General features: G+C 43.4%; 17 protein-coding genes and 1 non-coding gene across 32 annotated transcripts; 9 read left to right on the forward strand and 9 right to left on the reverse strand.

The window, feature by feature from the left end:
- Positions 1–46,632: 46,632 nt before the first annotated feature.
- On the forward strand, positions 46,633–52,031 carry LOC139653578 (BLOC-2 complex member HPS6). The gene has a single exon (XM_071530465.1). It carries the CDS (start codon positions 46,884–46,886, stop codon positions 49,710–49,712), a length of 2,829 nt encoding a protein of 942 aa, XP_071386566.1. The 5' UTR covers positions 46,633–46,883; the 3' UTR covers positions 49,713–52,031.
- A 2,886-nt stretch (positions 52,032–54,917) lies between these two features.
- On the reverse strand, positions 54,918–68,061 carry prom2 (prominin 2). Of its 2 annotated transcripts, none has more exons than XM_071530449.1 (24): positions 67,914–68,061; positions 66,420–66,775; positions 64,210–64,274; positions 63,622–63,827; positions 63,324–63,444; positions 62,720–62,783; positions 62,476–62,565; positions 61,689–61,885; positions 60,911–60,985; positions 60,496–60,559; positions 60,225–60,381; positions 59,908–60,060; positions 59,149–59,272; positions 58,945–59,033; positions 58,508–58,592; positions 58,154–58,297; positions 57,976–58,044; positions 57,683–57,775; positions 57,531–57,584; positions 57,332–57,412; positions 56,753–56,821; positions 56,524–56,613; positions 56,147–56,259; positions 54,918–56,010 (listed from the first exon to the last, which is right to left on the reverse strand). In XM_071530449.1, exons 2-24 carry the CDS (start codon positions 66,679–66,681, stop codon positions 55,959–55,961), a joined length of 2,517 nt encoding a protein of 838 aa, XP_071386550.1. In that variant the 5' UTR covers positions 66,682–66,775; positions 67,914–68,061; the 3' UTR covers positions 54,918–55,958. The 2 variants fall into 2 exon arrangements, with proteins under 2 accessions (XP_071386550.1, XP_071386551.1); XM_071530450.1 differs by lacking the exon at positions 67,914–68,061 and adding an exon at positions 67,553–67,678.
- A 2,452-nt stretch (positions 68,062–70,513) lies between these two features.
- ldb1a (LIM domain binding 1a) lies at positions 70,514–88,138 on the reverse strand. Of its 6 annotated transcripts, none has more exons than XM_071530444.1 (11): positions 88,038–88,138; positions 79,255–79,357; positions 78,472–78,516; positions 78,143–78,218; positions 76,746–76,848; positions 76,247–76,419; positions 76,027–76,149; positions 75,855–75,932; positions 75,613–75,736; positions 75,164–75,306; positions 70,514–72,992 (listed from the first exon to the last, which is right to left on the reverse strand). In XM_071530444.1, exons 1-11 carry the CDS (start codon positions 88,063–88,065, stop codon positions 72,939–72,941), a joined length of 1,050 nt encoding a protein of 349 aa, XP_071386545.1. In that variant the 5' UTR covers positions 88,066–88,138; the 3' UTR covers positions 70,514–72,938. The 6 variants fall into 6 exon arrangements, with proteins under 6 accessions (XP_071386545.1, XP_071386544.1, XP_071386539.1 ...); XM_071530443.1 differs by having other exon boundaries at positions 75,158–75,306; XM_071530438.1 differs by lacking the exon at positions 70,514–72,992 and adding an exon at positions 73,017–73,983.
- A 7,806-nt stretch (positions 88,139–95,944) lies between these two features.
- Positions 95,945–106,649, forward strand: pprc1 (PPARG related coactivator 1). Its single transcript, XM_071530448.1, is given in 16 exon segments — positions 95,945–95,977; positions 95,979–95,999; positions 96,001–96,027; positions 98,284–98,379; positions 98,512–98,661; positions 98,923–99,003; positions 99,095–101,255; positions 101,419–101,472; positions 102,748–102,808; positions 103,144–103,211; positions 103,825–104,539; positions 104,666–104,869; positions 105,069–105,147; positions 105,240–105,361; positions 105,734–105,885; positions 106,174–106,649. Coding segments are annotated over 16 exon segments (4,125 nt in total). The 3' UTR covers positions 106,275–106,649.
- On the forward strand, positions 105,489–105,628 carry LOC139653583 (small nucleolar RNA SNORA50). Its single transcript, XR_011695996.1, has one exon. It is a non-coding gene; the product is annotated as a small nucleolar RNA SNORA50 (small nucleolar RNA).
- An 874-nt stretch (positions 106,650–107,523) lies between the features above and the next one.
- Positions 107,524–119,431, forward strand: oga (O-GlcNAcase). 4 transcript variants are annotated; one of them, XM_071530432.1, is made up of 18 exons: positions 107,524–108,041; positions 108,554–108,605; positions 108,721–108,818; positions 109,033–109,163; positions 109,312–109,483; positions 109,604–109,702; positions 109,837–110,121; positions 110,309–110,467; positions 110,665–110,855; positions 111,357–111,617; positions 111,730–111,933; positions 112,239–112,413; positions 115,862–115,947; positions 117,088–117,192; positions 117,647–117,738; positions 117,869–118,061; positions 118,191–118,350; positions 119,289–119,431. In XM_071530432.1, the coding sequence occupies exons 1-18, from the start codon at positions 107,876–107,878 to the stop codon at positions 119,423–119,425; spliced, it is 2,766 nt and encodes a 921-aa protein (XP_071386533.1). In that variant the 5' UTR covers positions 107,524–107,875; the 3' UTR covers positions 119,426–119,431. The 4 variants fall into 4 exon arrangements, with proteins under 4 accessions (XP_071386533.1, XP_071386534.1, XP_071386535.1 ...); XM_071530433.1 differs by having other exon boundaries at positions 111,363–111,617; XM_071530434.1 differs by having other exon boundaries at positions 111,369–111,617.
- Positions 119,432–122,518: 3,087 nt separating this feature from the next.
- npm3 (nucleophosmin/nucleoplasmin, 3) lies at positions 122,519–125,212 on the forward strand. The gene is made up of 5 exons (XM_071530431.1): positions 122,519–122,657; positions 122,876–122,961; positions 123,300–123,419; positions 123,528–123,621; positions 124,413–125,212. Exons 1-5 carry the CDS (start codon positions 122,585–122,587, stop codon positions 124,517–124,519), a joined length of 480 nt encoding a protein of 159 aa, XP_071386532.1. The 5' UTR covers positions 122,519–122,584; the 3' UTR covers positions 124,520–125,212.
- A 400-nt stretch (positions 125,213–125,612) lies between these two features.
- LOC139653558 (sideroflexin-2-like) lies at positions 125,613–130,537 on the reverse strand. Its single transcript, XM_071530430.1, has 12 exons — positions 130,513–130,537; positions 129,126–129,290; positions 128,802–128,972; positions 128,572–128,670; positions 127,703–127,778; positions 127,145–127,230; positions 126,942–127,002; positions 126,734–126,800; positions 126,552–126,601; positions 126,404–126,453; positions 126,204–126,251; positions 125,613–126,054 (listed from the first exon to the last, which is right to left on the reverse strand). Exons 2-12 carry the CDS (start codon positions 129,278–129,280, stop codon positions 125,955–125,957), a joined length of 963 nt encoding a protein of 320 aa, XP_071386531.1. The 5' UTR covers positions 129,281–129,290; positions 130,513–130,537; the 3' UTR covers positions 125,613–125,954.
- Positions 130,538–134,976: 4,439 nt separating this feature from the next.
- On the reverse strand, positions 134,977–145,903 carry trim8a (tripartite motif containing 8a). The gene is made up of 7 exons (XM_071530453.1): positions 145,647–145,903; positions 144,296–144,899; positions 138,707–138,802; positions 137,170–137,403; positions 136,945–136,976; positions 136,723–136,838; positions 134,977–136,553 (listed from the first exon to the last, which is right to left on the reverse strand). The coding sequence occupies exons 2-7, from the start codon at positions 144,863–144,865 to the stop codon at positions 135,898–135,900; spliced, it is 1,704 nt and encodes a 567-aa protein (XP_071386554.1). The 5' UTR covers positions 144,866–144,899; positions 145,647–145,903; the 3' UTR covers positions 134,977–135,897.
- Positions 145,904–146,603: 700 nt separating this feature from the next.
- sufu (suppressor of fused homolog (Drosophila)) lies at positions 146,604–156,316 on the reverse strand. 3 transcript variants are annotated; one of them, XM_071530457.1, is made up of 13 exons: positions 155,977–156,316; positions 155,498–155,632; positions 154,959–155,095; positions 153,429–153,571; positions 152,621–152,706; positions 151,918–151,990; positions 151,016–151,172; positions 150,693–150,795; positions 150,427–150,465; positions 150,102–150,236; positions 148,552–148,690; positions 148,401–148,469; positions 146,604–148,312 (listed from the first exon to the last, which is right to left on the reverse strand). In XM_071530457.1, exons 1-13 carry the CDS (start codon positions 156,123–156,125, stop codon positions 148,223–148,225), a joined length of 1,455 nt encoding a protein of 484 aa, XP_071386558.1. In that variant the 5' UTR covers positions 156,126–156,316; the 3' UTR covers positions 146,604–148,222. The 3 variants fall into 3 exon arrangements, with proteins under 3 accessions (XP_071386558.1, XP_071386560.1, XP_071386559.1); XM_071530459.1 differs by lacking the exon at positions 150,427–150,465 and having other exon boundaries at positions 151,016–151,169; XM_071530458.1 differs by lacking the exon at positions 150,427–150,465.
- Positions 156,317–162,120: 5,804 nt separating this feature from the next.
- Positions 162,121–164,625, reverse strand: mettl18 (methyltransferase 18, RPL3 N3-histidine). Its single transcript, XM_071530467.1, has 2 exons — positions 164,264–164,625; positions 162,121–163,981 (listed from the first exon to the last, which is right to left on the reverse strand). Exons 1-2 carry the CDS (start codon positions 164,366–164,368, stop codon positions 163,010–163,012), a joined length of 1,077 nt encoding a protein of 358 aa, XP_071386568.1. The 5' UTR covers positions 164,369–164,625; the 3' UTR covers positions 162,121–163,009.
- A 100-nt stretch (positions 164,626–164,725) lies between these two features.
- zdhhc16a (zinc finger DHHC-type palmitoyltransferase 16a) lies at positions 164,726–168,696 on the forward strand. 2 transcript variants are annotated; one of them, XM_071530460.1, is made up of 11 exons: positions 164,726–164,863; positions 165,688–165,945; positions 166,064–166,258; positions 166,382–166,470; positions 166,590–166,618; positions 166,757–166,890; positions 167,077–167,160; positions 167,261–167,346; positions 167,485–167,608; positions 167,707–167,777; positions 167,926–168,696. In XM_071530460.1, exons 2-11 carry the CDS (start codon positions 165,712–165,714, stop codon positions 168,026–168,028), a joined length of 1,149 nt encoding a protein of 382 aa, XP_071386561.1. In that variant the 5' UTR covers positions 164,726–164,863; positions 165,688–165,711; the 3' UTR covers positions 168,029–168,696. The 2 variants fall into 2 exon arrangements, with proteins under 2 accessions (XP_071386561.1, XP_071386562.1); XM_071530461.1 differs by lacking the exon at positions 167,077–167,160.
- Positions 168,697–170,980: 2,284 nt separating this feature from the next.
- On the forward strand, positions 170,981–178,912 carry ubtd1a (ubiquitin domain containing 1a). Its single transcript, XM_071530456.1, has 5 exons — positions 170,981–171,253; positions 171,728–171,814; positions 176,500–176,727; positions 177,301–177,486; positions 178,041–178,912. The coding sequence occupies exons 1-5, from the start codon at positions 171,202–171,204 to the stop codon at positions 178,253–178,255; spliced, it is 768 nt and encodes a 255-aa protein (XP_071386557.1). The 5' UTR covers positions 170,981–171,201; the 3' UTR covers positions 178,256–178,912.
- A 307-nt stretch (positions 178,913–179,219) lies between these two features.
- rrp12 (ribosomal RNA processing 12 homolog) lies at positions 179,220–190,366 on the forward strand. Of its 2 annotated transcripts, none has more exons than XM_071530455.1 (34): positions 179,220–179,406; positions 180,178–180,407; positions 180,937–181,020; positions 181,150–181,226; positions 181,345–181,450; positions 181,548–181,664; positions 181,843–181,981; positions 182,127–182,254; positions 182,359–182,457; positions 182,546–182,637; positions 182,732–182,843; positions 183,292–183,392; positions 183,484–183,598; positions 183,715–183,857; positions 183,965–184,086; positions 184,196–184,260; positions 184,366–184,528; positions 184,644–184,798; positions 185,792–185,859; positions 185,995–186,088; positions 186,220–186,378; positions 186,496–186,576; positions 186,688–186,793; positions 186,914–187,021; positions 187,112–187,269; positions 187,367–187,458; positions 187,960–188,115; positions 188,217–188,389; positions 188,552–188,676; positions 188,761–188,802; positions 188,916–188,994; positions 189,271–189,326; positions 189,441–189,523; positions 189,650–190,366. In XM_071530455.1, exons 1-34 carry the CDS (start codon positions 179,268–179,270, stop codon positions 189,750–189,752), a joined length of 3,870 nt encoding a protein of 1,289 aa, XP_071386556.1. In that variant the 5' UTR covers positions 179,220–179,267; the 3' UTR covers positions 189,753–190,366. The 2 variants fall into 2 exon arrangements, with proteins under 2 accessions (XP_071386556.1, XP_071386555.1); XM_071530454.1 differs by having other exon boundaries at positions 188,552–188,662; positions 188,753–188,802.
- Positions 190,367–191,199: 833 nt separating this feature from the next.
- On the reverse strand, positions 191,200–213,978 carry antxr1d (ANTXR cell adhesion molecule 1d). Of its 2 annotated transcripts, none has more exons than XM_071530436.1 (18): positions 213,630–213,978; positions 209,305–209,376; positions 209,138–209,209; positions 208,337–208,418; positions 208,155–208,185; positions 207,994–208,067; positions 207,807–207,875; positions 207,641–207,721; positions 207,421–207,481; positions 202,068–202,166; positions 201,585–201,654; positions 198,003–198,081; positions 197,585–197,680; positions 197,463–197,501; positions 197,085–197,183; positions 196,808–196,972; positions 196,597–196,677; positions 191,200–192,550 (listed from the first exon to the last, which is right to left on the reverse strand). In XM_071530436.1, the coding sequence occupies exons 1-18, from the start codon at positions 213,779–213,781 to the stop codon at positions 192,257–192,259; spliced, it is 1,716 nt and encodes a 571-aa protein (XP_071386537.1). In that variant the 5' UTR covers positions 213,782–213,978; the 3' UTR covers positions 191,200–192,256. The 2 variants fall into 2 exon arrangements, with proteins under 2 accessions (XP_071386537.1, XP_071386538.1); XM_071530437.1 differs by lacking the exon at positions 191,200–192,550 and adding an exon at positions 194,118–194,894.
- A 1,876-nt stretch (positions 213,979–215,854) lies between these two features.
- Positions 215,855–219,751, forward strand: znf488 (zinc finger protein 488). Its single transcript, XM_071530469.1, has 4 exons — positions 215,855–215,975; positions 216,853–217,072; positions 217,666–217,897; positions 218,235–219,751. Exons 1-4 carry the CDS (start codon positions 215,965–215,967, stop codon positions 219,335–219,337), a joined length of 1,566 nt encoding a protein of 521 aa, XP_071386570.1. The 5' UTR covers positions 215,855–215,964; the 3' UTR covers positions 219,338–219,751.
- A 3,680-nt stretch (positions 219,752–223,431) lies between these two features.
- gdf10a (growth differentiation factor 10a) lies at positions 223,432–227,969 on the reverse strand. The gene is made up of 3 exons (XM_071530462.1): positions 227,502–227,969; positions 224,685–225,862; positions 223,432–224,504 (listed from the first exon to the last, which is right to left on the reverse strand). The coding sequence occupies exons 1-3, from the start codon at positions 227,749–227,751 to the stop codon at positions 224,313–224,315; spliced, it is 1,620 nt and encodes a 539-aa protein (XP_071386563.1). The 5' UTR covers positions 227,752–227,969; the 3' UTR covers positions 223,432–224,312.
- Positions 227,970–257,846: 29,877 nt separating this feature from the next.
- ptpn20 (protein tyrosine phosphatase non-receptor type 20) lies at positions 257,847–281,310 on the reverse strand. Its single transcript, XM_071530451.1, has 47 exons — positions 281,187–281,310; positions 280,779–280,942; positions 280,247–280,312; positions 279,941–280,147; positions 279,721–279,814; positions 278,506–278,595; positions 278,062–278,137; positions 277,598–277,751; positions 277,113–277,184; positions 276,732–276,906; positions 276,251–276,386; positions 275,985–276,123; positions 275,718–275,870; positions 275,151–275,336; positions 274,876–275,038; positions 274,337–274,592; positions 274,145–274,224; positions 273,878–273,955; positions 273,681–273,788; positions 273,399–273,515; positions 272,844–273,052; positions 272,431–272,532; positions 271,929–272,022; positions 271,210–271,295; positions 270,434–270,605; positions 269,382–269,593; positions 268,574–268,672; positions 266,923–267,443; positions 266,688–266,820; positions 266,151–266,618; positions 265,571–265,744; positions 265,259–265,433; positions 264,936–265,146; positions 264,772–264,809; positions 264,308–264,394; positions 263,408–263,469; positions 262,651–262,812; positions 262,317–262,566; positions 262,109–262,215; positions 261,825–261,907; positions 261,287–261,423; positions 261,025–261,173; positions 260,331–260,421; positions 258,600–258,934; positions 258,243–258,458; positions 258,053–258,115; positions 257,847–257,957 (listed from the first exon to the last, which is right to left on the reverse strand). Exons 1-47 carry the CDS (start codon positions 281,308–281,310, stop codon positions 257,847–257,849), a joined length of 7,185 nt encoding a protein of 2,394 aa, XP_071386552.1.
- Between the last annotated feature and the right edge of the window lie 3,064 nt (positions 281,311–284,374).

The raw sequence follows: 284,374 nt of genomic DNA on the forward strand, positions 1-284,374 counted from the left end.
GAGGAAAGATTGCCTATAACATTCTCCTCATTGCCTGCTGACTGTTTCGGTTATATCTGGTTAAATCTGCACCAAAGTAGTCAAGTTAGTCTTATTCTTGTCAACATCCATCATCAGATTGGACAATCATCTAAACATCCCTGACATTGTGGGCACACAGGCACCCAAATAAATGTCAGCAGCAAACATTCAGTCTGTACCCCTATTAAGTCCACTCGAGCTATTACAGCCAACCTCTCCTGTTCCTCTGGGCTGCCTGGCAATCGCCAAGGCAAGCCCGCTAAGCTGTCAATCATGCAGTCACCTGACCAATCAGCCAGCTCCCTCTGGCTGGGGGGAAATAAGGGCTCATTCCCCCCCCCCCCCCCCCCCCCCCCCAGAGCTAAAATGGCAAGGCAGAGGTACTGTGGTGTGTGGGGGAACCATTTACACATGGCATTTACTCACTAAATGTGCTCAGTGGCCTTTGGATAATGCACAGTGACTGACTTTCTCTGGCCTTTTTTCCTGGCAAAAAAAGGAACCAATTTATCAGAATGCTTTGGAGCGTCACAGTAGTGAACTTTTTTTCAATATATCATAATATTTTGCTGTTACGCGGGATAAAGCGGCGAAAAGGCCACTCAGATTGCTTCGTTCTCTCCCTCTCATTCCCTCTCTTTATTTCATCGCTTTCTGCCGGCCCCGTCGTGCCCCGAGCAGGTGTGTAAAGGGTGAACTACAGGTCTGTATTGATTGCTCACACAAGGATCTCCAACACGTTTCTAGGGATGTTGTAGGATCTTCTCTGTACACACCCTCCCTGTGATCGGGGATAACCATGCTCTGCGTGTGTGTGTGTGTGTGTGTGGGGCGAGAACAGCGTAAAGAGCAAAAAATTAGAGAAGAGGTGAGAAAGGTAATCTATATAGTTGCAGCCGTTCTCAGAGACTTTGTATGAAGGCATCCTAACCAAAGCCACGTTACTACACCACCACCCCTGGGGCACAACTACTGACTCTAATCAATAACCACTGCACAGCCACAGGACGAATACCTAAACCATTAACAATCAATTTCAATCTTCTCTCTAAGCCATCTAGAGGCCATCTATATACTCATCCAATATACAGTTTGCTATATCTCTGGTATTGATTTAGGGCCTGTCTCGTCTTGATTATTTCCCTGTGTTCAGCAGGAAAAAAAGGCAGAGAAGGAACTGGGAGTTGTTGGTATGTGCCTTTGAAATTTGATGTCTGCAGACAAGAGAGCATCCTGGATTTCCCACACCAGCAAGAGCTACCTAGAGAAAATGAGCAAGAGAATGAAAGAAAGCGTATTCTGATTAGATAAGAGAATGAAAACAGGGAGAGAAGAGAGAGGGAAGAGGACAATGGTCCGCAAAAGTTGTAAAGGAAAGGACACAAGAGGGAATGTGAAGGATGTTTTTGTCCCATCTTCTCTTGGTGCAAATGCAGCACTAAAACAAAGAGAACAAACAACGCGGTTCAAATGCTTTTTCAGCCAATGATCTTAGGGGAGAGAAAATTGGACATGAAAGTAATCTCAGTGAAGCTTAATCTTATTGTGTTAGAAGGAGGATTCAACAAAGGAGACGAGCTGTGGTCTCCTGACTCGAAGTAAAGGATGAGAGGATGTCGCCTGTGTGACTACACAGTAATCATCTCTAATTATTGTTGCCAAAGCTCAAATCCCTGCAATCACACTGGGGCTTAGCTACACTTATCGCACTCTGCACTAATGGGATCAGCCTGATTGAAAATGGAGGGTTATCTTTTGGATTTATATCAAGAGGGTGCATATCCACATACACATGGGAGTGTACTATGCACAATGAGTACACAGACATGCACATTCATATATGCAAAACACACTACACATACATATATAACACGGCAGCAGTAAACATTTCGTCCCCACGAATGATGCAGCCCCCTTACTTTTCCCCCATTGTTTTGACCTTGAATTTTTTTTACCAATCAGTGTAATTCGAAAATGCTGGGATACTTTGTTGAGGATGCATCATTTTCCAAAATTTTGTCAAAATCCAATGAGTGTTGTCCAAGATACTGTGCATGACGGACAAACAAATAAACAAACAAATATATGAATGAATGAATGAATGAATGGAGAGGGAGACCGATCCATAGGGGCAAATATGTACAGACAATATGTAGACTATTCACAGTGCACAGTATACAGCAGTGTGTACTGCGCACATACACTAATACACACATACACACACACACACTTTCAAATTTAGATCACTCGCACCACAGGAGCCATCATTAGATTACACAACCAGTCGCGTTAACACCAATAGCGAGTGTTACTCCACATGTCGTCTCCCTGGGAGAGCTGCTGTGCAGTGCTATTAACGCCACGACAGTAAAGCTCTAGGCTACTGAGTCACAGTGAAATTGAATCTGAGACTCTGCTGTTAATCGGCCGGTCAGTGAATTTCAGTCATCTGTGTGTGCAAGCCTGTATGTGTGTGTTAATGTTTTTTGTTCAACATCTGTGTCCTTGGGGATGGGTCATAGAGAGATATCAAGGGTCAGTTTCTTGTATAATAATGACCTGTGTCTGGCCTGGTACAGCAGCAGTATGTTGCTTTCACAGGAAAACATCATTGTCATAATAAACTCACATTTTGTTTTCCATTTCTTGACATTGTCCTCTATGTATTGGGTAGGTAACTTGAGGCTTAATCCAATTAAAGCCCATTCTAAACCCATACTATAATGTTAAAAATGTATGTGCATCAAAGGGAAAAATAATTCCCCATATTTTCTGCATTCCTAAAAAGATAAAAGGTTTTCACTTCTGACAGCTGTCAGCATTCTGGATGACAGACACTCTGGTACTTAATATTTATAGAATCAGTAGATCAAATTGGAGTAGGTATAATGGATTGACTTTACCGCAGTGTTTCAGGTCCATGTGCTTAAACTCTAGCCTTTTACATCACAAGAGAGCTTATCCGCTGGCAAGGTGTTGCAGCCACAGACTATAATGTGTGAACTGGTCAACTCCCACAGTAATGGAAAGAAATATCAATATTTCACTCCTCCTCATGCAGTACATGCAATGTGAATGAGTATGAAGCTGGGAAAAAGTATATATGCATCCACTGTTATTTGGATACTGTTCATACTGTAGGTTTCTAGCCCAGTTTTATCCACTGTCAGAGACGGATTGGTGAAAACAAAACTTGGCCTGGTGCGTAATGTAGAAGAACAACCTCTTCCCTTGCTTTCTCTTTCTACTCACACAACATTTCTACTTTGGAAATCCAGATGGTGTTGTCTCCTAAACTCCCAGCTTATCTCATAGGAATTTGTGCTGAATTTAAAAAATGTTCTTCTTCCTACGAAGCTAGAACACAACATTTAGAGGAGATGCTCCCAGAGTATAGTGTAAAATATGCAACTCATCATCTGAACTGAATGACTATGTTGCTCGCTTCTCTCTTTCCAGAGCTCTTATTTAACGCAGCCTGACAAGACCTCCTCCCACAACATTTACTCAGCTTTGGACTTACTCTGGAATCACATGAAAGTTTAATAGTGTGCTGTTAGTTATGGAAGAAAGGCAAGGAACCGCTGCTGCTTAGTTTTTCCAAGAGCAGAAATTATGTAGAGGTGTAGTTTTGCCTGCTAAGTGCTTTTGGTCAAAAGGTCGGACATCCACATTCCATTTTGTTAAAAAAAAACATTTTTTTTTTCTTTTTTTTCTTTTGCTTTGCTCACTTGTGATCTGACATGATATGGCCACAATCTGAGCTCAAAGATGTTCATGAACATTACAAATCTCCCAGTATCTCCTCGGCTTGTCTTCTAACAGGGTGAGCTAAGTCTCTATTGATTGCTTATCAACAATGGCTTAAGCCTCGTCTCAGGGGACCTATCTGTTACATATAGATCTCGGTACAAATGTAAGCCTTGCAGGCATGATCAGGTATGAATACAGATGTACTGGTCAATAACAAAGGTGCATCAAGTAGACATCTGTCAAAGTTTTACTTTCCTCTCAACATGCAAAGACAAAAGAGATTAGATCACCACGATCTAGGCTGAACAGAGCAGTGTAGGAAATTTGAGTTTGTCACTCTTCCCTGCCTCCAAAAATGTAAGATAGAGCAGAAACCTTTAGATTCGATGGACGACAAGACAAGAAGCAGATCAGTCAAGAGACAAAGAGAAGGGGAGAGACAGAGTGTGAGAGAGAGAGAGCGAGAGAGAAAGAGATAGATGACAAGGCAGACTGAGTGATGCCATGAGGCACCTACAGCAATCTCAGAGGTAGATGGCTAATAGTTCCCCTGCGACTGTTTCCAGATTTGTGTTGTGCTGATCACAATATCCAAAATAATAGAATAATCATTGCCCTCTGAAAATAAAACTTGAATTAATTTAGTCGTTTGGTTTTGTGTTTTTCCTTTGTTCTATATGCATTTAGATGTGTATGTTGAATAGCAGGTCAGTAGATGGCATCAGTAGTCATGGGAGATCAGCTACAGGCCTATATATATATATATATATATATATAAAGTACATAGGGATGTATATATGAATCATTTTCATTGTTTATTTTAAGCGGAAAGTCCTCCTCCCTGGCTCCCAGCTTGTTTGTTGGCAGAAGTGAGGCAGCGCCTCCTGTCATTGAGGCTGCAGATCGGCAGAACTCTCCCTCCTCCTTTCAGCCTAGAAGTGGTCGGGCCAAAACCAGATCTGAGGAGAGAAAGAGGAGGGCCAACCTCCTGAAGAGGAACTCAGAGCGGAAAGGTCTCAGCCGGCTCGCATGGTGGCAAGGTCTCCACCTAACAACAGCAGTAACAGGTAGGTACACTTTGGAATTTGAGGGAAATAACTGAATGGCATTTTCTCCCAAATTTGATGGAGCAGTAAATGTTACTTTAATTTGTCTTTGAATATTTTTCACTAAAAGTAATAAAGTGAAAGTAATCGATTTTGCTTCGATTCCTAAGGAAACTGACTTTGTGTTTATTGTCGTTCAGCAACATCACCTTGACTCCACCTCGCTGTACCAGCCAAACACACCATCACCATCATCACCATCATCATCACCACCATCATCCATCATCCCCAGACCGGCCTCAACTCCCCTCTGCCAGAACACCAGGACTGTTACCTTCATCACCATTATTACCATCATCATTACCATCATAACAACCAATCCATCCTCAACTCCCCTCTGCCACCAGCCAACAAGCACCAGGTGAGTGAGGACAGGCAGAACTGTCTCCACCATCATCATCACCACCATCATCACCTTCTCCCAAGTTCTCTGCTGGGAGGAGAAGGAAAAAGAAATGGAGCAGGTGAAGGAGGTGCAGGAGAAGAGGTAGGAGGAGGAGGAGGAAGAGAGGGTGGAGGAATGAGAGGTGAAGGAAGAGGAGAATGAGGAGGAGGATTGGGAGGAGGAGAAGGGGAGAACAAAATTAAAAGAAAAAGAAAGAAGACAAGGAAGGGGAGGAGGAAGAAAAGGATGAGCATGGAGGAGGATGAGGACGAAGGAGGAGAAAGAGGAAGAGTGTGTGTGTGTGTGTGTGTGTGTGTGTGTGTGTGTGTCTGTGTGTGTGTGTGTGCATGCTCTCTTTCAGAAACCTGTCCCACCTGCCTGTGTCTCTACCTGCCTCATCGTGGTTCTCGTCTTCTTTGTCTTGTTGTTCTCAGCCAGGCCCAACATGTCTTTACTATCCCCATCCATCACACCTCCATCACCCCGTCCCTCAACATCATCATAAAAATGATGATGATCAAAATAATAATCCTTTCTATTCATTTGTCTTAATCTAAAGTCAGTTTAGCCTTCATTTCTGTCTCTGGTTATATTCATCATACTCTTTGATGTAATTGTAGACTTCATTGCTATCAATTCAGTTTTAATTAATTTTGTGAGATGTAGTGATTTGTAATGTGAAAAAAACAACCACCAGAAAATAATTAGATTCAAATAACTTTTGGAGAATAATGTTTTGAACAGAATTGCAGGCGTTGTCTGGTAATGGGTCAAAATATTCTTTGCTTACTTTAAGTCTATGTTTATGAATCTATATATCCAACATACATCAAGCTATTCACACCTACTTTGTTTTGTCTGGGGAGATGCATCTTGACTACAAGTATGGCAAGTTTGAAAGCTCTCTGACCTTGATTCAAATCTACATGAGTTTATGTGCAGTCCCATATGGATTGGCTTTGTTTTGCACCTTTTTTTGTTGGTTGGGTGTATCAAAATGTGGACCAATTTAACCATCTTTGCAGTAAAATATTTTTATACAAGAGTTTCATTTATGGGAGACCCTAGGATGCTAAAAAACATTGTTGTGTTTTGTTCTCTAAATTTGAAGGTCCCTCCTGCTAGCCTGTAATTATTCTCTTGGCAGGAGTGAAGCAAAAAACAAGACTAGGTCAAAACCTGGTATATGGTTGGACCGTGTATGGGTGTGCCACGTGCCACGGCCGACCAATGGTGTAACTAACGTCGCTGTAGACTGTTAATATACAGAATAATACTCCATACATCCATACTGATCTCCGTTCCAGCGCGTCCCGTCTCCTCTCTCTGCCGCTGTCCTCTCCATCACACCCACGGCCCGCATCGAGCCTCCCGATCCAAGCGGCAGTCGCTCTGGTACCCATCGGTGCCGCAAACGCTGTTCGCCGGAGACCCGGTGACGCATCGGCGTGGAACAAATCGGCGCCCAGCTATCGGCACTGGCCGGAACTGTGGCCCGGGAAGGTCGGCAGCAAGCCCTAGGCGTGCTGAAAACCTCCATGCTTGTCTGTGTCTCTCTCTCCGCCAACAGAACAGAGGGCTGTCAGGTGGACTGAGCTCGCACATATGCATTGAAATAAATGGCGATATGATATAATTGTATAGATTCTACTTTAGCTTCAGTTAGCTTCAGCTTACATGCATGATATTGGTCAGCCTGCTTACTGTGTGGGAGAAACGGGCTCCCGATCTCAGCGGAGAAACAAGATGGCGGAAAAAACTAAACTTAACTTTGGCTCTGTGATCCTATGATGTGCCACGTGCCACGGCCGACCAATGGTGTAACTTGATCACTCACTCAGTCAGTCAGTCAGTCAGTCAGTCAGTGAGTGACAGACATTCGCGTTTGTTGGGCTGGTCCCACTGTTGCGGCCCAGCCAAAAAGAGAACCGCAGAGCTAAGAAGACAATGCAGGGGAATAAGGGAGCTGAAGAGTGAGGAGGAGGAGGAGGAGGAGGAGGAGGATGAAAACATGAGCAGGAATAGATGGAAACTACAGAATGCAATGACAGGAAGACAACTTAGAGGAATAACAGGTGCAGGGCAAATGATGGCAGAGATCACAGCTTTTGGGGTGTAGGAGTATTGTTACTGTTACTGAGATGATGGGATGAAGGCAAAACCTTGGTGTTCTTTCGACTCCAGTAACTTGTCAGGAGCGCAGATTGTTGATGATGGAGTGAGGGAACATGGGATGATTTATGACAGAGCATCTCTCCAAAGCATGCCTTGAGTGTTCTGTAGCTTAAAGGAGCATTATTAAACATCAATATATCACCGTCAAATTACTTAGGATAGCTTTGTATAATTATTATAAACAAATTAGACTATGGTCGATATCAGTGGTATTGTTAGTGCTAGTTTTTCTCAAAATTATGACCACTTTTCCCATAAACCCTGTTACCTTCTGTTGCAAAGAGAATGTTTATACTTGTCCCCCCTCCTCCTCTCTGGCATCGCTCTGTGCGCGTTCATTTCGAAGAGCAAGAAGAAGGATAAGAGCCAATAACAGCCATTGATAACAGCAAATATGTATTCACTTGTTCCACCATCTGCCATGGCAAGAAACTCTGAATAATTGGCACTGGAATAACTTTCTTCCTGTTTTGAGCCGTAGAGCAATATCCCTTTTTGTGCTATAAAGCAGTCTAGCAGACTGTGAAATCCGACCCGGTGGTAAAACGCTGCCAATCTTCTCGGTCAAGCTTTCCTTTGTTTATGGTGATTAGCCTATACTTATGTCTCAAAATTAATGCGGTAGGCTAATGATTGATAGATGTTAAAATGCTACACATAGCAACCTTTAGGAAGTTTATGATCACTTTTATGTGAGACAGCACACACGCACACACTTTATACTCTATTGACATGGCATGTGGGTCTATATTAGGAAGTGGCTTCTATGACTTCTTAGGACAAGTGACTCACTAATGCTACTAGTGAAATCTAGTCAACCCATAATAACCAGAAATACAGAGCAGGGAGCCTATAAATAGACCCAGAGAAACAGAGAGGAAGAAAAAGATGAGGAGGAGAGAGAGCACAAATCTTACATTCTCCCAGTACTTGTCTTGTCGGCTTATGAAGCATGTGAATGATTTCAGCTCCTTCTCCACCCCCTGTCTTGTTCTCTATGCCTCTTTCACTTGCTCTCTGTCCCTCTTTGTCACACACACACTCTCACGTTCATACACACACACACTCACACACATTGATGAGACTCTGAAGAGCCATCCATCTCCAGGGAGCGGGGAGAATGGTAGGTAAACAACAGAGGATATGACTTCTGTTTCCTTTAAGGACAAAATTGACAGACACACACACACACACACACACACAGTTGTGACATACCAGACAGACAGATACATCTAGCCTTCCTGCCACGGAAGAAAAAAGGAAGGAGCCAGGAGCATCTTTCACTGGGTCATTGAGTGGTCCCCAGATAGCCTAGTCTTTGTTGACACTGTACTCTGAGGAGAGTGTAGGTACACTTCACAAACATCGCACACTCAAACACACATACACAAATGCCTGCATGTGCACACCAACTGATTAGAGTCCCACTGAGACAACCAAACCAAACACTAAGATGGGGCCCTTGAGAGTGGGTAATAATAGAATACACACACATACACTCACACACACATACAGGCAGGCAAGTACACACAAATAAATCCTGTATGTTGGCACACACAAACCTACAGAAAACAGGCCTATTAATGTTAATTGCTTTACATTTATATGCAAAGAGATCTTGCTTTGATCACAGTGGAACAAAATTGACAACTAGCATTGTGTAGGCAAATCCTGTGATAACCTTTTTCTAATTACCCGAGGCTATCACTGTAGATTGTGCTACATGTACAATGCGCGCACACACACACACCTCAGAAGCTAAAGCTGTGAGCTGGCTATCACACGAGCCCATCAGCTGTAATAGGTTTTCACAAACGCCATCACGCTTACTGCACACACACACACACACACACACACACACACACACACACACAGTCACACCTGAGGGGGTTCATTCAGCTCTGTTGCTATTTTTGGCAGTGAATGAATCCCATCTTTCAAAACTTACATTATTCAAACAAAGCCAAAAACATAGGGATTGAGAGAACATTGGAAAATGCCAGTGGGTGCCTGGGTATGTAAATGCTCTCTCCAAAGCCGACCCTCCACACGCACACACGCACACACACACATACATATACACAGTACCAGAGCCATAGGCAGAGCTGTCCACATGACAAACGAGGCTCTGAACCCAAGTCTATTCAAAAGGTCTGCAGCCAGACTACAGAGAGGGAAACCCCATCTCTCGCCGTCCCTACTCCACCTGCGCCTTTCTCCTTCCTTCCTTCCCTCTCTCTCTCTCTCTCTCTCTCTCAGCCCAAGAGTTCTACCCTTATAGTAAGTTTCTGGCAGGAAAGCTCAAGAGGAAAATATGACTCTACTCCAAATCAAATGTGACACATCTAATTGAGCTCCCCATTATCAGTTTGGACTGACGTCGTCTTACATAACATGTAGTAGTTCTTCTCATTACAGTAATGAGGCCGTGGCTGTTCAGTCCAACCCTTTGACTACAGCAAGTGAGGGATTTAGTAAGGGAGTCTTCAGGATGTTAAGAATTAATGCAACCGACAAGACTAAGAGCAGTTCTCCCTCTTCACTGCCAAACCAAGGCTTAACATGATCAGACTCTGCGTCATGTTCCATTCTTCCTAACATCGGCCGGTTTCACTGAGGGCAGTGTTACAGGGGCCTGCAGTAAACGGGAGGCTTAAATGTCACGTTGCTAGATTGACTTCTGTAAAATTCATCACTGGATTGCTTGCACGGGAATGGCAATGGGTGTTAATGGCCTAGAAATGTCACTCATACATAGTCTACCCACGTACGGAGCATTCCAGAGGACCGAGGAAATATGGCTGGATGGAGACGGGGGACTGCTGGTTTGAATGGAGCCCATAAATACAACGCTTATCGCTTATCTACGTGCAGCGTGGAATAAAGACATTGATACTGTATATCTGTATGTGTGACAGTTTTGATTTGTGTGTGTGTGTGTGTGTGTGGCAGTAACTGCTCTTGGGTGCCTACCAACTGATTGTACTTGTTCTATTATTGCTGTATTTTGCCTTCAGTGAACATGCAAATGTGTAAATGGTTGAAATTCAATCCATGCTGTCTACTGGCACATCTGTCTACTGGTGTCTGCTTCACACTTCACTATAAGTCCAATTAAAACTAGAAACCTGTCACTGGAAAAACATTGCCAATGTAAGGGACTCGGTAAGAGCATTTGGTTTGTAAGCACATGCATATATAGACTTTTAGTTCCCTGAAAACAGCTATAGAAACAAAGCTATGTGGGTTCTTTTATGTTCGCTCAAGAGTGAACGGTAATGGCATAAAATTATTAGCACACTGAATAAGAAGTAAGGTATTTAAGCAATCTGACCTGTAGGGGTTTTGCATGAATGCACTGGAATCAAGAAAAACAATGAATTTCATAGAATGTAATTTCACTCCCAACGGAATAATCAATTGTAATGCTATCAGCTATTCAGTGGAGCATTGTTAACAGGCTACTATTCCAAATCTTTACTATTCAATCTCTACTATTCCAAATCTTTACTATTCAATCTCTACTATTCCAAATCTTTACTCAATTTCCTTATTACTTCTTCCAAGGAGCTTATGTTTTCACCCGTTAGTTTGTTTGTCTGTCTGTCAGCAGGATTTCTCAAAAACCTATGGACCAATTTCCATGAAATGTGGGGGACAGACCGGCCTTGGGCCAAAGACCAACTGATTAGATTTTGGTAGTTATGCAGATCTGGGATTTCTGCCATTACACATAATTTTTTAGCCATAACTTTGAAACTGATGGAGATCGAGACTTGATTCTAAATCCTAAAAGTATGCTTACAGGGTCAAGAGATTAATTTAATAGGGGCGCCCCGGTGGCTCACCGAGTAGAGTGCGTACCATGTAAGGCTCCGTCCTTCCCACAGCAACTCGGGTTTGAATCCGGCCTGCAGTCATTTGCTGCATGTCCTCCCCTCTCTCTCCCATACGTTCCTGTCGCTATCAATAACGCATCAAAATAAATCTTTAAGTTTTCATTATTTATGCCATACCAGACATTTAAATTAATTTCTATAAATTTCTGCCTAAATATAAAATGTACTCAGCATTAATTACTAAATAATTATTTGCTAACAAACCTATTTATCTCAGCCAGTTAGTCCTACTATTGGGGCTGTTGCTGGTGTTGCTGTCACTAAGACTCAGTGTCTCATTTACTCCTGACAGTGAAGCCTTTCTTTGTTATTCACGACAAACTCTTATGGCACAGCAGATCCAAAAGACGCTATGCTGTCTCTGCTGTGCTTAACTGTCCCCCTTGCACCAAATGGCCATATCGGCACATATCACATGGAATATCAAGCATTACCTTTAGGACTACTCCTATTAGATGAGCCAGAGCGATGTCACAGGTAGCAGTCTTTCCTGACCAAATTAATTCCAAATCAAGCCCAAGTGCTTTTAAAAAGCAATTTACAAACTGAATTGTGTGCCTGTTTTGTTTTTTTATGTGTGTGTGTGTGTGTGTGTGAGAGAGAGAGAGAGAGAGAGAGAGAAAGAGATCTATGTATATATATATAGATAGATATATACATAGATAATGCTTGTATGTTTGTATGTTTTTGAAGGTCTGTTTCTGAGCACCTTCTTTTTAATACTAACTTGTTCATGACTCAAGCAGACACTCAAATCTCCATCCCTCCCCCACCACACACACGCACACGCACACACACACACACACACACACACACACACAGAGTACCTTGCCTTATGAAATATCCATGATGGTTTAAAATTCAAAGTCAAATAAATACTTCTAAATGAAATAGGCCATGTTTTCTTTCTTCATCTTTTTTGATTGCCCATGACAATTTCAGGCAGAGGGCCTTCTGTGTGTGTGTATGTGTGTGTGTGCGCGCGCGCGTGAGAGTGAGACAGAGAGAGACAGAGAGAGAGAGACAGAGAGACAGGGAGACAGGGAAATGATTCTTTCATCAGTGAAAAGTTTCGGATCACAAAAAATTGGAGCCATGAGTTCCATTTCCTCTTTTTCAATTCACGTCTTTGACTCAGAGTGCAGGAGCACTTCCCAGAGGATTTCTCACTTTTGATATCATCGTTTAGTCACTTTTACAATTACAAACATTACAACATTACAAATCTCTGCTCTCATCACATCCTGGTCTCTCTGAACTCAGCTTCACATTCTCTCACTGTGATGCTTGTTGAAACAGTCAAGTTGCATGTTGTGAGCTGTCTGTGTGTGTGTGTGTGTGTATGTGACTGTATCTTTCTCTCTGTATCTATGTACAATATGTGTGTGTGTGTGTGTGTGTGTGTGTGTGTGTGTGTGTGTGTGTGTGTGTGACTGTATCTTTCTCTCTGTATCTATGTACAATATGTGTGTGTGTGTGTGTGACTGTATCTTTCTCTCTGTATCTATGTACAGTGTGTGTGTGTGTGTGTGTGTGTGTGTGTGTGTGTGTGTGTGTGTGTGTGTGTGTGTGTGTGTGTGTGTACGCGCGTGCGTTTGTGTGTGCTTACATGTGCACTAATGAGTGTGATCCTATGCACATAATGTGAGTGACTGATCACAGGCATTGTATCAGATACAGAATAACGGATACACACACGGATACCAGGGTTATGGAAACAGGGCGAAACAAAGGATGAAGAGAGCAGAAAGAGAGAATGAGGAATCACTGAGCTAGGACAGAGAGAAGGGCGTAAAGTCTAGATGACAATAGCAATTCAGAGCAGCGCACCATCTGTGACTCAGGGCCCTTTTTTCTGTAGAACTCAAAGCGATAGAGAGAGAGAGAGAGAGAGAGAGAGAAAGAGAGAGAGTTGAGGCTCGTGTTTATGGGAGCAGAAAGGTCAGGAGTTGGAAAGAGCAAAGGACAAGAATGATAGAGAATACAAGTCACGACATGTCACAAATGGAGAAGTATCAGAAAAGTATGGGTGACAGTTTTTCTCATATTGTTCCACTTCACTCTTCATGAAAACAAACATCTATCTCTCAACAGGGTGTTAGGACAAGCAGGGATACTGTCCAGATACAGGCAAGAAATGTTTAGCTTAAAGGAAAAACCCACCATAAAACACTTTAACACCTATCAAAACAGCTACTGGCGATGTACCTTGCATTTCTGGTCCCATTTTGCTGCAGCTACAATGGGGTTTCATAGCAGAAAAGTTAAAACATCAACGGTAAACATCAGGTTTTGGTGTCCCTTAGAATCAAATTGCAACGGTTTCTTTCCAGACTCACCATTTTGCACCAGTGTTCAACAATCATACAGGGAGAAATCCATCATAGATAGAAGAGGAAGAGAGACCAATTTCTCCACCAACAGTAGTCTCACTAGACCAGAATACAATGCAGCCACAAGACATGTTGTGTTTTGAGTAAGGGCCACGACTCTCACTTTTTCCTCGACTGGAAAAACTCTCACTCTGCTATCGCTAACGTTATTTCTTGTTGGATTTTTCCTTTAATATGGATACTTGCACGCATAGAGGCATTGTGTTTGAAATCCTTTCTTCATTCCCTACAGGATTTTGAGTCAAATCAAGGAGATTCCACTGAACAATGACCATGTCAGCATGATGGATTACATATAAGCAGCACTGCGCTTCTTACACATGCACACACATAAAAATTGAATAGATGAGTTTGGCAGAACTTTTCCTGCCTGCTTTTTTAAAGAGCAGTGAAAGAACTGAGCCAGGAAATGTGGTGGAGCTGAAAGCAAAGTGAAAAAAAAAGGAGGAGCACTGCTTATCCACTCATGCTCAGCAGTAACGCACCGACCAGCTATCTTTGATCACACATCCTCCATTAAGCCTCATTAATCTGCCATCCCATAAAATACACCTTGTCGTCTCCCCGTAAAACACGCCTCCTACGTTAGTCCCCGAGCGTCATACACTTTTGCTGTCTCACACACACACAGAAATACAAGCTAGTCCTTAACTCCTGAGCTGCGGCAGGTGTGTGGGGTGTTATATGGGCACCCGAGGCCCTCTTTCTGTCTGCTAAGCCTTAGATTTACACCTTCTTCTACACCCACTATCCTCCAGGCAGGCTGCTGTCCATCCTTCTCCTCTTCTCTCCCCCTCCATGTCTTTTCTCATTGATGCCCTGCTCCTTTCGTCTGCCCTCCTAATCTATTCCCTCATTTTTACTCTCTCCTGAAACTTTTTATGAGGCATTTTCTTTCAAAATCCCACTCGTATTACCTTCGCTGCCTGTGTGGTGCAGATATTCCACAACAATATTGTAAAAGAAATATGGTAAGCTAATCCTAACCCAAAACTTGCGAGCTCTGGGGGGAGAAATTTTATTAGCAATTTCTCCAATAAGCAGTTGAAAAGCATTTAATATCAGAATAACAAATCACTGGACTGCAACATTGCTCTTTGCAAAAAAACAATTATCTCCAAATGGAGTCGGATGATGCATCAAGTATCTAATAGGACAAATTGTGATCATGTGCTAAAGCTTAACAGCTCTTTCATCGTTCATCTGTATCCTCTCTCTCTCTCTCACACTTTCTCGCTCTCTCTCACTCCTCATGCATTAAACGCAGAATTTAACCTCCTCCTACAGAGAGTGATCTCTATCTCTACCTGGCAGGCTCTCACCCACATGCAGGGCCACCTATCTCCTCTCTGACATGGAGCTCGCTGCAGAAGGCAACAGCTTTTGTAAACTCCACCACGCAGAGGGCACCTTGAAAGCCCACTGTTCTTCAAACTTTACAAATCTGCATGAAATAAACCACTTCAAGAAGCTTGCTGTCTACCTTCTCAAGATTAGTTTCAGCGGTGTCTGTATCATTTGCGAATGACATTACTTTCATAAATAAAAGCTGTAGGTGTGTAGTCATAGCAACGTAACACTTCGATGAGAGAGGATACCTTTGTTTATCTGGCACCAATATTCCTCTCCCTGTTTGTTCTGGAAGTGTTATATGTGCATATGACTGGAGATTTGGAGCTCAGCAGGAACACATCACAATGTTCTACATTTACAGAAAACATGAACTGATATGCATCGTTAATCTCGATCAAACTCGATGCTTCAGGTTTTATTAAAGCTATGTCACATAAACCCTCATGTTCGTGAAGGCATTCTTGAGCCTATAGCCCCATAGATCCTTAATAACAAGCAAAGGTCAATCTTTCCTTGTATGTCTTCAAGATGTCACACCCTTCCATTGCAAGCGCTTGTGTGTGTGTGTGTGTGTGCGTGTAAATTATTAAATACCACAGCCAGAGCAATAAAAAGAGTGGCCACAATTGATGGCCCGCTTTAATACCACTGAGAACGGTGAGCTGTGTTGACACTGAAATTGATGACGACTTTAATCGGACTCAAGTCCCCATCTGCCTGCGACATTGAAGTCTTAATTTCCCTTTGAATTGCAATCAATAAAGCATCATATGTGCATATCCTCAAACCAGAGTGTCCATTATTATTCACCGGGTATACAGTTAATGGAGCTCATAATTCCCAGAGGCATACAGTCATAAAGTCAACATAAATGATGTATATTCCTATTTATAGTCATATTAAGTGTTTTGTAGTGGCATGCTAATTGGCAGTGTTTACAGTGTATATCCCTCACTGGATGCATAAATTGTTAAAAAATAGAGGGATCTGGGCTGTTTAAACACTTCAGGCCAAGCATACATAATGCATGTACAGTATGTTCAGAGCCTGAATCTGTCATACTGCAGTGTCTTCCCAATGACATATAAAGTCATATTTGTGGCATGTTGTGGTGATGTGTTATGTGTTGTTACTGTGTGTTTTATTTTATGTTTTTATTGTAAACCCTATGAACAAACCAAATTTCCCTCCCTGGGAAATTAAGGTTTTGAATTGAACTGAATTGAAATGAGTCATTGTCTCAAAGGCCAGTCAAGGTCTGATAACCGGATGCAAAATCTTTGCCATCTGAATGGGCACAGAAAAAGATTTCAACAGTGAGACCATGAGATGAGCAGATGCTGTTTTTCTTTTATCTTTTTTTTTTTCTCCTAGATGCTCATCCTTTGCCACAGAAACAATCATAGTCAGTCATTTGTGAATCACATTGTGTGACTCAGTGGCTTTGCAAACACAGGCACATGAGGCATTTTGCTCCATCAGCCATCTGCACCTCCACCAAGCTGGATAAGCCCCACTGACACCCCCTGGCAGAGAAGAGGCGGGCAGCAGGTGCAGTGTGACGTCCAACTTTGTGATCACTCCATCTAGATGGCAGGGTGGCCTGGGGGTTAAAGAGACCATTCTTCAACTGAGGAATTCGGGTTCAAGCCCCATGTAGGCGAGCTTCCGCCCTGCTGAAGCGCCCTTGAGCAAGACACTGAACTCCCACAGCTCCAGACAAGCTGTTCTGTAGCCGACTCTGACCTCCTTAGAGCGGCGCAAAGAAAAGGAGAATTTCCCCACAGCGAATACAGCATGACATTAGTATCTCGTCTCCAGCTCCACAATGTGCATTTGGCAACATTACAGTCCAAAGATCTTTAAATGCTTTGTGTCAGACAATGAAATACGTGATATCAAAACTGTGAATGAGTTACGTAACTTCAAAGGGAATCAAAATAACGTGGCACTGGACCATGCTAAGTGGACACATATGTTGGACACTGGAGATGGAGCTCAGTCTGGCTGGCAAGCATATGGGACAGATGCTACCGTACCTTACAACTTCGGATCAAAGTGTCTGTGTGTGTGTGTGTGTGTGCACCCCTGTGTAAATGAGTTCATCTACTTTGCTTGATTGAAAGGGGGGGGGGGTCCCAAGAGCACCTGTATGGACATGCTGGAAGGGTAATTGGGCATGAAACACACCTACACACACACACACACACACACACACTGTCTAGCAATGCTTTTCTCAATGGCAACAAGCCAATGGGTGTGGAGCTGACAGCTGATCTCCAAGCTATTTTACCAGAGTCCAGTCTTAGTTTCATGTCAGGTCTCAAGATCCCATTCCTTTGCACTCACAAACTTTGCAGATTCACCACTAAAATCTGTACACTAAAAGGTGGAAACCTTATTTGCAGATGTGTTCAGTAAAACACTTTGTACACCACCTGTATGCATGTTTCTGCTTAGAAATTATAAACAGTTGGTTGGTTAAACAAATGGTTGTTTAACACCCTTTGCTTGTTTAACATTCAATTGCTCATTCAATTCATTCATTTTTGTTTGGTTTTTTTTTTTTTAAAGATCTCTAAGAAGTAAAAATAAAAATAATAATCTCTCTTGCTCTTTCTAAATAATGTTCTGCTAAAATACATTGCTAACCATCAGTACCATTAGAATTTTGAAAGATTTGCAGACTTTGTTGGTATTGGTCTCAAATAAGATTTATGCATGCTGTGGTCTTAGTGTTGACCACATCAGATGAGAGAACTGAAATGTTTTATCAGGCAGAACATTTTGCCCAGGTGTGACTGTGTGTCAGAAATGGAAGAAGGCAACTGACCTGGATGCATTTCTAAATAGCTGAGCGGCGCATAAATAATCAGGTGTGAAGTGCAAATTATAGATAAGAGCAATGCATGCCGACTCTCCCCAAATTAGATGCAAAGAGTTTCATGTTGGTTCATCACTGTCATCTTCACACTCCAGTGGAAGAAGCCTTTCTCTCTCTGCATGTCTGTGGTTAGGTATTATCCACCATTACAAGCATCTACAGACCACCAGTTTCCCCTCAAATCTTTTGAGTTTGCAGTCTTTCCAGACTACGATTGCATCTCCTTCACTGCACAGCAACTGGACTAGTGTACCAGTCTCTGTCACATGTAAGGCTTGGTTCATGCTTTCTGTGTGGCTAGACGTGCAGGAGCTGCAAATGTGGCGTCTATGTACCTTAGCATTCATGCTTCTTGCACTTATCATGACGACCAGGTGCCTGAAATCTCTAGTAATTTAGTGGCGCTGTAAGTGAATTGGCTGGTAGTTCCGGTTTCTCTTTGCCAATCCTGGACGGAGGCACTGTGGCGCAGTCTGCATTGTTTCAAATTTTAGATTGTGCGCAATCTTGTGCGTGACTCCAAAGCACCCGGTCATTTTAGACACAATTTAGTCATTTTGACCACATGCACTCCATTTCGTCCATTTCTCCATGAACCATGAACCAGTCGTAATACTATAAACAGACAGCATTCGTCTCTCACTTAATTTTAGCCCTCCTCTCTCCACCCTCCCCTTTCCTATCCTCTCATCATATCTCTATCCTTCCACCCCTCCCTCTAACACACCCACACACTGACTTGGTGTGCCATCGTACCCAATGATAATCCAGCCATCAAGAGGAAAAACAATCTTATTCATCACTATTAAGATGTCTTACAAATGACCAGGCGCACTTAATTGGGCGATTAACTGTTAATTGAGTGTTAATTGTCATTAAAATCACTGGCCAAAATAAATGTCTAGACTGATGAGCCATGACTGCAGCTGAGCAGACCTTGCTGATCCTCCTCATCTATTCCATTTAATTCCAGTCTCCATAACCTTCCCTACCATCCCCACTTTACCAGTGGAGATGATTTCCTTGAGAGAGCTAATAGTGCTGGAGATCATTGCGGCATTATATTTTACCAAAGTGATTCAATCCCCTCACTTTGAAAAAAACAACCATATACACCTGTGTACCAGAAACCTGTCTATCAAAAATCCATCTGTGAGTTGCATTCACAGGACAGACAGACGGATAAACAAAGAGACAGTCAGACAGCAGCAGCAAATAGCCCAGCCCATCAATCGCCATTTGTGAGAGATTTGTGTTTCCTTCACCTCTCTAACCCTGGCCGAGACAAGCCTCACACCCTCTGCCACCCTGCTCTTGCCTTCCAAAAGGATTGAAGGAGATTAAGTGTCTCTGTGGAGCACCATGCCAAATTAAACATCCTCTCTATCTGTATCGCTGCCCTCTGCCTTTCTCCTGGACTCCTTGAGATCTTTTTTCTCACTCATTCTCCCTCCATGCTTCCCCCCTCTCTCTGTGTCTGACCGCTGATTGCTTTTTCCCTCCCACAAATCCTGTTTTAGTTGACTACACATTCTACATAAAACTGTGCTTGTTTTGTAGGATTTTGTTGAGGGTTCAGAAGAGTCAGGGTTTGATAGCCAGGGACATATATGTAGGATTTAGACTCTTAGATAAAGAACTTTACACTGATAACACAGCAGTAGTTGAGAAAGCAGCATTTAGTTAACTTGTAGGTTAGTTGCATTTTAGTTTAGTTTAGTTTTGTTTGCACAGTGATTACAAGACAGAGGTGAGGAGATAAAAACACAAGTGATCCAATACTAAAAGGATGAGGTGGATAAGTCTAATTAAACAACCAAGGCAATAGAAGCCAATTGCATTGGCTCTCTGTCAATGTCACCCAGCGCACAGTTTGACCAATATAATAGCCCAGCATCTCAAGGAGAGAATAAGCTCTGGTTTGGAGGAATAATTGGCCACCTCCTACTATGAGATATCATCAAATTTGTCCACAGACAAATCAATACAAACCCATTAATCAAACCGATCAAGTGTGTTGGGGTGTGTGTGTGTGTGTGTGTGTGTGTGTGTGTGTGTGTGTGTGTGTGTGTGTGTGTGTGAGTGTGTTGTGAGTGCATTTAATTGTGAACTTGCCCAATAACATAAACTCTAAATCACATCTGTCCAGTGGTCCTGTGGTCTTGTGTAAGATGATCGATCACTAGCAGAGCTCCAAGTAGGATTTTAATTTCAAGGGAGATCAGAAAGATCAATAAACATCCGGCCGAGGAAGAAAAGGAAGATGAAGACGGTCTTTATGAAGTGCAATGCCGTAAAAACCCCAGACCATCAGCCCATGCCATCACAACACAGACCAAGCTACATGTGCTGGCATAAAACTCAATGACAGTACTGCCAGGGTGATTCATTTGCATGTAATGCGATGTATTCAGTCTTCCTGGAAGACCCAAGGCTACAGTCTGTTTCGCTACAGCCAGTTCTCCATCCTGTCTATCCCAAAACCTATATTTATAAATGCTTTAACTCTGAGTTGTCCATTTTATGATTGCAGTAGTTACATTTTTACTCTCTGGAACTAAATTTTTATAGAGATATAAGACAGAACCTTCTATCAGGAGGTGAAGGAAAATACTGGGTTTTCACTTTTTTAACCAAGCTTTAAAGTAAAAAAATAATTCCATCTTCAAAATCAGTGATTACAAAATTATTATACATTACAATTTGCTGAACGAAGAGGAACTGGAACCACTGGCCAATTCTGGTGGATTTTTTTTGTTGTTGTTGGGAGATGTGGAGAGATGCATTTTCCTACAGCGGCACTGAAGTACTGGAGTTTTCAGGCACGCAATCGTCATGAGAAGCATGAATGCCACAGTACTCTGCACGTCTGCATTCACAGGGAGCTCATGCATGTCTGGTCACACATGAGGCAGCCATTAAGAACTGCAAGACTGACAGGAAACACTGCAGCTGAGAGAAGCTGCCTCATCAATGGGGGTTTCTAGCAGTTTAGTATCATAGAATAACCAGTACGCACTGAGACCAGAAGGTAATTCTTGGGAGATCAATGACAGTACTATCAGAGTGGAACAGCTTAAAGAGAGGAAGATAAAGTACTGGCGCAATTACATTATTCCACTTTCATTCCCTGTCACAACAACTGCAGCTTACCATCTACATAACACTGCCATCAGATGAAAACCTTGTATGTCCAAAAGGTCAGCTTTTCAAGATGTAAGAAAAACAGCTTCATGTTCAGATTGGTGACTGAGCACTTTTGCAATAATATAATGGATTTTGAAAGGGTTTTACAGGCCCAGGAAACTTGCTCAACCCATAAAGGACCATCAAAACCTTCAATTCAAGTGAAATTATGAAATCATCAAAACAGACTTACAAGCTATTCACACAACAGCAGCAATAAACAAGATGGAGTGCTCTGATTGAGGTTGTGCTGTAATAATGTAAACCTCAGTGTGCCTGGACAGACAACACAGAGGAAATGAATACAGCCAGGCGGGCTGTAGCCTTGGGTCTGCCAAGAAGACTGAATGCAAGCAAATAAACTGCCCTGGAAGTTCCCCTAATGTATGTGCATGCCATAATATGCTTTGCTAGCCCTAGGAAACATGGGTATTAACATGGATGTCATGTAGGATTTGACTGCATTTCACACACGCGCATACACACAAACACAGGCGCACACAGATATTCCTGGAGAGTGATGAGTCAATCTGAGCCTACGGTCTCTCCTCCCACAACTCTTGCATGCACTAATCCACAGACGAGAGAGAGAGTGAAGGAGAGAGAGGGAGAGAGAGAGAGAGAGAGAGAGATACAGACAGACAGACAGACTTTACCAACGACTGTCCAAACATAAATCAAGCTATTTGCTAAAACCATCTGGGGTGTTTTTGAGGGGAAATGCCACGTAATACCACTAGTTTTCACTGCTGACAACAACTGCTCAGTTACCTACTGTGGAGGGTTATTTGATTAACTCTAATGGGCGCTGTTCAGGGATATATAATGGTAAATAAATAGGTGGACAAACAATGCAGAAAAGCATTAATTTATACTTTTTTCCCTTAAAAACCTATTCTCATGTGACTTACATCAGTTTGATACTACTTACTGTGATGCATAATATCAATTTAGGTCATAGAGATTTATGTCAACCTAAAGGTGGATCAACTCTGTTCCAAAAAAGGTGAATAAACCGAGTTTAGGTGGGTTCACCCTCCACTACACCCCTGGTGCTGCTGTTTAAACTCCACAAAAACCAATTTTAGCAAGCAATGTCTTTGGATATTAAATATACTTGGGTGAGGTGAGATAGGTGAGATAGGTGAGCGTGTGTGTGTGTGTCTGTGTGTGTGTGTGCATGTGTGTGTGTGTGTGTGTTTGTGTGTGTGTCATCTGTCTGTCTCTCTTCATGCGTGTATACCACAGAATAGAGTCTGTGTTTGCGGCTGCTCTCTCTCTGGCAAGCCTGGCACAGTGCCTAATCTCTGAAACACAAAAGGAAGAAGAGGGGGGAGCTGTTACATTATTAAACACACACACGTCTGTAGCCTCCCCTGACACGTGCACGGCCTTTTGTGCATTTGTTTGTGTTTGCGACTAAGACACTTACCCGCGAGGCTTAGAGCTCTGCAGTATTAGCTATTGGTTTCCCCTCTCTTTCTCTTCAGCTCCGCATCTATAAGAACATTCCCTTCACTTCCCTTCGTTCCCTTCTTCCTCACTTATCTCTTTCACTCACTGAGTACAGGCGTATACTCATTTACACAAACTCACATGTAGCCACACACTCTCACACACACACACAAAGGTCCTTCACAGTGCCAAACTTTCAGACTTATCACATCTCTTGCATTATACATGAATCCAAATAAGAGTACATTAAATAATCATGAACTGGGGCCATATTCACAAAGCCATCTAAGGCTAAAAGGTGGTCCTAATTGGCCAATTTAGGAGTAAATTCTAAAAGTAATGTGCATTTCACCCATGATTTTAAAAGCCTCTCTAAAAGCAATTCTCAAGTCATTGAAGCAGAAAAAAAGACCTCCCAGAAGAGGTGGAGAGGAGGGTTAGCGAGGATAAAACAATTCTTTACTACGATGTATAAAGTGTTGGCTGCAGCTGCTCAGCAATAAACGTCTTAATCCTTCACAATTCCTGTTACTCCACAACCTTACAGCAATTATGATACTGAGAAATATCATACTTTTACTGTGCTTTTGGCATCAAACCAATATTTCCTTTAACTTTCAGTGTATTTGTGGATGTCATGTCATCATTTGAGGATTGATTGGCATTAGTAAATATTCTGAGGTTGGTAAAGTTGATCATTTACTTTTAATTTAATTTAACCATCATGACATTATATGAATCATTAGCTTCTTCACCAGCCAATACATGGACTTCTTAGCAGGTCAACAATGTCCCTCTTTTACCTTACTGTAAAAGTTGGCCTGAGCACCTTTGTGAATAGTTTCTTAGAGGAAACTCCTAGGAACTTTTTTGCTGCTGTTTATAAACAGGTGGGGAAAGTATTTTTAGCTGTAAGATAAAATGCTGTGTGCATAGGGACCTCGAGCACAATAAAAGAGGTTGTTGTTTAGCTGTGAATCCTAGCTGAAAACAGGCTTAATGTCACAGGGAGGGGCTTTACAAGCTGATGTCTGGATCAAACTCCGTGTTCAATAAATAGTAAGTAGGTATGCAAAAATGTTTTGTTTTGTGCTTTTTCCAAATAATTTTGACTTCCACTGAATGCTTTACACTGCAGCTTGGTGCAGAATGACACTGTTGGCACTCTATCTGGGATAGTCATCCAGGTGCATAGTGTGTGCTCATGTGGCTGTAAAAGAAAAGTGTTTTTAGAATTTGTTTGACATCCACATAGTCCAACACAAATATTGAGTTTGGAGGCTATCCCTTTTACACATTAGTGGACACAAGGGAGACCATAAACATTGACAATATCAGACATTTCTTCAAAATCTATGGTCTATAATTTCCACCCTTGAAAACACTAGGACTCGTGGGCTGAATTTTAACAGTGTTTATTTGCATATCATTTTCTAGTAATTGATTTTTATTGCTTCATCAAACTCATTAACACAGTGCCACATGCTGCCGCTCAGTATTGAGGTTCTCCAACTGTTCTCTTATTATTCTTTATATATCTGACTCCCTCTGTGTGTGTGTGTGTGTGTGTGTGTGTGTGTGTGTGTGTGTGATCTGATTGTCTCCTTCCCTGAGATCCTATTCACTGTGAATAAAAGTGCAATATCACAGATTCTTACCAATGGTGTTTACTGAGGAACATGAAACATCCACAGGGATTTGATTACAGCAAATTACATTCATAATTACCCTAAACATTTTAATAATGGAGTTGATTAACGAATATTAGCGAGTGCACGGGGGAATATTGTTGATCACACACTGAGCACAGGATGATATGAGCCAGGATGCAGTGCTGTACAGGATGAATATGGTAAGAACACCAGCAATACAAGCTGCATGCTGTGCAGATGTGTACTACTACAATCTACAAGGGACTAAACACCTGCTGATATTCATTTCTCCACAGCATTTTGTGAGTCTGTTTGTTCATTGGTGATTTGCTTCAAAATCTAATTCAAATCAATCAAAATCTAATTCAAATCAAATAAAAGCAGAATACTTAAGTGTTAGATCACCCACAGTAATGACCACTTATTTTGGAATTGGAGCACAGCTAATCTACAAGGTTCTCTGAAGTTCATGATGGAGAGCCCAATCTTCTTCTTTTTTTTTTTTATAAAAAATGCCTTTGCCATTTCAAATCCAGTCTGTGTGCATATATTATGCACACAAAAACCCACACACACATTCCCAAACACTCTCACTCTGCCACGTTCTGCAGCTCTCTAACCTCCGGCTGAGAAGCCCTTCATACATTATTCCGTGTCCATTCTCCATGTCTGCTCGCTGGAACACTGAACTCTAATAGCAGCCAGAGGCTCGGCCTGGGCTGCACAGTGGCAGCTCTAGATCCACCCCAACCAGTGCACTGCAGCCAACTGCAGGGCACAGGCTGCACCCAGAGAGACACAGGCACAAAATGGATTCCAGAGCAATAACCAAGCATGGGGCAACATGCTAAGCAACCTCCAGGACATGCACAGGTAGGGCTAAGCAGTGAACCAAGCCGAATTAAAGCACCAGTTTCATTTCCTCGCCTGAGTAAGGGAACTCTGAGTAATGGATTCATTCGAAAAATATTTTCCCTTTATGAAGATATAAATTGTTTCAGTCCTTAGGACAGTCTTCGAAAGCCCATTTTTTCTTTATTTCTCTCTTTGCTAATATTGCTACTGACAGAAGCATAGTCTTCTTTTCCCCATGCGCATGAGTAAGTGTGTGTGTGTGTGTGTGTGTGTGTGTGTGCGCGTGTGTGGTATTTTGATTAATCTGTGAAGTGAGCAAAAATAATGGAAGGAAATTGTAGAGTTGAGGTAGATTATTACAATTCACTTTCTTTGGCATACACTGAAAAATAACCCAATTATTTTCCAAGGTTACTACTGGCATTCACTCTCTTTTTAATCACAGCCCCATAGTGAAAAGAGCACAATTTCAGCACTGAGTAGCAATCCAAACTCCCTGTTAAAGCAGTACAGAGATGGGCTATCAGGAGGAGGGAGGCTTAAGTTCAATAATTCAAGACAGTTTCAAAGTTCTCTAATGAAAGGCAAATCTTGATTTAAAGTTGTGTGGAATATTCATACTTTGGATAGACTTCCCTGGCATATGGTAGTATTTAATATGCATGTTGTATTGTCCTTGATTGCTTCTGTAGACAAAGGTCTCAAAGGCCTGTGGATCCATGTGAAAGCACCTCTGTGGATAAGAGGGCAGTCTGGCTTCAGCACCAAGGACAGAGGCCAGCAGAGGCGAGGTAGAGCTCACCTGTCCAACACCGTGGTCAGCCGCACTCTGCTCCGCCCCATGAAACTACACCATATGTACCTGCTGGCAATCCCCTATCACAATATCTGAGCCGCATCAACTCATCAGCCCCAACCCGTGAAGTCAAGGGGGTTTGCCAGGGAGAAGGTGAGAGCTCACCAGTGTCCTGAGAGGAAGGTCTGCTAATGTGTTTTCTGTCTCCTCACTGAGACGTTTGGTTTGGCAGGCAAAGGGGACCAAGAGTGCCCAGAGGAAAGGAGGAGACGGCGCCTGGCAATCAATTTTGCCAGAAAGGAAGAGAAGCTTGAAAAAATTCTTGACTTCAGTTTATTATGTGGAAAGGTTTTAAAAAAAATGTTGGACTGCAAGAAGACATTTTGATTTGGTTGTTGCTTGTTAAGTGTGCCAGCGATAAAGCGCTTAAAAATTATTTGAGCTTGCATGGTGCTGTGTACCACACAACAGATTTTTTGTTGTTTTTTGGGAGACAAGCCAAGGACTCCCTGAGAAGTTCCTATGTTAACTCAGAATGACACTAATTAATGGCTGCTCTAATAGCTCCATATGCAAAAACACTTGGACAGCGGACAAGCTTTCAAGGTGAAACTATGTGAAACTAATGTAATTCTATCAGCACAATGCAAGCAGACAGCATCATGATGTCCGAACATCAAGACATGCTGTACCTGTCACACCAAACACTGTCCCCATCTGGTCGAGCATGTTCTCCGTTTTTATCGAAGACCCCTCAAGCATTATAAAATGAGGTTGGACTATAGTATGGCTAATGTCATGAGGAAGCAGATGGGGAGATACGCCAGGCCCTGTTCCCTCATTATGCAGAAACACTGGTTTCCTGTTGTATTAGATCTGACCCAAGTCACTGGTGTCAAGGAAAGCAGAAAAATAAACCTTAATAAGTCTTAACTGAACCTTGGGGATGCTTGTCTCCGTATGTGAGAAACAGAGTGAGACATAATGAGAAAGAAAAAGAGCGCATGCATGTGTGTGAGTTTGTGCGCTTGCACATGTGTGTCATTGTGCACGTGTGTGCATGCAGGCTATGTGCACATATTCTGTGTAAAGCAGGAAATAAGGATGCTCCAGTAATGAACATTACTTTATCATCCGAGTTGTGGCTCAACAGCTCTTCTGGGGCCAGTGAGAATGGGCCCAACTGCAAAGCGAAGCAAAGCAAACAAGGTTTCATGGAGGTACAAAAAGATCTACAGAGGACCAGCACTACTTTTACTAAGCCTCACGCCTCTCAGCAGTGGAGATGCGTGGTGTTCCTAGTACAAGACGTACAGGACTTATGAATACATCAGTCCACTCATTTTAAGCTTTTAGAGAGTCATTTGCCACCCACACACACACATAAACGCATGTTTTACATAAACCCACATCCAAATGTTAAAAAAGAAAGCACATTTGCACACTTCTGCCTACAGGCGAACAAAGACACACACACACAAACACACACACACACACACACACCTGTCAGTTATCAGTTAATGTGTGAAGTGAGAGAGGGACGCCTTGACACAAGCAGCTTCAATGTCTTTTTGTAAAACACTTTCTAAACTGCTTTAGATGAGTGCTATGCAAATGAAGGTTACTATTATTCATATTACTAAAATGTTAACTTTCAATGGATGGAGAGCATCACTCCCTTTTCTTGCCATTCCATACAATTAACTACATGGAGGGAGTGAGTGAGTGTCCATTTGTGGCTCCATGTGTGTAAGAATGTGCAGTGTGTGTGCAGATGTGAATGTCTGCCTGGCTGTGAGCACGTTGGTTATAGAGCATATGTTTTCATAGTGATGGTAGATACTCCTTTATAAACCGTTTCATTTTTGCAGCATCTGCCTCCTCCCATACAAAAACAACAGAGAAGCCATCGTTCACTGCACTGCTAATCAGAGGCAGTATTGATGTAGCATCTCCCTAGGCTCTCCCGAGTATCAGCCTCTTATCACAGCCCCACGACAGGCAGACACACACATGTACTGCTCTACTCAATGGCAGGATTACACTTCTGCTGTGTGGGGGAGTTAGAGATGGAGAGATATAAGAATGCCCCTGGTTTTCCCTTATAAATCTGGACAAACTGTCTATAGGTGGATAATAGACCAGAGCTGGACCATGTTGATCTCACAAGCAGATAGCACCTTGTTACCCAAACAGGCCAGAGCTTCTCATCTGGTTGATTGTCTGTCATTAAATCCAACTAAGTCATGGAGAGGCAAAACTCTGTTTTCTCCTTTTCCAGAAGAAAGGCTCATTCTCTCTCTAACTCTCACTCCTCTCTCTCTTCTCTCTCTGCCTCTCTCTCCACAGGGATCTGTTACAGCTGAGTGGTTCTCTAATGATCTCCAAGTGAGGAGCAGAAAGTCATCCACACACACGCACACGGTCACACACGGTCACACACACACACACACACACACATATTTTGGTATCCTTGGGGATAATTGGGAGAGAGTTCCCTAGCTCGCTGAATCCCAGCACCCAGCTACCAATACAGCATGGAGCTGTGTCTGTGCAGCTACATTTAGTGAACTGGTATGCTCACTCAGTGTGTGCGTGTGTGTGTGTGTTTGGGTAGACTTGACAGGTGTTTTTAAGGATGAAGTGCAGCAGACAGCTTGTCAGTTGGTTGGAAAGTCAGTATTGCGTGTACGCATGTGTGTGTGTGTGTGTGTGTGTGGCATGTAAAGTGAAGTGTGGATGCTTGGTTGAGCATGTGAAGGGCCTGAAGATGAAACTCCCCACAGCCCAGCAGAGAGAGAGAGAGAGAGGTTCAGATTTACAATGAACTAGTGGGCTTTCTAATGACATGTCATTTTTTGTGATTGCTATTTTAGTCTTAATAGGCCCAATCATTTGTATTCTTACTTTTTACTCTGTTGTTATTGCCCTTGGGAACATGCTTTAGCAATACTGTATTGTATATAGTCATGCCAATAAAGCCTCATTGAATTGAACTGAGAGTGAGTGAGTGAGAGAGAAAGGGGGGGGGAGGGGGGTGAAGCAGAACAGGCTCAAGAGAAGAAGGGGGTCATATTCCAGTGGGTCCAAATGGGTCATTCAAAGGGGTCGTAAGGCCACTGCACAAGACACCTTTGAACCTTAGAGGCCACCATTGATAATTTAACTTCTCCTGAAAAGAGCAAGAATAACAGTCATGTTGTTCTAATTGTTGCTACCATAAAACCATAAAATCGAAGTTCAAGCGAAGTTCAAGAAGTTGCTGAAGAACTCAAAAAGTTCCGTTTGCTCATACCTTCAGTCTAGGGCTGCACGATTCTGGATAAAATGAGAATCTCGATTTTCTTGCTTAGAATTGAGATCACGATTCTCTCTCATGATTTTTAAGCAAAACAATTTTTAATATATTTCTTTACTGCACTCTTTTGCCTGATACAGACAGAAACAACAAAAAATATGATAATGCCTGTAATGGGACTGTCACATCAACTTTGCGGGTCAAATGGGCTTCAGACTGTACACACACAATGTAATTATAGACTAAATTCCAATGAAATTTAAATTTAATTAACGGAATAAACTTCTCCAATCTCCAGCTGATTTATTCCGCCATACATTTCATTCTGCGCACACAGCAGCACAGTGCAGCAGCCTTAGTTACAGGAGTCTTTGGAAATTTACCTGGCTTCCTGAATCTTTTTTTTTTTTTTCGGGTTGCAGATCGGTTTCGGGTCGTTGTTTTATGTGTATGAAAATGGGTCGGGCGGGTTCGGATAAGTGTATGTGTCGGATTGGGTGGTCGCAGGTTGAAAAAAACGTGACCAGCGCATCACTAATGTAAACAGTAACCTGATAACTCATAATATGCTGCCCTACAAATGTTAATGTAGGTAGTATCATTACCTTGTGGTAGTTAAGTAACGTTAGTGGAATTAGTTTCATTGACAACCGTGTGGCAATGCATTGAATTGAGCTCAACATGCACTGTCGGCCTGTCAAAGATATGAGCTTGTTTTTTAAGACAGACAAAACAGCTTAATTCAAACGCTTGATGAATCCAACACTTATAAAAATCAACTTACATCTCTTTTCTTCCCTTATGTAGAACACAACCTTTGAACAAGTGTTCTCCCATGTGTGTCTACTGTTTTCCATTATGTCTCTCTCTGAAGTTGTTCTCCTTTCTGCCGCTCTGCATGTGCGCATTTCGTCACGTGGTGAAACGGTGTCGTCATTTGTTAGGAGGGCTTGTTTGACGCAACAGATGTCCCTGATGAACATGCGACAGAATCGTTGTCATTTAGAAATGAGATCGCATAGAGGTATGAATCGAGATCGCGATTTTAATACAATTAATTGTGCAGCCCTACTTCAGTCCCTAGAAGAAGTTTTTCAGTACTGTGTAATAGGCCGTGCACAATGACCTATTGCCTAATTGAAATGCACACAATGTTTGTTTCAGTCACAGGAGACGACCACACATGCCAACATATGCTGCTAACAAATACAAACCAGAAGCTAATTCAATATAGGCTAGATGACATCGCATTTGTATCTGCCAGGTGGTCATACTAGGAAAGTTTATCCTGTTTTTTAATTCAATATATTATAATATAATTATAATATTCGGTGAAATATATCTGTATAACTGAGTTGCTGAGCTCTAACCAAAGCAACAAAGCCACTGAACAGGGCTCTATATCAGGTCTTACCCTCCTTTTATTCAGTGTAGTTTTGAATACAGTTATTAAAAAAAAAAATCACATCCTCCTACTGTTCACTCATACCTAGCCAATGGATTCCACCTTGTCATCCTGAATGGTAAAACCTTTGCCTATTCTACGTCATATTTTAGTGTCCCAGTGTCCCATTGACATGACAGTCTCTTTCACTCCCACACAGATAATCAGCTTCGCTTTGCAATAAAAGCTGGTGAAATAACACCACAAAATAACCTTGATTCCTTGCTCCATTATTATCCACTGATTTACTTGCTTAAACCAACTCAAACTCTCTGTTCAAAAGACACATGGCTCTCATTTAGCCTACTCTGCATCTTTGAATGAAAATGGCACAGTGGCAAAACTTCAGTCTCAGTGTTGAAGTCTAGACTCAATAACCTGGTGTTGCCCTGGATACACACTCTCTCTCTCTCACACACACACACACACACACACACACACACACACACACAAACACACACACACACACTTTGATCCTCTGGCCTCATATCTTAAATTGCAATGTGTTTGATCTCTGTACAGCACTTTGTGGTGAACCTGTAAAGTTAAAAGTGCTTTATACATTAATTAGACTTAATTTGACTTATTTTCTCATCTTTATAATTTCTCTGCTACTTCAAAACACCCACACAGACACACACACACATCCAAACTCATCCTAATGACATCCCACCAGATTGCTTTTGCATTAAAGCTTGCAGAGAGACAGAGACAGGCCAACATGGCTGATTCAACCACTCAGCCCAGAGATAGTCCTAGAAAGAAACTGCTTGTCAATGTGTTATCAACATATATTGATGCATATATGTGATATTTGGTGTACGGACTACAACATAATATGGTGGAAACATTCAGTTGAGCTTTCATCTCTAGTAAGTTATCAATGTCAGCTATTTTCTATCATTTTCTTATTGAGATCTTTTGCATTCAATGTGCCACAATTAAGATAATGACAGTACAACCCTAATTTTCAGAGCTAAGTACTATAATGGACTGTCACTCATGTATGGCTGATTTCAAGTGAAATAAAAATGTATATCCAACCCAAAGCAATATCTTACTTTGAAAGGGGATGTTTCTACAATTCAGACATGAAACTTGACACTCGATTCGAACGTTATCACTCCATTGTACGGGCGTTATCAGGTGTCATCAGCCCTACAGATATGGATCCCCAAGTGCTCCAGTGGGGCAGCTTGGACAGATATTCAGCGCCATCAACTTGCAATTGCATTGTAATCATTAATGACGTTGAGCTGATCAAAACTGCTGCCCTCCCTCCTCCAATGTTAGACTACTGCATGTTAGAATAATGGGCAGGATTGATCAGAGGAAGCACTATTCTCTCATTTGAAATGTCCCTGTCTAGAAAACATTCAAGTATCTTAAGAGTGGTAACCAGGGCTCAAATTCTCATTAATGGGTATATTATTTGTTTACGACAACTTGGAACTAACTTAAACCCATATGAAAGTTGAAAATCACAAATTCCCAAAACTTACAGTGTTTATGATCTGCTGCTGGACTGGGACTGGTCTGGTCTAATGCTGGTCTGTACTGCCCTGATGCTGAAGTGTTGGGATGCACTGGGCTGACCTGAGGTGCTGCCGCTCAGCTGAACTCTACAACATGCAAATAAATATGCTCGAAAGAGTATCCTTCATAGCCTTATTTAAGCATAAACACAATTGTATGACACATGGATTTTTCAACGTGGTTGAACAAACAAGTTGACCATTTCTGGGGGGGAAATTATACCCTTCAAACAAATCTGTCTTGAGAAGCCTCATCTTCTCTCCTTTCCCTATCTTTCCCTACATTTCTGAAGGCAGTTGTGTTTTCTGGTCAGTATTCCACCAGCAACAGTGTTTTCCAAGACATACAGAGCCATAGGCTAGCTTGTGTTTATCCTTTCAAATAAGGTCTACGGTAGTTAGCTAGCTAGCTACAACTAGCAAACATTGGCTAATAGTTAACGTTAGTAACTTATAACCCAGCTAACAGTTAGGTTAGCTAGCTAGTAGCTATTGTTAAAAGTGTTCTAAAAAGTAAAAAATACAAATCATTGAAGAGACCAGTACAAAGTGGATTTTTTTTGTGATAAAAGTACTTACTGTGGTTATTCACGCACACCAAATGGGGAGTTTCACTCCAAAGAAGTAGCCAAAGAAGTGGCCTAGTCTGTCAGATAAAATTTGCGCGTTTGTGCGTCACGTTACCGTGTCAGAGATTTATGCTGCATTCAGTAAAACTCGGAAATTTTGCATACTTACGGAGATTTATATAGTATGCTACATACTCTTGTAAATTTGGGTTTATCTGATAACGTGACATGGGATCCCCCAAGCTTAGATTTCCCTTTCTTATGGGGGGCTCCCTTGTCTCAGATTTCCTAATTGCATGTAGTCAGAAACCCTGCCTGACAGCATTTGAAATCATTATGGCCACTAAACTAACCCTAACTTGTCTAGTCCCCATGTATTAGCTTAGTGGGCTATCATGTCCTTCAGCTCTGGTTTCAATAACTAAGGCCAAGGTACATACTAAGACTGCAGCCTATGTTTACCCTGCGCTGCCAAATGTGTTGTTGGCAACTCACAGTCAAACACAAACCCCACACGCAACGGGGAAAAGCTCTACTTGTGTCAGGGGAAAAAGCAACACCTGCTTATGTAAATCCCCTCAAAGGCACCACATTATCTGCTCAGTGCAGCAATAGACTGCTGAATCATGAAATGCTTTAAAAATAATGTGTAGGACACCATGATGTGTCTCCATCTTAGTCATATCAGCGGAAACCATGCTGTAACATGAGCCATGCATCGTGCTAACAAGGGCTGTCAGTCACTGTGAAACCTCTCCCCTTAATAAGCTCAAAGTGACAAAGAATTAAGTGCTGGAATATTTAGCGGTTTTGCATGTACAAAATAATCTAATTATTAACCGTACTGCGACTGTGAGAATGATTTAATTAGCTTGTTTACAGGTGTAGTGAAGAAGAATGTTCCATTAACTTTCTCGCACTCATGCAATCTTGCACACTTCTTAATGTCCCTCCTTCCCTATACGGGTGGCTACATTAATCATTCACATCCGGTCATGAAGTGCACTTTGTTTCTCCAAAGTAATTTCCCAGTAACTTATCCATCCATCCATCCAACACAGATGCTTGGAGGTTGGATATAAACGATAGGAGCTGTAAACATTAACAATTCAAAACGCTGAAGATACTGCAAGCTGGGTAAGTATTACAACTTCTGGAAACTCAAATAGATAGATAACACATGTCCAAACAAGCCAACACTGTGACTGATATTGCAACCTATAGTTTTTAATTCCCATCAAGTGTGTCTGTGATGGACTGGTGTCCTGTCCTGTATTGCCCCCAATGCATGCTGGGATAGGCTCCAGCCACCTGTGACCCCGATAAGGAATATAACAGGTAAAGAAAACAAATGAAACAGAACTAGAAAAAGTAAATATACACCAGTCAAAAGTTTGGACACAGCACATTTTTCTTTATTTTTGCTATTTTCCACATTTTAGAATAACAGTAAAGTATGAAATCTATGAAATAACACAAATGGAATTATGCAGAGACCAAAAAAGTCTTAATCAAAACTACTTAGATTCTTTAAACTAGCCACCCTTTTCAAGCATTTAAGCATAAGCCTTTAGATCAAAATGGCTTTAAGATAATGAAAAATATAGTAGGCCATCAGGTGTGTTCAAACTTTTGACGGGTAGTGTATGTAGCCCATGTTTTAATCAAATTATTCTCAATGTTGCATTAAGATATCAAAGTATTGGTGTTCACACAAGCATAGTCAGTGATTGTTCCATAAATTGAACATCAGCTGAGAGACTGCAGATACATATCATGATGTTGTAGGCTGCATATCTGTCACATATTTGTCACAATAGTCACTCTCACTGGCACAGTATGGAAAACCCTGCAAGTCAACTTCATTTTTAAAAGTTTTGAATCTTTGTGTGCAAGCAAGGGTGTGTGCCTGTGTGAGACAATGTGTCCTTAATCACAGCATCTGCTGCTGTCATCGCCCTTGGGTATAAATATCATTAATCACCAGAGGAAGTGACATTATTTATTACGGCCCCATTTGTTGGATTATTGAAAAGACTTTATCATCATACACTCAAATCAAGTGCGCTGTGGTGTGAGAGGAGGCTCCGTGGCTAATGACTGCATGCAGCCTGTGTTACAAGGATAAGAAAAATAATAATCTCACTAATTTCAATTAAGTGAAGCCCTTTATTATAACAGGTGTGTGTGGTTTACAGCAATATGATTAATGTGCCTGTGAGATTAAACTTATTAAAATGCTACTTTCTCCGTCGCTGATCTCCTGTTGATGTAATAACATGGCTGTTTTTGGTAGCCACAACCGCAAGTTGTCTTTCCAGCCATCTTTCTGTTATCTAGGATATTGGGTGAGTTACAGCTCAGTGGAGACACAAACAGGGATGGAGACCAAGGCCAGGGGAGGTAGAAGAAGTAATCCTCATCCCTTTCAAATATGTCCAACCCCCCACTCTCATCCACTCTCTCACTCCCCCCATCCTTCCTTACCCTCATTCCTCATTGTTTAGTGGAGGAAGACACTTCATCTTTCTTCTTTAGTCATGCAGTCACATGTCTGAGACTCTTGCCTTTCCTGCAGAAGGGAAATATTGACAAATGTATTAACACTCTTCAATATCGTTCCATTCTAATCAGCCAGTTGCTTAAAAGATTTGTCAATAATGGCGTTGACTGTTAAATATCTCTAACAAAGGTTAAATTCCTCAAGCACCAAAAATGACCCAAATCCCCCACCACCAACACCACCTACCCACACGCACACACACACACACACACACTCTCTCAAATGGATCAACACATCTTTAGATATAAGGACTGACAGTATGCGACATATGAGTTTTAAATACATTTTGAAGCCATTAAAGGTTTCCAGTCACCGGAATGAAATAGCTGTGTATTTTCAGATATGGTGGCATGGGAACATTGCAAAGGGCTTAATTCCCATCTGTATATAAACATTTTAATGAAAGTTCTAGGTTTGGGCTTTAAGAGATTTAAGATATTGCTCTGTTTTAGAGAACTTGAAAAAGTGACTAAACAAAAGTTTCTGGTCTCAACTCAAGATGTTTTGTATTCACTTTGAGTTGCTCCTGTCTGCAGGTTGTTGGCCTGGAACCGAGTGTATGTGTGTGTGTGTGTGTGTGTGTGTGTGTGTGTGTGTGTGTGTGTGTGTGTGTGTGTGTGTGTGTGTATGCACCTGTCTGTCTGCTTGCCTTCCACGTGTGTATGCCTGTTTGCTTGCCATATGCCAAGGGCTCTTTGGAACAGAGGCACCATTATCCATTCATCAGGCCGGCAGCATCAGTGTCTGCTGGTTTCCCTGATATACGGTCTAATTTACACCTTGGAAACCAGTCGCCCTCCCTCTCTAAACCCTTGTTGATATAAAAAACATAAAAAAGAATAAACAACTATAAATCCACAAATACTGCACTATCAACTGGTCCCACTGGCCAATAGGTTTTTGCCTTTGAAACAGCAGTTTAATATGTGAAAGGCAGCACCCACAGAGAGAAAGAGAGAGAGGGATGAAAGAGAGGTGTTAGAGGTGGGAAGGGAAGAGTCCCTGAGATCTGTCAAAAGGCAAAGCAAACTGACCAATAGCAGTAGTGCCAGTGATAGGCAGCTCAGGGAAAACAAGGTTCATAAACAACAGCTACATTAAGAGACACCACCACAAGCCCGGTCTTTCTCCCTATCTCACTCTTTAATTTTCTCCCTCTCCCCCTCGTTTCCTTCATCGCTTTTATGGTGGCAGAGCTGTAGGCCCCGGGTATCGATTGTGTGCCGAGGACTAATGGGCATGACAAAAGCAGCGCGGGGAGACCGAGGATGGAGTGGAGGAGGGAAGAAAGAGGAGGAGGAGAAACAAAGAGGCAAAGGAAGAAAGTGAAGGGGTAAATGAGAAAGACATAGGTGCAAGAGACGCGGCTCGGTCACGTTGGGCCGTAAACAACGAGTCACAAAGACAGAGTCCTGAGGAAGAGAATGAGCAAGGAGATGGGGTTTGGAATGAGGTCATGGAGGGAGGAAGAATAAAATCAGGGATGCAAGAAAGAGCACAGGAAAGAGACTGAAAAGCTGTAAAGAACCATTGGGATACTCCATATTAGAGAGGGCGGGATACCCTCTTCCCTACCAAAGCTCTTCAGACTGAGTTTGGACGAATGCTGTTAGAGACATACAAACACGTAGACAGACACGGAGTGAGGCAGGAGGAGTCGGACATTGATCCGGGTCCAAGGCTACCCTGAGAGTCGTTGGCGTCTGTTTGTCTCAGAGCCGCACTGCTACACAAATGAGTCTCAGGATAGCTGCCCTCCTCATCCTCTGATCCTCTGATCCCCCCTCCCTCCTCCCTCCGCCGACCCCCGGCCCGATCACGCCCGCTCTTGTTGCCCACAGGAAATCATTAGACCCCCAGCGAAACTCTCCACCAATCTCCTCTCTCCCCTGAGCCCCACCTCCCACCAATTATGAGGTCTGCTTGCTGATTGCTAGCTGCCGCATCTTTTAACTCCCTCCTCACTCTTCCAAGGTCTCATCTGGGGGCCGTAGATTTTGCAGTGGGGTACAATGTGTAATGATAAAAGCCAACAAGACAGCACGTCCCTCACATAGCCTGCGTACCTGTATATACTGTATCTCTCATGTGATTGGGCTGTGAATATGAATATGTGGCTCTGGGTTTGGTTCAGGTGGGACTGCAGGGGTCTCAGGTCACCTTGACAAGCTTCTTCCAAACGCTAGAGGGAAGTTCACAGCTCACAATGTTTCTGATAATGTCTAGCTAATGTGAGGTGATATAGCACTTTCCCTGCCATATGGCCCGTGGTTAGCTCATAATGAATGTGCAGTGTAATGTTGGATGCCTACCCAGGGACCTAATTTATCACACAAAGGCCAACAGTGTCAAAGCCATTTCCTCAAGAGATGCAGCCACACAGCAAACGAGTCAATGAGGCTGTAATGTGCAAGATAGTCTGTAACCATACGTATTCGTTCCTCCTTCCACTATCCACGCATGGGGAAGCTGGGGTCATATAAATGGGACAGGCATGCACAGGCCTACGGGGAGGATAATGCAAGATGGCAGGTCTCCTATCATTGGAAAACACTGATTTATCTTTATTTAATAGGGTGTGAATATTTCATGATTTCATACTGGAGTTATCTCAATCCTTGACTAAATGTGTGTGTGTGTGTGTGTGTGTGTGTGTGTGTGTGTGTGTGTGTGAGTGTGTGTTTGCGCACACACGTGTGTAACAGCAAATGTGCTCTTCTTGAAAACGACAGCAATTTCCTGATTTCCATTTTCAATTCCATTTTCAAGAGAAAAATGCATTTCGTTTTCAATTATGGTCATCCAAAATGCAAAGCTCATACAATGGGATTTTCGTATCCATTATAATTTGAAAACACTGAAGGACTCAAACGGCAAGGGCAAAACAGAGCATTTAATAAAAATAAAAAAATCTATACACATAAAGTAATAATCAAGAGGAGTCAATTTGCTAGCACAAATGATTGCCACTACTGCTTTGAGAGAAATTTGAGAGATTTCATCAGCATACCATTCCTGCTGTGAAATTTGAGCAAATCATCCTCTGAATGCAATGACAAAACTGCTGTATTGCTGAGGTTAAATTTTGGTTAGATATTAATGAGAAACCCCCACCATCCCACACACTCATTTTAAAAGCCTCACATGGAGATGTTGAACCTTTCAGCAGCACACGCATATCATGAAATATGCATGTCAAATTGCACATTTCCCACCAAAAAAAAAAAATACTTCAGGCAGCGTAGACAAAGTTAACTTTTTAAATTCTCTATTTGTCCTTCCTCTTCGGAGGTCTGAGGGATGAGTGTGAGCTCAGCACGAGCAGCCAGCGCCAGCTCTACCCTGAATATTCCCTAAGCCCACGATGGCCAAGCCAAATGCCATTCTCTGAGCCAAATTAAAAAAAAGCAGACACCAGATGTGGGGCGGTCAGATGAGGAGGCTGGAATGACAAATAATAACAATCCTTCCAGTGAGACGACAGAAAATTGTACTGGCAGCACTCCCTATCTCAACAGATTTTCACACGTGGGCTGGTCACAGGGATTATTGGGGTGTTGCCACTCACCCTGTCCACAGTCTCTCACGTCCCCAAAAAACACATAGTGGGGAGGGCATTTAAAAGAAATGCTTTGACGCTTTGAATAAAATGCGATTGCATTTTCAGGATCAAACTCATTATTTTCAGAGAGATCATTTTCTCGCTAACACTCAACTGCCCCTGAAGTTTCTGATTCCTCTGACTCTAATTTCAGGATTTGCAACAACTAATAAGAGAAAGCTAGGAGAGTATACCAGGAAACCACCTGCATTAGTGTCTGCTTCATTTACATGTTGTTTCTGATCTGCCACAGCTGATGGTAGCTGACTGTTGGCATTTATAATAAGCTGTCACCAAGCATATAACACCAACCGTCTAACGTTGTTTGTTTGCTTGCTGTATCAGGGGAAAAAAACAGTTTGTGCCATATGCAGGCATATCCATACAGCAGAAGACACTGTTCAATTAACAAGAGAGAGAGCACGAGGGAGGGAGGGAGTGTATGTCTGCATGAAACAGATGTTGCTGTTAATGCACCTCTATCTAAGCCATCATTACCGCCTATAAAAGATTACGGGCACATAAAGGCAATTGCTGGAACCACACGCAGACAATCACAAATGGCACTGAGTTCCAATGACGTGGCAAGACATAACAATTTTACAGCTCATCGTCTCAGGTCCTCATCACGCGGTGTGCAGATTGATGGCGAGCATCACAAGAGGCACTTTACACAGGTTAGTTGCATTCCACAGCGACTGATTTCACGCAAGCGGAATATGGGGCAAACTTAAATGGAAACCACCGGCAACATGCTCAGCACATGCACGCCTTTCACACACAAACACACACACCCGCACATACACAAACACATGCACACACACCACTTGTATTTAGAGCATCTGATCATGCTGAGCTCCTGTCAAATCCAACTCAGAATGCAACCAAGGAGGAGGCCTTTTAAGTGACAACATCAAGGTGCTGTGGATACAGAACCAGTTAAATTAGGCCAAGGCAGGGGAGAGGATGCACTCCATGATCAAAGGCTGCACTGATACCGGTTTGACTGTTCCATGTTATCGAGGCGAGGCGGATGTTTTCAGAGCCGAAAAGGAGAAATTGCAGTGGAGGGTTTATCTCAACTGCGATTATACGCGATACTGGGACAGAGACAGAGATACGGAAACAGAAGGAGAGACAAGCGCAGAGAGAGAGGCTGAAAGAGCGAGCGCATAAATAGTAGAGATGGAGGGAAAACCTTGATACAATTTCAGGCTGATTAATGAAAAGGCAGCGAGGTGAAATGAACAGGAAATCAGGGAGGAAGCTGAGGCTAAATCCTGTTCTTTGATCTCTTGCTCCAGCAAGACTAACGTATTTTGTTAACACCCGGAGGTACAGCAAGCACCGTGACTCACACCTGTTCCCATAGCTATAAAACACAAGGAGGAGATGAGGTTGTGTCATCGGCTGGCTGTCACAGTCACAGAGGGAGGGAGGATCTGATGGTAGACTACATATACTATAAACCCTGTGCTTACACTTTAATAGTTTAGTGGGTCAGAATTGTGTAAGGAGTCATGACATGGTCTTCCTTTGTCCTCACATCATCAACTTCAACTACAGTACCATCACTGCCAATGGACACACTGCCAATCTGTGGTTGTACGTGGAACTGCGGCTCAGTGGGCCAAGTATGTTTGTGTGTGTGTGTGTGTGTGTGTGTGTGTGTGTGTGTGTGTCATTTAGAGGGAGAGAGACAGGAGAATGAGAGAGAGGGAGGTAGAGAGAGAAAGAGAGAGATGGAGAGAGATAGGAGACACAAGCAAGAGAGGCTCCCACAACATGAGCGCATCCAGTGATGTGCCAAGGGCCATGAATCCGATTAATAGCGTGATGTGAGAGCTGATGCTATTTATGCTCCGAGTCGGGGTATGGATCATTGAGATAAGCGTTACTGCTAAATGTAGAGGGACAGCCAATGGTAAATGACCTGCTAACCTATTCAGCCAGTGAAGCAGGGTGTCCGTTACGAGCGCACCCATTAGAATGACAATGCCACAGACGTTTCACCACTGCTGCGACCTCTTGTTTGGGCGCGCTTCATTTGAGAAACAATAGAAATTCCCCAATTTCATTTCAAGGATTTCAGTACATCTCAGACATTCTCATTCCACAATGAGACAAGTCATTTTTCTAATCCCCCGGTGCATAAACATCTTGGGCTAGCTGGTAAGGGACTACAACAGACAACTTTCTTCATCATCCCAAAAAACATGGCCTTGAAAATCTCCCAAAGGGCTGTGAACATCTCAGATGGGAAAACCCTTGTTACTGCCCAGTCATCTCATGGTAGAAATGAAGATAGAGTCAGCTGTATTTCATTTGTCTCCAACTCTGTTTGTCTTTCTAATGAATTGCTAACCGCTCTGTGTCTGTATCATCTCTCCTCACTGTTCCCACTCTGGGACCAACAGTCTGTCATGAGTTACCACTCCATGTGCTAGTACAAATTCATTAAGCAGTCAATATTGCAGAGATGCTGCTGAAATCTGTACTTGGGTGTTCAAATCTAATCTCACTCAACAATATTTACTGTTCAAAATACTCAATCCGCCTCAGAAATGAAGTCCTAGAGGGGAAAAAGACTTCACTTCTAAGCAATTAGAACCATTACAACTATCCTGATCATGAACATCTCTCTCACTCACGCACAACCACACACACACAAACCGGCCTATATATGCACACACACACATATAAATCTCTGAAGTTTAGCATATTTATTACATTTCGAGATATTCCAATTTAATCAAGCGCTTTCAAATTTTATTAAAACTCTACCAATACCCTTTTGTTTGCTCTGTTTCTTGGCAAATGCTGTTTTATCTGTCTCTCTCCATTTCTCCGTCACATTCTCTCTTACACACACATACAGAAAATTGCATAATGTAAGTGTATTTTGTTAAAAAGCAATATACCACTCAGAGTGAAACAGATGAAAAAATTATATATCTCCCATCCCTGATGAGAGTCTTAATCATAAATAATGACTATAATGTCTGTAGTATTGAACATCCTCGTTATTCATGGGATTCTCTAGCCATCATTCCTCCTTTCCTCTCCTCAACTTTCCTCTAGGTCTGTTTGTTTTTATTCTAGTTTGCCCCTGCTCTGATATGACTGTACAAGATAGGCGTGAGACAAAATGATGGATGAGTCCAGCTCTCACAATCCCTTTACGTCAAGAAGGATGGAGGGGAAGACAACGAAAAGACCCTTGAAGCCCAATACAAAACGCTCCAGTGAAGTCGCTAGAGAAGCAGAGAGAGAGATACGGCAAGAGGGAGCGGCCGCACACATGACAGCTTTACAACAGCGAGAACAAACTGACAGTAATATCTGCCTACTCTCAAGAGGACTCAAGTAGGCTGACAGTCAGCCGCAAGACGACGCTTAACTTTCATTTGACACAGCGTGGATCAGGATACCAATACAACAGCATCTCACTCAAGCAGCATCTCACTTAAGCCCCAAACAGATGGTCTCTTGATCGATCTGTTTCACACACACACACACACACACACACACACACTTTCACACATGCACACACCGTTCTTTAACTGTGTCCAGATCAAGATAGGCGACCCGTCTTCTTCACCCTGTGCAGCAAAATTTTGTTGCCGTTGCTTGGTTTTCTTTCCTGCGCCATATAACTCAAAAAGGAAATCTCCCTCGCCTCCAACCCCTCCAGTCTCCAGACAAGCACTTTATCTTCCTGTCTAGAGGCCCAGCAGACTAAACACACTCTCTAATAGAGGGTGTTTTCGGTCCAAGACAAGCCTGTCTGGAGGCTGTGAGGCTTGGATCTGTTGTTTGAATAACGTACTGCATCCATATGCTTTATCAGCAGTGACATAGGGGTATGACAGGACATAAAACATGTGCACACACACCAATATGAATGAGTCCGGCTAGGGGTGAAGCCTCCCTGCCCAAAGCTCTTTATGGGACAAAGATGCAAGCAGCCCATGTGTGTATTGGTGTTGAGCTCACCAGTATTGATGCACAGGGCTCCAGCCTTGGCTCACCAGTAAGAGACTTGGGTTGGATCATCAAAAAAGAAAAGTAAAAAAAAAAAAAAAAACAGCAAGTAAAATATGTGGTCATGCCAATGTTCATCATTCACAGCCATCAATGCTTGAATCTTAAGGTGATCCAGTGTCCAGATCATCAGCATGTCCTAAACAACCAAATTTCCCTCCTTTTCTCTCCAAAGGTCACATGACTTTTTACCAACCCAGGGGCTGTGTCTCACACCAAGGTGAAGCAGTGAAGCCTACAGGTTAGGGAAGCAGGCTTGTGACCAGAAGATCACTCGATCAAATCCCCAGACAGGGAAAATGTGGGTGTGGAAAGTGAGTGTGGGTGCACTGGGCAGCTCCTGGGCGTGAATGTGAAGCGTGAGCATGTGTTCTCAATCCACTCTCCCATAAATAAAAGCTTTAACAAGATAAAAACCATTTAAGAAGAGCCATTATGAGATTTAATGGATGGACTGAGGCTGCTCTGAGTGAGACCAGCAGTGATGCTAGAGCTTTATGGCCAGTCGCTCTGCGTAAAGGTGGGCCAAGGTGGAGGAGAGGGAGGCCTAAAACTTCCAGTTACACATATCACTGAGACAATAACCGATTTCCAGTGTGATTTCCAGTGTATATGTCAAAATGCCCAAAACAATAGATCCCTGTATTTAGGAAATGTTTGATTATGATTAAAAAGAAATGTATAGTCATATGATCTTCATTGAAAAATATAGTCATCTGTGTTCATGAAATATGAATGTTGTGTAATGCTAGGGAGTAAGATTCATCTGATCCATGCTATCAGGATAACAGGGAAAGGAACAGAAGATAAGGGAGAACATGATCTATATTTCTCTCTATCCAAGCCAGCAATTTTCAGATGTTTTCATTGATCTTTTCATTTGTACATTGATATTTCAAATCTCCTACATCCATTGAGTGAGGAACTCAGATAAAGCTCAATACTGCCTCCTCCTGGATGTCAGTTGTCAGAACTTACAGACAGATCAAGATGCAAATCCAATGTGTTGAGGACTTGCTTTCACCCATCCAGTAATCAGATCAGAGCAGAAATGGAAAAGAGAGAAAAATGTGTAAGTGAATTGGTCCTGGGACCTAAAGAATTTTGTTTTCTATTGATCAAAAAGTAAAGGAGCACATGCAGCTACAACGTGTTGCCAGTTGTAAGGCTTGTGCCATGGATATCCACTGGAAATTGACTATAATGAGGTAGAGAGACACAGACAACGAGGCTTTATCCAACAGCTTCTCCATGATTTGATAATGTTATTGGTATCACAAGCTTGCATCCTGACTCATGTGGTTAAATGACGTGTCATAAAATATTTATAGACTATGTCTCTACATGTATATGTACCAGGCAGACCATACAGCCAGAGAAGATAATTATATTCTGACTAGACATTCCTGATAAACAGCGCTGTTTGAAAAAACTTGAATTACTTTTTAAAACATAATTCAATGACATCCACATGTCTAAACTATACAAGTGAACTTCAAAAGGAGACAGAAGAAGATTCAGTTCAAACTACTCAAACTACTACTACTTCTACTTGACAGAAAGGGATGACTACTTTCTCAGTCACTATATACAGTATATTATAACGATGACTAGTTGTTGGTTGTGTAACTTGTCAGTCCCGTGTTTTTCCTGCAGTCCAAACCAACAGAGAAGTCGGTATTCCCCGCAAGTCAATGTTACAAAAGGCATCAAACTTATCCTCAACAGTGTCCTCAGTGGTCTCATTCAATCAACTTCTGATACTTAAGTCACCAACATGAGTCTTTGATGCTCCTACATATGAGTTTACATCACAGGACAGAATGCCCAATGTGACTTTTGACACTTGATGATAAGCTGCTTCTATGGAGCACATTATCATAAAGATTACAACCAAGGACATTTCTGGAAATATCCTGGAGGAGCATCTTTACAGACAAAAAGACATGTGGACAAACCAAGGAAGATCCCACAAAGTCACTGGAGGAAAGGGAAAATCACACGCAGCAGCTGGCAGTGGTTCTGGTCTGAATGTGATTCTGCAGCTTTTCCCTGTGAAGGAAAGGAAATGTAATCTGCAGCCTCCCGAGCCGGTAGGAGTAAGCTAGCCTCACATGTTGCCAACAATAAATATACCTTAGTAAATCCTCTTTCAACCACATACGCACTTGCAAAGGCGAATCCAAGGCTGACGAGAGGGAGCAGGTTTCCACAACTACGTGGTGTTAGCTGGCCACAGAGGCTTTCACAGCAGACAGGAGTTCACTTACACAAGTCCTCACTGAGCCAATCACTCCTTTTGTAATAACTGTTCTGTTTACCTCTGAGAGAAAACATTTTATTTCTTTATTTTTTTACCTCTCACTGTTCTGTTAGTTGGTCTCTGAGACTCCCACCAAGCTTCCGCATCTGTGATATGAAGCAGGATGGCACATTTTTTCTAAAGTTGTTTAAGTGAGTTATTTTCTGAGGTTGGTACCAACCAGGCTGCACAGCCAGCCAAGGTTGTCATTGAGCAGCCTCTCTCCTCACATCCTCTTGGCACAAAGGAGAATGCCAAAATGAACAAGGATGTACTGGAACAGTTTCTCACCATTCTTGCCAGTTTCTATGGATTCTTGCCTCTAGATCTGCGAAGAAGTAAAGGTGGTTTCCATAGCTACATTGTATGAGTTAGCTTCAAGTAGGCTGTCAAAGCAGACTGGGAAATTAGCAGAGCTCCCCACCTCTGCTTGTCTAAATACTGCTGTCACCACATCTACTGCACTTCCAAAATGATTTCAGCTAAGTGGCATCAGAGGTTTCCACTAACATGTCTGCCACAGCAATCCAGAAAGTCTCTGCACATTTTCTTTGCTCTGCTCCTGTGGATCCATCACACATGGGACTGCAAATAAAACAATGTAAAAATGTATTGATTCTTACAGGAAAATACTCTTTAATCTCAATCCCCCTTTGCAGCTTGACTATCAAGAAGTGTCTGTGCCTCAAGGAGTGACATGAATTCACTTAAACTGCCACTAATCAACTGCAGAATAGTTACTTGAACAACATAGCCTACTCCCCACTACTGTAGCAACTTTAAGCGAACAGTAATGAAAAATCACTGTAATATTCCTATAATACTCTTAGAGAGATTTATGTATCTGTAGCTCTCATTAGTGAGTTGATCCTATGATATCTGCATGATATTTTTGCTGTGGTAGGGCTATTTTTAAATTGTCCCTCTAAAATGTATTATATCATCACTAACGTTATAGTTCTATTTTTGTGAGGGTTTCTGTTGGAGCAACAGTAGTTCAAGTTTGAAAAGTCCATTTAATTTGTTTTAGATTCAGTAGCCTACAAGACAAAAAAGCAGTTGGAGGTGGTTTATCCTATTGCCGGACATTTCCGCTGTTAAGTTGTTAAGTTGAAAATGACCATTTACTTTCTTTTAAATTTATCTTTGTTGGTCTACTAATGTTGTGTAGCCGAAGACGAACCGACAGCGGCAGTTACTTTTCTCTTTGCCTGTACAGAATCTTTGCTGTTCTTCTTCGCTCGTGCCCCTCCTCTTATGCAAAATACCCTCGGTATCCGGAAATTAGCAATCCCGTGATGTCAGGGGGGAGTGCTAGCACAGCATCGGAATGACCAAAGTGCCTTCCTAGATTTAGAATTAAAACTTATTTACGGTTGCTGTCAGCTAGCTGTTTAGCGACCTTGCCATCTACAGCCATGGGAGTATCGGAGTCGAAGGGTGTCGGAGGATGTATCCGCCAACATGGACGGTAAAGGGATGAAGTCTCTCCCAGGAACTAACGGGATGCCGTTCAGTTAGCCTCTCCGGAGTCCGAGTTCAGATTTGTGTGCCACAAGCTAGCGGGCTAGTTAATACACCGTATTAACTGTCTCCCAGACGACATACGGAGCCATGGCACGACTAGTGTTGGAGCAAGTGACGGATTTCGGAGACTACACTTGTGGTAAAGAACTGAGTGAGACCCTGAAACAAACTAGTCTGTCAGATGTGCGACTGAGTCCGGACGGACGTCACCTCCATGTCATTCTCCGCAAACCTAAAGTCAGTCTTGTGACTTTCGACAAATATGAAAGACCCCTGCTCGTCCAGAACCACAAGCGTCTGGATTTGGGCTTCACACGAACCGTGCCGATAGTGGATATTGTGTATTTGGACCATAACAACAACAACAACAACAGCAGAAACACGGCTGTTGCTACACTGGCAGTGGTATATGAGAATGGAAAAGCTGAGTTTTGGAAATTCCAGGAGTGCAAAGCGGGCTGGCATCTCCTGCAGACTTCAGATTTGTGCAATAGCCCCCGGGCCAGAGTGGTGTCTGTCTCTGCTTGCTCCAACCTTATCATCTGGTGTGAGGAGAGGCCACCCTCGGAAAGCTCCTCTGTCCTCAGCGCCACCAGGAATAACTTGAGATACTGTATTTGCAAACGTGACTTTGAGGTGGAGGAGGGGGCTGTCAGTTTGGGAGGGGTGAAGATCGCCCTCCACAACAACCCCCGCTACACTGTAATCAGCTCAGGTGAATACGTCTATCTGCTGCCTGACGCAAAGGACAAACCCCTGTTGAGTATCTCCAAATTCTTCCTGTCCTGGTCCCCGCAACACGACACCTTCAGGGTCAGCAGCACGTGTAAGAGCGCCCTCCTAAAAAAGGACTCTCCCTCCCCAGTTAAAGAATCTGACTTTAAGAGGTTGGTAACAGACTGTTTAGGATATTTATCAGCCCTTGAACCGCCTGAGATCCACGGCGTCTCTCCTGCAGCTGGTGGAGGCCTGCTGCTTCTGCTCAGCACAGGCTGGGTGAGTCTGCTGCAGCGGGACGGGACGCTGCAACAGGTGTACAAACTGGCAGACAACTGCTCAGTGAACTGTGGGGCACGCAATAGCCTCCACATATACCAGGACACTCTGGTGCTGACAGTAGGGCAGACCCTGTATCTGATTGACTTGAAGTGCGGCAGGGAGCTGGAGAAGATCTCTCTGAAGAGAAAGGGCTTGTTGTATGTGAACAGGGCCGAGAGACAGACTCCTCATCTGCTCTCAGAAGCGGGGCTGTTTGTGGTGGTACGCCAGGGGACGGACACCAAAGGCTGCGACCCCAACTCTAAGCTGAGGCCCTCTCTTCATGGCACAGTGGAGAGCATCCGCCCCGGAGCCTTCCTGGTGGAGGCGGTCTTTGAGGAAGCCTGCAAATACTACCAGCAGAGGAGCCTGAGCAGCACCCAGCTCACTGTGGATTTACTGAAAGAAGGAGGCAGGTTCCAGGCTCCCATCTCTCTATCCTCCATCCTCAGGAACTACCTCAGTGCAGGGGGTAGGCAGAAGGGAGCTGAGCTGTCCCAGGGAGGCGGAGGAGGCAGTGGATGTGTGGCAGGGCAGGACAAGCTGCTGGGGTCTCTAGAGGCTGAGCTGAAGGCTCTGGTCTCTCTGGAGGAGGTGAAGGGGAGTTTAGTGAGGGGAGGTGTTAAGGAGGTGGAGGTGTTGTGTGAGAGTCTAGTTCAGCAGGAAGTGGCTAGGCTACTGTCCTCTGAGCTGGACAAAGAGGCTCTGCTCTACCTCAACTCCATCTTCAGCATCTTCCCCTGCCAGGCGTGGAGGGCTGCACAGGCGGCCCTCCAGCTGCGCTGCAATGGGGAGGGCTCTCTGTCTAGCAGGGCTCCACCAGAGGTGTGGAAGACGGTCCTTAGTCCCGCTCAGACCCCCAGCACCCCGGCCAACCTCCCCTGTACCAATGGCGAGCCAAAACACAAGCTTAGCCTCAAAGCCAATCCCAAGGCCAACTTTAACCCCAAACCCGCCAGTTCTACATTCCCAGCTGCTAATCTAGCCCTGCCTGTGTTTGAGCTCCTCTGCCACTCTCTGTTTCATTTCCAGCCTGGCTGGTTGCCCAAGTTCCTAGAGCTCGCCCAGCAGCAGCAGGGCTCGGCCAGCCTGGGCCTGAGTCTGGCCTCCTCCTCCTGGAGCTACTCTGGCGGGAGAGGAGGGGAGAGCGGGGAGAGCAGCGTGCCCCTCTACAAACGAGCTCTGGCAGTCCTGTCCAGCCTGGAAGCAGACCGAGACCAGAACCAGGACCTGGAGGTGGAGCTGCTGCTGGTCAGCGGGCGGCCCAACGCCGTTCTCCAGGCCCTGAGGATCCTCATGGGCACGCGGCGGTGGGAGCGGGTCATCCAGGTGGCCCAGAGGTTCTGCAAGCAGAGTCCGCTGCTCAACAAGGAGATCTTCACCACTCTGCTGTGCGAGGTGGCCCAGCACCGAGACCTGGACTCCTACTTGGACCTGCTGTGGGCCCTGTGCCCCGAGGACCTCACCGTCACCGCCATCCTCAACCTGGTACTGAAAAACATCCCCTCCCCTAACCCCCCTCCCTCCTCCTCCCTCTCTGTGTCCGCCGCCACCTCCTCGTCCCCCACTCCCTTTGCGGAGCCCCAGAGCAGCCAGTTGACCATCGGCCTGTTGAAGCCGCTGCTGAGTAAGGTTCTTCAGAGGGAGACCAAGCCCAGCCAGCGCTATGCGGACATCCTCCAGTCCCCATCCTTCCCCCCTCCCGCACCCCCTCGCCAGCCTATGGAGCAGCCTCGGGCCGTCGCTGAGCCCGCCACGGACTCGGCTCTGGACAGTAACATCACCACGGCTGCTCTGACAGACACACCTGACCAGCAGCCCTGCACACACACAGCTGTCCGAGGGGCCAGGATGGCACTACCTGCTAACCCGGTCTGACTCACATGCACAAAAACACACACACATACAAACACACCTAAAATAGAATTAGTAACACATAACGCATTGATGTAGAGCAAAAACGGTCTCATAAAACATTCCACACATAATCCGACCTAGCTGTGCCGGTGAAGCAGTGTGTGTTTAGTTTGCGTAAACAAAGATGACAATCAAATCAAAACAGAACAATATCAGTATATTGCAGATAACAATATCAGTATAATGCAGTTATTTGTGATATTTGTGGTACCATTTCTGGAAATAATCTGTAATCTCAGATGAAGTATGACTACTAGAATTTAGGAAATGACTACTGAAGATCTTACCTTTGTAAATACTCCTCTTGATATTCATTTTAAGTCTTAATGTGTATATATTTGCGATGTTATTTAACTCTTATGCCTAAAATGGTGTCGCATGCACATGGATAAGAATGTTATTGCATTGACCTGCATTGAATAGACTCAGTCTTTATCCAAAGGCCATTGATAGATAGTAGTATATTGTATTGACACACAGTATAGTGTTAAACTGCTCTATACTTCAATACAAACCCACTAACTCCCATTTTTGGGGTTTTTAGTATCTGTGTGCAGAATATTCTTCATCATAGCCATAAAAGTAGTTGATGTCTGCTAACTGTAGCCAAACATTGCTGCCTTTCACTAGTTCTAGCCAGCTGATCATGTCAAAGTGCTTCAGATGTTCATGCAATGGGCAATCTATTGTATTGACTGTTATCAGGAACACTGGCCTTTCTGTAATGTTTGTTTTAAGTGAGGTATTTCTACAGCCACGCTTTGCCAAGGTTACTTTACTGACTTCTGGTTTTCTATTCTTCCTAATGTTAGTCAGCTCTTAAACTCAAACATTAACCTGGTCTCCGCGGACTCAACCATAACATAATAGGCCTAGTCTTTATAACGTCTGTAAACCAGACCCTAAATAGTCCGCCTGTCCAGCTTCTGCGTCTCACTTTTTATGTCTCTCCTGACTCCATCTTGTCCACTCTGCTCGTTCCTAGTCCAACCCACAGGACATTCCAACTAGAATACTCAGTAAAAGTGACTCACAGTTCTACTTTAAATTGAATTTTGAAGGTAATTCTGTTAGGCCCCTAGTGTGGGTGGGGCAAGGCGCGTCGTGACACCCACATGCGCACACACACACACACACACGCACCCAGCATAAGGTCATCTCTTCCTTCATGGATCCAGTGAGGGTAATGTTATTAGAGATGTTAGGCCCTCTGTCTTCCCCCTGCTAGCCTTTTCCATGCTCTGAAACTGCATTTGCACTTCTGCCCCACCCAGTCAGTATTGTTTGTACCGTACTTGTGACATATGTGTTGAAATGAATGTTAACTTGTTCTGATTAATTGCTATGTCCATTAAGAACTGTAATGTTTAAGTGCCTACTTGTAAATCTTACTCTTTGAAGCCTATGTTAATTGTTTCTGTTTCAGTAGTCTACACTGCAGATGTTAAACTAAAATGTTTGTGTTGTTTTTGTACTGAACTGTGGACCACCTTCAAAACAAAATGGTATTTATTTTGTAACAGAATTTTTTTTTTTGAAGATTACTTAAAAGTATAAAGAATAACCTAGACTATGCAGCTTTGGGTCACAGACTAAAAAAAAGCCCTGTGAAGTCTCTACAGTGTACAGTCACAATTAGACTCCAAAATGCCGCAGAACAATCAGAGTGCCTTTCACCGTGCTGCTCCTCATTTACAGAGCAGTGTCACATTTCTGCTGTGTCTCCTCAGCTTGACTCACCCATTACTCTGGAGAAGGAACTGGTGGCGGGGGCTAGAGAATCTATTCTCTTTGTTGTAGACTACAGTATTTTATTGTAACCAGTTTACTATGTGGGGAACAGCTCTAGTCCTCTACAGCCAGTGTTTTCTGATTTTTTTTACCATTGTAATTTCGATATGTAGCTTACTGCTTGGTGTTTACTCTGGTCCGATTGCCTCCATTGACTTATTAATAGTTGCCTTCCAAGTTGGTATACTTGAACAAGCATGACAGTGGCCTTGACAGTGGGACTGCAAGCAGTACAGAGCCACAAGTTGCAGTGGGCACTAGACATGTTTCAATCCAACTGACAATCACCGGGAACTCACTGACTTCCCCAAACAGGCCAGCAGGCCTGGGGGCAAGGCTGTTCAACTGTTAAATGTTAGTTTGCCTTAAACTTTGCTTGTGATTTTTGTCAACAAATGGAATTCTTCCTATATCTGCCTGACAAAGCGTCCCATCTAAGTGGCTTTGCAGAGTTTTTGGTGATGCTTTCCTTTTGCGGTATTTGAAAAACATATGTAAGTATTTATGAATGAACTCTGTATGTTATTAAACTGAAGGTAAAAACTTCTGCATGGTCTCTTGAGTTTTACACAGTGTTCACAGCTTGCAGCACACTGTCGGCCAACAGTATGATCATCAGATGCAGAAATTGTCAGCCAGCTCCCTATGGCACTATGAAATGTGTCATTTTCACATACCAACCAAGCCTCTCTTCCCAACAATTGCTGTAGTTCTGGTTTGTTCGGTTCTGTCAGCATACTCCATGGCTGCAACTGTAAAACAACAGATCTAGCTGACGCATCACACACTATTCAGTTGTACACAATTGAAATGTCACGGGCAGTATAGCTAAGTTTATTCAATTATTTCCAGTAAATCTGATTGCAAAATGAAGAGCACTCCACTGATCTATAGGCGCAAGTTGGCAGTCTTGTACACACACAAGTCTCCATTCATAACATATGATCCACTGCCCCCATTGCTGAGTTTTAACTTGGATCTCACCATATCCCTTCCACGGGCAAATCCACTTACAGCTGCAGTCTCGTGTGTATGTGTGTATGTGAACTAGTGAGAGGATTTGAGTGTGTAAATGCACAGGAGAATAGTGGCTGTTGTGCTGTGTTGCTGTGTGTTGGTTAGGGCTGTAAGAGGAATGTTCAGTCTTTACCCAAGCTTCTGAAGCAGAGGCCTCCTCTTAACTGACATGGCCACAGGCAATGGGATGCCAACTTTATTAACCGGACCAGAGGACCAGGACACTGTGTGTGTGTGTGTGTGTGTGTGTGTGTGTGTGTGTGTGTGTGTGAGTGTGTGTGTGTGTGCGCGTGCACCTGGTACTCACAGCAAACCGGCAGGTTCCCCATGAGGATGTGAGGGTATAATCACAGGGGTGGAACTGAGCTGTAATTAAATGTAGAAGTGGAAAGAGGGGGGCACTTATTCCTATATCATCAGTGTTGGAGGCAGAAGGTGATAGCAGAAGAGACACAGTCCTCCCAAAGGGCACAAAAACTGCAGTGGCATGCAGAAACTGTCATCAGGGTCAAATTCCATCCTGATACCTAACCTGACGTGACCACCCCCCATATTCTCAACCAATCTGAATCTCTCTCTCTCTCTCTCTCTCTCTCTTTCTCTCTCTCTCTCTCTCTCTCTCTCTCGCTCTTTCTTTCTTTCTCTCTCTCTCTCTCTCTCTCTCTCTCTCTCTGTCACTCCCACTCTCATTCTCTCTCACAGACGCACTCTTTGTTGCTGCTGAGTTGGTTGCTCTGTGTCCAGCCTCTCGTATTACAAGGTTCTGAGACAAACTGGTGTTGTAATGCCATTGATTCACCTGTTCTATTTCTAGACTGCATCCTGTAAACAATAATCAATCTAAAGGATGTTGGCCGGTCTTATCTGCTGCTCTGTCCCAACAAGCAAGGCTTGTGTCTGAACAGCTGACTGTGTCCTGCTGAGCTGTGTGATGACTGCATCTTTATCACACTTAACCCAGGGCTAACTGCATTATAGATCCTTTTTAACACTTAGCTAATGGGGCTCTTAGCCTGGGGTTAACTAATGTTTCACGTTCTAAAATGACCTAACCACAGCTGTCTTTAGCCCCAACTTTTTTGTGATACTCTGTTGATCCCCTGAGGGAGACATTTGTCATTTCACTTGTCCCCCACCATAGGGAGGTCAGAGCCAGAGAAGCTTGGGCCCAGGCCGTCCAGCTGATGGACAGTCTCTGTACTCAGTACCCCACCCTGCTGTTTTTGTCTCCCACGATTTCATCTATAGATGGGACTATGGATCGGTCTATGGATTTGCCTCCAGGACCATCAAAACCATATTGGTTTTTCCACCATTTGGAGTTTCATTTTTCATTTGTTTACTGATGAGTGCAAGGGGTGATTGCATTATGGATACAATTAACCAATTTGGGCCACAAATGCCAAAAGAAATATACTATGCCCTACAAAATGTATCTGTATTACTACAAAACAGACTTGAACTTTGACCTTTCGAATATTTGGAAAACATGTTAGACCAAAGGGTGACTGCGCCATTTGTGGGGAATGCAGCTTTTTCTGTTTACTGTTGCCTTGTTTCACCTCAGTGCCATCACCATGACACTGTGGGGTTTCCAAAGCCTAAGTCAGGACAGCTGTCCAGGATGAGACACTACACTTCTTGCATTATAAAACTTCATCAGTGTAGTAAAAAATAATTTACTACAAATGATGTCTGCTATTTATTAAACAGTATCTAATTAATAAAAGGAAGCAATGGTTATATTATTGTAGAAATTTAAACTATAAATCTTCACACCTTAGCTGCAAATTTTCAGCCAACTCCCATTATTACGCTCTTCATGTATGCAAATGAATTTACATGAAGTCACATGACTGGAAACTCATTTTTATAATAAATCACAGTGTTGTGTAAGCAGTACTCCTATGTGTAATATACAGCTATGCTTACGGTTCAGTTGCTTGTGTTAACTAGCAAGCCAAACAGCCTAACATTACTGTACTCCCAATAGAAGAGATTAAATAGCTGATTAACTAGGGAACCAGAGAGCTGAGATCACATTCAAATAAACTGCAACTTAATTAGGTCTATATGTCAGTACCACAGATGTACTATGGTGCTGTACATAGTCTGTATACTCATTAATTTTGCAGTTGTAAAACTTGGTCCTGGACCAATTGATGCAGTGTAAAAAGGTTCATTTAGCCCTGGGCCAAAGGACACACTTGGCTAAGAATGTGCACCGTGAAAAGCTATTTTATGGTATGTGTGGGAAATAGAAACAGACTGAGCTCTGAGGCTCAACTCATGCTATGGCTAAAAGGTAGAAAAATGCACAGTGAAGCCAGAGTTGATCAGTGACAAAATTTACTCACAGTAGTTTTCACAACAGCTGGCAGAAATGTTCACAACATTTAATCACAGTGGGCAAAAAGACCATATAAAGTGCTGTAACACAAACATAAACACAAACTACTCTTTATGTCAAGTACAAAATTGAATCATCACAGAATCATTAATCACTTCAGTCAAGATCACTAATTATTACAAAAATATCTTTGGAAACAAAATGTTGACAAAAAGAACATTTTATAGCTGCATTGTACATTATGCAAACAGTATGCAGTGATATAGCGACCCCAGCTATTCATTTCATGAATTGTTTGATTTATATAGAAATAGGGTGCATGAATTTCCAGTACAAGTGCCAAGTATAATTAAGAGAGTCGTTTAAATGTGTTTCCCATTGGCACAGCCCCGGGATTAAACCACAGTCATGAATGGACAGAGGCTGGCACATTGCAAATGCCTGTTGGCACAATTACGCGTTCCTACGTTTATGGAGTACTGAACACCAACAAGACTGTAGACTGTGAGGCTGTGGCAGTGTGTATCAGTGAGATCAGAACCATTCCACAAAAAGCATCTTAACAGTATGAAATATAAACTACACCTTGTTTTCAGAGCCCAATAATGGCTCAATTCATTACACAGATACAAAATATTTATGAAATACAATAAATGAAAAACATATATATCAAATGTTTATTTGAAATGATGAGACAAATCCCTGTAGATTCCCTTATGCCCTGCGACACCCCTGAGATAAATTCAGAGATTTTGTGTGTGTGTGTGTGTGTGTGTGTAATGCGTGTATAGTGCGGTAGTTGGCCTTGTTTCTTGTTTCTCCTTGTTGGTAATTTGCCTTGTTTCTCCACCTTCAGGTGAGAACTGGAATAGGCAGTGGGCTAGATGTGTGTCAACCTGGTAGCATTTTTTTTTTTGGGGGGGTTTGAGGTCCCCCAGTTTCAGTCTCACTCAGCAGTCATGGACCATTTGTTTTCATTTTGTTAAGTGATGACACCGTCATGTCTGTAGTCTTAAAGCTGTACCGCACATACTCAGTCTTCTCTCCTCTCAGTAGGCTCTCATCTGGGCCCGCGGGATGTGGTTCATCATGATGTGGTTCCTGGGAACAGAGACGTAACGAGCGGTCAGAGAGGGACACAGAGTCAAATGAATCAAACATGTGACTCTTCTTCACAACATGTGTGTAAATGGATATACATGCATGTCTGAACATTGTGTGTGTGTGCGCTACTCACTCAAAGACATCAGATTGCTCCATTCTCCTGTAATATTTGGCCAGTTTGATAGAAAAGATGATGCTGGGGATGAAGAAGATCATACACCAGCCCAGACTGAACCAGAAGGCATTCTAGAGAGACAGAAGATGGATGAATACAACGGCAAAATGATACTATGAACAAAAGGCAGTTAAACTGGCCATATTATAAGGTATTTGAACTGATAAGGAATACCAACAGTGAATGATTTGATCAAATTTGACAGACGAGATAGTGGGCAGGTTAGTTTGTTTTTTATATGATTAGTCTGTGGACTTCATTGATTTGCTAAAAACAAATCAATGAGGGATATAGATGTGTAGCAGGAGGTGGAGGTAACAATATCTGCTTCTCACCAGAGACTCCACCATGTGTGAGCAGATGATGATCTCTGCCGAGTCCACGGCTCCCGCCACGGGCCCACAGCGGCCGAGCTGCTGCGTGATCTACAGGAGAGAGCGTGTACACATCAACCACAGGGCAGTTAATTCATGTGCACACACACACACGCACACACACACACACTCATTGGACACATATTTTGACAATTGCATACACAATATGTCACAGCGCAATGAAGTTTACCGTGATGTTGGCCCAGTCAGCATATGCAATGAAGTACGCTATCTGACAGTCCAAAAACTCTCTGCTTTCCTATGATGGACAGAGCAAGAGAAAGAGAAAGAGAGGGGGAGAGAGAGAGAGAGAGAGAGAGAGAGAGAGTAAATTCCACACATTTTCTACCTACTTTACAGTGGGAAGTCATGAGGATCAGTGGAACTCCCAGCCATTTCATCAAGTGGAATTCTGGGTAAATCCCCTGGAGCTGACCCGTGAATAATTGCAATAGCGTTGTGATAAGCGCTGGAAAATAGACCTAAACAGTCATCTGGCGCAAAAATGGGACACTGCAATGTATCTGGAAACTTCAGTTCAAAGAGACTAGTAATTACTTACAATTCAAGAAACTATGTATAAATAACTCACGTGGATATTAAACAAACAAGCACGGTGTTCAAACCACCAATACACCCGTACTAACTGAACCACTTTACCCCCCCTCGCCCCCCTCGCCCCCTGGCTAAATGACTGACCGACCAGAGGCATGAAGGATCAACTGGAGCACAGTTTCGTGTAACTCATGTGACTCGTGGCTCTACTCACAGTCTTGACGATCTGTGTTGTGTTTGTGTTCAGGAAGTCTTGTGCTGCTCCCGCTTTGCTCAACACCTCCCCCACTGTTCCCTGGAATAGACGGAAAGGAGAGAAATGAGCCAGGGATGAGGGAGAGAAAGAAAAAAGAGAGAGAGGAGTGTGTGTGCTCTCTGTTCTTGCCGTTCCAGGTAGTAGTCGGTGTACTCACATTGATTTTTCCCGCAATGGATCGAAGACTCTCTATAGTTGAGTTGAGCTTCTCCTGGGAGGGAAAATTAGCACAGGAGTGTATGTTTAAATGTCTGTACATTCAGATGGATGGCCAGTGTAGGCAGGACAGACTATAGCAGCAGGACTCACCAGCTGTGGGATGATGGTTGTGTCTATGTTGATCTGAATCTGCCTCAGCTCCATGGCCTCACCTCTCAGCTCTGTCTGAATTTCACTGTTTGTCTAGAAGTGAGCAAGTAACTGGTTAGTCAATAGGACATGGGCATCAGAAGATATTTGTAATGACTTAGGAATCATGCGACAAAGTAAGTGCTTGTATGTTGTTTTTAGTACAGAAAAGCATGGCATTTTAAGGTTAAATGTATCCGAACAAACATAAAATATGTGCAGGAGATGTGTAATGTTAATTTCTCTTGACTCACTTGAACGTTGGCGAGCTCATCAAGTTTATCTGCCGTTGTATTGAGATTAATGCTGGAAATGTTGTTGATCTGAGGAAGACAAACAGGACACACTGGATCAAAACTATATGTTACATATATACACAAGTAATGATAATAGAATTACACATAGTAAGCCCATATACAGTGTAGTGGCTACCTGCTGTGTGACAGTAGTGAAGTCAACGTCTTTAGCTTCGGCAGAGAAGCTGCTGAGCAGCTGTTGAACTTCGGGGCTCAGAAAAGTGATGGTGGACAGGGTGATGTTTGTATTCTCAAAGTGCTGCTGGATCTCCTCTGTGTACTGTGTGTGTGTGTGTGTGTGTGTGTGTGTGTGTGTGAGAGAGAGAGAGACAGAGACAGAGAGACAGAGATTACAAATGATGCTTCGGCACAGGCAATGCATGACGTACACTAGAAAGTTAATCTTTCTTTTTAAATAAACGGAAAGTTATTGTGTGAAGTATGCCTCTAAGTAACGGCCGATGGAAAAAAACAGTACAAGGAAACTTACTTTAGACACATTGAGCAGGTCTTCAAGGTCTACGAGCTCGTACAGGTGGAGTGTCGACCACAGAGGCATGTTTTTCTCACAATCACTGTAGACAGACGGACAGACAGACAGGACATTCAATCAAGTCAAATTTATTTGTATATATCACAGTTACAAAGGGGTTCACACGGCCACATTTTACAATAAATGACAAACAAAAAGCAACAACCTTAGACCCTTAATGAGAACAGGGAAAAATTTCCACAAAAACCTCATTAGGAAAGAAAATGACAGAGGGACCCCCCTTCTAGGACAGTCAGGTCTGCATTAGGTGCCGGGAGTGGACAAAGATTAAACAGACTAAAGACTAATTGTAGACAGTTCTGTGTGTATATGCATGCATGTGTATGCATTTCTGTGTGTGACTGTGTAAGAGGTGGGGATTTGGGGTTACATACCTGTAAATATTAGTGAGAGTGAGGTTGGATTTCAGTCCCAGCATTGGGCCTAACTCAAACTGTGGAATTAGGCCTGGAGTATCAATGAACTGTGGAGAAAACACAGAATATTAACACAGCATTTGTAGAGTGTTTATGTACTTTATTTGTGTGTACGTGCCTGTGTGTGTGTGTGTGTGTGTGTGTGTGTGTGTGTGTGTCTACCTTTAGCAGCTCTCCGTTGTCCCAGGGCTGACAGACCAGTGTATAAACGTTCCCGCCCAGCAGGAACAGCAGCAGCACCACCAACATAAACAGCCAGGAGATCAGGAAGCTGAAGCCTGCACCCCTGCAACCACATCCAGGTCAGAGGTCAAACAAGAGCTCAAATTATGAAACAGATTGAAAATCACAGCTGAACTGGATTGGGTAAATCAAATGGGGTTTTATAATAATAATAATAATAACTTTATTTGTATAGCACTTTTCTAAAAACAATGTTTACAAAGTGCTTTACATACAATTAAACGCAAAAGCAGCAATAATAGAAAATAGGCATAAAAGGTAATATATGAGGTAGACAGGTACAACGAAAAACACACAAACAAACAGGGATACAATTAAAAACAGATCGAACTTTACATAAAAGTGTGTGCCGAATTTTTTTTAATAAAAAATAGGAATAAAAGGTAATACAAGAGATAAACAGGTACAACTAAAAATAAACAAACAAACAAACAAACAGAGATACAATTAAAAACAGATGGAACTTTAAATAAAAGTGTGTGCCAAAACACAAGAAAGCAATAAAATGGAGATACAGGTACAAGTAGGCTACACTACCGTTCAGGAGAAGTACTGAAAGTTAAGTAAATACATTTTAAAACCGTTCACATTGACGTTCAGATACATTTTTGGCTTCAGTGGATTGTTCCTGTAAACAACTGAGTGTATGTGTGTGTGTGTGTGTGTGTGAGTACTCACATTATGAGGAAGGTGCCTCCACAGTCTGCGGTGCAGGAGCGCTCTGTGGGGTCAGCTTTAGGCGTCAGTCCCAGAGGGCCCAGGAGGAGACCCAGGACGTTACACACCACCACCAGTAGGACCACGCAGCACAGGGTCACACACACCGCCCATCTGGAGAAGTGTGCACACATACACACTTTATACACACACTAATGATGTGGTGATCTCACTGCATCACTACAGCGTATGTGCCTTTTTCTCCCATCAGCCCTGTATGTGTGTGTATGTGTATGTGTGTGTGTGTGTGTGTGTGTGTGTGTGTCCAGGCTCGTTACCTTATATGTTCTGCTCTCTCCACCTCTGGAGTGACGCTGCTGATTTCTGCCTGCAGCTGACCCAGTGTGTCTGACACGTTGGTCAGAGCAGATAGAGGGATGTCTTTGGTCAACTGGGAGATCTGTGCTTGTATCTCCTCCAGCTGCTGCTTCGTACCTAAAACACAAACACACACACACACACACACACGTTTTTAATATGTGTGCACAGAAGCATAGACTTCTTCATCAAAATCTGTTTATCAAGAGACATATACAAAAGCTCACTCACTCTGAACTACATCCTTGGTGTCATTGGTGACCCTCTGGGGGATGCTGTTGAAATAATCCTCCACCTGAAATAAAGACAAGCAGATCGCATAATGCCATAGGCTTATAAACACATTTGTCTCCATTCATTCAAGTGTCCGTGTACACAGAGTTGAATTCTGTCTTTCTATGACGCTCCATACCACAGTCTGTCAAAAAGCAACCAGAAAATAATGTTTGTTTACACACATAACACAGCTTCAATTGATTGCGAATCCACTTCCAGAGTATATTACATTATCTTTGGTTACAAATCCTCCACGCTTCTTCCCCTCTGTCTATACATTTGTACCAATATGTTCCATAACAGGGCAGGCATTGTACGGTGAAGTTCGATCCTGTTACTTTCATCTTTTTGCTCAAGAGAAACCACTGACCTCCTTGATTTGGGATTTGAGATCAGCTTTGATGACTTCGTCCACTGCTGACTGGAACTCACCCAGACTGGGGATCTATGGAGAGACACCCACAGACAAGCCCGTCCAATCACACACACACACACACACACACACACAGAAACAGGCCTTGTGAGCAGTTATCAAATGTGAATGTTGTAATAGCAAACTAACAGAAGAGGGCAGCAGACATCAGCAAAGCGAGCACATTATACTTAGGTTTTCATTGTAAGATCCTTTATGAAAGAGCCAACAGGCCACAATAGAATGGGCTGACATTGAAACCAAAAACTACTATAAGAGGAGAGTAGAGGAGAATAGAGGAGTCAGTATCAGTATGTGTCACAGTGAGAGTGTAGGAAGAAGAGAGAAGCGGAGGAGGAGGAGGACGTATCAGCTGTTCTTGACAAAGCGAATTACTGGTGAGCTATTGCCACGTGTCTCAGTCTGCCCCAAATGCAACGTGATTGCTAAACTGATGTTTCCTGTTGCTTGTTGGTAATTTTTTTGTTCACACCCAGTGACAGACGGCTGATTCTCAGTCTGTAGGCCTGCAAGAGTGGGAGTTAAGCTACGCAATCAAACCTGACTCTTCTGCAAACATCACTGGAGTTTCACAAGAGTGGATGTTTAGAGCCAACTCCCTGCCTTTGTCATTCAACCATTCAATTGATCAACTAATCAGTTCAAGAAGCAAACAGGAATATTCCATCCTATATACACACAAAGACTCTATGTCACCTGACTAATCAGTACTTACAGTGACTGAGATATCCACTGTTAGTTTCTGTAGGTCTGGCTGGAGGGCCATACAGCCAGTGCAGCTGGGCTTGTGGATGGTTTGGTTGATGCGGTTTTTAACGGCGCTGACATTGGCCTGGAGGAGGTTCACGCTGGACTGCAGCCAGACCAGAGACGAGTTCAACTCTCTCAGGAGATCATTGGTGCTGGTGGTCTCTGCTCATACACACAAAAACACATAAACATCAGGCAGGGAATCTGCACGTTTCAGAGAGCAAAATGTAAGACTTTTAAGACCTTTTTAATGCTACCTGGAATTGAATTTAAGACCAATTTAAAAACTAAACTAAAGTTGGCAAAACCAACCTATTTCTGATTGAGCCTAGCTAATGAAAGTTGTGAAACTATAAATGGGCAGCATAAGAAAAAGGACAACAGGAAAATAATTGTTACAAGAAACATGAATTCATTAAGTAAAGCAGATGTGTGTTTTGCATATTATACCACTGTTTTATATTAATCTAAGATTGGACATGCAGTGCTAAGGAACCTGTCAATGCATGCTGAAAAAATTAAGACCTCTAATAACTGTGTTTAGGGCATTTTAATACTTTTCAAGGCCTTGTGAATTTTTATCATTTATTTCAAGACGTTATCAGATTTTTTTAAGGACCCATGTGTGAGAATTGAGATACATCGCACGCATACACTGCGCAGCACACACATGAACATGAATCTAGCCTGTGTGATTATTGATACTGATCTCCTTCCATATATGCACACATGCATTTCCATATGTACTGTACCTTGGTCCATAACTCTAACTGAGCTCAGGGCTGGATCCAGGGTTCCTTTAAAGCCTTTCTGGATCTCTGCACCCAGCTGAGGGCCAATGGCTGACACACACACACACACACACACACACACACACACACACACACAGACAGACAAAGAGATATGAGAGGGTTAAGTATGCCCAGAAAACAGGAAATACATTTAGAATGAAAAGCATTAGCGCAGGATGAACAACATTTAGTTACCAACACTCACCATTTAGGTTTTGGCTAACCTCATGTGTGGTCTTGTAGCTCTCATTCACCACACGGTCAAATTGCTGGAGATAGGCAGGGGAAAAAACACAATTTGAAAGCATGCACGTGAGATACGCTTTGAAATAAGATATACAACAAATGTCAAGGGCGAATTACTTAATCTAATCGTACATGGCAGCTTGGCAAATGAAAAAAACAAACAGAACACGACCCTCTCTGTTTTTCCCTCCAACCCTTTCTCACTCTCTTGTATTGTGAGATAAATGTATTGACACTGCAGGGAGCAGGGCTAGTGCTTAATCAGCGGGGTGAATGGAGAATTGTGGGAGAAGGGAGGGTCTGTTTGCAACACACACAAAAGCTGCCGACTCACAGTAGATTGATGGTAGATTGAGTGCTTTCTGTGACTAATCCTGAATGGACACTAACAAGGTTATTTATGTTAACAGTTTAAGCAGGTTAACAGTTTCAGAAAACAAAAAAAGTAGCAATCAGTCAACTGGTATCGATAAATGCTGCCACAATGAGGTCGCCGACCTGTGACCATGTAATCCCATCATCACTCAACTCACTTAAATTGGTTTTGAGGTGGCTTCTCTTACCTGAGGCACAGCAGCGAGGTAGGTTTGAAGATTGTCTAAAGTATTGTTGAGCTCCACTGCACTCTGGTCCACACTCACTCTGAGGGCCTCGTTACTTCTGAACATACAGATGTTTCCTGCACTGTAAACATGTACACACACGCACACTTAATTTTCTGTCAGAAAACATATCGTTGCATATCCAAAGGAGAGACTCACACGCAGTCAGGCACACATATTGTGCTTTTTTCTATGCTTATTTCAAGCAACACGTAATTATACACTGTTCCGGGAGACACATGAGCACACACAGACTCACAGTATTATGAGTGTGGTGATGAATGCGCTCCAGTAGAGAGCTCTTCTGCAGCAGTGGATGCCAGATGTCTGCTCCTGGTACATCTTCCCACCACAGTTGCCACAGCAGCGACAGCACGCCAAGAAGAAACCAACTATGGGCATCAGAACGATGTACAGGACGCCTATGGCTGCACACACCAAGAAACCGATCTGATAGTGCAGGACCTGAACACACACAGACAAATGACGCTTGTTATTTCAGAGTCACTAGTAAAATGGCACAAAAATATCAATTTCAAGGCCAAGATGCGTAACAGAGGCCGCTCTTTGTGGTCTTTTGTGACGTCAGACACAGTGAGCCATCGGTGCACTATAGTTTCACTTCACTCTGGTACACTGAATCCACAGTTGGAATGAATGAAAGAGCCTTAGTAACTTCAGTAGACTGGGAAACACACGCACACACAAGGAAGCTTTACATTAATGGTTCTCAGGTTACCAGCTATAGGGGTTCTCAGGAGGGCACGTCTGTGGCTTTCTAAAAGCAAAGTTCACACGTCTAGAAGTTGATCACATCCTAGCACATACCACACTCATTTGCACTCACTTCTTTGATGACGTCTGGATCCGACTGCACTTGGTCAAAATCCTTTGCGAATTTCAGGATCAGATCTAGAGGGAAGCGACAGAGAGAAAAGTTTGACACTTTGTTGTGGCTCAAGATGCGCTCATGCTTTTGTATGAAATCAGAAGACACAGAGACACACTTTTTAGGGTGAAGAGTCTCATATTTTGTCCATGCTGAATACTCTCCCAGCCTATTTCAGAGAGCTTTTTACAAAGAATATGATGCCTGTAGTTTATTGTCTCGCTGAAACCTTTTGTTACGGCCATTGTTCTCAAAACACAGCTGCTGAATGTGGAAGGAAACTGAGACGAGGTATTGTTCAGGTGTTTGTTAAGATGGAGAAGTGAAGGTTCTCGTTTTTTTTGTCTACTCCTCACCATCTGTCTGACTCACAGCAGATTGTAGCCTGGGAAAAATTTGGCAAACAGCTTTGCATTTGGCAAAATGCTTTGCATTTCATTTTCTTTGGTGCTGTGTGTTTGCCCTCTTTAAATTGCTCCAACACAAATTTGCTTTTAAATATGTTATAAATAAAATGCATTACTATTATTATTAAGCTCTGGGTTTGTGGTCTGTATAAATTACCACAAGGTGTGAACTAATGTTAGGTGAGTGAACATAAGCAATGAGCTGCTTGAGTGTGAGAACAAAACATAGAATCAAATTGTGTTTGAGTGTGTGTGTATGTGTGTGTTCACAGTTGTTAACAAATCCATTCATTGATTAAATTTATTTTTTCAAAGTTGTTTTAGATTTATGAACAAAATCATTAAAAAGTTCATAGCACTGGGAAACTGGTTCACCAGCTGGTAAGGTCCAACTGGCGAGCTCTCAGGCTGGTGAGCAGAATTGCAATCCTCCTCTTAGCCCAGACACTAGGGCATCAAGCCAGTGAGGGAGGGAGGGAATTAGAGAGAGAGAGAGAGAGAGAGAGAGAGAAAGGGAGTAAATGTCTGCTCTGTGTAGCCCTGGCTGACATGTTGTGAGCAAAGCTTATGATAATGTGGAGGACGCCTTAAAAGGATGAGTGTAGGCAGTGAAGTTCCCTGTTTGACACAGAATAGTTAATGAAGAAGGTGATGAACTGTATAAAAATTCCACTGATCAATAATTTATTGCCATAATAGCTCTTTATGAGAAACCACTTCACAATAGCCATCATTCAATTGACTGTAGCCAACAAATGATTATCAATGAATCTAAAATGAGTTTCAACTGGGCAAAGGTTGTTAGGCAGTGTGTGTGTGTATGTGTGTGTGTGTGTGTGCGTGTGCGTGTGTGTGTGTGATGTTTGCTGAATGAAATCAATACCAACCAGGAAGCACCTGGCAAAATACAGAAGCACTTTAGAGTCATTTACAAAACAAAATAAAAGCCAAGATTAAAGGGCAATTAGAACACGTCATAGGAACATCACAGTGCTGCTTTGTTCCCTTTTATATGAGGGACTATATGTGTAACATGAGCCTGACTCATTCCCTACTGAAGGAAACACTAGGCCAAAAACATCACCTGAGGGGTTAAAGATTGACTGAGCAAATGCAAGCATTCCCCTTCCCCCTTCCCACTTACTGATTAGCCAAACTGGTCATCGTTTTCTATGGGTATGATGTGTATAGAGAAGGAGTGTGTCACTAAGGTCTCACCTTTACCCTTGTATGGAGTTTTTTCCCAGCACAGGGCGTGAAAGCCACAGTATTTCTATGTGATTTACATTATGGTTGTACACCTGCCTGCCCAGCAGCAAAAAAGAGTGTACTGTCCATCTAAACCTGCCAGTAGGGACTCTAGATCTGTGATTCCCAACATTCTTCATATCAAGGACCAAATTTCTGTACACATTAGGGCTACAGACCCCCATTTGATGACATTTTGCCTCTTGGACTCAAATTGGAGAATATGTGATTGATTGTTTGAAATGATTTTGTCCAGAATTCACGACTATCTTTATTGTAGGTAGAAAGATAACAGTGAAACTATGATCAAAATAGTCATTCTTCTACATTCTCTACTTGTGTAAACTTCTTGTAAATGAAATAATGGTGAAGTTTAACAATTCATCAATTTACATGGACCCCCCTCAAGGACCCCTGGTGGTGCCCGGACTCCATGTTGAGAGCGGCTGCTCTAGATGGTTGATGAGTGAGAAAAAGTGTAACACAGAGTGGGAGACTCTCAGCGACACCGACCTTTAGGGAAGGGGTTAGGCTGGACCGTGTGGAGGAAGGACTGGACCAGGTCGGCCATGAAGCCCGTTCCAGCATCCACTCCTGTGTTGTCCTGGTACTGTGGCTGGGTGAGACTCTGCGGGGCCACACCTGCCGGACAGGGAGCCTGGGGAGGGGTGGACTGGGCCAGGCTGAGCCCCAGGAGCAGCACTCCTACCCCGACCCTGAACGCTCCAGCGCCATCTCGCCGCCTCCATCCCCTCATACCCTCACATGGCCCCATGCCTACAGGTGAGACTGGCTGGGGAAAGACTTGGCCGGAGAAAAGTAGGTTTATCAAGCGATCACCTCATGGCACGGCCTCTGTCTCGGTGCGTCTGGAGACAAAAGGAGGGAAACAGACTGGCTGAACACAGTGACACATATCCGCCACACTCATACCAGATACAGAAGTAGAATCTGTGATGCGAACACCACAAAAACCCACAGAGTGAGTCACAGAGAAAGAGGTCGTTGCACAGTTCGATACAGAATGGCAGAGGGAGAAAAAAAAAAAAACACTGACGCTGTTATGCAGAAGAAACACAACAGTGGCATTTTGTAAATGGGGATATCTAAATGTTAAAGCCTGTGTGTATTTAGTTTCTGAGAAAAACATTGCCCTTTAACGCTGTGTTTCATGCTCTGCTTATCCAGAAATATTGACACAGCAGTCCTGCCTACATCAGCCTGAGGCAGTCATGTAGTACAGTACATACTGGCATCTAGCATCTAAGTTACAGGCAAAGTCTTACAGCAGATGAGACATGAAATACTAATATAATACAATGCCAGCCTGCAATCTCTCCTTGTCTCCTTGTGGTATAAGAGCCATGTTCATAGTGTAAACACTGAAGCCTCATATATCTGCATCACCACTGTTTATCCAGACCCAGCCAACCTTGCTCGCCTCACAAGACAGCAGACAGTGAAAAGAGAAATTGCTTACTCTCAGACTAAAGAGACACCAGCATGAAACTGCCCCACACTATCAGAACAGCAAATTCAATCGTCTCTCATTACACTCTCACAAATTGTATGCCTTTTGTAAGAGCAGCTCTCATAAGCAGATAATTCTTCAAGGCTAAGCTGCCAAATAAACTGAATGCACCTACTTCCTCGCGCTGTTGAAAGCAAAGAGAGAACGGGCCGGCTGTTTTCTCTGAAGACACTGCTACTGGAGAACACGGTCAGCTCTTTAACCCAGCGCACAGCACAGCCGCCTGAGGGTATTTACTCACTGGAGCTCTGGAAACAAACTGTGACTGTCTGAGCAGCTCAGCTACTTTTCCTCTAGTCTCGGTATGGGTGTGGGTGGGACAGTAGAGGACAGGAAGACAGAGAAATAAGAGTCAGTTTACAGTGTAGAGAGGATAGGATAAGGAAAGACTCCCAAATAAAGAGGAAAAGAAGAGGGAGAAGGACATGGGAAAAAGGAGCTTTTACCTGTTCTCCAGCGGGACAGGGACAACTCACCTTGGTTGTCGGGACAGCGAAGGACAGTCTCTCCTGTCTGCTGGTCTCCTCAAGTATTAGAGTAGGTTACACAGGCCTGCAGGGGTGTGACTGTTTAGTCCCGTAGAAACCTGATAGGCTCTGCTACTGCTGTGAAGTTGAAGTTGACTGCCTCTGCGCCTGGAGAAATACTGGCACTAAGAATGAGGGGATCGGCGGAGGAGGAGGGAGGGAGGGAGAGAGGGAGGGTCTTGGAGAGAGAAGCAGGGAGAGAGGGAGGGAGTGACGTGGGAAAGAGTGGGAGGGTGGCAACAAAGCAAATAATTGAGAGGGTTTCCACCAAACAAAAAGTGATTTTTTTCCACTTTGTTTTCTGGATTCTTAAGTGTGTGTGTTTGTCAGGAGAGCGGGGGGTTGGGTGTAAAATTGCAACAACATTCAGCGTACAAATAGTGGCTGAATTGCAACATACTTTTACTTCATGGGATTAGGGGGAAGAGGGAAGTGAGAGAGGAGATTTTGTGAAAAAAAACTAGTTCAGTTTAGGAGACTGACAGTTTAGACAAAACATAGTGGTTGTAAACGTTGTCAAACTTCACTCAAGTCAATAAAAATCAATCAAACATGTTAATAATTGACAAGGACATTCAAGTAATTTTAATTTTAGTAAAAGGTTTCAACTGGCAATAGAGGTTGTTTACAGCTACAATACCCCGCCCTCCTGTAACTCCAATTTATCATTCCACATCTGCTATGGTAAGGTGTTCAAACAAGTAACGGCACAGCCCAAATATGCAGGAAAAGATAGGAGGGATGAACACACTAGAGAACAGGTTTATGAGAACAGATGAGACCAAATGATTGCCAAGAACACCTCAAAAACATCTTCTAACAGGCATTATTGGCTAAGAAGGCTAAGAAGTCACATTTTCCCTCCACACTATCAGTCCTCTCAGCCAGGAAGATTTAGAATTGCAGCCGAACAAGGTGAGACAGGAATATAACCGTGGGTTTATTGGTGGAGCCATAGCTGAGAGATTGAGCTGTGCCTAGCAACTAGATACTTTCAGGTGAACAAGAACCATGTTGGGACAAGATGGAGACTGTATAGTGTTATTACAGAAGGCTTACCCATACTTCTGCAGGAGCACCACTTTGTAGTGGGAATGAAGAGACTAAGACGATCGTTCTCATGAGATCTCTTCACCAATGTTTGTGAAGTCTAAATATACTTTGAATTTGGTACGTTGTGATACTGACTTCTCTGTGAAACTCGGCTCTGACACTGAATCCTCTGTTGTAGGGCTGCGAGATTACACATTTGCATGATATGAAAGATGATATTACATTCTGCATGGTTCTTATTTCCCATTCTAATCTCTACAGATGAAAATGAATGCGTGCCTACCTTTGGAAACAGAAGCCGATGTTGAATTCTCTCTTGTTGTTTGCCTTCTCAGGTACCAATCACTACTTGCTCATCCCTGGTTCACCTCAACAATCCAAGTCATCAATTACGGGCTGATCCTTTAATCTGCTGTGACCTGGTTTCCCAGCAGCCTCTGCACTGACCTCTGATCCAGTGGCCCGAGCATGCGAAGGCCATCAAACATCTTGTTGGCCAGGCCAGAAATGCTGCCAATACAGCTGAAATCCTTCCAAGGATTTTTCCTCACTGACTCAACATTCCTAGAACAATAGCTTGGAGAAATCACTTGAAACGCCTTTTTACGCCCCCATCTAAGGAGACAAGAAATGTTCATACAGATGCTCTAAGTAATTAAAATCATTTCTCAGAATCATTCTGTTTCAGACAGCTGTTGCTAGGAAGTTGGGTGTGATGTGTTGGTGCCTCCTGTACCTTGCACCGTAGAAACCCAGGCCTAAATATCTCATCCGAATCACTTATCTTCTCACTAAAGAGTCTGCACTCAGCGCTTTCTCCACCCACATTTTTGCCGTTTTCTGTCAAACAGTACATCTGTAGAGCCTGCATGATTCACAGGCTTGGCAGAGAAAACAGCCACCCCACTCTACCTAATCAGGTCCAAGCAGCCATCTATGGCTGTTATGAAATTATTGTTATCGTCACAATTCTGTCATCATTACAGTTCCTGTTTCCATTCCTCTTTTCTCACTACCCAAAATGGCCATCATCTCCTACATTACCTCAACCTTGGCAGACAAAAATAGGTGACATGCAGCTCTCAGAATGGGGACTCGCTCCCTTGACAAAGTGCTGTATTTCACCTCAAGAACAGGAATTGCAGTGTCTTGCTCACATTCCAGTCAGGTTCAGTTGGGATTTCAATACATCATAAGAAGATTCAGTAAATTGCATTGGGAATAGCTCTATCTCCATTGGGCATGACAGGGAGCACTATGTCTAAAGGGGGAATGTTTAAATTTAATAATAAAAAAGCGATTACACCAATCTACTGAGGTCAGACTTACCCAAACATCTTTGAACCAGATTGGATGGTTTTCCCATGTTTAGCTGAGAAGAGACCTGAGCCTCATGAGGTTAAAAATCAGTGATCTTTTATTTTCTCGTCTATGTGTAAGGACATGTCTATTAAAAATCATTACAGCTGACTGAAATAAAGAGCATAATTGGAGTATTTCAGTGAAAATTCATCTTTATTGATACCATACATGAATTATCAATGACAGAAACTAGGCAAAATATATATATCAAATCGCCCCTATGGTGAGGCGCTACAGGAGCCAGCTATGGGTGCATTGCCATTTCATCTCTGTCTCATGTGGTAAGACCTTATTCCCTAAATAGTGTCAAAGTTGTCTACAGGGAACATAAGGTGGTGTTGAAGTTGCCCCTAGATTCCATTCTGTGTCAGCCTGCTGAACTGATACACCACAAAAGTAGACTAGGGGAGCTAAAGACAACGATCAGAGGTTTAAAACACAACAGCCTGCAGCTCAATGTGGATTTACAGACAGCATTTCTGCTACAAATGAAGATGGAGGAATTTGCGACAGTCTGCTCAGTCTTATTGTTTTGCTCTGGGAGACACCTGGTGGTAAAGTCTGCAAATTACTACCCCAAAGCAGTGAGTTAAGATCTCGGCATGACGCTGAAGCCCATGGGTTAGAAAACAGTTTCCAACATACTATAATTTTATTTTATGTATCTGAATTAGGAAAGACTGATGCAACAGCTTAAAGGACAATGCCAGTGTTTTTGACACACATTTTCCCCCCAAGATATAGGATTTAATACCTCAGACAAATGGTCAGCATCTTCTGCCATTACTAAACTATTTACTTGCCATTTTGTATTCATTCACCAGTTATAGGTTTCGTGTGTATGTGGAAATGTACATCAAATACCTCATAAACCCATTGAAATCACATTTGATTAAAGGGTTAAGCAGACATAAAAATTGTATTAAAAGCTGCTCCAATGTGCAATATTCCAGCATCTGAGGAGAAACATGGAGGCTCTTCTTCAGAGGATGCATCACCACACAACAGAGCAACTTCACAGAATAACGGCCAACTTAGAGGTTAACATATTATTTTCTCCCTAAAGTGGTCATATATGGGTTTTCAGTGTGTGTACGGCACATTTTCAGATAGACTGGAATCGCACAACAGTGATAAATGAGCAGAAAATGGCTATTAAATATCCCTATACATTAACATATTGAATTGTAATAAGTATTAACTCTCATCAAGGCCAGGATAACCGAGGAGTCAAAAAACACTGGTATTGGAACGACCTCATCTGGCATTATCTGACAAAGCAGCTCCCCAAATTCCTCCACATATTATCATGAGTACTGTACACGTGAGCTGGGCCCAAACAGAATGTCAGTACATAGAAAAATAAATACAGTTTGCTGAAATGAAGCCAAAATTCTTTTTATCAGTGATTGTACCGTTAAAAATCATGTTAAAAAACTTTTAAGAGGCTTTTCATCTCTTTACATTAGATTGAGTTTCTCAGGGTTGTAGGGAGGAATACATAGAATAACTTTTACAGAAACTACTACCTAAAAATATACAAGCACAGACACATAAACATGAGGAGGGGGGGGGGGCAACAAAATGATTCTTAATAAAACAAACAGCATAGTGTAATCAATATCTAAAGAATTTTACATGTAGCTCCTTGGTCTGTAGCTTTCTTAATTGTGATTAAAAACATTCCTGGGAAACTTAAGTTAATACAAAAGTCTTTTTTTTCTTATTTTACAATCCTGTCAAAATTGTTTTTAAAATGTAGCAAATTTGAGAAGTTTCTGTAACATGTTTTCTAAAGAGAGGACCCCCAGATAGAGATTTCAAGACAAAGCAAACAGTTCTGCAATGACAAGACAACAGATCCAAACCAGACGCTTGATGACAATTTAGTGGGGAAACTGCTATCCAGTGTGCTGCTTTGGACTCAAATCAAACCAGATGTACTAAACACTGGCCTTGTTCTCCCCAACCTGTCTTTCTAGCATCAAAGCCAATGGATTTCATGATGTCAATGTGATGTCTGACACAGATTGATGACATTATATCAAGCAGAGACTTACATGAAAGTTATAACCATCACAATAAGAATGATCTAACAGCAATATACATTAATATACCGTAGGTTCTCTTGTCCCGCCACAGGTTTCAGATGTTTTACAGTTCTTACATTAGCAGTAATAGAAAGAACAAAAATACACCATCAATTCATAAGAAAAATAGATTGGAGTTACAGTGGAAAACAGTGCAAAGAATATTCTGGGGTGTTTTTGTTTGTTTGCTTGTCTGTTTTATTTTTTAGAAATTGTTTACAAAAATAAAAAATTCAAAACAAATCCAAAACATAGAAAATAAAAACACACTTCTGTAGCGTCTGGTGCTCTGGTCCAGACATGCTGCGTACCACCTCTCTCCAGTACCTCAATGTTTTATGCTGTGGGTGTTGGTGAGTGTGTGTGTGTGTGTGTGTGTGTCAGTGTGTTTATTTGTATAAGTGTGTGTCAATGTTTGTGTGTGTATGTGTGTGTGTTTGTGTGTGTTTAAGATTTAGCGTAGTGGTTCTCAACTCCGGTCCTCAAGCTCCGGCACTGTACAGGTTTTTGTTCCAACCAGGTCCTACAAAAACAAATAATTGAGTTTTTAAAAACCGAGCGTTGAATTTTTATACTAAGATTGCACACAGTTTCTACAGCCTGGAACAAAAAAAGTTAAATAAATGCTAAGCATTTCTTCCCTGTGACATGAGCACAACAGAAACAAAGTGGTGCGTCGTCAAGGAAACGCACGGCGAGACCCGAGGTTGGAACAAGAACCCGCTGACATGGTCGCCATGGCGAGCACTCGGACAACAGGACACACCAACTCTGGCTCAAACGCTGTGGTGAGCGATGATGGGGAAAACACACACACACACACACACATACGCGCGCGCACGCACACACACACACACACACACACACACAGCCACCTTCCGGTCTCACCACACCTCTAAGAGGACTGACTGACACGCCAGAGGAGATGGAGCCGAGCAAACGAGGGCCAAGGCTGAGCACCACTGAGCATCTGACACAATGTGAGGGAGCGAGAGTGGGATTCTGCGGGAGATGAGCAGGTTGACACCCTCCACCTGTCCTTCATGTGACAGCACACTGCTCTTTCAGTCAATCAACTTATTCCTTTCCCCTAACTGCTCTCCCTTCGGCTTAAAAAAAAGGCAAACAAAACAAAGCAAAGCAAAAAAAAAAAAAAAAACACAAAAAACTGTCCATAGTGAGCATACAAGTGCTCGAGACCACCCTCCCTGACTTCTCTCCCCTAGTGTGTTGGCTCAGGCGGATCCCAGTAGGCTTAAGTGTTGGGACAGGGTCGGGAGCTCAGCGCTCTACTGGGAAGACTGGGAGTTGTCATTCTTGCTCTCCTGGCTGGAGGGAGCCTTGTTGTTCCAGGGCGAGTGTGCCCCCAGCGCAGGTGAGCTGTTGAAACTGTCCTCATCTTCCAGGCCATTCGCCCCATCGAACTGCGTGTTCTCCAGCCGCGTGATCAGACGCTCGTCTTCGTCACCAAACTCCCCTCCCATCAGAGTGGGCTCTCCCACCATCATCACGTCCTAAAGGGGACAGCAAGGGCCGGTACACATTATCCCCATATTACAGGGGGCTGCGCGGAATGACTGACTGCACGGATGGGCTGAAATTGTAAATCTTTGACCTATGGTCTAGGTGCGTTCTAATTCGGTTCAATTCCAATTTTATAGATTACAATTAGAAAAAACTCAGATTCTAATCAATCGCCCCAGAATGTAACTCGTGATGAAATGCATTGTTATTGATACTCAAAGCGAACCTTTTAGGGATCTAGTGCCATCAATGACTGAGGTGACAAATGAAACTGAAACCCCATTTCTGAGGTATTAACGTCCTCTACTGCTGAACGCAATTACAACAAGACGTTGTGTCGTTCCTCTGGTATCAAACAGGTCCTCTAACCTGACCAAGACAGTTGAGTGGGCCATGTCGCCCTCACTCCCTGCCCCTGCTCCGAGAACTGGGGTCGAGGGGTCCTCCCTACTGGCCAGCAGTGGGCATCCCTGATCCTTGAGTGCTGCATCACGGGGGGTTTTCATTCCACCTCGGGTCTCGTTCACTCAATCAAGCAACCAAGTAAGCAACGACAGCAGTGCCGTGTGAATCATGTGCTCTGATAGGCTTAGTGGTTAATTCTGTACGTTGTAAATCAAGTTGATACAGCGGATTTAGAGAGAAAACCTAACTCAGGACATCAGAGCAAGGTGTTCCTGACCACAAATGCAGGAATAGGTAACCCTACCCCCATGGCCCCCAAACCCATTAAGCATTACTGAGATATGGAACTATCTTGTGCCTGTGTCTGTGGTTTAGAGGTCACTTACACCTCCACTATATAAACCCATAAGCCTGTGGCCCCAGAGGACCAGGGACTGCCCATCACTGGTTCACATCAGGGGGTCTATGGACACTAGAAAGTACTAACTAAATTTTCTCATCCTCAATTGGATTATATAAAATCAGCCACACCACCCCCTCCCGCCTGACTCTAAATCCCACCTCCAGAAGCCCTTCTAAGCTAGCTCTATCCTGGACCTCCTGCTACACCCGCTCCCAAACCCACTAACAACTGCCACTACCACCCCTCTATACCCACAAGTTTCAACCCCTCCACCCTCTGCCCTACCCTACCATGCCATGCCCTGCTCTGCTAAACTTGGAGGTGCAGATAGAGGGTCAAGTAGATGGTATGCTTACAGGTACCTGGCTGGACAGAGAAAAGCTGTTGGCTGGACTCTTCTTCTTGCTGTTGCTGTTGTTATTGCTGCCTCCGCCAGAGCTCATGGTGCTGCCACCGGACACCTTCCTTTTCCGCCGTTTGTTTGGCGCTTGTCTGGCTGGCTCAGCTATATGTAGAGAAACAGAGACGATGACTTGTTGTTATTAAGTAGTTTAATCTGTATAAATCAGTGCTTCTTGTAGATGTAGGGGAAGAGTATATTTTTGATTGTGAGATCCAGATTCGCTCCGGGATGAGTTCCAGGCAGTGTTGAAGTTTAAGAATGCCTCTTATTTATATCATGAACAATTGTGCTCTAATTGCAATTGGATTTTTTGTGGGGGCACCACAGCTAAATGAATGTGAGGTAACCACTTATGAATGTCATGGGGATTTTGAAGGGAATGCATGTTTGTGTATGTCTGTGTGTTACCTGGAGGTGCCACCATCCTCTGCCACTTTTGGAAGAGGCAGGTCTTGAGACAGTCTCTGGGGCTCAGGCTGTAGGTCTTATGCCTGGACATCAGCTCCTGCATGGGCTCCAGTATCACACATAGCTGAGGATGGATAAAGAGAAGAAATGAAAGGGATAAGATGAAGTACATGTGTAGTTGCAACTTAATCCAATGATTGATCCAAAAAAAGAAAAATGTGATTAAGGAGGAGTTCACTTACACGGAGGTAGTTGAGTGTGGAGTTGGACAGCCCACATCTCGTGATATTTTTAGCCAGCTGATCCAGCATCTGGGGATCCTGCATGTTGGGAGGAAAAAGAAGTGAGATGACAAAAATAACACAAATGAATTAGAATATGTATGTGAAGTGCGTGCGTCTGTCTGGGACTTACATGCATGGCCAAGATGCTCCTTGGTAGGACCTCTCTGTGTTGTCTGATGCTGAAGTGCCACGTCTTGATCCTCATCATGTCATCGAACATGAACTCTAGGTACAGACGGCCCTCCACACACACCTGGCCCAGAGGAGAGAAACAAGGTTAGAGGTCAGACTACTGATAGTCATCCAGAGAGAGAGTGTGTATTTCTAATGGAGTGTGATGGCAACTGTACCTGTGTGAACATAGGTTTGCCATTCTGGGTCACCATGGTGCACTGATCGCAGTCGAGAGACACAAAGTTGCTGTGGAAGGACTCCTTTGGATGCTTCAACACATAGAACAGCTCAGTGGCGCCCCCCTCAAAGATACTTCGGAAGTATCGCGGAATCAGTGTCCTGCCAATGGCTGCAGACAGACATTTATTGGTGTTTTATTGCTTTTGTCACCATGTAAGTGCGAACAACATGAGATTAGGAATAAAATGAAACTTTAATGATCCCCATAGGGAAATTAAAGCAAAGAATATGATATAGCCATGAATCGGATAAGAATAAGAAGGGGTATACAACATAATGCAACTAAAAATATGAATGAATTCACAGCATAAGAAAATTTGACATATGAATTTAGGGCATATACATTACTGAAGTGAATAGGTTCCTTCAGTTAATATTCATGACCAGAATTTCCATATACAAATAAACAATCAGCATCTTTTCTTTTGATCTTACTGTATCGTTTGGGTCCGTCTTCCAGACAGAAGGTGATGGTGAGCATGGCGTCATCCTCAAAGAACTCTGTGGTGAAGGCATCCCACCAGAGATTGTCACAATCCTACAGCAGAGGAAGAACAATCATTCAGGTTTAATTCAATTAAATCAATCATGGTACACATATTTTAAGATCAGATTTACTTATGCATATACAAGAAGTTATGTCAATTAATTCTAACGTAAGCAAAAAGCATGACTGTCACCATTACAAAGAGTAGACATGTTTTGTGTTTTAAGTGGAGTAAGTGCAGTTCCCACTTACTTGGTTTACCTGCTGCCACTAATATTTCATTGATAAAACTAATTTAACCTTATTCCAAAAGAAATCAGCATATAAGAAACGCTGAATGGAGTTAGAATAACTCATGTAATCCCAATTTGGTTGAATATTCAGCCCAGTTAAGAGAGCTAACGTAAAGCTTGATTAAGACATTCTCACCAAGTCATTGATCAGAAAAACAACAACAAAAAATACTGTTGACTTTCAAACCTGTGAAAGCCAAGTAGGAAGTGTCCAACTGCCAAAAACAATGGGTGTTATGATTGCTGGGGGAAGGCAAGGAAGTTATAAAACAAATTTATGGCCAGAAACACTACACTACAAACTGCCCCCAAAAAAGAAGAAATTCTATTTCCTTACAAAAACCACTTCTACAACTTTGCCTCCACCCCATGATCTGGTCAGTAGAATATTAGTTTACAAAAAACCTTGGTGGCCTTCAGATTTCATGAAGACTGAAGTGTAACACTCCAGATGGATGCATGCCAATGTCTATAAAGTTTGTTTGGTTACAGGTTAATATTGATGCAATGGAGAAGTACGAACAAAACTGACGTTTAGAGGTCAAACTTGTTAATTGAAACTCTCTGCTCGTTAGAAATTAAGTATTTTGCTGGACACAAAGCTTGCAATGGAGCTCTGGGTGCAGTCAGACGCCCTCCAATGCACAGAGGACAACATGCACCTATGTGTTGTAGTGTGCAGACCGACAGTCACAGAAAACGACAAACAGACCACAGCGAAAAACAGCTTCCTCTTGCATGCTCAGTTGGCACTCCAATTACTTTTTAGCCAGGTTGGTCAGATAATCCTATTAGAGCCTGAATGTAAATGAAGTCAGTGAGTTCTCAGGCTTCATTTCCCACAAAATCCCTAGCATGACAAACAGCAGCTGGGAGGGGAAATCTTCAAGTATGGCAACAGAAAGTAGTTCACAGGAGCTGCAGACTGTGTGACATTTATTTTATTGAACTTAAATATTGAGAAAACAAATCCTCCAGGGCTTTTTGGACAGAAACACAATTTGGAGTCGAGTTTTTATTACGCTCTATGCAGAATGTGGACCGCCTCTCACCTCTGTCCAGTTCTGTAGCCTTTTGTTCAGCTCAAATATCCGGTAGTCTGTCTGGTTCCCGTACGGTGTGGGTCTCCTGAAATAGAAAACAGAGGAATCAACACTCTGCACTTGGAGTTGGTTCAGTGGCTGATCCACACCCACAGTGCAAACAAATGGTATAAGCCAAAGGCAAACTCAAACTGCGGTTACTTACAGGCAAATTTAATGCCTAGATTTTCATACACAAATCGAGGTGGCCTGTGAATAAACGCTGTATAAACTACTACTGAGCTGCAACAATCACAAATGTGTGTTCAACATAAAAGTCTCAATGTCAGCGCACTCACCCCATTCCAGGCTCCATGTATGATGGGGGGTACATGGGTGTTGGCCTGGAAAAGAAAAATTGCAATAATCAGCAACCATTTCCCCAGGAAGTGTAGGCATGTGGCTGCATGACACTGCAGAATAATTTAGTGTCTGGTGCCAAATTTTGTATTTTAGGGCCCTAGGCTTGTGCTATGTGCTCAACAAATGCAAAAATATAAACTTGGGAAAAATGTGATTCGATTAAAAATCAACATTACCATGGAACAGAGAGGTACAGAACGAAAAACATTAAAATATTCACAATTTCAGTCATTTTAACAGGTATAAATTTAATCAGTACTGTAACATGTAATGAGAGCATGTGGGTATCAGTGCCTGAAAGTACTCATTTGACACTTTTAATTAAACTGAATGTTGCTTCTCTCTCTTCCCCTCTATTTTTGCCTTTATAGGTCACACATTTTAAATCAGTCTGCTTCTATCTAGTCTATTCCCATTTGGTTTGAGTCCAACATCAATATCACAGATGCAACATCTTTTGCAGCGATGAAACAGTAATATTTGATGTCCGCAGAAAATAATTGCACTATAAAACACACAAAAATAGGTGCTCATAAGACTTCAAAAGAGAAAAAAAGGACTGAAAAATCCCAAAACGGGGGAAAATAAAATGGCGTGGGGATAAAAGTTCATTGGAGCCCAAGTATTATACATATTTTTCTTCAGGCAGAACTTGCTCTCCCTATCCTGACAGTATAACAGCAGAATGAAGAGCCCTCTGGCTTGTGGTCCAGACCTACCCCACATCTCTGTCCAGCATAGCGCCTGGGTGGAAGGGGGGAAAGCTGCCGCCGTTGGGGGGCTCCTTAGGAGAGTACAGCTTGAATGACTTTGACGAACAGCCTGCACACAAGCACAGAGTAGGAAAAAAAGAGCAGAGATTTAGAAGAGATTTAGATTACTTAGATTTAGCTCATTCAAATCACAGCATCATCTAAGTAATCTAATGTCGGCTGATTTTAGTGAGATTTATTCAAATAAAAGCCACTGCCAAAACAATTTCCTGCTGCTTTCATTATCTAATGCATCTTTAATCTGGTAAATGGACAAAAAAAAAAAACAAATCAACCCGAGGGGGAAAAACGGCAATCTAATACTTATTAGCCTAGAAAAATCTGAGAACACAATCAGTGAAATGGGGAACACAAGCAGAGGAGATTGTGGAGAGTCAAGGTCTGGCATGTTCTTTGTGTTCTTGTACCATCCGCACCATTATAGGGAACCCTCCTCACTAGCATACAGCCCCATCTCATGTGATCCCAACCATGCTCCTCTGCACTGAGTGTGTGTGTGTGTGTGTGTGTGTGTGTGTGTGTGTGTGTGTGCCTCCCCCTCTAGTTGCCTCTTCCACCCATCCCCCACTCCCTGCCCCGGCTGTTGTTAACCCTTGTCTGCCCAGATAAGGCATTCATGCAGAAACACAGCGCTCTGAGAAAACATCTCTTCAACCACCAATATCTCTACTAATAGCAGGCCTCACACAGGCAGAAGCTGTATGCAATTAGGTCTAACCAGGGATATTTTATACACCAGCAGAACCTTTTATCTCTAACATCAAATTCATCGCACATAGGCTACATAGGTCTACTTCACACACTTATTATGGTGGTGGTCAAAGTAGAAGCAAATACTGAAAGGCAGAAAGAAAGTGGGCTTGATTGGGGTCGAATGTGTCTTGTCTGTCCTCCTTCACAGCCCAGTTTCTGCTCATCTAACAACTACAACCCCCCTCTCATTTACTCTCCCTCCCACCCCGTCGTCTTCTTCCTGGCTTCAGTATACCCAAGAGAGTCCCACCGGGTCAACTTCTCCTCCCCATTACTATGGGGGTGAACCTGCTCACAATGGTTCTCTATGCATTACCTCTGACCTACAGATCCACCCCCCCAACACCACCACCCATCAGCACCAGACAGCATTCAACCCAATCTAATAAGCCTTTGTTCAATCTGGTGCACATTATACAAAATACAATCTCCATTGCAAAAATGCCCCGCCACACACACACACCTTCATAATCTCATAATTTGTGATCAAATAAATCCAAAACAGCAATCTTATTTTATCTATTAAAAATGCACATACCTAACACACAGACGGTACAAATTCTGATACACAGCTTATTCTCAGCTCTAGTAAGTGCCAGCCCACACCCTAAATACAAGCCAAGTCATCAGCCTTACACCCAATCTATACACTATCTGTATATTTTGGGGTGCAATCTAACTGAGGCATCTATGTGATGGCAATTCCAGGGGCCAAACATTACGTCTTAATGAAAGACAGGATCAGGACAGCATCCAGAGGCAGGCTACACATGACAAATACAGATGATGACACCAGTCTCCAAGCATCCACTAGTCTGTAGAAAGAATCAGTCTAGATAGAGGACTCAGATGCAGTAGCTAACAACTTTAACTTTTAATATTATCTAGACTCTGGTGTGTGAGCTTAGTGCAAACTGTCCGCCCAAACAAAATCATGCAAACAATGGAACTGAATCCAGTGGCTGAACAGTATTTGTGGCTCTCGGCCAATACATCTGTATCTGAACTGCATATTGCTGTTCAGTTATTATGTCTGCGTAAAGCCAACATTTAACTGGGAAGCTAGCAAGCCGCTTTAGCTAAGAGGAAAGACACAGGACAAGCCGAGGACTGGACTGCAGGGCCGCATTCATTACCCATTTGCAGAGGACGGATGCCATTGCTAAGCTATCTTAGTTGCTGAACTATCGCCGACATCCACGCACCATCTCCCGTTATTGGATACGACTTGTTTCAACCGTTTTTTGCGAAACAGTGGCGCTACGAAAGTAGTCTGACTGTAAGGTTAAGTTACCTGCAGAGAAAGGTTCACCGAAACGCGGTGTTGCTCAACACCTCCGCTCGGTGTTTCTAGCCAGCTAGCCTCGCTGCTAGCCGGAGCTGCTGGATGGAGAAATCTCCAGCGCCGTCGGTTAATAATGCAGTCCTCCGGTCCGAAACAACACGAGAAGCGGTGGAAAGTAAAACGCGGATACTAGTTCCCCGGTTTCGTGTCAAGTTGCAATAGCGTTACATATATTTTAAACGGCATTTGTTTCGGGGACGGCGTTCCCTATCTACTACTACTACTAAACCGTCTACAGTACAGGACCCTTTGTTCCTGCCAGCCGAGACGAACAAAGGCCCCGCCTCCTGCCCCTCCGCCCATCCCATCCCTTCCCTTCCCATCCCATCACTAGCCGTCCACGGCTGCAGCAGGCAGGGGTTCCCTAACTTTTTCATGGCAAGGACCCCCAAATACAGCAAGGAGTCCCAAAGTGGTCCCAGGGTGTCCCCAGCAAAATGAGGAATTGTTAAATTAGACGTCAACATAATGAGAGAATATACAGGGATGGTTATTCTGATCTTAGGTTTCACTCCTCTTTTCCAAGAGAATGTGGAATAGGGATTTAGGACACAATCTAATGAAATGGTCTACTGTGTATCTATTTAAAAGATAGAGAATCCCGTGCATGAGACCACAGACCACCATTTGATAAGATTTTGTCCTAAATCCTCATTTCACATTCTCTTTTTGCCTCGATTATCATACCCTTCTTCAAATCCATGGATTCACATGGTCTCTTTGCACTGTTCAGCAAATCTGTGATGTTGACTTCTAGCCCAAATAGGCAGGTTTATTCAAGACATCCTTATAAAGGCTTATGAAAAATGATTGACCTGGTTGATAAGACTCAAATCCTTTCAACCACAATCCTGAGCCTTTCATAGCCTTAGATTATGCAAGGGTGTAATTTGCAGCCCTATTTTCACTCAGTGACTACTCTAATGTTTACAAGCAATACTTATGTACACAAACAAATAAAACGTTTGTGGTTTTAAAGTGCATTTAAAGCTCAATTGTTGTGGCTTTCACTTGAGCTGCCAGTCAGTTTACAGGCTTAGGAGTGCAGCTGGTGAATTTCATTGAAAGGCTGAGAGTTTACACTCTTTCTCTGTCTGAGCAAGAGGAGATACACCTGTCACTCCTGTAACCCCCAGTCCTCCACAGAGCATTTCAGCCACAGCTTGTGGCTGTACAACATGTCGCCCTATAAGGGGTCAGATGTGCCCAGTAATGTCGGTGAGGTGACAAAACTCAAACTAGTTAGTCGGTCATAAAACTCAAACTGAGAATATTTCATAAAACTGAGTTTGTTCCCTGTACCTTAAACATTAAGAAAACATTGCAACTCAACAATTCTGGCATGTAGGACCCATAATGTAAATGTACAGTATGTGTAAATGTAAAAGTCTTCCTAGTTCTGAGAGGAAGCATAAAGAAATGCAGGAGTAAGATACAAAGGAACAAAATAAGCTGTTTCTGACAACAGAGACCCAGAACTTGGATCTCCTTTTGATAGTAATAACAATTCCAAGATCTTCTGCGTGTCCCATGTGAGGAACATGTGATGGGCTGAGACAGAGGGATCTAGATAGAACAGTATCTCCCTCTACTGGCAAACATGACAAACACCCTCCTCAAGCTGCACTGCAGCTTCTATTGCTTTCCCAGGTGGGTCAACATGCAAACATAGAATAGAATAGAATAGAATAGAATAGTGGTTCTCAACCCATTTGGCTCATGACCCCTTAAAACAAAGTAATGCTTCTCACCACCCCCTGTCACAGGCTGCATATACGGCGTATGAATGATTTTCCCTTTTCAGATTGTTTCATTTGAGGCATAGAGGCTGAAAACTATTCAGTATTTCAGAAGAAAAAAAAAGCAAAAATTTGAGAAAAATCAGAAAAATTACACAGTAATAAGTGATAGTGATAGTAATAGTAGAAAATGTTTTTTCCTATCCCATAAATTATATTTGTACCCCCAAAAATTATCTTGCGACCCCCTAGGGGGTACCAACCCCCAGGTTGAAAATCAGTGGAATCGTATACAACTTTATTCTGGAGTATTCCCCTTGCAAAAAAAAACCCCAAAACCTAACACTAACCTTATAAATTCTATCATATTTACCATAAACACAGATCTTTAGATTTGTATGCTTTTTCAATGAATTTAATCAATATATTTTACAGGCACAATGTTGTTGATATTTTAAAGCAGTTAAAGGACACCTGCATTATTATTATAGTATAAACCTACTAATGATGGGTAAAATGGAAATATGGGACAGAATGGGATGTTGTTAAATATGGAAGGAAAATGGAACATTTCTTCACAGGTTGTAGAGCGAGAGTTGTTCAGCTGTGAATCAGAATTAAACCCTACTTCATCTGTAGTCAGTACGAGTCAAATTCAGCATGTACTCACACACACACACACACACACACACACACACACACACACACACACACACACACAGAGTTCCCGGCTGCTGGGCTGGCAGACAGTGATAAAATACAACCAGGAGTCAGAATATGCCAGTCATACCAACTACAACTAGTCCCATTTCTGTCTCTGAAATAATGGTCACATTATACTAACATGGATTGCATTGTATTCACCCTGAGAACTGCCAGCTATGTATTGACAGAGAAGGTAACATTGTGTGCGTGTGTATTCTGATCCAATACAAGTAAAATAAAATATAAATCTGATCTGATGATTTGATTCAGAAACAAACTTTATGCTCGAAGAAACTGACCTTGACAAAGAGACTGGAGTGAGCTGTAAAAATGTCAAACCGACCGCTTCACACTCAACAAACACTGGCCTTGTGTAAACACGCCTTGTAAACACTTTCCAAGAGCTTCACTCTGAGAGAGCGCACTTGTGGAAGAGAGAGAGAGAGTGTAGCAACAGAGGAAACCAGCGCTGGGAAAACTTTGTAGACATAGTTGCTTGTGAACATCATGCTCAGATTCCTGTTGCTGCCTCGCTAGAAATCATGGTGGAAACACGAGGCTGTCAGGAAAACCGTGGTGGCACTTCACTGGTAGTGATGGCAACAAGGCAGCAGACAGAACAAACACACTGCAGCCGCTCGCTCCAAGGAGGATGTTACTGTGGGTTGACAGGAGGAAGTTAAGCAGTGTGTGTTAAAGATAAAGCGAAGAATAACAAGAGGGAGGGTGTGTGTGTGTGTGTGTGTGTGTGTGTGTGTGTGTGTGTATGTGTGTGTGGTGGTTTCGGGAAGGGGTGGGGGGTGGGGGGTAAATGTCCATTCTATTCTTACACTCGCTGCTGGGACCAAAAAAAGATGCATTACTAGACATGGAGCCCACTAGACGCGTACTGTGGATGCAATGAGCGAGGTCACTGATCCGAATCCATAAAAGAGAGAGAATACAGCCTATAGACACTCGCACACTCGCACATAAGCAGGTGGCACAGAGACACAACACACAGCACACAGCGCTGCGGCCGTCTTCACACCTTTTGTCTTCAGCGCAGTCACTGTGTCTTTCTGAAAGCCGTCTCCCTCACTCTCGCTCTCTCTCTCTCTCTCTCTCTCTCAGTTCAAAACCTGCTCAAGACTCTCCAGCTTGCACATCTCACACGAATAAAGGTTTGTTTTGATGTAAAATCTTCTTCCTATCGTTCCCCCCCACCCCCCTCCTTTTCTTGGCTGTGTGGCACATGCCAGCTTTCCTCTGCCATCCTGTCAGCCTGCAGCAGATGTGACATCACCACGACAGCTCGTCTCCACTCTGCATCCTGCCCCCACCCTCTCTCTCTCTCTCTCTCTCTCTCTGCCTCCCCAACATCTCTGTCTCCCACGCATTCCTTCTTTCTTTCTCTCTGCCTCTGCACAGAGCCATTTTGATCTAGCACAGCACATCTGAGAGACTCACTGAGGGTGGAGAGAGGAGGAGAGGAAGAGGAGAGAAGGACGTGAAGAAGTCAGGAGGAGAAGAAAGAGAAGGAGGCGCACTGAGAGCATGAGGCTGTGACAGTCTTGTCGTTGTGTAACAGTAATCAAAACAGCACTGGCTGTTTGGCTGCCATCTTGGCTCTGCTCTAAGTCACTTTTCTCCAGTCAGGAGCCATGTGACTTTCTGCATGAGGTAACACCACTGTTACTGCAATAGGCACTGAAAGGGGGATGAGAGAGTGCTACAGAGAGAGAGAGAGAGGAAGCAGTGATAGGAGGGAGGGGTTAGAGTGAGATGGGTGAGAGACAGAGAGAGTGGTGAGCGGTGGGGAGAGCTTGCCTGAGCGGGTGCATGTGAGGAAGAGAGAGGGGGTGTCTTCTGCTCACAGGCAATCTATTTTTACCATTTAGTCTGAACAAAGGATGTGATTGGCTCCACTGTGTTAGGACAGATCTCCTCCATTCTATTACCAAAGCCTTTCAAAGGCTGATTCACAGCAAAGCCACAGTAACAGCGGGGTGTCACAGTGATGTCAATGAACTAGACAGACGAGAGGACAGACACACACACGCACACCACACACACACACAAAAACACACTCTCCTGTATTATTTACTCCTCCTGGCTTGCATACTCTCACATGCATGCACACATGCATATACACTCAGTGCAGATTCCTCTATTATATTCCCATATTCTGATCCCATATTCTGATTCCTCTATTATATTCCCATATTCTGATCCATCCAGAGGGAAAGAAGAGGCAGAGAGGACGTGATGTGGGGATAAGAGAGGTCATTTGTTTCTCCAATGCAGACATTCACACACAAAGGAAGGGGGGAGGATCCTCCATCCACCATCATGAAAGAATGTAAACAAACCAGCCTTCAAATGCAACCAGTGATTCTCACACACACACACACACACACAGAGAGAGAGAGAGAGAGTAACCATGAAAGCAATGTTGTACTGTGGGTATCTGAAAAATCCGCTGGCCTAAACTTGCCTCAGCAGGCTCCTCGTGAACTGTGTGTGTGTGTGTGTGTGTGTGTGCCTGCCTATGTGAGTGCGCCACATGTACATGACAAAGCTGTTGGTGGACCTCTCTCCCTGTGCATCCTTCAAAAACATGTGGATGTCATTAAAAGTTTCTGCTCCACAGTAAAGCCTGTCAACACAGCGCGCGAAGGAGGCACAGATAAAGGAGAACTACAGGAGAGAGAGAATGAGCGTGTGAAAGCCAGATAGTCGTGAAGAGGAAAGATATGAGAGCAGAACATCAAGCGGAGTCCTTTCTAATATTATTCCATCTGATACTGCCAATGAATCAGAGCAGGCCCATTAAAATGATACTGACACCCTAATTCAATCTACCCTCTCTGAGATCCCCCCCGAGCAGATGCTCCGATTCAATTTCTATCTGTTAGTCGCTCCCTCTGTGCTGCACAGTGCTCATCCCCTGGCGCTGCAAGCCTCCCACTGTTCACAAGACAATCGCTAACCCAGCGTCTCTGCAGACTGCCCGCTCTTCTCGGACTACCTCTGAGGAGAGATCACTCTAAAAGTCAAAAAAAGGATCCAAAACACTCTACAGGAGAAAACAGACGATGAGATCTTCTTGATAAAATTGTCAAAACATTTCACTTGCCAAGGACTGACATGTGCAGACAGACACACAGCGAGATTTCCTTCCTCTGGCTCTGTTGCTGTAGCACAAAAACAGAGTGCGGATATGAAATACCAATAATACACCACAGCAATGTGACTAAACTATATTTTATTTAACCTTTATTTAACTAGGTAGTCTGACTGAGACCAAGGTTAGACCTGGACAGGAGAGCAGCATCAAAACAACAACATAAAATAATTAGACAAATAACATAGCAAAATACAGTCAAACAAACAAAGAGCAGAGTAGAATTTCTCCAAGAGCTCCAACAGGCAGAGGTCCAATATCTAACCAGCAAGCTCCTTTCCCAAACCTACTTAAATCTTAACTAAAAACAAAGACAGATTCTTATTGAGTCTTCTTCAAGAATCCTCATTAACAGTTTAAACTCACCAAGGGAGACCAGCTTTTTTGGCTAAATCATGTTGCAGGGAGTAAGATACTTCTGCCTCATTCAGTTCAGACCCATTGGAACAGATAAGAAAAACAATTCCTGTGACAGTAAACAGTGATTTCTGCCAAGTGTTTTCGAGATATAAGAGCAGACATAATCAGGAAGCGGACCCAGAATGGCCTTATAAACCTCAGAACAGGAGTGAAAAGAGTGAGCGAATTGAAGGAGTTATTGATATCTCAATGCCTCTGCATGTGGCAACACTCAAAGAGCCATTGATCTGCTGCACAGCAAGCCAGCGTGACTGAGAGGCTCTGGTGAACAACTCAATCCTAAAGTGTGGTAGCTACAGTCTATAACCTCTTTTTAGGACATGTGTTTGGAGTATAGCAGGAGTAACACACACACACACACGCACAGACACACACACACACACACACACACACAGCTTGACACACACATACATACACACAGCTTGACACTGGCCCTAGGCCGCTTTGCAGCACTTTTACATAAGTCATCTTTCTGACAGCAGCACTGAGCACAGAGACAGAGGGAGGGAGAGAGAGAGAAGGAGAAGAAGAAGGAGAGAGACAGAGATAGAGATAGAGAGAAAGAGAGCTAGAGAGCAAGAGAGAGAGACTAGGCACTCACCGGGACAAGCACAACCTCCAACAGACATCTTCTCACATGTTGGGCTCTGCTCTGAACGAAACAGCTGCGCTCAGTCCACACGGCGCTCGCATGGGCTAACTCTGAGGAAAACAACACAGACAGAGGGGTGGAGAGAGTAAGAGGGAGTGGTAGAAAGCAGGGCATGTACACCAGAACTACATTTCTCTCTCGCTCTCTCTCTCTCTCTCTCTCTCTCTCGCTCTCTCTCTCTCTCTCTCTCTCGCTCTCTCGTCTCTGTCAGACGCAGGAAGTTGGCGCTGGTGCTCTAGCTGCATCATTAATAGGCATATTGCAATACAAGTGGGAGAGAAAATGAGAGAGGAGTGAAATAGGAAGAAAGAGCAGTAACGGTATGTGAGACAAGAGTAAGTAATACGCAAGGGAGTGTGTGTGGACATGAGTGTGTATGTGTGTGAAAGAGAGAGAGAGAGAGCGAGAGAGAGAGAGAGAGAGAGAGAGAGAGAGAAAAGGAGAAGGCAGGAGGGAGGCAATTAGAGCAAAGGAGAGGAAAAAGAGAAAATGCACAAGGTGTGTGTGTGTGTGTGTGTGTGTGTGTGGCAGTGATGCATCGTCTATTTTTGCCTGGTGCTGCTGTGGGAGATAAACATACTCAGTAGGAGCCCAGAGGCAGAGGGTCATTACTGCCAAACAAACACACACATGCACACACATGCACACACGCACACGACACACCCTGCCTCGTGTATGACAGATTTCTCTCGTCCTCCATCTCTCATATCTGCCATCCATCTCTTTCCGTCCCCCCCCCTCCTTCCTTCTGTTTTTCTGCTGCAGAGAGAACGCTGGTGTTAATCACTACAGACAGTATCGATTAAAAATGCAAAGCCCACCTGGAGCGCAGGGACACTGGAGACTCATGGGAGGGAGGAAGAGCGCGCACGTACAAATGTGCACGCGCGCACGCACACGCTCGCATAGCTCGCACGCACACAAACAACAGGAGCTGCATGTAAACAGTCTGGCTTGACTGCAGACTGTTTGCCCAACAGCCTTTCTCTCTCTCTCTCTCTCTCTCTCCCTCTACTTCCCTCTTCCTCTTTCTGCTCTTCCTTGCTTTTTAATTTTACGTCACTCTGTCAATTTAATCTTCTCGCCCTCTTGATGTTACCTTGACCTTTCCCCCTGTGTGATGTTACTTGATGTGACTTCACTTCATTTTCTTTCCCTCCACCCTCGCTCCCTCCGCCAACCTCTCTGGTTTCCCTATTCGTTCATCCCTTTAACTTCCCCCGGCTCGAGTGTGTCTGCTCTCAGAACCAACAATCTCATAATCTCACTCATAATATCACTTCGCCACACAAACATATGACCATATAACTTAGTCCCATGAGCAGTCTTTGTTGCTCAGTTACCTGATCCTCTCAGATGGAAAACAGATTGAGCAGAGTCTTTGCATCATTGCCACGAATTACAAGAAAAAGTAAAAATCTCTTACAGACATAGACATTACAGTATCTGGCAACTTCTGGCTAGATTGACAGCAAAAAAACACACACATGCAACATATACACACAGTACATTCCCAGTCTAGTATATCCACAGATCTTCATAGCCGTACACCAAACAAGCCCCCAAAGTGAGTTGAAGCATAGTCTAACAAACCTCAGATCTCTGTTGTCTGTCACTCACAGCCAATGCACTGACAAAGACAAACAACTGTCTCCGATAAAACGAAAGCTGACAGGCTCATTCCCCACACGCCAGCGCTCCGGCAGAGGCATCACAGCTAAATGTCATACATGGTGTCAGACACTGTTCTCAGGACCAAGACACAATGAACAACCCCGCGGGCCTGCTCCTCTCTTCTTTTCCCTGTACTTGTCTTGCCATCCCTCTCTCTCTCTCTCCATTTCTGAGTCCACCCCCACACACGCACACACACTTTCTCTCTTTCTCTCTCTATCTGTTTCAGCAAGGTCTGCCTCTTTCTGAGCAGCCTTCTCATCTCCGCTATTCTGTCACCATTCGGTTTATTGTGAGCCTTGTAAGTCGGGATCTGTGCGTCTGACATTTAACTGAAAATCTTGCTCCTGTAAAATGGCGAACTCTGAACAAAGGCAGATATGAGAGAGAGAGACATCTCAAACACTGCCGGTGAAGAGAGAGAAACGAGAGAGAGATGGAGGGAGAGAAAGAAAGAAGGGGGGGGGGGGGGGGGGGTTGCATGAATGTGATTTGGGAAATGGCTTCTGTTTCCAGAAGCAATTAGGCTTTGAAGCTGTGCACTTCACCACTGACTGCACAGTCAGGCATGCTCTCTCTCTTTCTCTCTCTCTGTTACTCTCTCACTCTCTCAGACACAGAGATTCGCAGTCTGTCAACACATCCACACATCACTCAAAAAGCTTTCTGAGTATAATGAAGGTCCTTCTCTGTGTCCCCCCCCCCTCTCCGCTGTGGGAACACGCAGCAGCAGCTCCATAACACTATCTGACAGACAGCAAAGTGCCTGCACGCAGACAGATTGACTGGCTGGCTGGCTGACTGACTGAGACACACACACGCACACACTTAACGCACTTCCACCCATTAGTATCGTGTCCTCTGATAGAGTCATTTTCTTGCTCACATGCTCATAACAAGCTTGCTTTAGCCTAAACCCACAGCAAAAGGTGAAAAGACGGCTTCAAGTGGCATACTTGTTGTCTCAGGTGAGTTCATGTCATCAATGCTTACCTCTCAGCCTTTTGTCTTGAAGCTGTTCTGCCCGCCCTCCTTTCTCTCTCTTTCTCTTTTTCTCTCCACACTCTCTCCTTGTCTCTCCCTCTCTCTCTCTCTCTCACACACACAGACACAGACAAACACTCAAACATCCTCCATCTCCACGCTTACCTTTGTCTTCTCTTTCTTTCTTCTGCACCCACGCTGTACGCACAGCAAAGCCTCGCTCGCAAAGTCCTCCTGGGTCAGCCGCACAGAGGAAAAACCCGCTGGACCGGCAGACAGAGGGAGAGTGAGATGAGGAGATGCAGATAGAGACACAAATGGAGGGGATGTAGCAGTGTGCAAATTGGATGATGAGGAGGAAGGAAGGAAGGAAGGACGGAAGGAGGAGGAGGAGGAGGGGAAAGGGGGGGCAGCTCTCAGCTGCACTGGTATGAATATGACGCAGAGGCAGCAGCCAGAGCCACTTCTCTCCTCTCTCCTCTCCAGCCCCATCCCTCCATACCCACGGAGAGAGAGAGAGGGAGAGAGAGAGGGCACTGTATCCATGGCAACGCCAGAGCAGCGGTAGGTAGCAGTTAGGGAGTGCGTTGGGGCACAGTGGTGTTCCTCTCTCTCTCTCTCACACACACGCGCACACACACACACACACACACACACACAAACACAAGCCCATAAGTCTTTCAGTTCCCACAGGTATACAGTATATACAGCCTGTGATGTATGGGAGAAAATCGCCACAGGAAATATGGGCAGCACTGAATCTAGTATGACATGACAGGTAGCAAGAGGCAGAGACAGGTAGGGCCTGTTGTGTGTCAGAGGAGATGCTTGGGGAAAACAGGCGCCGAGGCAGCACAGGTAAATCATAAAGGTAATGAGAACAAGAGGGAGACGACAGGGGATGGTCAAGTAATCGAACAAGTGACTTCAGTAAGCGATATTGTCTCTAATTATTAGGAGTACTTTTTCTGTCATGGTTGTGGTTCACTCACCATGTAGAGGGAAAGGACAGTGTGAAACATTGCTAACATGATGATTTTAAGAGATCAATCTGGGCCTTATATCTTTTCATGATGGCAATGACAAATGCTGTTCCAGACAGGGCTTCAGAATTTCCGATCAAATTGGGAGAAATCTATCACCAACGCGCAGAAACCATCTCCAAGACTTAGATGTGTGAAACAGATGAAAATCACAAAAGATAAAAAGAGAGAGGTCTGCACACAAAACAATGCATAAGCAAAAATGTCTTCTTGTGCTCTTGAGTTTAGGCACAGCCAAGGGAACAGTTACACAAACGTTTTGGCCAGAAGCCTTCTCTGCATATGCAGTGTGTTTCTCTCTTTTTACCTGAAATTGGGATCATGATCTAGAAGCTGAGAAGGCGTTGGCATGTAGCTAAAACTGTCATGCTCTTCAAATGAAATGCAGCATGGGACAAAAGCGATCAGTTAGACTCATTATGTTAATCATTGAAATTTGCCTAGCCCTGTTAGAGATGATTTGATTGATGCCAGGAAATGCACAGCACACAAAGACAGAAGAACTACTGTAACATTTCACTGCAGTGGGTCTGTAAGGTGGTGTGTCCTTTACTTTGACCTGTACAACAAAGTAAGGACACTTCCAAATTCACCATATTTACTCTTAAATATAATGAAGAACTGTGCCACAGTGAAGAAAAGATATTGGAGAAAGTAACATATCGTGACGAAGTTGGGAAACATTTCCCCAAACGGCTAGAGGAAAACATAATAGCTTTATGAGTCACACAGCTCATATGAGAATATGACACAATGTAAAATAGATGAACAGAGAAAGTTGTGAATCACACTGAAGGACACAATGTCTGTGTGCGTGTGTGTGTGTGTGTGTGTGTGTGTGTGTGTGTGTGTGTGTGTGTGTGTGTGGCTGTGGCAGGTCCCACCTCTGATCCATTTCTGCCTGTGGGACACCGGGAATTGCCTGTGGCCTTTCTGTGCCATGCAGTACCTGTCCTAATGAAGAATACAACACCACCACTTTTGTAGTTGACCCAATTTAATCCCCACCTCTCCGTTTCTCAACCTCTCTTCTTGTTCGCTCCTCACACCTTTCCTTCCTGTCTAAGCTACAGCAACACACAGGCTTCCACTGCTTCCAATTTACTGAGCATTGTGTTAAGCCTAAACTAGAGGAGACAGAGAATAACGTGATTCCACTGCAATAATGATAATAATAGAGCCACTTCAAGTCCAAATCTTTCCAAATAAAAGTGTGTGTTTATACATATAGACTACTTATATGATATGTAATTTTGGTGTTTGTAAGTACAAGAACAGAACAATTAGCCCCTGATAGTATATGTACTAAAATATGCAGAGAGCCACATTTTCAATAGAAGTCAGTTGTTACAACAACATCAAACAAGGACAGACAAAAACCATGCCTGTCATAGTGTTATTATTTCAAGAGTGGAGGTACAAATCATAAAACACTAACCTATCATCAACAAAACCATATCGGCCAATAGGTGAGTTCTAACTGTGGCACAAAATAAACAAGAGTCTAGGGAATAGTTTCTCCACACAAATACATGTTTTACTCATCCAAAGAATGCCTAAGGTTTTCCAGGAGTCGCCCACTCCTGGAAAACCTCCCTCCCTTGTTTCCTGGTCATTGAAAAATACAAGCAATTAATACCTTAAGGAGACGTGTATAGCAACATCAGATATCTAGTTCAAAGTAACTAATACTAATGCGTAACCTTCTTGAAACAACAGAACCCGTTGTTGCACCTAGTCCACCTAGCTTCATCTGGCTTGTGAGGCTGGGCAGACTCTATTCTGCAAAGAAAGGAAGGTAAACTGACTTTAGGCAGGTTTACCCTCCGCCACATCCCTGATTACCTCGCTGAGATGATTACTGTATTTGCATAACATAAATAGAATAGTGTCTACATTGAAGTAACTTCCATATGAATCCCAGAGAAACTGTACAGCAGCCTCATAATTTTTGAAAGGAATACAAAGCAATAGCACAACGATAAAGTCAATATTCTATTCAGAAGTAATTTTTAGTAAGTAGACAAAATTTCTTGCTGTGCATTGATTTCTAGATGTCTGAAGTCTGAACTCCCAAACCTCACCAGAATCTATCAGCATGATCTTTGTGTTTCACTGTTTTCAGGTTATCTTGCTTGTTTCTATTTCTATTATGAGTCGTTATCAGCTCACGGTTTCATGGTTCCTTGTTAATAAGCTACCAATGGTATTTTCCTGAAAAGGAAAGATGTAAGCGTTGTAATTGTAGTTGTAATTAGTTAATTTTCCACCTCTGATTTTAGGTGACAAGGAGCAATAGGCCCATCATCACATGGCAGACCCAGAAAGGAGAGAAATCACCCATAAAATTGAATGTGTACAGGTTGTGCTGTAGCCAGTGCTGCATGTTGTGTATATGTTACCTGACTGGTAGTGTTATTTGAATAAGCACCATTTCAGCAATTCATGGTAGCCTACATATAAATATAAATGTACCACAGACACACAGACTGACACTGATTTAAACATGGACTACATGGCCGTAAAATTAAGTTGAATTCAGTGAACCTTCTCTGTGTGTTAACTTAGTGACAGTAAAAGGCCATGCTCCCTGTAGAGTTTCTTTGTAATTGTGAGGGGCTGGAGCACCACAGTGGGGGAAATAGGGGTACTGACTATCCAGGGCCCCAAGCTGAGGGAGGGCCCTTACAGTGTCTGGACTAAAATGCTTTTTGTGTACCTCAAGTGTACATGTATAAATATTGTATGCTTTTATCACACACTACTCTGATTCTGAAACAGGGATGGGGTAGAGATCTACAAACTGTAAAGCAAATAGAACTTTCTCAAAGATATGACAGAGCAACTGACAAAGACAAACAAGCAGGAACAAGGAACTAGCAGGAATAACATGTGGCTAGGTTTTTCCCGTGCAGACTAAAACAAAGCTGTCCTCTTTAGAAAGATTTTGAATAGAGGACTACTGGTGAATGTATGGTTATGACAGCCGATTAGCACTATCAGGGTAGAGCCCAGAATTTCAATTAGGAATGTGTCCGATACTTTATCAGTAAATTAATGTGTGTTTGAGTTGTGGGTGGGTAGACATAGTTGTTTTCATAGTGTGGGGACAAGGGCAAAGTGGAGGGGGGCCCAGAGTCTCCTCCTGTGCACAGGGCCCAAAAGCTCCACCCCTGGTGAGGGGTGGAGCAACTTTCTGAGACCCACGTTTACTGCTGTATCCAAGGATCAGTTACAGTGGGTGTTCCAGTTTAAGAATGGCTCTTATTTGGATATTTATATCATGACAAATGGACAACTGTGCTATCCTTAGCAAAAACAACTATAGTAATCCTATAATAAACTTTAGAATGATACTATACAAATATTATAACATAAATATAAACTATACTTAATACCCTATGGGGAAATTATTGTATAATTATAAAGATGCCATAGGAGATCGAAAATAAAATAAAGTAAAAAAAAAAATGTGTGTGGGGTAGAGGTGACACCACAGACAATGAATGTAAAGAATACCATACCAAATTACCATACCTATTACTACATCTGATCATGAAATGATTGTATTATCATCTGATCCATACATTTGCTGCTGATGCAGCTCTTGCTGCCTTAGAGTGCCGTCAGAAATGTCGTCATTACTAATACGCACATGATCACCCAGTAAAGTGGTATATGACCGGGAAGGTCTGGATTTTATGTGATACAAAGTTGCCAAGATGTGACGTTAGGGGGCGGAGAGCGTAGAAACCATGTCAACAAATGGTAAAAAGGTAAAAGTGATGTACTGTATTTCATTATTATATGTTGCTGTTTGCAAACGATTGTGATTGGTTTGTTAGAGTATTATATTTTCACTGTTTGTTTAACTTTCAGTTGTATTTTTTATAATTGTATTAAATCATACATTACATGCCCGGTGCGCATTCTCTCCTCTTCATTCTGCAGCACAAATAAAACTGCCACCAAAAGGTAGGTAGAGATGGGTTCGCTTTACCTCTGACCCCTATGCGTCATTTTGCGTCATTTTGCCGGGAATGTCAGACCACGTGTCTCCCACCGGCGTGCTTGTTCCTCCAATGCGCGATTCATTACTTTCATACCGAGCTTACTTTAGCGACTAGTCGGGGCAGGACAGAGAGTACTTGCAAGATGGCGGCGCGGTGGGGAGCAGGCGAGGAGATTTTTAACTGCCTGCAATATGGATTTTTTTCTGTACGGATACACTAGACGAGGTAACGAACAACTACTAGACGCTACTGCATGATGTATGGTTTCATTGTTATTTGTTGCGCCTAATGTTTATCACCAGCGCAGACCGTGTTGTGTACAAGCTGTCCACTGCGCATGGAAAAGTGACACGTGGATACAACCATGGTGTCACTAGCAAACTTGTTAGAAAGTAGGCTATTCCTGGTTTGGGAATGATTATAACTCACCCCATGCCTTAATGTTATTGTAAAATCTATCAATTAAAGCCGAACACGTTATCGCAAATGTGTCTTTTTTAGTTTAACGTTAACGTAGATAGCTAGGGAGGGTCGCTTGACTGGCTAGGCAGCGAGGTAGCTTTTTCCTCCTTTTTAATAGCCAATCTCTTTAACAAGAGAAATGACAGCTGTGTTTTGTGATAGTAATTGGTTTGGCATATGTAGCAATTGTATAATTAATCGCTACAAGTAACATCCAAGCCCAATCAGCTGGGTAATGTGCAAAGCCTGCGTGCTGCCGGCCAGCCAACTGATTCATTCCCACGTGGTAACTTAATGCACAGCGCAGCAAACCAACCAAGTAGCTTTGTGTTCATTGTTCACACCAGTTCTGATTTATACTTTTACAATACTTCACCTGCCTACCGTTTGTTGCTTGTCAGTGGTTGCTAAGCTGTGATTTTGCCTAATGAAGTCAATAGGCGTAATGCCAGCACATTGCAGGAATTTGTCATCAGTCTTGATTATGATGCACTTAAAAATGATGGCGACCCCTGATATTACACACTGAATACCATCACCCGAGTCGGTGTGATAATTCGTGCTAGTGCTGCAGCCTAAAGAGTTTTCATTCCGTATCTGTGTGTATCCCACATGTGGTTTAGTCGTGGTGAATCACATGTGGGTGCCTTTACACATGCGCAACCGGCGGCATTTAGTAAATTGCTTCTCTCCCGTCTAGTTGTGATATATATCTTATATAATTTTTGAAATCAACAGCTGATTACAAATGGTGCCTGTTCGTTTGTAGTTTGTTACTATTGGTTTGTAAATTTCACGTGGAAGAGAAGATACGGGCACATCGTTGCGTTTGTTGTAGTGCTACACGTGGGTTGGGTATCCGCCTCGGACGGGGTGAGGCGAGGAACAAATATGTCTGCGCACTGTCTATGAATGTATGGACAGAAACACGTGGGTCACTGGATGAGTTTACTGCCTTATATTATACTGCATCATGCTATCAGTTGTAACAGTTGCCTACCTCACGTGATTGTCTTGAATGTAAACTCAAACTTTATTCCCACTTTTATTTCTGTCATAGACATGGTAGATTTCTTTATCATGTCGTGCCGATTTATTTTATCATGTGTATGGGGAACTGTGTGATTTAGGATATAATGGCTGTAAGGCGTTCACATTGGTATTTCAAACTTGCCAGTATTGTGAATTCAGTTTTGGTCACCAGAATATCTGTCCCCTCATCCTTTTTTAAGGGTTTTGTGTTTTGATTTAATTAGTTCATTTTTCATAGCCAAAACACTAACTCTTGTCGGTAATGTGTGCATATGGGAGTCTCGTATGTCCAATGCCTTCAGTGTTGTGTATTAAGGATAAAAGAAAATGCCTGTGCCGTGGTATTTTGTTTTTCTCCTCTTCCAAGCTGGGACTAGAAACATGTGCCTTGCCTTGCCCTCTAGGGTTTCCTTTTCAGAGTCTATTCTCAAATGCCAAACCTTGAGTTAAGGCTTATTCTCTGTTCCAACCACCAAATAAATAGCCTTCATTTACCACCTCTTGCACTCCAATTTTTGCTTTGACTTGACCTCAGATTTTATTTGCATAACGTCCTAAAAGGGTGTCAGTGGGTTTGTTATGAATCCTGCTCTGCTAGAACAGGTTTACCTCATACCTCGGGTCTTTGTACCTATTCCCCTCCAGTGATCAGAGTTGTTTGCTTTACATTCTTTTAAATGTGGGGCTCCCTACAGTTGGAAAAACGTAATGCAAATGCATGATCTGACTTTACTGGTCAGTCCACCCCACCCACCAAAAAACAATTACAATTTAAATTACATAATAATTGTCCAAATATCATGATGCCTAAAGACACAAATTAGAGACAGTGTTACACTGCAACACCTACTGGAACTAATCCTGGACTGCGTCTAGAAGTACAACTGATGGTCATTGCTGAATCGGATTGTTTATTGTCTGCTGCATTATTTGAATGCAGCCTTGATTTTTGTCCAGAAAATCAGAATTTATTTTCCCTCTCTGTAGACTGATGGGCTGAGCTCTGGAGAAACTCTGGAGGCCCTTCAAACCTGCTTAGACCCCTCCATCCTTTCCATCTTTGAGGACGCGCCAACAACAGAGGCAAGACTCATTTCACATAGTTGAACTTTAGGTTATGGTCACTCTATATGTAAGCATTGTACAGTTTGTTTATACACCCAATACTGGTGTGCACTGTGCATACTTGTAGCTAACTTTCATGTGTTTATTTAGGCTAAAGGATTGGATGAGGAGAGTGAGGCAACGCTGCTAACTGCCCTGACGGAGATCCTTGATAACGTAGATGATGAGAACCTGTCCCCGTTTGACACACTGCCTGACTCAGACCTCCTGTCGGGTCAGAAGGGCAGGGAGCCTTCTCCGGTTAGTGCCCAGCTGTCATACACACAACTCTCTAAGTGCCTTACAAATTCCTGCTCATCACAACCCCCACCTGGCCTACAGGGTCAGGGAGCCTCACAAGGGCTCTACAAGGGGGATGGAAGCCTAACCGGCTGCCCTCTGTGGTTGTAAAAGTACATCTTACCCATTGTGATAAATGTGAATTTACCCTTATGGTGGTTAAGTATTCATTTCATCCATTATGCGTAATTTGTAATGCTTTTTTCATCTTACACTCTCTAGCTCAGGAGATTGCTGTGTCTGTCCCGCTCCCCTCCAGAGAAAGACACTATCTGCAGCACAAGACCCTTATCAACTGGAAAGGTAGATCTCCCTGCACATAATCTGAAGAAAATCTAGTAGACTGTTAGATGTCAGAATGTGACTGGAAATTTGTCTCCCTCTCTGCACCCAGAGCCTCCCAAGGATACAGGCAGGCTCTATACAGCGGAGTGATGGAGAGGAGGAGGAGGATGGCTCCCTCACCCTGAGCCCAGAGAGACAACTTTCATCTCCAGACAAAGAGCTGCTAGACTGGGGAGGTCTGACCCTCCCTCTTCCTGTCACCCTTGAGCATGAGGGTGAAGTTGAAGACGGTCTTTCAGTTAGCTTGGGGGACTTGGTCAGGCATATGCACCCATACTGTATGGCTATTTGTATGGAGGATGGAGAGGGGGAACAGATGTTGCCTGAAGGAGGTATCTTGCTAGAGGTTGTGGACCAGGGGGAACATGGAGAGCCCATCTTGGCGATCCCAGACATGGGTCTCCCTGTCTCTCTGCCTCTACTAGAAGACTCCTCAGAAAATGAACAGAAAGTTCCTGATGAAACAGAAGAAGTGACATCTGACAGTTCAGAGCATATAGTTGTTGATGATGAAGATGCCACAGCCAATGAGTCTCCAGTGAAGGTTGTAAGCCTTGTGATCCCAGCCCTAAGTTCAGATGTGAAAGATGAGAGGGTCATTAAGAGACCCAAGGAAGAGATAAAGGAGAAAAGCCCTTCAAGGAGAAAAAAGAAAAAGAAAAGTAAGAAAGGGCACCAAGCTGAACCTGTGGAGGGAAGGGTCCTTCGGAGCAGCTCAGCACGGAGGTCAGTACAGGAATCACCTAGGAAGCCAGAAAAAAGACCAATCAAGGAAGAGAAGAAAAACAAAGTTTCACTGGTTCCTGTTGCTTCAACTCCGACTCCTTCCTCTTCAAAACATAAGAAACTAAATGCATGCCAAACTGAAACACACTCAGAAATCACCACCCTAACACTACCCTCTGACACGAGTGTTAAAGTCACAACATCTCTGTCATCTACTCAAGACCCATTGCTGTTAAATGTTAGCCCTGAGAGGAGTCAGCCTAATTGTCCACCCACAGCTGTGAGTTCCCCACAGGCTAATGAAACATCCAAACCGTTACCCCCAGCACCTGAGAAGCTCAAAGTCTTATCAACAGCTACCTCTGCAGTACTTCCTGCAGCCCAGGCAGTCCCTGTGTCTTCAGATAGCCACTCAGCTCCTCCTAGCCCTGTCACACCCCAGACGACACTGCCCCTTGGTGAAGTCCTCCCTCCTGTGGCCCCTCCAGTCCAAGAGCACAAGCCCAAACCCCTCAGTCTGGAGGAGTACCGGCGGCTCAGACAGCAGAAGAAGCCTGCTCCAGTGGAGAAACAAGAAGACCACAGCACCAAGTGGCCCAGCCTTCCAGAGCCTCCTAAAGAGCTGCCCCCCATCCCCTGCTTGCCTGACCCCAGCCCCAAGGACGCTCGCCGCCTCCACCCCCCGTTGGCGAAGAAGGAAATGGTAGAGGTCAAAGCTGCCTGGCAGCCCATGGGGCCTGGGGCACCACCTACCCCAGAGGCACTGTTAGTGCCACCGGCCTACATGGTTGCCTCCTCCACCAAGGTTGCCACTGCTATGCCAGTTCCCAAACCCCAACAAGTGTCTGTGCCACAACCAGTTTCTACTCCTAAACCCTCTAAACCCCAGAATCCTTCTGCTGCTGCACCTAGCATTAAGAAGAATTTACCCCCACATCTACATACCACCTCACTCCCTGCTACGCCTTGTGTGCCTCAGAGCTCTGGCTTTCTGTCTTCTTCTCAGCCAGCCACTCAGCTCATGCCTCAAGCAGACAGGCAGTGTTCCTCTGCACCCTCAGGAGACAAGGGTGGAGTTGTTGAAAGGCCCCACTCTCAGCCTGTATTCCCTCAGTCTGGGGTGCTCTGTGAAGTCTCCTCTAAAACCACTACAGAGGCACTCAAACCCAAGGCTGCTACTGTGTCTGCCCAGATGGTTACCAGTGCCCCCCAGAAACCCACTGCTATTGCCCAGAAGGTGCCTCAGCCCACTGCTGCTACCTCAGTGACTTCCCCAGTCATGTCTGCTAGCAAGCCCTCCAAACCGACAATCTCTGGTACCCAGCCCTGTGCTTCCCATGCTGCTCATCCCTCTAACCCCTCCCAGGGCCTAAAGGCTGACCCTGTTGTGCCTGGAGTTCAAGGGAGACCCACCACAGCACCAGAACCCCCAAAGGCAAAGAGTCCCACACAGGAACTGATCGAGGCCTTCACCAGTGAGATTGGTGAGCCTAAAGTTGATCATTTTTTTTTTTTCTTGCAAGGCTGACATCTTGTTTTCTTTTACTCTGACTGCAGAAAAATCCTTTTTAATGTGAAGAAATACATTCTCTTATGCCTTCTGTGTTTTTTGTTGTTTTAATCTTTGACTGATATGACCTTTCTTAGGTATTGAAGCTGCTGATCTGACCAGCCTGCTGGAGCAGTTTGAAGAGACCCAAGGTGAGCAATATAAAAGATGCAAATCAATATATTACTGTATCCATTCATCTATTTCTATATCTTCCTCGTTCTTGCTCGGCAATCTTTTTCATCTGAGGGAAATGCTCAGTCCATTCGATGTAGGAGATGAATGAAGAAAGAAAAGAAGCCTGATGCTCATGCTTTATTGCTGGTATAAGGGTGGTTGTACTGGCCAAGTGCTTAGTGGGTCACATAGTTCAATACTAGGCTAAATGTGGTCAGAGTATCACTTTCCCTGGTTTCGTAATGGCGGGAAGTGGTGTATAGGATTGCAGAGCTATCTCTGGATAGTAGTGGGTTAGAGGGTGGAATGACTGAGTAAAAGACTTCTGGGGTTACCAAGTGGCCACCTCAAGGACTCCATAGCTCCAGTGTCTGTTGTGCAGAATGTTGTATTTAGATTTAAGGCATATGCTCAGCAGTGGGCTATTAGTCAAGCCAGAAGGCCATTCCCTAATATTTTGGACCAGCAGAGACTTTATATACCTAGGACACCTCAGAGTTCATAGTCCAAAAAACTGGCCTACGATATAAAGATATTGTTGGGCTGCTCACATGAACTTCAAGCTTATCTAATCCTCTATTTTAAACAATTTCTTTTAGGTTCAAAGGTTGTAGGGAGTTGACCAGTTCTAAGAGCTTCTGACGATGCAACAACATGACAGTTTCTGTTTTTTATTCCACTGAAATGTTCCCCTTTAAGAGATGGGTGCTGTGGGGGGCAGAGAAGCTGCTTTGTGCTCTTGTCTGCTCAGCTGCTGGAATTCTGCCCTGTCTGCAAATCCATTTAACTCTCGCCCTGCTGTCTTTGTCTGGGCGGATGTATAGGCCCCAACCAGAACAAGTGGCTAGACTCTGTATGTGCCATTACACTCATGTCAGTGGGCTCGTGATCACACCACCGTTCCCATGTTATGCTATGGTTAATGTACAGCTGCTGACCATTTGCTACTTGTTTTATCACATCTTAACCATGAGAAATACCATGTCATGCTTCATATCCAAAGCGTAGTTTGTACTCTCAACCACTTGTCATGTGATATACGTACTGATGACGTGACCCAGCCAAAGACAGTGTGGCCATTGCATTTTATGTCTGCAATGCAGGTTGTACAATTTAGTCTACAGTATGTTACCTGGTGTAGCAAAAGTGTTATCCACACAATCTCCAATCATTCAGTTTTCTCTGTTCCTTTCCCAGTCCATTCTGTTCCTATGCTCATCCTCTCCCTTCCCTATTCCCTCTCTCTTCAGCCAAAGAGGAGCAGTGTGTGCCGGAGGTCTCTGGTAGAGCAGCTGCTGTAGGAAACTCTAGGTGAGTTACCCTACAGCTCCCATGCTGCTCTGTGTGAGTGTTGGAGGAACAGTTTCTCTGGGAATCTCTTTGCAAGTGACCCTACTTGCATTGTGTGTGGGTGTGTGTGGGTGTGTGTGTATGGGTGTGTGTGGAGGTGGCCAATATCCACCTTTCGCCAGGACCTACCGCAATCCTCAGACCCTGCTGTTTGTCTGGCCCTGGTAATGGCCTTGTCAGTTCTGATCTGTACACTCTGCTTATGTTCTTCATCTTGACTTTGCTGGATTCTCATCTTAAGACAAACTGAGGTGTGTGTATATATGTGCTAACAGACCCTTGTGCTTGCTTTGCAGTGTTGAGTTGGCTCCAGAGAAAACGTTTGTGGAGCGTGTGAGAGCCAATGACATCTCAAGCACTGCAGGTACATTTTCAGGGGAAACATCTTTAAAAAGCTTGGCAAGACTAATTCAAGTGATGTCCCAATACCAACAATTACGATGGTATCAATACGATTATAAGTGAAATAATTAAAATAACACAGAATACCTTAAAATTCTTTAAAATGCAATGATTATCCTAATTGACATTTGACTTTTTTTTTTATTTTTATTTTTTATAAAGGAGCAAATGAAAATACAAAGTCTTTCCCTCTAGGGCATATTTTTCCCTTGCACAGCTTTCATGCTCTCACATGCTACCAGCAAAACAAAACGGTCATTGTAACAGAGCATAATATCTTGTCTGGAGTTTTGGATCAACTGGAGCATGATTTTTGTCACTACTTATAAGAATTTACTTTTGTGAGTGCAAATTATCTGTAAGTTGATAATTGTAAATAAGATGTGAAACACTATAAAAGAATAAATGCTCTGGAGGAGTTCTAGTACAGTTTTCTTAAATCAGGCTCCAAGATACTTTTTCACTCCTGGTACACAACACTCAGTGGGTCCAACATCAGTGTGAAGCCAAATGCTTTTGATTGACACTCACCAGTCAAATGGGTTTAATTGTGGTACATTTTCTTTCCCCTTCAGCTCTGACTCCTCCTGCTACCCCTCCTCACCAGATGTGGAAGCCTCTGGCCCTGCTGGGGAAGAGCAAGGCCGCTGAAGCTTCCAAGCCAAGCCCCTCCAAAGTTATCCAGATAGAAGCCCGGCCTCTGCCTTTGATCAAGTTTCGCAGCAAACCTACTGCTGCTGCTGCCACCGTAGCCCCTGACCTGGCATTCATGGACCATGACTATTGCCTCCCCAACAAGGGGGCTTCTGGTGAACCAGGCAAGCGCTGGAATGTCAAACAGCAGCCTTTCATCACCATCAAAACCATTAAGCGGCCCACCACAACCACTACGCAGCCACCCCCAGGTGCCCCGGCATCCTCTCTCCAGACCACCACAACTGCTGTGGTTGTAAAAACACAGGAATCTCCACTAACCAAGACCCTGGATCACATGACGGACAGTGCTTTGGGAAGCTCTGTTCTGGAGACTCCTGACGCCTCTCCTGCTCGGCAGGAAACTGATGCCACCGTTAAGGAAAGAAGTCCCAGGCAAGGGGCTTCTGGGAGGTCCTACCGTCAGCAGACTGCCTCTCGCACCCCCAGCCCTATGTCTAGCCCCAGAGAAAGGAAGAGGGGCCGGCCTAGAAAGAGAGGATCCCATCATTCCCCCAGTCCTGCATCCAGTGGTTCAGAATCCCAGTCAGACTCCCACTCCTCTCGGTCTAGATCACGCTCTCCACCGAAGAAAAGGTGAGGCCCTCAGTCACATGTCACGTTCACATATTTGACATCTATGCAACATCCTGTACCCGTTTCTGGGGGTTATGATTTCCTCATGTTGATCACCGCACCGACCCTCCTCCTTTCCCTCTCTAGGTATCGTCCCCGTCACTCTGAGAGCAGTTCCAGCTCGTCCTCCCGTTCCTCCTCGTGTTCCTCTCCCTCCGTCTCCCGCTCGCCTCCCAGGAGGAGGAGGTACTCTTATTCCTCCTCTCGTTCTGGCTCTTGGAGTCGCTCCAGGTCGCGGTCTCATTCCCCTCAGGGACGAGCCAGTTGGAGTAGAGGCAGAAGGCTTTGCAGGTACAGCGCCATACACCATAATGTTCATCTGGTCGATAGTCATTACACAGATTGCTTAGTTTTGTCTCTGTAAGATGAGCTGGTGTTAAGTTTCTTGCACAGCTTCACTACTACTTTTGTGTACAGCACTTTTGTGTAACATAAATGTCTACCAATAATTCTGAAAATCATGAAATGCTAATTTAGTTTTGTCTTTCAGTCCCTCTTATAGGTCTGTCTATAGGCACACTTTAAGGGAAGATACTGAAGAAGTGAAGAGACGCAAGGAGAAAGCCATTGTAAGTCAATTTTGCTCATAGAGACCAATGTACTAATGATAACAAACCAATTTTTGTTTTCACTCATCTGACTGACTGCTTTTCTCTCTCAGGAGGAGCGCAGGGTTGTTTATGTTGGTCGAATCCGGGGCACAATGACCCGGAAGGAACTGAGAGAGCGCTTCTCTTTTTATGGAGAGATTGAGGACTGCACCCTGCACTTTAGAGATCATGGGTAAGAACAGGAACAACTCTTTCTATACATGCAGTGTTCCTCAATCTAATGGTCAGTTGTTGGTGTAATGAAAGGCCAAAGATCCACTTCTTAACTGAAGAGATTTAACCAAGCTAATAAGAGCTCTTTGCACTGTCTTTGAACCTTGCTGGCCCTATCCGTGACCTCCTAGGCCAAGCTACAGTGCTAAAGCAACACCAGGCTTGTTCATAACTGGAGCCTCCTGGCAACACCCCCAGGTCGCTCTTTTAAAAGCAATTCACAGCTCAACACCATGCAAAGATCTGTTGTAACCTTTGCTAGACTTCTGCTTGACTGAGAATGAATAAAGGCTGAGTCTTCAAATGCATGTTTTGACTTTTTCTATGGCAGGGACAACTATGGTTTTGTGACATACTATGACACAAAGGACGCTTTCACGGCCATCGAGAATGGAAGCAAGCTGCGCCAGCCTGATGAGCTGCCGTTTGATCTCTGTTTTGGTGGAAGGAGACAGTTCTGCCAGACCAGCTACTCTGACCTGGGTAGGCATGGCTTTAATGTGCTGTTTGCATGTTAAAAACAAACAATACATCAAAGATTGTCTGAATCATACATGTGCTGTGATTCAAAACAGAGTTAACAGTGTAAAAAGATGAATAGATTCAACTTTTTACTTTTTTTTGTTACCAAGTCTTATTCATGGCATTCAAGTTGCTAGATTCGTGTCAGTCTTTTGGAAATTGCTCAAACTAAACACAATATGTACAACACTGTCCTCTCTTGTCCTCTTACTTTGATGTGATGTTGACTTTGTCTCTCTTTCCTTGCAGATTCTAATAGAGAGTACGAACCATTGCCAACGAAGGGCAAGTTTCATGCACTAGACTTTGACACTTTATTGAAGCAGGCCCAGAAGAACCAGAAGAGGTAACAGGAGGCCTGCCACAGGAGGCAACAGACACTTACCTCAGAGCTGTTGGTTGGCTCCACACCTCCAACGCTGCCTTTACATGATTTACTTGTTGTATTAGGTTTTTTCTTTTTGTTTTGTTTCATTTTGTTTTGTTTCTGCAAGCTAACACCTTCTATTGAAGTGAAGATTTGTATGAAAAGAGTAAAAGAGTTTAAAAAAAAATGGAATAAATGAAATTAAATAATTTTTTTTAAAGTTTATTTAAATGTATAATCAGATTTGAATTGTATGGAGGAAAAAGTGCGTTTTAAAATGGAAAAATTAGTTGAATGGAATTCCCTAATCACTGGGAGAGGGTGTAATACATTTAAAATGTACTACAAACCTTAATAAAAACCAAAAACTATAATGAGTTGTTTGTTTTTCATTACACCTTGCCAGTCTGCATTGTCCTTATGCTTTATTGACATACTACAGCTAGTATAGTAGAGCATAATAGCGCTAAAGAGGTAATTATCAATATGAACTCTCCTCTGCCACATAGCATGCACTAGCTATCCAACATATGCAACTTATACATAGTTTGTTACAGTTTTGTTTGGAGTTATTTGCTGTATTTGAAGTACCTTGGTAATTATGCTAGTTAAATTTGATTTCCATCCTCGTGATTTGAAACAAAGGGTGCTAATTCTGCTGACACAGGACACACAGGCAGGTCATTTACAGATGAGCACCTCGCTTCTGTTTCCTTCTATTTGAAATGTGGCGTTGGAGCTCAGCTCAATTCCTAATATGGACAGAGCTTTCAAGATATTCGGGAGGTTTCGAGATGGTCAACATAACATGGCAAAAGCGGACTGAAGGAAATGTCAGAGTTTGGTACCGAAGTTTTACATGTCACATGTCACAGTTGTACAAGTTATTCTGATTCTACATCTTACATACTGAATAAGAGCATTGCCTGTCGTAACGTGAAACGTATCTGCCCACATTCTACATGTGAACATGCACCACTTTTGTTTCACCATTTTGTAAAAAATGTTTCATTTGACTTCGTAACGTATTTGTGGCCAAGCGTGAATCTGTATTGTTGTAAAAATATATAATTGTAATTTATGATAGTATTATTGTATAATATTGCTGGGGAAGTGTTGCTTATCTTTTATTCGCTGTAACATCTTTGCTGTGTTTTGTCACACAGATCTAGTTTTGACTGGTTTTATCTAGTCCTGTGAGCATGCGCAATCGGTGTAAACAGGAAGAACCGACAAAAACCAGGGCAAATTTACCAGAACGATAATGATCGGACAAAAACTACTGAATGTGTTGTTTCTGTTTACGTATTAACCAACAGAGACGATGTGCCAAATTAGCTGATGATAATCTAAATCACGTCTTGCAGGAGCCGTGAGAAAATTATCGACAAGGTTGGTATAGACGTGCTAACATCGTGAGCTACTCAGACATATTGACGCGATTTCATTCCTGTCGTTTTTGCTAGGCGAAATGGCCCACTAACCTCCTGGCTGGTTTGCGCGTGAGGTCTCAGTTTGTAAAACCCCTCGGTTTCAAGTTTCTTCTAACAGTGTGTCACTTTATACTGAAGAAAATCTTAAACAATGGTTCAAAAGGATAAGACGCTGGAGACGTCTCAAGTCGAGGGCGAGCCGAGCCCCAGCCCAGTCTCCGGAGAGGCTTGTGCCGAGGCCCCCGGCCCGGTGGAGGAACCCAGCATTGGAGTCGAACCGACGGGCCACAGAAAATTCATTAGTGGGGTCGTGGAAGGTAATATTGCACACAGAGTAACCGGTTGCAGTCAACATTTGGTCCAGTGGTGATTTGCATACATTCGACAAATAAGGGAATGAAATGCAGAGTAGTAACTGCAGCGGTCATATTTGGTGGGGAACGAAGGTTAATGTTGGCAGATGTCAAAAATTCAGTGAAACGTTAATGTCAGATTAGCTAACGTTAACATTTGAAGATGGTCAGTCAGAAGAAATTGAGTGTGAATCATTTATAAGGGGCAAGCGGTTGCCAAATTAATAAAACGGTTTGTTACAAGCTCATCAAGTGAATCATTCATGCAGATTGTAAATCACATTGCCAAATTTACATTCTTGGAGAGCCATATGTGTATAATGGTGGTGGGCATCCCAAACACGTCCCAGCCCCAGCTCACACCTGGGGGCAAATGGCCAGTTGAAGCAGTCAGGCAGCTGAACATACAGGAAATTTGGTTGACGATCTGTCAGCACTGCAGACTGTATTGAAACTGGTTGTGTTGTTTGTCCCAGGCTTTTATGGTCGACCATGGACAATGGAACAAAGGAAAGAGTTGTTCAGGAGGTAGGATAATATTTTTTGTTTTATTTTACCAATAACTTCAATCAAGTAACATTTGGTACATCACAGTTACGTGAAAGTTACATATATTTAGCTTTTACTACATTATCTTTCACAGGCAGCAGAAATGGGGACTGAATACATACCTTTATGCACCCAAAGATGACTACAAACACAGAATGTTCTGGAGGGAATTGTACTCGGTGGAAGAAGCAGGTGAGATGTTTTTTTGATGTCCACTAAATAAAGTTTGGGATTAGCTCTTTTATCTTGGGGTGAGGGAAATGATGATGTTTCCTAAATTAAAAGGCAGCTGGCACACTCAGTTTTAAACATGATTGAAATATTTAAAAAAAAACAACTTTAAAATAATTCATTATAGCTGCAAAACAATACATTCCAATGATTAATTTCTCCAACTCTTTCTTAGAGCAACTTATGACTCTGATCAGTGCTGCTAAGGAGCATGGGATAGAGTTCATCTATGCCATTTCCCCAGGACTGGACATCACCTTCTCTAATCAGAAAGAGGTTTCTACACTCAAGAGGAAACTTGATCAGGCATGGCAACATTTTGGACCACAATACTATACAAAATGTGTAATAACACAATCTACATCTAGAAGATTGCATGCCTCTTACACCCAGTGTCATTCTATATCCATTTTTCTTGATTTCATCCCCGTCCCTTACTCTCTCTCTCTCTCAGGTTTCTCACTTTGGCTGCAAGTCCTTTGCCTTATTATTTGACGATATTGACCACAACATGTGCCCTGCTGACAAAGAGGTGTTCAGCTCATTTGCACACGCTCAGGTGTCCATCACCAATGAGATCTTCCAGTACCTGGGAGAGCCAGAAACCTTCCTCTTCTGTCCCACAGGTAGCTCAATCCCTTGTCCGAATCCATCACACATTTTAATCGATTTCCCTAAAGGCAACTCAGATGCACATGGGGAACTTTGTTTTATTTATACATTTTCTTTCTTTCCCTGAAATCCAGAGTACTGTGGAACATTCTGCTATCCAAGTGTCTCTCAGTCTCCCTACCTCCACACAGTAGGAGAGAAGCTGCTGCCCGGCATTGAGGTGCTATGGACAGGTCAGTCTGACGCAGTCCACTGGCAATTGGCCAACACCATTATTATTACTAACCATACTAAGTCACATTAGTATTAATGACTCAAAGTCAAAGAGTCATGTGATAGATCCCACTGTGTGGTGTCCTTTCTCCAGGGCCCAAGGTGGTGTCCAAAGATATCACAGTGGAGTCTATTGAGGAGGTGTCTAAAATCCTGAGAAGAGCCCCTGTGATCTGGGACAACATTCATGCCAATGATTATGACCAGAAGAGGCTCTTCTTGGGTCCATACAAGGGCCGCTCCACAGAGCTCATCCCTAGGTTGAAGGGAGTCCTCACCAACCCCAACTGCGAGTTTGAGTCCAACTTTGTGGCCATCCACACCCTGGCCACCTGGTATAAGTCCAATATGAACGGGGTGCGCAAGGATGTGGTCATGAGTAAGTGTGATAGGAACATTTCCAAACCTGTGAATCGAATATTTTGTTGTGGACACAGTGTGATCTCTCTTTAAGTGGTTTGTTCAAACAGTATGAGGTTGTACTCCATCATCTGGTATAGTAATAGAACAGTATATTAGTATATTAGTCATTTTTCTGTCTCTCTCCCCCTCTGTCCCCTTCCCAGCGGATGGTGAGGACAGCACAGTGTCCATCCAGATCAAGTTGGAGAACGAGGGCAGTGACGAAGAACTTGAGACAGACATGCTGTACAGTCCTCAGCTTGCCCTTAAACTGGCCCTCACAGAGTGGCTAGGGGAGTTTGGCGTGCCTCACCAGTACAACAGTAAGAGTAGTCCCATTGTTGCCTCCCATACTGCCTGTTTATATGTGCGGTGCGGTCTGTGTTATAGCTCCATGCTCATGGCTTTTCTGGCATCATGTCTTGACAACAGGCTCAATGTTTCATGGATAGTCTTAAATGCTATTTTTACGTTAGGTGAGAGAACACAATGCGATGAGACTCTACCCTTTGTCTTTCAGGCCGACAGGTGCCACACAGCGGTGCCAAAAACTCAACCATAGACGTCTCCTCCCTGAGTGCCCCTTCTCTCTGCTCCTCTACTACAGTCACCACTGTGTTCCAGCAGCCCATCATGTCTCCAGCCGTGCCGTCACTCTGCCCCGATCCACACGCACACCCCATGGCCAAAAGACAGCAGCAGGAGGAGGAGGTGAGGTTCACTAGTTATGTTACAGACCTCACAGACAGAAATGTATGAAAATGAAATTATAGCCACGGCACTATGGTCATCAAGAGGCAACTTCTGGTCAATCAGACAGGTGTGACATACTTCACTCTGTACCTGTGTGATATTAAACTTGGTCACGGTGTACAGAGAAAACATTGTGCTACAAATAATGTCTGTTCTTTATTGAGTAGTATGTAATTAATATGAGGAAATAAATAAGAAAGAAAATGTAATTTTATGAATATTTACCCCTTGGCTGCAAATTTTCACACACCTCATATTCATGTGTCTCCTTATATGGTGTGTCTGCCTTCCCCTTCTTTCTGGTCACGTCCTTCCCCTCAATTTCTATCAAAGCGCTGTGGGACTCTACAGAATCTGTACTTGTTTCCAGATCTCCTAAGCATTTTATTTAAGAGGAAAGCATCTGTGAAAAAGGCTTTGAGAATATTTTTTACATTGTCCCTATCTGTGGGGGTGCAGGTGGAGGTGGAGAAGAAAGATTCAGATGAGGAACCCATGGAGATGGTGGTGGAGAAGCTGGATGAGCCAGAGCCGGAAGCCGAGGCTGACCCAGAGGACAAACATGTTGGCCCCATCCTGACTGACAAGATGGCTGAGGACCTAAAGCCCATGGATACAGACAAGGAGAGCCTGGCAGAGTCTAAGTCTCCTGAGGAGTCCATCCAGGAAGACTCTGGAAGTGATATCGCCCCCATGCAGACAGATGAGCAGCTCAAACAGGTGCCACATGTGTTTGTGTGTGTTTGCTTTCATGCATGTGTGCATCCACTGCAATTTAATACAAAAACCCCTTTCCCTAGAAAGTCACATTATTGCTTGTTTGTTTCCTCAGGATTTGTTTGTTCCTGGGCCCGATGAGAAGCCCCTGTTCACAGTAGAGCCCCTCACACTGGAGGACCTGAGTTTGCTGGCAGAACTGTTCTACCTTCCCTACGAACACGGACCCAAGGCCATGCAGATGTTAAAGGAGTTCAACTGGCTGAGGGCCAACAGCAGCACTGTCAGTGTCAACTGCAAGGGCAAGGAACCAGAGAAGGTGGGTTCGAGCATTATGCCTCACTGAGAAGACTATTGCATTATTGACAGAGAACCGGCCTGGTGATGATGCTAGGCACTGCAAAACAAAATGGTGGATGTGTACTACCTATACTGCCCATTGGGTGGTGTGCTTGTGACGGGAGATGAAGCATACTTGTACCATAGAGCTTCATATTGTAGTAAATGTGTATTTGGGTAAATAGATTACACAGTTGTCCCTCTGTAACCCTTTACAAAGAGTCAGCAATAGAGTTGTACTATGCTAACTTTTTTCTCATTTCCAACCACTGTTTTGTGCTGCAGGTAGCGGAGTGGCAATCTAGGGCAGAGAAGTTCGAGGAGATGTGCTGCTCAGTCATCCAGATGTTCACACGTCTGTCCAACTCAGTCAACCGAACCATCCTATATGACCTCTACCCTTACATCTGGGACATCAAGAGCATCATTTCTATGGTCAAGTCTTTTGTCCAGTGGCTAGGTATGTATGAATGGGAACACAAGGCCCTTACCCATACAGAGTAGAAGCATAGCAATAGTCTGATTGAATCTGGTAATACTGACCATAGTCAGTCTCAGAGAGACATTTACACGCAAACTCACCATATCACTATTTTTGTTATTGATATGAGATGATATTCAGAATATCTAAAGAACAAGCATTTTAATGCCTGATCATTGGGCTGCAGGGAACTTATCCTCTAGTCCAGTGCTTTCTAGTTTAATCATGCACATATATATTCATTCACACATGATGCACTGTCTGCTTAACAGATGGTAGTAGTATTATTTGTAAGACCCAATTAGTAAAATATGGTCCTAAACATCTTAGCCTCCAGCTGTACACATGGTGAGAATCTGAGCAGCTACTTACACCTCCAGTTCTAATGGATGGCATCCAGTGAAGATCAGCTTAGAACAGATCAGGCCAGATACATTGCCTCATACTAGTTTTGAGTCTATTAATTGCTCTTTTGTTTCCACATTTGTTTATTGCCTTTTTTTTTTTGTCTGACTGAATGCCGCTTGCACTGCTAGCATCCTCCATATGTAAGCCATAACAAGCCGCTCCATCTTGGTGATATCTAAACTGGGTCTCTGTGGCAGCTGTCCCAGCAGGGTTACTGCTGCTTGCTGTGTATCCAGTAACATCACTGCTGCATTCCTACACAGACACACTTGCTTCCATCTCTCTGTCTGTGGGGATGGGCACCAGGGGGAAGTCCCTGTCCCCCCCTCCATGCCCTAGCGCGCACGCAAGCTTGGAGAGCAAGTTGACTACCTGACTGTGGAAGGCCATTCTGGTGCATAAACCAAATCAGAACCATCTGAAATGGTTGCTGCTCGCTCAGCTGGTTTTCACATGAACAATATGGATGTATTACAGTGACAGTTTGGTGTCACAGCCTCACTGAGTAGCCTCTGTAATGAGGCTATTTATGTAAATATAAACCGTCTGAATGATTTGCTCAAACTGTATGATGGTGGGCTCTCTCACCTGATATAAGAAAGGATATTCTATCAACACTTCTCTCTCTTGCTCTCTCCCTCATTCCTATTCTCTCTCTCTCTCTCTCCCTGAAACACACACCACACACATTTATTCATACAAAATCTCATGCAAATGATGCAACATGATACAGTTTGAGTGACATTCAGTCTTGTGATGACATCTCCAGTTTTTTGGAGTGTTCCTTGATAGTCTAAAGCACCAGCATGGCCTGTAAGTTACTCCCTGTAACGCAGTTTCATTCGCAGGTTTCTGTCTTGTCGGGCTATATGGTAAAGCTGAGGACTCTAGCCTACAGTACACAGCAGGCAGCATACCCACACTGGCAAAGCCACATCAAAACTGCACACCACTGGTATAATGCATCAGAAATTGATTATAACCACTCTACCAACAGTGGGATTTTCCTTAAGCAGGAATCCCAGATTTTTGATGAATATCCCTACGAATATGATTATTTTTGATGAAAACCATTTATCACAATTGCAGTACCCAACAGTTTACCTTGCTGCAGGTTTTTACACCAGTCCCCCTCCATTCATCTCCTTCCTTTGTTTGAAGCTGTGCAGCCGGCACTTAGTCACAACCTCCCTGGTTTTTGTACTGCGAACACTTACTAATGACTATTTTCTACTGTTTTCTCCCTTCACTATGTACAGATGGAAGAATCCTCAGTACAAGTTTCTACTGCTATTGGATCGACAGTGGGCGATGTATGCACAGTGCAGACGTTGTCTCTTTCTTTTGTACATGTTTGGATTGGATTTATTTTATTTTTCTTATATCAGACCGATAAATGTAAAAGATTGATTTGGAGGAAAGGAAGCAGCCCTCCGGATGAAGTCACATTTTGCGCAGCGATATAGCTTTGAGTGATAAGTGTTAACTCCCAAATTTTTCTCTCTGACAGCTTCTCTCTAACTTGTTTTTTGTTTCTATCAGTAGGCTTATAGAGATGGCTCAGACCAGCCTGATGCACCTACTCAAGGGAATTCACACCTGGCTTTGAAATTTAACTGTGACACATGATCTTCATTCTTCTCACGGATAGCTTTGACTGTATAGTTATGGTCAGTGTGCTACCACAAATGTTTATGGCCATGTTGGTTGGACCATGCAAGACCAAGAGTTGCAGGTTTGCTGCCTAACAGTGACCGCATCAAGACTAAGCAGACTTGGTAGATAATTCAGGGGGAAGTATTCCACTAAGAGATCATTTCTTAGTCCCTTATTTCACTTGGGAACCCTGAGTGAAGCAAGTTCTGAGTTCCTCCCCGTGGGTGCATCTGTGTGCTGTGTTGTGCCAGCTCCTCAGAGGAATTGTCTAAGGTGTCAGGGTGAGGTTGATACTTAAAAGCAACAGTGCTAGGTGTCATACCCGCGCGCTGCATTTGTCTGGTCACATGACAGGGCTCCCCGTCACCACTGCGCATAGCCACTCAAGACTGAGACGTGATGCCACCTTGTAGCTGTAGAGAATTGTGACAAGCCGCTCTAACTTGCTAGCGGCAACACTACTGTATGTAGTCACTAAGAACCAAGTGTTTTAGATATACTCCCTTTATATGCTGGGTCCCTGCAGCGCACCCCATCTCTGGTCTGTCCTGATCATGGCTTTGAATAGGAAGTTGAGAGGCCCCCTGATACAGGGGGTGTTCATACTACCTCTCATTCTGTCTTCCTGGTTTGATGACTCATGCTCCCTAGTCATGTGACAAGGCAGATAAGATGAGAATGTGACTTCACAGGAGGGGCTGAGATCAGTGGGGTGATGGCAGCTGAAGCTTACAGCTTAGAGTTTGAGTTGTATGGTTTTGGCTTCTGATAGCCAGTATAATATTTGTGAGCTCAATCTGCTCTCTTAAAATTAAGCAACTTACCCTTACTGAAACACCAAGGCACACCAGTTCTTTCCTTATGGGTAGAATGGCATTAAAATGGCATCCTCTCTTTGGTCATTGTCCCTCTGCATGAAGGAGCTAGATTCTTGCAAGACCATCATAACATGTTATATAAAGCTTTTTGACAGTTTTTCATTGACATAGTAAACTTCAGGGTGTAAAGCACAGGGGAAAAAAAGTAGATTTGTTTTTAAGCGATTATTTAAGCATACGAAAAAGCATTTAAAAAAAGCATTAAGCATAATTTAGATCTTGCACCAGATTCCTCCTGAGTTGCACACACGTAAGCTTTAGTTGCTTGAGCCCCATTTCATCATAAAATATTTCCTTTGATAATTTAACTATTCCAAACTAAGTCCTTTTGCGTTTTTCTGAATTCAGAATTCGATTGATTCATTTATTTGGATTATGCTAATAGATACCTATCACCCCCTTCCTCCCCATCTCCCCACCCCATCATCTGTGTCAGAGAGCCCCATCTTGTGGTAACAATGTCCGCTTGGCTCTGCTCCTAACAGGGTGTCGTAGTCAGTCCTCAGCACAATTCCTTAGTGGAGACCAAGAGCCCTGGGCCTTTAGGGGAGGTCTAGCAGGAGAGTTCCAGGTATCCAATGCACTGAATTCACAGCAATCAAATGGAAAAAGAGTGTTATGAGTAAAGAATACAATGGTATTGCGTGCGCAGGTATGAAAGGGTTTGGTCTGTCTAAGGTGAGCTGATTGTGATGTTTCGGGCTCTAAAAAAAATGTGGTTTCATCCCCTTCCCTTGTACCCCAAATAAGTCCATGTCCTGAGCTATGAGAAAGTGCCTCAGTGTATTTATAGACATTTGTCATCAGTTTGGGATACATCAATCTGTCTTAGGGGAAAGGGTGACCTGACACCCATCCATGCAAAAGAGGTTACAGCCAATGTTTGGCGCGGCATTTTCTAATTGACTCTCTATTTTGATTTCTTTCAGCGACTGCCCAAAGGAGATGCTGCTTTTCCCTAGCGCACGCAGCGCAAGCAAGCATGGCTAGGTTTATTTTCATGACATCTCATTTCTTTGCAGGAAAGCACAGCGCAAAAATTACCCCCCCCTAACCCTTTGCACGCGCAAGCACAAGCATCGCAGCGCCAGCGAGAACGCAAGCGTGTTCGCAAATGGAAAACTCTATGAACAAACACACTTGTCCAGCCTAGAAATAATATCTCCAACTTTGGAGAGTAGCAAGACTCATAGTGGCAATCGATCCGCTATTGAATGAATTATCTCAGATAACGCTTATTTCATTTACCTCTTTGGTTTTGTTCCTGGAGTTCTCTCTGTCTCTCTGCGCAAGCATCATTACTTTTCTCAACAGGAGGGTCCTGCGCAGCGAAATATTGCGATGCCTAACAAAAGGGAAAGGAGCATCTCCTTCAGCCAGTAAAACCTTACTCAGACCAAAACGCTACCCTCATTTTGTTTCATTTTATTTGGAAAACAAATATGGATTGCCTGTTGTGCTATGTTCTTTTAGCAAAAGTCAGAAAGGTGTTGTGTGATGTTTGCTGCTGTTGTCCACTGTCAGATCAAAAAGGAACATGGGTCATTTTATGTTACATCTGTATATGATGTGGGGTTTTTTTACAATATTTGTCAGTCCTTTTGGTCTGATAGTAGCTCAACTGCAGCAAATAGGCTGTGAGGCAGTCAGCCAAGGCCAGCACAACACCTGGTCACCTGGAAACTGAACCTGTCTGTTTTGATACCCACAGCGATTGTTGCCAATAGATGGGGCAAACGATCTTTTCTACCAACCTCCACCCTCAATGCCAACCTCCAAAATCTATTCCATAAGGCCATACTTTCCCAAAGATGAGGTGAGATGTGTGTGTGTGTGTGTGTGTGTGTGGTGGGGGGTGGGGGGTGGGGTGGGGGGGGGGTGATGACTTGAAAGCAGACATCCCTTTGTTTTTGAGCATCACAAATGAAAAATATTTAGAACCATTGCATTACATGTATGACTGCTGAAATTATGTTGGCCAGTCACTAGTATTCCCAGCAGAGCCGGCCTAGTTTAAACAATGCATGCTTTGCGCTTAATGTGCCATGCTGCTACACTTAACCGTTCTGTACAGTCAGCAGACTTATGTGCCTGAATGTAAAGGCAGCTTTAGATAGCTTCTTTATATATACATGTGTGGCATTTTCTGGGCTTAGCTAATTTGACTTTAAAAATGCACTGTTGGAGGGTGTCATAATGGGTTAAGTTATTCTGTGTGTGTGTGTGTCATCTCATACCCTCCAATGCGAGTTGTGTCTGTCTTTTTGCAGGCTTCTGTCTATAAAATCTGCAAAGAGATGTACTCTGAAGGAATGGAAGAACTTCCTTTCCCTGACCAGGATCCCGACCTCATAGGAGACAGGTAAGACATGGAGTTGTATTCTAAAAATGTAAATGTTCACAGTCACCACTCACTAGAGCCTCGAATGCAGCTTTTCTCTGCAGTGCAAATTAATCATATGGCTCACTAAATTCTCACTATCTGTTCACAGGTTAGTAGGAGGTTTCCTGACTTTGAGTCCAGACTATGGCTTTGTGCTAGAAGACGAGGAAGGGATCTGCGGTTATGCTCTTGGTACTGTGGATGTCAAGCCCTTCATCAAGAAGTGCAAGTTGAACTGGATTCCCTTCATGCAAGAGAAATACCACAAACCTGACTGTGAGAAGGACCTCTCAGAGGCTGAGGTAGGATCAAAATGCACCTCTCTACCTGTCATAATCTTTATACCATGTGGCATGTGATTGTGTCACCACTTTTGAATTCATGCAATTCAGTTTTACATTACTATCTCTGTCTATCTGTCATCCTTGTAGAAGATGATGCTGAGTTTCCACGAAGAGGAGGAGGGTCTTCCAGAGTCGTTCCTCTCCAACTTCCCCTCTCTCATCAAGGTTGACATTCATGCCAGTGTCACTGACCCCAGTGTGGCTAAAAGCATGATGGGATGTCTGCTATCTTCCATCAAGGCCAACGGTAGGTGGCAGCCATCATCAACTATGAGGACTACTGCTGCTTTTACTACCATTGTTGCTACTACTATTACTATTACTACAACTACAGGAAGAGTGTATGAGCAAGACGAAGAGAGAGATCAACTATAGCCAATATGAACATATTTTTAGATTCTTTTTGAAAATGGCCACTGAGTCCGCCTCTCACGAACTGGGATAGAACATTCTGTAGCCTTGTTGAATAAAAGAAGAAACTCTCATCACTCATTAATTGAAAAGTTAGGCGTGTTTTAAAGTCCTGCAGTGGAAAAGCCAATCCAAAGTCTTCAACACAATTAAAAGAACCTAAGTCTAAACGACGCATGGTGTCTGTGCAGGACATTTTTAAAGAATTCTGTTTTGGGAAAATGCTGAGGATTTCGTATGAAATAGCCTAATTATTTGGCATATCTCCACATTGGCTATGGATAGGTCTGTATTCATTATTTATGCTCATGTGCCATTTGACAGTAATTGAATACAGGATTTTTATGTTTTTTAATAGGGAACAGGCCCATCTGTTTTGTTTTTTGTTCTGCTTAATTGGCCTTGCTGTTTTTAATTTCAGAGCCTTGGTCATTTAATTTTCTCTCCTTTGTGTATTTAGTGTATTTTAGGATCGTTTATATTAATTCACTATTTTCAACTGTTAATAAACACTGACAGCATATGTTCATTTCTGACATTTTTTCATGTGTTACCGGCGCCAAGCACACACTAACATATTTAACTGTTTGGATAAAAACTATACATGGTTAGACCAGCTGTGTTATGCAATCATAAGAACATTCTGTTAAACGCAATGCTTTAGTGAGCTTTTACTGTTTATGATGGCTGTCAGTAACTGGAATTTATGGTGTTAAAATCCCCCTCTTTTGCTGACTGCCTTTGTTTGCATCTGCTTTTGTCTTTCATTTCCAGGGTCCCACGGTGTATTCTGTGAGGTTCGTCAAAGTGATAAGAGGATGTTGGACTTCTATAGTAAGCTGGGCTGCTTTGAGGTAGCCAAGATGGAGGGGTTTCCCAAAGATGTCATCATTATGGGACGTAGCCTATGAGGAAGTGTACTGCTCCAACAACCGCTCCACACAGACAGGGAGAGCAAGCAGCAGTCAACAAGGCTCTTGAACATGTTTGCTACCTTCATGAGACAAACTTCCATGATGATTTTATACTACATTACGATCTGGGCTAGCCCGAGATAACCTGTTTTTAAGATTGTGTACAGAAGCACAGCAGTCGCACAGATTCCCGGTGCTGTTCCTAGATGTTATGGCTCTGTTGGATTCAAAGAATCCAAAGCTAAAGGGCCAAGAAGTGATCTGTAGTCTCAGTAAGTCAGTTGATTTGAGCCAACGTGGAAGAGTCGCCCTCCAGCATTGAATTCTGGGCTACCTCTACTCGTATACCTCCAGGAGGCAGGAGGTGACAACTCCATAAGCCTTTCTGATTTAGTCCAGTAGCCGGTACATGGATTATGGCCCGCATGCCATAACGCAAAGTGTCTGTATCTGAAATGGAGGGAGGCAGAGCTGTGAAATGAAGGCGGCCTGTGTCTCACGTAGTGCCTTACTACCCTTAGGTCCTGCTTTTACCAGCTTTGACAAAGAATGCAGCTGTAGACAAAAGTAGGACACCATTATACGGGTTGTAAGGTGTTATGTGAGATTTTGCCTTTCATCATTACACCATGGTATTTCCATTGGCTCTTCAACAGGTTTGGGGAAAGAGGCCTTAAGTATACCATTACCATTTTCTCCTGATTTAAGGGGCACGTCTGTTAACAAAAAATCTGGCATTTATATGCCATAAGATACCACGTGCATGCATATGGAGGGTGAACAATATGGCTTTTGTGGTTTGTTACAGCCCTAAATAGTTGGTAGTGACAGACCAGCAAAGTGAAGCATTTGTTGAGACTTTTGAAGACTCAACTAGAAAGTCCTCTGAATTTGAAAAGTGAGAGAAGCTTCTATTGGTTAATGAACATAGTTCTCAGCCAATCCCTTTCCAGCACTTTGCTTTTGGCCATACCTTGTTTTTTTTTTTGTTTTTTTTTTGTTTTTTGTTTTTTTTTTGTTTTTTTTTTTATAATTCAACAGTTTTTCATTTATATTTCCCCTTTTAACTATTGCCTTTTGGTTCATTGCCTTTGAATTTTAGGTTTATGTTGCAGAGCCCAGTGTCTCAGGGGCTTGTTTCTGCTTAAAGGCTTTCTTACCTGTGTCAGTCAGTTACAGCCAAAGATTTGTGACTCACACATCAGCGTTGTGGCTCAAATTCTGGTCGTGCAGCCTGCAACTCCCTGGCATTAACTGTCAAATGTCTTATCAATAGCCTACCTGATCTCACACTCCAGCATAGACCGCTTTCAGGAAGCATAAACTGATTGACACAGGGTTCCCACGGTCAGAGAAAAACTCGGATGGTGTGGAAAAGTTTATGGAAAATGATACATTTTCTAAAGGTTTTGGAAACGTTATGTTTTTGTTGTTTCACAAATGTGTTTTCAATTGGTTAAGTAGTTCATGTGAAACTTGCCCATTGGTATATCTCATTACCTTTTGAAGAAAACGAAAAAATTTCCTTATTACAAAAGCCCCAAGTGATAGCTGTGCCCAGTGAAAAATGCATTCACACATTCCGATCAGCTGTTCAGCAGAAAAATGTAACATTTGAAATTGGAGGCTGGCAAATATTCACATTGGAATTTGATGAGTAAAAATACATAGGAATCCTGTCGACAATTACAACTAAGCTTCAACCTTCCCACTGTAACGAGCTGCTCAGTTCCTCATGATAACCACTAAACCAAGGCCTGAACTGTAAAGCAGAAGGTAATCTGGGCTATATTCAAGAGATTGCAGTGTTAGCACATGTTCAGGTGTGCTGTGCTAAACTATATCTTTTGCTTGGCACGGTAGTAGTGAGCGATCATGTCACATCTCTCAGTTGCATTTGGTTGCATTCCTTCCTGCATTGTTTACAACATTGCACACTCTTGAATGTATGTTCTCTCAGTGAAGCCTTGGGCAGCGCACTTAGGACCGCTGAGGTTATTAAATCCTGTCACCAAAGTGGCACTGATTCCCACACCATTGTACTAATTGTGGGGGTCTGGAACTAATATTCCTAGGCCTTTTCGTATCTCTCTGTTGAATGTTTTATACTCTGACGCATTTCCCATTTCTTTTTGAGTTAAAAAAAAAAAAAGAAAAAAAAAAAAAAGCGCTTTGACCGTAAATGGAGTGTTGGTTACACGAGGATCATCTGTTGCTCATGCTCTTCAGTAGCTGCCTGCCAATGTGATGCTTTGATACTGTGTACATTCATGATGTGCATGAAGTGTATTGGATTTGCCGTGGCAGCCATTAGAATAACCTCATCTTATGCTACATAGGAGGAAGAAGCATGCCACGCACCTCTATGTGCATAATACTCTAGGACATAGACAGTCTGTAAACACTGTTAATCATAGTGTTATTATTTTGTATATCTGTTTATTGAAATTATGTCCAGCATTCTGTTTTTCTTAAAAGGATGCCCCACCGCCCTGTTCTGTCCAGCCGTCCCACCTGGCTGTGTCCCAGTGAGGCGTGAAACTCAACATCAGACTTGCTGTTCATCCTGGGATGACGGCAAAGTCCTCACGCTTGTTTTAAAAAGGTTCTTTTTGCAGTTTGTCTAGAGCTTTCTCCTCTGCCAACTTGATTTGATAGACATAGGCTGTAACTGAAAGAAAGGGCTTCGATTGTACATTTTGATTATACATTGTTGGAATTTGAGTTTAGGGTTGGGGGAAGGGGGGGTGGGGGGGGTCATAAAAGTAACAATTTATGTAACATTTGTATGTAAGATAAGATTCAAAACTAATAAACCATGATAAGTGTTACCCCTTCCTCTTCTTATTTGTTTTGCACAGAAATTTCTGTTTGGATTGAAGAGGTTAAGATATTTGTCCAGTTCACATAATCTATTTAAACCTTCTCTTTCCCTTTAGTGAACTTTCTGTTTTGTTTATCAGTCGTTTCTGTTTTTGCCGGATGAAAGAGGAAGGATGCAAGTTTGTACCCTCAAATGACACACCTCCCTCGCCGTCCCTGATAGCGCACAGTGATGACGCGTATGACACGCTCGTAATTTGCGACGCGCTTGTTATTTTTTGTGGAGGCTTCATTTAGCGTAAGTGTCCGTAGAAAATCCCAATTTTAGACAAAATGTCTTTCCACGATGATGACTCCTCGGATATCGGACGTGTTGGCCAGTCGAAGTTGGAGAGCTACCTTTTCAGTAAGAACATTTTAACACAGAACATTATAACACAGACCTAGCTATGATTTTGTTGTAGCCAGGTTGTCGCACACGTGGGTTTTCTCCGTGTGAATCAGACAGCGAAAAACGTGCTTGTTTTAAAAAAAAAAATCTAACATTTGCTGTAATATTAGCCAATGCTTTACATCAAATCAAACGTGAAACATTTGCAACAAAATGCAACATTGTCTCTTCAGGCTGCGAGCTGTCGTCTAAAGTTCCCTTCTACACTTTCCAAGGGGATGAAGAGGAGGACTTGGAGCACTTCCTTGAGCTAAGAACGGTATTGGCAGTGGCAACTAAATTACATGTTTTAGCCAGTAATTTTGTATCATCAGATCACCTGGGATGCAAAAGATGATATCCTTATTGTCCCTAAACAACCATCAAGCACACATTTTAATGCAGTGGTTACAAGGCAGTCTTCTGTTTATCTAATCATTCCCTCGATAAAAAGGACAAGTACCCAAGCTTGTTTAACATTTAGGTAGATGTTTCAGTTTCCTCTTTATTTCTGATATAGTTACAACATGAATCCAGCAATCAGATCATATGCTGAGCAGACTAAGCGTGAGTAAAGGCTGGCTGAATGTTAACTGAGTTAATCTGTGTTACCTGTAGGTTTGTCTGGGAGAGGGAGCCAAGGAGGAGAGTAATGTGGTGGAGGTGACAGCCATGAACCACCAAGGAAAGACGATCTCAGTGCCTATTGCTAACCTTCATATCAACTGTCTGCCTACGGTACAGTATGATGACTGGTCTCTCTAGGCACACTAATGTGCCACAAGTGAAAACAGTTTAAACAGAGGCTTTTGTTCTGCTGTCTCATCTTCTCTCTCCTCTCTCCAGGTGAGTCTGGGAGAGTTTGAGCTGAAGGCTCCAGTGACGATCCGGCTGAAGTCTGGGACAGGACCGGTCACTGTCAGCGGTTTACACCTCATTGGTAAGAGAGGGCTGGGGCCTAATTTCACTCATCCAAACACACATCCAACTTGCCTAGCATTCTGCAAGCCACACTTTAATTTGACCAAGTCAAAGTTGTGGATTGTTAAAGTGCAGCTACTGGTTAGGCTGTTGGTCATTCTTGTGTTATTTATTGGTACGGTATTGTTAATAAAGAAATCTAGCATCATCTTCACAGAGTGAACAATTTACGCAGTGCATTTTATGAAAAATCATCTTATTAGCCAAAGACAATAGGCTTATGTTAGGTGTTTGTCAATCACTGTATTTAACTCAAAGCACATGTATTACAAGCTTAGGTTTGAATCACCAGAGTGCTCCCAAAACAATATTAGAATAGCTGGACTATGATGCTAGAAAACTGGTCTTCTTAAGGTTCTGAGATACCTTGAGTGTTACAGTTTCGGAAAATATTGTGATTTTCTTTCATTTGACCCAACTGCAAGAAAAGCTGAAATATTCCTTGCAAGTGTTAAATCAATAACACTTGCAAATGAAAATCCTCAAATTCATTTCTAGGTGAAATCCTAGAATGGGTATAAATTTATAGATATTCCAAGGAAACCACGATCAGGATATTCAAATTTTTTTCTACCCCTACTACAATCCACTGACTGAGTGCATGCAGCTGCACACATTGTGCATGTGGTCATCGCTCTTGCAAAGGCAAAGGTTTAAAAAATGTCCTTACCAGCATTGTAGTTGCATATAAATATAATACCTGCATGCCATCTAAAGCAGCGATTAACGTCATCTTCTCTCCTCCCACAGCCTCGGAGGTTGCAGACTCCGACCTCTCTGACGAGGAGGATGAAGACGAGGATGAAGAGGAAGAGATCATCCCCATCAAACCAGCAAAGAAGAAGCAGAAGCTCTAGGCCCCAAGAGCCGTCGATGGGTTATAAGAAATACCACAATCCTCTTGTACCAGATGGACACACTTTACACAGTTACTACTTCCACAGCTCAGTGAATGCAGAGTGTGGTCAAAGCTGAACATGCTGCTGGAGGAAGGCGTATTGAACTGTGAGCTTTGTATCTCGTGGGGTGTCGATGTTCTCGCCTCACCGTTCTTCAGTCTCTCTTTGAGAGCCCTTGGTCTTTGCAGTGTATTAAACTGCAGGTAGAACAGCCATTGATAGAAGAACTTTGTTTTTGTTACTAAATGCTGTTCAGTCTTTTATACTGTATAATATACAATCACTGCTGAGACGGATTTATTGCAACAGTGGTGGAGAAACGTCTTTTACCACCGGTGGATCCTGGTATCGTGTCTGCAGCTATACTGTTGTCATAGTAAAACAAAACATTGTGTGTATACTTCGCATGGCAATTTTTAATTAGATAATTTTTGAAAATTGGGTTTCCAGACAAGTGTGATTTCAACTGGTCTCTGTCTACAGATAGGCCTGGGGGTCCGCAGTGTTCAGATGATTTAAACATGAATATTGAAATTGTATATTTGTCATACATTAAATGCTCTCAGTTCACCAGAGCACCTAATTGGTAGTTCCAAAATACTTTTTATTCTTTCTATGCGAGATGGCGATCTTGTAGTGTGACATATTTTGTACATTTGGAGATTGCATCAAAATAACAACTTTGGATTGTCTCTAGTTTCATTTATCTCTTATGAAGTCACACTAACTGCACTGATTTTTATCCTATCACAATCATGAAACATGTATCTACATGGTCACCTAAGTATAACACACACTCCCTTACCGCAGTCTCTGGAATTTAAATGAGGCACAGCACAGGTAGTTTGTAAATCAGATGTGTTCAAGAAACAGTCAGCTTAAGTGAGTTTGAATCAATACTGAATGACTATTTGCATAGCATTTTTCTAAAACACCAAGTGCTGAATCTGAGAGGATGAATCAATGGGATGAAGAAAGTGATGGGAAAACTAAAGAACCATGAGCTGAGAGCAAGATATGTCAATAGATATGGATCTATGCCTGGGAAGCACTTCTACTTCAAGTCAGTTGCAGTGTGAAGCCATTAGCCAAGCTGACAATAAACCGCAACAATAGATAACTCAGGACTGGCTGTACCGTGACATAGCAAAAGATTTGATATCATTTAAAGCTTTACAAAGACAGATATCAACTGTCAACTCTGCATCTGCGCATACACATTATGATCCCATCTGCACAGCACATCCTCACTGTAAACATGCTCTTTGTAAGACAGTTGTAAACTTTAAATCACTGAGAGAGAAAAGATCATCTCCAGGGAAATATTACAAAATACATTTTCAGGGTTGCTGGGGGGAGGGGGGGCTGTAACCGGTTCATCTGCAGAAGATTATCAGAGCCCCTTGTTGAAGTAGACATACTGCACTTTGTCTCCATATTGAGACACAATGGAGTTCCTTAGCTCTGGTTCCAGTTTGGACACGGCAATGGAACTAGAAAAACACACACACGCACACACACACACACACAGAGAGACCTTCCTGATCACCTATAAGCGTCTGACAGAAAAAAGCATTTAGCTCTACATTGATGATTTACAAGGGTTTTCCTTTCTTCATTTGTCAGCTGTTGTTTAACTCACCAGTTCTGTGGGAAGAGAGAGCAGGCTGCTGGCACCATGAAGATAAGGCTGGAAGAGACACAGGGCAAGACATGGGAGAGAGCAGGGGAAAAAAAGAAGGAGATGCAGTGTTTAAGCCCAACGCTTCCCACAGTCCTGTCCGGCAGATAAATGAGAATGTATTGTATGCAGAATTAACCAGCGCGGCTTTGTTCACTTACAACACTCCCACCATCATCACTTGCAGAGGCGCGTGGAGGAATGTGATCCTCTGGAAAAAGAAAAACGTAAAATCAGTTCTCTGTTTACTCTACAGAAGAATCTAGTAATACAAACCCACACTAAATTGTATGCACACACACAGCTCACCTGCATGAACTTATACTTCTCCAGTCTCTGCATGATGATGGGCAGTATGACTGTGGAAGAGTGGGATAGAAAAAAAAAAAAGGGGGGGTTAGTTGAAGGAGGGAATGCTAAACAAGATACCGCTGAGAGCCAGATGTCCACATGAAGGTAACACTAACACGACTTTTGTCCTGACAACTTACTCATGCCAGGGGCTGCCATGGTAACGCGAGAGATGACCACCTGTGTGATGCCCTTGATGGCAGCTTTCTGTTAGTTTATAGCGGAGGAGATGGAAATCAGGGGGGGATTGAAGGAGGGAGGGAGAGAGGGAGGGAGGGGGGTCTAATTAAAGGAAGCTTGAATAAATATGCGGGGTGAATTATTAGTGCCTGCTTCACAAGCCCTCACCCTCGAGTGTCCCAGCTTATTGCCGTTCTCGTCTGTGACAGCGATGCCAGTGAGAATCTCCCTACGGACGGAGACAAAGACACACCCATAATGAGTCCACATTCACTTGAGCTCACCAAAAAAAAAACATATGCACACACACACACACACACACATATATATACACGCACACACACACACACACACACAGCAGTGGTACTCACTGTTGTCTCATCATGGGGATGTTGACACAGTTAGCTGCCGCCACTGCTGCGAAGGGCACCCAGCGGGCCACCAGGGGGGGGGCTCTCTGGGAGGGGAGGGTGGAGGTAAGAGGAGGGGGAAAACCAGGGAGGGATGAGGAAGGACAGGGAGTGGGCAGTTAGTCTACAGACAGTGTCAGCGAGTGGTTTGGGGTTTTGATGTTAACTGTGTGCATTTACAGCGTAGGGTCATCAAAGAATCTGGCTTCTCATGTCTCAGCGCTTCCTTTAGGGGGTGTTAGAGGGAGCGGGGGTGAGTTTTGTCGGGGAATTACCTTGAAGTTTCATATGACAGCGTGACAATGTGTAACAATCTAATATCAACTAGTTAACGTCATCATGAAAATATGCTTCCTATTATTTTCCAGCACAATTAATTCATATCAAAGCATGATTCACAGATCAAAACACACCCAACCGGTGTACACTGAGAGGAGGTTTTGTGAAGCTTTACACTACTATTATGAGGAAGGACAGCTTTATGGGTCCAGCGTCAGTGTGCTGTTGTCAAGTCCTTACCTTGGTGTAGAGGTTGAGGCCTACAGCTGTGGCCAGAGCAGTGCTTGTAGCTGTGGCATAAGCCACTCCGATCTGCCTGTTAAAAAAAAAGTGCATTAAAAAAGTGCAGAAAAGTGCATTAAAACAAAGTAATTTCATTGAGAAAAGAGACAGACATCACTCACATCAATATGTGATACCCTGATACAACGTCTTAAAGGAACAGTTCACCTCAAAATCCAAATTATATCATTATCTACTTACCTCATCTCAGTCGAAAAGTTTGTAGAACCACCAAACACACAGCGAGTTAGCCCTGTAGTTCCTACTGAACTATTAACTATTGAAGTTAATGATCTTTTTACAGCTCCAAAAGAAACATAAAATCTCCATCCAGTGTTTTGTAGTCAAACAATTGCACAAGACCAGTATTTTCCCCATTATCTCCTGTATTTTCCTCACTGACCATGCTCTGGTCCCACGCTCCCTACAGTAGCAAGCAGAGTCTTTCACCAGAGTGCTGTATGGGTGTATGCAAAATCTGATGGACATTTTATGCTTGTTTGGAGCTGTGAAAGAGATATCCGCATTAACGTCAATAGTTTGGGACAAGGCTGAGATGGAACTACGGGGGCTAACTCGCCATGTGATTGGTGATGCTACAAACTTCAGTGGAGTTTTGAATGACATGGGGGTGAGTAGATAATGACTGAATTTTAATTTTAGGGAGAACTATTGTTAAGTACAGTGAGAATAATGAGAGTAGCTATGAAAGAATTGTACATCAGCTTTGACAAAGGTAACTGTGGTAATTTCTGTGTCCTTCATTTCTGGCTCATGTAATAACGGGAGATCTGCTGGCTGATGTTATGACCAGTGTCGTTACTTACGTGTTGGAGATAGGCGATGCAGCATTGCGGTTAGTATAGTTGACCAGGGCGTTGAAAGACTGGTTCACCCACTGCCAGAACACCACTGCCGGTACTGTCCTGCAGAACAGCACAAATAAACACACACACATACACACACATCCCTATCGTCATCCTACACACGGCACGCATGGTTACAGTAGTGTAGCTTGGATTGTGATTCTCCACCCTGCTGTGAACGTGGCTCTCACCTGTAGAACTGCAGCATGAAGCCAGTGATGGCCATACCACCAGGCACCTGGAAGGACATGCGTCCAATCAGGTTCATACGATCACCGGTGTCTGGGTGGAAGGCAGAGTCGTACAGTTTCTTAGCGTAGAACAACTGCTCCTCTGTGGTGCCGGGTGGTACACTGCCCGCTCTAACACACACACACACACACACACACACACACACACACACACACACACACACACACACACACACACACACACACACACACACACACACAAACAACATATTACAACTGATCCAGCAGACATATGCCATGGATAGGTGAGCGTCATCTCCCCACCTGCAGCTCTCCACCAGTTCTTTGGCCTGGTCCAGAGTGGCATCAGGCAGCAGTGCAGTTCGACAGTCTGTGATGTTGAAGAAGTGTTTCAGTCGGCCGGTAAATGTAGTCTGGTCCCACCGGGGAGCATCGATGTCAAAGCGGCTCAGGTCCATTCTTAATGCACTGGGGAGAAGAAGGTGAAAAAAAATGTACAGTCCTACGGCATACAGTATTTCTAACTCCTGTAGCCCATGTGGCCTACTTTGAGCCCTGAAACACTATAGGAAAATTATCAGAGAAAGGCCTGAAATTGCATTTTTTGATCTCTCAAAAGAGGAAGGGCGTTTCTGTCTTGTTGGAATGTTGTTGTCTGTTTGCCCTGCTGTTTCCTTTCAGCTGAAACGTCGAAACAAAATAAAAATGAAAATTAAATTAAATTAAATGAGATTTCTAATCATGGGTTTGACTCTCACCACTATTATCTCCCCACTTACAGTGTGGACAGTTATGCGATTCAACACTAAATCTTCCAGCCTGATGTTGCCTCAGACAAAATCTTATCAGAAGGGGGTCTGTGGCCTAATGTGTGTCTATTTGGGGGTCCCTATCACTATAAAACTCATTTATAGTGATAGTATAATTACCCGAGGGATGTATGGGTTTGCTGTGATTTGTATTTGTATAGTAAACCTCTAAAATGTCTTAGGAACTTAGGACTCCAGTTTTTCCTGAACCTTTTTGAAGTGATGAGCATTCTCAAATCTGTCACGTTGCATTTAACAGCATAAAAAACCTGACACGACACATCTCCATGCAGTGAAATATGCCTATTGACTCATCTGACCGCCCAGACTTTGAGCTCTGCATGTTTACCAGCAGCTTTGCCTGCCTGCCATATGCTGCTCATTTACACAATTCATTACCGAGCGCTGGAAATCTTTCCACGCAGTTCATTTGGCTCATCAGCGACTATCGTGTTTGAAAGTACACGGGGTTTTTACATACCGATAGAAAGGGGAATATTAGTGTATAACTCGGGGAAAGCACAACCTGGGGGTTTCTGGTCGCTGCTGTTGTCAGCTGGTGGAAAAAAGAAACTTCTGAGATGAGAGTTGTCTGTTGGTTGTAACTCTGTGTGTTTTTATGCCCCGACACATTGCCTCAGTGCGGCCATTCAACATTTCTAATTTAATCTAACTTCATCTGACCCAAAGCGATGCAGTAAAAAGGTGATGAACGTGGCAGGACAACTTCCACTCAGACGCAGAAGTAGCTTATTATTATTCTCTCATATACAACTTTCAGCAACAGTGATTTTAAATCAGGCATTCAGATATTTGCGACATGCATTGATATGAAATCGGTATTAAAAGCAAAAATAACAGAAGTTTGCTAATGCAAATACCTGGCTGAAACAACTTCCTGCTCGCTTTCTCGTCAGCGTGACGTCACCAGGGGGCGTATGTTTTCCATACCGGGATGAGCCTCTTTGGCTATTCAGATGCATCAAATCAGCAAAATCAATTCATAGCCTAGCAATTTGTACAGTTTAATGGTTACAACAAAGCTGCTGGTGAGTCCAAGCTGTCTGACTGTGGAAGCGAGATCTTTACTCAGATCACAGGATCCTTTGATATGGGCTCTATTCAAAATTCAAAATTAAAACAAAAAACATTAGGCTACACATATCATCTGATCATTACTTTGAAATGAAAAGTTATCAGCTGAAGCTTTTGGACACTGTACAGTGCACTATTCCTTTAAGGAAAGAAACATTGCAATTCATTACAATAATTCATTCTTTCATCAATAATTCATTCATTTCTATAACTCTAATTTCCATACCTTTTATGTTATTTTGGACGTTGGGGCCACAGAATATTTCCCACCACAGTATGGGGTCACCGGTTAAAAGAGGTTGGGAACCATTGGTATAATATATCAAACACTTTCCAAATGGAGCAAGCTCACAGGTGTGTGTGTGTGTGTGTGTGTGTGTGTGTGTGTGTGTGTGTCCCATACACATGTGAAGGAGAGGTCTCCACTTGTGTTTTGTGGCTCCACACACACACACATACTACACACACAGACACACACACACACACACACACACACACACACACACACACACACACACACACACTTACAGGGTGGAACCTGTGTCACAGCAATGTCAAAACCTGGAGTTACTATGGCAACTGCTCAAGCATGCCACTTTGTATTCTCACTCAAAGATTGATACAGCTGTTCTCCACAGAAGGACTCCAAAATGCCCTTTAATTTTGCTTTATGCCTCTCTGAAATGCATGTCACACTCACCTACACTCACACACTGTTGCAATTCAGCAGTCGCACACACGCGCGCACACACGCGCGCACACACACACACACACACACACACACACACACCCTTTCCGTCTGGTTGTTTTGGTTAGATACATTGTTGTAATATTGTTGCCTGTTTACCCTGTTGTTTCCCTCCAGCTGAAACTTGACAGAGGACTGCTTTATGCTCCACTGATTTACAGAGGAGCAAAAATAGACCTGCAGATCAATAAACATTGCCATGGATCTTTGTCTTTGATGTTTGTGCGCTGAGTGGGTGCGCGTGTTTGTACGCTACTATCCCGGATTTGAGTTTTGGCACAGATTTCAAAGGCCTTATCAGATGAAGGTAGTTATCAGCATTCTGCATGATTGATGAATAGTAACTCTCTGTGTGCATACATATGTGCATGTTCCTGTGAACATTGGTGGGAGGACTGCTAAGACTGTGTGTGACTGTCCAGAAGATCACACTAATACCCCTCCACTCACTCATTTATTCCATGTACTATCATGCATTATAATGCTGCCACTTCTCCCCTCCACAACTGACTTGATGGAACAGTTAGGCAAGCTATTAGCTTTGCAGTAGTATTGGAACTGTATCAATCATATTCATCTGAGTCCAGAGAGCAAACATCTATCTGTTATTTTGTGATGAAGTGATGTATTTTACCTTTTTGTTGTACCCACTTTCCCTCAACCTGACTTGTCTAGTTTTGCTTCAGTTAGTCATTCCCCAACATGACTTTCTCCTTAATCAAAACACAACATGTCTTGTGGCTGCATTGCATTCTGGTCTATTGAGGCTACTGCCTGTGGATTGCTCTCTCTGCCTCTTCTACGATGGATTTCTCCCTGTATGATTGTTGAACCTTGATGCAAAATGGCGAATCTAGAAAGAAGCCCTTGTTCTTTGATTGAGGCTGACACCAAAACCTGACGTTTACCGTTGATGTTTTATGCATTAATTCATTTTCCATAAGCGCTTATTCCTATTCAGGGTCCCGAGGGTGGGTAGGGGGGGTCTGGAGCATATCCCAGCATGAATTTTCTGCTATCAAGCTCCATTGTAGCTGCGCTGGAAATATCTCCACATGATGTCACATTGTCTACGCTTGGCCAAGAAAAATACACCAAACAACAAAATGGACCCAGAAATGCAAGATACATCGCCAACAGCTGTTTTGTTAACAGTGTGGTTTAGGGTGGATTTTTCCTTTAATATAATATAGTTCTCTAAAAACAACATGCTCTTCCAACCTGAGGAGAAGTAGCAGATCCATGGCTGCATTGCTAATATTGCAGAGATATTACTGATATTTAATGATACAAACACCTGTTCCTGTGTCTCCATTTCATCATATCGAAACAGACTTAGAGGAATACAAAAGACCTTCTGGGTAATACTGTAACAACCTAACTCTGTGTGTGTGTGTGTGTGTGTGTGTGTGTGAGGGGGAGAGAGAGAGTGAGAGAGCGAGAGAGAGAGAGAGAGAGAGGGAGAGCGAGAGAGAGAGAGAGAGAGAGATAGTGCCCACTGTAACTCCAACAGCACCCTCAGCCCCCGAGTAAAGCACACAAACAACAGCTGCACAACAGCTGAAAGTTCCCCATGCATCGAACATACACACGCACACACACAGACACACACACACACGCACACACACACACACGCACACAGTCTCAGGTCCTGCTGCAGGCAGGGGCGTGTTATACTCATACATACACAGCTCGAACACACCTGCCACAACAGAGCACAGCTGTCAAGTGCATCATCCTTTACCCTATACATAACCTCACCAAAAAGCATACACACACACACACACACACACACACACTAAGTCTACTTCTGCGCAAATGGGCAAACACACACTAACTGGGTGATTGTTCGCTGACACCTGAGCACACATTCGCTCCCACAACAGGATTTGACTCGTACCGAGCCCAAACCAAACACACATGCAGGCTACATGCTTTTCTTCAAGTCTAATATTTGTGCCAATACTGAAATCATTGCCGATGTTATGTCACTGATTGTGTAATGATGTGCAGTGACTGATACTGTGATGCAGAAAGAAAAGAAAAATGGAGGTGATTCAAAATATTGCTTCAGAAATCTTGCATCTCAAATACACTAATACCAAATGTGATTTTTTTTTCTGTTTTTACACTGAATTAAATTTCCCTTCCAGTCAAAGCTCAGCTTTCTTTGAAATGAGAATCTCCTAATCCTGATATGTCTTGCCTCCTTAAAATGGAAAAGTTGATATAAATATGCAGATATATGAATGAATTTATATGGATTAAATTAATGGTATGGCCTCCTTCAGAATATCTATGTTTTATTAATAACACACACAGAGAAGCGAGCAGTGCACAAGGGGAATGCTAATAGGCTGTCACATGCATGCCCCCCCCCCCCCCCCCCCCCCCACACACACACACACACACACACAGACACAATAAATGTCAGAATGATGCCACACTCTTCACACTGTAACTAAACCTCGGCTCCTCCCACTCCTCTGCCTCGTATTCAGTGCTAAAGGGGCCGGGGTCTTGGAAGGCATATCACAAATCTTCCTTATTCACTCTCTCCAATTTGAATAAGTCAAGAGGAGGGGAAAAAAGAGAGAGGAAGACTGGACTAGAGAGGAGGAGGAAACAGAGAGGAGGGCAGAACATTTTATAACCCATAAATAAGTGATGTGCCTCACATGCACAGTATCCCCCCCCCCCCCACACACACACACACCCATCTTCTCCCCTTTCTAACCATTCATCCCTCTCTTCTCTCCTCCTTCCCGGCCCTCCACTCCGCCCCTCAGCTCATTCCCCCTATCTCACCGTCTCGCTGGGGGGGAGGGGAAGGATGAAAGGAGTATGAGTGACAGATAAGTAGATGACTATACCGTCCCAGCCCTCATTAAAACTCTGCGCTTATATCATCCGCCATCCTGCCCCTCCTCCTCTGCGTTGAGACCCAGCAAATGATACCCCAGGAGAGGGAGGGAGGGAGAAAGCGAGGGAGGTGCTACTCATCAGTTATTCCTGTTCTGTGACCTAACTTGCCAACCAGCTCCAATAATGAGACAAAGAGGGATGAGACAGTGATTGTGCCAGAGACCAGGATGTTGACAAGGAAGTGAACTGTCCTAAATTGGCAAATAATGGGCCTGCCTCGCCGGGTCTGTAACAAATCATTGTCCAAACCTCCTCCATCATGCTCCCGGATTCCTCCGAATACAGTAGATCCCGTGTCTTTTCTGCTTTTATGAGCCACACAGTCTCGGCCTATGAATAGACTGTGGGCCGGTTACAGGGTGGGGTGCATTGCAATATGATGACGCTTTTTTGACAGGAAGCTTCAACATTTCAAATGTGACCTGGTGAGCCTGAGTCCAAACTGTGAAACCTCTTCACCTAAACAGATAACAAAACCTCTTGCTTCTCAGTACAAACAGACATCCAAATATAATCATCATGGCCAAATCATGTTTGAAATAATAAATATATGTCACTTGGTTTGAAATATACAGTATAACCACGGAAGATAGCCCATGAGATTCCACTCAAATTTTCAGACCAAGGCTTGAAATACAACGGAATGTAATATAATATGCTTGTTTATTCAATATTTTCACTGATTTTGGTCTATTCATAGTCCTGTATAAAAAGTCATGAAAAACCTGACAAGCATTTGTAGTCCAGTGTGTTTCTAAGCCACGTGGACTTTGGAGTGCATGGAGAGGCTCCCTGCATGCTTTCAGCCGCAAACAGGAAATCAAGAGCTAGGAACTTCCAAGTACAATAACAGCAAGTTAACAGTCTTTAGGCACTGAAGTCTCTGGAGTCCATATCAAGGCTCTTGGATGACGGATATGTTTTTCCTTTAAGGTGTACCTGCTTGAATGGATTTAAGACTACATATTCACATTAGCACTTCCAGTCAAACTGAAACAGAAAATAAGGAAGAACACAAATGATGACTGGTATATGGTTTTCAAATTAAACCATTACTTTTGTTGCTGTGGTAAGAGATTCTGTTTCACCCCAGATACAGACTCTGGTAATGTCAGTGGCTCAGATGCCTTGAAGCTACCAGACTACCAGAGCCTTGTTCCAACCAGACCACCAGTACAACTCTAGCCACCCAGCCCCAAAGCCTACACAGTGGCCTTTTATATTTAGAACAACCACACACTGATTTACCCTTATTGTCATAACATGGAAACGATGAGTGCTACCAAAGTAAATAGGGCACGTTTCCTAAAAATAGGGTCAAGTGAATGTTAAAATAAAGTCATCTTGGAGGAGAGTGCGAGAGTAAATTGGCATGAGAAAGGCAGAAATAGGAAGTGAGGAGGTGGCAGAGGCAACAAATCTTTCAGCGAACCAAAAAAGGGAAAGGAACAAAAAACAAAGATGGGACAAATTCTGATGCAAATGCTGTTCTGGTTTATTAACTGGTTACATAGTGCTTGGCTGAGGACTGGCCGTAGAGCCCATAGAAGCCGGGGGGTCTGGCTGTCTGTGAGGCGTCCATCAAGCCCCTCATGGAAAGACCCTGCAGCGGCTGGCCGGAGGGCAGCGGGGCATGAGGGTTAAACTCCTGAGAAGGTATCCAGGGGAAGGAGTTTGGCGCTGGGTAAGCGGAGCGGCCGCGCGGGGCGGCTCCGGGGCAGCAGCAGTTATCCAGAGTGCACATCAGTACTTTCCTCCCTTCGTACTGTGGCAGCATGGCTTGCTGAGAGGCGCCTCCGCCGGGGAAGTGCGAGGGGGAGAACATGGTCCCTGAGTGGTGGCTAGAGCTGGACCCCAGACCCCCGAAGTGATGGGCCGAGCTGCCAAGGCCCCGGCTAGGGTTGGGGCCAGTGTGAGGAGTCTGGGGGAGGCCCCCAGAGGAATACAAGGAGGAACCACGATGGCTCTGGTCTGCCATGAAGGCTTTTTTGCTACTGGAGGCCAGATCCTGGGAGGTGGAGGTTCCAGGCTTACTGTCCGGGAAAGCCATGCCGTATTTCCTCTTCTCTGTTCCTGGACCAGTCCCTACGCTGGAGCCACTGCAGCCGCTGTGAGACAGAACAGTCTGAAGAATGGGCGACTCACTGAATGGCTCTGAGAATGGAAAGTAGAGAGAGAGAGAGAGAGAGAGAGAGAGAGAGAGAGGGGAGAGAGTTAACACATAGTTATTTCTGACCATATTAAATCCCCAAAATTGTAGTTCAACATCCTAAAACCACACTTTCCCCTTTATCTTTATTTTCTCATCGCCGCTCTCTCTTACCCTCCAGCATTTTGCGCAGGTTCTGCTCTCTCGTTGACAGTTCGGAGAGGAAATGATGAGAGTTGAGCTGGCTCACTCTGTGTGGCGGGAGGGCATCGCCCAGGTGCGAGTTTGACCTGACAAAAAGACACACACACACAGTCATACACTGAGCTTCTTACATACAGTAGATACAACTATGTGACAGAGTCCTCATGCAGTAAGTGAAATAGAAATTCTTACCTGTCCATTAACAGCTGGTAGGGTTTTGTGTTCTGAAAAAGACAATCAGAAGACAGATGAGTCATTCAGGTCCTCCATCTGCTCTTAAACCTCCCACTAACAGAGCCGGTAATGTGAGGAATACTGAGGAATACATATGACTTCACAGCACAGGAGGGTTGAGTGTGTGTGTGTGTGTGTGGCATGCATGTGAGGAGAGGAGAGAGAAAACAGGAAGATTTCTACCTTCATGAAGTTAATGTTCTCTGCTCTTTGGAAGAACATCTGTGATGAGCTCAGGAGTTTGTCTGCTTCCTGACGCCTCTCCTTGAGCTGCAGAGCCTGATGGGAGTTCTTCTGCCGGTGCAAACTGTGAGCGCTGTCCAGCAGCTGCATGGTTTCATTCAGGTCCGCTTCTAGCAGCGCATGCATCCGCTGATACTGGGCTTTCACACGCTCCTTCAGTTCAGACACTGCATCCTATAGAGAGCAGACAGGTTAGAGACATGTCACCCACAAGTGCAAAATGCCTTTGTCTTTTTTGGCTGGACCGCAACAGAGGGGCCAGCCCTACAAACGCGAATGTCTGTCACTGACTGACTGACTGACTGACTGACTGACTGACTGACTGACTGACTGAGTGATCAAGTTACACCATTGGTCGGCCGTGGCACGTGGCACATCATAGGATCACAGAGCCAGAAATTTCAGTTTCGTTTTCTCCGCCGTCTAGTTTCTCCGCTGAGATCAGGAGCCCGTTTCTCCCACACAGTAAGCAGGCTGACCAATATCATGCATGTAAGCTGAAGCTAAAGTAGAATCTATACAATTATATCATATCACCGTTTATGACGATGCATATGCGCGAGCTCAGTCCACCTGAAGCCCCTCTGTTCTGAGAGAGACACAAGCAAGCATGGAGGTTTCATCACGCCGAGGGCTTATTTCCGACCTTCCCGAAGTTTCCCGGGCCGCGGTTCCAGCCAGTGCCACTAGCTGGCCGCCAATTTGTTCCCGATGATCCGGCCGAAATCGGCCGGGGTCCCGATGACGATGCACCCCCGGTGTCCGGCGAACAGCGTTTTCGGCACCGACAGGTAACAGAGTGCCTGGCGCTTGGAACGGCAGGATCAATGCGGGCCGTGGGCGTGGTGGAGATGACAGCGGTGGAGAGAGAGACGGGACGCGCTGGAACGATCAGTATGGATGTATGGACTATTATTCTGTATTAGCAGTCTACAGCGGAGTTAGTTACACCATTGGTCGGCCGTGGCACGTGGCACACCCATACACGGTCCAGCCATATACTAGGTTTTGACCTAGTCTTGTTGATGGTTTTTGCAATCTCTCAGCATAGCCTGCAAATTACATGAATTGTTATTAACACTATTGAACAGAAATCAAATAAAGACATGGGTTCAAAACAAAATAAATTATCCTATAAAGATTATAAAATCTTCAACTGAATTAATTGGGTTTGCTACTCTGCCTTTGAAGAATCAATGCTTTTGTAACAGCACTGTAAAGACTAAAATTGATGTGGAAAAGCTATTTTGTGAAATACATTTTCCACCTAATACACCAGCCACGTTCAAAGCCATTCAGAGATAAATCACAATTTCCTTTCATTTTTCAACAGTGAACAAAAGCAGAAACTCATTTGATTAAAGCAGAGACCCACGTAAAATGACTGGTTCAGAGGACAAAGACGATAGGGGGTGTGCAGTGCTGATATGTAGCATTGTGTCTCTGTAACAGAGTGTGTGAGTGTGTGTTACTGTACCTTCATCATTGTCTTATCTGACTCCAGCTTGCTGAGCTGCTCATCGATGTTCTGAACACGACCATCCAGTCTCTCCTGCTGCCTCATTAACATGGTCTGTGGATAGATGAGATAGATACGTGAGATAGATGAGACAGATAGATAGATATCCTCTGTCCATAACAGAATACATTGAAGGTAGAAAAATAGAAAGTCCATCCCTGAAACACACACACACACATTCTCACACAACCCTGGCCTGTGCTGTGACCTCAGCAGACCTGACTGGTATTCACAAGTCACTAAGACAACCTCCTCCAGAATCCTGATTAGACCAAGGGAACAACTGCCAGCAACAACCACATGCATTCATCCATTGGGGGAGCACCAGCAGAGGCAAACACAAACCACACCAACTGATTCCCATGTCTCTGATTCCCATTTCTAAGTTTATCAGGGATTCTGAAACGTCAAGCGCAGTCTAATGTTGGGACCAGCCAACTTCCCCTGTGAGCTGAATCAGAAGAGAGAGAGAGAGAGAGAGAGAGAGAGAGAGAGAGAGAGAGAGAGAGAGAGAGAGAGAGAGAGAGAGAGAGAGCCAAAGGCCAGTAAAAGACCCAGTAAACATAATCCTTCTCCATTTACTGCAGGAGATGGAAATCAATCTCCAGTCAGAGGCTGACAGCTAACTAGGAACAGGGGAGGGCAGGTAGGCTTTTTAATGAACTGTTTCTGCATGGGAAAGGCACTATGCCCAAATAAGAGAAAAGCGGCTGTCATGGCAACAAAGCGCTTGTGTATGTATTTATATGTGAAAGCTAATGTGTGTGTGTGAGAGAGGGAGAGAGCAAAAGCGGGGGAGTCTCACTACCCCTCTCTGCTTTCTCATTTTGCCACATGCATTGCTCCCATTGTTTGCATTGGCCTCTGTGTCAGTGACAGATTGTCATGTCTGTGTGCATAACGCTGGGGTCCGCTCTCTCCCTCCCCGTGAGTGTGTGAGGGAGAAAGGGAAAGAGAGCGGAGGCAAAGTGCTGTGGGGCTCTGCTTGCACATGCCAAGAACGAGGCAGAATGGAAGTGAGAAAGACATACAAAAAGAGAGTGGAGGCAACGGAGAGAAAGTTAGAAACAAAAAAGAGATAGGGAGAGAAGGACATTCCTGCGGTCTCTAGTGAGTGGGTCTCAGTGTAGCTACATTGTGGTATCACAGCAACAGGCCTCTTCAGCTGCTTACAACACTCATGGAGTCCTACAGACAACAACTGGCTGGTTCCTCCAGTAGCCACTATTCTAAACTCACACTGCAATATGCCATACCACAACAAGTCAACACTGCATCTCATCGCTACACAAAACACATCAAGATGTCAAGATTTCAAGAGATTTATTGTTATTTGCACAGGTACAGAACGGTACAGGTACATTGGAATTCTTGTGCGTAACTCACTGAGTCAGCTTTTAAAAACAGGCAAAGAAAGGCAATTAAAAGAGCAGCATAAATAATAATTAATAATAATACACACTATGAATTATTGCACTATGAATTTAGTTATTGCATAAAACAAAACAACTAATGGACCCATGGACTGGGGAAAAACTCTGTATGACAGAGACCTGGAGAGTGAGAGGGGGTGAGGTAGTTGAATACTAAATCCCAGTCCGTAAGGTGTGAGAGTGTGATATAAACACCAGCCAATGCATAATAATCCTTCCACTTTTGCTTGTTTATGCATTTCTTCATAGTCTTTGAAACTGTCAATCCGTTTCGGTGAAGATGGCTAGTCTTTGTCACCTGAAGACTGTAAAAACATTTCTGTTTCTCCCACTTAGCATGTTCTGTTTCAACAGTTTCAAATGAAATAGACTCCCACCAGCAGGGGACCTCATAATAACCAAAAGTGTTATTTGAGTTGAGTGCTTGGAAGAAAATATTGCATTTCAAATAATAATTGAGAGGATTATGCATCCGTTGCCACATGTGTTTAACGGGGTCCCACTAGAGCAATCAAGAATGCATATTACCGTATGCTTTGTGGTACTGAAATCTCTGCAGTGAGAGAACGGGGGATGGGGACCTTACCTTAGCGTTTCAGGCCCTGCAACATAAAATGCCTGTGTTTTAGAGCTTTCTAGCTGTTCTCACGTCTTTTCTACTGGGACAACAAACCTGCCTTTAATTAGCCTTTTTTGTTAGGCTATGTTGTTAAATTTGTACCTTGGTGGAATATAATGAATAGCTCGCACTTGCAGAGCATTCTTTGGTTTCCATGGACAGAAACTGAGTTGTCAAATGTGATTCAAAAATAAACGCTCAACTATTTTCCCTCTAGCCCTGTTTGTCAGAAGGCCCGGCAAGGACTGAGGACAAATCACATCCAAATCGAGGGGTGCAGACACCAGCCACAGTCCCAGGGAGGCTATTCCTCTACTGTTCTTCTCTTCTTATCCTCCCACTCACTCTCTCATAACCACTTCTAGTATTCACTCCCCATCTCTCTTTATGTCACTTGATATTTATCAATATCGATTTCCTGAACCCCTCTCCCAAACCTAGTCTGTCACCCTGTCTCTAAGTGAGGTCAGTGCATATCATACATCAATATTAATGTAATCCTATGTCACACACTCATGACACATGTCCTGCATCTCTACCACATCTACCACACTATATCTTTCTATACACACAAGCCAAGCAATCTCATTGGTCAAAGACATATTACAACTGTGCTGATAATTCCCATAAAGAATGAGCCATCCTTTATACAGTAGGCTTCCATGCTCTTGTGGTAACCAGGGAGTTAGCTGACTTTTTATTTGAATGTATGCATACGGCTTTGAAAAAACTTTTCAGACAGTACACATGCATTAGTAACCATTGTATAAAACATTGTATAAAAGCTTGGCTGTGCCTCATACCCATGGTATCATTGTTGTACCAACAAACAACATCTTCTTGGGTTATTGCTATAGTCATAAAATGCTGCTTTCCATGACCTGCTGTAAGCGAGTTGGCCTCACATCATGGCCACAGCTTGTCTGTGCCTAGATGCTTCCGCTCTACTATCTTCCTCATTTTGCCATGTTTCCTCCAATTCCCCCTTTGTCTTGTTGTGCGCCTGAAATAGCAAGAGGGGAACATTCGGAACTGTCTGGTTGCTGATCTTTCTGTAGCAGCGTGAAAGCCTACCTTTATCAAGATTAAACCCGCCAATGATCACTTTCCCCACTGTCCTATTTAGGCATCCAGACACCCGCGGGTTGCCAGGAAGCTCATGTTTAAATGAAGAGCCTCGGGCTCAATGAACAGAGAGCCTCTTTCACAATCAACTGACAACTATTCCCCACGTCTGATGTCATTGGACTGCCCTCAGCATTCTGGGTAACTGACTCACTCAAACCCAGATACCAAAAGCAGCAAATAGCAGAGCTTCCATGAGCGATGGTTTCCTGCTGGGGTTCCTGAGAAAACCAAGGTGAGGTTGTGTGGGTGGGCTCCTCCTCCGCCTGTCCCAGGGATGAAATTACTATTATATTACTCTTCCTTTTTCCTCCTGAAATTATGAGTATGCCTACTGAAGGTCACTGTGAAAGTCTTGCTTGAGAGCCAAAGAGCCAAAGATAACCAAAGATATGAACATAGCAACATTGGTTGTCCCTTCTTTGTTTATCACATAAGCAGCTAGAGTGCTGCCAGGGGAATTCAAATCCTTTCACCAAAATAGACCACAGCTCCTCCGAGGAGAACAACCTCACAGTAAGGAGCAATGAGAAGAAACTCTGGCCTCAAATTACTTGAACAAATGTCCCAGTGTACACTAAAGCCCAACTTCTTGGTTAATGCCATGTTGATCAATATTAGACTTCATTCTGTGTGTGCGGGTCCTCGCATGGACACCGTTAACTCAAAAGAGCCGACTGTATGTAAAGAAGTGAGCAACTGCCTGCTCAACACAGCTGGCCAGTGGCTAACAAGGGGTGGGTGGTTAAGGAGGGGGGGCAGGTAGGAGGCCCACAGGGGGACAGAAGAGGAACACCTCTGGACCCAACCCAACCCAGTCCACCCACCCTTCCCCTTGTGCTACAGGCAGGGGAGGAGGAGGAGCAGGGAGAGGCTGCTGCCAGGAACTCTGACTCCTGGATGACTCGATTTACCCTACGAACAGACAGTTGTGAAAGAACAGAAATATGTGTGTGTGTGTGTGTGTGTATGTGTGTGTGTGTGTGGAGAGCAGCTGTGGAAAGGGCTGAACAGACAGCTTTTGTCCCAATAATAGCTTTGAACCGGAGCAACAGTTGCAATAAAGACTTTAAGAGATTTAGAACTTTGTGATTCACACACTGGAAAGAAATGCTGCACGCGTCCATAACATTCTGAAGTAGAATAACACGACCATCACCATATCAACAAGACCGCAACATGACAGATGCTAAAAGTAATCTGATTCTCACTCCCGCCCCTCCACAGATCTGATAGGGAGGAACAGGGAAGAAACGTACATGAGGCAGCGTGGGCGGCTGTATCACACCTTGCCACTTATATTAGACTTGTGAAAAGAGAGCAAACTGAAATGAAACAGAATCTGAGGCATCTCTCTCTCTCCCTTTAGCCAAGCGTTGACTACAGTTAGAGCCATGACACGTCGGCCTTATGCAAGAAGCATTCCTCCATGCATCCTGAGGCCAGGCTGGCCAAGCCAGATCATTATTCACCTGTGGCCAGTTGGACTAACACACATACAGTAGAATCTCTCTTTCTCTCTTTTCTCCCTTCTTTTTTTTCCCTTTATCTCCCCCATCATTTCACTATCTCACACTCTGCCTCCCATGAATGGTTCAAGCTGAATTTTCAAGCAGAATTTGCTAAACTTCTTTGCCGATGAGATATACAGTATGTGTCAATTTCAAGATGCATATACTGTGTAATTCCATGCTACTTGTATGCTATTACTGTCTGATCAGCAGTAAGTTAATCCATTAAACAGGCTCTGAGCACTTGCCAGTATATATTTGCTTATTGATAAATCCTGAAACCATTACCAGAACTGATTAGAGACTTGCATGAACAAACCAGACTACATTCTGATGTGGAACCGCCCCCACAGCATGTAATCATCATTTCCGGTGGCTACAGATTGCATCACAGCACTTAGCCTACCCGAGGGCATAGGGCTGGTAATGTGAAGGCGTGGTATGGAGTGGGTGGTATGATCAAGGTCAGCAGCAATGTGTAATGTGTGCATGCATGTGTGTGTGGTATGTGTACGTGTGTGTGTATGCTCTATCCATGCACCCTGGAGGGTGGCTTTCACCTGTCCAGTCCTTTCACATCAGTTAAGATTAAAGGAGGAGGCAAGGAGAGGGAGCCTTTATAGACTGGTGAACTGCGAAAAGTGTTTGCTTCCCCCGACATTCAAACAAAATTCCACAGGAGAAAGGGAGGATTAACAAGAATGGTGGACAGATAGAGGGAGTGAAGTCTATTTGCTGAATCCTTTGACAGCCTCCTGCCTTTGAGTTGATAGTCAGTCGGTACGAGCGGGTGAGTGAGTGAGTGAGTGAGTGAGGGTGCAGGTTTCACTGCTCAGTGGGCAGGGTGCAGTTTACCTACCTGCATCTGTGTGCGCTGTGTATCCACGTCGCAGACTGTGTGTCTTTGGCTAGTGCAGCGGGAGATACAGCAAAACGGACATAGAGCCACCTGCTCCTCCTCACAGTGGAGCAGCCTGTACTCCTCATGCTTCGGGCAGGTCCAGGCCCTCAGCTCCTCCACATCGACTAACAGGTGTCCCGGGGCTGCGCATGGCTGCTGTAGGTGTGTCTGGATATGAGTTTGGCAGCAGGGCTCCTTGCAGCGCAGACAGACCTTCTGCACAGGCAGCGGGGGGCCCCGTCTGCAGAGGACACAGTGCAGTACAGCGGGGACCTTCTCAGTGTTCAGAGCGTTAAAATGTTCCACTATGTTGGCGAGCTTAATGTTCTTCTCGAGCATGGGTTTCTGCTCGTAGTCGTGGTTGCACTCGGGACAGCGGACTGCTGCGGCTTCTTTAGCCCAGGCCTCGGAGATGCAACCCCGGCAGAAGTTATGCTTGCATGGCAGCTGAATGGGTTCATCAAAAACATTCAGGCAAATAGGACACAGAAGTTCCTCTTCAAAGCAGTTTTTCCATCTCTCGTCCATGACTTCTAATTCAGTCCAAATGGATGTCCTGTGTCTGAAGGGAGAAAATTGACAATTAGTTTCAGAATATGAGTAACTGATTTCTGTAGTGAGCTCCTTTTGATATATAATCCTCCCCCTCCTCAAAAAAGAAGACATCACGAGAAAGAGAGAAAGAGAAAATTGCCCTAGTCTACTCTGGTTTCTACCTTACTTACATCTCGTCCGAGTTGGCACAGACAGCTTTGGGCCAAACAGCCCGCTCACAGGTGACGAAACTCAGTTGCAGTAAAGGCTTACTGGCAACTTACTGACAAAATTACAACAAATAGCAAATCTTGCGTTAGTAGGCGACGGCTCTAATCAAACAGGTAACATATTCAAAGCGGCAGCAAATTCCCAAACGAAACTACAAAGACAAACATTCTACCGCAGAATCCTATAGTGACTCAACAAGAGACAGAAATACCGCTGTAAACTCCCTATTGAATACAACAGACTCACTTTAATCCCTAATAGTAGGCTATATTATAGGAAAATGATATTGATTTCTCGTTAGGGCTGAATTCTTGTTAAAGTCACAACAGCGCGACACAGGCTTGCGTTGTGGCGTTTTAAAGCAAGTGACAACTTGCTTACAGAATAACACTGTGGAAACGGGACTAGTTTTGCCCAATAAAATGTCACACTACGCTACATTTTCTTTAACACGACCTCACTGCTGACTATACTGTTAATAATCAATTTGAGCACCCTAATCAGCCATTTTAGATTAATTCTATTAAATAAAAAGCAACGTTACCAACTATTTATTTTCCATGTCGTCGGCAGAGTCCGGTGCACCTATAATGCCGTAGCGCTTCGCATCAACCCCGCGATGAGATCCCAGGTCCTTTGGTTAGATTAGAGCCGGCTGTCCGACAGCTCAGCACCGGGATTATCAGAGTGTCCCTCGCTGTTATTCGGCTGGTTTTGTTTTCCCATGGACTCTTTGACTAATATTTAAAGGTTCGCCCAGGCAGAATGTAACTCGGGAGGGAGCCCATTGCTCTCGCACCGACTGCCCCCCTCTTATAACGTGACCCGTCAGAGAGTTGATACATAAACGGGGAGGAGCCGAAGGGAAAAGGGGAAGGGAAGGGAACGGGCACAGCAAACTCTACCGGAGAGATTGTAAATGACCAGGATACATTTGACTATATAGTCACCTTTTTGATCAGTGGTTCCTAAAGTGGGGTCCTGGCTGGGGTCCAGTCCCAGTTGGGGTCCGCAACACTTCGAGAAACAATGTTATTTCACCATTTCTTTTTAAATAATTGCATATGAAAATGTATGAATTTGGCAATATTTTGAATACCTGTCTACCTACAGCGTAGGCAAATATGCAGTTTCCACGGAATCATATATAACTCACAAAAAATCTTCTCAGATGGGGGTCTGAGATCAATTTTTATCAAATGGTGATCTGTGAGCTAATATGCAACTATATGGGGGCCCATGCATGAAAAGTTTAGGAACCCCTCCTTTGTTCCCATCCACACAGCGAGAGAATGTTCTGGTGGGTACATATGAAATTATTGCTGCCTTTATATCACCAAATAACAAATCTCATCCACACACTACTACCATAGTGGAATGCTCTAACTTACTATGCACAATATACAGTATAGTATAGAAAGAGGGTCCTTTGTATTCTTGCAATAGTGTGGTGTCAGTGTAATTAACAATAAGTCAGTCTTGTTCCAGCTTTACTGTGTAAATACCTATAACCTTTAATGCACTTGGGATTACAGACAAACAGGCAGATCAGTGAAATAAGACAGTAATTACAAAATATTGTATGAATGCCCTCAAAACTTCTTACATTGTCACTCTGAATAAAAAAGACAAACAAAAATAAGATGTGCCAACACATGTTGGATGATTATTTTTTTTTGTAAGAGGACACTGTAGTTGAAGTAGTCTTTGCTCTGTGGTTAACAAACATGGAATGCAATGGCAGTATCAGAAAAACACATTGAATACAGCAGCCTTGATTCAAAGTGATGTATCTTAATAATCCAGGAGCTGTAGGCAGCATGAACAGTCCACAGAATACATGGTCCTTTTCAACTCAAGGCACTGAGGAATTTTACTCTAACTCACTTCCAAGCAAGTCCTACTGATAGGGCAAAGCAATTCAGAAAATAAATTTCATATTTATGTGGCCACTGGAGACAACACTTGAGAGAGGATACTGAACATGGATTGCCATTAAGAAGTCTCTGAACATGTATAGTGGACCTTGACAATTGCTCTGTTCAGCCTGTACTAAAAAAAAAACCCTTCTGAAAGATCAACTTATGTCATTTCATGACATTAAAACAGACATCAAGCTCAACAAAATTGCAATAAAACACATTCAAAAATATTGCTCGTTCTTGGCACAGGGGAAAAAAGGTGGTTGTACCTGTAATATTTGACAGATATGAGAAAACAGTTCAAATGCGTGTTTATCCCAGACAAAAGCAGGTAAGGAACAAAAGTTCAGTTTGACACGTCAACATCACAGAATCATGACGCATATGACACACAGACAGCATTGGCAGCAGAGTGCCAACTGCTATAACTTTGGTATGATCATAAACAGATACAAGAGAAATGTCCAGCATTTGAAAATACTATACATAAAAACTAATTTGAAAAGAACACCATTAAAAAGGTTCAATGGGTGGCTTTTCTGCCCTTACTATGGCCGCTGGAATAAATATAACTTGACATTTTGAGGAGTGCAACCAAGTTATTGCTTAGGACTATTTTATTTTGCCTGTCTGGTGAACTTAACTCAAATTCCTAACTCCATTAGTGATGTCTTCTATAGTGTGTCTTAGACCTGAGACCATGGCAGGCTTTATTGGAGGAATGACAACCTGTTGCGCCCTACGGCTAGCATGTCACCAATAATGACTGCTCCACCAGATCAACCATCTGGAGAGGCAGGTTTGAGGTTGACTGAACATTTTCCAAAACATTCAAGCCTCAGAGCGACGTTGTAAACAGTGGGGCTAGGCTGAGAATGCAATAATAGTCAACAGTCTTCAGATCAACCCTCTATATTGGATCATCCAGAATCTTCCATAGGTGTCACCAGCGCAGTATAATCTGATAGTCTTTATGAGTGAGGCAGTCTCTGGCCGTCCAGTGGGGGAATGCAAGAGAGATCTGAGCCCCTTGACAGCCCAGGGTCCATGATTGTCCTGGGATGTCTCATGTTCATGATAGTCTCGTCTGGGAGTGTGTGTCTACGTGTGTTTTTGTTAGTGTGTTCTCAGTCAGGACAGAGATGTATGTAAGGACACAAGGATAAAGTAGTGTGTTTGTGTGTGTATAGTCCCTGTCTCACTGCAGTGGGTTGTCAAACACAGAGTCTGGTAGGACAGAGATCTTCAGCTTCTTCTCTGGCCAACTGTACTCCTTTGGTAACTTTGTCTATAAAAACAGAAAGGAAATACAAGGTACTTAAAATGTTAAGTTGAACAAAAACAAAACTTAACTTTGTGAAAATATAAAAACCCACCTCTTCGCGAGTGTTAAGCTCCTGTAAATCCCCAAGCATCTGCTCCACAAACTCTTCAGTCAACAATATCTTAAGGAGGAGGGAGAGCAGTCAGTCAAGTACATACATTAACTATGAAAGCACCGCATGGAGACCGTGTGTGTGTGTGTACCTGAAGCCAGGGGCCATGGGCTGCATATGGATGCTCTTCAGTAGCAAAGGCTCCTTCAACTCCTGTAGACACAAAGGTAATGGCCGTGTCTCCATTGATACTCTTGTAAGTGAAGTGTCTCCCGTGGAGCAGCCGGCCGCTGTAAAAGACAGTGGATAGGTGAGCGCTCCATGAGATTTGCAGTACATCATGCTCCTCCGTGTCAAATGTGCCATTCCTGTCCCTAGCTCACCTCCAGATTTGAGCACCCATATGATAGAGAGAACTGAAATCTGCTAAATTCTGTTTAGTGTGAAATTCTTTTCACTTTCACAGCCTGTTTGGATTTTAAAAGTCACACAGTCTGTAGGCGGCATTTGACGTAATCACACTCAGATCCTGTGCAGGTATCTCATACTTGGGCCCTTTATACTGTTCTCACTCTTAACTCCCTGCACATCTCTCCCTCTCTGTCTATCTTCCCTCTCGCACACAAAGGCCTCTCTGTGAGATGACTGTGGCCTTGTTCTTTCCCACAGAGACAGCGATTACATAAAGCAGGTTCATCCTCGTCTCCCGGCTGTAGAGAGAAGCGCCACCAGAGAAACGTTTTATCAAAATTCCATAGTTCATATTAGACAGTAACTGCTGTGTTTTGCATTGCAAAAATGATCCAAAGAAATAGCAGTGTGCCAGCACTCTTTAAAACAAAGTCCAGATAATCATCAGCCACAGGTGTGTAAATTCCACATGACATATAGCATATCAAGAAGCAAAGAGCAGAAATCCGATGATCTAATCTAAACTGCAACTGCACCTTTGTTCTCAGTTTTTTGTCACCATAGCACTTCATGTATTCAATTTTTCTTTCTTTTTGTGCCATAAGCCTCTGTATGTACACTGTTTTTGTTGTGACAGGGTGCAGGCTCCTTTCCGCTCTTTAAAATTAAAAGCCAAACACATGTTGTCTAGCAGAACATAAATCCCCATTCTTAGGCTTATTTAGCATAAACAGCAGGAGGCCACTTTACATCTCTTTCCTGCAAGCTATAGGTGATCAAAAATGAATGCATGGATGCATACATTATTCTGTGCCCCAGTTCATGTTACAATTTACGCTTATTTTCAGTCCAGGTGGTTTGCATTTTGAAAACATTGTTATTTTCTTCACTTAAAATAGCATTGGACACACTAACATGACACTTCATGACACTTAAGTGGAATGAAAGGGAGAGTTGAAAAAGGAAAAAAAAAATATTCTGCTTCGGTGTTTTTCCATTTGTCAAAATCAGGTGGTATGAATCATGTTTGTTTGATGTTTAGAATAATCCCAAATTTTGTTTTCAAATAGGTTCATATAAATAGTACAAAACCTTATTAGTAGTACAAAATATTATCAGGATAATGTTACATAAGCCTATAATTTAATACATCCATGCACATACTGGTGAAAGATTAAAAAAAGAAATCCTTGTATGCCAAATCATTTAGACTATTATTTATCTGTCTGTCTTTAGGGAAAATATGGTGAGTGTGTGTGTGTGTGGGGGAGAGAAATAATGGCGCCGTACCGCAGGCAGAGGGGCAGCAGTGTGCCTGACTCCTGGTTGAATTTCAGATGGACGCTCTCCAATTGTCGTGTTCGCACCAACTCATGAGGAACAATGGCTGCTGAGCTCTCACTCTCCAAACTGTCTTTCCGACTCCTGAGAAACAGACAAAGAAGAGAAAAGGAAGAGTGGGAGGAGACAGAGAGAAAATGATACAGTCAGAAAAGAGAGGATGGCTGTTTGGAAAACAACTACTCTGTGAAGGAAAATGGCAGGTCCTTGGCCTTTCTCTGCAAGTGGGCATGTACGGAAACAAATTTCACAACTCCTCGCAGAGTGCTCTTACCTTTGATACGGCTGGCTCTGCAAATGGCCCAATGATTGTCTATGGAAAAATCACAAAGGAATAGCTACAATCTGCCATATTGTGCTGGTAGCTAAGAAACAGGCGTGATAACAGTTCAGACGCCGGCTGGGCTCTGAGTCGCTGCACATGTTGGAGAGAATTATCCGTATGTAGCCCTTGCGCTGAGGTGAAGCGAGGTGAGTGTGACTGTATGTGTGTGTGTGTGTGTCTGTGTGTGTGTGTTGGTGTGTGGGAGGGACACTCACTGAGGTTTCTCATGGCTCTGTCTCTGGCTGTTGATGGGTGGTAGTGCTGCCTTGCTGTTGAACTCCAGTCCTTTTCTCAGGGCCTCCCTGATCTGCTCTGTGTCTGTTAAGCGCGCGCGCGCACACACACACACACACACACACACACACACCACAAGATCACCATGGAATTATCCCATCATGCACGGTTGGCAGCATGAGGCCAGAACCCCTGTGTACACATTATTTAAGCTTTCTTGAATCTGCTCAGTCTTCATTAGGGGATCTGCTGCCTTGGCTTTGGCTCGCCTGCCTCTGACCTGCTCCTTAGGGACTTAGCGTACCTTTGTCTGAGAGCCTCCGCGGCTGTGATCCTATGCAGATGGATCTGCTGTCCTCTTCATCCTCTGGCGGTCGACTCAGATCGTCCCACACACACTTGGCGCTGACCCCGCTCAGGTTGGAGCCTTCTGTCTCGATGCCCTGGTCCACTCTCTCCTGCTTGGATGAGCAACACACATACGCAATCATTAACACTAGCTCACACAAACATGAGAAGTGAGAAGACGTTCCATCAAGACTGCTGACGATAGGGGCTTCTAAATACTGCTGGAGTCAAATGCAACTTCTTGAAAAATAAACCGTCTATACAGTGTTCTCTTTAAAATATTTTATACATGTGAAGGGTAGGGGATATTTTGCTTGCGATACCCAGGTTTGCTCCTGGGTCCCTTACAGGATCAGTTTCAGTTGGTGCTGCAGTTTTTTTATTTGGCTATTTATACCATGATATATGGACAGTTTTGGTCATAGCACTTAAACTTCAAATCTTCACATTTAACCTCCAATTTTTCACCAAATTCCTGTAATCCTCCTCTAATGTAAGTGGATTTGATGATGTCACGCAATGTGATAATCTTTGATGTTCACAAGACAACACATACTCTAGTATTTTATAATATATGATCACATTAACTGATCATGATTTAGGTCTATATGTCATCACCGCATTATGCACTGTGAGACTCTACAGAATGTGTACTTGTTCTAGCTGTGGGGGCAATCTTCCAACTCTGGGGTAGTACCCAGCTAATTGAGTGCTATAACTGAATCTAGACTTTGTTCTTGACAAAGTATCATACACAAACAATTAACAGCTGTGGAACAGGGAATATAATTTATCTCCCCTTGTATAAATATGACAAACTGCCCTTAGCCAAGTCTGCAGAACTTAACAAAGCCTTACTTGTAGGTGTGGATCGATGTCAAAAATGGTTTCCCCTCTCCTCATGTCTGTGATCAACCACGGGCCACCAGCACTGCACAGGAAAATCATTCACACAAGTCTCAGATGGTGTTAACCTCAAGCCCCTCACACCAAGTTAATAAATGAACAAGTAAGAACTCGGTCTGTTTGTCGCACACAACAATGGATGTGTTATGTAGGGCACCAGACTTTTAGACTGGTGGCACCAACATTTTTAGTTGGTGACACCAGCCTAAAAGTCTGGAGGCATCAATATTTTGGTCCGATTGCTTCACAAACAGTAACAAGTACGTGGTCTACTGAACTAGTATGTTGCCTGTTGAAATTAATGTTGTTCCTAGAATGCATCATTGTGCAATATCACTTGGATGAAGAATAAAGATAAAGAATGTGCTACAATAGATAATAAAGTAGGTTATATTTGGCAACTCCATTCACATCCGCATTATAACCTGGTTTTGATTGGTTCAGTCACTATGTGCTGAAGAGTTAATACTATATCAAATCATGAAGTGAATTCTCATTTGTTTTAAAGAAAAAGGTCAATCCCAGACAACCAAAGCAGAGTTGGTCGCACGCAGGAGACATGGCTATGTCTGATGCAATTTCACAGTTGTTCCTCACAAATGCACTTAAAAAGCCTGATGATGCTTTGCAGTGCTTGATGTGCAGTTCTACTCACACATGGACTCCACGCAACAACTCCAAGATGCCCTGGCCGTTCCACTGCTGGGCTGCCTGTAGCTCCTCTGTACATACACCCACAATCTATAGGAGACAGAATGGAGACTGTGAGGGTGAGGGCTGGTTTACAAAATCTTCAACCAGTACTATTTTATTGATAAATCAATTGTTAAATCAATCTGAAATCATCACCATGATTGTGGAAGACACTTTGTCTGAACTAAGTAGATAATTTACTTATTTTTCCTCACAGCTTGTAGGTAAGAGGATCTTAGTTAGATTAGCTATGTCTGCTGTAGCCTTTCTATCAGTGTTAGCTACAACTCACATTATCTACCATGTTAACCGAATGCCACTCAACCTAACATAGATGGATGGCTACATATGAATAAGTTTAGTCAGCTATATAAATCAGGTTAGGTGGCATTCAGTTAGCATGAGAGCTAACGTGAGTTGTAGCTAATGTAGTTCCTCTTAACTGCAATCTGTAAGAAAAATTTGTACATTATCTACTGACTAGTGTCTTCCGCTAACATGGTGATGATTCGATGAATGCCAGTCTTTCCCAATTCCAACGTGAAAAGGGCCCTTTGGCAAGCTTATCAAGCAGCAGCACATCATTGCTGAAACTGAAAGAATCCCAGTCCATTTCCCCTTGAAAACCTCCTTTACACTGCCAAACACATTTTTCAGTCATTTTGCTCTAGTGTAGTCTTACACTGGTTTCAAGTTAGTAGTAAAGAAGAACCTGGAAGTGCCTGATTCATAGCTGTTTACACTACGTGAATATCAAATATTGTCCTCACCTGGAGAAAGCTGATTGAGCCAAATGGAGTTTGAACTGGTTGCATCTGTGGGTCCTCTGTTAGCAACATGTGCTGGATGCGAGATTCACTGTTGTCCAGTGGACTGTGCCACGATATGTGGTCCCCACTGCAAAATGTGTTTTCTGTAGAAGAGAGGAAAGAGCAGACATGAACTTCGAAAAAAAAAAAAAAAGAAGGCTTTTCAAGTTGTCTTGAATACTCTGTTCCGGGAGTGTTCCTTTGCAGAGTGCATTTGGGTCACTGGCTTGAGCCACCGCCTAGGAGTACTCTTTCTCTCCTAATTCACCTCATTTGCCAGTACAGAATTACTGCTGGAAAGTTAAGAGGAGGAGAGGGGACATAGATCAGCAAGAGAATGAGCGTGAGTAAGAGAGAGAGAGAAATAGAGACCCAAATGGAGAGAGAAAGTAGAAAACTAAGTTTCTGTCTGAGGAATCCATCTGCTTGGGAGGTAACATGCACCCAGTCCAAATTTGCTGCAGGAGAAAAGAGAGGGGAGAGATGGCCAGGAATCAGCATTCATTTAGCTCAGGGGCCCAGCCCACCCACGCGCAAATTGACCCCAGCTGGAGAGTAGAGAAGGGGTGGGGGGTGAGGAGAGGAGAGGAGAGGGGAGCCGAGCCTGGAGAGAATGGCCTTCTTCTCTCCCTGGATGGCTTTTAAATACACCCTTCCCTCCTCGACCACCCTTTAATGTATACATTATATACACGACTGGAGGGTTTGAGCAACTTAACAGCACAGTGTATACCCATTTCTCTCACACACATACAGAGTACACATTCACATACGACAAACACTACAACAGTGCTCTTGTTTTGCACTGGTAAAAACAATCCTATTAAGAGGGTAAAGGGAAAGACAGGGGAAATTAGACTTCCTGGCAATGCCCAGAGCTCTGACAAACACAAGGGCGACGTATTAAGCCTATTCCTATAGCCTGCAGCACACTCTTCTGTTCATGTATGTCTCTGTGTACCAATGGCTTTACAAAGAACACATTCTTCTGTAAAGCAAAGACATGAATAGGTGGCAGGGCAGCAGTGGCCACAAGGAAATTGTTGTATCATGACCAGTGCAGATAAATCATTTACTAGACTATTAAACTGTTACTAAAATCAACCACACAAGTCATGAGTCTTTGTCACAAATCTTCCAGTTTGAAGGACAAATAAATTACATTCAAAACTAAATTATGTCCCTTAACAATAACACACACAACTGCACAAATTCTCCTCCCTACTTTATCCCTACAAAAAAATTCATTCATTCATTCAATTCAACAAAATTCAAAAGTAATTTAATCTAGTATTGAGTGATTTTACAACTGAATATGAGACAAAATGAGACTACATGTTGAGATGGACGTTGTTTCGAGGTAATCAGTTCCAAAACGTATTGCTTCAATAATGTTTGTAGTATGTAGCTTACTACAGGTGAAACCATAAAAGATAAGAGTGCCACTTTGGGTTTTTCAAATACAGTGATGCACATACTGGTGTGTCTTACCTGACTGGAACACATAGCGAGCCAAGCCTTGCATGAGTTCAGCTGGCCAGGTTGGTGGTGCCGTCTCTCCCACCTCTCTCTTCAGTCTAAAGGTGAGCTCAAAGCCAAACCCACTGGATCCCTCTGCCCCTGTGAATCTGACACACACACACACACACACACACACACAGTGGGAAAGTGTGTAAACAAAACAACAGCTGCTACACTATTCCTCGCTCTTCTGTGTATGTGTGTTGTGAAGCAAGCTTGTCAAAATCAACAAATGCTGTAGAATAAAAGAGAGGATCACTCATTACCACTGAGTCTCTCTAGGTGGTCTCCTACTGAGAGAGAGCTCCTAACAAAAGTATTTAGCATACTCAGAACAAGAATAATGCAAGATCACTGATAGCCCTGGCTTTGCACAATGTAAAAAATACATCCCAATTAAATTTATAAAGCTCAAGACCTGCACATCAAACAAAAATGAGCACACTCTCCCAGTTTCTTTAGACTCCCCTTCCCTGTTCAAGTGCAAGTCAGAGCTATAGAGTACTTACTCATGAACTCTATTGTCCCCATACAGGTCACTCAGTCCAAAGCTGACATAGTGCCAATGTTCCTGGATGTCCTGCGCTGGACAGCCCATATTCCGGTACATACTGATATAGTCTAATGGATCTGGGCCCCCTAACCTGTGAGAAGCATAGGACGAAAAACATTTAGTTATATGATCACACGTCGTTTTTGTTGTCACTGGACTTTGTTTACATGCCATCTCTTTCGATATACATAGACTGCAATCTAACCAGGGAGATCATTAGACCTGTAGAGCACTAGAAACATTTGGTGATGTTAATTAACTCTGGTTCTGAATCCCACACCTCCCCAAAACAAAGTAACGTTGGGCTTCGTCGCTGGTCTGGATGTATAATGTTAGCTTGCTAACTGTTATGCATCTAGCTATCACTGAACAAAATTGTTCGAGTAGCTCAACTCTTGACAACGTGTCCGGTCAGTAATAGGACAGGGCACCTACCAATATTTTACAATGGCTGTAACTTGAAGCGGGTTGGCCTGGTCGGGGTAGAGGCGCCGGCATTCCCCGTAGATAGCCTGCAGTCCGGGGGGGAACACTGACGCTAGCCCGTGGGCTTGAGCCCCACTGGTAGGCCGTACTTCATCCATGCCACGGCCTCAAAAAGATGTGGTTAGTCTTTGAAAAACAACGCAAATATAGTTATCTTTCTGTCAATTACCCACAATTCAACAAAAACGTATTATGACTAAATAATAAAGACTTCCCACTCTAACAGTAATGTTGTCTAACGGAAAACTGTTTTAACCCGATCGTTGTGCTACACTCAACAGGGGCCAAGCCTGTTGCTCAGCCTTTGCAAAATACTACTTAACTATTGGTTGAATGAATAACCTGACGTCACTGAGCGACGGCTATTGCAGCCAATGATCAAGTGGTTTTAAGTTTGTGTAGATTTATAGCTGGAGATAATTGGTTGATGAATTGTGAATCAGATAGTAGGAAGGTGTGATTTCAGAGACATGGCACCAAAGTTTTTCAGGGGCCAAATGGACCTTCAAAGAAAGAGCCGGGCTATTGTTGTTGCAGTTCTTACAATTTTTTTTAGATAACTATCAGCAGTTTGTGTAGATATTTTTCATATTCCAAGCCCCGACAGTTTAAAAGGAATGGGAAGTCATCTCTATATTTTTTTGCCAGCAAACATGTCTCTCATGTGAAAGCAACTATACAGTATAATATACCTGTCCGCGGCTATGCAGTTTTTCTGGTTTAGTGCGCCTTCTACTGTTTGCTATATAAATTGTTTAATGGGACAAGCAGAAGGGACTGCCAGTCCACCTTTGGAATACAATTCTTTCTGTGTCTCTTTAATCAATTAAAAAAAAAATGCTACAAAATATGGAATATTCACATAAGATAATGTTTGCCTATGGTATAGTCATCAAATCTTATCATGATTTAGATTTATCCTACTCATTTGTTTACCTGCTGCCTGGATACTGTTACCTTTGGGCCACATGGCAGAGACCTCATTCTATCCTAAACATGTGATAACAAGGAAGGAGTGCCTGTTTGTTCTGTGTAGATCATTATTTCAGAGAAGTATGCATTATTAGACACACAGACTACTCATCTGCAGAAAAAGCATGCTGAGGTGAGGAACTTTATTTTTTGTATCATTACTGCTATATGGTAAAAGCTGGTTTTGTTATCTCTTTCGTCATATTGAATACAATCAGTAAAGAAAAATAATGAAGTGATATGTGATTCCGCTTCTGTTTTTTCAGCTGACAGGTTCCTGCTTGGACAAAGATTATTTAAACCTGCCTGTGAGGGATCAATGAGCTACTCCTGTGCATACATATTACCTCCATTGTGCTACAACAGAGCCATGTTTCCATTATCACCCACTCCACACATGCAGTGGCACAATAGCAGCCACCTTTTTCCGCCTATCACCACCCAGTATACACAGCTGTACCCGGTGACCAGGAACATGAGGCCTCCCCAGGAACTGGCTTGTGAAGAATACAACCACTACTATGGACCCTCTCCTGTAATATGGTCTAATTCATGCTGGAGCTACCCACATATGTATTCAAATCCAGCAGCTGTGGTTCCTATGGCTTTGTTTCCACCCAGACCGCCGAGGCTGCAGTCCCAGATTGGGGCTTGGCCGGAGGGCTTCACCCTGAGAGGGGAGCTGTGTTGGGGGAGGCTGGAAAGGGTGTATGGTCCTCGCAGGGAGCTACCAGAGTTTGTCAGGGAGGACCTGCGCAGAGTGTATGGCACCTATCCCAGGACGGGTTTGAGCATCACCTATCGAGGAGGGGAGTATGTTGTGAGAGGGAGCCCCTATATTGGAGAGCAGGAATACAAAGTGGAGAGGCAAGTGATTCGACAAGAAAAGAGCGCAGAGGGGGATAATGTGAGAGGAGTGGTGAAGAGGAAGAAGGGGGAAAAGAAGAGGTGATGACCATCCTATTTGAGAATACCAGCTCAGATCTCACATGGCAATGACTTTATATTTGGTTATAAAAAATAATGTGGAGAACAAAGCTGCCCTTTGCAAGGCGCTCAGGGGGCGAAAATGTAACCAAAAAAGGACAAGGAAGTTGCCAATAATTCCAAACTACATTTATTTGGGTACCAAACACACCCAGTATTTAAAAAGCACAAAATATAAGGCTGTGAAAGGCTACATGGACACTTGATTGTGTGTTTATATTAGGTACAGAATTCTTTCAGTGAGTACGTCTTGTCAGTTTCAATAATTTAGTTATGGATTGTGAGTATAAAAATTGATTATTACAGTTTCAGACCTGTTTGTTGTTGACGTTGAATAGTATCAGTATTGTTCATACTGTCCAATTACTTTATTGTTATATCTAAATGACTTGCAATTCTCAGTACATCTACTATCTCTTCCTTTACTGCATCATATCACATTGTTTGATCTGGGTTGCTCTTTTATGAGTTTGATCATGTTCGGATTATGGTTGAGTAACTGTTACTGCAAAAAGAAGTGCTTTAAAATAAATCGTACTGGTGTACTGAGATGATATTAATGTAAATCTGTAGTTGATTCTTCCTCTCTTAAAAGGCCCCGTAACAGCATGCTATGTTTTAGGTTTTTATGCTTTACCAGTCAGAGTCATGAAGTCTATTGGATTCCCAATAATGTTGTTTTATTTAAAAATGATTTAATTGTCTCTTTACTGGTATCATGTTCACTGTCATATCTAACCATAATGTTTATAGATCATCCAGCTAACTGCCATCTCTATGGCTGCAGATTTTATGGAACTAGATCTGAGATAAGATCTGAATATTTGTGGTGTGCATGAGTGGGTTGAGAGTGTGGAATGCTATTTCTGTAGTTCTCTTATTTCTGTAAATGCTTTGTACTCACTCTTCCCTGTTTCTTGTGAACTATATAACATACATTTACATATATATGTTAAAAACCAAGCATAGTCCTTCGATGCCTGAGACCACTGGTAAATAAAATGTTACGAGACTTAATAAATGAAAGGGAAAATTTATTTGCTTCACCTTCAGTAACAATATATACGCAATATACATCAACAGTTTACTTCAAGTTACTCTGATCAGCAGTTATGCATTTCATTTATTCACAGTAACATCACATGCAATTTGACTTTACTGCCTTATTCATGATTTGAAGATAGGTGATATATATGGCAGAAAATACATGACATGGCGGCACAAATCTGCATCACAGACAAGATATTTTTCTCGAGGTACGATTTCCATCCTCTGTTGCTGACAAACTAGTACCATACCAAAAGAACTGAGCCCATAGACGATACCTGAAGTAGCCACCATCTATGGAATTCAGTTCTCATAGTAGAGCACTTCTCACACTTTGGTCTTCATGAATCGCTTTTTCTTTTGATAGTGCCTTGCCCATCAAAATCCTACACGACTCTTTGACGGTAATGATAGTACTTCGATCATACCCATTTCAACTCAGCTAATAAATTGACCATACATGTATGAATGAGATTAAATCAAAATATATAGCAATATATATACTGTATATAAAAAGACATTTAAACCACCAGAATTAAGAGCAAATGCAGTTAGGAGATATGTCGAACAGCGCCTTGAGTTTCGCCCACTCATGACCTTCCCTATTCTTGGGAAAGGCAGGGAGATGATGACTTGATAAGGTCAGCTGTAACTTCCTTAAGACATGGCGGGAGATTGAGCAAGAGGGCATTACAGTGGCATTGAATAAAGCTGATCTTGAACATTGATCAGTAATAGTCCAAGGAATCGGGATCATATTTCAATAATTAATTCAGAACATACTTTTTTTTTGATCATTTAGCAATAGATTGTGAGGCATTTTATGTTAATTCAACATTTTGAATCAAAGTGAAAAACAAACCTCCAAAATGGAATTCAAATCAAACTGTGCCGAGATTAAACTCCAGTTCTGTGGTGAGCGAGAGCTTCGCTGAAGGGCGTCTGAGGAATCCAACCATCCTCTCAACTTAAGAATTCCTGGAAATGCTTCACCACCACTGAAATGAAAGTCAGTCCTCTGAGCTGATGCAAGCCTTGAATCAGATCATGGGGATACTGCTCTGGTCAAGGCACAAAATGACTCATCAGTTACAGAGAAAGAACTTTGTATAGGACAGCATGATTACTGACGTACAGTCGATTGATGCATCTTTGAACCTTCCAAAGCGGGCAAAGTTTTCCATTAACTATTTGGGCTGTATTACAGGATCTCTTCCTCCATCTCAAAGCAACCCACTCAAGGACTGGAGTCAATATTGACAGTGAGAGTACATTAGATGATTCTTTGCTATCTCAGTCACTGTAGTTTATTCATTATGTGAGTACATTCTTTTAGGATACACACAACACAGCACAATGACTTCTGTGAGGAAGGCCACACCTGAGCGTGTTCAGGAAACTCCTATCTTCCCGGCAGTTGGACTGGGAAACAACCGGTTCTACGGCCTATTACAATACAAGAAATCCCCCATGAAGGCATTCACCCGGTCTTAAGGCCTACAGTCTCATTTTAACACCCCTCAAAGGCAGATCAGATAGATTAACACAGCATGACAGCAGAGACAACAGATATCTGCCAGTTCTCTTTAACATTCCATTCCACTTCTTTAAAAGTAGGGTTTGTCATTTAAAGGCTCTAGTCTACTTTTAAAGGCAGTTACACAGATTTGACAAGTAATAAAAAAAGGTACCCAGTGCCCTAAAATCAAACAGTCAAACAGTTTAATATATTTGTTACCTAAATACTTACCCCAATCATTCACTGATGAGTTAACTCTCTGGATCGTGGATATATCAGAAATAAATTTCCTCATAAAGGCTTCCCAAGACTGCGCTCTTGAAAATTCAAACTTAAAAAACACATCGGTACTCCCATCTCAACAAAAGATGTCTTAGTGTTGCATCAGCAGTAAGGCTGTCCAAACTGAATGCACACAAGCCATTGTATTTCTCTCCCCAGTTCACCTGCATGGTCTGCTCGCTCTCCCATGTCCTCCAAGTCCCAAGGAAGGATACAGCATACTGCCTGACATTCAGAACCTTAAATACCACCACCTTTCACATCACACATCAGCCTCCCTCCCTCTCTATCTGTTTTTCATGCACTCCCTCCGTACGGTAAGCCTGACAGTCACTTCCCAGTAAGAAGGAAGCAGTGGGAGTGAACACACGCCCCCTCACAGTGAATCAACACATAATAGTTTCTGAGGAAAACCATCTGACCGGCCCTGCCCCCTGTTCCCATAAAGAAACCAGGGGAAAGGCTGCGTCTACTGGAGGAACCAGGAATTCCCCCACAGGCCACGAACAGCTGTCGAGAGGAGAGGCGATGACGAAGCGGACACGCTGGAGTATGACGGGTAGACATATGCAAACAGAAACCTTGTGTGGTATTTGTATGTGTGCAAGTGAGAGACATTGCTAAAACGCTACAATATATTTACATAACAAGGAAATGGAAATTCTATCCACACACTGTGGGTGTTGTAATGCACAGTCATGTTTGAGCTGGTGACACAATATGTTCCAAGAAAAATATTTGACCTATGCTCAATAGTATTTGTCAGTATGCAAATGATATTACTTGCGTCAGAGGCATATTTCGGATAAGGTCTATTCATGTAACTATTTGTGTGGCTGTTTTCATTTATTCAGGTAAGTGTTTGATAGGGGCGTATTCAATAATACAGCCTCCCTAAAAAATAACTTTGTTTGCTCTATGGTCATGTTCAAACAGGACAATGATGTGATACTGAATGTGTGTTAAATCAGAGGAACATGACATGCCCAGACCAGGAAGGTAAGACCGGTTTCCTTAATAAAACCAGCAGACCCTATTATTCAAACAATGTCATTGTTTGGTGAACCTGTGTAAACTCTTTAAATTTCCTCATCGTATTCTTTACCCAGTCACTCAGGTATGAGAAACTAGTCTGGACTGGTACTGGACTGGATATACACTTCCCCCAGAAAAAGTCCACCCAGCTTAATTCTCATTGATTTCCGTGATCTGGACAAAAAGGGGATTCCACACCGAGTTGGTCACCTCCCAAAAGAATCTAGTTCCCGTCTCTTACATTTGGAGGATGTGCATCAGCATAAATTTCCAAAATGTCTACATGCATGATAGCATGTCAGGCCATTCTTGTTTTGCAGTGTATGAAGCACATAGAGAGTATACAGTGAATGTTTACTTGTTTGTTTGTTCAAGAAAACAGAGAGGAATTGAAGGTAAAATCCCACAGTACCGAGAGGATCCATTATTAGAAAGAGAGGTACAGAGACCCCATAGAGTCCCACCATTGATGTGCAGTGACTCTAGAATCCACTTTCAAACTACATCCTTGGGCTGGTGGGATAAGTTGCAATTGACATTTTGCGCCGGACTTCAGAAACAAGCCGGGCTTTCATGCTGCTGTTTGAACACTGGGGAAATCACTTGCAAAGGTCACTGAGCCCATTTCCTTTCTTTCCTCCCCATGCATCTAAAGACCTGTAACAGCCCCTTTCAACTGCACTTCAGTTACTGGCAGACATATTCAAATGTCTATATAGGAAGTGAGAGAAGGTGTAGGTAACCAAAGAGCAAATGGAAGATGAGACAGCATCTTTTATTCCAGAACCTCCTCCATTTACCACTGTTGTGGTAATACAGCTTTCATATAACAGACTAAAAGGCCATCATAACAAATTCAGTATTAATTCATTTGGCTCCAGTAAATCTAGTGGGTTTGTGCATATGTAGGCCTACTACTTTGTGTTTTACAGCTATTTGAATTAATCGCTGTATACACCTTGCCTTTTAACACAGAATACACAGTCCATGACAGTCCTTGTCTGTATTCACTACGCTGCTGCACTTTTCAAAACTTCCACTTTTCACCCACCTGGCATACATCAAGTGATGGAAGTACCCTAAATGTGAAAACACACTGAATAAAGGCACATGCTGCATATGTAGGACTGCTTCACTAATTCAAGAGGCCTTTACCATTTTGAAGCGCAGGCCTACTACATGTCTCTGAAGTCCTTCCTCCACATCCCACAGGTGATCCACAGAAAAAACACCCCTCTGCTCCACAAACTTCTCAAACAGGTGTAGTCCACCTCCTACCCCAAAGTAGTGGGATTTGGTGGCCAGATAGACCAGTCCGTCTGGCGCCAGCAGTCTGTGGAGGGTGTCATGCAGCGCAGGGTAGTATGCTGTGTTGTAGATGGTCTCTGAGGTGAATATAATGTCATATTTGGGCGACGGGTCTTCCTTCAATGCCAAAGCAAGGAACGTGATCCAGTCACCGGAGAAGAAACGACACTTGGTCATTAATGAGTGCTGGGATAGATCTAAGGCTCTTTTCTTAGGTGGTGGGTCTCCATCCCTTGCCTCCTGTTTCTCCTCATCTTTCACTTTCTTCTTGCAATCATCCTCCTTTTGTGTCTTTCCCTTGCCCTTCCCTTTTTCATCATCTTCACTCTCCACATCCTCCTCTTGGCAGTTCAGCAGTACATTTGGCAGTGTGAGCTGCTCAATAACTGTAGTGTTGTAATCTTGGAAGTGGACCTGCCTGGCTCCTCTCTTCAGAGCCAGTATTCCCAGCAGTCCCGCCCCACAGCCCAAGTCCAAAACCCTCTTCCGCCCAAATGTCTCTCCATCTTTCTCAATCAGCTCCAGAAGGTCGTAAGTGCACTCCCACACCTTCAGCCCACCCTCATACACGCCAGAGATGAGATCAGACCTCTGACCAGCAGTGCGAGAAAGAATATTCTCCCCATCCTCCCGCTCTAAAGCTGTCTTCTCAAACACTGTCTCGTTTAGGAAGTGGAGAGGAGGAAGAGTACCCACGGTAACTGTTTCAGGGACAGCATCCACAAGGAGGAGATGCGTGTCTGATGGTGGCAGATGCTCTTTGGCCTCTTTTACTGGCTCTGCTGGTTTGGTTTTGTCCTCTGTCTGACAAATACAAACAACATGCATGGTTAGGATACACATGTAATGGCTCTGTAGCATTTGCTTAAAGTGGACAATATCCAAATAATGCATCATGACTTGAGGGACACATGGTAGTCTAACTTAACAATAGGCTTGATTATTATGTAGCTAGAGGTAGCCTACTAGCTGCAGCCTACAAAATTTCAGGTTTTAATTATCTTCGGTCCAACCCATAAACCCATAGGTCTAACCTTACTTAGCTAGGGGTAAGTACCAGTAACTTCTTATTAGTTAGCTACTCACAGGTTTAGCAGCATAGTCTGGCTTTCCATTTTGCAATTCACTCCCATCCACGTCGTCTGGACTTGCTGTTTGTGCATGCACATCGAAGTTAAAACTAAATGACATGACTGACAAAACTTGAACTACAGGTACGAATGCTAATAGCTATCAATTCACTGTCGGCTCCACATGTGAGGCGAGTGGACTCGCGTGCGTGAGGCAAGCGGGGGAAGAACTACAAAACCCAAAATTCTGCAAACCAAAGCAACCGACCAACAGCTTGTTTCATGTCACCTGTTTCAATAAAACATCAGCCACCGAGCTAGTTAAACAAGCCTGAATGTGCGGGTTATGCTATAATTTGGCAGATTTTTCCACAAAAACGAAACAGTCAGTCAGAGACGTCTGAAATATGTACTTCCTGACTCAGATTACCGTGATGCCTTTCGCCACCGGCGCCTGCGCATCAACTGCAGCTCAGGATTCAGGAATCAGGACTGTCAAAAGCTATTTAATGCAGCTCTTCTTCGCTAGTATGCCGCAATAATCTTTATTTTCTCCTCGTTTTGATAATGACTACGTTAGGCGCGGGTTTCACAATCTGCCTGCTGTCATAGAAAAGTGAGTATTCCCTTACAGGAATCTGAAATGTATTTTATTTACTGTGAGGCGCAGCGCACAGCGTCAGTTATTTGAATGGGAAAATATGATGCCTAAACAATAGAGATTTGGGAGCCGTTAAGCTTCTGTGAGACTGCTTCGAGCATTATCTACAAAATATTTTCAATTGTTCATGGGTTTTATAAGGCGACTATCATAATTGCTTATAAATGTTTTTTCTATAACGTTGCTTGATGCAGTGGTGAATACCATTGAAGTCAAGTTAATGACAGACCCTGTACACTGTCCTCACCTAAGGTGGCTCTAAATCAGACTCCACCCTGTCTCATTCAACACACTGGAATGCAGACTAGCAAGACTATCTGTTATGTTGTGTCTTGTTAGGCTTTTGCTTTATGTTTTAAAACGTGTGTGAGCCAGCTTAACAGTTTTGTCATCTCTACGCACGTGTTATTAGTTCTCTTTACATTTAGAGTCATTTATCACCTTCAAGCCTATAATTTTAACTGCACATCATAAACGTTGAAAAGTTTGAGTTGGCACAGGCTTACGTGATGATGGTAGCAATATAAACAACTGTATGGTCAAACCCAAACTCCCAAATTGCACAGTTGTAAATTTAATATATTGTTAACAAGTTAAGTTGGTTGAGATTATTCTGTATTTACTTATTGCTGAAGACGGATGGATGGACGGAGGTAGTTCATATAATCATTGTTTAATATTTGGCAATATAGAGCTACATCTTGTTATGAAGCATGTCTGTAAACTTGCCTGCACTCCCACCTGGCCCAGTAAGTATTATCTTGTTATTTTCCTTGTAGGTGCGTGCATCCCTTAGACGCAGGATGCGGTGGTGGCCCAGCTGCGTGCTCCACTTGCTGCGCTGCCTGCGGTTGCGGGTGTGCACCAGGAGAGGACGGAGCAGGCTGCCGGGGTGGCCGAGGGAGATCTGGGCCTATGTGAGACTGTTGGTCCAGTCGCTTTACTTCAACTCCCTCACCAACTCAGACGTAGTCTTCGACTCAGTCTTCGAGCCAGTGTTCTGGACTGTGGATCACGTCACTCGCTGGTTTGGGATGGTAAGTGTGTGTTGGTGTATCTGTGTGTGTGCTCATACTGTAGAAGAAGTCACAGGCAAGGCCGTCAGTTTTTCCTTGTGAAGAAACCTCTCTGTCTGTGTCTGTCTTTGCCTGTTAGGTGTTTGTGTGTCTGGTGGTGATACTGACCAGCTCCATCCTGCTGATAGCCTATTTGGTTCTACTGCCTCTGGTCCTCAACACCTACTCCCCAGTGTGGATCGCTTGGCACCTTTGTTACGGACACTGGAACCTCGTCATGATCGCCTTTCATTACTACAAAGCCACCAAGACCTCCCCTGGATACCCCCCTACAGTAAAACCTCAACTCCATAGTTCAGCAGTACCACACATAGCCTAAAGCTTTGCCAATCTCGGCCCAGGTTAAACTTTGAATTGCAACACATCAATGTCTTTTAATTGTATATCTTTCTTGCAGGTAAAAAATGACATTCCATTCGTATCTGTCTGCAAAAAATGCATCATTCCTAAACCAGCCAGAACACACCACTGTGGAATCTGTAACAGGTAAGTCAGTGTCATCTTTTCTGTTCCCTGTAATTGACGTTTTTAGCAGTGGTTTTCGGACAGCCTCTACAGTATGTTAATACAGATATTAGACTGAATATTTTCTTTTTACTTTGCAGGTGCATTCTGAAAATGGACCATCACTGTCGTATCCTTTGTGCTAAAAAACATTTGCAGTTGATTCCAAATGATTGTTTTTCATGCAATATTAAAAAATCAAACATAATGTGACTTTATGGAGAGTGTGAAGGTGTTCGGAAAATGTTCCTTAATTTCAACATCTCAGCCTGGTTGAATAACTGCGTGGGCCATTTCAACCACCGCTACTTCTTCTCCTTCTGCCTCTTCATGACCATGGGCTGTGTCTACTGTAGCGTCAGCGGCAGAAACCTCTTCCTAGACGCGTACAATGCTCTTGAGGTGAGAGACTTAAACTCTGTATGTGAGCTTGCTTGGTGTTGGTCATTGTATGGCTTGTTAGGGTTTGTCTGTTGCTTTTATTCTACCTCTGCAGTCTTTCTCTCTGGGATGTAACTTTTGCCTAGCTGATACTGCTCTGTTTCTGTCTTTAACGCCGGGGTTTGTGTATCTGGGTTGCTCCATTAGCGCTTTAAGCATTTGGATATGGAAAAGCCAGGGGTACCGGTGACGGGGATGGGACTTCTCATAGGGATTCTCCCCCCTGGCCAGGTACACTCTCACAGGCACACACACAAGGAAAACATTAAGTTGCTCTGTTTTTTTTTTAGCTGGTAGTTGTGTAATAGTTGTTCTTTCTATTCTTGTCAAGACCAATTATCAGACACCCCCGCCTCCCTACACCTTTAAGGATAGGATGATTCATAAGAGCATCATCTACATGTGGGTGCTTACCAGGTAAAATATGTCAGTGTTTCACAAGTAATTTTGCTGACCAGGTCTTGTTGCCACTTGCCATGCACCGCACCTTGGCATCTAATACTGTCTTTTATTAACTTTCCAGCTGATAAAATCAAATGTGGTTGGTCTTTTCAGCACAGTGGGAGTGGCCTTGGGAGGTCTGACCATCTGGCATGCAGTTCTCATATCCAGAGGGGAGACCAGTATAGAACGACACATTAATGGCAAAGAAACAAAACGCTTGGCAAAACGGGGAAAGGTGAGCGTGTTCACACTGATGTGAATTCACAGATTGTGAAACATGAAAGTCAAGTGAAACATGGCAGTGACTTTCTTTTTCTTTCACTCCTCCACCAGGTATACAGAAACCCTTTCAATTATGGCAGAATGAATAACTGGAAGGTCTTCTTTGGTGTGGAGAAGAGAAGGTGAGTTTCTCTTCTTTGTTCATAGAGATATTCTGTTGATGAACATCTTCATCTATTGCTGCCCCCCTGCCCCTGTATGATGTCCTTAAGTCCTGATGATTATATATATTACTGTTAACTTCTGTTTCGCTTTTTCTGTTGTCTGCAGTCACTGGGTGACACGTGTTCTCCTTCCCTCTGGACATGCCCCACATGGTGATGGTCTGACATGGGACATCTTTCCAGTTAAAAAGGACATGATGCCTGTATGACCCCTTGCCCCACAGACTCCTGTTTGGCATAGCCTGCTTCCAGCAGCCTTTGCTCTGCCCAGCCCACTGTGGTCGGCTACGAGGGTCTTTGTATGGTGGTAGAAAGGCTCCATACAAGTGAAGAAATGGCGTTATGTCGACCTCCAATACCTCAACAACATGCTGTGGAGTAGCCAGCTGTGTCGTGGTTTGACGATCTGGAATATTAAGCAACGCGAAGGTGTGTCATGGTTAGCTTGTTCTCCACTGGATTTTTCCTGGGCTAGTCTTACATGACTCAGAGCATTGTGCTGATGATCGGTAAAACGTTTTTTTTAAACCGCATATACTGACTGACATATCATCGGACTGATGTGACTGTAAAATAATGATCAAATGATCAGTGACTACAATAGGATTTTTTTTAATTGGACTGAATGAATCATGGCTCACTGCTTGTTCTCCTGTGCTGAAAATTTATCAAAGCCAAAGAAACAACACAGCTAAGGTTTGGGCCAGAATGGTTCCTCACAGATCTTTGTGCATTGCAGTCATTCCATGCAGAATATATTGTCTCTACAGCTCTAAATTATCACGTTGACTTCAAACATCCAAGAAAAACAGCAGTACCATGAGCATTCACTGTTTATCTGTATTTTGTACTTGTGAAGTTAACATATCTTCATAAATTGCTTTATTTAAATCATTTTACTTTGTGAGTTTCCAGTGATTACAAAAGAGACACACCACACACAGTATTTAGTCACATTTTGGTGAACCAACCTCAACACAATTTTTAAAGGCTAATACTCACTCTGTCATCTAAGGGTATGGGCATGCCCACCTATGGAACTGTCTTCTATTTGTAGTCGTGTCCCAGGATCATTTTATAATGCCAGACAGACAAACTCCAGCTCTGCTCTTATGTCATAGTGTTGCTTAGGCAGACGGACACAGAGACAGGCTATCAGTAGTAAAGGATTAACTGGGATGCGCGCCCAATTTTATCTACAGATTCATGCAAATGTATGAAGTCCTAGAGAAATGAGCAGACAGTCAGTGGTGGAGAAGCGTGGACTGAGAAATAAGCAGATGAGCAAGAAGATGAAGAATATGAAGAGTCTAATTCCAGATATCCACCACTTGAACAAAATATATAGGTCGGGAGTAGAAGTTATAACTCATCTTTTGGAAAAAATAGTTACATTTTGGAATTTCTTCCAAAAACTGATATATAAGGTTTTGCAAATAAACCCTTTGATGAGCAGAAAATAAGCAATGAGTGGTGGTATTGGCAGTTAAAGGGGGAATAAAAAAGAAAAGAGATTAGAAGATGACGAGAGCAGCGAGGGATTAGGGGATGATAACAGATTCTACTGCCTGTTCCATTCATCCAGCCACTCCTCACCCCACCCCCACCACTCTGGCTCTGAAGCACACACAGTACACACACACCTGTCAATATTCAATCTTCCAGCAGAGGTCAGAGTTCAACAAGATATGTCTGGTCAGAAGCTGCCTGTTGAAAGGACAGGGACAGACAGTAGAATCCTGTGGTATTGTTAATGATTTTCACAAAAAGCCAGTTTAATAGGGGATTATCAGACATAATGATAAATACACAAAATCAATATTCCAATATTGGTATGCTTATACATGGATACTCCTTTGATTCATTCAGACCATTTTCCTCTCCTGAATGTACTTCTCTTGCTGTCTGATATTCTTACAAATAGCATAGCCCCTCCTACTTTATACTCCCAACGTATATAAAAAAGTCAACTACTTATTTGACATGAAGATTTGATGGTATTTATAAATAACAACAAAAATATTCACCCTAAATAGCATTTGAGGTCATATTTTTGATTAATTATACCAAATAAATATATATTTTATTGTTTTGAATAGCTTTATTCGCAAAATTTAACAAGTTTTTATGATGGTGTGTATAGGCTACAAAATCAGACATTCCAGACAGGATTCACAAAGGCATCAAGCAAAAGTCACAACACCTCGATACAGAGGGGCCTACAGAGTAGAGGACACAAATATCAGAATGTAAATTCTCTCATAAGACCAAAATAGCTCCATGAAAGAGAAAGAACTCCATAAATATTTGGACAGTAATGCACTTTTTTGTTTTGGCTTCATACTCATATTTTGATTGTAAAATGACACAATGACTATGAGTTTAAACTGCATATTGTCATGTCCAATATGAGGGATTTTAATTGATTCTGAATAAAGAGTCAAAGAACTTCAGCCCTTGGTGATCATTGTCCCACATCTCATGCCGACAAAAGTACTTGGACAGAATAGAATAGTATTATTTCCTGTAATGTAGGAATTTTATACATTCAAAAATTCTTATTGTGCAGTGGGGTTGTGGCTGATTGGCATTTATTGTAAATAATAATATGTAATCTAATCTAATGAATAACGACTGTTCTGGCAAAGTTAACGAACAGTAGCTTAATTTAAAATCAAGCTATATGTTATATGAATAAAAGTCCAGAAATTAATTTTATTGCAAATGCCAGAAACAATTGCGGTCTATTTCCCTGCCCCTTGCTCCCTTTGGCAGGCAGCCCTGGCTTTCAGAGTGACGTCAAGACGACCAGAATAAAAAGACTTTCTGTCTTACGTTTCAAAATAAAACCTCTACTGAGGAACTTTTGTTTTTAGCATAACATAATTGTTAGTGTCTATTTCACAGCTCTAGTTCCTCTCTAGCTATATCCATTCTAATGATTACTCTGAATATTTTGATACGATGTTTGTTGCTCTGTTCACCCAATAGTTAATTATTATTTTTTCCAAGTGGAAATTATTAGGCTTTTATTTTGAATGCAAAATCGCTCAACTTCTGGTCTGGTTTTCTCTGGTTGGCTTGACGCAGGATGAGAAGTAGGTTTAGATTGCGCATGCGTACCGATCAAAGGGATTTGATTCTGGATCTGTGCAAACGGATTGTGCTGGTGAGCTTCACTCTCACTATAATTGCAGTATTTTTTCGAACAAGCATTTCTGTTTGCTTTTTGTTCAGATCTGCCCGAGGCTCTGAAGGACCAGAACTACAGAACCAGCTTGGCTCCAGTTTCACCGGCTGTGTCAGTGAAGCTGCTGACTCTCATCCTCTGCTGGTCGTCGCGTCAGGATCCACTGATAACTTTACTTTGAAGCAAGTTCGGATGTGGCAAGCAAACTGCAGACGAATGCATAATTTAGCAGACTGGATTTCCGGTAGGCAACATGAATCATATTTTTTTCCCCAGACACCAATTAGGCTGTAAATCGGCAGGACGAGTGAATTTGCACATTTGCATTAATCCAAGAAAGTAGTACATATTTTGTAATAAAGTAGTAGAATAACATAAATTATAGGACGGCATATAAGCCTAATGTCACAATGTTTGGATGAAGCCTTATGGAAAGTCATAGCAGTGATGGGACATGAGGATCAGGCGCGTGTCCATGTCAGCTGGCTGTACACGTGACATAAACATCGCAGCTTGTCTGACCTTACAGCAGCGAGGATTGCTGAGCTGTCACAATTCTCACATCATGTATTTCACATAAGGCTGTTAATTTTGCATCATCATCATCATCATCATCAGTTTCACTTTTTTGGATGTAATTGCATGTACATTTATAAGCATGTGCGTTTGAACATATGGCACATAGTTCATGACTTTCTGTTTTTGGTATGCACTGTAGGGACAGTGATGGGAGGCTGTGTGGGGAGGAATCGGATGGACAGACAAGGCAGCGCCCGAAGTTCAGCAAGGAGCAAAAAACGTGGAGGTAAGAAGCTGGGACATAGGATTGGCTTCTCAGCTATTAAAGGAAACACACATTGCTGTGTATGCATTGGGACAGTGCTGCTCTGAGACTGGTTTATGTACCTGAAAGTGCTCCTAGGCCAGGAGAACCGCAAGCTTTATGCATAACGACCCTTGACCTTAAGCCAGGATCCGGGGAATAGCCCAGACAATCTTTATGCATTCACTGTTGCGTGTATGTCATTCTGAAAGCTTATTGTCTCAGGTGTTAAATGTTTCAGGCCTCACAGCTTAGCCATGTCTCTAATCTCTATCTCAGAGGGAGGCGAGGATCTGTCCTGATAGGACAGTTTATATAAACACTGTTACAATCCACTCCTGGTTAGAAAGTGGCTGGGCGCTTGGCTAGATTGTCATGCATAATGCATTGATAGCAGCAGGGGCCTGCACAGAGAGTTTTCATATCAAAGTTTGACCTATTTGGAGCATTGCCTTATGTGGAGTTTCTGTAAAATATGCCTACATGCACATAGACATAGTTAAGCTGCAACTCAGACGCAACTTCTCAGACACAACTTCTCAGATAATCTGTGATAATGCTGTGACTAACAAACAGACATGCATTCATTAATAATTCTTCTTCTCCTCAATTTGCCAACAGACAAACAAGCAAAACAGTGGACTTTTGGGGAACCAGTTCATGGAAATAGGTTTCAGTTCCACTTCCAACAGATTGTAATAGTCTGACAAGGGTTTACTGTGTATTAATAGGTTCACCATCTTGCCTTTGGGTGTTTGTATCTCCTGTCTCTAAATAGAGCTGATAGGATTAGGCTTCTTGTGTAAAGAAGGTAGCCTCTGGCTAGGACGGTCAAATTACGCTCTCCTGTTACTGTACCTCTTTCCATGAATTGATCCTGTTGTATTTTTGGGTGGCGAAGTGTTTGTTATTAGAAGGGATGAAAGTGGACAGAGTGGGGAAGTGTCACTGCGGTTAACTGAGCTCTAAGTTTGCACACCGTGGAAATCTAGATCAGTCGGTTGAAGTTTTGGTCTCATCAATCCAGCAGTGAGGCTTGTGTTGCAGCAGCTTGTTTTGACACAGCAGGGACTGTCTGGTTCCTCGTGGTCGGTCTCTCTGGGTCCTTCTCTCTGATGCTGACTTTGGATCTACTCTGACTCACAACAAACCTCAGAAAAAGAAAAGCTATGGGAGTAACAAACTCCAGGGAATACAGATACTATCATGCTGCTGATACGCCCATTAAGGTCATGCTGAGAAGTAAGTATGGATTTAGTTAGGGGGCAGAAGACATTTTTTGTGTTTCTGTTTTCATACTCTGTTGTGCGATTATCTGTCTCAGACTCAGTTTTGTTTTGAGTTCGAGATTATCAATAATATTGTTATTTTATTGTGTTTTTTATGTTTTCTCTTGAAGTTGTGTAACAAACAATATATATTAATTGTTAGTTCACAGAGTTCAGTTATAGATCAGTCACCCTAGCTAAACAAATATAAGGAAAGGAGAAGGAAAAAGGCTAAAAACACAAAAAAGCAAAACAGAAAGAGGTCATAACTATGTAACGTACCACTCCTATCCCACAATCCCACCATATTACACGCTGCGCTCCCTCTTGGTAAAATGTATATTTTCTTGGACAAGTACACTCGCATCACTCTGATGGATTGTGAGACTGCCTTCTACTTTAATGGTCTGGTCCGGTTTGCAAAACCGACATTTAGACTAATTGCTTACTAGCCTAACTGTTGATGCTCCATGAAAGCAAATTGGAGGTGTTTTTATTACTATTATTAGTTAGGCTCCTATTACTCCCACTGAGGATGGAAAGAGGGACTCTACAGGTTGTTCTTCAGTGCATGTTTTTCTTTTCCACAGTCTGAAGGGTATTTGTGTAAATTAATATATTTGTGCTTTACATAAGTAACACATAAACCACTGTTATAATAATAATTATGAATTTATTAATGTGGGTTTACACTGCCATATTCTCCCTGTGGTTTGCAATAGATAGTAATTTCATGAAAGGAAGTTCTGAATTACATTTATGATAGATTTTGTCAGTGTTACTATTCACCATTCATTGTTTTAGCCTGAGGAAAATGCCTTGATCCACTGATTGCATCTGAAATTGCCAAGCTTGGTTTCCAGGCAGCTAGGCTTAGTATGAGGTCTCTCTGGACCAGTCCCATCACCTTCAGGGTTTGTGTACAGTGGACTGGGAGGCCATGGGAGTCCTGACATACAAAGTGGAAGTCATTCATATGAAGGACAACCAGTTTATACTTTAGTCAAACACGTTATTTTTAGTTCCTAATGCTCTGCTGGGAGCCGTCTCCATGCTTTCAAACTGCAATGACTTAAAAAAAACAAAAAAACGTTCCATTAACCTGTAACTTAAGGCTGTAGCAGGAGTGAGTTTTCACCCCATGTTGCTCTCTGCTCTGAAGTTTAATGTTTTTCTGGATACGCAGGCTTGATAATTGTTTTTCTGTAGCTGTTGCCCAGATCACTCTGGAATTCATCTGTCATTACATCAGATCTGTTCAACCAGCAATTATATGAATGTAGCTTCCTGCCTCTGTCTGGCTAGTTAGCTCGTTACAGGTGCAGATATGATTCGTGAGAGCCAAATGGATGTACGTGTTTGACTGACATGTTATGAATATCCTTGGCAGGCTAACACATGCAACTCTCTCAAGTTGCCTATTCACTCATTCATTCAGGGGCTTTACACTGACACTGGGCTAAAGAGAAATAAAAAGAATGGACTATTTGTTAATATAATAATGGAACAGAAAGGTGGAAGAGAGTTCATTAAATGTAAAACCTTTGCTTTTTACTAACAGATATAAGACAGAAAATCTAAGTGGTAAAATGTAAATTGAGGTTATTTACATGTGCATGAATATGCAGGCACTCATACAAACAATACACCTTAGATGAAACCAAATTAGTGACCTGAAACTTGGGTCATTGTCTCATCTCTCAGGTTCACTGTGTCACTCTTTATCTCAACACAGTGGCCTACAGTGTTGATTGTTAAGTGTCAGAAAATATTTTAAATCTATGCATAGTATAATGATAGGACTGGCACTCAACAGACTAGACATTTTTACTCATTTTCTTTTGCAGTTACATAACATTATGCATTGGATACTACTGTGTGTAGTTGGCAAAGGCTAGGCCAGGTTTTGGGTAAATTTAGGCTGTGATCATACAATGATACAGTGATTCATCATAGATTGGCAGTTGGATTTCTGCCTGCTTGCTGTGTAAGACTTGTATGAGTCCTTGAGTGTTTTTGCTATCTTCCACTGGCCACAGAGTGCTCATCTCCCCAACCAATGCCTTATGGGATAGAGGGAGATAAATCCTGTTATGTGGAACCTGATTACTGCCTATAATCCACTGGTGTGTGCTTGCGTGTGTGTGAGTGTGCGCGTACGTGCATGTATGTGTTACTGGTTACTGCAGTAATCCACAGCACTATAAATAATCACTTTGATTTTCCTCCCTCGGTGAATCAAAGTGACTTTCCTGGTACTCTGGTACACTGCACTCCATTATGTCTGCCAGCACTCGGACAGGACGGCAGGACGGAAACACCTATAAGTAGTAAAAGTGGTCTGTTTTTGTGCACTCAGAGATCTGACAAAGAGCAGTTACACACAGGAATATGTGGCTTTGTTTAGCCTGTATAAGTAAATTACATAATATGGAATATCACAGATGCAAGGGGGCATACACACATGCTGTTTATGCATAGGTTGTTTTTAATAATACTGAAACTCCTTAAGTAGGGGCTTCCCTCAGGGTCTTAAGACGAGCCTTTCTGTCCTTCTCTGACCTCATTGGTGTTTACATAAACATTTACATTACATTTCAGTAATTTAGCTTATCTAGGATGTCTTACAGTGAGTGCAACAGAGGAATAAAGTCTAACTAGACTGAATGTTTGTGAAGTGTATGTTCCGGTTAAGATGGTCTTTATTTTCAATGATAAAACACATACAGGGTTATGCTAGCCTATTTCAAATTCTTTCAAATTGTTTTCTGTGATTTATTGTCTGATAAAACATGCTTGACACAGCTCTGCCCGTAGCTGCAGGTAACTGAATCCACATTTGACCCATGAATTACACAAACACGTTTTCTGACATTCACTCACGCCGCAGGTAATAGTAAAGAGCTCAGACATTCTTACAGCAGTGGAGTTTGGCCTTCAGCCAACCTAGCAACTATAGTAGATTCTAGTAGGTTTTCTCAGAGTAGGTTTTCTCCAGAATAAGACGAACTAGTACAGATAGATTAGTTTTTGCTTGTTGTTACTGCCCTAAATCCCCATTAGTTGTTACTTTGTGCCATTATGTAATTATTTATGTTATGTCCTCTTGCTTTGAATGAATGGTTCGTTTTACTTCTTATGAGCATGCTTGCAGGAGCCAGCGACGTCTTGCTGCTTTATTCTATAAGAAGATTTCCCTTGAACCATAATTTCTCATCTCTTGCTCTGTGGAGAGTTGTCAAATCACGTGTGGTTTGAAATGTTCTCATTTGAACACGGACCAGGAAATGGGATGAGGCTGAGTTGTGTATTACATGTGCTAGCCGAGGGACAGGGCTATGTTAAATGAACTGCAAATGGTAACTGCAAATTTAACCCTGTCCTCCTTCTTTTTCTCAGGACGCAATGAGCCCCTCAAGAAGGAGCGTCCAAAATGGAAGAGTGAGTATCCGATGACAGAAGGTCAGCTGCGGAGTAAGAGGGATGAGTTTTGGGATACGGCCCCAGCCTTTGATGGGAGGAAGGAGATCTGGGATGCACTCAGAGCAGCGGCCCTGGCTGCAGAGTGCAATGACCTGGAGCTAGCACAAGCTATAGTGGACGGAGCCTGCATCACACTGCCCCATGGTACGAAAACACACACCCCGCACACACACACACACGCACCAACATAGTCCTCTCAGCGTTATTTTCTATGCAGGTATGGAAATGTGCTTGATCCAGCTATGTATTGTAAGCTGTAAATGTCCTGGGACTTTCCGTGCCAATACACAACTCACAATTATAATTCTCAAAATGTCAGAGGGCAGTTTGCAGAATCCCATGTATCGGTTGGTCAGAGATTACTGCTGTAATAGTTACATAATAGTTGCAGCGCTGCGTGACCAGAGCGGATGGATTGGTACTCAGAAAGCCATGGCAGAGTTGGATGGAAAAAAATCCTTGTTAGTGTGTATCTACACACGTGCAGAAGTGATTTTTACTTATAACCTTCTTACTGGTTCAAGGACACTGATGTTCTTGATGTAGGAAAAGAAATGTTATGATGGCCTCATCCTTTCTACTGACAAGATAGAGCTATGGACACTGGTTGGGATTAGAGAAAGGGTTTGTGTATGAGGGTGATATTCAGTTATTGGTAGTCACCATTTGACTGAAATGAAAACAGACCGTTCAAATTGTTCTCTCTTCCCTCCACAGGCTCTCTAATAGAGAGTTATGATGAACTGGGCAACCGCTACCAGCTCCCAGCCTACACTTTAGCCCCGCCCCTCAACCTCATCAGTGAAACGACCAATGAGAGTGAAGTCTCTGAACACACAGGGAAACAAGCTCCACCCCCTCCGCCCAAACAGGAGTTCCAGCTGCGGGTGCGGTTGTCAACAGGTAAGAAACACCCAGCACCAAAGTAATGCCTGTATCCAGTCCCCAAAACACCAGACAATTACCATATAATGTATAATAAAAGATTTGAAATTTCTCACATTTTTGCCTGTGTCTGTTGCTGTACATCTATAGAACTACATGTTGCCCAATTTCCCCATGCAGATCATGAAATTTTCATCTCCTCAAATTTTTTTGGTATCACATATCTTTATTGATTTTGAACATGGTACATCACTTTTCCAAAATGGGTTGGTTGCATCATTCAAGTCTCCCTCGAAACAACTTCCCTCCCTCCCACCCGCCCCTATGAACATAAATTACTTATATACATATACACATATATCCACATGCATAATTGCATACATATATGCCTGCATATCAATTTGAGAGAAAAAATAAATAGATAAATAAATAAAAAAAGAAAAAAGGGTGTACAGTCCATCTCCTCTAATTTAATCTAGGCTAGGGACTGATTCATAATTCATGGTTTCCAGCGTCTCACAGCATGTTCAGAAATCAGAATCAATTTTATTTACGCCTTGTGTCTTTCTCAGGCAAAGACTTGCGCCTGACAGCCAGCATGGTGGACTCCATCTGCGAGCTGAAGAAGCAGTTGGAAGGACAGGAAGACATCGACGTGGCCCATCAGAGGTGGTTCTTCTCTGGGAAGCTCCTCACCGACAAGACCCGCCTCCAAGACACCAAGATGCAGAAGGACTTTGTCATCCAAGTCATTGTCAACCAAAACCCTCCAGCCACAGTTAACTGAGGAGAGAGAGAGAGAGAGGGATGAAGTGAAGAAAAGGACAACCAGAGAGAGGGGCAGGGATGGGGGTAGAGCTTGAATTTGTTTTCCAGCAGGTACTGCAGTGAAATTTTTGTGTAAATTTTTATAAAACATTTGTTTGCTTTTGTATTGCTCCTTTTTGTATTTTTCCTTTTTTTCCAAATGAAGTCGTCAAAAATGTATTGCAAAGCACTGAAACACTTTAGATTAAAAGTAGAATCCTAAAATGCACATCCCCATGTCTGTCTGTCTTTTCTGGATCAGTTTTCCTTAGTAAGTCATCGACTCACAGCCCTTTTGTTTACGTGTGTTCTTCTCCTTGTCATGTGTGTTGGTGCTTGTGCTCATTGATAAAACTGAATACGATCAGCCTGAGGATCGAGATAAGGAAAAGCCATTCTCTTTTTATGATTTCTGTCATTTTATTTGATAGGACAGCATACTGTAATGAAAAAAAAATCTGTTTCCATGTGTGTTGTTCCGTGTGTGTCATGTAAATATGTACATTTGTTAAATTAATGCACACATTTTCAAATCACAACTGTAAATGCATACTGAAGACACAGAATGTAATGAAGGTACCTTTTTAAAAGGTAAAAAGTAGATGATTTGATAATTTCTTTTTAATTCATCACTCCAAACAGGATTTGATGAAATGCTGTAGTTTTTTATGTGCAATATGATGCTCACTGTACTTGACTAAATTGTGAATAAATATTTAAAATTTAAATCAAATCATTCTCCATGATCCTGATTATTAAAGTACCACCGACACACTACAAGTCCCTATGGGAATAATATAGAAATATTGTAGTGATTTTTGTAAGTCTCAAGCTCTCATGTGACTCTTGTTTTCTACTGGACAGCGCCCTCTACTGGCAAAATAACAGCAAGGCCAGACACGTGAGTCCGCCCGTGACGTCATCCGATAAGCGACAGAGTCATCTGGAGGGGCTACGGAGTCGTGGAAACGTGATAATTTTCAACATTAAAAATGGTCAAATCGGGGAAACTTAAATCCGGGGCAGCATCCAAAGTGAAGCGGTGGAAGAAGGGACACAGCAGCGACTCAAACCCGCAGACGAGTCGCTTCCGACAGGCCGCCAAAAGCCGCTTTTTCAGCCGACCCAGTGGTAAGCTGCTCGGTCTCCTTCCTGATCACACGTGGGTCTCTGCTTGGGCCAGTCTGGTGCTGCTAACACCAGCTAGCGTTAGCCGGTTAGCTTGTAACACAGCCCGAAGTAGCTAGATCCATTACGATACGTGCGAAACTGCATAAGCAAATATTTAATATAGAAAGTTGACAACGAAAAATCTAATAACTGTCTGGTATTTCCAGGCCAGTTGCAATAACTTACGAGTTAGCTAAAGATAGATTTCTAATGTTGGATATGATCGTATTTGTGACTGTGTGAGGCGTTGTTGTGGAATCCCTGTTCATGACAGGCTTCACATTGAGCTTTAAAGTCCAAAAAAAATTAATGGATTTGAGAATATAATAAAATAAGACCATATACGTTTTTGAAAATGAACGAAAGTACTTGCTTCTGTAAATTAAAATACAGCACCCAGATTCATCAATATGTCTCGGCTCTGGACCTCTCTCCTGACCAGGATCAACAGTCCAGAGGAAAACTGTGTGATGGAGATTTGCTTTGATATAGCAGCAGTTTTAAACTGAATGATAACACAATTAATTCTTAACTTGACAAAATGCCTTGTTTTGACCAATGTCATGTCTTAACCCACAACATGCTAAGTTTGAGAAAAACAAGGGCTTTAAAGTCCTTGAATTTGGTATCAAAGTGAGTGTGGAAACCCTATTATGCCATAAGCTCAGCTTGTTTAGCCTAGGGGGAGATCAGCTTGATATAAGAGTATGTCTCTTTTCTTTCTCTCCACAGAAAAGAGTGATCTAACAGTCGATGCTCTTAAACTACACAATGAGCTGCAGGCAGGTCCTCTGGAGTTGGGCTCGGGTGTCCGTGGAGAAGCCCGTATGGAAGAGGAGCCAGATCAGGCGTTTTCAGAGAAGACCTCAGGCACTTTCCTCAGCGGCCTGTCGGACTGCTCCAACCTCACCTTCAGGAAAGTGCAGCGTTACTGGGAGTCCAACTCAGCCGCTCACAAAGAGGTGGGTGCTACAGAAGATTATCATGGTAGATGTTGACGTACTAGTTTGAGGATTTCAGCATCTAATCATGCATGCTGTACCTCCAGATCTGTGCTTTTTTTTAGAAGATAAAGTGCAGAATATGTGATTGTTAAATATACAATCTGGAATAATTACACAATTGGCATCTAAATTTGGTTATATTTATACTGTGTATGTTCTTGAAGAATAAAATATGTAGATGGAAAAGAAACATTGTCGAATGTAACCTAACCCTGATCAAAACTCAAATTGCAAGTACATTTTTCACTGTTGTTTACAAATATTCCAAATGTAAGCAAACCTTCTACAACCTCAAAATACCTATAAAACTTATGATCAGCTGTCACATAAGGCCAGTAAAATTAAGACTGGAAAAGTGTCTTTAATCCAGCAAATCACTATGTAAACAAAGCCAGTAGTGGGGTGACAGTGTTTTGACAGGGGGTATTACAGAGGTATTACAGTTAAATATTGGGCCTTTAACGTTGTTCCCTGATGTGCCTCACAGATCTGTGCAGTGTTGGCAGCTGTAACTGAGGTGATCCGCGCTCAGGGAGGGAAAGAGACAGAGACGGAGTACTTTGCTGCTCTGGTAAGTACTGCCTTTTCTCTTATGTTCATTGAGATGTAAGTTGTGGTGTATTCAACCCTGACAGTGAACCAATTTCCCTGGGAGTTTGCGGTTGTGTCAGTAAATGCAGCGTCTCCCTGCTCTTTCTAGATGACCACCCTCGAGGCTGTGGATTCAGCAGAGTCGCAGGCCGCTGTGGCATATCTCCTTAACCTCGTGATGAAGCGGTTAGTCTTTCATGCTTCTGCTCTCTCAATCAAAACCCCCACTCTCGTCAAGACTACTTAGAAATGGACGACAACTTTTTCTATCTGATGGGTGTGTCTGTTGCATTGTGTCCCCCAGTGTTCCTGCTCCAGTGCTCATCTCCAAGTTCTCAGACACAGCGAAGGCTCTGATGGACGTCATGTCTAAACAGGCCACATCTGACACTGCCTCTGCTCTCCGATGGGTGAGTAGACTTGTCCGTCTCTCACTCTGTTTCTTTTTATAGTTCATTGTTAAAGACCTGTGTGACAAAGATTGATTGTGTGTGTGTGTGTGCCCAGATCCTGTCATGCCTGGCCACTCTGTTGAGGAAGCAGGATGCATCTGTGTGGACTTACCCCTCCACCCTGCAGGTTTACCACGGCCTGCTCAGCTTCACAGTACACAGCAAGCCCAAGGTCTGTCTCACCTGCCTTATCCACTCCAAAAGTCCTGACTTGTTACTGCTTGCTCACATGAAGTGTATATATTGTGACTGTACATTTCAAGAGCATCACATGATAAATCAACATTAGGAGAAGCTGAAATCTTACACTTTTGTGCTCTTTTATTTTATCCCCACTTTCCCCCTCTCAGGTGCGTAAAGCGGCTCAGCAGGGTGTGTGCTCCATTCTCAGAGGGAGTGATTTCTTGTTTACAGATAAGGCCCCGTCCCATCACCCTGCTGCCGCCACCACAGCCAAGTTCTGCATCAAAGAAATGGAGCAGGCTGGGGGTAAGAGAACATGGGCACTTACTGATTTTTACAACTGGCTAGCACTAGTATGGCTCCTATTTGTCCTTATTGGATAGGAAGTAGTAAAGAGTTGATGTGATCACAGAGTTGTGCAGCAAGTTCATGTGTTTGTTTTTCTCTTCAGGCAGCAAAGAGGACACCACCACACTGCATGTGCTGGGCCTCCTAAAAGAGCTGATGGTGATGTTTCCTCTGGGAGCGGTCAAGTCCTGTTGTGAGACTCTGCTCCGAGTGATGACCCTCAGCCATGTGGTGAGGACACAGAAACACACATAGGTGCAGCCAGACACCATCTGTTCATACGCATGGATATTCACATATACTCTCTAATATTCCCCGTGTGTTTCTGCCTGTAGCTGGTGACGGCGAGTGCCATGCAGGCCTTCCATAAGCTTTTCAGTGGGAAGCCCAATGCTGCCACATTGTCGCCTGAACTCAATGCACAGATCATCACAGTAAGAGAATGCAAACAAAACAAAACAAAGGTGTCAGTCATATTGTGAAATTTGGTGTGAAAAATAATACAGCATTGCACATCCCCAGGCTCTGTATGACTACCTGCCCAGTGAGAATGACCTGCAGCCTCTGCTGGCCTGGCTGGCCGTGATGGAGAAAGCTCATGTCCACTTGGCAGGGTAATATACTGTGCTTCCTCACAGCAGCATAAAAATACTTTCTCATAAGCATTTTCCTGCAGTTTGTGGATCAACTTTGTCTGTCTCTGTCCAGCCTGCAGAGTTCTCTGAGTTTGGGCCACCTGCCTCGCCTGTTCTCTGCTGCCATGTCCTGCCTCCTGTCTCCTCACACACAAGTGGTTTCTGCAGCCACCAGCACACTCAAGGTAAGGAAATGGTCCAGATGGATCTTCACTTCGGAAATCCATACTGAGTAACATTCCGGGTTTATCATGGTTCCCACTGGTCAGGGAATTCCTGGAATATCAGGGAATTTTGAGGTGTATTCCAGACAGGGAAGTTAAAGAATTTATTACTTCCTTTAAGGAAGTCAGGGAAATTTATGGGTCACTTTACAGGAATATACCTGAAAGTATTTTACAATTTGTTTCACACATGTATTGCATTACATGGTGGGTTTTCAGATGGGTTTTATACAGTGTATGGCCACTTCTACACAGAAAGCGCAACTGTAATGGAGACCAGATTGTCTGAACTTTTCTGAGCTGGAAAACATCATTAATAAACCATGAAGAAATAAAATTTTACATTAGAGCCATGATGGGCACCCTGCAAGGTCTTAATTATTAATGTGTGTATGTTGGTGTGTTTCAGACTCTGCTGACTGAGTGTGTGGCCCCTCGTATGGAGGAAATTGGCACAATCACTGCCACGGCCTCTGCAGGGAACCCCTCATATGTCTGCAAAATGTTCCGGTGAGTCAGTCGGTCTCGGTCTCTGTCCTCCCTCATTTCATAGGCAATGTGAATTCTCGTCATGGTAATTATGTGTGTGTGTGTGTTCCAGTATCGTAGAGGAGGGCTTGTCCTATCGGTTCCACGCCTCCTGGCCATTTGTGCTACAGGTACTGGGCTGCTTCTACCGGGTTGCAGGGAAACAGGCTCACCCCATCATGACCAAGGTAACACACACAAATGTTTGTAGATCGCTGTGTGACGAACCAAAGACAAAACTTTGTAATGGAACAGTGACCTAGAGAAAGGATATATCAGAGTCTGTGTGTTGTATCCCTGCCAGTCCTTGCAGTCTTTGGCAGACCTGCGCGGCACCCCACGCTTCCCCTTCAGCGGCGAGCTGGACCTGGCTGTAGGAGGAGCGGTGGAGAGCATGGGGCCCGAAGTCGTGCTGGGAGCCGTGCCGCTCAACATCACCGGCTACGAGTAAGTGCTCGCACATTCACAGATACACATGTAACGCACTCTTTGGACAGTGTTTTGGGATTGTCTTGACAGCGATTATGATTTGACTGACTGTGTGTTTTCATCAGAGATGACCTGGAGTTCCCACGCAGCTGGCTGATCCCGGTCATTCGAGATCATGTGAAGAACACCCACCTTGCCTTCTTCTCCTCTTATTTCCTCCCTCTGGCTACTACACTCAAGCAGAGAGGTAAACCCAATGTGTGATGGTCTACTTGAGGGAGGGGAGAATCTGGGACAGGTGTTTTTAGTTTCTCTCTATGTGTGTGACTTGATTGCTCTCTGTATTTGTGTTGTAGCTGAACAGTTGGAGCAAGCAGGACAGAAACTGGAGGCTAAAGTCTACCAGACTTTACAGCTGCAGGTAGATTTACATTGACTTAACTTGGTGATGTATCCAGTGTGAAGAGCTGTCTCAGTGAATGAGGTGTTTAGAAGTGCTGTGACCCTGTCTTTGCTCTCCTTTCAGATGTGGACCATGCTGCCTGGTTTCTGTACAGGGCCTGTGGACCTGCTGGCCTCCTTCAAGGGCATTGCCCGCGCGCTCGGCATGGCTATCAATGAACGGCCAGACCTGAGACTCACAATCTGCCAGGCTCTACGTACCATCATCGCCAAGAGCTGCAACACAGGTAGGCGCACGCACATTATTCACACATGCACATACAGAACTCATAAAACTACTCTCTACTCTCTCTTGAACCAAGCCATTCAAAAAAGTTGTTTTTCTTTGCTCTCTGTCTATAGAGGAAGAGAAAGCTGAAATGGGCCGCTTCTCCAAGAACTTCCTGCCCATCCTCTTCAATGTGTACAGCCAGCAGCCTGCTGCTGGAGACTCCGCCCCCTATAGGATGGCTGTCCTAGACACCATCAAGGTCTACTTGACTGTCACCGAAACACAGGTCAGTTATGTTTGCACACACACTATCACACGCTCTTCTTGCATGACACAGTAATGAACTATGTTATCCCTCTTAACATTTTGAGGTGCGCATTGTAGCGGTTTGACCAAGTTTAAACCAGTCAAAAGTTTGAGTCAATGTCAAACCCCACAAAGGATACATGCATTCAGAATACACATGAACCCTGGTTATTTTTTACAACACAAATTAATTGCAAGGCAGTAGAATGAAACACACAATTTAAATAAACTCAACCACACCATCAGTTCAATTTTCAAAGGTTATATTAGAGCAAAAAGGGGTAGAAGGAAAGTTCTTTATAATTCAGTCCAGTTCCATATAATTCAGTTCAGTTTATAAAGGAACAAAAATACTCCACTTCGTGATTTCCCGGTTATCCAACAAACAAAACTCAAAACAAGGAAGTATTCCCAACCACAGTTCAGTTCCGCCGACTCACGGTTACCGTGGTGATTAATAAGCTGTTGTCGAGTCTACGGAGATGTTTGGCTGTCGGATCCAGGTTCACGAGGATTAAACGCGGACCTAACACGGCTCAAACGCCTGGGTAGGCTGACGAAGTGGAGGTCTAACTTCTCCCTGCTCTTTACTCGCTGGCGTCAGTCGCCATACTGATTTGTGCGACTCATTATAAAGGGACGTAACGGGCCGGTCTTTCCGAAAGCGGGTAAATCAGAGCCATATCACTGGTTGACAGGACTGGTGGGTGTGTGGAGGTGAGTGAAAATAACAGACTGATAGCCGGAAACATATCTCCCATTATCCATAACAACACAATTTGGGCGATCGCCACAGCATGCCTGGAGGCTTGACATACACCAGAACGACCCAGCCATCACTAGGGACACCCAGTCTTGTTTTATACAGATGTGATTATTTTGACAGGCACCACTGCCCCTCTAAAGGCTGTATTTGTTGCACCAGCACATCACTTATGAAAGTAGACTCACATCATCCCTGTTTTTTCCTCAGATGGTCTGCACATTCCTGCAGAAAGCCACAGAGAGACTGAGCAGCACAGAGAGTACTGAGTTCACACGGTAGGACATGAACATGGTTGTACTGCGACAGAATCATGACTTCTTTTAATATTTAAAATTTCTCATACACTTAAGAATAGGATACATTACAATATACTTATTTACTCATACCCTCTGTTTCTTTCTGTCTCTCAGGCTGTCAGTGATGGACCTAGTGGTTGCCATGGCTCCCTGTGTAGATGAGGTCACCATGAGTAAGACCTTTGAGCTGATGAAGCCATATTTGGAGGTAAGGACAAAAATATGCTTAATGCCAAATTCCTAGTTTTTAATTCAAACATATGTAGAAGCATATGTCCAGTATGTCTTCCGTTGTTAACTTTGTGTCTGTGTTTGTCCATTTGTGCGTTCTGTTTGCAGACTAAAGAGCCAGGCATGCAGAAGAAGGCATACCGTGTGCTGGAGGAGATGTGCGGAGGAGAGAGGGCTGAGTGTCGATCATTTGTCGTGGCTAATCTGGAAACACTCAAACATGTCCTGCTGGAGACTCTGAAAAATGCTTCTTCACCTGCAAAGAGGGTAAGACCACTGTGAGCGAGAGAGACAGAAATAAATGGAGCACTAGGTAGGAATGCATATGATGTTTTACAATGCTATCTGTTTATATCTTACTCTCTTTGCATTGCTTTTTCTCAGCCTAGACTGAAATGTCTGATCCACATTGTGAAACAGCTGAGTGAAGAACACAAGGACTTCATCACTGCCCTGCTGCCAGAGGTACACACACACACACACACACACACACACACACACACACACACGCGCGCGCACACAGACAGAGATACTGCTGATACTAATCATTTTTGATGAGGACGCTCTCTCTTTCAGGTGATTATCTGCACCAAGGAAGTAGCTGTTGGAGCTCGTAAGAATGCCTACAGTCTACTGGTGGAAATGGCAAATGCATTTGTCCGCTTCTGTGGTAATGCGAAAGGTAACACACTTGCCTATTCCCGCTCTAGTAAATGGGTGTAGAATACTTTCTCATTTTGAAAATTTGAAGAGTGGACTATCAAGGTTAAAAATGCTAAACAAGTATTTGTCTCTCTCCTAGATGCCATGGAGCAGTATTTGGCGTTGGTGTATGCAGGACTGACAGGGTCCGTCACCATGATTACCTGCACAGTGTTGGCATTGACCCGACTGGTGTTTGAGTATAAAGGTAGGCCCGCTGACTTGAGCCATTTGCCGTTTGTGTCTTGAAATCTTAGATTTGCCGAGTGGATTCAGTCCGGTGTCTTTGTGTTCCCAGACTCTATAGAGGTGGCCACCATGGAGCAGCTGCTGCAAAACATGTGTCTGCTGTTGATGTCTCGTACCAGGGAGATAGTCAAAGCTGCTCTGGGCTTCATCAAGGTCATCCTCTTCATCATGGACTCCAAGGCCCTGGCCTCACATGTCACTGTCATGGTATGCAGCATAGACTCTAGATACTTGCAGTCCAATATTGGAGATAATCATGCCTTCATTTAGACAGATTTCACCCTCTTTGTTCTCTCTTGGTCAGATGGAGGGCATTGGGAACATCAAGGATGACGTGAGGAGGCACTTCAGAACCAAACTGAAGAACATCTTCACTAAGTTCATCAGAAAGTTTGGGTAAGGGTTGATGAAATCTTTTGAGGCACTTTCAGCTTTAACTTGCCACCTCTCAGCTAGCTTGTGGTTGTGAGGGAGATGTTGAGGTTTCCAACTTAATTTCCAACTGAAGTCATTTATTCTCATTAAGTCTTAAAATTATGCCAATGGTGTGAGATAATTCCACTTGTTTCCAGCGCATTTCCACTTATTTTATGGATTTTCTAGAAACAATGTCAAGAAAATTACACTTCATTCAACATAAATCCCGATACAGGTTATTTTGCATTAAAACAACTGAAATTATCTCACCCAGTGGTATAGAGTTTCACACTTGTTCAAAGAAATTGTCTCTTTTTCTAGCCTGGTTGTTATATATTTATTCATTAATTGCGCAAGGCTAGTTCTCCACTGGACCTCCGTGAGCCAGCAGTAGTTGCTGGGAGATTTGTACCTTGCATATTTTACAGTGCCACAGTGTGCATGTGTTTGTTTTGTCTGATTGTCTCCCGTGTTCCCCAGGTTTGAGCTGGTGAAGAGCATGCTGCCTGCAGAACACCACAAGGTGCTGGTAAACATCCGCAAGGCTGAGGCTCGCACCAAGAGACGCAGACAGGCTGCAGAGCAACAGGACGACTCCGAGAGCGAGGAGGATGCGCCTAAAGCCAAGAACGAGAGGTAGGCCGCTGTTCCTCACCAAAACACACACAGACACATAAACACAGCCCTACCCGCTTTCACACATCAATCCTTCTTCTCTGCTCTCTTCTCCTTTCTAGTATTGAGGACATCCTGGCAGAGTCAGACAGTGAGTTGTCAGAGGATGAAGGAAAGGGCAAGAAGGCCCAGAAGAAAGCAGGCAACCAGCAGAAGGGACGGGCATGGCTCAAGGAAGGAGAGGAAGATGACCCACTCAACTTCCTGGACCCCAAGGTGTCCCAGAGAGTGCTAGGTAAGAGTCTTGACTCTCAATACAAAAACAAAACTCAAATTGTCTCGCAGATCCCTTTGAATGTCACTGTCAGCTTGCATGTTGATGTGTGAAGGTTGAACCTGATACTGACCTGAACAAAAGTCTGATTATTTTTAACATGGTGTTTGTTGTGTTTCTCAGCCACCAACCCAGGGCTGAAGAAGAGCGCCAAGGTTCAGCACGGCTTCAAGGTGACGTCAGACGGGCGACTGATCATCAGAGAGGAGGAAGATGATGATGACAAAAACAAAGGTGGGAGGAACCCTGTGGTTTATCTGACTGTCCTGTACATTCCCTTAAGTCTGAACAGGCTGTGACTCTGACCCATCACTCTCTCCACAGATGACGAGGGAGAGATGAAAGATATCCTAGAAGAGGCTGGAGTCAAGAGTGTGAGTATTTATCCATTCAACACATGGGACTAAATTGCCTTCTGCTTTATTTTAGAGACTGTTAATACTGTGTTTTCTTATTCCTCCTCTACCCTTTTTTTTATTTCCCTCAGAAAAAGACACAGAAGAGGAAGTTCCAAGACGGCAACTTTGATGACGACATGGACATTGAGCCCCAGCTGAAATATAAAGGTATGATGAGTACCAAACATTCTGTGTCTGTCATTTTTTTTTGTATATCTCATTTTGGAATGAAACTCTTCATATATAGCCACCATAGTCAAAAATAGCTTTAAAAAATGGGTAAAGGCTATGGTTTGGCATGAATTAAACTCTTTTAAGTAAAGAATTTGACAGGATTTGGTGTTGTAACTTGACCAGAAATTAACATGCCATACTTATGACTTGTTTATCCTTGAGGGATTGTAACACTTGTTCTGTATAACCATGTGTTTTCTTCTCCCTCAGCCGGTGGCTCAGGCATCCACAGACCGCTGGGAGCTGGAGCCGACTACAAGTCCAAGGTGAGCCTGACAACCTACAGAAACACACACACACTGCAGGAAGTCACTGCACTAAGGTTTGGGGTTGGTTGTGAATTGTAATTCTGAGTATCTGTCCTGTTATTCCTTTTCCAGAAAGGAAAAGGAGATGTAAAGAAGAAAGGGAAGGTGGACCCTTACGCTTACATCCCCCTGAGGAAGGCCCAGCTCAACCGCAGGTACGGTCAGCTTGTCCCAGCACTTCATCACAGCTGCATAGATCCTCTAAACATTCTTTGAGAAGGAATCGGTCCAATTCAGATTATGCTGAGGACTAACATCTTTCATCCCGTGTGGGTTTACAGGAAGCGTGCCAAACTGCAGGGCCAGTTCAAGGGCATGGTGAGAGGAGCCCAGAAGGGGGCGCTGTCTGGAAAGAAAATGCAGAGGAACAAGAGGAAAGCCTGAAGGGCAGACAACATTTTATGGACTCTTGTTTCATTGTGTGTGATGGCGTGTTCATGAACATACCCAAATGTAAACATACACCCTGGAAGTGTATGTGTGTGTGTGTGTGTGTCTGACAGCCTGTGTCTACATGGGCCAGCCCGGTTTGTTTTTAAACTGAGCCATCTTTCAAAGTTCTAGAAATGGACAGATTGACATCATACGGCTTTCATTGGAGTCAGTAGCTGAGTGAGCATGCATGTGACAACAAACATGTTCTATGTGCCATCTCTGCCTTGATGGATATTGAATGACCAAATGGAAAATCATTTGGCATTTCAAATCAATCTGTCAAGCTTAATAATTTGTGTATGCAATGGATGGCACTTTACCATCTGTTCAACATAAAAAATATATTTATGTATCCCGTGAGATGTATAGACAGACAATAAGAGTATTATGGGAAGAGTGGTGTGTGCCTTTGTTATTGCTCTGTTTGATCACTTGATGGTGCTCTAGACTGCTGGATTATAAAGTAAGGTAATAGGCGCATATGAGCGTATGAATTGATTTAAGACAATTTTCCAGCACATTAGTGCTGTACTTGGGATGAAAAGTGTAAAATAAAGACTCTTCCACAATTTACTCTTCCACAATTTTCTTAATCAGTAATCCACTGTTCTTTACAGCCTGAATTAGAGATGACCTTGTTAAAGAGTAGTTATTGGTAGTTATTTTAGACAGAGAGAGGCTGTAAGTTGTTGTCATGCTAGGTGAGTTAACATACCATAAGACTCGTGTGAGTCATTTCCACAGATGGATTGCAGCGTTCTGAGTCACGTAGCTACACACTGACCTCCTGATCGAGTTCTTTTGTGTTTGAACTCCGAGAAGGGGGAGCAGATGTCCTGTCTGTCCTGAGACATTCCCAGACCAGGCATCATCAACATCATGGTCGTATATAGATATAAGAAGGACTACAGTGTATGACTACTGTGCCGGTTGCTTAAATGGAAAACAAGTGGCCAACAGATTTATATCAAAACAATTATCTGTTACAGAAATACGACTTCTAGCACACCCAAAAGCAGTTAAATTTTAGAACTGAGGATTCATTTTGCAGACTACCTATATAAGTGTCATGGACAGTATTTTACAGTGTGCTGACAGCAGTGCAAGTGTAATTAGTTTGATTAAAGAAGATTGCCTAAAGAGGAACACATTACATCACCAAATGTTGCATCCCATAATATCCAATTAACCAATAAACATGCCATTGGGTCTCTGTTGCCCAGACCCTAGTGTGTTTGCCAGCTGAACCACACAGTATGACTTTGTAAGAGTTATTCCCCAACTAAGTGTTAGTAAAATAATTAAATATTACAATACCATTATGCTTTTTACACATCAGCCTTTTCTCAAGATTCTTCTTAGTAGTCAATACCTATCAAACAGATCACTGCCAAACAACATAAAAAACATTCTGTTTAATGGAAACGGACACAAAAGGCTTGTTAATACAGAAATAATGCAAATGATCATTTCAGTCAGTAAACGCGGTATACAGGAGAACCCTGACGATGCAGCTTTATGCTTTATGCAATCTCTCACTTGAAGGAGTTAAAAAGACCACAAATATGTAACAAGGCATGATAGAGCGCTTACTTACACCCACCTCTTATATTCCCCTCTCTTAGTTCCCCAAAGATATAAAAAGAACCCAGAAATCAACCTGATACAGAACATAAAACATATGCAGACAGGGCCTGTATTAAAATATATATAAATATAATTAAATATGTAAAACTGCCCTGCAGTTGTACTAAAATCACTGAATTCCTAAATTGAAATTGAAATTAAATTGAAATTTGAGTTGTGTTTTAACCATTGAATGCTGAAAGCAGAATACGCTTCTGTATCAGTCCTATCTGTAGCAACCTATGATCTAAGATACTGTACAATCTTTTAAAAACCAAAGCCAACGTGCTCAACATTCAGATCATCCTTCACTCAGCCTCTACATGCTGCCTTTCTCATCACATCCTCTGTCAACATTATCATGCTCTACAAAAAAAAAACATTCCAAGAAAACAAGCAACTTTACCACCATTGTTCAGACATGACCTGTCACAATCTCAAATTTTATCTACACATTACTCTTGAATTTTCAGGAAGGATGGGACTTCTTATTAATATTACCACATTAGTCAAGACATCAACAACTCAAATACATACAGGCTTAATCAAATAAGTACATGCTTGGATTTCCTATGATGTTTATGTGGCTTTTATAAAACATTATCTTTAATGAAACTCAGTAGCTGATTTTGATATTCTGATAAATATATATGTTTTTTGCTGTCCAGCAACAAAGCGCAGAGCTTCAAGTCGGAGCCCCTGGCTTTCAAGATTTTATGCCTCCCTGCTCCCTCTATGAGGGTGAGAGTTTTTGGGGTGAAAGGAGGACAGAAGAACATTTGTGATGAATTGATGTTAATTCGTTTTTGGATGCCCTCTCTTTCTCATCAGAGCCTGGGTGGGGGTCGAGATGGGGGGGGTCCCGGGGGCCCCGGGGGTGCGCGAGTGGGGGGCGGACCCGGGTTGGGACGGACCATGACAGGAGGGGCGCGGGAGGGTGCTGTGGTGCGGGGGCCTCTGGACGGCGGTTTAGAGCTGGGGACCGCAGAGGAGACTAGAGGTTGCTGTTCAGGGGGGGGAGCAGGAGGAGGAGGAGGAGGAGGAGAGTGGTGTGAGCGAGGAAGAGACTGGGCTGGGATGGACTCTTCCTCTTTTACCCGGTGGAACCGTATACAGCGACCCTGCAGGACACACAGTCAAGACAGAGGTTAAACCATAGCTACACACAGACACATACATATATCAGTGCAGAACACAGAGATTAAAAGGCAGTGCGTCTTTCTGTGTGTGTTTTTGTGCGATCAATGAGCTTCTAAGATACACCAGCCAAAGTGGTTTGAGTGAGTTTCTGCCCAGTTCTGCTGACAGAGGCGTGTGTGTTCTGGGCCTGGAGGGGACACAGAGCTGCTTCTGTCTTCTGTCCACACCTGCACCACAATAGCTGTGATGCTAGCAAAGACAGGCACTGACAAAGTTATCCCACACACACACACACACACACACACACACTCATACACGCAAACCCGCTCTTGCAGTCCGCCGCTCTCCCATCGCCCCTCGTCCCCTCTTCCATCCTATGCTGTGTTTCGGCCTCTCTTGATGCAGAACAGAAAGTGGTTTATGTCTCTTATGTGCTTGACTTGTTGGAATGTAAAGGGTGATTTCAGCTCCCCCACAATAGTTAACAGAGGCCCCTTAGCGTTTAACATAATTTACAAGTCAAGGAGAATGGAACGCTTCTCTTATTGTTCTCATTGATGGTCTTCCTCTCTTCACCCTCTCTGTTCCCTGCAACGCACCCCAATACAGACACACACACACACACACACACACACACACACACACAGAATCTAGTCTCGGTCAGCCAGTGTATGAAGGATAGAGGGTAGGTCTCTGTGTTGTAGACCCTTGGTGGTCTGATTTTTAACACCTTATTAAACAGAGAGGCCCTAAAGTCACACAGGGGCCATTAAGAGGGCCCCAGCAGCAGTTGCTTTGTGACTGAGGGTCCATTGTGTGTGTGTGCGTGCATGTGTGTGTTTGGGGGTGCGTAATTGATTGGGGCAGCCTGGTTGGGGGGTGATTGCTTCGGTCTTGTCGGTGGGCTGCAGTGAAAAGGCCAGTTTGTGAGCAGCAGAGTAGCAGCACAGCACCAGAGAGAGCATATGGACACAATGAGAAGACAGCCTCATGAATATGAGTGTGTTTGTGTGTGTGTGTGTGGAAGTGGGCTTCCACCGGAGCATATGGCCTGAATGAAACCTCAACCTCATGAATAACAGAGAGAGATGGAGAAAAAGGGTAGGAGGGAGTTGCAAGAGAGCACCAAAAACAGGAAGAGGTATGGAAAAGAGCAGCGGAAAAGTAGTGGAAAGAGAGGATTCTTCCACTTTTAAGCATGAAAACCATGTTGTGAGCAGGCAGATGAGTTGTGAGAGTGGATGTGTGGGAGGTCAGCAATGGGTCAGTTATGATGGTCAGTCTTCCTGTGCGTCCCCGCGGCTGTAATGGCTGTCACAGCTTCACTCCCTCTCTCTCCCTCTTGGCGATTGTTTACTACGAACCCTCTACTCCTTTTTGGGAGAAAAACACAACCCTAAAACACCTCTAGCATCCCTCTGCACCACTCCTCTGTCTAGTCTCCTCCCCAATTTCTCTCCCTGAGCCCCAAGACTTTGCCCCCCCCCCCCCCCCCCCCACACACACACACACACACACAAAGCAGATAAACATACATACTGTTCTTGGTCTTTTACAGAGAAGCGACGTACACACACATTTGTCACCATTATAGCCAAGAAAAGGGGAGAAAGATGGGCGAGGGAGAGAAGAGAGGGAGACGCACATCTGACCTGACAGCTCTGCCTGTCACCTCGCATGACATTACAGCGATCCACTCAGATAGGAAAACGCTCATGCACGCTCACGCACGCACGTGCACCACCAACACCGACGCACACGTACACATATGCACTCATACTCAGTATGAGCGCACAGTAATAGGCTTCGTAGATTACATATTCTTTGACAGAATCGGTGACCCACTCCTACATTCTGCATGGAAACACAAGCCTCAAGATTGAATTGGAACATGGAAAGGTATTCTGGCACAACTTCACCTACTGACAAGGTGCATGGAATGGGCAGGTAACACTGGAACAGAATAGATTCCAGCAACACTTGCAGTCCTGGGAACAAACGTTTATTAGCAAAAACCAATGTGTTTCGGCTCGTGGCCTTCATCAGGGTTTATGAATGATGAAGGGCATGAGCCAAAATGTGTTGGTTTTGCTAATAAACGTTTGTTCCAAGTACTGGAATCTTTTCTTTTCCAGGATTGAAGTGGACTCGGAGAAATCCAGCATTGAGTGAAGTGATGGAGAGAGAAAGAGAGAGAGAGAAAGAGAAGAGGGGAAGAAGGGGAGGTGCTGTGCTCATTTGCTGTGTCTGTGTGAGGATGGAGGGATGGTGGCCGCCCTCTGGTCTGTGCTGTGCTGTGTGACAGGGCCATCAGTGCCATCAGCTCTGGGGACAAAAGAAGGGAATGTCTTCTGTCACAATATGGCTCGTGGCCTTTCAACTCCCCATCTGTTTGTGTGACGCTCACTCAGGAGGGCTGACACACGCATTACAGTGACACACACATTATACACACACGCGCACGCGCACGCAAACACATGAAATGCGCACAGAGAGTGTGGCAGAAACTGGCAGCCCGCTGATGGCCGTTTGCAGAGCCGGTGAAGTGGGAGTAATGCGGGGAGAAGGCAGAGCGAGACAGAGCGAGCTGCTGCTTAACGCTCCAGATTGAGAAGTCTGATCCATGCTAGTTATCGCTGTGCTTTTTGCCATCTTGTTGGGACTTTTTGTCATCTAGTCATCCGGCTGCAGTTCATTGCTTTTGCCGAGATATTGTTCTTTGCTTTTGTGAGGAATTTACTGACTATTTGGATCTAATGCCCGACCTCTTGGCAGATCATTCAACATTCCTCGATGAGAAAATCATTCTCGTCTTTCGTTTCTGATATGGCTATTAGCACCAATGCTGAGCAACTAGCTCTCTTGCAACAATAGTCGATTTTTTCCCCTCATTTCCTTCCATGTGAGAAGGAGAGTTTTATTTTCCTAAGTTAATGACGCGTGAAGGGAGTTGTGGGGGTCATTGTTGACTGGCTCTGTGAACCGCAGCCCCACAGAAAGTGGCTGACAAAGACTCCAGAAAGTTCTGTCCTCCTGACAGAGATGAATCGTCCTGCTTAGAAAAAGTCCAAGATGAAGGGAAGAGAAGATGATAAGGTGCTGTAAACAAAACACCACCTACGCTGACTCCAGACACAGTACACACACACACACACACACACACATAACTAGCTTTGCTGTTCCATAATAAAGTTGAATCATGAATCACAGAGAACAAACCAATAAATTTTATAGCGATATCGCCACCGCCATGAAAAGCGACAATGAAACCATTTACAACAGAGCAGATGTTTCACCATGACAACCAATATGATGATGAAAACATGTCTGTGGGGTTATGGGATGTCCTACACAAGGTCAAGGTTAGATAACACGCCTCTTTTCTCCCTCTTTATATCACACACACTTGTCTGACAATTAGACAATGATGTCATGATTTAGGATTCTTCAGGATGTGTGTCACTGGCCAGTAATCTAATACATGAAATAACCTGGTTGACATGGTAACTGTTTTTTTTTAGTCTGACCGGAAAACCCATCCAGTCATTCTCTGGGAAGATCAGATTCTCAAGGGAAGTGTACAGTACTCCTTGTGTTTGAACAATGGCAGCTTTGACAGAGAGAGTGGTATCAGTAGCTCATTCACTCACTGTGTGTGTGTGTGTGTGTGTGTGTGTGTGTGAGTAGCAGATCAGTAGTGAGCTGCTGTACTAAAGAGTTTGCTGTAGATGTTGTTCACTGGCACCTGCTGCCTTTATGCGAAGTGAGAGAAAGAGAGAAAGAGTCCAGATGCTTCTTTGTTCACATAAAGACAGAAAACACATTCTGAAATGTTCTGCACTAGTTAACTTGCACTTTAAATGCTTTTAGTTGGATGTTTTCCACAGGGGAATTCCAACAATTACACATAATCACTATAATATGTTTTCTGAATCAGTCATTATGCCTGTTTGGTAAGACAGTCATGTCAGCAGTTTGAGGTACAGATAAAAAATGAAGTTCCACTGCAGTTCAGTGCCAGTCTCACCTGGTCTCCAGCCTGGGGTCTCATCAGGGACACCTGGTCATAACCTCTCCTGAACAGAGCCCACAGAGCGTCCAGCTTGCCCTGGGGACACAGAGAGAAACACTGGCTGGTAGGAATATCCATCAAAGGATGCTGGAAGCCATGAGATTTCCAAAATAAAACCATTCTTTGATATTCATGTTCAAGGAACGGTCAGAGAGAGGAGACTTACCTTGATGGGTGTGTACCACCTATTCTGCTGTGGGGGGCGGCGGGGTGGTTTGCGAGGTTTGGGCTCGTAAGGCTCAAACTCCTGCTCCGGCATCTTCACCACTGCATTTTTAGGTTTGTCCAGCTTGGCGCCTTCCTCAGTGGAGCCCTTCTCCCCCCACCGCACCTGGTAAACACAAAAGTTTAAAAAGCGAAATTGTGGAAAGGTACCTTCTTATAAGTGTTACAAACGTTCAAAGTTCTGTATGTGTGTGCACTGTTTGTGTGCGTGTGTGTACCTCCATGCGTTTGATGCCGCCTACTCCTCTTCCTCCATAGTAGGATGCGTCCACTGTGGGCCACCTCTTCTTGGGCATCCCATCCTCGTCATCCGACTCCTGTGAGTGAAATGACACATAAACAGAGTCTATATTCTCTCACACATAATTAATAATAATGAATAATAATAATGTAATGCTGCATTTGTCCCTGTAGGGACAAATCTGTTTTCGCTTGACCCCCTCCACATGGATGTCAGAGTGCAGGGTCAGCACCTCTGGAGCTGATAGGCAGTGTCTTGCCCAAGGACACTGCAGAATGGTGTCCTGTTGATATTATTAGTATAATTAAAGGAAAATAAAATATTTTGCATCAGGTTCAAGTAGCTAGTGACTTACTGGCTCTGGGGGAGGAGGTGGTGGAGGTTCCTTGATCACCTGAACATGAGGAAAAACAATATTCAGCACGGCACAAGAGAAACAATAAGGGAAACTTTCCCAGTGCTGATGTTGAAACTTACCACAGTGCAGCAGAGAGGCCAGAACCACCACATCAGCACTAGACCCAACAGCAGGAACAGCACCAGCAATGAGACCAGCACAATGGTGCCATCAAACTACATACAAACACACAAGAATAACAGAATCAAGTAAGATTAAATTGAACAAAAAGCCAATACAAGAGAAAAGGTGACAGTGTGAAAAACACAGATTAAGAGAAAGTACTCACAGCCTCCTCTGATGACAGACAAAACAGAGGAGACCTCAGAGAGGAAGGAGGAGAAGAGGAGAAGACAGCTAGAGAACAAGGAAGAAAATGAAGTTTGAAAGAAAAATTGATTCAAATGAAGTTTCAATTCAAAGCAAAAGAGAGAGGCAGTGAGCTAGAGTGTAACCACAGATTCTCATTATGAGTTACTGTACAGTGTATATACTCACGCATTCAGTAGTAGTGATGTGAACAGAGCTGGTGATGTAGGAGAGGCCTTCATTCATGCTCACCTGCAGGAAGATCACCCTGCAACACACACCAAGCTCATTACACATGGTCTCCGGACACAAATGCACACACATACATGCATACACACACATATGCACTCATGTACGCACACCTGCTTGTGCACACACACACACACACACACACACACACACACACACACACGGTTTTTGATAATTATCAAGGTCATGTTTGGGCTACTGTAGAAGCATGCCCAAGGTATGTCAAATACATTCCATAATTTAGTCTGTCTGTACTTGCTCCCTTAAAAATGCACACACACACACACACACACACACACACACACACACACACACACACACACACACACACACACACACACACAAACATACACCCACACCTCTGCAAGCCAAAATCTTTAAAGAGGTCAGGGAGCTCTCCACCCACAGAAGGAATCTCTTCTGTTTGGATCCAGCCCAAAGCTCTAATGTGGAAACCATAGACAGCTGAGAGACTTCCTCTTCCCCCAGCGTTCAGTGCCGCTATCTCCAGCTCTGATTGCACAGAGACAGGCTAATGATATGGAATGCAGGGGAAATTTATATTTCTTGGTCGGGAAGATGACAGGATAGCAGTGTCGCTGGAAGGTGAGCAAAGACCATCAGCATTCTCATGCAGTCCATTGGGAGAGGGGGGCGGAGAAAAGGACAGAGCAAAAAAAACAAAGGAATGTTGCAGTCGATAGATTATTCAACAAGATCTTAAAGAATAAGAACAAAAAGTTAACCAAATGGGTGGAGGGTGGAAATAGCGGCCAGCTGGGTTGCAGTTATAGGTTTGGAAAAGAATGGAGAAAGGGTTTTTGTGCTGTGCTTATGGTTTGGGGCGACAGAGACAAGGGGGGCATTCAGCTCCGGGTTCAGATTTGAGGAGGGGGGGGCGATGGGGGGGTGATAGGGGGTGGGGTGGGGGGGAGGTCACTGCAGGGTGGTGAAGAAGGGTGAGCAGGGAGCAGTGCAGAGGAGAGGAAACACAGAGGGGGGATGGTAGGAGGGGGGCTTTTCCTGTTCTACATCCCTTCAGCACCGTCCCTCCCTTCTGAGACCCCCTCCGATCCCTCTCTCTCCTTCACTTCCTCAAACACTAAACACACTGTCCTCGCCCCCCCCCCTCCCCCCCACAGCCTCGCCATACTGCTGCGGCTCATCTCCTAACGCATGCTGACACTGACTTGGAAGTAGGAAATTGGCGGTACAGGTGGCACTCATCCTCTCCTCCTCTCCCTCTGACTTTTCTCTCTTCCCCCCCTTCCCCATCATATGGTCAGCCCTCCTTTCAGGCAGGCAGGGGGCACAGCACTATCAGCTCCTCGATGACAGGGAGATCTCAGCCCCTATCAATCATCAATCTGCCCACTATATATGTCTTTGCCCTGTGTGTGTGTGTGTGTGTGTGTGTGTGTGTGTGTGTGTGTGTGGGAGGGGGAGCTGCATCCGGAAGGTTCTCAGTCAACATAGATTTGTGTGACGGCAGCATCAATGACTTCATTCTATGCGACAAGGCCCGGGTGGAACGGGAGGTGAGTGAGGGTCTTGGGGTATGGGGTCTGGGTGGGGAGGTGTCGCTGGGAGCTGGAGTCCCCAAGATCTCATGTACGGACTTCAAAACTACAAAGCAAAACACAGCACCATCTGACAACTAATACATCTTAAATCTGAAGATCCCAACTGAAAATAGTGCTTAGTGATTAGTTGATTAATCGATTAGTCGATCCACAGAAACGTAATCGATTATAATTTTGATAATCGATAAATCATTAATTGTTTTAGTCATTTATCAAATAAAGATACCAAATATTTGCTGGTTATAGCTTCACAAATGCTAAGATTTTTGCTTGCTTTTCTCCATTTCATATCATATTGGCTGCTAGTCAGACTAAGTAAGCAATTTTAAGACGTCACTTTGTGCTTTGGTAACTTGTGATTGGCATTTGACATTCATTTTTGACATTTTATAGACTAAATGATTAATTGATTGAATGAAAAAATAATCAATAGATTAATCGATAATGAAAATAATCATTAGTCGCAGCCCTAACTGAAAGTACGGAGAAGGATGACTTAGTCTTGTTTATGTGCAGCGGCTCAGAAGACGACAGATATCACATGTTCCATACAGCATCACAGAACGAAACAGGACACTAAGGAGCTCCTCCTGTAGCACAGACACCTGGCCAGGCAGCACAGCGGCACTCTGGCATTGCTGTTTATTTCCATGTCTCTCGTTATTCCCTGTCCCTATGTTATTGCATTACTGCACAGAGCTCATCAGCCAGCTGTTGGCCTCCTCCCTGGGCCCTTCAGCTATTCACAGCTGATTTCCTCCTTAGTAGCAGTCAGGGTGCTGACTGCGCTCTAATGGGCTGCTTCTGCTCCATGGAAGCACGCCTCCTTCAGGCACCACTGCAGTGTGTAATGATGCTCCCTGCCCTGCTCTGCTCTCCAGAGGAGCAGTAAAACCTGCCACAAAGCCATGGTGGCAGCAACTACACACAGACACAGTGCCAGATATTTCCTGGGTGGTGTAATAGACGACCTGTTCATTAATTATTGTGACATTGATGTTCTACAATTTGGTCAAATCCAAAACAATTAAGAATGTATCACAATTCATATTCCATTCGCCATGTTTTTACATAAATTGTGTGTGAAATATAGCGTGACACAGAATCCTAAATACACTTGCAGCCACAGTGTGAAAACAAAATCCCTCTTTCCCCATCTCTAGGAGAGGCAATGAGTAGTTTTCACTGGCGGACAAGACAAGCTCAAACCATGCCAGAAATCTGAGTGACAGCAACAAGACAGATGATGACTGGGAGGTGTCTGAGGCCGCGGGCCGGAGTGTATAATTATGCACAGGACTGCAGGCGGTCGGGCCAGGAAGGCTGCCGGGCCTCGGCCCACAGCATCCCTCTGTCTGCCCCGCAACAAACTTCTGCTCAGAATCACCCACAGCAAAGCTGCAAACCCTCGGAGGAAACTTTTCACTGCCCCGCCGACTCCACTCACACTTTCTCTCTCCCAAAGTGTCAGACATAGATTGGGATACATCAAACACACGCACGCACACACACACACACACACACACACACACACACACACACAAATACACAAACACACATACACACACAGGCGGTTGTGGAGGTCCTCTCCAGGAGGCTCTCATTAAGTCGTGTTCCTGGGCTCTCCTCCTGTTGTCCCCTTGTGATTGGTGTCTGGCTTCGTTAGCTGTGACAAACACTGATTGATCACAGACACTCAGTGACTTTGGCCCTAATTTGTTCAAGGACGGCAATCTTCAGCGTCTACACCAAACTTGAGTGCAGCTGGTAAAGATTGGGCTCAGAGTGTTCCAGCTGTACATGGATAGTCCGGTGTGTGTCTTAAGGGAGGACTGGAGCCATAGCTTAGCCAAACCTACTGCAGCTCTTCAGCACCCAGCTGAAGCACACTGTGTGGGGATGAAAAGCTGGTAAGAGCTAAAAGAGATGTGCAGCTTACCTCCCCACTTCCTCGATGACAGGAGCAGGACAGAGCAGGAAGGTATCCTCTATTCTAGCTGGCCTCTCATCTGCACAGGGAAAACCACATGATAGATTTTTTTTTTTACAGCTCCACTGTCTAAATACAACTCCCACATTGTTCTTAAATGCACAGGTCCAACCAGTATCCCAAGACGCATCCCATCCAGGACTGTATTGCAGTCCAAAGACCAGTCAGCTTCTTCCTTGTGCCTCCCTACATACCTTTCTTGTCCTTGTTTGATCATCTCCATGTCCTGTTTTGTAATCACTTTCTATTTGTTTCAAATCAAACCAACACATTACTATCTTATAACATAAAACAAACGGACAGATTGAATCAAATCAGTGACTTCTGAGAAATCAAGTTGAGCTTTTAACCATGTTGAGCCAAGTCACATGCACTGTGTGTGCTTGTGTAAGTGTGTGTGTGTGTGTGTGTGTGTGTGTGTGTGGAACTTACCCAGAGTGTGTGTATCATTGAGTTTGAAGCTGCAGAGGACCTGGTCAGTGTTTCTGGCATGAAGAAATCCATTGCCTCTCACCACCACCTGGAAACTCTCTGAGAGAGAGAGAGAAACAAAAGAAGTGATGATACCCAATATGCCCACAAATTCAAAACTCAAATTCCTGCATAACATCAGACAATTAATCACAGTTCTCTTAAACTACGCTCACTTAAACATGTAAAAGATGTAAATGTAAAAGACCAAAGCTTGTCTCCTATTAGGAAACCATTTGGGTCTGAAGTAGAAGGAACTTTCTGGTGTACCATTAGAGTGTTGACAGTCATGCCAATTCGCTCATGTGCTCTACTTAGGCAGTAGAAACTTGCATATGCCTCATTAGTGCTTTATATCTGCGTGCTTGTGCGTGTCTGTGTGGAAAGGCCATAATATGCTCCACTGGTGCTAATGCTAAAAGTGCTGCTATTCACAAATATCTCAGTTTGTGTTGTAGCCAGAAGGTGTGTATGTGTGTGTGTGTATATGTGTGTGTGTGTGTGTGTGTGTGTGTGTGAGTGAGTGTGTGTGTGTGCGTCTTTGACCTTTCGTTTCCCCCAGGCACTGTTAAAGCGCACTGACAGAGGCTTGCCAGCATATGCTGGAGTGTGTATGTGGCTGCTAACCAGCATATGTTAGAGAGTGGGGAACAAACACTTGCTTAAAAACATGCCTGCAGGGCTGACAGCAGCACAGAAGAGCCAAAGTAAGTCTGACCTTACCTATGGCATCAGCCTCTGTGTGTGTGTGTGTGTGTGTGTGTGTGTGTGTGTGTGAGTGTGTGTGTGTGTGTGTGAATGCTGGATGCATACCTACATATCAATTGTGTATACTGTATGTGTGCACTCTCTTTCTGTTTTTCTGAGGGGCGTGCATGTGTGTGTTTGTGTGTTTCCACAGTATGTACATGCATGTGTGTGGGCATATGTGCGTGTGTGTATGTGCGTGTGTGTGTGTGTGTGTGTGTGTGTGGTCTTTGGCTGTGCACTAAGGCTTCCTCTAGCATTATCCTGGCTAATAGAAGTGAACATTCACCACACCTTTAACATTTAAAGCTCCAGCGTGAAGATCACTGGATAAAAACATCACTGAGTGTGGGTGTGTATGTGACAGCACTTCCAAAAAGGTCAAAGAACATACTCATGCTTTCTGACCAGCTAGTATGAAAAAGAAAAAATAGATACACACACAGAGGCAGGGCTAAATGAAAGAAGAAAAAAAAAAATATATATATACTATATATACTAGGAAGTTTATACACTCGCCTCTTGCTCACACCTTACCATCCTAGCTACATATTTTTTAATTGTTGATGAGACAAATCTAAATATCTGTTGTGTATTTTTCTTAATCTGTCATAATGTTAGCTATGTGAACATTTACATATTTGTCTGTCTTTACTGTCAACACATTAAAATTGTAACACCAACTGGTAGCATCATTAGTGAGTTAGCTGTACCTTGCAAGTGCCCTACTGACTCATGTGTTTCAATATAAATAGAATGGATTGAGCACTCAGACCTAGTAAGTGGAAATGTATGAATGAAAACAGCAGCAGTGTCTGCAGCAGCAGAACTTACAGAGACTGATACAATGTGACTTTTGTGCATTACGAAAAAGGAGGACAATTATAAAAACCATAAAAATATCAATGCCATATACATATATGCAATATATAACAATGAGAGGAATATGAGAGCACAAGAAATACAGTATGTGAAAGATTACAGCATACTGTATAGATAACCCTAACCCTAACATTAAAGGGTCTACAGGGGCCTTACATACAGTATGTACAGAAGTGTCGAGGCATGCAGACGTGCATACAACTATACAACCTCCACATACGTATATTCACTTCACTTTACAGATGTAGATAATATGTTGAGATGTGCACATTTTCAGATAGAGGAATCCTAAGTACAGGGAAAGTGACAATGTGCAAGGGAGAACACAGAACATGTTATATACATGTATTCTGAAGACATATGAGCTGTGCAGGCAGCACTGTATAGATCAGTCCAGAGCACAGGTAGTCTGGTGCCTTGGTCAATATTTTGTCTTCATATGCTAATAAGTATTTGAGGCCCTTGACATAAAGTGCTACAATGTGCACATAGCCTACCTCATACACCTGTGTGTGTGTATGCATCCATGCATACTTGTTTAAAGAGATTCAGTGACTTGCAAATTGTCATTACTGCTCTTGTCATTTCCCACAGCCAGATTAGTCTTCTGCATGTGCACACACACACACACACACACACGCGCGCACACACACACACGCACGCACACACACACACACACACACACACACACACACCACCCAATTAACCCTACTTCTCTGAATACAGACAACCCTATAATTTATTCCACATCCGCTGTCTCCTCTTCCCTCCTACCCCTACTTATCACATTTTACTTAAAAAAAAAACAATCACAACAAAACAATGAAATACAACTACAAATTAATTAAATACTGGGTAATTTAAGCTGTTCTTATTTGTGTGTAATTTAGTGGGCAATTATATGGTGATGTTATATTAATACAGCACTGGATTGCAGCCATAACAACATGCAACTTAATTAGAGGTCTTAACACTAATTATTCTTAATGCTTGGTGCCTTATCTGCTGCAGCAGTCATGTCCCTTTCGCACAATGTTACCATCAAATAGCACGTGTTGTGTTCTGACAGTATGCACACACACACACACACACACACGTGTGCACATGCACACACACACAAACACACGCATGTGCGCATGCACACACACACACACACACACACACACACACACACACAGAGCGCTTGGAAACTGTAATTAGCAGCTATTAGTCTAAATATAGTATTGGTTATTGATCAACTCTTGCGAATTACAAAATGTAATCCATTTGCATTATTTATCAGTCACCAAGTAGTGTGTTGCATTACATACTTTTTGCTACTATTGAAAGACATCTCTCAAGGCAGGATCTTATTTATTTATATATAAAATCCTGAGTCATTTTTCTGTTCAAACTGCACTGTAGAGTATTTCCAAGGCAAAAGCATTTCCTGAAAATAAACATTGTGAAATATTGTATACCACTAAATTGGTATCAAATCGGTATCCTCTCATCTTTTGAATTTTATCTAATCTTAAAAAATCAGTGATGGCTATTGGATCAAAAACACCCAATCTGAGCATCCTTAACACACACACTGACACACAAACACACACACACACACACACACACACTTGATGGGCTGAAAGGTCAGTGCTGTCAGACACATGGTGGGCAGGGACTGGTGCTGCCCTGCTGACATGAACAACACATATGGTGCTGCTCTCTCCTCTCTGCTTCCTGGCTGCGACTGTGGCCACTTGTCCATTTCCATCTACACCTGGAGGTATGACAAGGACCGGATTTGTATGAATGCGTGTCCGTGTGTTTGTGACTGTACGCATGTGCATGCATGTGCATGTGTGTCTGTGTATGTGTGTGTGTGAGCGGACACTTGTGTGTGTGGAGAAAAGGGGGGTATGGCTTGTCTGAACAGAGCCTCTTCAATCACGTTAGTGCGACGGGACAGTGAGGGGCGGGGAGGGGCAAGGAGGAAGGGACAACGGGGAGGAAAGGGTCAGACGTTAATGAAAGCAGCAATCTCTGCTGTCATATTAGATATAAGGCCCAACTCACTGCCCACTCAGTGTGTGTGTGTGTGTGTGTGTGTGTGTGTGCGTGGAATCAGTGCTGTCATGTCTGATAGCAAGGCCCAACGTTCACTGTCCAGTCTGATGGCCTGTTTGCAGGCAGCTCGGTCTGGTCACTTCACATCAGTGTGAGGGACATGTGTGCGTATGTGCTTGTGTGTGTGTGAGTGGTGACTAAAAGAACGTCTGCGTATGAGTGTGTGTGTGTGTGTGTGTTGGTGTAAACCACATGGCAGGCAGAGAGAGGGAGGTCCAATCTCACTCCTGAAGCAACTGTCATATTACCTATGCAAAATGTCCATACCTATGCAAATAAGTCTGAATGGATGGTTAGGGTAGAAGATTATAGCAAAGCCTCTGGGGAATCCTGTCCAGTCTTACAACTCAATGCCTCTCATCAGCGGTCCCCACATTGCAACTAAATAAATACACACTCTTGCAACATGCTGACAGTGCTTAGGAAGGGATATCACATTATACTGTGAACATAAATTGTGTGTAAGGGACACAACATTCAACAATTTCTGTACTATACGATATGCGTAAGATGAGCTGTATGTTATTCATATACTTTATGTCACAAAAGAGGCGAAAGCAGCACACCCACTAATCAATGTGTGTTCAGCACATCACAATCTTTGCTCGTCATTAATTAGGCCAGAGTCAAGCCTTGGTAATGTGGGTCCTTGGAAGTGGCCCTTGGTTTCTTAGTTCACTGACCATTAGGCTGCTCATCAATCGAATAGTAAATGAGGCTGTTGGGGGACATTTGGGCACATGTCTAGTGACACACTGAGGGTCTGGGAATTAATTATCACATGAGGACAATCATGATTCTTTATTATTCCTTCCTCTCAGACTCCCTTTTAGGGCATATATTTTTGTTTTGGATTGCTTATCGCTTGCTCCTACTCTCTCGTCTCATCTTGTTCATCCTTTCCTTTCCTTTCCTTTCCTTTCCTTTCCTTCCCTTTCCTTTCCTTTCCTGCTTTCTTCACTCATATCATCATATCCTTTGGTCTCCTTCATATCCCATAATGGAGGCTAATCTCCATTGGTTGTCGTGGTAGCAGGGCTGCAAATGCACTCTCTTAAGTGAGTCCTAATAAGGTCATGTCAAAGCTCATCCATCCTGCTGGCTACACATAAAGCATCTCTCTCTCTCTCTCACTCTCCCTCTCTCTCTCCCTTTCTCCCTCTCTCTCTCCTCTCTGTTCCTAAAACTGCTGTCCAAGGGCAGGAGAGCTAGACAGGGGAGGAAGAGAGAGGGAGAGAGTGGGTGGGTGAAAGGGCCAGAATGGCTATTTAGCATATAGGATGTGGCAAACTAGGCCAGGGAGGCAGCCATGCTTAAAGATTCACGACTAATTCCTCTGACCAACACCCCCACCCCTCCCTCCCTCCCCTTCACACACATGCTGGGATGAAGCGGCTATGCTAATTTCCCCCGGCCGTGAATGACAATACGCTCTCTGTCACTCCGCGGTCATCAGCGTCCATGCGATCACCCAACCTCATGTTCCACTCCAGAGGCTTTAGATGTCTGTCATCTGACACAGTCGCACACTTGCGATTGCCCAGTGTCTTAACAAACCCTTGTTCCTCACACCTCTTACCTCCTGCACACACACTGGATGGCTCTGCTGCTAGAATCTCAATGCAGGACTTCTTGATAATCTGAGAGATGAATACAGAAGTCAAAAGAGAAGTCAGCAAACCTTCAGAGTCACAAGATAATTTGATTGTATAATATGATTTTGTGTGGGTGCGTGCGTCTGTGTGTGTATGCGAACAAGCATCTGTGTATGTGTATGAGTGTGTGTGTGTGTGTCATACCGAGTCAATGATTCCCCTGAGGGCTTGGAAGCCTCCCCATACAGGAAACACATGTTCCATGGTGTCTGCTATAGTAGCCAGCTAGGAAAACATACAGACAAACATTCAGATTTGTATTTAGTGCTTGTTTGCAATATTCAGTGTCCAACCCTGGATCTGGTTCTACCTGGGTCTGGTTGAATTCTTTGACCCCCACACAGTAAACAATGGCTCCCATAGACCTGGCCCGCTCTGCCTGCAAGACGAGAACAAATAAACAAAGGTGCAGTGAGCACAAAAACAGACCCATGGAATCATATACAACTCCCACACAAGCACATCAGGCTTTTTCAGTACTTGAGAATACATCTTACCTCTCGCTGAGCCGTGTCTAACTGCCACTCATTCAGTTCTCCATCAGTCAGAGCGATGATAACACTGGCTGTCCCTTTAGAACACATAATAAGTTTCATGTTCTCTGAAAACTCTGTAATGAATGTAATGTGCTGAACAGGGAATACCAGGCAGTACTTACCATGGTTCTCTTGATTTATCTGTGCATTAGCCTGCAATTGCAAATAGAGTGTTACACTAAGTAAGAACCTGCACTGAATCACTTCATTGAAAAATCAAGTATGGTTTATGTATGGTTTCAGACATTACAAGAACCTGTACTGAGTATGAAATGTGCTGAATGTTTTGAGGCTTTAGCCTTACCATCTCCAAGCCTAAGTTCATAAAGGTGTCTCCTCCAGGGATGACTCTCTCCAGAGCCCGCAGGCCTCCAGTAATGGCCTCTCTGTGGGGTAAAGAGGACACACAACCCAATGAAAAAACACTGGGAGAAGGCTGAGGGACAGGACAGGGTGTTAGTCAGAGCAGAGGTTGTAAGAGAAATATTAACGATAGAGATAAAGAGGAGTAAAGAGGTAGAGAGTGGTTGAGTAGCGTAGTAGTGTTTTTCTGGTGAAGTAGTATCCAAGGCTACTAAACTAGCTACATTATGTTGCCAAAGCATTCCTCAGTCCTTTAATTTTAGGTAGACTGAATAAACTGCTTTATACTGGCAGGTACTAGTCAAAAACTGAGTACATTTTGTAAGCACAGGGTAAGAAATCTGTTCCACCAAGGTACATGGATCAAAAAGAATCAAAGGAATGAAGAGAATTGAGCTTCTTTTGGGGAACAATTTGATAAATCTTTAATATTAAAACCAACACATTTCTGCTGCAATAGCTTTTGTCAGGGTTACCAGTCAAAACACGTTGGTTTTTATATTAAAGCTTTGTCAAATTGTTCCCCAAGAGCAGCTGAATTCTTTTCATTCCTTAAATTTAGTATGTAATCCGCTTAGAAAATGTAGGTCTCCAGAGAAAAAGCTTTGAAATCCACTAGTGTGTGCTGTCACTGGAGATAAATACAATAAGAGAAGACATGTCTGGGTAGCACAGAAACATTGAGATTCAGACAGATGAAGATACTGTAATGCTTCAGATGCAGGTCATGTCCGGCTCTTACCTGTTCTCAGTCAGTTTCATGATGGTGTTTCCTCGTGTGGAGAAGACTATGAAGGACATTCGCAGCATGGGGCTGGGAACACAGAGTTGTCTTACATCAGTACAGATGAAAAGGGACAATTTATGAAGCATCTTTTCAAAGACTTGAATAACTAATCCAGCTCATACCTGATAAACTTCTCCGCCAGCTGCTCCACAAAGGAGTAAATCTCTATCCAGTGGTGCTTCACACTTCCAGATCTGACAGACAAAATGGACACATCCTTATGAGGAAGAAGAATTAAGTAACAGCCAAGGAGGAACACCGCAAAAAATCTCCATTTTAACAAGTCATTTAGTCTGTTGTTGTGTCCTAAAATCATAACTTTCTTAAAACAAGGGAAAAAATCTGCCAATGGGGTTAGATCATTGCACTTGTTTCCAATGCATATCAACTAGATTCAAGAATTTGGCAGAATCAAGTGTCATTTTCTTGATAGTAGTGCAGTGATCGGCCTTATTCTGGCTTGTTTCAAGATATTGACACTCACTTTTCTCTTGTTTTAAGAAAAATAAGAAGGTTGAATATGAGACTAAATGCCTTGTCAAGATGGACGTCGTGTGTTGCAGTGAACTCATCCCCAGCACATCCATATAAGAGCAGAGGGCATTCCTCTGGCCACCCGGAGACATTCCACTATCCCGGACCTAGACTGTAACCTGTGAGCGGTAAGAGCTGCTGGTTAGCCTGCAACATGCTGCTGCGTACATTACAGTCTCCTTAATGAAGGCCAGTCCCAGGGGGCTGCTAATGGGGGCTAATTGCTGCTGGGCCAGAGGGTTGAGGTTAGACAGGGACAGATGTAGCAGTCTGCCTCTAGCAGGGACCATGTAGCACAGGCAGCTGGGTCTCTGTGTGTGTGTGTGTGTGTGTGTGAGCGTGCGTGTCTGCGTGTGTGTGAGGGGGAACAGATGGTCCCAGTGAGCACAGCCAGTCTAACAACAGGTTGGGGGTCCGAAGAGTGAAAAGGCTGTGACATGAACAACAGAGGGACACAGAAGTAACACTCAGCAGGGTGTGTGTGTGTGTGTGTCTCTGTGTGTGTGCATTGCCTGTTGAGGGATGCAATGACATCAAAAAGCAGAGCTAAACAGGGCTAGAACACAGCAAGGGGCAGGATTGTGTGTGTGTGTGTGTGTGTGTGTGTGTGTGTGTGTAAAGAGGTCATAAACAGAGAGAAAGTCTGGCCTGGCATAGACCTTAGATTCACGATGGCTCTTTCTTACCACCCATTTAACCAGTCATGATTACAGTCTTGCTTCCTGCTCCACTTATCCATTTCCCTCTAAGTGAGCACATGGCACGCTTTAAAGCACTAATACAGGATGATTCTTGTAGGACATACAGCTGGAAAACAAGCTCCTCACTATTTACTACTACATGTACCAGCAAAACAAAATAGAAATAAACCCTTTAAAACTGTTAAAAGTAAAAATTCTTCAAATGTTTCGCTGTCACACCCTTGATTTAAGCGCTCTATTGATCAATTTGAAAAATGAAAAAATGTCTCCAATACTGGGATTTGCATTTCTGTGGCAGTCTTACTTGTCAAATATTTCCTGGGGGACCAAGTTGTAACTATTTCACATTTCACCTCTTGAGCCATCTGAATCTTGCAGGCTTCCATTCTGTTGCGTGGTTAGTAACTATCTGTATTGCAAAAAAAAAATCCTTTCGTCTGCATGCTATCAACCACAAGTACTAACCTCAAGATGCTGTATAACTATGTGTTTCATGGCTTTTTATTATTACTATGTCTTCATGTTGCATTACGCAACATTGCCATTCTCAGTAAATGAATCACGTCAGTTCACCTAAATGACATGTAAGTGTGATCCTCTTTTCCAAGCTGTTATTTTATAGCTGGGGCATGTATCCCCACTGCCTCCAAAGCACCCAGTGAAAAAACATCATCGCTGCTCAGAACCCAGCCATAAAACACAACACCTATTATTCTATTTGCGGGCTACCAGATAGACAGGAAAAATGTAGCCTGGTATTTGGTGTGGGTCAGACATGGAGTGTAGGAATGCAGGGAGCTGATGGTGCTTGAGTTTTCTAATGTTCCTTCTGTGTCTGCTGAGACGCATCCAGTAGAGCAAACACTCAATTCTCCACTCAGCATGCCTCATATCCTTCGGGCCAATAGATGTCTGGATGAACATGTGACTTAAATGCTTTAGAGGTGAGGACCAGTCTTGTTTTGGAGCACACTTGGCTTTTCAGGGACACTTTACATTTCACTGCTCCTTTACTGTAGAAAATGTCCTTACACGCTAAATATCTTGATTTAGCGTGTAATTCTAATTTTTATCACAATTTTTATCAAACCATTTACAGCAATGTAATATACCGAAAGTGAACTTAATGTGTGATATTAGTCCATACTCTATCACTGAGGGATTAGATTAGGTCACTGCATGGCATTTCAGATGTGAAATGCCCAACAAGTCGACGCAGTGTTGGGAGAAAGAGCAGCAGCTTCCTGCAGGCCTGCTGGAGCATGCGGGTCCAGACAGACAGACAAACAGAGGCGTACCAGAGGCTTGGCCATGCGTGTCGTGCCACACTCCCCAGGCTGCTCCTAAACTTTTCGAAGCAAAGGGTAAAGAGGGAAGAGTGGCTGACAGATGCTGCCGCGGACACCCGAAAGATCATCAAACGTGGGGGGAACCTGTTCGAAATGTCACTCACCACGTCTATCTCAGAGCTCATGAGCGGTGAGCATTAGTGCAACTGAGGACAAGTAGCAAGCTTTTTCAAACCCTTATCTTACCGCACTTTCATAAACCACATGCAAATATTCACAGTGTTTAGCTGCTAAACCACGAGAAACAAAATCACCGTACTCACACATTCTTCTGATAACGTAATCTATAATTTTGGTATTATACCTGTGTTTCTCCAACACAAATGTGGGAAAGATATACCGTGCTGTGGTGTTTTTACAGTTCAGCCCAGCAGATAGCAAACATAGCTACTCCTCTCAAAAGCTCATTCAATCTCTCTCTCTTAGTCTCTCTCTGTCTCTATCTCTCTGTCTTTCTGCTCACATAGCATGTTTTGACATGTCTGGCTGTTCTGTGTCCATGTGCATAATCTCACCTCTCAGCTGCAGCCAAGATATGACAAAAATGTCAATTATAATGTCTGGGCAGCTATGAACAGCCACACTCTCTGTGACTGCAGAGAGATCACACATGGATAGTCAGGACAGTCGGGGTAACATGCTCCAAAAAAGGTGGCAAAAACATTGAGAGGGGTGATGTAGCCTGAAGAATCTAAAACAATTTTGAGATTTATGAAATCACTGCCTGTATGTCAAGCGTGTTGGGGCAGCAGGGTGGCCTAGTGCTTCAGCCCGATAATTTAGGTTCACATCAGCAAACATCCCCCCTGCTGAAGTGACCTACAGCAAGCCACTGAACCCTGCCAGCTACAGGGATGCTGCTCTGTGACCGACCCTGACCTCTGACCTCTGACCTCCCTGTGGAGGGGGGGCAAGGCAAAAGAGAATTTACCTAAAAGTATCACATTATGAGCTAATTTTTTTTTTCAGGGTGGCACTTTATTTGGAAAGTCCAGTGCAGATATTCAACTCACTATCAAGTGCCTAATATGTCACCTAAATGTCTGTTGAGTTTCAGGTGATACAATAGTATGGAAAATCTATCTGTATGTATATTCAGTGTCAGGGTGAGGGTTAATTTTAGGGTTAGGGTTACATAATCTAGAAATGATAGACAAGTGACACTTTGTAGAACGTCTATATTTTTGTCACCTGGTAGTTAAGTATCAACATTGGACTAAACTGTTACCCCTTCTAGCTTCCTGCTGGACAGCAACAAGGAACAAAGCGTATTCCCACTCGCTCCATGCCCGGTGCGGGACAGACCCGTCAGAGCAGACAGGACGGCAGGGAGAGGGAGAGTGTGTGAGAGCGGTGGGCTACAGCGGGGCAGCTGCTGCAGCTGTGTCCGCAGGCGTCATCGGCCTGAAACTCAATCCATCCTGCTTGCCCGGCCCACATCCCGTGGGGAAGGCTCTGTTTGCCTCACGACTTTGAACCGGACAAAAAGAATAACACGTCCTAATGTCCTAAACACTTTCCTAACTTCAATATAACGCTATATACCTGAGCTGAAACACACTTTTAAGATATTCAGCGTAAACTGAAGGGATTTTTGGACGTGTTCACCATGTCTATTCATTCCGTAAAATTACCTCTAATTATTTACGACAGATTTGGTAGTAGGCGTATAAAAGCGATGGAATTGGGAAATGTTCGCTTTTCTGCCTTTAAAAAGCTCAGACTTGTACTTTTCACTACTACCGTCTTAACAACAGAGACGTGGAGGCTGATGCGCTCCGCGTTTCCAAACAACTGGGTGGTTGCATGGCAATGCGCAGCGATGAGAAAGAGACAAAGTCATAAATAATATCGGACACTCACTTGTCCAGGACAAAATAGAGGTCGAAGGCACCCTGACAGGACCTCTCCTCCTTCTCCTGTTGCTCCTGCGGCTCTCCTTTCACCGAGGCATCGAGAATGAAAATTCCTAGCAAAGCCAAGGCGAGAAACATGCGAGTCTGTGTCCTCGCCATCTTTCCCGGTTATGTTGACTACTCCAAACAGTGTGGCAACTAAAGATATTCACATTTTCTCTCTATCCTCTGTTTGTAAATCGGCTATGTACATATAAATTGCGCTGTTTCTATGTGTTCTGTCCTGTTGAGGTGTATGCATTCGCTCTATTGAAGCCTTGTTTAGTTTAAGCCGGGCTCTCCTAGTCTTCATCTGAGGAAAAAAAAAAAAAGCATTGCAGCAGGGCAGGATGGAGGAGCGACACCCAAGGAGGAGATACAATATTCCACTTTCCGGCAGAAAACATTATCCCACAAATCCAGCAGTAACAGCCTTGGGTATTGATGTGTTTGAGATAGACTTATAAAAAAAAAATTTTTTATTATAGGAGTGTCTTTTAACCTAAAATCTGGGATTATGCTTAAGAATATATTGAAGAACAAAGTAAGGCAAAATATTAAACAAATCTAACCAAAATTCAATAAAAGGAGTTTATGATGGCAACCCTTTCCTCAAGCCTTTTGCAATTTGGTATATCTACTTCATTTTGTTTGCAAAATCAAAAAGGAGCTCTATCTTGTATGGTCACGAATTCAATGTTTCATTTTCAATAAATCTCTAATATAGTCTGGCTTGTTTTGAATAGTCAATATCTTGGCGTGCCTCGCAATTTGTGCCTTCAGTGCACCCTCAAAAAGAAAGGTGAGATAACTGCGCTGTTGTAGGCGTTTCGCCCCCAGATGAAAAACAGAGGAACTACAAAGAATAGCGCAATTCAATAGGGGGCCTCAATGCAAAACGGCCCATGAAGGGGGGGTGTGATGCTGCTGAAAGGATGTTTTATGAGTGTCAAACGTCCCGACAGTGGAGCCATTTAGACCTTTTTTGGAACATGATGTGGTATAATGTTTGGTAAAATGTTTGAAAATATTTTTCATCCTAGATAGTTCAGCTGGTAACCAGGCGGCAGGGTTAGGGGGTTCACCAGTCCAGGAGCACACCCTGCGGCACCAGACCTCATTTAATTAGTCAGATAAGGGGCATTATGGTTTGTGTGTATGGAGATATTCTGACATCTTATTGTCTGAGTGTCGGCACCATGATATTAAAGGAAAACCTCTCCGTTTTCCAAAAGCCCACATCCGCTTAGAGAATTTAGAATTGCAGATTGCACAATATACAGATGGAAATAAAGGTTAATATCTCATATTAATTAATTAATTATTTTTACAGGCTATGGTTGCTGTGGGATTCAAAGAGATTTTTTTAAAGAAAGGTCAAAAGTTTCTGGAAAAATAGCTCCATTAAATGTAGAAGGGATAAAGATAGCTTATGACAATTTCCCAGGGTAATGGGCTATATTTATAAAATTGGCCATGTTATGCCTACATGACATGATCCAGGGTGGTCTGGCTTTGCCACTGGGCAAATGCATTATTCATAAATTAAATGCTTCTATATAATGAGCATTTAATGGATTATTCTGCATCAAAGCTTTGGTTTGGGTAAATATCCTGGTAGGCTTATCAAGCCAAATGTCTATAATGAGAGAGGGAACACATAAAGGGCTTCCTGGGAATTCCTAAGTCCATTTTTTTTTATGAGATTCAGCCTTACGAACTGCGGAACTGTCATAGTCTTGGCCCTAATCGTTTAGTGCACAGTCCAGGTCAGGTGCATGGACGTAAAGAGCCTATAAACTGGATGAGATTAGATATAGAACAAGTAAAACCATACGAAAATGTATAGTGACGGACCCATTGAGTAAAAATTATATTATATTGCAAATTAACACAGTATCTCCATATAAGCGCCTTCCTTCTGTGTCCCCATTTGGTTTCATTAGAAACACTGTTAAATCAGACAAGGAGGAATTTGCCAAGGGACTAAAATCCCGTGTGTGTGTGTGTGTGTGTGTGTGTGTGTGTGTGTGTGTGTGTGCGTGTGTGTGTGTGTGTGTGAGAGAGAGAGAGAGAGAGAGCGAGCGGGAGCGTGCACGTGTTTATATCAGTGCGCCACGCTTCAGTGCGCTCTCTGACGGGGATAAGTGTGAGTGGGAGTGGAGAGGGAAGGCAGTACCGAGGCAGATTCAGTCGGGATAAATCGCTCGTCCCACGGTCACGGAGAATCGAAGGCACGTCGCACCCGAGGTCCACTGCACCTGCTTGCAACCTGCTGCCACACAGGACAGGAATCCTCCTTCATGTCCAGTGGGTGAGTGCACATGCAACACATTACAGCACTCCATTCCCATCCGCGATTCTGGGATAGGCTGCTCTTTCTTCAAAGCTCATTGTTTTTTATTGGAAAATGGGGATTTTTAATGTGGCATGGTATCATAATGTTTCCGTTGTCATACTGGGTTGTCAACTGTCATAATTCGAGAAACAGCCTGTAGACCCAATACTTCTGGTCTCCAAATAGAAAAAAAAATCTAAATAGACAAAATAAATTGCGTGAGTGAATATTGTTAAAAAATAACGAAATAACGTATTGAACTTAGACTGCGCACAGCAGAGGAGGCAGTTGGGCTGCACGGCAGATGGGGAGACAAAAGGAGAAACCGACTGAAAAACTGAGACAAAGGACGTTAGAAATCATTTTGCCTGGGCAGTGCTGCGCCTGCTTCACAGTCAGCACGCTGAATTCTGCAGAAAAAAAGCCTAAAAATACCACCTCACAAGTTAGTGTAGCCAATATCACATGCAAGTAGCTACAGGCTAAGAAATTCATGGTTTGGTTTTAGAGCACAATGAATCCAAATATCAGGTATCACCAGATATCAGACCACTAAAACCTATATTTTATTTCAGATATTGAATGTCTTGCTCTTTAATTTGTTTGACTAAAACAAATCAATTCAAAATATAGGCATCATGGTGTCTTTAACACACTATTCTGGGATGTCCTCATGGCCGTTTTTAACCAGTCTATTTCTATTATAATATGTAAAAAGTTAAGCCTATTTATTTTATTTTCAATTTGAAATAATAATAGGGCTGATATTGTGAAGTGCCACTTCATTAAACCATGAAAAACTGGAATGCACACCCATCTGCTCTTTCACTAATAACAACCTTATTTTCTACAGTTTAACCATGGATCACACTTTCCTACCTCGGTCCATCTGGACCAGTGACAGTAAATTTGTCCAGCATCCTGCGGATCTCTACACCAGTGTGATCGTCACGCGCAGCATCCCCGCAGGCACGGCCTTCGGTCCATGTGTTCTCCAAAATACCTTCTACGACACCATTGCCTTCATAGCGCAGAAATCCTGCGACAAGAGAACCAAATCCTACGTATTTAGGGTGAGTTGAATGAAAGAACCTTTTGGTACTCAGTTCATGGAACAGATAATTTTAAACTGAAAGAGCTGGTCTCTCTTGGTGAGTTCAAATTGATAAAGAGTCTTGACTCACCAAAGAGTCAAGACTCTTGGTTGGTCAAGACTGAAATGGTTTTGGCCCTAAAGCATGCTGGTTTGATATTTGACCATTACCTTTTGAACAAACTACCTTTTGAAGAATTTTGTACTTTTTTCTTTCTCTTTTGGATCTCATACATTGTTTTACCCTATATTTTGACTTTGTATGTAAGCCTTTGTATTTTGACTTAATGTGTTGTATTATCTGTGTATTTTGCCGGACTGCAACTTTTATGTTTGTCATGATGCTGCTGTCTTGGCCAGGTTTCCATTCAAAAATGGATTCTCAATATCAAAGGGACTAATATGGTTAAATAATTTAGATAAGTAATAAAAAGTTCAATCTACCGGCAAACAGTCTTACCTAGATTTGTGTTTATTTTGGAAGATCTCGTGATTGTATAAAAGATAAGCATAAATCAAATAGTTTTAAAATGTTAAAAACTTCAAGCAAATTCATGTTCATGATTCCAACAGGTGGACCCCGAGGCCATGCGTAATTCTGCGCTGGTGTTGTCCTGGCTGCGGCTGGTGCAAGCTGCGCGCAACGGAGAGGAGCAGAACACCGAGGCCTTTCTGAAAGCGGGCCAGCTGTATGTGCGCACCACCCGGGACATCCGGCAGGAGGAAGAGCTGCTGGTGTGGTACGACCAGGAACTGTCTCACCTGCTGGGCTTCACAGACATGACTACTAGAGGACCAGCTGAAGGTGAGACACGATGATATAATGTGATACTTTTTTTTTTTGATCCCCAGAGAGTTTCCGAGTACATGATCGACGTTCCATTGCAGACATGGGGCTGAACCCGGGTCGTCCGGTTGAAGGACGGCCTCTTTAATTAGTACTAGCCCCAATAGACATGAGCAGCATGTGATAAAAATAGAAGAAGGATCAGTGGGATCATTTCATTACAGAATGTGCAATGTTCTGACAGGAGCAGACTAATGTAAAATTGTATTAAATTGCCCTGCAATCGAAAATACATGTGGATTCATCTGTAGACACACTCAACCACACCTTCATATGATCTTTGTCTCTTTTACAGAGTTAAAATGTGCAAGATGTAACCAGGTCTTCAAGCATGAGTATCCGTTCCTGGCGCACTGCCGATTCCTATGTGCCCAAGTAAAGAATGACACCTGGAGCCGCGAGGCGTACGAGCACAAACACATGGAAATAAAGAGGCAACATCGAGTGACAGATTTCCATAACATTGCCAGAGATTTGGAACATAAAAAATCTTCCACTAATGAGGATGCCGAGATTACCTTTAAGAAAAGGAAATACGAGGAAACTCTTTATCCCAAAGGACGGAAATCAGTGCTGCTAGAAAAAACGAATATTTCAAATGATGACAATATCACACAGCTCACCAAGGACTACGACCAAGCAGCAGATGCATCTGCATCTTCTCTGAAACTGAAAGCAGATAAGCACAAACTGGACTATTTGGGATGTAAGAACGGCGCTTTTACTCAAGTCGGAGAGACCAAAAGGAGTTTTACGCACGACAAAGAGGTGGACGCACAGTCGGAGACGGGAGAAAGCTCTGGTGTGCGCTCAGGCAGCAGCAGCAGCGCATTTTCTCTGGTCCTGTCAGGTGGTCAGGGGGAGCAGAAAAGTGCTTTCTGTAAACCGAGCAAAAGAACTTCTCCCAGTGACCCCCCGGCGCATCTAACCAGCGCACCAACAGCCCCCTCTAGCCGCCTAGAGGACATGGCTGATGTTTTCACCTCGAGGACTGTTATGGGATACAGCAATCTGATGGCATCCAGTATCATGAGCGGCGACTTGCAGGGCGCGCAGACGGTGCCCTCGCCAGTTGCCATAAGCAGCGCGTTCCATTACGCACCGGAGCACTGGTCGAGGAACATGGGCGCTCAGCTTCAGACCACCTCGTCTCTCACAATCCTTCCGCCGACTTTCACCTCGTTCGGAGTGTCGGTGCAGAACTGGTGTGCCAAATGTAACCTGTCCTTCCGCATGACCTCTGACCTCGTTTTCCACATGCGCTCCCATCACAAAAAGGAGTTCGCGGCGGAATCCCAGGTGAGGAGGAGGAGGGAGGAGAAACTCACCTGCCCGATCTGTCACGAGTACTTCCGAGAGCGGCACCACCTCTCCAGGCACATGACTTCTCATAACTGAAACTACAAAGGACAAACAAAACTCTATTTATTTCCTAAATGATGCTTAGAGTGTCTATATTTAACTGCTTTAGATTCCAGATTCATGGTGAGACTTTGGTGTATAACAGTGAATGTAGGTAGCTGTACAGAAAATAGGAGATTGCGCACCAGGGCGCAATGGACACATGTGGCCATCAAAGCCTGTCCACTAGATGACGATAGAGGTACATGTAAGATGATTTTACTGCAATTTGGCTGTATGTCGTTTAGTCCTGAGTGTTAGGTTGATGATTAAATTCTGTCTGAATTGTGCCTTATGAAACTCAGGATGGAATTAAGAGAGAGATCTTGAGGACAGCTCATGATTGTCATAAATATCTCGACGCAATTCTCTTATTTATCAGCTTACTCTCTGTCAAATAAGCCAATGGTTTGCTTTGTACAGATAATATAGACTGAGTGTGTTTGCACATTCGTTTTCAAATCTAAAATCTTCAAAACAAAACCGACGTTGTTCCGAGTTTTTTCTTTAACACAGTTGGATCATGCATGTTGTCTCAATCCTTACTTGTTCCAATAGGTGGCGTTAGAGACCAACATTTCTCCAGTCCCATTACGGGTATATTCATCATAAAGAGTCGTCCATTAAATCTGTGTGCATTATGGCTGGACTGTCGTGAAAACTATCATTACTGTTTTGTTTATAGAACAATAATCTATATCAGAATATCTCCATAATCTTGACATGAACCAGCAGACATCTTGCAGGTCAAAGTATGGAAATGAAGAGTTTTTCCATTCTCATATTGAGCTCCTGATGCAAAACTGACAATATGTGACAGCTAAATATTCTTTGGAACAACTGGAGCAAAAGGCCTGTTTTCCACTGAACTGTTCCACTGAACGTTTGAGTATTTCAGCGTTTTAGCTGAAATGGGATGAGGAAAAGGTGAGAGGATTTCCAGGCTGCCTTTCAAGAATCTGCAGTTGATATATAGCAACTCAAACAAAATCAGAACCTAGTTTTCAAAGCTTCACGCCTGTCATTCATTTACAGACCGACTGCGATGGCGTCCATAAACCTAGACTACTGCTTATGAATTGGTGATTTTATTTTTCTCCACGAACAGTGAGCACTTCACGGTCCACTCAAGTTAGGCTGTGGATAGATGGACATAAATTACCTTCTCTGTTGCAGGTAAATGAGGCGGGAAGAAGGCATGAAGTTCATGGGAAAGTCAAGCCTCGACCCTGCGTGAAAGTTCAATCACTGTAATATAAGCAGAGATTTAAACCCACCCAGACTCAGTTTATCCATATTTTTATTTGGGGAATACCCGCCTTTGGCTAACATAAATCTTTATGAAAGTATTAGTAGTATTAGGTAGTAGTATCAAACTGATGATCAGCAACTGGAGGTTGTCATACTTACCCACCTTTTTATTTACAACTCCATCACTGAATATAAGTGACCCAAACCAGAGTGTACAATGAAAAACATATACAAAACCATCAACACTCGACAAAACAGTTTTTTAGCCTACTGTTCCAGATACGCGAAGAAATATATTGCAAAATGTCCATATTGACATTTAATCTTGTGTTGAGTTTTAAAATCCAATTTCTCCGAACAGGCTGCAAATGGGGTGAGGTAATTTAACTTGTTTCTAAAGTAGTTTGACTTGTTTAATGAATTTTCTTGTGTGACAGTAAGTGACAAGACAGTGAGCAGAGTGATGCCTTATTTCAATATATTGTTACTTATTTCTAAAAGTTATTGAAACAAGTCAGGCTGCTTTGGAAACAAGTGGCAGATTTTTTTTCAGTTGTTTTAAGAAAAATACGATCTTAGTAGCCTACTCAATAGCCTGCACCATTAAATGACCGATAAGGAGTGACATGGACACAGTGTCACTAGCCTTGTCCTAATTAACACAACGATTAGCTTTCTGAGCTCTGCAATCATCCGAGGAAAGAGCCTGGTTTCAGACTGGACACAGAAAATCCTCTGTTGTCTAATAATGGCTACATTGCTCTCCTTTAATTGAAATCATTTGGGAAAAACAAATATTGTTCTTGGTTCCCTGCTTGCCGCGTTTCGTTCTGGCTTTGAGGTGCTTTGGGCTCTGAACACGAGCTGCAGTGCCCGCTGTGGTTTTCTCGGCTGGAATTGACTATTGTAAGTATTCTCCTGTGACTGTGATTGCGGTTGACATCGGGTTCAGTTTGTAATAGCAGGCTGTGGGTCCGGACTGTAAAAGGAATCAGTCAGGAATTAAGGAGGAAAAAAAGGAACCTGAACGTGTTATTACAATTGGACTACTTACTTTGGTGACTGTGGGCTTTGAAGCTTAAAACATCTATAAATGTAAACATTATTTATAATAACTCAAATTACCGTCATCATAATTCAAGACGAGGTTATAGCCGAGGGTTTAGTTGAGTATTCCAGAGACTGGGTGCAATTACAAAAGCGGGGTTAGACAAGGTTTGTAGCAACATTCCCAGGTTCTCCAAACTGGAGTAAACTGAATCATAAATATATAATTTCTCTCTCTCTCTCTCTCTCTCGCTCTCTCTCTCTCTCTCTCTCTCTCTCTCTCTCTCACACACACACACACACACACACACACAGAGAGACTCCGCTTATCTCTCTATCTCTTTCCTTACCTGATGATTTTAAGTTTCACTTTACGAGGAGCGATCTCACAGGTCTTGACCGCGTCCTCCAGGGTCACACACACACACACACACACACACACACACACACACACACACACACACACACACACACACACACACACACACACACACACACACACAGACAGACAGACAGACAGACAGACACACACAGGGTTGTATGATGCTGCTTATCATCACTTCTAGAATTGTCCTTTTACAATAGGGCTATGCACTAGCCAGTGCAAACTTTACCTGCCTCCAAGCTACTGTAATTCTAAACAAACTCTTCCATTCACAAACACCCATTAAATTCAATTCTTGTAATGACAAATAGTAAAAGAAGTTATATTTCCATGTTTTCCATATGTAATGGACAAAGCAATGCAGACAGGAGGGAAGTCACAATCTGTTTTTGGAGATATGATAACAGCTGACTGGTACCACAGTGTTCCTTTTTTTAGCTCTCTCCACACACACACACACACACACACACACACACACACACGCAGAGAGACTTACAGCATTACCCTGCTGTTGATAGATGTTAAGACAGCCACGTTGGCATATTATGTATATTTAACTGCAGTGTAATTGCCATGTAATTATGGATTAACAATGTGTGGGCTCAATTTTGGCCCTTTCCCCCAAATGGTTCCTGAATGTCTCTCTGTATTTGAGACGAATGTACCTCAGTGTTGGCAATGGAAAAGTTCAAAGGATACTGTTGTAGCAAACAGATGTAGGTGCTCTGTGCCAACTTGTGCCGGCTCAAGGCAAAACAACCACAGAGCACTGGGTGAATAATCAAAAGGTGTTACAAATGTCCCCTCTCTCATAGGCTCTCTGCGCTGCTTCTGTGCCAGTTTGACACAATGTATAAGGAGTAAACATGTCACTCTTTTTCTCCTGAAAGTAAGATTGACAAGCACTTGTGTTAAAGTGGTTGACAAATTCTTTTTTATAACCATCTGTTCAAAAAACGCCACTGAAGTGAACATCCTGCATTTGGAAATTTTCTGCTTTTGAAGGGGGGACAGATGGGTAGAAAGGGAAGTGCACCATGTTTTGAAGTTCAAGTGGATGACGTCTTAATTGGTGAACGCCTGCTTCCTGCATCAACCAGTAATCCACAGCAGCAGCATCAGTCACATCATTTGCTGGACAACAGACATCCGAGCTTTTGGTGTGGAGTGGTAATGGGTTCAAGGGGCTTTAGGGGAATGCTCGCTATCTTTGAGTGGAACCTTCCTGCCTTTGTACTAAGTTATTTGGGAACTGCTGTGCCCTTTTAGGCTTGTTTTGAAAATGAGGTCCCAAGAATCAAAGGTTATGCACTAATGACCAAGAAAAATACTAATGGTAAGAAACAGTAATATTCCAGCAAGAGTATTGGATTAAATTACTTTTTATTCTAACTTTTATAGATGGCTAACTTTTCATAATTTAAACAAGACACATGTACAAAACACCAGCTTCTAAAATATAATAATACATAGCCTAGTAACAAAGACAAATTCATTTCAACCAAGTTTCACATACAATATAGAAAAATATTTCTGGTTTCATTATAGCATTCTTGAAGTGTTATGAGGGGGTGGCGGGTGGTAAATGAATTCCAGATGCTCTCTTTACAATTCATTGGATAGTTTCTTTTTAAGATACAGGGCAATAATGTACAATAACTCTTTTCTGTCTCGCAAACAAATTAACATTGCATGTACAATATGGAGTAGTATGCTTAGCTTAACTGTAAGCACATCTGTACACAATATGTAAAAATGTAGACATACTTTTCATATTTTCTATTATCTGTATGGTATAAGCTGCCCAAGTGACACACTGATAAAGTCTTTCATTTATAGTTTGTGTGTCCAATGAAAACATGAACACTAAACCACTGTGATCTGTTTGAAAAACAAGTGCAATCTGATATAAAAAGGAGATAGCACTCAAAGATTTCTGTCCGTGAAATCCTCAAAGTTATCTCAAACACAGAATCAAAACAAAGGGCTACTTAGACGTGTGGAGCCCTGATTTTAGATGTGTGGCTCTGCTCCTCTCGCTAAGGCAGATGCCAGACAATGTGTCTCTTCAACTCTGCTGCTGCAGGACAGAGTAGATGGAAGTGATTTCTCGACGGCCCATGTTCCGAGAGGAATTACAACGGCCTAAGTAACTCTGTCAGTATCTAGAAACCGCTCCACAGAGGAATGGTTTGGTGAACGCATGAAGTCCTCTGTCTCTGTTAGTCCCCTTTTTAATTTGCTCCCAATCCACCCTGTTTCGTCCTCTGCCCCTTCTGCCCTCCCTTCCTATCTGCAGGAGCAGGACTGGACGGACATGTTGGGGTAAACCTTGAGCACTGGGTTCCTGGCTTCATCCTGGTAGAGCACAGCCAGGGGACTCATCTTCTCCGGGACGCAGCAGGGCTCAGGAACCCCAGGGATGATCCCAACAGCGCGGACTATGCTCTGGATGGTGGCGTGGTTAGAGGGCCTCACCACCTGGGAGAGAGAGTGGGAGGAGGAGAGGCATGTAAACAGGAAATTTTATAACGGGATAAAGACCAACACGCTAGAGTCAGCCAAGTGTTGAAATAACATGGCTATGCTGTTTTTGAACCAAATGAAATAACGTACATAGTGATAAAAGATATCTAATGTACATAACATTTGTGCTCCTACCTTGGGCATGGGAAATCCACAGGTGCCAGCGCAGTAGAAGGCGTCAAAGGCCTTGGGTGCTATGACCCACTCGCTCCAGCCAATGTCTGCAAAATCCACTCGGAGGTTCCTCCTGGAGCAGCCTCTATGCTGGGTGTCGCCCCACTGCCGTCTCCTGGCCTTACGCATTGTCCGCTCATCAAAACTCAGAAGAGGTGACTGAGGCTTAGTTCCTCCAGCTTTCCCTTTATGCTTTTTCCCATTGTTCCCTTCATTTCTGCGCTCGTCCCCCTGTCCGTCACTGTTAGCCAGTGTCCGACTGTCTTTGTCACTGGGCTTTTTTACAGACTCATCAGAGTGGAGGACCTGTGATGTTCTTTCTCCTTCTTTGAGCACCTGAGGTTCATCTCTGTCATGCTCCCCTCTACCTTGCTCTAAACCTCCTTGGCTCTTTCTCTTGTTCTCCTTCCTTCCCAATTTAGACTTGGGTTTGAGTGCCAGGTACCAATTACTCTCCCACAGGTCGTCTTTCCTGTATCCATCAGGCCTGTAGTCAACCTCAGGCAACTCATTGTTCTGAATGGGGTCAGAGAGCAGAGCTGCTTCCCTTCTCACTCGTCCTTTCAACTCTGGTGAGGCATTAGGGTTGTGCAGGAGGTGAGAGGAGTGCAAAGAATGTGAAGTCTCTCCTCCCTCGGGGAAAGGGTCATATCTCTGAAGACTTGCGGCCACGCTGTTGGGCTCTGCCAAGGCCTGGTCATTAGCATACAGCAACAGGTAAGGCAGGCTGCCAGCAGATAGTGCCTCCTCTGGGTTCCTCTGGTACTGCTGCCCTAAGTCCAACTCCACTGACACTAGGAGATGACCCTTGTCCCGCGCCTCCTTTATGACCTGGGTCACATCTTTCATCTGCCACACCCCTCTCCTGTGGGGGTGGAAGGTCACATTGCCTAGGAATGACTCTGTTGACCCAGGGCTGATCCCTGACCCAGAGGAGACAGAGCGAAGGAGGAGGCTGATGGACGGAAAAGGGTGGATGGGTAGAGAACGACAGGATGGGCTCTTGAAGCGTTTACAGAACCAGGCTTTTTGACGCGGACGCCGATCCAGCAGGAAGTGGAATGTGGCAGAGAGGATGACCTCTGAGTCCTGGAGGGATGTAAGGTTCAGCTGGTACACCATCCTGTGGTCGGCAGAGTCTGCAAAGAGAATCAATCAATCAATCAATCAATCAATCAATCAGTCAATCAATCAGTCAATCAGTCAATCTATCTATCAATCAACCAGTCAGTCAGTTGGAATGACACTACAATGAAACCGTGAATATTGGAAGAACCAGAATTTCTTGAGATTCCTCGCTGCTGGTGGTGGGTCCATATAGGAACAATTGATCTGCAGTTTTGTAGTTCACAAGTAGTTCTGTGTAGCATTAGATGACGAAAGTGTTTGCCGTAGGAACCAATGCAGGCACTCCTAACCTAGGCTTGAACCTCGCTTGAACTCACACTTTTGAGTCTCCACCATAATGTATAAATAGGAGTGCAAAGATTATTTTTAGTACAAAGGAAGGAACAATTTGGCAATGACGTACCAAATGAATAGGAAACAATTAGAAAGAGGTTCCAAATCGCACCAAAAGCGGTTTGCCTATGGTTACAATCCAAAGAACAACTAATTGGTACTATTAAGCACCTTCCCTTGTTAGGGACTATGTTACATGGCCTGAACCCTGTGGCTGGTACATGACTGCATGCCTTGGTAGGATTTCAGAAGGTGCCCTTAAGAGGAACCAGACTCAAGGGATCTGGCTGGCAGGGGCAGGGGAAAGCAGAGAGCTACATATTCATGATGAACATTAACTTCAACAGCAGTTATTGTTCATTGTGTAAGAGTTCAACGGAAGTATGGACTGACTCAAGAGATATACATTACCTCGGATTCAGCCTGCATATGGAAACGCTTACCTCAGTTTCCCTTAAAGCTTCCCCTTAAGCCTAATACAGCCAGCACTGTCTGCCCAGACACCAAGACATAATCAACTGTTTTAACAGATCTTATATTGTTGTGAAAACTCTCTTACATCTCTTCTTGGATTACACCCAGCTTCTGCAGTAAAAATACACACGTGTTATGATATGGCATCTGAGAGCTATGTGGGATATACATGTCTATGTGTTGTGTTTATAGAAACGGCACCAGACAGAGGAGAACCACGGTGCTTTAAGCCCCCTGACTCCAGGACGTGGAGTCACATGTATCCTGTGGCCACAACAGGAAAATAGAAGCGACAACAATGACGCTGGGCCGTGCGTAAATGCTGCTGTGTTTTTGGCTGTGCTGAAGCTGGGCATTGCTCGCAGGGAATCGCACGCATTCTTGCGCATATTGCGCGTCTGTCTGTGGTAGATGGTGATCTGCGGCAGACACCGCGCAGCGGGGGCACAGCTGGTGCCACAAAGTGAGTGTGCCCACAGCGTCCCGAAATCACTTAACGGCATTCTCAGACTGTTCCAAAACAATCCTACCTATTTAGGGCGTCTGGCCGAGCCATGCAGCCCCACTGAGTGCTTGCACTTTTAATAACCATCCATGGAGTGGATGAAGGGCACTTTATGACTTTTTCTCTCATTTTTGCCGGCGCCACATGAGAATATGTGTTTTTGTGTGTCGGATTGATTATGCACTAAAGACACACTATATTTTTTAGGTTTTGGTTCCATAATGAAATTTACATGAACGCAATTTGAAACTGCACCAGAATAGGGGGGATGCTTTCTTTCTATCAATTGCATTCTGTTGTCAATTGTAGACAGGTTGATGAAGCATGTGTTCACACACCTTGGCTGGCTTTGAAACCCCTTACAGTGTTTCCCTCTCTGAGGCGGTTTTCTCTGTTGTATTTCTCATACAGTTTGAACATGTGCTGGGAGACCATGTCCTGATCCAAGCCGTCTGAGAAAGGTTCCGATGGGGACTGGAGGAAGCCACTGTCCTGTGCGCTTTTCGTGATCCTGCCCGATGCAGCAGCCAGGTAACAGTTTAGGACCAACAGGAACAGGTGCGATGAAAACATAGTCAGAGCTGCCATCTCAGTGCTAAAATTAATACAATATCAAAATCCAAGAGGCAAAAAGTGCTGCGAAATCTTGGTCAAAGGCATCCAAGATGGGCTTTAAAGACGCGCCAGAAAATCCAGACTGAAAAAGGCTGTGCGTAAAGTTTCCACCTCTCCTCTCACTTTCCGCTTCTCTCTCCGCTGTTCCTCGGTTAGCGGTCTCACTCCTCTGTGTCAGACTGTGTGGGACGTGGATGTTGAATGGGCTTTAGTCCGGGCAACAGTTGTAGCTGCTACTTTTACACTTGCGTCTGCTTGACCGCCAGAGGCTTGGGGGGGTTATACTGGAGCGGTGAGAGGTGCTGACGTATATTCCTGTCAGCCAACGAGCTGTCTGCAGAGCGCACACACTGAAGTGGAGGTCATGATGCTGATATATCTCTCTCTCTCTCTCTCTCTCTCTCTCTCTCTCTCTCTCTCTCTCTCTCTCTCTCTCTCTCTCTCTCTCTCTCTCTCTCTCTCTCTCTCTCTCTCTCTCTCTCTCTCTCTCTCTCTCTCTCTCTCTCTCTCTCTCTCTCTCTCTCTCTCTCTCTCTCTCTCTCTCATGATGATCATGGTGATGATGGTGATGTCTTATTTTGTTATGTTGTTTTGCAATGGTGCAGTTGTGTCACTGCTGGTGATCCATTGGCTAAACAAATGAGTTGAGAACAGAGCTGGTTAGACAAAGCCACTGCTGAAGTGCAACACACTGTGCATTTTTTAACTCAAAGTAATGCCACCTCACAATTTCCAGCTCACTATATTATTTCCAGTAACTGCTTTTGACATGATCTCAGTCACACATAATTAGCATAGAAACACCTACAATAATAGTCTGACCAACCACCCAAGGGCTATTGTTAGCAATAGTGATGCACATTTCATACAGCCGTGTGCATGTGTTTCTGTGTGTGTGTGTGTGTCTGTGTGTGTGTGTGTGTGTGTGTGTGTGTGAGTGTGTGTGTGTGAGAGAGAGAGAGAGAGAGAGAGAGAGAGAGAGAGAGAGAGAGAGAGAGAGGCTGCGGTGTCGCTGTGAGATGAGACTCTTTCGAGGGGCTCTCTGTGATTTTATTCATGGCATTCAGAACATGACCTCTACTGGGGTTGCCAGTTTCAAACTCACCACCGGGCATGTTTTTGTCTCTGGTGTGTATGTATTTGTGTATGTCTGTGTGTGTGTGTGTGTGTGTGTGTGTGTGTGTGCATACGAGTTGTTTCCAATGTGTGTCTCTGGTGTCTGGAGCTCTGTACCAACAATGCTTGTTCTGTGGAAGTGGTGGTCTCCAGCAGAGAGGCTGTAACTAGCTGGGCCTCTCGGGTCACTCTCTGCCACTACACACACACACACGCACACACACACACACACACACACACACACACACACACACACACACACACACACATGCACGCTCACACAGACATGGACACACACACACACACACACACACACACACACACACACACACACACACACACACACACGCACGCTCACACACACGCACATACACGCACACACAGAGCCACTAAATACCTTTCTGGCCCCCAAGGGCCCCACAGGATACTCCCTTTCACTACGCTCAACACCCACGACAGGTCTTAAATCTGGGCTATTTTGGAGATGTGTTTGAAAATGTATGTGTGTGTGTGTGCGTGCATGTGTGTGTCACAGCATAGGAGCATTATGAACGAGTTGGCTGGAGTGGCGGGCTCCATGGTTTTGTTATTGCGCGCAAGCATGGCTTTTCCCATACCATCACACCATGTTACGTTATACTCTGTTGAAAAACAAAATAGAATTGATTGTTGTGGTTATTTATGGGAAGACATGCAATGCTGTTTCCCACTTGGTTAAGTGTCATCTTTGAAAAACACTGTGAGAGAAATCCAGTGAGAAAACACAGTGGCATTTGAGAATGACCACCCTTTAAATCAATATCCCTGGCTACATAAACATATATTGAAAGATTTATTGTTGTTTTTTTGGAAGTAATAAATTTCAAAACCAAGCAAAAATTGCCCAACTGTAAGCTGTCATCCTCTGTCATTAACATACCATTAAAAAACCCTTGTCACGAATGACAAGGGTTATCCCCCCCGCTGTTCTCTAAAGTGGTGCATGGAGATGAACACATAGAAGAAATACCCAGTGGCTTAGAATTCATAATCTTTTTGATATAATGTAGGGCTATACTAAAATATTTCTGTTGTCTCTGAAACCAAAAGTGAAAGGCAGGCCCACAAACATGTGAATGGAGAAAGAGTGAGAGAGAGAGGGAGAGAGGGAGAGGGAGAGGTTAAGCGTTATCTGAAACCAGGGCATTTGGGTCACATTAAGTAGGCCCGGGGAGGAGCCCAGTAGAAGTTTGAGCGTGAGGACGAGAACATTAAATGACTTTGACCTCTAACCCTGACTAAGTAGGGCAGCGTGAGATTAATGTTGGGCATTATCTACCATAATGCTCCTCTCTCCACCATGGCTTTAAGGACAGCGGCATCCTGACTAGACCCAGCGCTCACCTCACTAATAAGACAGGAACAGCAGAACAGAAAAACTAGGACTCTAACACCCATGATGTGATAGGCACTTAACACAGTTTAGTCCATGGTCTACAGGACTTTGGCTACTTATCTTTTCAATGTGACTTTCTTCATTCAGTCTGAAACCAGGATGCAGTAAGTGACATTTCGTGCCACACAAAAATCACATTTTGCTCACATTGCTATTGGATCTTCAAAGCCACATGTGGAAGTTGTCAGACTTGCATTGCGATCAGAATCCTACGCATCTTGATTTAAATAAATACAGCCACAAGAGACACATAACAACTATTTTTCAGGCCAAGTGTGGACATACAGCAATGTGATCTCATAAAATTTCATCTTTGAAATCTGAGCGGAAATCATGTCGAAATGGCAACTGTAACTGTAGCCATCATCATACACAGCATGCATCAGTGGACTATAGAGCTGAACGAGATGGGAACAGACATCACCAGATGGATGCAATGTGGATTGTTACATAACTGACATATTGATACATACTGTACACTGATGCAAGGTTTACACGATAAAATGCAATTGTTCTTGTAGGTTTTGAATGATTGGCTTATAGTCCAGGGAGTCGCTACTGCCCATTGATCTCTGCAGTGCGCTGTGGGATTGAACTGTGAAGGCTGTTGTATCTGACTACTTGGACTGTGTTACAGGGCCGTGGTGTGTTATAGTTTGTTCAACATGGAGGTCCCCTAGTAGGGCCGTCCAAACCAAACAGGAGTTCTGTTCTGCTCTCTGTGGGGGTATAGAGGAGCGTGAGGAATTAACATGCCCATATGTGTGTGTGTGTGTCTGTGTGTGGTGCAAGAGCTGAGGGTTGGTTCTGGAAATGCTCCTAGTTTAACACCTTTGTATGCCATCGGGTGAGACTTTCTGGTTCCAGGGTTGTGCAGTGGGGGTCTGATAAATGTTTGTGTGTGGGCGTTTTGGGGATTTGTATGGATAAGATATTGGCTAAATATACTCTACTGACTGATATTGTCATACTTTGTCCAAAAAGAGCAAGTCTTGTGCATGTATGGGGGATGAACTAATTGGCAATGTTTTATGCCCATAAAAATAGAGGGGCAGAAACACAGCGGTAGGTTGAGCTGTGTGTGAGCGGTGTGTGTCAGTATGTTGTGCGCCTTCCAGGCTCTTTACAGCTGATGTAAGTGACTCTGCTGTGTACCTCAGGAATATTTTACGGGTGGACAAACAACAGGTCAGACTGTAACGTACAAGAGGTCACTCAGCATTGCAGGGACGTGAGCGGAAAGCCAGCATCGGTTTAAAGGCTGTTTTAAGACTTTCAGGATCCTGTTGAAGCAGACAGAAACCTCCAGGTGAAACTCAACCACAGTCGCGGTTCAACCGCTGCTGAGGCAAACCCTCGAAGAATTCTAAATCATTGCCGGCATTGTTTTAGGATTTTACTGTTGGGATCTCTCTTCTGACTGACATATGCATTCCATTAATGCCTGTGGGTGCCAGAGAATGTCCTGTTGTTGTCTCAGCAGTAAAACTGATACCAGTCCGACCAGCGGACCAGGATCCAGTAAAACACTGACTCGCCGACAACTAGGGGTCCATGGGAGTGGGCCGGTCCCAGACACTCTGCCCCGACTAGGAGACACAGGTTGGGGGGTAATGAAAGACCAGGAATCCCACCATGTGAATGTCATCCACCCTGCCTAGTAGGTGTGTGAGTGTGAGAAAGAGCAGGAGTGTGTTTATATGTGTGTGACTATGGAGACTATAGTTATGCTAGGGGGTGTAACTCTGTGACCCATTCACATGGTTAATAAAACATTCATAGAGGCAGAGGAATGCTATGGTTTGTGTGTGTGTGTGTGTGTGTGTGTGTGCATGCATGTGCAGGCGGATGTGTGTGTGTATGTGTGTGCATGCATGTGTGTGTGTGAGAGGGAGAATGAGTGTGTGTGTTCCTCTGTCTGTGATGTTGGGCCTCCTGCAGTGACCCCACGGAGTGCACCATTCTGTCTGCAAACAAAGGGCCGGCTGTTCCCCCCCACATCAACCGTGGACTGCTCCAACACCGCCGACCGCTCGCCGCCGAGCTAACCAAATATTTCCCTTCCTGCGCTGAATTTGTCTCAATAAATAGTTTTGTGTTTGGGGTTTTCTTTCTCCTCTGGCTCTCTGCTTTTGATAGAGGACTCCTGAACACACAGGTGGTCACTGGATCTCGGTCCTTGGGAGGCAGAAAGAGACGTCTTGTTTTCAACTGGGGTTGAAAACCGGTGGACAGATGCTGGCTTCTCACAATGGCACCTCATATGATGATGTCCCGACTTCTGTGCGGAAAATTCCCCACCGAACCGTACCGCGGTACACCGGGCCTCTGTGGGAGTATTATTTCATGTTTAATTGACATATGACTGTTTCCGTTTCATTTTGCTTCACTTCTTGTCTTCACAGCCCAAGGAGAGGCATAGAGAGACGTATTGTGCTTCAGATCTCACTGACCGACCAAGTATTTTCTCTGAGCACAGCTCAAACCGCTTGACAGGAGGGGTGATCGGTGATTAAGGAAAATAAATGGTATGTGTGTGTGTGTGTGTGTGTGTGTGTGTGTGTGCATGCGTGTTCGTGTGTTTGTGTGTGTGTTTGAAACACTTGCAGGGTTGACGTTCTTTCCCAGGACTGACATACAGCCTTTGTTCTGTGTCTGTCCTTCATCTCTCAATGGCCACTTTATTCACCAGCAGAGACATCAATATTGTACTGTGTGCTCCAACTACCAGCTAATAGCTTATTATTTTTGGTGGTTCAGATTCATGTTGTTAATGTGTGTTTATGTGTGTTTATGTTTGTGTGTGTGTTTTCATGTACATGCCAGTACCAATTGCCATGCCAATTGGGTGACTGTAATCACCTCCATAAAGGCCTACTTTCTAGCCTTTACATTTAATTGGTCTCATACTGTAAAACTGTTGTTTGTCAATAGCCGTGGCCTGACTGTCCCTCCATACAACACAGTGCGTCTCCAGTTAGACTCAGTTTACAGACAGTACTAAGAGACTTTGTACTCAGGCATTGAAGCAACTGAGTGCACAGTGTTTGCCAGAGCTGGGAATGCAGAATATTCTAGGGAGAGTGTGATCTGAGCTGTGACTGGTGGTGCTGTGTTTACTCTGACGCCCATGATATTCATTACAGGCTGAGCTGTGTGCTGCTACTTCCTGAACACGTCCCATAGGCCCGTGACCTTCACCTCCACAGGCTGCCCTTAAACCCCATTGGGCTGGAGCCAGGATGGAGGAAATTGCACTGGGAGATTGATTGGCTAAATCCTTTAATTATTCGGATTTCACAATGGGGCCTAAGCGACTGTGCCTTTGGTGGTTGCCTGAGTCAAACAAAGATGGGAATGTTCAGCCTTCAAAAAACATCTTGACAGACCTCATTGTGATGTTTTCAAAATTCGAGGGAAATTTGAGGTTTTATTTGAGGAATGGGAATTCCAGCGGGTTTCATAATATTGACAGAAAGTAGAGATGAAACACTTGGGATTGGGTTTTAGTATTTTAACTGTAAAGCGAATCAAAGAGCACTTATTTGTCACTTCCTTCCCACTTCACATTTCTTGTGTTTTTCTAACTAGTTTTGAGATGGTGAGGATGGAGGACATGTATTTCTTCGCTGGAATGTAATCTTTTGGTGTGTGCTCATGCACGCATGAATGGGTGTTTTACCAGAATGTGATATGCCCACACACATTCAGTACAATATCCTGTTGAGATTTACATGGGGTTTGTTTCTGTTGGGTTGACTTTTACCCAATGGCCTCAAGGTTCCTAAAAGCCTGTTATCCTAGAGCTCAGGCTCTCTAAAGAAAGCAGATATGTAATACATGTTGGGAATATGATGGCAGGGCCTTTTCATAGCTTGATGGATCTGTCTGAATGACCCTTGCTCTAATTTGCTTCTGTCTCCATCAGTTAGCCAGGCGGTGGGTGATATTTCCCTATAAATTTGGCCTCCTAGCAGAGCAATAACTGCTATATCTATTTCCCATTAGTGGGGGTTCAGCCCTCCCTGTCTCTGTCTGGGCTCTAATTGGACATGGCCGTTGCTCTGGTGATGTCATGTCAGTCAGATTTCAGGAAGTGGGAAGCCCAGTAGTGCTGAGGGACCATCGGCTGATTACTGAAGTAAGCAAAGTAGAGGTCTAAAAGGTGCTGTTGTATTTCCAACTCATTTCTATTCAATTCGATATGGCATGATTCCGACAATCTTTGATGAAGCGCAACTCCTTTTCATCCAGTAATTCTGATGGGACTCGTTGACTCTGGTGTTGTTGTAGGCAGGCCAACCTGCAGCACAGACATATGAGAGAGTGAGACCCATGGACATAGTCAGCCCCAGAAAGCCTGCTGTAAGGTCATGGCCAGAGCAGCGGTGGCCAATCTCACAGGAACGCAAATTCAATTAATATCAGTGGAGGCCCTTTGTTGATAACTTCCTGGTTTTAAACAAAGTGAACCCTCAGCTTTCTCTCTGTTATTGCTACCACTCTGGAATAAGAGATGTCAGCATGGGACTGGGACAGATTGGCAGGCAGGGGGGAAATTTGATTTGATTAATACAGGCAGTTAATACCACTCCAGACACACCTACCTACAATACAAGACCTTCATACATTTCAACTTCTTTCTTTCTGAATTAAATCAAGAAGGATCTAATGAATTGTAGCCTTAAAAATACATAAACATCACACATTAACAATTTTCCTCATCTGAGCATGTTTGTCTAAGATAAGATGAAACTTTATTGATCCCCATTGCGAAACTGGGTCATTGCAGCAGCAAATACTAGGATAGGATACAGCAGAAAAAATAGAATATGAACATAATTATAGCAAATTTGGGTTATATTAACATACACAACTGACAGTTTCAGCACCACAACATGTTAAGTAGAAAGTATGAATGAAAGTTTGAATGAGTATATATGTAGATATACTGTAGATCTCCTATACCTATACATATACGTATATACATATCCCAAACTTCTCATTCATACTTTCTATGTTGTGGTGCTGAAATGTATGCAAAGAAATAAAGAAATAAAGATAAAAAAAGATTATAGGAATGAAGATATATGAATTCTTCTCAGTTGACCAATACTATTGAGACTGCTGGTTTGTTGTCAGTATTATACATCACAGTCATTGTATAGAGGAAATGATTTACGACAAGAAGGGGTGAAGTTACCAATAGTTAAAGCTTCCTTGGGAATAGTTTCTCCACACACATACCATGGGCAGCTATGGCAAAACCGAATCCTTACTAATGTCTCAGGGTATTTTTGCTATTCTCCAAATGTCCATTGTATCCATTGTCCCTTTAATTCCTGAAACAATTCTCAAGCAGTGGACACAAATGACAACAGAGTAACAACATCATTGTCACAATGATAAATAACACAGATGAAAAATGTGGCTGGAGAAGTGCTTTGGCAGTGTTGGGAGCTATGAGGCAAAACAGAGGTAAGAGGTAAGAATTCAAAGTTTCTGATATGGCGATCGATGAAATCAAAGTCGTCAGGGACAAATGTAATGTCATCACTGCCACTGCATAGGGGCGAAAAGAACTATAACTATATAAAAAGCAGAATTTTGTTTCAAAGTGAACTCCAGGACCTTAGTATACATACCAAGACATTTTGAGACATGAACATTTCCTTTTTGCAATGTACTGTAGGTGGACTGAGGTTTTTGTGGCAGTTTTTCCTTCTTCACCTTGAGGATCTAAGGTTGGAAGTTTCGATTTCATTTATTGTTTCATAATGTGGGCGTTGAGAAGCCCTTTGAGACTGTAACTGTGATTAAGGGCTATACAAATAAACTTGACTGGACTTGACTGTATCAGGAAATGGATGCTGTAGTGTTAGTAACAGTCGAAAGGGCAATATGATCTGGAATCTGTTATTCTGCTATTATAAACTCACCCATCAATGTCAAGACTCCATCCTCTCTCACCCTTTTCTTCGGTTCCTCTCCCTCTCTCCACCCTCTATGTGTTTCATCCTTTCTCCATCCCATTTTTCTCCAAGTCTCTATCTCTTAACCTCTTCAACTCTTTCCCTCTCTCCCCCACTCTCTTTGTTTCCCTCTTTCTCTGGCTCATTTTTTGTCCTTTGCAGTGGACTATATTTTACAGCTTACATGAAACTGGCATCCCACAGAATCCCTCCATTCTGTCTCACTCAAACACAAACTATGTTAAGGAAAACTGTTTGATTATGACTAGACACTTATCATCACCTCTTTTCTTAAATGTTGTATTTGCATTTTGTGTGTGCGTGTGTGGTGGTGGTGGTGGGGTGGGGGGGGGGGGTATGTGTGTGCAAACAGTCAAAGAAATCCATCAGACATCAACATTTCTTAATGATGCATTACCTCTGGATGAAGCTCAAGGTTTGGTTTGTGGACGGGAAAAGCTGAAAGGGCCTTGATAACTGATATGTATGTAAGTTGTGTAACTGCTAAGAGATGTTGACATGCACCGAGTGTTTGAGAGCAACAAGATGGAATGCAGCACATTGTGTAGAATGAGACCTTGGCTGCTAAAGTTACTTTTGATGACCATACTGTTGAAAAATGAACAATGTTAAATTTCATGTTACCATATTTTTATGGTTCCCGGCAGCCTAAATGGCTTCATGATAGATAGACCTAGTCTGCCTTATCATAGCTTTTGCATATAAAATATAAATATTATTTATGAATGGTATCAGATGTGGCAGACACAAGCTGTTAACGTTCAGTCCCCATGTAAACTGAAACCTCAGTCCTGGTTTAGAGTCTTTCTGATTCACAAGGCGTTTTTCCGAAATGAATGGACTTCCCCTCCCTTGACACAGTGGGAGCAGTGGGGAAGTGGTGTCAGATGTTGTAGTGCATGTGTATGTATTGAGTGTGAGTGCATGTAGTACACACTTAGCGCACAGCACACGTGACTACTTCCAAGGCCATGGCCATGGACCATGAGGTCTTCACATCAGAACGCCTGTTGTTTAACCTTTCATACCATCGCAGATGGACTCAACAATCCTCCCACTGAACTTGAAAGTCCAGTGTCCAAACCTTGGGAGTCCTGAAAACAAGCTCCAATCAGTCCTAGTGACCTCCAGGCCGTATTATGAAAACCTCTTATCTTCAATGTTGTCTGTGAAACCCAAAACACAACACACACACACACACACACACACACACACACACACCTACACACACACACACACACACCTCCTCCTGCACTCCCCACTCCTCTACCTCAGACATGACCTAGAGACAGATGATAGAGTTGAATAGGAGACGGGTGATGTCATGCTTGGCAGCTAAATAAGCCTGGAGCAAGAACAATATTCTGTCCAACAAGTCATTAGTACGGTGATTCTAATGAAATGGGAAATAAGCTAATTTGTTGGAATTGAAACACGGTGAACCTGTACATTTTACTTTATGGCAGCAATAAGTAAAACTCTGTGCCCTCACTCTTTTTAAGGGGTTACACTGGAAAACTCATTAAATTACAATTAAATCATCATTACAGCAGCATGTGTAACAAGTGTCACCAGTAGCTATGATCTCATCAACACGTCCTTTTTAATAGAGCCATGGGCCCACATTAGAGAGATAAAGCTGTTAGTGAGTGTAGATTGGGTCATGACAGTGTCAGGGGTGAGACATGTGACATCCACCAGAGTGTGTCTGCTCACACCCGGACGTCTGCTGTACCACACAGAGCCGATTGTTCCACGGCCATGGGCCCTTCCATTCAGGGCCTAGTCCCTCTTCGGTCCATCCCGGGCCTGTGAAGGACTCCCCTCTCCCGGGGTGACTAATGCTGAATGACAGGCAGACACTGATCAAAGCTGCTCCTGGAAGCCCTCCTGTCACAGTTCGGAGGGGGCAGAGAGGAGACGATAAGTGGGGAGACAGGAGTATGCCGGGTCTGGACCTGGGCCAAGGATCAAGGATCAGACAGCATGGCTGGACTTTATTAGCTTCATCATGGACAATACACTCTCTGCAGTAGACCTCCACCATTGCCAGATTATCTCATCTCTCTTTACAGCCCCATGGCCCAGAGCCACACCACTCTGGAGTTCTGGAGCCATGAGGTGATGAGCTGCCTGGTTAATGGATGCTGAGTCTGGTCTTTACACTCTAGTCCTCCATCATCTCCTTCCTCTCTCTCCTGCCTGTTTGCATTTGTTAATATAGGGAGGGAACCATTTCTCCCCACAGTATTTTGTTATAGCTGTCATGCCAGAATCTCATCCAACCTTGGAATCATGGTTTCTAGACCATTAAACTACAGTTTGCACATGAAATGCAATTCTCAGATTCCCGTAGAGGTGGTTATGTTAGTTTGATGAGTCTTTAGGGCAGCAGCCGGTCAAAAGCTTTCAAGAAACACATAACATAACCATTCTGTCTTTGTGTAAGATATAAGCAGTGAGGGATAATGTGTGTGCATGCATGTGTGTCTGTGTGTGTGCACGCGCGTGTGGTTGTTAGTATAGTGTAAATCCCCCATCAGTTCTTTCATGTCAAAGGAAACTTCTGAGCAACAGATCAAGTAAATGCTGTCTCCTGTTTTATTTTGCTTTCTGAAACATGTTTGTATTTGTAACACAAAGTAAAATACAGCATGTCATGATATATCCTGAGAGCATGCTTTGCTTCCAGGCTACCCATACTGTGCTCTGGCATGCCTGGAGCCAAGGAAAACGCTATGCTTGGCCTGGGCTGCTTCTCTGAGGTACTCTCTACCTATCCCCACCGACACACTCAGTAAAGAGAGGGACTACACAACAAGAAAAATGTCTTTTTTCCAGGAAACATACTGCCAACCTTTGGCTGATCTGTTGTGCAACATGTTTATTGTCAAATCCTATGTACATACCTTTGTAAGATTGGTTTATTTGAAAAGATAAAGTGGGATTTGCCGTGAACGCAGAAAGTCCTTGGCTGAACTACTGCTCACCTCTGCTGAGGACATAAGCCACTTCTCAGCTGAATGAAGGAAATCAAGGCTTTTGTGCAATCAGTGGCTAAATGGAACATGCTATGAAGAGAAATCGCTCCAGGGGGTTTATGAACTTTATAAGCAAGTTTTACCTTGCAACACACTGCTTTCAAGCCTGTGTGTTGTTTCCCCTGCATGGGCGAGGTTAAGGTATAGGAAGTGCTGTGTGACCTCTAAGTTCTGTGCCTCAAGGCAACCTTTACACAGAGCAGCACCCAGCGCCGGGGTTCAGTGGCATTAATTGCTTGTAGGAGCTCTGCATTAAGAAAGCCCTTGATGTGATGGATGAATGAAGGGTAGAGAACAGCTCTCTAGGCCTGATTGTGTTTCTCTTCAGTCACCACATTGCCAATACAAACCTGGACGGGCAAAGGCAAACAGGAGAGAGGCCAATAACTCACTCTGCTTCTCAGACGAACAGACTGTGGTCACCAGCAGTTACAGATGGCTTGTTAATATGCATCTGCACTGATTCCAGATTCACTGAGGTGCTTTGCGAGAAGCTGCATTCAACAAGACCAAACTATTAATAATTTTCATTATGGGGCAAATACATCAAAATTGTTAATGTACAACTCAGTGACAAACGCCATTAATAATCGTCAGTGGTAATCATAAATGTGCCCATTTAGCCTTTTTTCAAACAATCACATTTGTAGCAGTCGGGGTCATGGGCCAAAGTGGATCCATTTAGTATATAAACAGGAAATAAAACCATCCATCATATACTTGCAAGTGTGAAGTTGTGTTTGAAAATATCCTTGACCTCCCAACCCCCCTGTTGGCTCCACACAAAGAAGGAAAAACAATTCATACTCTGCCTTGCCTCTCTCACTTATATTTCAATATATCATTAGGATTGTTAATGTTTATGGAATATTTCCCTTTTATGGAGGAATATTTAAATGTTCTAATATTGTATTTGATCTGGAGATCTTCAAACGTGTTCTCATAAATCCTCAAATGCAAATCATAGACCCGGAGGATTGCTGTGGTGCCTTGAGGTCTGACTGCAGTTTTGATGGGGTGAAATTCAAAAGAATAATCATGGTTTTGGGGAATGAAAACTGAAACCACAGCCAAGCAAGATCCCCTCTGAAGTGCTTCCGTATGCCTCCTGAGTCAAAAGGCCTATGATTTCATTGTTCTATAGTATGTGTTCAGAATTCATATCGTTCCTATTATTATCCACCCAAATCCACCCCATTAAGTCAGCCTCTCCTGGTTCCACTGAAATTGCTTCAGTGAAGCTCAAAAGTGGCTTGTTTAATTTCAGCTCCATCCACAACAATAAAAGACTGTTATTCTGGCCCCAAGGCCTGCTCCTGAAATAGCACTGTAAGTGTCTGCTTTAATAGCAGAGATCAGCGTGAGCGTCTTTGAAAAAAGATCTGGTCCATTGCTCTGTGGTCTGGCCAACCACAACGACCAGCTTAAACAGTGTGTGAGGGCTAATCCATATGGGACCAAAATGTGTTGGGTGCATTTATGCTGTATGACTCCATACGTCTGTCTGGTTATGATAAAGATGGGTACAGATAAGGCATTCCAGAGACCCGACCCGGGGAGATGTAAAATATTTCGGTACTGAGTAGTTACTAGTAATGCATCATTACTTCATGATAAGCTACCTTTCCATGAAAAACTGGTAACTAATGGAAAGGTAATCGTGAAGTAATGATGCATTACCAGTGACCACTCAGTATGATGCATTATTTTATTTGAGGGGACACAAAAATAGTAACTAATATGGAGGCAATAAGGAAGTAATGATTTGTTACTGGTTACGTGCCATTTAGTACCTTATACAGAGTTAATCAGGAACGATTCATTAAGTGGTAATTATGCAGATTCACAGATATCCAGGAACTAATCACCAGATACTGGATCATTCACATGGTATCTAACAGTCTCTTTTTAAGTAAGTTATCATTATGGAACTAGTTCGTTCCTTACTTGTTCCTAATGCCTACCATACACTAGAAGACTTTGAAAATACTTTGAAAAGACTTTTAAAAGACTAAAGTCTGACACCCTCTCACATCCAGCTCACATCTAAAGACAATGTGTCATAAGTAACTGAGTTTTTAGTCACAGACTATAAGATTTTGCAAAGACTGCCTACCATACACTAGAAGACTTTGAAAAGGGCTACCCCAACTATTCAGAGTTTTCCAATAGATTGTAAACATGGACTGACTTGTGAACACCTCTACAAAGTAAATCCCCCTCCTACATACACACACGCACAGACACTTGTAGCCTATGTATGAGAGAAAGGGAGAGGGAGCACTGCAGCCAGATTTATATGATTGAAGCTAGCGATCTTCAGCTGAAGCTGGTTAGCTCGTAGGCTAATAACAAACATTACAGTAGCTAACGTTAGCTTGCAAGTAGCCCCGTTTGGGACAGTGGTTAGCTTGCTAGCTATAGCATATAGCATACTCACCGGGGATTTTGAGGGCTACAGCCATTTCTGTCCACTTTTTTTCCTTCGGAGAGAGCGCAACTATTGGTTGTTGACAGTGTTCACGTCATTGAACTTCACTATTTGCATGAGCCAAGACTAAAGACTTCGATAATATTAAACATGTTTGATTTTATCGGAACGTCAAGACGAGAAAAAGACTGACTTAAGACAGCTCGGACTGAGTTTTCTGACCACCTTACACCAAACCATCGAGATGACGGGAGCGCGCCACAACTCTAGCAAAACTCTCATGATTTTATTCCGACATTGGAAATTTGTCTGTCACAGTGAAATCGCTTGAAAGGTCGTTTGGTGTAAGGTCGCCATTACTCGTTTTTTGGTAACTACTAAGATTTGGTGTGTAAAGTGTTATCAATATTTCTGCTCATGTTTTCTGAGATACCACGATGTATTTTTGCTCTGATTTAACATGAAATTCACTTAAAAAAGATTTACAGAAAATCACTAATCAGTTATGCTATGAATATGCCTGGAAAGGAAAGAGAGAGCAACAGAAAACAGAGAAGAAGAAGCCAGCGGAGGAGGATACAGAAGAGTTTGGTGGAGGGCCAGAGGACTGGGGTCCACTCCCTTCTGAGTCCTTCATAAACACACATGGCACATGACCAGCTGTTTTGACAGCACTAGAGGAAGTCATCCAATTGTTTTTGGAAACTGTAGCATTAGCAAATGCGTCTCTTGCTGTCACTCTGGCCACAGTCGCATCTCAAACAGCTCTCAGCCTCTGCACTGTTCCAATATTATTATGATTGATCATAGGAGTGTATGATGAGCTACAGAATGTCTTTCTTCTAAAAACCTGGCTGCTGGGAGCGGCCCGGGAGGAGGGGAAGAGGAAATTCGTTTGACTGTGAGTCTGTAAGGAAGATGACAGCTGACAGATGCATCTCTCTTGGTGGCTGCTGGTGCTGTTTGAGGACTAGGACTGGATCAGAGGGTGATGCTCATCAACCACTCCATTCTCTCCCAGCTGAGCCAGGTCTGGACGGCGTGAAGCATGTCATCCAGCCTTGTGAAAAAAAGTGTGTCCTTCATTTTCACACTCCCCCTCTTTTATCTTTTTCCCTGATTCCGCTCTTCTACCCGGGAACTTTGGTGGTGGGCGGGTCATCAGGACCTTTAGCGTTCGAGTTCCCATGGGAATGGTTGATCTGCCCACTCCTCCAGAAAGGTGATGTGGTTCAGCTGCTTCGTTTTCTTGCTTTACCACAGCCGGGCTCTCACATGACCCACAGTTAATTTGGATTCCTGCGAACCCAAAGCCAGCACTTTATTCTCTCTTTGTGTTTTATGTTCCTTTTCTTCAGCGGAGCTGCTACTGAGTGGAGGAGCTTTATCAGCCTTGCTTGCCTGCTGGGGAGATATAAAACCCCCAGTGCTGGGCCCAGTGAGTCCAGCTTGCTGATTTATTCCTCCTCGAGATCCATGTCCTGTATCTCTCTCTCTCTCTCTCTCTCTCTCTCTCTCTCTCTCTCTCTCTCTCTCTCTCTCTCTCTCTCAAATACACACACACACACACACACACACACACATTCTCTCGCGCTCTCCTGCTCTCTGGTTAGGTCAGTGGTGCAGGGAGTAGATAAAGTCATTATTCTTTTAGCACATACATTTTCTGTTTCTCTCTAAACACACACACACACACACACACACACACACACACACACACACACACACAGGCACGCATACACACTTCCACTGGCCACTCTCACCAGCTGGCAGTCTCGGGCTGTGGAAGAAGAGGGCTTTGTGAATGGGGGAGGGCCTGCTGAGCCTGCTCTAAACACACCCACAGTGCTTCAGGGGAGAGGAGCTGGGAAAGGAGAGGCCTGAGAGGACACAGAGGCCTCAAAACAGCAGCCAGTGACCCGGCCCGCACTGCTAACGCTTTACATTATGGGGCCAACACCATCACAAAACACTAGTGAGAGAGAAGTCCTAGTCACGGGCTTGGACACTCCATCCTGACTAGGACCTTCTGTAAGAAACAAGAGTTAGAGATGCTGATGGAGTGGGCGACCAGAGAAATGGGGTTGGTTCATAAAGTAAACCAAAGTCCACTAGAAAGTTCTGTAAATTGTGAGTGCCATTATTGAGGAGAGAGAGAGAAAGAGAAAGTGGGGGTTTGAGGTTTGACAGACTTCTATAAAATGGGGGGCACCTCGACATCTCAAAGCAAAGCCAAATAAACCGAGTGCTGGTGCCAAATGTATAACTGCATTTCAAAAAAGACTTCATACATTATTCAAAGATAAAAGAACACATAACATGTCAGAGGAGAAAGCATAATAAACTCCCTGCAGGAGGAGGCCTGAGCTGAGGGGAGAAAGGCCTGTCAATTGCTCTGTGTGTGTGTGTGTCTGTGTGTGTGTGTGTGTGTGTTTGTTCAACGCTAAGACAGCAGAAGATTGATGAGCCTGTCGTCCTTGGTGGGATCGTGGTGTCGTGGCAACAGTGTAATAGCGTAATGGAGTGGAGATTTGCACTGGGAGGTAATGGCTGTCAGATGTGGAGGTGGCAACGTCCGACAGGTGTGCCTTGCCTACACCACCCCAGGCTCAACCAGCCTTTCACTTCTTTCTGTTCTTGTGTTAAAGAGTGCTAGGGTTAGACCAATATATCGGGTCGATATTGGCCTTTATACTTGCCTGTCTTTGTCATTCGCTGCTGGAGGTGATGATTTTTTGGACCAGCTTCAGAGGTGGAAATTTGTAAAAACCTGGAATGAAACCTGCCTTAAAAAGCTGCTAACCCACCTAAAATTTGATTAGTATGGCTTTCAGTGGGGACTTTTATTTTCCCATGGTCCCATGAATGCTGTTTCAGAGGCTTTTCCGCACTGGCAAGAATTCAATTCTGGAGGAGACACTTACTGTAATTTGGGGGAATTTTTCTGTATGAAAATTATATTGAATATCAGCAAAAAATATCAGCTATTGGCAGCTTCAAATTAAAAATATCCATATTGGTTGAATCCTAATGAGTGCCTAACAGGCCCAATCATAGCCGCAGCCCATAGTCCCAGTCCTATCCTATAACCTCACTCCTAGCTGCATCCAAATCAGAGGTGAATTTTTTTTTTTTTTGCTTTTGTCTATTTACCCATGACATCAACATGCACTTACCAAATGATCCATGATATTCCACTAGTTCATGACACAATTCCATCCTGTCAGGAGCGATCAGGCAGTGTGATGCTGGATGTGTGACTTCATGGAAACTATAGCATAACACAGCGATGACATGTTGCACTTCAGCCTCAACACTTTTGAGTCTAGCCTGGTCAGAAAAAGTTTGTCAGCTTTGAACAGTGGATGCCAACCGCTCTGTGTATCAAAAATCCCATGCACTGAATAAAAAAATCAACAAACTGCTACCCTCATCGTTCTCCCTCCCCTGCGGGGTCAGAAGCGGTTGTGTTTCCCTACCTCCTGTTGTTTCCACACACTCTTAAAGGCCAACTACATTTGCCATGATGTGAAATCAAATTGCGGGGCGTTTTGTTTTTTTTCTCTCTCTCGTTAAACAGGCTTTCTCGTCTAAGTTTCCAGCCTGTGTTCTCTCTGGGGCCTTTACCTGGTAAACAGCAGAAACATCTAAATCAGTGGAAAATGTGCCTCATGGTGCTGGTGAGCACTAGTCCCCTATTGCCCAGCAATACTGCAAAGGCATTAAACATTACAACTACATCAGCTGGAGACCACAGATTGACCAACATTAATGTGATGAAATATGGATCTCATAAGAAAGACAAGAGGGATTAAAAAGACTGGGAATGAAAATAGAGAGACTGGGTGAACAGGCAAGGACTGGGTGAACATTGTGTTGGGAAATGTATGGAAAAGTGGTATCTTCATCTCTTTGCAGTCTATTTACTTATACACACAGACACTGATACACCATCATCATCAGAGAAGCTATGAGCTGGGAGATTCAGCTTCAGTTCATCAGAGCATCAGTCCCTGTCTGGTGTGGCTCTCACTCAGGTTCCTCAGAGGGTGAAGGACAAAACAGAGTCACAGTGGAGCACGGTAAAGCCATGGTCCATGTGTGTTTTCTCTACGCTACGGCTATTTGATGTCTTAATAACGCAAATGAAGCCAAACAACCTGCCGACATCCTGCACAGTTTTATCTTTGTCCAAGAGAAGCAGAAATTAGCGTGCCTCACTCTCTCTCTCTGTGTGTGTGTGTGTGTGTGTGTGTGTGTGTGTGTGTGTGTGTGTGTGTGTGTGTGTGTGCACGCTCGGGTGGAGGAAAAGGATGTCGAGGAAAGCCCTGGTGAGGTGTTTTCACATGGAATCCCCCTCCAAATACTGCTAGCTCGTTAGAGTTTCCAGTCACTTAAAAGAAACACTGTTATTTCAATACACGCACACATTCCTGCTCAGTCACATAACGGCACACACTCACACAATCCTGCTGACCAAACCATACACTACCTTTTTGATGAAGACAAGGCATTAAAGTTCTACCGATTTTGTCTTGGCTGGTGATCAGATTCTGTTTCAGCCTGTATCGTCAGCGTCCCAGAATAGTGTACATACAGACAAGACTGTTAATGCTCTAAATTGTTTGCTTTCTAAAAGAGGTTGGTGGTGATAGGAGAATGCTGTGAAACTCTAAAACCAAAATGAAAGCACCCCCCTATGTGTTTTACAGCCCCTTTATAAGGTCACAGGCGCAGAGTGGTCACGGCTCAGTAACGGTTGCGTGGTCATGGTTGAGTTCAGAGCTCTGATTGATGCTCTCCAATAATGATCCCCCGTGTGCCCATGTCCCGAGCTGTGAGGTTCACTAATTGTTAAATGGACTGAAATATGAGTTTGTACCTTAAGGGGCTTTTGACCTGGAGCCATCTGTTAGTTTCAGCGAAAAACTGAAGATTATTTGAGTCTGGGAATACATGTCAATGTATGCGTGATAAGTTTCCCTCTAAAAGGCAATGTCATTTTCGAGCACTTTGAGAGAGCTGCGCCTTAAATAGCACCCTATAAATTAAATTTGATTGATCGTGTGTGGGTGGGAAGAGGAAGATAATGAATCTATCAAAGTCTTTTGGCTGTCATCTTGCAGCTTCCCTGACATGTGTGGGAAAATGTCAGAAAGTTAGGGTAAGGTCACATCCACAAACACACACACATGCACACACACTCATATGCACACCCATACAAACAAATACAAACAAATAAACACACACTCTCCCACACACAATTTTGTGCACAAATTTTCACTCAGTATTGTGTGATTAATGACCATTCATTCAGTCTTTATATTACTCTGATAAATGATGCTTTAAATAGGTATTAATGATCACCACAGTCCTTGCTTACATGCAGCTAAATGGTAATTTGCATCCGTAATGCCTCGTGTGAGAATGAAGATATTTAGCTGTCAGTGAAGCCCTCAAGTAAGGGGAAGCCTTTGTCTTCCTCCGCTTGTGGTCTCACTTCAGATGAGACCACAAGCAGATTTGCATGAAAATACAGCTTCAATGTAAACATGTTTTCTAATTCCATTACAACATCCAAAGCCGTCATTGCGGCTCTATTCATCCATCCCACTGGACATTAACTGAACTTTTAACTCAGTGTTATGCCTTGCATGCACATGCAACCATCATACAAACTCACGCACATGCAGAACGCACAAGACACACATTACAATACCGGCCTGCACTCCTAGATATACACATCTTTATCCTCACCAGTCTCTGGCATGGTCTTGCTGCCCTCTCTTTGTACTCCAAACAACATCTTCAAGTCCCTAAAGAATGCCTCTGATGGGCCTCTTTGACATGCATTGTTTGTGCAAGAGAATTTAGACCCTCAGCCCCTGGCCTTGGCCCTCATCTGCAATCCAACCATAGGCAGAGCTGCCACTGTGACTAATGCCTTAGAGACCTGCCTCTCTGTGTGTGTGTGTGTGTGTGTGTGTGTGTGTGTGCGCAGATTGTGTGCGTAAACGTGCTGATGTGTGTATGCATACGTGTTTGTGTGCCTGTGTGTGTGTGTGTGTGTGTGTGTGTGTGGGACAGAGAAAGAGAGAAAGTGTGACTAATGCCTACAGAATGGTATTTATACATTAGGGGGCCATTAGTAGTTTAGGCTCCTGGGTGGAACAGCGGGGAAGGAGACAGGCATTGTCGTGGCCCCCGTCACCCCTATCACAGCCAGCCACCGTCATTCCTGCAGCACACACTGCCATTTAGGGGATGTTAGAGAAACAAACAACAGCTGCCTTTGTGGACTGGAACATGTTGGAAAAACATGCTACTTAGCATCCAAATCAGTGGATCTCGGTTGCCTTTTTGTTTTTGTTTTTTTAAGCAGGTTCCTTCATTACACAGGTTGCAACAGCCTACTTCCAGGTTTTGAGCCTATGTTGCCCAAAAACAACCAAAATAAAATGTTATAGATGTACTCCATGTGATGTGACCCAACTTCATGGTAACACTTTTTTGAAACAGTTTATAACACATTGATTATTCCTGAACAACAGCCTGATTCAAGCCTAATGTCAACTTTTAGAAGACATTAATGCAACATCAATGCCATAGAAGTCAAGGTTGTGCTTCTTACTCAGTCTTGCAGAGAAAGTTATCTATCTACAATAGCACTGTTATGCCTTGCTGAAAGATGGTGTAGTGGTCCTCACCCCCCTGGAAAATGACAAAAATTTACTTTTACTCTCAGATTTTTACTGTGATTCTTTACTGAGAGAGCAGGGGAAGTTGTTGTCTCTTTTCATAATGTTGTCACAAAGTCTAGACTAGAAAAACTCCAACTTGCAGCTAGGGAAAGGCCAACTATTCAAGAGCATGTGCTTTCCACCAGGAGTGTATTCAGATAAGAGGTTTGTATAACGGCTACAGAGAAAGTCAGTAAGGCCCAAATAAAGCACGCTAATGGCAGCAGCAGAAAAAAACTTGAACAACAGTAACAGACAACCGATAATAGTTGAGAGACGTCAGTGCAATAGCAACCTCCAGTGGATCACAGGAACTACAAGTATACATTAAAGCTACATAAATACATCATGACATAAATACATAGACTACTACCTAACTAAATATTGACGTAAGGCTTGAATTAGCACTTGTGAAATGTAGCTGTTATGAAGGTCTTTTTCAGGTGTTAAGAGCATGCCATAAACCAGGTTTCATGTCGTGTCCCATCATTTACCATTATGGATATTGGCTCAGATCTTGGCATTTGGTGAACATTTGCGTAGACATGAAAGGATGTCTCGGGTCTTGGAGCATAAATGTTCAAGTGTTATGGTATTTTCATGTTATGTGCAGTGTGGAGGTGGTGCACTGAGGCCAAGACTTGCCCTTCATTGGGAGGGCAGTGTTGGAAGACCCAGTGCGTGTTTGTGTGTGTGTGTGTGTGTGTGTGTGTGTGTGTGTGTGAGAGAGAGAAAGAGCGAGAGAGGCAGTTACGAAAGGTGTAAAAATACCATCCTGCTCCAAGATAAACCCTCTCTCCCACGGTCTGACATTTACTGAGGCCTGGAGCGTGGGAGTATGTGAGGGGGTTGCCCTGTGAGTGTGTACCAGTACGCACGGTGTATATATGTGTGTGTGTGTGTGTGTATGAGGTTTCCCTCCAGCTAAGAGAAAAGCTCCATTGATGTAAGTTGGTGCTGGTCTCCTGTCCCTGTGTCAAGTGTGGGCCAGGGTCAGAAGGAAACTCTAGGATTTTCCACAGGTATCGAGTTGTATGTGTGTGTGTGTGTGTGTGCATGTGTATGTGTGTTTGTGTGTTTCCCATGTTTGCATAGGAATGTGTGACGTTTTAAAGCGTGTGATTCATGTGTAATTGGGAAGGGAAATCTGTTTTTGTGCAGGGGCTTTAGGAGGTGGGCGGTTACCCCTCTGTAGGCCCTGTGTTGGAGGAGGATGTCTGATAGTGATAATGAATCATAATGAGTTGTTATGGCTGTTCCTGCTGTGGTCCCTTTTAAACACAGCACTTTAAGGGTTTATTTTAAATAACAAACAACACCATTAAAGCTTCTTAAAAGTTGTTTTGATGAGATTTGCCACAAACCAGTTTGGAAAAAGCATCACTACAAAAGGCACATAATCGCTGGCTTAAACATGTGTGCCTGATAGCTTATGGAGTATTTAATGAAATTATATTGACTTCAGTATCATTTCAAGTCAATGATACTGACTTTTATCATGAATCTCAGGGGATTCAGAGAAAAGGCGAGAACATCAGGAATTGTATTGACAATGAAGCCTCTTAGCTCCATCTACTGGTATCCCCACCAACTGAAATGATGAGTAATGGCTCTAAATATGATAAGGGATTAAGTCAACAAAATGCAGTATCCAAGTGCAAGTTATACAAATACATAAAATATGTTCAATACAAAGTTTCAATCCTTCCCCTCTAAATATTTACACAGCTCTACAGATGAAGACTGAACATTTAGCCACATGAGATTCATATTGCTGCTTTTCGATGAAAACCTTGTATCTCCGAAAATACAACTTTTCAGGAACTAAGAAAACAAGACTTGTTTTCAGCTTGACCACCATGCATTTTTGTGTTTATCTAATTACTTTTGAGAAGATTTCATAAACCCAAGATTTGTATAATTTTCTCAACCCATAGAGGAGCATATACTACTTCAATTGAAGTAAAAAAAATGCAAATGACCAAAATTGGTGTTACATGGTTTTACCCGACAGCAATAATATGTGAGTTTATAAAAAAAGAAAAGCCAAAAGCAAAAATCTAAAAGAAAATCTAGTTTGTTCTCTCTCCCATCATATCCAACACAAACAGTCTTTAACCCCCATCGCTCCCCTCGAGCCTTGTCAACCCTCTCCTGCGGGCCCCAGCCTGTCAGGTCAATAATATATGACCTTTGGCATTGTACATCTGATAAAGTTCCTCACTTTACACCATGACAGCGTGTATTGGAGTAATTTACCGTGCTTGGCTAAAGGAGCACTCAGCTCTCCTGCCTCGATCCTCTGGCTCAGTGGTTTGTGACAGGCGGGCAAGTGGAGGAGCGGCCCAGTCAGTGACCCGCCATGGTTGATGTTCATCACAGTGACACTGACCTACTTAACTGCCATCTCCTCTTGGACGTCAAAGAAATCACCGCCTGACATTTGGAGAAAAGCTTCGTCAATGTTAGTCAGGCATGAAAAATAATAACTTGCACTTTGCTTGATAACAGCTACCGCTGGCTAAATAGAAGAGAAAAGAGAAGACTGATGCTCTTCTGGGTAGCGCCCGTGTCTTATCCTGAATCTGATCAGTGTTGTCTTTCAGAAGCTAGGTTAATTTGCTTACTGAGCGCACTCAGCGCATACACACACGCCTAAGTAGAGGCGATCACAGCTAACGTCTCAACTTGAATCAGACACAGATTGATGGTGGTGAGGCAGAGACAGGTCCTCTGCGGCGCACTTAGTAAGGGGCGAATGTGGGAGGCAGTGACCCGGAGCAAAGGTCTCATCAGTGCCTGTCCCTGTCTGAGGCCCCTCTGCCTGTCAAAGTCACATTTTAATCGCAAACATAATTTGAATTTACACTAATGAATACAAATGACTCCCAGGACTCCACAAGCTGAGAGTAATAAATTATTATCGCTGCTAACAATCGCATTTCTGAAGCCCTTTTTCAATTAGCCGCCCCTGTGGAGATGATCATGGAGGGCCTGCTCAAATGAAGATAAACGACGGCCCTCGCAACACCGTGCGTCTGCTCCTCTGCTTTAATGGCTTTCTAATTCAGGAACATCTTCGACGTGACGAGGCGTGAGGGTTTTTTATTTTTTTTATTTCTAACCGCAGCTTGATGAGAAAGTCACTTAATTGAAAGCAGGTGTTAATCAACCTTGCTCTGATGTGGTGTGTGATTTGACAAAGAGGAGATCGTCCTTGCCACTCCGGTGACACAGACCTACATCTAGTAGTTCATGAAAAAGGCCCTGTACTCCACTCTGCCATTTTTGTACTGTCCATCATCAACCCCTTTATCAAATCAGCATAACGCACCCACTTGGGCATGGTGACATCAATATCACATGATTAATAACAGTTCTTAAATATGACAAATTGCAAAAAAGGATTTTATCTACTTTTAGAAGAATCATTAAAATAAGCACATATGCACATATCAGCACATATCACAGCACATACATGTCTTTGTATTTATTTATTTATTATTCAAAGTGGCTCTTTAAAAATGTCTGTGAGAGAATTTAAATGTAGTTTTAATTTCTCTTGTCATATATACGCTCTTGTTCCCTCCTCTCAAGAGCGTCAGCCAAACCGAGGTTTATGCCCTTTGACAGATGCTCATTTACTCTGGCTTCATGGAGAGGTCATATGATAATTACATGGTGATGCAGTGGAAAGAGGCCTCTCTCTCTCCAGAGCTCTGAAGATGGACTGAGGATCTCGCTGGTCCACGCAACACAAGCCAAACACCTAAAATACCATAATTATTCACCTTCTCTCTATGTGATGGCTGAAAATAGCCCTGTTAGTTGGTATTTCCTTTTGATGTGGCTGTGTGACAGAAGAACTGAAGAGCTTATCACAGGCAAGCAGACTAGAGTTGAAACAGTGCCACGGATATGGCTTTGCCCATGTCTTAGTTTAAGAAGAAATGCTCCAGAATATTCTTGATTCCTTCGCTGTGTTTGCTGTATTCCTCCATTATCAGCACCTATGGAGTTAACACTTAATACTGGTCAGTGCCAAGAGGCATGTAGGGCACTGTCTGTCCTCTCTCTCTCTCCAGTTCATATATGACAGGGAATAAAGGCAGTATTATTCACTGAAATAAAATGCCAACAGGTCTTTATTTGGCTGAGGAGTGAAGGCAAGTAATAATACATCTTACAAAGAACCCTCAACCTTGTTTTTTTTTATATAGAGCCTTGTTTTCTATCACTGCTGTAGCAACACAACTAACTTCAACTCACCACAGCTGTGACCCTTCCTTAGCAACTGACTGTTGCAAACTAAATCTGGCTAGCCCAATCCTCTGTTGCGACTACACCTTCACTTTGCTAGTGGTTTAATCCTCAGACAGACTGTTGGGAGATTCTCATAAAGACGTAATGACCAACGAGCTGTAAGGATGAATCTGTAGAACTCAAGTCCTGCAAGAACTGCTCCTGTAAAAAGGCCAAAATGAACTTGAACTTGAGATATTCCCTTCTCTTGCAAAAGCATTCCATACTACTTCTATAGTGTGTTTCTCATCTGAGTGATTCTCTGTCCAACGAAGGTCCTGTGAAGCATGAGCCAAAAATGCACTGCTGTATTTACTTACAGTACCTCTGTAAGTAGTGTTGTGGTGTGTGTTTTGTGTTGTGTTGTGTTATATATAGTGATAGGTTGTAACCACATAGTCACAAGAGAACAGACCAGGAAATGACACAAACTGACAAACTGGATGACTAACAGTCTCAGAGAATCAAATCCCTCACACAGAGCACCTCTGGATGTAATTCTAGACCCCACATGCAGCTCACCACAGAAAACCCAATGGTGAGCCCTGCTAACCCCTGCATATTCAACTTCAGATAATTACAAGTGAACATACAAGAGGAGGCACTAATCATAATCGGCTTCCCTTGACGTGTGTGGTTTTTGGAGTCTGAAAGGCCACAAAAGTGACGTGCTATTCAGAGTGGGAATGAATGGCTCTCTGTGTCTCTGTCACTCGGCTGTCATCATGGAGAAGCCTGTGGGGTCTGCTTACAAAGAGCATGGCCAACAACAACAACAACAGCAGCAACAACTCACACACTCACAAACACATTAATGCTCATCAAGGTTCCTGCTTTCCTGTTACCACATTAGTGTTATTATTCGAAAAAGTGTCTAGTTATTGCTCTAAACTTAACTCAAATAATATCTTTTGGAGTTTAGGGACTGTGCAGTTCGCAGTTCGCAGTTCTGGATGTAACAGCATCCACAGCATGATATAATTGGTGTCCGTAACATGGGAAAGCTTTTGGGGGGGGGGGGGGGGGGGGGTATTAGGCCCATTCACTGAGTCTGTTGATGACAGTGAGGTATTTCCTGACTCCTACTCGACATAGCATACAGGTGGGTCAACATCACTTTTCCTCCCATCGTCAACTTAACACTCAACATGTGGCTGCTTCCGCAGAGCCGGCTGAAACACACACCTCCCCAGGAAACGTCTGATTTGGCAGCAGGGCTGACCCGCTTATTAAACAACCCCATACAGCTGCTTAAAAGCCTCGCTCCTTTGCTTCACTTCACCTGACTCCATCACCTTCTTACCGCGACAATTCTCACCTTGTTGTCTCTCTTCCCTCCCTCTCATCCCACAATATGTACCCACGTTAAATTCAACTGATGGGCCTTTTCAGCACAGAACTAACTCATCTTCCAACTTCAGGCTTCTGATACTTTCTCCTTTGTCAGCTTGAGTTTAATCTCTCTGGTTGATCAGAAAACAAGTGTTAGACTTCATTGCTGGATTTCTCTGAGAATCCAAATGGTCTATGAAGAAAAGCTGTTTTCCAAGGACAAGAAGTCCTTCACCTCCTGAGTACATTTCAGTGGGAGGATCATACTTACTGGTGATAAACATAGAAAAAACACTTGGACAATGTTTTGCACACATCCCGTTCTCGTTCACAAGTGAATAACGGCAGGATGGAGCCGTATCAATCCCACAAAGAATATGAATGTTCCACATGATTTTAAAGTCTCTCAAGTGCTTGCAGCTGCCTGATAGGAATTCAAGGTGAAATTTGACAGGAGGGGACAGGGAATCAGTGAGGGAGGGTGGGAACATGGTGAAGGAGTGGTGTGTGTGTGTGTGTGTGTGTGTTGAGGGGGTGTGTGGGTGTGTGGGGGGGTGCAGCAGCACATAATTTGTGTGCTATTTTTAATCAGTACACAGAGAAAAAGAAAACAGGCCGTTGTCTGTTTTACACTGTGAGCCCAGTGGAGAGCAAGAGGATTTACCGAGAGCATGTGAGCTCATTTCTACACTTTCTCCAGGCCTTTAAATCACACACTCCTCCTGACTGGACACACTTCTGCTAATGACTTTACCACCGACTTTGTCCCTATAGCTCTGCATTCTCCTGATGGCTGTATTATCAGACTCCCCATACACAGATATTCCACCCTGCTCCTCACTGCTCTTCCTCTTCAAATGAAACAGTCTTTATCAGTTCACTTTGGGCTTCAAGAGATTTTTCCAATATCACCTCATTCATTTTTCCATTCGCCCGCAGTTTAAAATTGAAAGGACAACTGTTTAATAAAATGACACAACCGTAAATGGGAATGGGCTTTGAATAACCGCGTTGGTGTCAGTTCTGCCATAACTTACAGCAATAACAAGGTCTGACTTGGGGAGTAAGGAGAGAAAGTGTGTGTGTGTGTGTGTGTGTGTGTGTGTGTGTGTGTGGAGGAGAGGGGGAAAGACAGGGAAGGGTGGAAGTGGGGGAGGAGCAGCGGGTGATAATAAGAGTGCAGAAGGGCAGTGGGAGTAGAGGCAGAGGAGAGAGTGAGTGAGTGAGGGAGTAAATCTGCTCCGTGGCTTCCCCCAGCGTCAGGTTTATGTGTGTGTGGAGCGTGCAGTGTGTTTCCAGGGGTTTCCATGCTGTCACAAAGACCCCTGTGAGACCGGCTTATTTACCCTGCAGTAAAACCCGAGAGGGAGTATACCCCGCTGTAAAAGTGGAGTGAGGGGCTCAGTGGAATTAGATTTAGGGCTGTCTCCGGCTCTCTGCTCTGTGTATGCCGTAAGGGAAAACCCACTCTGTTGGTCTCATTCCGTATAGGTGAATTTAAAGAAACACGTCGGGTCACGTTATGTTCAGAATCGGAGGGTGCAATGTGTTGTATCATACGCAAACATGTTTCAGAAGAGTTTTTAATTAAAGAGAGAGGTATTACATTGTTCTCAGTCATTGGTTACATAGTGGTTATGGTACAGTGACAAGATATTAATTCAGCATAAAGGAGCGCTTGTGCAATTAAGGGTTATTACATTTCACTCTGCTATTGTGTAAGCACTTGTTTGACTGTACAAGATGAATTTAACAGATGAATGCAAAATGTGCTTTTTTTGTGTGTACTTTTTGTTGTGAAGAAAAATATTTCTCCGGGATCTCAGGGTGAAAACACATCCTGAACAGGATCTCAACGAACATCAAACTGCACATGAAAGATGGCTTCTTATTGCTGAAAACCAAACTACCAGTATTGAGTGAATAGACATTACATACACAGTACAGAGGCTGATGGCTGTACACAGCCATCCACATGGCAAAGGTACAGTACTGCATATGTCTGTGACTCTTACCAACATGTTAAAAACAGAGTTACTGCTCTGAACATGTTATTGGGTGAGAGGCTGACATTCTGAGTTCCTCTCCTTGTGGAGAGTATTGCTTTGTTACATTCCACAGCTTGATTACGTTCAAATCATTTCAGGAAACTCCATGGTTCAGGCTTCTGTACTTTGAGTAACAGCATGCAATAAGAGAGGTGGCGTTTGATAGCAGCTAAAAAGTCTAGGCCTACAAGCAGTTACATCCAAAGGCTGAGGTTGAGACCAGCAGCTGTAAATCTTTGATCTGTGACTTGTAGATGTATGTATGCAGCTCTATCGCTTTGTACATCATATACATCTAAAGTGGCAAATGGAAAGTTTGTAAACCTCTTAATATTTTTTTGTATCTTTTGGCCAAGTTTGTATAAAAATAACTGTGGAATACAGATAAAGGATGTCATCACATATCAAATTATACCTAAAAGTTACTATTATTCAATTTAGACAATGAAATCAGTGAAAGTTTAGTACCCTTGCCTACAAAGTACATGAATCCCTATTAACACCTCAACCACATAAAACCACATAACATACATTTCTGTATTTATGTATATATTTGTTATGCTGAATCATTCTTTATCTGTATTAGGATGTGCAACTTAAGATTATTTGTATTAAGACTTATGTGATGATAATGTTTTATACAAAATGGGCCAACAAACAAAAAACTGACAGGCGGTGCGAAAGCTTTACCTAGCCTCTATTTTGTATTGTTGTATTGTTTACAACCTACTTCAACTAACTAGAAACTGAGATTCAATAGTCCTCTGGTTTTGATCAACAAAACTTCCACCTCTGTTAAAGTGACCATGAACAGACTGAATGCTGCACATTCTGTCTAACCGCCGCTGTGCTCTCAAATCAATTCCTTGCTCCTCATCTCCGACCCCTTGTGACAAGTAGCCTGGGGTCAACATGGAGCGAGGGGAGTGAGTCATTCCAAGGCACTTGATTCTTTTCACTTCCGTAGGTGATTAACAGAAAAATAAACAATGTCCTTTTGCTAATGCCCTTATCTCCAGGATACAAATGCACTTAACTTCATGACATGATAACACAATGCTTCATCAAGTTCTACTCATCAAGTTTTCAAATAGATACACTTTGGTATGATAAACTTACAATTGTGCACTTTGATGACCTAGGTGACATTATTGCCGGATAAAACTTGTGCTGATGAATACATTTTAGATTATTACCAGCATTTAAATTCCATGCAATATGGTTGTTAAAAAATAAATGCATTTTGCAAATGAAAAGACATGGAGATGATAATAGATACATTCAAATAGTAACACAAAATAAAAAAAAATATCGCTACACACAGAAGGCAAATCACTAAGCCTGAAAAGGCAATAAACTCAGTGATCTAAGTTAAATTATGGACATAATCACAGCACCAAGAAACACATAAAGGAACAAAAATTTAAAGTTGAAGTCTGCCTTCTTCATATTCATAACTAAACAACAGGCCTCAGCGCAAAATATCAAAACAGAAAAGAATTAGTGTTCATACTAAAGCTAACTAAAGACATACACAGCCAAAGATAAAAGTATTACCAGTCCATGCTGTGATAGACTGTATATGGTCATACACAGCCTGTGCTTTATAGGTGAATCGATGTGGAAACAGTCAAACTACTTTGTGGTCTCGGGGACTTTCTGGTTGCCACTGGTTGCCATGAAGCTGTAAAATGCCCTGTAAAACCTCCAACCAGACCTTGTAGCAGAAGAGGTACTGCTCCTGAAACGAGAGAGACAAAGGGCATGTCTAGCTTTGGGGAAATGTCTGTTTTCTAACTTGAACTTTGACCTTTTACCCCTTCTGTTGGCACTGACCTTGGTCTGAATCATCCCATAGCGCTGAAGTCTCATCTCCTTTACTATGTCAGTTACGTTAATCTGAGGACAAGGAGAGGAGGGAGATGTTACTGAGTGAAATGTGTGTGAACTATTTTAGGAATATAGCATTTAGTAATAAGAATACAAAATTGATCTTGCAATAAAAAATAAAATGGCTTCCACTCACAGGCAAATCGTTCTCTATGAGGGTGAGGATGATGTCAGTACAGATGAGAACCCCTGTGCGTCCGATGCCGGCGCTGCAGTGCACAGTGACCGGTCCCTTGTGGTGCACCGCCCTCAGGTAGCGGATGAAGCGAACCAGCTGCTCTGAGCAGTGCGGCACGCCATGGTCAGGCCAGTGGGTGAACTTCAGGTGACGGACAAAGTGGGTCTCCCCGGTCTGGAATGACAAGGAGTTCCAAGAAATGTCCCACTACAAGCCACATCTTTGCTAAAGACGCCTCTTTAGGGTTAGAGTACACCTTCATGACAACGCTATCATCAGTGGCAGACTAGCACTCTACCCGCCTCTCTCACTCACCTCTGTCTCCACCATGCGTACGACCTTAATGTGGAAGTACTCCAGGTACTGGTGGTTCTCCAGGTGAAGCTGGTACCTGCCGGTGTCCAGAGGCACGCCCAGCTTCTCTGGCCAGTACTTGTGACATTTGACCCTTCCCCTCTCTACCTCTTGGGTCATCATGGCGATGACGTCAGATTTGTTTTCCCAGACCATCTGCCAGAAGGCGGGCACTGTGGAAGGCAGCGGGCCCTGGCAGGAGATGTAGAAGAACTCTTCGGCGCCAACCTGCATGCGGATGTAGCTGGCGTTGATGTAGTCCTGGTTCTCTCCGAGGGCTACACGGGTTTTGTCGTCTATCAGAGGGAAAGAGAGGGAGGAGTAGGAGGAGAGAAGGAAAACAGACAAGGATTCAGTTGGATATGAACGCTACCAGTGTGTATGTGTCCAGATATGTGTGTGAGAGTGTGTGAGTGTGTGTGAATTATAGAGGTTGCTTATGTTTTCTAGAGGTTTCAATAAGAAACAGACAATGTTACCTTGTTGTTTTGCCAAAAGCACGCTATCTGAGAGTACAGTAAATAAGGCCAAGTAAACAACCCTGGGGTGCAGAGTCAGGCACAACAACCCGGTGCTGTGAAGAGGGTTGTTGATGACGAGAGGGGTGATAGAAGGAGGGTGGGTAGGAATGTTCTCTGGGTTAGTCCCCCTCCCCCTGCTTGGGAGGTCAAAAAACCACAGTCCAGAAATGTTGCTTTCTAAATAAAATAGTTACAAGCTATTAGTAATGGATGGCAACGGTATTCCCAATAAACAAAGTACTGCTTGTTGGACCACTTGCACAAACACCAGTTGTAAGAGGCTGCAGGCAACAAGGCATGTGGTGAGGTGTATTGGTATTCCACCGGGGGTCACTATCTTTTTCATCACTCTCATTCATCTTGCCTCTGACCCCCCTCCATCCCAACAGGCAGAACTCTAAAAGTTGGAAAAGTAAATGCTCCTGTATGTGAGTTGTGTGTGTGCACATGCACGTGTGTGTGTGTGTGTGTAGGTGTGCGTGCGTGTTCAGCTCCCACGTTAATGTGTTTTCCTGCAAAGTTCACATTAAGAACATCCTACTGCTCCACGTTTAAGAGAGAGAACAACAGAATGCTTGCTCACTCCCTCAATATCAATGTTAGCAATGTTATCCACAATTGATGCAATAAACATTGGGGTGCACACACACACACACACACACACACACACATCTTTCAATGGAATGTACAGCAGACCTTTTAATTCATAGGAACACAGCTTGCTCCTCAAACTGCCATATTTATTAAAATGATAAATACCTGATAATGTCGGTAACAGATGACACCTTCCTCATCATCAAATATTAGGCTGAGTCCAAGGAAATCTTTAGTGCGGTACTGGTGAATTATTGATACTAATGTAGGAAATTATTTGTTGCAAGGAAGTGCTGAAGTGGCCTAAGCAAACACCCCCACTCCCTACAGTAAAGAGCTGAGTGTCAGCTTAAACTGGGCTGCTACGAAGAGTGCTAACAAACAGGCTCTGCTATAAATGCCAAGTCTGTGAGTATCCAGCCTTTACAAGCTCTAACCCACCAATAAAAAACTCCAATAGGGGAACATAAAATGAAACACGGTGGTTTGAACAAATGGAGAAAGTAATAGTTAAGATGCTGCCTACAGAATGTAAAAGTAACAAAACTGAAGTCCCATTGAAGCATATGAGACTTACAGGGTAGGATGTCTCTGTAGCGGTTCTTGTCTCTGTTCTCTGGGGCTTTTCCCACCACACAGTTGTCAGAGGGCTTCAGATGCTCCAGAGCCTGTGACCAACAACATTACCATAATGACACCGTCATCAAAAACACAGCCATCTGAATCACTTAAGATTGTGCAACTGGCTCACAGTATGTCCGTCACTGTAGTGTAAAACTGCAGTGCTCTAGTAACTCAGTGTAGTGAGTGTGAGTGAGTGTGTGCATGTGTGTGTGTGCGGATTTGTGAATGTGTGTGTATTTTACTGAGATTTATATCTATTTTTCATGTGAGCCCTGGCCAAGAAGGCAGCATTCATTGTTTCGCAATTAGAATACATAAAAGACAATAAAACATATGAAATAAAACAGATCAACAGATAAAACAGTGCAAATATCTCCAAGGCTAATACAACAATAAGCATGTGCATTCCAAGGACAGCAGTTACTCAATCTGGACATTAAAATTGGTATAAACTAGTCTGGTATGAGTGATAACAGTCTCTGTATAGTTCCTATGTTACAATCAGTGTGGGGCAATGTGGTAAATGTGCACACTGACCGGTCAATGTGTACATTTACCATTTTAATACGGTTTACCATTATGAAATAGATAGATTGGCTAATGTGCACATTTCCTATTTCCCCACGTTGACCATAACACATACACACCATGAACTCTTTGACTAGTTCCTGCTGATCCAGTTGATGCTGCAGAATCTGGATGAGGGCTTTGACCCTGGAGCCTGAATACTGGCTGGTCTTAGAGGGACTAATGAGAGCCAGGCTGGCCAGCTCTTCCTCTGACACTATGGGTGGGCCTGGAGAGAAAGGGAGAGAGAGGGGAATAGCAGGAAAATCGTGGCTTGTATAGTGTGATATGGATCAAATCTTCACACTGAAACAATGGCATTTGGGATAGAGGAATAGATACCTGCTGGGGGTGATGTCATTTCCTGGCTGGTGGGGTCAAACGCATCATCATCTTCTTCTTCGCTGCTCCAGCCGTCTGACTGGATGTTCCTGATGTCTTTGGGGGGTTGGTCCAAAAGTGCGGTCACGACTTGTTTCCTGGGGGCAGGGGTGAGACCAGACCATTTTTACTCTTCGGTAGGAGGGGATGAAATCATGCAAGGCTGAGCTTCCTTTCCCTGCGACCTTTCCACCTAAAATGCAGTATAGACAAGAGGCTAATGTATCTATGTCCTTCTGTCATACTTTTGGTTCGCTACAGAGGATATTACACTATACACCTCCTAACTGTTCAACTATGTTTGCCTGATGGGGGTTTATCACAGCGCACAAGCAGCCCAAAGATATACCAGGCTGGTGTTTTATTTATTGCTCTCTGCTGCCTCCTTGTGGTTAAGGATGGAACACTCCAGCAGACCAAAACACAAGAAAAAGAAACTGGAGAAGAGAGAAAAATAGGGCAGACAAAAAGAGAGGAGAGTAGTTTGGGGATATTCTACCTGTCAGAAGCTCCATGCAACATGTCAGTGACATTGAGGGATGGGCAGCAAGCTCGATGAGAGGGGGTGCTGTTACGGCTCTCCTGTTCAACAGACAGGGAGCCAGAGGAGGCAACAGACAGAAACGAGGAGCAAGATGTTAAGCAGAGGAGGGAGAGAAAATTAGTGAAGAGGTGAGGAGAGTTCAGTTTTAACGAGAGCGCACAGTGTAATGGCTGCACTGTGTTTCATATTTGCGTGTATGTGTGTGTGCGTTAGTGTGTGCATGTGCATGTGTGTGTTACCTGTTCAATGGCATTCTCATCTCTTACAACAGCCAGTCGGTGTGAGGGATGAGGGGTTGAGGCAAGGAACACATCTTCTACAGTAACCACAGGATCTGGAGTCACCTCTGATGCAACAAGATCATAGTACATGATAGATTTCATCACTATTAACCTACTTCTGCTGCAAAGTCATTATAGTAGGGAAGACAGATGTGAGAGCTCATACCAGGAGGGCGCTCCACTGGTTTATTCAGCGTGATGTCAGGTGAGGAGCAGGTTTCAGGGTTGGATACAGGAGCCGGCTGCTCGGCTAAAATAGCTCCAGGTTGAGCAGCCATGTTAGGTGCTGTGGGCGATTCAGAGTAGGCTAGGGGCAGGATGTCTCTGCAGATGGTGAGCTGCACGGTGCCCTCTGCCTTACGCAGGATGTCCACCACCTTACTGTGGCTCAGCCCAGACACAATTACACCGTTCACCTGGAATACACACAGTAAGGGTGAGCGCTTGTACCACTGAGGTGAAAACACTGGAGTTGCTGAGGATGTGTGACGGCTAGTTACCTCCAGTAGAATATCTCCCACTCTCAGCCGGCCATCCTGCTCAGCTACACCCCCAGAGCAGATGTCCTTCACTCTGAGCATGCTACCGTTGGTTCCCCCAACCAGAGCAAAGCCCAGGCCCCCTCCTTCAGGTTTAGTAAACTCCACTTGCATGATGCAACTCTGAAGGAGGAGAGAAGGAAGCAGAGAGAGAGAGAGGGAGAGAGAGAGAGAGAGAGAGAGAGGGAGAGGGAGAGAGAGAGAGAGAGAGAGAGAGAGAGAGAGTTTCTGTGTTTGTCATTCCACAAGCACATCCCAGATTCATTACAGGACCTCCTTCTGTTTTAGTGTTATTATTCAGGCAGGAGGAGCAGTAAATTCCATTAATATGTTAGTGTTGATGCATGAATCAGGTGTAAACAAAGGCAATTTTGTGCGCACACACACACACACACACACACACGCACGCACGCACGCACGCACGCACGCACACGCACACGCACACGCACACGCACACGCACGCACGCACGCACAAAGTGACCCCCAGCAGAGAATGCAGGCGCAGATTGACGCGCAGCAGACTCAAGTTACAGTGTGTGTCATCATCAGACAGTTCAAAGATAGACAGTAAAAAAGAGGAGATGAAAGAGTTGGCATGAGTTAACAAACAATAGAGGGGTACAACAGGAAGATGGAGAATTCGAAAAGAGACTGAGAGAGAGGAAAGCAGAGAGATTTTTTGACAGACATAAATATTGTATCATGTTCAGAAACTTACATCCTGTTCTGCAGTGAGAGAGAGACATCTGAATTTTCCAGCAGTCCTACAAATAGCTTCAGCTGGAAAAGAACAGAAGGATTATAAATCAATCAGCCAGCGGCCGCTTCAGACAGAACGAGTTATTGCATCCAATATTATGTGTTCACCAAGCATTGATACAATCAATCCAATGAGCGAGCTAAATAATTGGATAGTACTAGAGTTCTACTCTGTTGCAAATAATATTGTAAATTCCCATCTGTCCAAATTTCCATCCATCCATTTTCAGCCAATGAAAACTCAGACACAAGAAAAACCAACTCACACCGACCTCCCACCTCTTCGGCCATTTTGAAGCAGAAGTGTTGACGGGTGGGTCTCTTCTTCTATGACAGGTAAATAACGCTGCTCTTTTCAGACTGCCCCTGTCCACTGTCCCTTACCTCTGCCTGCCACCTAACTCATACCGCACTGTCTCTAGGCAACTGAGCTACCTGCCCTATAGACCACTGGTTGTATGTCAATGGGACGGGGTGTGTGTGTCTGTGTGTGTGTGTGTGTAGGTGTGTGTGTGTGTGTGTGTGTGTGTGTGTGTGTCTATGATGCCTACAGCCCTGCAGTCCAATACGCCAGTGGAGGGCCAGAGGCTTGCTAATTATTAATCCTGCTGTGAGAGCCTAGGATCTGTCTGTCAGCATTCAGATCACACACACACACACACACACACACACGCACAGGCACACACACATGTAGTAGGTAGCTGCAAAGAGAGCCATCTTTCAGCACTGAGCTCCGGCTTCACCCAGACAAAGAGACAACAAGCAAAAGGGTAAAAGGGAAGCAGTTATGCTGCTGATATAACATGGAGACTAGAGGAGATGGATGGAGGAATAAAAGAAGGAGAGAAAAGATCCTCACCATCTTCAGTGGGAGAGTCTTTCTCTGGAGAGCCGGGGTCTTCAAAACGGGCAAAGAACTTCCTGTCCTTCTTCCAGTCAAACAGACCTACAAAAGGAAGATTTTTTTTTTAGAAATGTATTACCCTACATTGTGCAAAAGAACAATTGTTCTCTGATACAAGTGCTAATTGTAACTAAGATATACAACCCTGAACACAACACAATGAAAGTAAAGGAGTGGCTGAAGGAGAAATCATTTCCTATCTCTTCAGAGCTCTAAACCCTTTCTGGTAATGATTGAACTTAAATTATCGTTGCTCAGTTGAGCATAAACATATCTGGTTTCCAAGCAGTCCATCAGTGCACACAACAAATAAACTAGCCTAAACTCACCTAAACTAGCCTTATCTGTCCTCAGATAACTCATGCAGCTGAAATCATCCCAAAAATCCTGCAGAAATACAGTACAATGCAAGCTCTTACCATTCCATTTAGCCTTGGGATTCACTGGCTGGTCCTCCCTGTGATATTGGAGAGACAGAAACAGCACAGTCATTCAGACTAGCAAACAACAGCATACACACACACACACACACACACACACACAGAGACTCTGCTTATCTCTCTATCTCTTTCTCTAGCGTTACCTGATGATTTTAAGTTTCACTTTACGAGGGGCGATCTCACAGGCCTTGACCGCGTCCTCCAGGGTCATTCCCAGGGTGCACCTGCCACAGATGTACAGGATCTTGTCATTGGGTTGGACACTGCCCTCCTCACTGGCTGGGGAGCCTGGCACCACCTCCAGACAGTATATGCCTTGCCATTTGCTGCCAATGCCACCTGTCAGCTTTATACCTGGGATTGGGACACACACACACACGTACACAATCACATAATGCAAACTGAAATTAATAAACAGCTTGATATAATATGTTTCTAAAATGTCTGTGGTGTGAAAGTCTCCCACCCAGTTGTCCCGAAGGCGTCTTGTACAGAACAACATCAGGCAGGCTGTCGCAGGAAGGCGGAGCCACCAGGTTGGTCACTGACCTCCCCAGGGTCATACTCAGTCTCCTTGGAGATGACCTAAGAATCGTCATGGCAACGTCATCTGCCACGCTGGTGACGTCATGCCCATTTACCTGGGGACAAGTGAAAGGGAATTATGCACAGTGGACCCATTAATAAGCACCGCACTCCATACTAACAGCATACCTAAGATGATGGTATTGAATGTGCAGGAATGTGCAGGTGTGTGTGTGTGTGTGTGTGTGTGTACCGTGATGAGCCTGTCTCCTGCTCTGAGTCGTCCATCTGTCTTGGCAGGGTTGTCCAGAATTTCCTGTATGTAGTAGCAGTTGTCAAGCTTGCTGCGAGTGATGGTGAATCCAAAACTTCCACTCCTGGACTTGGTCAGAACCACAGTCAGCTCAAACTCCTTAATCAATCCCTGCTGGGCAAGAAACAATCGCAATTTATCTATTTATCAACTAGGAGGCACACAGAAAGCGCAAACATCTGCCAATGCTGAAAATTATCCATAATTTCTTTCACTTAAATTCACAAGTTGAATTGATTTTGTGACCCTGCAAACATACCCTTAGGATTTGGGATCAAGTCTCAATCTCCATCAGTTTCATAGTTATAGTTAGTAAACAATAATCCTTTAATGGCAGGACTCCGGATCACCACCAAAATGTAATCAATAATTCCTTGGGCCAAGACCTATCTGTCTGCCAAATTTAATGGAAATCTCTTCATAAGTTTCTGAGATATCCTGTTGACAGACAAAGACATTCCATACCCTCCTTGGCAGAGGCAGAAATGGGAGCCATGAAAATGAAACATCGCAAACTTGCCTTTCTAGGTTCCTCATCATCCTCATCATCGTCGTCATCGTCATCATCCCTGTATTCCTTTTCTTTCTTTTCTGGTTCCTCCCTCACTTGAGTGTGGCTCGGAGCAGGGGGAGCCAGCAGTGTGAGTGGCAGGGTGGGGGCAGGGGGATTGGGGCAGGGAGGCACAGAGGAGATGACCTGGGTTGTAATGGGAGTAGGTGGTGGAGGAGGAGGAGGCTGGGGTGGAGGCACCACAGGCCGGCTGCTCTTGGAGATGGAGATGGGGTTGAGGTGAGTCGGAAGTAATGCCTGCTGGATAGGGTGGTGCTGTGCTTTGGGTGGCTGGGTTGTAAGGGGCTGAGATGGGTGGGCCAGGGCGCAAGTGGTAAGGGTGTTAGAGGAGAGGTTGGGGGGCAAGACGGCAGTACTGGGGATGTGCGGGGCGAGGCTTGGATTATGAATATTGTAACTAGAGGCCATGGAGGTGCTGTTGGAGGTTTGAGGGCCGAGGCTGAGGGCAGCAGCGGCTGTTGTTGGGGTGTGAGTGACCAGACTGATAGTGGTGGAGGGAAGACTGTGAGGAGACTCCAGGGCGGAGCTGATGGTCAGGTACTCTTCATCTGCCAGGATAGTCAGCCCGTTTCCCATCAGGCAGTAGGTCACGCTTCCATCTGCCTCCTCTCTGACTCCACTGCAGGTAAACACATGTATACTGTTTATATACTTAACATTTTGTGTGTACATACAGTATGTGCATGTGTGTGTGTGTGTCTGTATCTATGTGGCACATTACCTGGCATAAACAGTCTGTGAACCAGTCTTGGGACAGACATCCAGAAGCTCCAGAGCTGGTCTTGATGTCTTGGCAACCTCCACCTCCTCGCCCCCATCCTCGTTCTCCTCCTTTACCTCCAATTCCCTCTCTTCGTCCAGTCTCCCGGTGGTTGGTAGTGAATCTGGTGGGGCTGGTGGAGAGCCAGGCGGGGGCGAGGTGGGTGATGCTGGCGAGGCCGGTGAGGCCGGTGAGATTGGTGATGGAGGTGAAGTAGGCGAGGTGGGTGAGGGAGGTGAGCGAAGAGGAGATGGGGGAGTCTGGTTGGCGAGTGCTTCACTCTCCAGACTCTCCTGGGGCGCTGGAGCTGCAGGGGGTTCAGGGCTTTTCTCTGCTGCGTCGACCGGCTCTTCCTCTTGGGCAGGAGCCTGTTTCTGGGCAGCCATGTTGTCGTCAAATTGAAACCTGAGGAGCTGGGTGTAGTCCTCTCCCAGTCGGATGTCCAGAGACTTGGATCGGACCTCACGGACGGGTCCAGGACTCTATGGGGTCAGACAGGAGGTAAGAGGGTCTATCCTGTGTTACTGGGGCTGAATTGTGACTGTTAAAGTCCCCATGAAATAAACTCCCATTAGTTTTACTTCATGGACAACAGAGCATCTTTAATGGTGACCTCATGCTGCACTAGTAGGCATAAATGTAAATTTCTAACTAATGAAACCATCAGATTTTTTAATAATCCCACCAGATTTTTGAATGATCCCTCACTGCATTATGTCCCGCCCCAAGTAAATATGCCATTTCGTGGGGTCACTGTGCATAGAGCAGCCCTATTCAACTGACGGCCCGCGAGCCACATCCGGCCCAGAAGCAACCTCCGAATGGCCCAGCAAGCTTGAATTAAATAGGCTACTTTAATAGCAATTTTAATATTTTAATTGTAATATTATTTTATAAAAATTTGGACTCGTTTTCTCTCGTCATGAATTTATTTCCTCCGTGGCAGAAAGACACGAGCCTTCAGATACTCCTGCAGGTTAAACTGGACTAACAAAACACTTTTGGGGCTGACTGACTCTAACAGACTCACTATAAACAGACTTTAAGACACTCGCTAGCCTAGCAACATAAAGGCTACAAACAAGATGAGGTGTAAAACCGACTCCTACACGTATCCATTCAAAAAAAATATGAAAATAGAGAAAATATGTCTCTGTCAACCCTGAAACGTAAAACTGACAATGAAAAACGTTGGTTTAACCCTGCCTGGACTGGCAAATAGTAGTTATGTGTAATAGAGTGTGTTGTATTGCCACTTGTTATGATTCTGTGCATTGATAGCTCTTTTTTATTCTGTTTCTGCACTTTGTGATGTGCCTGGGTCAGATATGTGACCAAAAATATTTATTTTTATTTCAAAAGTGAAACAATGAACATTGCTATTTTTTACTACATTCATGTGCATTTGTTTAAAATTTGTCATTACCAAAAGCTAAAAAAAAGGTTTTAAATAGGCTGCTGAAAATGTCTGGCCCATCTACATTTCCTGGTTTTAAAATCTGGCCCAATTGAATTTGTAATTGAATAGCCCTGGCATAGAGTGTTTTATTGTTTGTACATGTACATGTGTATGCGTTTATTGGAATGTGTGTGTTTGTGTGTGTGAACGCACCAGCGTGTTGTCATCTACATCATACAGTACTCCAGAAGCTGGTCGGCAAATGAGCAGGTGAACTTCAGATGGAGCTCCACGCAGCAGGAACAAAACCCTCTGAGACAACACAGCGAAAATGTGTGTGTTGGTAGAGGGAAGGGGGTGCACAGAATAAATATATATGAATCTATTTTTCTGTCAGTGTTTGTGTGTATGTGTGTGCATGTGTGTCCCTTACAACTCCTCAGCAGGACAGCGCAAGGGATTAAATGACACATTAAACACACACACATCACGCCACGGCACACCCAGCTTGCTATTTTCTGATACATGAGATTAGAGGATTAGTGAACCAATGACGTGGCTGAGATCTTAAAAAAGAGCAGGCCCAGTGGTGCTGCTCACACCGTCAGATGACAGTGTATTCTGTTTTTATCACACTGTTTATCTTCTGTGCTGCCATGGTGGGACAATTAATACGTTTGACTGTCTTTATATAATATCTGAGAATATAAGAGAAGATAATATGGTGTTTATTGGAGTGGGTATGCTGTGGAACAAGATTGTTGGCCACAACACTAGCCATTTAAGTTCAGAAGCTAGTCAACCAGTCTATTTTTTCACTAGTAGCAACACTCTACATCCATTTAATTGTGTCACCATTTCTATGCTGGCCAATAGATTCTCAACGAAGCTTTGCACTCAATGAACAAGCTCTCATCTCATCTCAGTTGTGAATAGCAGAATAACAGCATGCTATGTGTGAATGCTGAATTCAGTGGTATTAAAATGTGGTGATTAATACTTTAAATACCCCAAACTTTACCTGGTAAGAGAGGCCCTTGACATGCTCTCCGTTGACAGAGAGAATGACGTCTCCCTCTCGTAGCAGGCCGCTCTCCAGCGCTGGCTGTCCCTGAAACAGACGCTTGATGCGGACCACGCTGCCACGGTCTGGACCCGAGTGCAGCTGGGAGATGTTAAAGCTGAAGCCCAGGCCGGACAAACTCTTGTGCAGAACCACCTCCTGTGTGTTTTCTAGAGGAGGGAAGAGACGGAGGGGATTGTTGGAGCATTAATGTGTATCTGAGTCTGTGTCTGTGACTGTCTCTGTCTGTGCCTGTGTCTGTATCTGTCTGTACCTGAGTGTGTCTCCGACTCTGTGTCTGTCTGTATCTGTATCTATATCTGAGTCAGTGTCTGTGTCTATGTCTGTGTCTGTGTCTGTATCTGTATCTGAATCTGAATCTGAATCTGAATCTGAATCTGAATCTGAATCTGTGTCTGCATCTGTGTCGGTAACTCTGTGTCTGTATCTGTAATCTGTGGCCTGTAATCTGCAATCTGAGCTGTTTTTGTGATTCAGTACATTATGATCATAAATTTGCCAGCATTTCTGTTTAATTCACTCATCCAGATTCACTCCTAAGATAGTCCTATGAGAAGTATCTTTGTGTGTATGAGAAGTATCTATTTTTGCACAAAATTCACTATTGATGATATCTAATACAGGAGATAATCATATTTCTTTGCATATTTCCTCACAATTTATCACATCATTTACATCAATCACAACACAGTCTTTGTAGGAACAATGAACTGTCCCTTTAACTAAGCTTAGGCAGTGAACAGGCAGCTTCAAGGTTTCAGTGCATCCAGTCTCGGGGGACTGAGGCGGCATCAGCCCTGGATGACTCTGACAGCAACCACAATGTAGCTGTCAGATGACTCACACTCACCTCTGGGCCATGTGTGCGTGCGTGTGTGTGTGTGTGTGTGTGTGTGTGTGTGTGTGTGTGTGTGTATGTGTGTATGCCTGACACTGTCTATTTCCTTTTTTGTGTGTGTGTGTGTGTGCCCCCTCCTCTCTCCTCTCACCATCAGTCACAAAGCTGTAGTCCTTGGCTCTGCCACTCAAGGTCGTTTCCATGGAGACTTCAGTCCTGGGGGGTTGTGGGTGTGATAGACTGTGGGCCAAGAGGGGGCAGGGTGAGTCAGGCCTCGGCTCCAACACCACCGTGGGCTCCCTCTCCAACAGCAGGCTCACCACCTATAGGGAATAGACACACACACACACACACACACCGCATATGTTCAATACTCTATGTTTGGAGAATAATGTATCAGCAGTTTTGCCAATCATTATTGCCGTTTTTTTCACTGCGTAATGTTAATCAGGTTTAAACGGAGTGAACTGCAATTGCCTCGGTAGTTTACTGTACATAAGGTCAGCTGGTGTTTGGGGTCAGGAGGGTTAAGCTGTCTGTGAATAACAGCTTGGGACCTGGTGTAGAATGTCAACATGCTTTAGCTGGCCTAAATCGTCTTAGCCAGGGCTAAAATAACAACAAATGTAAACAGATGCTTCCCCTGGACAGTTGCATTTCCGTGGGGCTATGTGTGCGCATCCATGTGTGTGTGCGTGAATGTCTGTGTGAGTGTGTGTGTGTTGAGAGGTGAACAAGAACAACATAGAGGAAATAAAACCAGATAGAAGCTGGAAAGGATGGAAAGGAAAGGATGACATGTATTGGTATACATGTCATTTGGTAACCAAGTCAGCAAAAGAGAAAGAATGTTTGTATGTGTTTGCATTTGATTGCGTGTGTGTGTGTGTGTGTGTGTGTGTGTGTGTGTGTGTGTGTGTGTGCTACCTCCCCAGTCCTCTTCAGGCATTCGACAGCCTGTTTGTGAGTCACGCCCCTCAGGTTGGACCCATCAACCTCCAGCAGTCTGTCACCTGTCATATGCACATACACAAATCTCATCATCATTAGCAGCATTGATACATAAATTAAATTGTTTGTGTGTGTGTGTGTGCGTGCATGCATGTGCGTGTATGATGATGGGCATGTAAACAAATCCGAAAGTGGTTCCTGCTCACTGAACCATAAACCAAGCAGACACAGACACAGCACCATGGCTCCAGTGTCTAAACATACTCCCACATACAAGTGACTGACAAAATAAAGGAAACACCAACATTATCTTACAGTAATAGGACATTGGGCCACAAAAAGCCTCTTTTTTCAAGAGGCTTTTAACAATTAGGGTGAGATCTGGGGCAGACGTGGCATATGCATATGGAATATGTACTGTACATGTATGTTTTCATGCAGTCGATGACCATGCATTCAAAATGAATGGGGCCACACCAGAAATGCTATGAGATTGTACATCACTGAGAATGGCTTTATTGGTATTTTCTTTGCTTTATAAGGAGTCAGATGAACAGGAAAACCAAATCCTACACTGTAATAGAACATAACAGAACCCTGCTTTTAATAAATTTTGTACTGCTCATTCACTTAGACGTTTCCTTTATTTTGGCAGGTACCTGCACACATATTGAAGTCGCTAATGAAAAGGTTACCAATCTGAATGCGCCTGTCCTGCTCTGCGGCGCCCCCTGGCACCAGAGTCTTGATGTAGATGCCTCCATACCGCACGTTGGTGTTTATTCCTCCCTTTTGGCAAAGAATATTACAGAGACGCAATTAGCCATGTCACAGACCTCAAATAATGCTAACCCCTGACACCTGAGTTACTATGTGCATGTCTTAGCTTGTTATCTATTGGCCTTTAACCCTTGGTCCTGTTAATAAGGTTGACTCTGTTGACCTCAACACACAAGTCACTCCTGTCACTGAAGCTTTCTGCTCACTTAAATCATTGAGTTTCAATATGTCAGCATGTGGCATAAAATGTTCTATCCAGGAGCAATAGTAGTCTTCCATTTCCCTGTTCAAACTGATTTAAATGTACTGGGGGGTAAAGAAAATCAAAAAAACCAACCCACACCCTGATGGTGAGGCACAGTTGGAGAACATAAGGTAAATACTATACAGAAAAAAAACAAAAAAACAAACACTCACAGCAACACTGATGCCAAGACTGCCATTGCTTTTCTTCAGCTCCACTATAAGGTGCTCCCCAGTTCTCAAACTGCAGATAGAGGGAGACCTGGAACACACATCCTGAAAAAGAGAGGTAGGGAGGAGCAAAAGAGAGGGAAATGGGAGATAAGGGGCTGTAAAATGATAAAGGAAGAAATGAGAGAGAAGGAGCAAGTGGATGTGTTGGGAACACTAATGCACGTGGACGCAGCTATGGATTGCCTCACACTAATTTAATCTTATTATCAAATTAATCAGAGCACTTAATCCATTTAACAATTAGCCCTGGTTGACCTATTTTATCAGCTTTGACCTCATATGTTGACAACTTTGCTTCTGTGGCAACAAAGTCACTTATCTCCAGGCATTGTTGGTGAAACACTGACTCTAACCTGGGCGTCAAGTATTCGCACAACAGGAATGTGAAGCCTCCTGCCGTGTTTGGGGGTGGCCATGTTGGACAGAGCAAGGGCCTCCTCCAGTTCCTCCATGGCGGGACGGTACTCTGTGCCACTCAGGGTCGTCTGAGACCCAAAGCCTCTCTCCAGTGCCAGACCAAGAGTACTTTGACTCAGGGAGCTCTTACTGTCCTTCAGAGACTCTAATGGGACAACAACCAGCATGGATAAAGGGACTAAATGCACAGTCATAAAGGGTGAAAATGGTAAATGTCAAGTCAAGTCAAGTTTGTTTATTTATATAGCCCTTTATCACAAGCATGAGACAGAGAACGTGTCTAGCTAGATCTAACTAAACACAATCAATGGTGAACAAAATTATACAGGACAAGCAGCGCGAAAAACACAAGGTAGGCAAGAGCAGATTTTGTCAATGTCATTACAATACATGATTATATGGTGTGACAGTGATTTATATATATATGCAAGGCAGTATGAACTAAAAATTAGACTGTGCATGTGGTTGAGAAAGCAATAAGCAGATCATACGTTTAGGCTGGGACACAATGAGCTCCACCTCCTCGGGGCTGGACTGCAAGATGGCAGCAGCATCGCTGAATGTCACCCCTTCCAGACTGGTCTTATTTAGAGAGATCAGACGTCCACCTGGAAATCAACCAATCATCATAAAATATGAGGCAGGCTGCTGAGGAACACGGCCAAGCTGAAGCCTTGTCATAGGTTTTCATGTGCTAACTAAGTTTTCTGTCACAAGCAAGGTTATGAAGTGGTAAGCCAGTGTCTATGATTGCAGTTGGCACCAATCCGTACCTGGTCTGATTCGGCCATCTTTGTCTGCAGGCCCATCAGGCACGATGGAAGCTATGAAGATCCCAAGGTCGAGTTTACCTGTGTTGTCCTCTCCCACTATGACAAACCCTGAAACAGGACAGGAGAGGAGGTGAAAACACAGGCCTACTGCGAACGAATCAGATACATAGAACCAAAACCCTCCGTCCCATACTCACCAAAGCCCAATTTGGGATCCTTCTTTAAGGTCACACAGATTATCTCTCTCTCTGGCGGGGTCCTGGTTGGGGTGTCGACTGCAAAGCAGATGTTTCACATGTACTAAAAATCTGCTACTTTATATCAAAAGAAATCAATAAAAGTTTTGATATGTATATATATTTTAAACATAGGAGAATCAAATAGAGAAATGAGACTGTAGACATCTGAATTTACAAAAAAGAGTACAGATAAGGGCAAGGTATCAGATATGTGGCCATATTCACCTCGTATGGAGGAAGAGGCGTCGGAGTCTTGTTTCTGTAGCGAGACGCTGGACATCATTCTTGGAATAAACTCTGGAGTGCTACAACACCGAAGCACAGTTGTGTTTAATCATTTATAGTCATAGAGAATATGTTCAGGTTTCTGTCAGAGGAACACTGCATACTATGGTCACAATGATCACAATGGGCTACCTCGAACACTGTTGCTCTCTCGCCTCCCTGAGGTCTCGCATTTCGGGCAGCTCCTTGTTCAGCTCCCTGCTCAGCTCCCTCCTCAGCTCTCTCTGCTGGCGGAGCCGCGCCTCTATCCTGGCAGTCAGGTCGTCGCAGGACTTAGAGTGGGTGTCTTGTTGACCGGCCGTCAAACCTACAAGGTTCAACATGCCCTCCGAGCATGACATCCGCTTCATGTTCGAGTTACGATCCCTGTACCTCCCCATGCTCTCATCTGGGGAAATGGTGAGGAAGAAAACATGTCATTTATACTTTGTCATTCTTCACTATAACCTATATGTGTACTGGCAGGAGTTTCCCCTATCTTGCTAAACGTATGGGCTCTAAACTAGTCACACAGCACTCCCTTAAAAATGACCTAGAGTTGAATTGTTGATTGCTGTTCTGGCTCAAATAAGTGGTTGATTGTACATAAGATTTCACTGTTTTCAGTGTGTGCTTTCCTGTAGTCAAAGTCCAAAACAAAACAGTCTACAGAATCGCTCAGATTTTCCCACCTTGGACCATGCTGTGGTTAAGTTGTCGTGACGTCATCTCGCTGTGGAACTTGTGCTGTGCAGAGCAGAGGCTGAGGAGGTACTGTGCTATCTTGGAGCTCTCTGTTACAAAGCTGTGCTTCTTCCCACTGGGCCCGCCACACTCTATAGTCAGCTTACGCCGCTGGGAGCCAGACACAAGTCACCATACATTTACTTTTAGATTCATAACAAAATGAGCTGTACAAGTAATATCTCATGCGGCAGAGGCTGGCTGAAATGCCTTGTTTTCTTACCCCGGTGGATATGGAGTCGGTCTCCCTCCAGAGGAAGCGGCGGGTGACAGTACGGAGGTGGTTCTTCAACTCGTACACGATGATTCCTTTGGCACAGACTCCCAAAACTAACTCGCCCACCACTGGCTTTTTGTCTCTTCCCACACGATGGAACATAACCCCATACTCCGGTAACTGGTGGGCAATCTGAGGCAATTTATAAATGTTGTTAAAAAGTGTGAAAGTGTGTGCGTGTGTGCGAGTGAGTATGTACTGTATGTATTGTATGTATGTATGTATGTATCTCTTATTTCTTATTTCTATATTATCATTATTATTATTATTCTCATTGTTATACATTGTAGTATATTGCACATATTTTACATATTTCTTACTTCTTATTTCTATTTTTCTGTGCTTATATATATTCTCTTCTACAATGTGAGCAACTGCAATGTAACCCAATTTCCCCACGGGGATCAATAAAGTATTTCTGATAACATTTTACATTTCCGGGCAAGTTCCGGGCCTTATTACTCTTAATAAGAATTTGTGTTCTAGTGTGTGAGTGGGTCCATTTAAGTCTACCTTTAGGTACTCTGTCTCAGCCTCTTCAGGCAGCATCTGAGCATGATTTGCATGTAGTCTTGGCAACTCTTCCTTTAGACTGGGCAGGGCCAGCCTCTCCAGCATCCTCTTAGACACATAATGCTCTGGCTGGTAGTAATTCCTACCATACAACTAAGCAGAAACACAAAACAATCAAATGCATTGCTGTGACACAGAAATTAAAGGAACAACACTGGGTATCAACTACAGATGCTGATATCTAAAGACACTTTTTGTCCTGAGTACCTCTGGCATATAATCCCCAAACTCAGCCTGCAGAGCAAGGGCAGCCAGGAACAAGCCTGTCTCTTCGTTACAGTAAAGCCTGTCCTCCAAGATATCCTTACGCAGCTGTAAGTAGTACTGGTGACGTGTCAGCCTGTGCCTGGGCCACAGGAAAATAGGTTAAGTGAAAAACAATAAACTTTCTTTTACATAGATTGTAACCATTATTGCATGCAATAAAATAAACACAGTGTCCAATGTGATGGAAGTAATACATCAGCACTTACAAAATGAAGGAGATATCATCAACAAAAAATTTGACTCGTAGAAACACCAAAAAGGAGGTCGTCTGCACTTTTTTCCAACTGTCAGGGGCAACTTTGGAGATTTTTGTCTCATGGTCCAAGAAGAAATATTCATCATCTGCAGAATGACAGAGAAGAAGAACAACTTTTATCTGAAGCTCAGACTTCTGAACTGACTGATCTATCAAACAGGCATAAAGAAAGAAAAAATGTCAATCTAAAATTATTTTATGTTATGTTATTGTTATTATGAAGTGTTGATACATGCAATTAAAGGTGCATTCACCTCAAATTAGACAATGTAGGATATTGAAAAAAACAATCATATGCTTGTTTCATATTTTGAATGAATATGACAGTGGTCAAGTGGAAATATACTTGCTACTATGCGCTTGCTAGATAAATAAATAATACAAAAATCAATCAAGCAACAAGATAAAAAAACACTATTATGTACTCTTACCATCCAGGAAGGCGAGGCCAAAGTAGAAGTGCTCCACCAGGTTTGCGTGAGCCACCACCATGTCAAACACATCTCTTGCTCTTGACTTAATGTCACAGCGAACTGCCACATACTGTCCGTTAGGCAGCACTACACTCACTTCCCTCTGAGACGCACATGAACGGCCCTTTTTAGACTACACACACAGACAAACACACACACAGGCATGAACACACAGACACACACATTGATACATACAATCATGCAAACAAACAAATAAACAAAGATTAGTATGCAAAATGAAAAAACGGTAAAGTATGAAAATACAAATTCAACTAAAAAAGCAACAATCTAGTAAGATTGATCGAAGGCAGAAGAGGTTGATAGAATCTAAACATTTACCACAATGGATCCTGGAAGCTCCAGAACAATCTGTTGTTCGTCCGTCATCCTGATGAACTCAGGACCCAAAGCCTGGCAACACATACAGGTGCAGTGTAAAGACTAAAGGCAGCAACACATCTGACAGGCAATGTACTTCTCTACATGCTCTACTGTCTACACATTGCTCCTAGGACTCAATCCATACCCCCACATGCACTGCGCACTTTGCAGCTCTCTAAACCAAAAATGGGTCTGAGGTATCTTGATGTCACTGTGTAAAGCCACCTGAGCTGCAATCAGCTACTTTTACAGTCTCACCTTCATACACTGTACTGTAAATTTAGTTTACCAAAACCTCCAGCATTTGCAGAGCCATTTTTAAATGTGACAACACATATAAAGTGGCGCAGAAACTTTGAATGCATGAATACTCACTCGTAACATTTCATTCACATTCGTTTATGCCATTATTTATCTGTTCCTGCAGGTATATATGATCTTACCTTGGCTTTCCTCTGGCTCAGGCTGAGGGAGGACTCGCTGAAGGTGATGGAAGGACTGTGGGATCTGGCTGAAGCCTTGGGGGAAATGTCGTGGAGGGGGCTCCGACCGAGCCAACTGCAGCTGCTGTCCCTGTGACGGGGCCCACGAGGGAGTCTGAGGGAGAGAGGGGGTGCGGTGGGAAGCAGAAAGAGTCAGTCTCTTAGACATTGTCATTCCCCCTCAGATTCAAACTTGACAGGCATACACAGACAGGGAGGGAGAGAGAGCGAAAGGGAGAGTGGATGGATTTCTTTCTGCTGACATATACAAGGAACTTCTCTACTTCCTCTGATGTTTGAAGAATTTTCTTCCAACTAGAATAATGGTGGCGTGGTCATGCTATGTGTGTGTGTGTGTGTGTGTGTGTGTGTGTGTGTGTGTGTGTGTGTGTGTGTGTGTGTGTGTGTGTGTGTACAGTATGTACCTGTCTAAAGCAGCTGGGTACAAAGGTGTGGGAGAGCTCCTTGGTCTCGGTCTCCAAGGTCTATGAGGTAAACTCCCTAGAAGACAGACATAACACAAGCACTGACAAGAAGTAACAAGAATATTACTGGTGGAACACATATTCTATAAAACTGACTCTCAGAAACCTCTGCACTGGATTCAAACATTAAATCCATACACCACAGCACACCTTTATCCTTCACCTGTCTCAATGCATAAAATACTTCAATTATTTATTGTAAATATAAGGAACATCAAAGAGTAAATCAAGAGTTTGGGGCTTTGCTCAGTGGGAACATGCACATTGCAAGTTATTTAGAGAGTAATTCTATCTCTTTTCTTCCTAATAGACAGATAAAGTAACTTCTTTCTAACATTCTCTAACTCCTCTCCAGTTTTCCTGTCCTCTGCATCATAAGGTTACCTGACTTTGAGTCAGAGTCTGCTGAGTATCTTCTCCCTTCAGCTGCAGCTGCACACCCTTCGCTGAAGTCTGGAAATGGCCCTCTCTTTCCTGTCAACCAGGTAAGCCACCAGGTAAGAGATGAATGATGACAGCAATGTTTGATACATGTTCCTCTCAGTGTTACGCCAGAGACATTGAGGTGTTTAGACAGAGCCGATGCTACAGGAGGGTTTAACCTGAGCAACTACGCTGAGTACCTGATTATTGGCTCTCGTAGGAGCCTAATCCTGGGCTGGCTTCAGGTTAAGACCTTAATCCTATTGACCTGTCCACTGGCTTTAGTCAAGGGAACAATGACTGCAGCTACAGTCTGTGGATCTGTACATTGTGACAACTTTTTAAAGGTCAAATTTACATTGGGTGAACACAAGAGACAATGAGATAACCTAGGGATTAGCATTGTCCACATTTTCCATTGACATGTCTCCTCCAGTGAAGAGATGAACAGAATCAAGAGAGCAGAATATGATACTCTGGCCTTTACTACCGTCTACAATTTTCATGTAGCCAGTAATCATGGAGCCAGTAATGAGGAGGTTGAGTTTGCTCTGAAAGCTGCATCCCCATTTTGAATAGAGCAATTGTCAGTTTTGTGATATCACTTATCTGTATCATTTCCTCCTCTCAGCAGCACAGACACCAACTGCCACTGTTTCAATTCAAATGTTTTAAACTTGTACACTTGATTTGCCTAAACAATCCCTTCTCACTGCACATTGTTGCAAGGTAGTTCTAGCTTTCTAAGGGTGTGAAGTGGAATAAAGCGGACTGTGAGCTGGCACTTTCATGCAAAACAGCTGATTCTCATCAAAATGGCATCAGGTTCATCTCAATTGCACAATGAAAATATGGACAATTCAATTCAGCTTCACTGTTTTAACTCTCACTGAGTTAAACCAGTTACAGTAAATGAAGATTCACTTTAGCTTTATAAGCCATTATACATTAGAATTCACAGTGTAAAAGTCATGAGCTCTGTCACCTCCTCCTCTCTGATGTAAAGCTTTGGTTGCTATCTGTTTCCTCATAGAAGATGAGAGGTCAGTTGAGGATATTAACCATCTGCTTTACCACTTGTATGTATAACTCAGTCAGCCAACTTTCTGGTGCTTAACTCATAAATTTTACCATTTAATGACTTCACAAGGACTCTAACATGCCATGCATGCTCACCATGAAGCCTCTCTCTGATCATCTGGCTCCTGCCACTCAGAGGGACATTGCTGTCTGGCAGAGAGCCATGGTCCATCTGGAGGAAAGGAAAGCACTACACTGTTGATTTATTTCCATTTGATCCACTCACAAAACCATACGAGTACGCATTTAAATTCTGACAGATAGACAAAGGCCTACAGAGAGACTGTTATGCATACAGGCAGGCAGATAGGTAGACATGATGTGGACAGACAGACAGACTCACTGAGTCATGGAAGACCTCCTCCACCAGTTGTCGGATGACTTTAGTAGGAGACGGCAGGAGAGAGGCTTTGTGCTGAGACTCGCAGGCCTCCAGGACAGAGTTGAGATTCACCCTGCGGTGGGCCAGGTCTTCACACATGCTCAGGAGGAGGCTGTTTAGATGGTCGCTCAACTGGACTGGCTGGGAGGGGAAAGAGTTGAAAATAACCGTCATAACTAAATTGTGGGACTGTGATGGTACTGCGAATAAAAGTAACAGCACTGTATCAGGAGATCCCACCTGATTCTGAGGTAGGTGAAAATCAACTGACCAGTAGAGAGTCATACCCAGTGAATACACCAGCATCTGTGCAACAAAACCACTCAGTTAGGGACAGGATTTACAGCTGCATAGAAACATAAACATCTGAAAAGTCCAGTACTTTTTTACATTGTTTTTCAACAATGTAATTTACCAAACATATACTTTGCTTGATGATAACAATGACTTGCAGTATTTTCTGAACCTTTTCATGTGGTACCCTAGCATCACAACTAAAATCCAGGGCAGAAATTCCTTTGCTCAGTCACTAGATGGCGGGCTTACACCTCTCAGCGTCCTTCAACTCCACTACACATCCTGAGATTTCTCACTCATGGGGAGCCTGCAGTACTCTCAAACCCTCAAGAAATAAGACACATCAGGATCTGGGAAGCAACTCAAGTGCAATTGCAAAGTTTCTGTAAAAGCAATATGAGCTAATACCCTGCTGTATTTGACTGATCTGCCCTTAACTTTCATTTGAGGTACCGCTCAGGATGAATGCACTGACCCTCTCTATGGCAGGTTTGGTTGAGCTGGCACGGCCCTGCAGCATCTCTGGAGCGGTGAAGGTGGATACCTCATCTGATAGGGCACAGTTCTTAAATGCTAAGGTACCAGTGGCTGACAGCAGCAAGGAGGTGGGGCTTATGATGTTGCACATACTGTTGTGACCTGAAAAAAAGGAAAAAAAAACAGTAGGATGTCCATAATATATTTGATGCTGCTCAGTCTTTTCTACGGTAAAGTCACATTGAGTGAAATAGATGGATGGGTGCAAATACTGCAAGATATATTCAAATGTGTATGTGACTGTTACATTACAATAACATGCTGGTGTGGTCATAGCTGTAACACATTATGTATAGTGTTGTCAGTCTATGATAAAAGGTGGTTATTTATATTGGCAGTGCTTTACCCTTATAGGACACATCCACTAAAGACTCTGCAGTGCCCAGCAGCAGGGACCAGACCTCCTCCTCCAGCAGAGGTCCCCCTCGTGCCTCCAGTACTTCCGCTAGTGTAACGAATGTGCTGCTCATCCTGCACACATCCCACGCACACACCTGAGGATGCAGGGTCACATACACATACATGATCATGAGCGCACACAGGGAAATACACACAGAGAGAAAAACGTCATAGGATTGTATAGGATTCAAACAGAAGCAGAAGCAGCAAAAAATGTTTAACGAATGTATGTCTCTCTCTACTCATGACAACCAGGGAAACTCAAAACTCAGCTATAAGCTCTCTTTGCTGGGTGTCTTCTCTCTTTCTTCCGAAGTCTTCCCTTATTCCTCCTTCACTACATATTTCTGCTTCATCTTCTCTTTCTCTTTCTCTTTGAGAGCGTTAATGTTCTTCTAACAGTTTATCTCCAGTATTTTTGGTATTTCGAGCCATTTATGAGGGATGGTTCTAAGAAAGTTCATGAAAAAGACTGTTCCTTGCACCAGGCGCCGATTATATTCTCTTAGTCCATTAGTCTCATTGCCTCTCGCTCTCTCTGCTCCTCCCATTTCCTAATAGGCTTTCCTCTGAGCTGCGGCAGATCTGCAGGACTGGGCCCCACTGGAACTGTGTCATGATCCCATGTTAGTTTGTTATCACATAGTTATTAAGAATTATATAAAGTTTCAAAATGTGGAGGAAAAAGGAAAGCTCAGAGCATAAGTTGAATACAAAATGGAAAAAGAAAAGGGAGAGCTTCCTTACCTATCCAAAAGAATATTTTTGCTTGGCATTATTTGTGTTACATGTGTAGCATACCTGTGTTTAAATATGTTGTTTGTTTTGAAAATAGTCAAGATCACACTCTAGTGAGGAGTGTGTCTTACATTAGATAGTCGGGCTTAATTTGGCTCCTTTAAGCATGTTAAAAACAGGTTAGTTGGGCTGGAATGCTCACAACAAGATAGTATTGAACCAATTACGCAACAAAATGGCTTTCTGGTACAGATCAATGTGTTCTGAGAAATCTATTTTCCCTGTTGTTCTCACTATTTGTGGGATGGCAATACTCTGGGCAAATCAACATTTTAACAGGTGTAGCTCCAATTAGGCTCTACCTTAAGTTACCATAATTTTAGAAAACCAGAAGAAAAGCTCAGCAACTTTCTCAAAGCACTCAATCAGGAAAAAATGACTCGTGGGGCAACATTGATGCATAAATAGCTGTAGTGTGTGTCTAGCCTTAGACAGGTTTCTTATGTTTTTCTATAAGAGTTGTGAAGGTGTGGTGCCTTAATCAGCATATTGCTGTAAGGGCAGAAAAACACATTATTCATTGAGCCATTGAAATAGTTGCAATGGCATGAACTGTTTTTTTTTCTTGGTCAGCAATTTAATCCCAATGCTCTTTAATGCCAAATAATTCAAGAAGAAAAGTAATATAAAGGTTGATTTGTTAGTAGTATGGCTGATATGGTTCATATTTCCAGTTCAAAGCAACTGCTGCATGGTGAAGGCTGTGAAACCAAACCATCATGCTTTTATTCCATTGGATCTTTTTTTGTGATTGTCTCTTCCTCTCCACCAGTACTACTAAATATGAAAAAAAAATATGCCGTTTTTTTTTTGCAAAATGTTTCAGTAATAATAAAGTCCTTATTGCCAATCTCAGACACAGACAGGAGGCGGCAACATGGTTCCATGGCTACAGACCAACATAATTACTTTAGACCTGATTAAATCTCTCACTTGTGCTGCTTTCAATTTATCCTATCCTGAGCTTATGACAGTTAGAATGTGAATAGAATAATTACAGTGACAAATCTTGCAAAATTAATTGGGTGGCAAAGAGCAGTAAGACAAAATACCCAAACAGGGACGAGCATGGGTGACAAAGCAATAAAACACTGACTGTATTAGGTTGTGGACAACTCCATAAACTGCACAATGCTTTAAAATTGGTGCTGAAATCCTGCGAGTGGCAAGAAACATAAAGGAATCCTACTGCGACCCTGTAGGCTGGTTTGTTGTTACAGTGTAGGAGGGATTGAGGAAGAACATGGGAGCCCTGCCAAGCTCTCCCGCTCATCCATTCTTGAGCAAAACTTTAGTTATACTCCCTCACAATCCTCTGTGGCCTACAGGTCTACAGCTAAGCCCAGTCAGGTCAGGCACTGGTGCAGGAACCACACGGGAACCTGGATACTGGTTGCTGACTCTGGTCACACCTGACTGTCACTTGTTCAATCAGATTTTTTTTGAGAAAATATTAGTGTTTTATAAGAAACTGACAATCTACTGTATAACTTCATACATAGAATTGTGCCTATATTAAGGTGTGGCTTTTGCCTCTATATTTGGAGGTGATGATTGGCTAGACCTAGTCTGGCACAAGCTGAGGCCGTTCCTAATCTTGACCTCTCCTGCTCTGGACAAAGTGATTCTTAGAAAGTAGGTAAACAGTAATTAAGAAAACTCTCACCATCAGCACCAAACAACTTCTTATCACAATATCTGTATTTTCTTAATAACGGCCTTATAACTTGATAATAATGATTTGCATGATGAGGAATGAAGCATTGCATTTCAAAGCTGTTTCATAATATTTGCAATTGCAGGTTGTCTCTTCACTAACTAGAAACAACTTGCTTTGCTAGTAGCCTAACTAATAATTTGACGCTACATCCATTTTGCAAAGCATTGGCCACTGCATATAAACTTTAAGAGGACATGTTCTCCCTTGTTCACTGGACCTGTATCAAAGCTTAGGCCATCACCTTGAGGATATTTGAATATCAAATGTATGACATGCAACCTGTTCTCCAGTCTCTGATATTTTAACTTAAGCGTAGAACATACATAGCATTAGTCAACCAATCATCAGCTAGCTTATTGACTTATAAACCACAAACCCGCTTACTGATCCATCAGCCAACAGCCAGATTATTAGTCACAGTCACACTGATTGTTTTCACATTGTATGAGGAGAGGGTACTCTATTCTTGGAAATTTGGGGCAGGTAGCCCTTGTAGAGCAAACTGGGTCTCTGTCTTATCCTTCTTTCCCATTACAACTACTTCCATAAGACACAGTTACAATTCATTCTTATTCACCACAGCAACAAAGGCTCCTCATAAGTAGACAAACGAATCT

This window comes from Centroberyx affinis, unplaced genomic scaffold, assembly GCF_046629955.1.
Source record: "Centroberyx affinis isolate AG114_WGS23_722 - 3 ecotype Tasmania unplaced genomic scaffold, CSIRO-AGI_Caff_v1 ptg001928l_1, whole genome shotgun sequence".
Lineage (NCBI taxonomy): Eukaryota > Metazoa > Chordata > Actinopteri > Beryciformes > Berycidae > Centroberyx > Centroberyx affinis.

Excerpts from the sequence above, each read along its gene's own strand:
- oga (XM_071530432.1), top strand. The coding sequence starts at position 107,876 with ATGGTTCAAAAGGATAAGACGCTGGAGACGTCTCAAGTCGAGGGCGAG. Across the intron at positions 109,703-109,836 it reads CATTGAGGTGCTATGGACAG|GGCCCAAGGTGGTGTCCAAA; the intron begins GTCAGTCTGACG and ends TCCTTTCTCCAG. Across the intron at positions 110,856-111,356 it reads GACAGCAGCAGGAGGAGGAG|GTGGAGGTGGAGAAGAAAGA; the intron begins GTGAGGTTCACT and ends GTGGGGGTGCAG.
- antxr1d (XM_071530436.1), bottom strand. The coding sequence starts at position 213,781 with ATGGCGAGGACACAGACTCGCATGTTTCTCGCCTTGGCTTTGCTAGGA. Across the intron at positions 209,377-213,629 it reads CTCTATTTTGTCCTGGACAA|ATCTGGAAGTGTGAAGCACC; the intron begins GTGAGTGTCCGA and ends TTTGTCTGTCAG. Across the intron at positions 207,722-207,806 it reads AAGAATTCAACCAGACCCAG|CTGGCTACTATAGCAGACAC; the intron begins GTAGAACCAGAT and ends ATGTTTTCCTAG.
- LOC139653578 (XM_071530465.1), top strand. The coding sequence starts at position 46,884 with ATGGCACGACTAGTGTTGGAGCAAGTGACGGATTTCGGAGACTACACT.
- gdf10a (XM_071530462.1), bottom strand. The coding sequence starts at position 227,751 with ATGGCAGCTCTGACTATGTTTTCATCGCACCTGTTCCTGTTGGTCCTA. Across the intron at positions 225,863-227,501 it reads GGGTTTCAAAGCCAGCCAAG|ACTCTGCCGACCACAGGATG; the intron begins GTGTGTGAACAC and ends TTCTCTTTGCAG. Across the intron at positions 224,505-224,684 it reads GTGGATTTCCCATGCCCAAG|GTGGTGAGGCCCTCTAACCA; the intron begins GTAGGAGCACAA and ends TCTCTCTCCCAG.
- ubtd1a (XM_071530456.1), top strand. The coding sequence starts at position 171,202 with ATGTGGCAAGCAAACTGCAGACGAATGCATAATTTAGCAGACTGGATT. Across the intron at positions 171,815-176,499 it reads AAGGAGCAAAAAACGTGGAG|GACGCAATGAGCCCCTCAAG; the intron begins GTAAGAAGCTGG and ends TCTTTTTCTCAG. Across the intron at positions 177,487-178,040 it reads GCGGGTGCGGTTGTCAACAG|GCAAAGACTTGCGCCTGACA; the intron begins GTAAGAAACACC and ends TGTCTTTCTCAG.
- zdhhc16a (XM_071530460.1), top strand. The coding sequence starts at position 165,712 with ATGCGGTGGTGGCCCAGCTGCGTGCTCCACTTGCTGCGCTGCCTGCGG. Across the intron at positions 166,471-166,589 it reads CACTGTGGAATCTGTAACAG|GTGCATTCTGAAAATGGACC; the intron begins GTAAGTCAGTGT and ends TTTACTTTGCAG. Across the intron at positions 167,347-167,484 it reads TACATGTGGGTGCTTACCAG|CACAGTGGGAGTGGCCTTGG; the intron begins GTAAAATATGTC and ends TGGTCTTTTCAG.
- LOC139653558 (XM_071530430.1), bottom strand. The coding sequence starts at position 129,280 with ATGGACCTGAGCCGCTTTGACATCGATGCTCCCCGGTGGGACCAGACT. Across the intron at positions 128,671-128,801 it reads TTCATGCTGCAGTTCTACAG|GACAGTACCGGCAGTGGTGT; the intron begins GTGAGAGCCACG and ends GCTGTTCTGCAG. Across the intron at positions 127,779-128,571 it reads GCATCGCCTATCTCCAACAC|GCAGATCGGAGTGGCTTATG; the intron begins GTAAGTAACGAC and ends TTTTTTTAACAG.
- ldb1a (XM_071530440.1), bottom strand. The coding sequence starts at position 88,065 with ATGTCTGTTGGAGGTTGTGCTTGTCCCG. Across the intron at positions 76,150-76,246 it reads GCAAACCTATGTTCACACAG|GTGTGTGTGGAGGGCCGTCT; the intron begins GTACAGTTGCCA and ends CCTCTGGGCCAG. Across the intron at positions 73,984-75,157 it reads CTCTGTCCAGCCAGGTACCT|GACGTGATGATGGTGGGAGA; the intron begins GTAAGCATACCA and ends TGTCCCCTTTAG.
- sufu (XM_071530457.1), bottom strand. The coding sequence starts at position 156,125 with ATGGATGAAGTACGGCCTACCAGTGGGGCTCAAGCCCACGGGCTAGCG. Across the intron at positions 152,707-153,428 it reads GCTCAATCAGCTTTCTCCAG|ATTGTGGGTGTATGTACAGA; the intron begins GTGAGGACAATA and ends TGTCTCCTATAG. Across the intron at positions 151,991-152,620 it reads TTGTTGCGTGGAGTCCATGT|TGCTGGTGGCCCGTGGTTGA; the intron begins GTGAGTAGAACT and ends TTTCCTGTGCAG.
- npm3 (XM_071530431.1), top strand. The coding sequence starts at position 122,585 with ATGTCTTTCCACGATGATGACTCCTCGGATATCGGACGTGTTGGCCAG. Across the intron at positions 123,420-123,527 it reads ATATCAACTGTCTGCCTACG|GTGAGTCTGGGAGAGTTTGA; the intron begins GTACAGTATGAT and ends TCCTCTCTCCAG. Across the intron at positions 123,622-124,412 it reads CAGCGGTTTACACCTCATTG|CCTCGGAGGTTGCAGACTCC; the intron begins GTAAGAGAGGGC and ends CTCCTCCCACAG.
- prom2 (XM_071530449.1), bottom strand. The coding sequence starts at position 66,681 with ATGGGGCCATGTGAGGGTATGAGGGGATGGAGGCGGCGAGATGGCGCT. Across the intron at positions 58,298-58,507 it reads ACCTGCTCAATGTGTCTAAA|TACACAGAGGAGATCCAGCA; the intron begins GTAAGTTTCCTT and ends ACACACACACAG. Across the intron at positions 56,614-56,752 it reads CTGACTGGGCCAACATCACG|ATCACGCAGCAGCTCGGCCG; the intron begins GTAAACTTCATT and ends TCTCTCCTGTAG.
- rrp12 (XM_071530455.1), top strand. The coding sequence starts at position 179,268 with ATGGTCAAATCGGGGAAACTTAAATCCGGGGCAGCATCCAAAGTGAAG. Across the intron at positions 187,022-187,111 it reads ACTGGTGTTTGAGTATAAAG|ACTCTATAGAGGTGGCCACC; the intron begins GTAGGCCCGCTG and ends TTGTGTTCCCAG. Across the intron at positions 189,524-189,649 it reads AAGGCCCAGCTCAACCGCAG|GAAGCGTGCCAAACTGCAGG; the intron begins GTACGGTCAGCT and ends GTGGGTTTACAG.
- mettl18 (XM_071530467.1), bottom strand. The coding sequence starts at position 164,368 with ATGTCATTTAGTTTTAACTTCGATGTGCATGCACAAACAGCAAGTCCA. Across the intron at positions 163,982-164,263 it reads CAGACTATGCTGCTAAACCT|ACAGAGGACAAAACCAAACC; the intron begins GTGAGTAGCTAA and ends TGTATTTGTCAG.
- ptpn20 (XM_071530451.1), bottom strand. The coding sequence starts at position 281,310 with ATGAGCAGCACATTCGTTACACTAGCGGAAGTACTGGAGGCACGAGGG. Across the intron at positions 273,789-273,877 it reads GGATCCCAAATTGGGCTTTG|GGTTTGTCATAGTGGGAGAG; the intron begins GTGAGTATGGGA and ends GTCCTGTTTCAG. Across the intron at positions 261,174-261,286 it reads AATGACATCACCCCCAGCAG|GCCCACCCATAGTGTCAGAG; the intron begins GTATCTATTCCT and ends CTTTCTCTCCAG.
- trim8a (XM_071530453.1), bottom strand. The coding sequence starts at position 144,865 with ATGGACGAGAGATGGAAAAACTGCTTTGAAGAGGAACTTCTGTGTCCT. Across the intron at positions 137,404-138,706 it reads CAGATAAGACAATGATGAAG|GATGCAGTGTCTGAACTGAA; the intron begins GTACAGTAACAC and ends TGCTCTCTATAG. Across the intron at positions 136,554-136,722 it reads CCTGCGCAAAATGCTGGAGG|AGCCATTCAGTGAGTCGCCC; the intron begins GTAAGAGAGAGC and ends TTCCATTCTCAG.
- znf488 (XM_071530469.1), top strand. Across the intron at positions 217,073-217,665 it reads CCAAATCCTACGTATTTAGG|GTGGACCCCGAGGCCATGCG; the intron begins GTGAGTTGAATG and ends TGATTCCAACAG. Across the intron at positions 217,898-218,234 it reads TACTAGAGGACCAGCTGAAG|AGTTAAAATGTGCAAGATGT; the intron begins GTGAGACACGAT and ends TCTCTTTTACAG.